Here is a 250,976-nt window from a genome sequence, read left to right on the forward strand (position 1 = left end):
GGTTCAGCTCGGACATTTCGCACCACCAATCGTAGGTCAGGTTGGTGGTCGTAGACCTTGTTGGCCGCGGACCTTGGCGCGTCCCCGAGCTAGCCCTTGTATATCTCTAGCCCTGAGCGCAGCTGTAGGGATGGCAAAATTTTTCGTTTTGTCGATATATCGGGTTTCCGATATATCGGAAGCAATATATCGATGTCTACGATATATCGACCCCCAAAATATCGATATTCCCGATATATCGGGATAACGATACATCGAAAATTTTACTTCGCTTTTCTATAAGAAAACTGCTTATTGTAATTACAAATGTGCAGACACAGGGAACATTAAGTGTTATTTAAGTACATAGAATCACAAAAAATGTTATCTTTAATTTAGATTAAACATCATAAAAAAATTAAGTTATACACTTTTAAACTACTCAAAGGTGTTTTACACTTTTGTACTTAGAAATGTGGCTAGGTTAGGTAATGCCAAACTCTCTAAAATTGTTTATCACAGTTTAATTGAAAGTCATATAAAATACCCCATTGTGCTCTGGGGTAATTCAAGCAAACATAACCTGCAATCTTGTTTTGAACATTTTAGAAACCTAGAAATATTAACTGTTCCATCATTGTTCATATTTGAAACTGTTTTATATGTTGAGGAAAATAATTTTGCTCAGCCTCATAATCATAGGTACAACACTAGAAATAGGGCCCTCAATCCATCACTAGAGTGGAGTGGGAGTAGAATTCGCAGCAGGGCAGCCAACTGAAACGTTTGTAGACGAAAAGAAAAGAGAGATAATTTAAATAACAAATAAACCACTTTATAATTAGCCTATATTTAAAATATACATTTAAAATGTTATATGGGCTTGCGATTGGAACTTAAATTCCCAAGAAAATTTAAATAAAATGACAATTTTTTGTCATTTTATGAATCCGATATATCGGACCCAAAAACATCGATGTCTCCGATACTATCGGGAAGAATTTGTCGATGGCAATATATCGATATATCGGGGCCAGAATATCGATGTTTCAAAAATATCGATATATCGTTGCCATCCCTAGCAGCTAGTGGAGCCGCCGGTGTCGGACGTGTAGATGGCATGGAGTCAAAGGGTGCCTATTAGCCGCGTGGAGAGCGGTGGCGCCGCCGAAAAAGCTGCCCGAGTTGTTGCCGGGAGTGAAACTAACACTTGAATACTATAAACAAAATTGAACAAAACACGACATCGACAGTGTACCGGACAGAACTAGACACGAAAACACAGCTTCAAAATTTACAATGTGATGGGAAGTATACTTGGTGTTGGTTAGTCAATGCCACAACCGAGCAAGGCTCGGTCCCCCAGTACTATTGTATGAAGAGGCCTTCACACTGATTCTTGTTTTCGAGTCGAGCAGATAGACAGGCAGACAGTGGTCGCCTTTGTTTTCAACTAGATATAGAAAATAGTGTGGCAGAGCACAGCAAGAGTGACGTGTCCGCCACCCATCCTCCAACACCCCCCCCCCTCCAACCAATCGACGACTCCGCAACGCAACCCTCATCACGTGGCCTTGATATGTTCGAGTGTTAAGTGTTGAGCGTCCGAGACTATACGAGTGTGTTTGTTTTAATAAAACCGGGATGTTTTATTCACTCCACGGTCGTTCAGTCCACCAGCTAATTTTTACAAATTAACGCAAGTTGTATAATTTTTAGCTCATGGTAACAGCGCTATGATGTTTTCTGTCTACGACTATTTCCAGTTCCAGTGGGCGGTACTTAGACTGGGGCGTGACGGGATTCATTTGATGTAGAATGATGCGAACTAGAAATCGAATGTTTCTAATTATATTTAGCTTTTCACGACAGTTCTAAGTTACAGGATCGAATGCTCCATATATCCTTTATATAATAACACCATAATCTTTAGCCTGAACCGTTTATTTAATTAGATATATGACTTCAAACACGAATTGTGAGTTGCTCACTAGGTTATGTGTTTTGTCAGTGGGCGTGGCCAAGATTCATTTGATCTCAGATGATGCGAACGATAAACTTAATTTTTATAATTATATTTTGAATTGTATATCAACATTTCATTGTTAAAGAAATATACTACACAGACATGTTTTATTACAATTCAAATATAATTCTATTAAATACCATAGAAATTTCATCGCAGAACTAATAACAACTTGAATAAGGTATGCAATTAAAAAAGGAATATTTAAGATCCTACTCCAGTTTTTTTAAACATTTATCATGCAAAATACGATTATTTTTATAGGTAAGGGGCATAATTTATCTCTCGGTACCGGTACCACACTAGACTTTTCGTTGATTAGTTGAAGCCGAAAACTGATAAGTCCTATTGGAGCATAAATCTTTTACTGGAAAGATTATTATAATGAAATAATTAATTTCAATAATTATGTAACCAATTAGACCTGTCCATATTTTGTTTCAACTATAAAAATAGTGTTTACAATTTGTACAATCTACCATTAAATACGGGTGAAACATTGAGTTGACGCCTGTGCACTCAAACGACACCAACTGGAAACACATTTATTGAAAATAATTGTTGTGCATTTGATAACAATATATCACTATTATTTAAACAAATTAAATGCTAAATTGATTCGTTTACGATAGCATACTTTTAATAAGCGGATTTAAAACAATTGCTTTATTTACACAATATTCGTCAATTAATAATCTGAGCCCTATCTATAATTACAGTGCCTTGTGATTCAGAACGCAACCCATATACATCACAGTTACGCAAACAGTATTTGAATAGTAAAGGGAGTTAATGTACAAATGTTGGTCAGTCGAACGCACGGGAATCGAGTAGTCAATTTTTTAAACAGTTTAATTCAGAACACCTATTTACACATATAAAGACCAAAAAACTATGTCGTATAAGTCAATTCTCATATCTTCAACGATTAAGCGATAGTTTGCAGAACAATAAGTATTTTCAAACATGACTTAAAATTGTTACAACAAAACCTTTTACTTAGGTACACAAATTGAATCTCCAACAAAACTTGATTAGACGCAAATGTTTGATATACAGTTGAACATTTTACATTTCCTGATAAAACACATTCTTTGTAAGGACAAAATTACATTTTGAATTAGCTTACAGCAGACATTCGCTAGTTGTGGGGAAAACTAAATATAATTTAACGTTACAATTTCAATTTAATTAAATTTGAAACTACCTGTTTGTTACAACAACCGGAAACAACTTCAAATATTTAGCGTTGGTTACTAGTACACTATTACAACTTAATAGTTCAGCTCAAATAAACCACGACAAATTTATTATCTTTTCATTTTTCAAATGATTTATTCTGGATTCTCTTACGGAGTCTTGGAGTGTGGGAACTGTTTATGACGATTAGATTAAGGTATCTACAATCTTAAAATGCTATGGGAAGGGAGGGAAACAGGTCCGTGACGAAGGAAGTCGTGAAGGAAGCAGTAAAGGTGAGCGGTCTGGAGTGTGGGAACTGTTTATGACGATTAGATTAAGGTATCTACAATCTTAAAATGCTATTGGAAGGGAGGGAAACAGGTCCGTGACGAAGGAAGTCGTTAAGGAAGCAGTAAAGGTGAGCGGTCTGGAGTGTGGGAACTGTTTATGACGATTAGATTAAGGTATCTACAATCCTAAAACGCTATGGGAAGGGAGGGAAACAGGTCCGTGACGAAGGAAGTGGTGAAGGAAGCAGTAAAGGTGAGCGGTCTGGAGTGTGGGAACTGTTTATGACGATTAGATTAAGGTATCTACAATCTTAAAATGCTATGGGAAGGGAGGGAAACAGGTCCGTGACGAAGGAAGTCGTGAAGGAAGCAGTAAAGGTGAGCGGTCTGGAGTGTGGGAACTGTTTATGACGATTAGATTAAAGTATCTACAATCTTAAAATGCTATTGGAAGGGAGGGAAACAGGTCCGTGACGAAGGAAGTCGTTAAGGAAGCAGTAAAGGTGAGCGGTCTGGAGTGTGGGAACTGTTTATGACGATTAGATTAAGGTATCTGTTATCCTAAAATGCTATGGGAAGGGAGGGAAACAGGTCCGTGACGTAGGAAGTCGAGAAGGAAGCAGTAAAGGTGAGCGGTCTGGAGTGTGGGAACTCTTTATGACGATTAGATTAAGGTATCTACAATCTTAAAATGCTATGGGAAGGGAGGGAAACAGGTCCGTGACGAAGGAAGTCGTGAAGGAAGCAGTAAAGGTGAGCGGTCTGGAGTGTGGGAACTGTTTATGACGGTTAGATTAAGGTATCTACAATCTTAAAATGCTATTGGAAGGGAGGGAAACAGGTCCGTGACGAAGGAAGTCGTTAAGGAAGCAGTAAAGGTGAGCGGTCTGGAGTGTGGGAACTGTTTATGACGATTCGATTAAGGTATCTGTTATCCTAAAATTCTATGGGAAGGGAGGGAAACAGGTCCGTGACGTGGGAAGTCGTGAAGGAAGCAGTAAAGGTGAGCGGTCTGGAGTGTGGGAACTGTTTATGACGATTAGATTAAGGTATCTACAATCCTAAAATGCAATGGGAAGGGAGGGAAACAGGTCCGTGACGAAGGAAGTCGTGAAGGAAGCAGTAAAGGTGAGTGGTCTGGAGTGTGGGAACTGTTTATGACGATTAGATTAAGGTATCTACAATCTTAAAATGCTATGGGAAGGGAGGGAAACAGGTCCGCGACGTAGGAAGTGGTGATGGAAGTAGTAAAGGCGAGTATTCCGGAGTTTGGGAACTGTTAATGACGATTAGATTAAGGTATTTACAATCTTAAAATGCTATGAGAAGGGAGTAAATCAGGTCCCGACGTAGGAAGCCGTGAAGGAAGCAGTAAAGGTGAGCAGTCCGGAGTGTGGGAACTGTTTATAAGGATTAGATTAAGGTATCTGCAATCTTAAAATGCAATGGGAGGGGAGGGAAACAGGTCCGCGAGGTAGGAAGAGATGAAGGAAGTAGTAAAGGCGAGCAGTGTGGAGTCTCGGAACTGAAAACCAATTGTAACAGTTAGATTTATGTATCTGAAATTGAAATACTGAAATGCTATGAGATGGGATGGAAAGATGTCCAAGACATAGGAAATGGTTAAAGAATTAGTAAATGCTAGCAGTGCGGAGTGTGGGAAATGTTGGTGGCAATTAGATTAATGTATTTAAAATACTAAAATGCTATGGAAAGAGATGACAACATGTCCACGACGTAGGAAGTAGTAAAGTTTAGCATCGCAGAGTGTGGGAATCGTTTGTGGCAGTTAGATTAATATAAATATATAGATTAATATTAAAACATAGATTAATATATCTGTAAAACTTAAATGCTATGAGAAGGGAAGGAAACAGGCCCATGACGTAGGAAATGGTGAAGGAAGTAGTAAAGGCTGGCATCGCAGATTGGGGGGAATGATTTTCCCCGAGCAAAGCTCCAGGTACTTAGTTTATAAACAGTAAAAGAGAGTATTCAAATTGAAATCTATAGAAACTGTAATTCTGAGGCAGGAATTCAGTATTTTCAAATATTATTAACGGTAGCTAAACGTCACCAATTCAATGCCAATAGCGTCGCGGCAACCACCATCTTTTTCAGGGTATCATCAGCTCGTGAAATTAGCGACGCCTTATTTCCTGTGGTGACCATTGACTATGGTATTGCTATATATTCCTGTCATTCTGTTCGCTGAGCAAAGTCGACTAATTGGCTAAATGTTTTAGTTGGAGAAAATGAGAAGGAAGCCTTAATTGATAATTGATAATTGATAAGGTCTATTACATAAATGGGAGCTAAACAAACATTAGGATATTGACAAAATAATACTTATCTTAAGCTATTACAAACACACAGTTTTACTATTACTCATATATACAAGGAAAAATCAATGACCTAATAGAAACAGCTGACTGGATTCATATTTCCTTCAACTCTTTCAACCAACCACGAGAATTCGATTGGATTGTTGCTATGGTGACGTCATCATGTATTCAATTTGAACCATGAAAACAAATTAAGTTATTTGTTTATATCAAAGCTTGCTTACTCCGCTCAATTGGCGGACCTGAGGCCGCATGCCTAGTTTTACTTTTGAAAATAAATAGTAAACAATACCAACACTAGCCCTGCATGCCTTCAAAATCCCATATATACAGTACATGTATGTATGAATGCGTGTGTATTTAAGTGTGTGTACTTGAAAATACTAATACAAAAATATTAATTAAAATATCAATTAACAAAACAAATAACCATTAACGTTGCTGGTGACGACGTGTGTTTAAACGCCTTCAATCTGAGAGACGCAACAGTTCTAGCGTTTTGGAACTTCCGATCTGATTACTAGAGTTTTGGATCTTCCGACCCGGCATATGATCACAAGTTCCAAAGTGAAAAGGACAGTCTATTTCATAAGTTTACTTTAAGAAATAAATCTGTACTTCTTGTTATGACTGTACTTTTGGATCTTACGATTTTGGAACTTCCGATCGGCAATATTTTCTTTGGATCTTTTGATTTTGGATGTTCCGACCCGCTAAATAACCTTTGGAAATTCCGATTTTGGAAGATCCGATCGGCAATATAAACGTTGGATCTTACGATTTTGGAACTTCCGATCGGCAATATATTCTTTGGATCTTCCGATTTTGGAACTTTTGAAATACTCCCAACAAAACTTCAATGAATGATTCACATTTTTATAACTTTGTTATACATTGACTTTATATAAGGGAATTATTTTCCCCCATTATAACCATATCCTATCTACCTGGGAAAAATTATTTCAGCATATTGGTATCACTGCGACTGCTTCGGATGTTGGATGATGCGAAACATCATTTGAAAATTTTGGCAAAAAACATTCTTTTCAAAACTTTCTCTCTAAGTATGAACCTATTACATGTATTTATGTTAATAACCATTTTTTATATTGTCTTAGGTATCTTAAAACCAAGTGTGTTAATAGATTAGCCTTAGAATAAACTATATTTTTTTATTTTATTTTTTATTTAGGTTATGTCACGATTTTGCAAAACCAGGGTGAATAGAAACACTTTTTTTGGAACCAGTGGTGCAAATAAAGGTTGACCTGAAAACCCCCAAAAAAAGAAAAAAAATACCAGAGATGAAGATGATTCCACACACACTTCTCACTGGAAGAAAGTGACAAATACGAACAATTTCATAAAGAACCAGCATACCTAGCTCAAGACATCAGTGAGTCTTCAAAGTTGTCCCTTCATGATCATGTAATTGTCAAAGTAATGGGGAAAAACAAAACTTGCTATCGTTTATATGTTGCAAAAGTTATTGAATTTGACGAGGAAGGATAAATAGGAAGATTCATCAAGAAAATTGCGCAAACCAACAAGTTCTGAGAGACAGATTAAGAGGCCCTCTTCAAAGTCGATGACGTAGTATGTCGGCTTCCAACTCCCAAGCCGTGTACAACTTGTAAATTTAAGGGAGTGTTGTATTTTGAGGAAGATTTGTCTGATTTTACTCATCATTTAGTTGGTTTCTATGTAAGATTTTGTAACTATGATTTCACCCATTGTCATTTATGTTCTCCGATTTGTTTGGATAAGGGTTTATGAAAACGATGTTTTTATACTTCGTACTTATAAATAAATGTGTCAATTAACTTTAAATATTTTTATTTACAACAAACTAAGCTAACAAGCATAAATTTCATGTTTCTATTGCCCCTGGTAAGTGGGGAAAAGCAACAATCATCAATTTAACACAGTGTTTCTATTCACCCCAAAGTGCGGGGTGAATAGAAACAGCCATATTTTATTTTTTTTCTGCTTAATGATTAAAAAGAAAAAAAAATTGATTACTGGTTTGAGTAGAGGAGTCCAAGACCGAAAATATGAGCTAGTGCTGAAAATTCAAAAATTAAAAATATCGTTTTTACAGAAGCTTAAAAGTCAAAAAGTGTTTCTATTCACCCCATTTTACGGTATTTAGTCAAAGGGGGGAGGGTCTTCCCCTTACAGTACAAGGGGGCAGTATAAGTGTTAAAATGAGTTTATTTGTATGGAGGATAATATAATAAATAAATACACATGGAAACAAATATATTTTATTCAAAGAATATCCATCTACCCATTGTAATTAGAAAGGGGGGGCTCGTATGGGGACGGCGATGGTCCCATCGAATTCCTCGCCCCAAAAATAGTAGGGCTACATGGTTTATACAGCTGTAGATACAAACTTGAGAAAATCCCTGAAAGGGATCAAAAGTATGAAAAAATTTCCCCGAATAGGGATAAATCTCGCTTAAAAAATCCCACTCCCCCCAGAGCCATCCCATACACCAGCACTGATACACCTACCGTATTTTCAATCATGTTACTATTAGTGCGTACATTTTCCCGATGCGTCAATTTTGAAGATATTTCATGTTTGAGATTAAAAAATTATAAACGTCTGATTAACCCTTTAGCTCTAGGATGTTTTTCTTTCATACCATCAAGGGTGAGTTTTAAAGGCTTTGCCTTGAATTATTTAAGATAACATAGTTCATACTCAGATCTAGGCTATTTCAAATAGGCTAGGTAAGTTTTTTTTATCACAAAAATAAGTCCTACTCGTAAAATTCACCTAGCCTAGGCTTAGGGCCTACCTATTGTTTTTGTCTATAATTATAAAACCTCCAGGGTACAGTCACTGGGCTATGCTAATGGTATCTTTTATGTAACAAATTATGAGTAATTTACGATCTAATTCACTTGTTAGGGAAAATACGCTTGCAAGTTTTGCTAGGGAAGCGGGACTAAATATTGATTTTGATGAAAGTGACGAAGGAAACAACTACGACGTTAGTAAGTTAGTTTGGACTCTGACTCTAGTGCTTCTGTGGTTGATGACACTGACGAGGATCCTTCGTTCAACCCAGATGACCCTCAACCTTGCACATCATATAGGCCTAGAGGTAACATACGTTTTCCTTTGTTTGAAAGCAGAATTCCAGCTCATGATAGTTCCGATTCTGAGGCAGATGAGCCTTTACAACCAACTAGGCCTATGCCGGCAAGAGGTTCAGGATCTAATAGAAGAGGGTCTAGGGGCAATAGAGGGTCTAGGGGTAGTAGCAGGCCTAGAGGAAATAGAGGTAGGGGTAGGAATCTATATACAGTGTGTAAATTAAGTATTGAAACAAATCTGTATTTTTAAAACCAAAATAGATAGAAATATTCTGTTTGTGGCAATACTTGTTAACAAAGGTTCCACAATTTTTTACATAAAAAATATCTTTTAACCCCCCTAACAGAGTAGGGGGTAGGGGGTGACTTATTTTTTTTCAAATAGCAACCCCTACTGAGTGACCCCTCATTTTGAAGGGTTTGACAAAAGAAACACGATGACGTAAATCTGAGGTGAATATCTCACGCCGCGCCAAAATGGCGGATATTCCAAAATGGGTGTTTTTTTTGCAAAAATCAAATTTTGGAATACCCGCCATTTAGGCTAGGGGTGAAATTTCTACCTCGGGTTTGCGTCATTGTTTTTCTTTTAACAACCCCTTCAAAATGAGGGGTCACTCCATAGGGGATGTTATTGAAAAAAATAAGTCACCCCCACCCCCTAGGCCCTACCCTGTTAAAAGGGTTGAAAAAATATTGTTGATGTAAAAAAGTGCGGAACCTATGTTAACAATCAATTCCACAAACAGAATATATCTATCTATTTCGGTTTTTTAAATACAGCTTTCTTTCCATTATTTGTAAAATTGGTGCTTTTTCACATACGGTAAATTAAATTTTGGAATGCCTGCCATTTTGGCTAGGGGTGAGATATCCACCTTGGGTTTGCTTCATTGTATTTCTTTTGACAAATCCTTCAAAATGAGGGGTCTCTCAATAGGGGTTGCTATTTTAAAAGAATGAGTCACCCACTACCCTGTTAGGGAGGTTAAAAAATATTTTTGATGTAAAAAATTGCGGAACCTTTGTTAACAATTATTGCCACAAACAGAATATTTATCTATTTAGCTTTCAAAAATACAGATTTGTTTCAATACTTAATTTACACACTATATATAAGGCAAAGCCCTCACTGACTGACTGACTGACTCACTCACTCATCACTAATTCTCCCACTTCCCACTTACCTAGGAGGCTGAAATTTGGTACACTGATTCTTAAGGCATTAAATAGGAAAACTAAGTGGTTTTTATTCTGATCGGACTCTCGGGCTCCGCCCCAGTGGCTCTGGAGTTTACCATGTTAACCTAATGAGTAGGCCCTACTCATCATATATAAATGGAATTAATGAATCATAACAGCTGTTTCAATTAAACAAGTTGGTTCTGTTCTGTGATGTTCAATTATTTCAGTCAATTGCTTCATATGGTTTAATTTATTATGGTAGCTCTCCTAAAATCCACGAGGTACTTCTATCTCAGAAAAAAATCATCAGAATAATGTGTAAAGAGGATAGTGAAGCACACTGTAAACCCCTTTTTATTGAATTAAAAATATTGACCATCATTAACTTATACATTTATCAATTAATTGTTTACTTTTAAGAATAGCTTTAAATACAAAATGAGAAATGAAGTGCACAGTATTAGTACCAGAAACAGAAACTGCAAAAAGATTGATCTGCCTCAGGTACGGTTGGAAAAAACAAGATCAGGACATGTTGTGATGGGTATCAGGCTATTAAATAAATTACCTCTGGCTGTGACAGATTTAGACTTTAAGAATTTTAAGAAAAGGCTGTTTTTATTTCTAGTAAACAACCCTCTCTACCGTATCGAAGATTTTTTTAGCATGTCTGATAAGTTAATAAAAAATATTTGAAATAGGATCTAACTGTGATTTAGATATAAGTTGCACGATTTTTTAAATTTATTACTGTCAAATTTTTAATCTCTTGCCATGGTCTGTAACTTTTGTATTTATTTGCTCGTCGCTCAATTTCAATTTTAACTCTTGTATTATAGCCTATTGACTGTATTGACTGAATTATTTGTTATTTATATATTTATACATTTATTTACTCAAGACTGAATACGAGATGTATTTACCAAGTAATTGACCTGTCTATGCATTACAAATGTAAAAATGATGAATAAATGTCTTATGTCTTATGTCAATAACATTAAAGTTACAAGGATTACCAACAGAGTGCAGCACTATTATATTTTTTTTATTTATGACAACAGCTAATTTGCAACCAAAAGGTGAGTGAGCGTAGCGAACGAACTTCAACCCGGAGGCGAGTTAGCGTAGCGAACGAGCTAACCTGAAGGCAAGTGAGCGCAGCGAACGATTTCCAACCGTAAAGATGAGTGAGCGTAGCGAACGAACTTCAACCAGGACGTGATTGAGCCATGCGAACGAGCTCACATATGAAGTTAAACGGGGCAAAGCCCGCGGGTACAGCTAGTGTCCCTATAAATACGCCTGGACAAAATGATCCTGAAAATGACGATACCTCTTGGGATGAAGTAGAAGAAGGCAGTGATGAGCCTTATAACCACCGATTTCAGTTTGCCGAAAGTTGTGGGCCCAAACATTGTCCTCCAGTAAACTCAAGGCCCCTTTCCTATTTTAGTTTGTTTTTTACTACCACCTTGCTCGAAACATTTGTTCGTGCAACTAATCAATGTGCAACAGACTACATTGCAAGGGAGCAGCATGGTTTGTCCCCATTCAGCCGTATAAGTAGGTGGGTAAATGTTACCGTTGTTGAGATGAAAGCCTTTTTGGCCATTATTATAAATATGGGACTAATACGTAAGCCCATAAAGAGTTACTAGGATACTCATTTCAGCCAGGCCACGCCTTTTTTTAAAAAATGATGTCCGGTGATCGTTTTCAATTGATTTTAAAGTTTTTTCATATTGTGGATGTTCGTAACTTACCTAAATTAGGGGAGCCTGGGTATGACCCTTGTAGCAGGTTTCAGCCAATAGACCACGCTAATAGACTGTTCAAGCTCTATTACTACCCTTCTCAGGCATTATCTGTCGACGAATCCCTGGTGGGTACTAAAAAACGTTTTTCCTTGACTCAATACCTCCCCAAAAAGAAGCACTACAAATGGGGAATTAAGTTGTGGGTTCTTTGCGACCACAAGTCACCAAATATTGTGTTCAGCTTTACCCTTATAAATGAGCACAGAGAAACGAAGAAAATGAAAGAGTTGTGGAAACAGGTTTAGCCTCTAATGTCGTAATGACATTGATGAGAATGGCGGGTTGTCTGAACAAAGGGCACCATCATGACATTGATGAGAATGGCGGGTTGTCTGAACAAAGGGCACCATCTTTACTTAGACATTTTTTTTACTTTCATTTCCCTTGCTAAAACCCTGTATGAGAACCAGACATGGCTTACTGGTACAATAAGAAAAGACAGGGTGGGTATCCCTAGACAGCTTTTAGGGAGATATGCTGTAGGCCAGAAGAAGTACGTTAGGAAAGGGCCTCTGCTAATGATGGCTTTCAGAGAAAAACCCACTAACGCTTCACAATTAATTCTTTTATCCACTGATAGTCATGCAACAACAGTAAGATACTCAATAAGAAGATGTGGTAGGTAGATTGATTGTAAAAAATAAAACAAAACTTCAATTTCAGTACAATAGAGGCATGGGTGGAATAGACTCGACAGATCAAATGCTTTAAACGTGTATTTAGATGAGCGAAGAACTATGAAGCATGTAAAAAAAGTTATCTTCAACGTCATTGGCCGTATGATATTAAATGCATATATCCTTTACAAACTAAACACAACAAATGGCAGAAAGGAAAGAACGGACTTCATGAGGGAAGTCGTTGAAGACCTATCGAACGAGTGGTTATTGACAAAATGTGTTCCTGCGACCATCGGGGTTGACGGAGATGGCCCACAGAATGTTTTTGGACTCAGAAAACTTCCTGAGAAGAAAGAAAAGATCTGTAAACATTGCTCAGGAACCAACAATCCAGAGGGGAAAAAAGGAGATCCCGGACTGTGTGTGTGCGTTGTGAGGCAGGGGTACATGCAGAATGCCTTGTGTCCCATGTTTGTCAATAAGACATGAAAAAACCCTGTAAATAGTGTAAATATGTTTTTCCAATAATGAGTTTCTAGGCCTAGAGCCTACATAGACTTAGTAAGATAGAATGTTTGTGTTATTTTTTGTGACCGACAGCAAAGCAGCCAGCCTCTCACTCGCCAGGCTTTTGTACGTTCAGGTAATGATTTTCAATTATTTTTATAACTCTTGTAAAAATAAACTAATGTGTATGAAATTTTCAGGACTACTTCATTATAAAGTAAACTTTTAGGAAAAAATTCATGTGATATCAACAGTTTTGGTTTTTAATAATGTTTTCAAGTTTGCAATTGGATTTTTTATCAATTTATTTTTTTGTATAAACTACATAAATTTTTTTTTTTAAATATCCATAAACATACATATTGTAATAGATAATTTTATACTTAACAAAACAAATTACAAGTCATTATCTTATATAACAAGCAAAATATGGTTATTTTAGCAAAAGTCTGCAAAAACACAATTTTTACCCTAGCACTTTTCGGATAGGTAAATCTTGTAAAAAATGCTAGCACTTTTCAAACAAAATTCAAAAAATGTCTAGCACCGAAAGGGTTAAATAGTTATACTAATAGATAAACAGCACTTACAATTTTACGGTAAATAAAGCATCTTAGGGTTTGCACGCGATTTTGAAATTTTTTTTCATTCTAACTTATACTCAAAATTCAACGCTGATTCTGAAAAATTAGGTACGTTCTTTTTCCGCGGATAGGCTAGCGACCATAACGCGGGAAAACTATGAATTTTTAATTTTGATATCTAACTTTATAGTTTTTTACCTCCTGAATCCAAATATACCATTATTTTTCACAGCTGATAAATATTTCTCAAGATATCGCCGTAATAATATACAACATTACAATAAACAAGGTAGGATGGATGACATTTACAAGTGGAATGAACTATGGACTAAGTAAGCCAAACAGCTGACTGTTTTGGCTACAGAATCACTTGAAATGTTTTTACACCGATGTTATCATGTTTAATCAACGATGTTCTTCTTCTCATCAACTATGTTACTCTCTTCACTTAACCTGGACTTGTAACGGCGTAGCAGACTAGCACTACACAGCACGTATGAGTATGAGTATTTTTGTTTTGAGTTCTAGTTGTAGTGAAGTAAAATGACGTCACTAGGCATAATGCCGATGATAGAATCAGAGTGAGTTAATAAAGTTCAAAAGTTGATACTTCCAGTTGCTTGTCGTGTGGTTGAAAACAGTCAGCTGTAGGCTTAGTTATCCACAGTTCATTCCACTTGTAAATGTTATCCCTACCTTGTTTATTGTAATGTTGTATGTTTTTACGGTGATATCTTGAGAAATATTCATCAGCGGTGAAAAATAATGGTATATTTGGATTCAGGAGGTAAAAAACTATAAAGTAAGATATCAAAATTAAAAATTTGTTTGGAGGTACCTATACGGAATAAATACCAACAAGTCATGTGGGATTGATGTAAATCTGCCAATAACTCACCAATAAATAGTGCGTGCGGTCTCACCAGTAGTGCGCGTGCGCGCTCTCTCTCTCTCCTTATTGTACTCTTTTCCGGTCTACGTTTCATAGGTTATTTCAACGTTTGACTAAGTTAAAGCTACTTGGAGTGGATTTGAGTCACTGTCATAAGTGCTACGCGTTCTTGTTTATAGCTGTGCAATATAAAATATTTACATTAATGCCCACAAATTGCTTGTGTAAATATGAGTTTGACAACATAATAATATAAATTTCAGTCACAAACTTATAAAAATTAATTTTATCATCAGTTCAACCTAGTAATTAGTACAAGAATGAATTATATACCTATCTATTTATTTATGTTATGTGTGGTTTCAATACAATTATTGTAAAACAGTTTGTTTTAAAAGTCTATTGCGATGTATATTGAATATTGAAGTGATATTTTAATAGTGTGTTAGTTAAAAACTATAACAATAAATAGGTACAGCTGAAATTGGCTTCAGCTGTACCACGAGGACGGGAAATAAGCAATGGGATGATATATTTTACACAGGGTGAATTTTAAATGAGTTCCCCCCCTACTTTTTTCTACATTTCTTAAGATATCAACTTCGGACCACGTCAGATCATTGTAGTGTAGTAAGTACTTCATTTTGACTGAATAAACATTTTTGGCCGCCATCTTGGATCCGCCATATTGGATACAAAATTTGTTTTTCAAATGTAAAGGTAGGGTTGTGACCCATTGTTTCAAACTAGAATTTTACGCTGATTACAATGCCGCAATTAATTTAAAAAAATCTTGATCCGTTCTAAAGTTATGAGGACTTTTTATAACTTTATTTTTATCCCATTTTAACATTGTGCATTTACAAACTAAGACCATAATCTCAAAATAGTGCTAGATAAAGATAAGTATACACCACCATTCATTGTCGACCTATTATCACTTGGTTATGACGGATGTATTTTTTTGGCCGCCATCTTGGATCTGCCATTTTGAAATGTGATAAATTAATTTAAATATGAAGGTGGTGTTGTGACCCATAATTTCAGACCACTTTTTTATGCTGAATTTAATGCCGCAATCCGTTTTGCATTTTCATATTTGTTTTTTGAGATATTGGAAATGTAAGTAAGATAATTTTAATATTTCATCAAGAAAGCCTGAGAAACAAAAACGGATTGCGGCATTGAGTTCAGCATAAAAAAGTAGTTCAAAATGATGGGTCACAACACCACCTTCATATTTAAATTAATTTATCACATCTCAAAATGGCAGATCCAAGATGGCTGCCAAAAAAAATTAATCCGTCATAACCAAGTGATAATAGGTCGACAATGAATGGTGGTGTATACTTATCTTTATCTAGCACTATTTTGAGATTATGGTCTTAGTTTGTAAATGCACAATGTTAAAATGGGCTAAAAATAAAGTTATAAAAAGTCCTCATAACTTTGGAACGGATCAAGATTTTTTTAAACTAATTGCGGCAGTGTAATCAGCGTAAAATTTTAGTTTGAAACAACAGGTCACAACCCTACCTTTACATTTGAAAAAAAAATTTTGTATCCAATATGGCGGATCCAAGATGGCGGCCAAAAATGTTTATCCAGTTAAAATGAAGTACTTACTACACTACAATGATCTGACGTGGTCCGAAGTTGATATCTTAAGAAATGTAGAAAAAAGTAGGGGGGGAACTCATTTAAAATTCACCCTGTATATCATTGCATTCAACTCCCATTTCAATAAGATGTAGAAGCGTCTTTCAGTGGGTAGAATAGTGACACAACATTGATACCGTGGTATGCATGAACATGTCCTCCATCAAGTGTATATAGTGGTATCGGCTGTTGCGTTTCTATTGACCCGTAATATCACCGTCAATAGATTTCGCGAGAGCACTTCGTCACTTTTCAGCCCCCAGGAAGACGCTAAATCGTTCCTGAGATACAACATTGATACCGTGGTTTGCGTGAAAATGTCCTCTATTAAGTGTATATAGTGGAATCTGGAGTCGCGTTTCTATTGACCTGTAATATCACCGTCAATAGATTTCGCGAGAGCGCTTTGTCACTTTTCTGCCCCCTGGCCTGGAAGACGCTGATTTCGTTCCTGAGATACATCATTGATACCGTAATATGCGTGAACATGTCCTCCATCAAGTGTATATAGTGGTATCGGCTGTTGCGTTTCTATTGACCCGTAATATCACCGTCAATAGATTTCGCAAGAGCACTTCGTCACTTTTCAGCCCCCAGGAAGACGCTAAATCGTTCCTGAGATACAACATTGATACCGTGGTTTGCGTGAACATGTCCTCTTTCAAGTGTATATAGTGGTTCTGGCGTCGCATTACTATTGACCCACCCGTCTTAGGCCTATACTTACCAATAGATAGTCGGGCGAGCGCGTCGTCACGACTATGGCTCTTAATACACACTTCTGTGTTCCTGATATACTACATTGATACCATGGTATCACGCATGCCTGAAATACTACATTGATACAAAGGTATCCGTGAACATATTGTCTTCTATTATTTTAGTATTTGTTTGACCTGATTTTTGCCTCACTGTTTGGTTACATATCTAGTATACTCAAATAACTAGAAACTAATTGTAAACAAAACACCACCTATACCGGTACAGTAAACCTGACAAAAGTAAAATTGGCTTCGTAATAATTTAATGCGTGTGTAGAATTAAATGAACTAGGCCTATTTTTAAAGGAAATGGTCATTACAACAAAAAAAATAGTAAAAAAAAACAAGAAATAAAACTAACTAATGAAACATCATTCCAATAATCTTCACTACCGACCGGATGACATTATTAAAATGAATTGCATCTCTCTCTCTTCCTCCCCCCCCCCAAACACGGGCGCGCGCTCCACAGTACACACACACATGCACTAGTTATTGGCAGCTTCACAGAAGTTCATGTGGGTAGGCCTACTCAGATTATCCGGAATATTAAGCAAATCACAAATATTCAAGAACTTCTTGGATCCGATGTCAAATAAGTGAGATTTCCAAAAATCTGCAATGCTATTTTGAATTTTTGCTCCAACTTTGTCTTTGTTAAAATACCAGCTAACTGAGTCATTATTCCAAACCTAACCAAACCTAACCTAACCTAACCTAACCTACCAAACCAAACTTAACCTAACGTAACATAACCAACCCAACCTAACCTAACCTAACCTAACAAGCAACCTGGCAGTGCTACAACAACCAATGAATAGGTTGGTAAATTACTGAAATATTTCCCAATTCCAAGCAAATTTCTCATACTAACCTTATTCTCCCGACTAAGTTAATTACCCATTATTTCCCTTTAAATTACCCTTTTACACATTAAATTACCCTTTCCCCCGCATAATTTCCGATGATAAACCACGTTAGATGTCTCCCCCACCCAAAACCCCGAATTATTATTAACACCTGTCCCCTAGTGAGTTGGGTTATTGCTGGTATTATCACATTTTTGTCGAAATCTCGCTTATTTGACGTCGGATCCAAAAGATTCTTGCATATTCGTGATCTGCTTAATATTCTGGTTAATTTGAGTAGCTACCCACATGACGTGTTTTTGTAAAAAAAAAAAACATTTTTTGTCATTTTGGTAGTTTTTTTGGAAGAACGTCATTTTCGGAATCAGTGTTGAATTTCGAGTAGAATAAAAAAAGTCAAAAATTGCGTGCAAACCCTAAAATGCGTATTAACCGGTCTTGGTTTTCCAAAATGTTAATTTGGGAAGTTTTCCCAACATTCACAACTAAGTTACCTTAAAATTTTGGTGCTGGTCGTCTTAGGGTTGCCATATGGTAATTTGTAAATAGGAGAAGATTTTTAGCACACATACAGTAGACTCTCAGTAATCCGGCAGATATAGGACCGTGATACTGCCGGATTATTGGAAGGTCATCAAAAAAATCAGCTAAAATGCACAAAACAAGTGTTTTATTGGACCAAAACAATTTTTAAGGTATACAGTAGTATTGGAATAAAAAACTACATGTATTCAGAACATTTCTTTAAGTAATAACATTTTTATGCAGTGTACAGCATGGCCTACTAATCTAAGAAAACAAAAAACAAACATAACCCTTAACTGTACTACTGTACTGTACTGTATTGAAAAAAATAAAAAACTACATACTGTATTCAAAATTTTTCATTTAGGAATATCATTTTTATGCAGAACACAGTAGGGCCTACTTATCTAAGAAAACGAAAACAATCATGAACTTTAATGCATTAAAATGAAAAACGACAATCAAAACGTTTCTTAAGGAAAAGGCCTACTGTAACATTTATAATAGAGCAGAACAGTAGGGCCTACTAATCTAAGAAAATGAAAAACAGACATAACCTTTTTGAACTGGAATGATTAACTACCTAATCAAAACTTTTCTTAGAATAAAATTTTTATAAAACAGAACAATTTGGCCTACTAGGCTAACTCAAGAAAATGAAAAACAAACATAACGTTTAACTTACGGTATGGGGTCGTCACCTAATTCCACAACGGTCAAAAAACTGTCAATCTTCTATTGCTTTTTAACTTGAAAAGACACTTTTAACACTTTCTCTTGAAATCGTTTTAAGAGAAAATCTCACTCGCGGACACGTTGTTTTCCTCGGCACACTTAACAGACGTCGTAAAAGCGTCCATAGCTTCATCGTTGCTCACAGTGTGAAGACTGCATGCTGCCCCTCTGTGATCACCGTCTTCTTCTTCATCTTTATCAGTCATCTGGTCGACTATTTCGTCGTCTGTCATAATCTGTCCATTTTCTTCTTCCTCGCCTATCAGCCACAGTCTAACCTCATCTGTTGTCAGGCTTTCGTTGTCTTCAACCAGTTTTTCAGAAATCGTCTCACGCAGTTCATTTAGTTCACGCTCACAATCGACACTTTCTTCGTCTTCTAAAAGATCAACAGCGAGCGGCATATCAACATCTTCGTCTTGGTCATTAACTGATTCGTTGTTTTTCCTTCTGTTGAATTGTTCCAACAACGGCATGTCAGGCCATACGTTGCGCCATGAACAAATAATAGTCTTTTCGGAACGATTTTCCCAAGCATTGGCAAAGTCAAAAACCACGTCTTTCAAGTTAGTTTCCTTAAGTGACTGAATCACGCTGGATTCTTTCGACAAAACTTTGTAAAGCAAAGCTTTTTTGTAGTACATCTTGATTGTCTGTATGACATTTTGGTCCATAGGCTGAAGAATCGGCGTGACGTTGGGCGGCAAAAACATAACATAGAAGCCCTTACTTTTCAATTCATCTTCAGGAGGGTGACCAGGGCAGTTGTCTAGGATTAGCAAGGCTTTTTGGGGCAATTTCTTTTTTTCAAGAAACTTCTTTACAGAGGGCACAAATAGTTGATGGAACCATTCCTTAAAAACTGACTGTGTCATCCACCCTCTTCCTGCATTCTTGTAGTCAACAGGCAGGTTGACATTTTTAAATGCCCTAGGATTCTTTGCTGTCCCGATAACCAATAAATCCAATTTATGTTAGCCACTTGCATTCGAACACGGCATGAATATAACTCTGTCCTTGGCCAGTTTTCGTCCCGGGGCACTCGCTTCTGCACGGTGTACGAAAGTCTTCTTCGGCAAAAGACGGTAAAATAACCCGCTTTCATCGGCATTATAGACTTGGTCAGGAGTTAGATCAAGTTCCTCAATGATTTCTCTAAACTTTTCTATATAAGGGTTGACTGCAGCCACATCACAAGATAGTTTTTCACCTGTCATGCTCAGCAAACGAATGCCAAAACGTTTTTTGAATTTTTCCAACCATCCTTCACTTGCCTTAAAATCGTCTTTCCCCATTATTTTTTCGTAGAAAATCTTTGCCTTTTGTTTTAGGATTTCCCCTGATATTGGCGTGTGCCTGTTACGCTCTTGCATGAACCACTCATATAGACTATCCTCAACCTGAGGAAACTCGCCTTTCTTCATTGTTTTTCGCACACTTCTTACATTGTCACTGTTTACACAGAATGATGTTATTTTTTTTAATTTTTGAACTAGTTACCTTATGCCTTTGTTCTTGCAGGTATGAAGTTATAATCCTCCAATATATTTCACCACAGTGTGTGGCATCTTCAGGGAGTCTTGAAGTTCAATTTACATATTTACACAGTTTATACACTTATCACCCGATTGGCACGTTTACGTCACAGCGACAACGCGAGCGCGGGCGCGGACGCACGACGGGCTGGAACCACTGATCACACTGTCTTTGTCTATGTTCACTGACTTACTGCCGGGGACGGGGATGGTTGGTTTTGCAGGTTGCTGGTCTAGGCTTTGTTGGGGTAGGAAACTTTCACTATTGCGGGGTTGCCAAATCGTTCGTGAATTTACAATGTTGCCGGTTGGTGCAGTATTTTCTATATCATAAATGGTTTTAAAAATGATTGAACTATTGTACTCTTCTTTTTTGTTCAGTAAGTTGTCTGGTCCATTGTTGTTGACGTGTTTGTAAATCTGATAGCTCTCTTGTACTTTAGCTATTGTTTTTGAACTAGTGTGGTTTAATACTGTTAATGAGTCCGGGAAAGTTATTTTGTGGGTAGGATTTTGTTTGAGGTGTTTGGCTACCATTGAAGTAGGATTATTATGATGGCCGGAGTTGTGTTCTTTGAAGCGTTTATCAAAAGTTCTATTAGTATAACCAATGTATTGTTTATCACAGGGGGAGCATGTGATTTTGTAAACACCCTTTTGTTCAGCTATGGATTGGACTATGGTGACATTTAAACTAGGGATGGACGGGATTGAATTTTTAGTTCGGGACGGGACGGGACGGGATTTTTATTTCCTTCCCGATTTTCGGGACGGGACGGGACGGGATTTTTTTCTGTGCATAGAAAGAAAGTACTGTATTGCAGTTACCAAAAAAGACAAACAAAATCAATTTTTACCATTGGTGGCACTGATCTATAAAAACCAAAAAATGGGTAACAATTTACAAGTACCTATAGAAACTTGTGAACTGTATGACTCACGGTCATGGCGCGATCGTCGTCATGACTCGCGGTCACGGCGCGATCGTCGGTATGACTTCGCGGTCACGGGATTATCGTCGGTATGACCCACGGTCACGGCGCGATCGTCGTCATGACTCGCGGTCACGGCGCGATCGTCGGTATGACTTCGCGGTCACGGGATTATCGTCGGTATGACCCACGGTCACGGCGCGATCGTCGGTATGACTTCGCGGTCACGGGATTATCGTCGGTATGACCCACGGTCACGGCGCGATCGTCGTCATGACTCGCGGTCACGGCGCGATCGTCGGTATGACTTCGCGGTCACGGGATTATCGTCGGTATGACCCACGGTCACGGCGCGATCGTCGTCGACTCGCGGTCACGGCACGATCATCGGTATGACTCGCAGTCACGGCGCGATCGTCGGTATGACTCCGCGGTCACGGGGTTATCGTCGGTATGACTCCACGGTCACGGCGCGATCGTCGTCATGACTCGCGGTCACGGCGCAATCGTCGGTATGACTCGCGATCATGGCGCGATCGTCAGCATGACTCGCGGTCACGGCGCGATCGTCGTCATGACTCGCGGTCACGGCGCGATCGTCATCATGACTCGCGGTCACGGGGTTATCGTCGGTATGACTCCACGGTCACGGCGCGATCGTCGTCATGACTCGCGGTCACGGCGCAATTGTCGGTATGACTCACGGTCACAGCGATAAATCATTATGACTCGCGATCGATAAATCATGTATCGTCGGTATGACTCCACGGTCACGGCGCGATCGTCGTCATGACTCGCGGTCACGGGGTTATCGTCGGTATGACTCCGCGGTCACGGGGTTATCGTCGGTATGACTCCACGGTCACGGCGCAATCGTCGGTATGACTCGCGGTCGCGGCGCGATCGTCGTCATGACTCGCGGTCACGGGGTTATCGTCGGTATGACTCCGCGGTCACGGGGTTATCGTCGGTATGACTCCACGGTCACGGCGCAATCGTCGGTATGACTCGCGGTCACGGCGCGATCGTCGGTATGACTCGCGGTCACGGCGCGATCGTCGGTATGACTCGCGGTCACGGCGCGATCGTCGGTATGACTCGCGGTCACGGCGCGATCGTCGGTATGACTTGCGGTCACGGCTCGATCGTCAGCATGACTCCGCGGTCACGGCGTGATCGTCGGTAGGACTCCGCGGTCACGGCGCGATCGTCGGTAGGACTCCGTGGTCACGGCGCGATCGTCGGTAGGACTCCGCGGTCACGGCGCGATCGTCGGTAGGACTCCGCGGTCACGGCGCGATCGTCGGTAGGACTCCGCGGTCACGGCGCGATCGTCGGTAGGACTCCGCGGTCACGGCGCGATCGTCGGTAGGACTCCGTGGTCACGGCGCGATCGTCGGTAGGACTCCGCGGTCACGGCGCGATCGTCGGTAGGACTCTGCGGTCACGGCGCGATCGTCGGTAGGACTCCGCGGTCACGGCGCGATCGTCGGTAGGACTCCGCGGTCACGGCGCGATCGTCGGTATGACACGCGGTCGTCGGTAGGACTCCGCGGTCACAGCGTAATCGTCGAAATGACTTCGTCTCCTGCGTTCGCGGACCTATCGCTCGCAATAACGGCGTTATCGGCACTCGCGAAGCGGAAAAATCGCCGACGATCGGACCAAATCCCGTCCCGAAAAATTCCCGAGTCAAATGTAATCCCGTCCCGATAATCGGGAATATTTTTTTCCCGAAAAATTCCCGAAATTTCGGGACCCGTCCATCCCTAATTTAAACTGTAATTTGGTACCGGGTTGGTTTTAACTTTATATGCTGGGTTGTATCCTGATTTTCTGAATACTCTTCCAATCTTTTCCGTGGTTTTGTCAAAGTACTGGATGGAAACATATTTTGGTTTTGTGGATTCGGTATTAGATGTGTCATTAGTTGTGATTGGGTGTATTTTATTTATTTTCTTTCTTCTTTCTTCACATTGTAAATTGAACTTCAAGGACTCCCTGAAGATGCCACACACTGTGGTGAAATATATTGGAGGATTATAACTTCATACCTGCAAGAACAAAGGCATAAGGTAACTAGTTCAAAAATTAAATATTCTAGTTCTTGCCACTGGGAAAATACATAAAATCATCAGATGTTATTTTCTCGCGGTTCTTTCGAATGTCATGAATAGTAGCCCGGCCGACTCCATACTCGTTGGCTAGATTTGTAAGTCTATCACCCCTGTCCAATCTCTTCAAAATCTCGTTTTTTTGAATCAATGTTAAGGTTTTATGTTTCCGTTTGCACTGAGACATTTTCACTTGTTATCTACAGTTACATTAGTTTCAGTATACTACTTTAAAATCACGTTTACTGACACGACACACCATACGTTTACACTAGGCACTCTTAATTACTGTACAGTACACTGTTACAAACACGGGCAACGCAACAACTGGCGACCGGAAGTCGTCTGTTTACAATAGTTTCAATAACGTGTCTCTACTTGATCCCCCACCACGCCCGTCTACAGACGCCGGATTACTGGAGTGCCGGAGTGCCGCAGTGCCGGATTACAGAGGGTCTACTGTACCTGTAACAGTTGGCGGTTGCATTAGCTATCTGGGCCTTGGCCGGATGGGTGATTGTCACCTCCGCTCAAGGCCAGTACTAGAGCAGCCGCTCCCCTACCCTAGGGCTGTCTAGTCACGATCCGCTGCCTTCAGCGAGTGCAGAGGCACCCCCAGAAGCTGTGCATAGCAGAGTACGACTTTGCATGACGAAGTCGACTCACTTTGCATGTCAAAGGCGGTCTTGAGCTGTCGAAGACAGCTCCCCCTCCCTGAGGAGCTTACGCTTACCTCTCGCCTCCTTTTTTATGTTTTTATGTTTACACTTTAACTTATTTCTAAGAGTAGATTCATCGGTGGAATTCATTAATTTTGAATAAAAATAACATTTGCTTATGCCTAGCACAAAACTGTACGATGCGTCTAACGGAAATCTATTAAAGTCAACTGGTAGAGGAAACTCAATGTCAAATATAGGCCAATACACTATTAAATATGAGATTGACTATCCTACTAATATTATAAATGAGAAAGTTTGGATGGATGGATGTATGGATGTATGTTTGTGACAAGTGAACGCAAAAAATACTGGTCGGATTGGGCTGAAATTTGGCATGATGATAGCTCACATTCCCGATTAACATATAGGCATATTCTTATTTCAAAAATCCTTTCGGGCTCCGCCCCAGTGGCTCTGGAGTTTCCTATGTTAACCTTATGAGAAATGGAATTATTGAATCTTAACAGCTGTTTCAACTTAACAAGTTGGTTCTGTTCTATGATGTTCAATAGCATTAAAGTTACAAGGATTACCAACAGGGTGCAGCACTATTATTTCTTTTACATTTATTTTGACAACAGCTAATTTGCAACCAAAAGGTGAGTGAGCGTAGCGAACGAACTTCAACCTGGAGGCGAGTTAGCGTAGCGAACGAGCTAACCTGAAGGCAAGTGAGCGCAGCGAACGAGCTCCAACCTAAAGGTGAGTGAGCGTAGCGAACGAGCTCCAGCCTAAAGGTGAGTGAGCGTAGCGAACAATTGAGCCATGCGAACTAGATAATCTTGAAAATTAAGAAGTTAAACGGGGCAAAGCCCGCGGGTTACAGCTAGTTATAACATAAAGGAGTCTTATAAAATGGCCCATGCTTTAAAATATAAAAATACTGTAATGATACTATTTTTAAATGTATAATTTTTATTTTGGTATTTTTTACTGTGTCAGTAGTGCAAGTTTATCTAGGCTTACAATGGTTTTCAACGACTTGAGACGATAGGGTCGTGCACAAAATGTTATACTAATAGCTCAAATGTTATTATATATTTTTTTAATACACTTTTTAGACTGTATTTTATAATATCATGAAAATGTTACATATGTAAGCCTATGTTTATTTTTTTAACGTCTCCTACAAATTAAACACGACAAGCAATGCTCGGTCTCCTGGTACTGCTTTATAGTAACTGTAGGAAAAATATAATGTGTAACACGAGTGCATTCTGCCTTTACTGCACTAGAGAAACTTTCCACACTTGCCCATGTAACACGCTTGTGCTTAAACATTTCTCTCGTGTGCAGCAAAGTGCCACTTCCCCCACTAGTTACACAAATAACAATAGTACATTGAATTGTTTTTGTGCAATCATCAGTTACGTAGAAAATCCAAAAGATTTAAAATTATTATGTTATTCTTATGGAGAATAAAACTGTTGTTACATTTTGATCAAACCTGGCCAGTTTCATTATTTTATCCTAAGCTATTAATATTTTACTATAAAACACTTTTATTACTGTTTTACTACTTATTTTACTGTCTTTGAGTGGAGTTTGTATTCATTAAAACTTTAAGCTTGGTGTTAGGCCTTAACTAATCTTTATACATTTACCCTCTTATGTATATTGTATAGTTGCTAATAGCCTATCAATATCTGTATAACCTATTACAAATTTCTGCAATTAGGCAGTTACATCCAACCCTGATTACCAGTTTGTCATGTTTAACTTCTATGTCTTGTTTCAGACAACCATAATAGTAAAGAGGCCATTTCCACCAACGCTTTATAAAGAGGGAAACCATGTTAGATTGAGGAATAGAACACACTATTATGATTTTGTTGAAGACACCAATACTAGGCCAGATCGCTTAGTTAATGTTGTACTTTCCTCCTACGTGGAAGGTAAGCTCTAACTGTGATTAATCCCCATCTCAATCAGGTCTGTATGTGTGGTGATGTGAACATTATCACCTGATATAATATTTATTATTTGATTTGTTTGTAAATATGGTATTTGTTCTCAACTAAAACATGGTTGTAATTTTGAATGAATAAAAGCCATACTTTTGGTTTACTAAGTCTTTCTCATAACAGTATGCAACTCTTGTAACCGAGCTTGGTAGGAGACGCTGTTATAAAAACAAGACATTATTTTTACTTCTTACAATTATGTGTTATAATTATTTAATTCAATAAGTACGTAACAATATCCCATCCTCGTCGCCATTGTTACGTACTTATTGAATTAAATAATTATAACACATAATTGTAAGAAGTAAAAATAATGTCTTGTTTTTATTTATTTCTCAAACTTAGAATTGTAAATATTACATCAGCTGTAAATAGAAATAAAATTAATTAATGAGTCCAGACTAATAGATATAATAATATATAACAGACGCCCACCTAAAATAAACAGTGGACGACTTGGTGTGTAGCACCTCAAATCAAGCGTTATATAACTTTTGCCTATTATTACTTTTATGTTACTATTGTGTCCGTCCACTGTAAACTAGTTTTTGTGGTGGGTTTGTTCATAAGATAGAACATTACAGCTCAGTCATATTAAGTAAAAAAAAAAAAAAAAAAAACACCTGTATTTATCAAGCGTTTCTTAGTAAAACTGCTTTTCAGAACAACTTTCATATTCTAAATAACAACTAGGATTGCTTTCAGAGAGGTGAAAGCCAGTTGAGCGGAACAAATGTGATTTGATATTTGTATAAGTAATTAAATGTAAAAAAAGTCAATATATGTACTAATGCTCGTTTTATTGATAAAAATTATAATAATTCAAATTTAGTTTTTTTTACTACTTCTTGATCAGATACCTCTCCAAAAGTGGATTATGGTAGTTTTGACCAGGAAAATATTACGTAGGTATTTGGAATCTGATATTAACATCCAAATACCCCCGCCGCAGCAAACCTGCAGACTAAGCGAATTTCCATTTGACTGATTGGATTTACACTGAAATGTCTACTTAAAAATATAACATTTTATTCTTGATTTAAATAGAATTAGTTTAACAAGTACTTAGGTTTACTGCATCAGGGAGGGTAAAACTTTTTTTTTGTAAAATGTGAATAGGTAGTGAGAAATAAAAACATTTTCCAAATTTGATCAAAATATGTTCACAAACAAGCAAACTACAACAGTTTACTTATTCTCCATAAGAATAACATGGGAATTTTAAATTTACAATTTTTTGGAATTTTCTCCGTAACTATTAGGCGCATAATAACGCTTCAATATACTAAATTATTTGTTTTTTTAAGCTCTACAAAATGGTTTGGAAAGAAATTGCTAAATTTTATGTTTTTTGGGTCAAAAATAGGAAAAACCTATTTTTACCCCATAAAACCCCCTGTAAACCCCCGTTCCCATGGTCCGATCATGCTGGATCGCGAACTCGTTCGAATAAACGTACGTTTACACGTTTGTACCAAATTTCATCCAAATCGGATCATTTTTGCTCGAGTTATCGTGCTGACGGACACATATATATATATATATATGTATAAATATATATATATATATATGAATTTGAACGGATGGTGTTTTTGGCCTCTAGGGACCTCAAAACGAAAAAAAAAATCGGTCCCGCATCCAGGTCTTACCATGAGTACTACGGTAATAGCTTATTCCCTATATGGGAAATTCGCTAAAAGGGCATTAACACGTTCGCTACTGCAGTAGTACAAAATTTTTCATTCGCATGGACCAGCGATGCACATATGCGACGGCCGGTTTCTACCCATAGACTGCCGTCACATATATGCGACGGCTAGTCACATTAAAATATACTGCCGTCAGTGCGTCGGGGTTCTAATGTTATTAAAATACGTATATCTTTGCAACGGTCTATTTGAAGGCCCTGAATTCACTGCAGTGGTCTACAGGGATGTCTGTCCGAGCATATCTGCGTCGCTTGGTCTGTGGATGTGATGATTAATGACGTAAAACGACAGTTGGAAAAACTGTGTTTACTTTGCTGCATCGCTGTCCACTTGTTGCGTGTATAACCTCAAAGAACGTGAGTGTGCTTTTGTTTAGTGAGTCTCCGTGATGTTTACTTAGTGACTTTTAGTTGTCCAAGTGAGTTTCTTTGATGACAAAAACAAAAATGAACTGTCACATATATGCGGAGTTTGGGCTATTTCAAGAAAATTATAAAAATTTTGAATATTGTCATCGCTACAGACCGGGCGTCGCAAATATGCGATATTGCAAAATTTTATAAAAAATACAAAAAATCAAGAATAATTATATTACAAACACGATTGCAGCGTATTACAATGTAAATGATCACTGTTTTACAGGTTTTCGCCCGTGGTCTGTGTGTACTGTTAACCAAGTGACAGCCGGTCTATGTGTAAGATTCAAATGTATACCTCGGTCTGTGGCAATGACCGCGGCGTCGCATATATGCGACGCTCAGTAGTATTCAAGTATAAATAAAAAAGAGAAAGGAAATTTAACTTTCAAATTCAACTGTAGCCTAAAATAAAAACATTGGACTTCATTTTTCACCCTTACAATCGGTTAAAGTATTTAAGTATAAAAAAACAGTAACTATTAAAAAAGCGAGTATTTAAGTATAAAAACTGGAGGGGAAATTTGACATTTAAATTCAACTGTGCAACATAAAAATTTGTCTTCATTTCTACCTTTGCAATCGGTTAAACTCAGCTTTCTTTGCTGGAAATAATTTATGATTGTTAATACCAAGTATTCTTGATGGAGGATATGATTGTAATGTAACTGGAATGTAGGTCTTCTACCAATTTTAGGACGATTTAGAGACGGCATTTTAATACCGGCCTTAATAAAACATAGGCCTATGAAAAATTTTGGGCTATTTTAATGTAAGACTCAAATGTAAAACACCTTTAAAAGACAAAATGAACTGAATTATCAACCATGTATTTCAATGTGTAAAAACGTAAAAACTGCAAAAAGACTAACTTATTGAACAATAAAATAAGATGGCTGAAATGTAGGCCTAAACTTAAGTAATAAGTAAACATCGCATTCAGCTGATTTAAGTGAAAACAGAATAATAACAAGAAGGGAAGACATGCCTTAAATACACAATGTAGATTTGGTCTCCAATTACGTCATCGTATTTTGTCACAACAAAGGCCTAATCTAAACAACCCAAATTAATCAGCCTAATTAAGAAATTTCCTTACAATCTTTAGCGTATTTTGCGTTGTTTGAAATACACCTTCAATAAGACAACTATTTATACAATAGGTTAAAGGCTCTACAATCACAGGCAAAATAGACTTAAGCACATCACTAGACAGGCCATAAATATCACGACTTTTAGGTAGAGCTTGAAGAGATGCTGAGGTTTTAAGAACATTGTGGCGATCAAGGAGAGCCATGAGGATACTTCTACTCTTCTTCAGGTCTTCATTGTAACAGGCTTTACCACCAGAGAACTGTCCACCGGAGTTGCAATTTGGGCCCCGCTTCTTCTGCAGTGGAAAGGACTCGTGGAAACCAAGCAATATTTGGTCAAAAAATAAATTAAAAATGTCTTCAGAGTTTGTACCTAATGCTAGTACAGACCAGTCGACACTGCTTAAAAACTGGAAGAAGTTATTTATTCGGGCTTCTGTTATGGGCCTATGGTATACAAGGGAGTTGGACTGTTCAAGATAAGTTTTCTCGGGATAGGCTAGGCGTATGTCTAAGTTAACTGCAGCATGGTCGGAAAGGCCATAATCCATAACTGTAGTAATATAACTGGTATAATTGAGATCAGTCAAAATATTGTCGAGAACTGCATTACCTCTTGTAGGCGTAGAGTTGGTTGGATGTAAGTTGAACTGCCTCATAAGTCTTGCAATTTCACACTGGATTGGTTTGGTAAAATCAGCCACCAAATCTACATTGTAGTCCCCTCCAATGACAAGAGAAGACGATTTAAGACTTAAAAGGAGACATAATAACCTTTCAAACTGATTGAGGAAAATATTTACATCACCATTAGGTGATCTATACACACTGACTACAATGATATTGCATTCGAGTTTGATGGCAGCAACTTCCAAATGTTGAGTTGAGCAAAAACGAGCAACATCCGTAACCTTATATTTTAGTCCATTTTTTACATAGATAGCTGATCCACCATGCACCATATCATCCCGCGCATAGTATGTGGCCAAATGTTAATCTTTTAGTCTATAAAAGCCAATCTCTTCAGTGTTGAGCCAATGTTCGGATATGCATAGGATATCATTTTTAATATCGCTTAAGACTACATCTAATTCCAGGGTTTTGTCCCTTATAGACTGAATATTCAAAAACATTAAAGATAAAACAGTTTTAGAACTAATAATACTGGTACGGTTGACTGGGTTACTTCCTTTGCTGGGCTCGGAAACCCTAAAAAACGGACTCTTCAAGACTTTCACTTTTAGACTGTCCATAGTGTTTATTTTTACGATGCACAAAGTCAGCAATTAGTACTCCTTCAGGCCAAAATTCACTTGAGAGCACTTTCTGCTGATCTACACTGGATAGGCCAATTTTTAACGAGCGGTAAGATGTGTACCGGGTTTTCAGTTTGCCACATTCCACATTTGAAACACCATTCTCCTTAAGATAGTCTTTCATTGATTGGCAGGTTCTATCAGGTGATAATCTAGAGATGAAAATCCAAGATTTTTTGTAACAACTTTAAGGCTAGAAGCAGCACTGGAGTCCTTGGTACCAATGATAACATTGTCTTGTCGTTTAGGCCTTGCATGATTGTCAAGAAGTAAAGGCTTAGGTTTACCAGCAGTCCTATTCCGCTTTACAACGTCTGCATATCCCAATGCGGAGTGTTCAATGTTCTCGTTGTCTGGGGTAGGTCTAGGCCTATGAGTATTTGAGTTGGGTGCAGCATGAGTCATAGTACTACGAGAGTTAAAGTTACTGGTGTTAGCCTTAACTTGACAAACATCATTAGGGTTTGAGTCAGATCTAACAATTGTTTCAGTATCCGAATTAGCAGCATCAACAACCTTTTTACTTGGCTTAGGCTTAAATCCAGTAGAGTCAACATTGCCAGTTCCTAGACCCAGCACTCAGTGAGGTTAGGTTGCAACTGTTCCACAATGCTACCAAACTTTACTTGTTCTACGGTAACTGAATTTATTCGATCAGTCAATGTTTTATTTTCATTCTTCAATTCATTGACTATTCCCATTAATCCGTCCATATTTTTGTTTAGACTACACACGTCTTCCATTAAAGGCTGAGTTTTCATGTTGATTCCAACTCTATCATCACAGGGTTTACAAAACCACCTTACAATTTGTTGAAGTTCCGAAATTTTTTCATAGTCTTCACAGGAAACATTCACACAGTTTATATGAAACAATTTACCACAAAATCCATCACATCGTAGACCAAAACAGTCATTTTTAACTTTAGCATTGCATTGACCACAAAGCAACTTGTCTTTACTCGGCGCCATGTTGCAGACGACATGGGTACACTAGATAGATGTATAACTAGATAGATATGGTACACTGTGTTTAACCGAAACAGGAATTGTAAATTTTTCAGATGAATGACTTGAAGAGTTAAAAAAAAAAAAAAAACTGCAAGTGATGACTTTTTGGGACAAGTTTTGAAGTATTATGTTAATGGATGGCCTACATCATTGTGGAGGAGATCTGGCACATCATTTTAATATCAGATCTGACATTGAGTGGAATAATGGCTTGTTGTATTTCAAAAACCGAATAATAATCCCGAAGAAACTGAGATCCATAATTATCAACCGACTGCATTAGACTCATCTTGGTGAATCGAAAATGAATTCAATCGTCTTCAATTTATATTACTGGCCCGGTGTAAGAGCAGTTTTGAAGAACATTTTTGACAGATGTAATATTTGTCAGAAATATAGAAGATCAAACAACAAAGATTCACTTATTTGCCACGAGATACCTAATGTTCCTTTCTTAAAAGTTGCCACAGACATTGCCGAATGTGCTGGGAAGATATACTTGATACTTGTTGACTTCTACTCCAGATGGTTAGAAGTGGTCAAAATGAATAGTAAAAACAGTTTCTCCGTGAAGAACACATTAGTCCAAATATTTGGTAGATTTGGGATTCCACAGATTATGATAGCTGACAACATGCCTTTTGATTCTTACGAACTAAGAGAGTTCGCAAAGGATTTGAATTTTAAAATACAAACTACAAGTCCTAACTATCCTCAAGCCAATGGCTTAGCAGAAAAAGCTGTAGGTATTGCTAAAAAACTTATAAAAACGTCCTCAGAATCAGGATCAGATCTTAATTTGAGCCTACTTAACTACAGAAACAGTGTTGTTGCAGGACTCGATTATTCTTCAGCTTAAGCCCCGTTCACACGGGGCGAGTTTACAAGCTACACGCCGGCTTTTTTACACGCAGCTAGTAAAATAGCTCAGTGTGAACGACGTACTCGCTCAAAAGCTGCTTGTAAAAAAGCTCTGGAAAAAGTTGACGGTGCCGCTACTTTACACGCCAACTCGCCAGCTTTTGCGCGAGTAGGCGTCTAAAGTAGCCCAGTGTGAACACAGTTGCTTGTGCTTGTGCGCTTGTTACTCAAAGATGTTGGAGGATTTGGTTCAAGCCAGCTACTGAGCGAGTGGAAAAAGCATCGTGTGAACGACTACAAGCGCACTCGCCGACTCGCCGGCGTCTTTCTACACGTCTGCAAGTTGGCGAGTGGACAAGCTCCGTGTGAACGAATATAAGCACACTCGCCAACTCGCCGGCTTCTTACACGCTGGCGTGTAGCTTGTAAACTCGCCCCGTGTGAACGGGCCTTTAGTTACTAATGGAGAGGGTATTAAGATCGAAATTACCTCTTCCAAATCACAGATTAGAGCCAAAGATAATTCTTCATCAAGATGTAGCAGATCAAATGCAGACAAAAAAATTTAAAAAGATTTTGAAACCTGAGAGCCTGTGAGTTGAGTTGTTAATAATATTCTTTAAGAACATGTGTTGTTTATTATTGAATAATAACAAATGATTATCATTCTACTCATAACATGGGCTTTGTTAAATAAAATAAAACTATTTATTTATCCAACTTTTATTGTTTTTATTTGGTTATGGGCTACAGAAAATATTAAAAGAATGGATTTAAGAGTGAATGTTGAAAAACTAAGCAATTCTCAATCATGGAGAAGGTGGAAGCGCCAGATGGAATTAGTTTTGAGACATCATGGAATTAGTGATCTGATTACTGGTGAAAGGACAAGGCCTGAAGAAACAGAGGAGCAGAAGCTTAAGGATTTTAAGAAAGGTGTCACCTTAGCTCAGGTACTTATTGCAAATACTCTAGACAATTCACATGTAGAATTAACAGCTACTTGTTATGATTACAGCTATGTTATGGAAACAAGGATAGTGCACATGAAATGTGGCAGAAGCTGTTGAGTATATATGAACAATCATCAAGTCAGAGACTAGATAGAACAATGGAACAGTTCTTTACATCTAGTATAACTGATGGAGAAGATTTGATCAAATATATCTCAAGATTGCAGTTAAACTTCAGGAACTTAAAAAGCATAAAGCATCAGAACTGCCAGAACTGGCAGTAATAAAGGAGATGTCAAGGATTATGAGTACACTATCTAAAGAATTTTTTGAGTTCAAGAGTGTGTGGGAAAGCATACCAGTGAAAGACAGAAGTGTTGATTTGCTAATAGAGAGAATTCGTCTGATTGAGTCCAGGCTACCTAGGTCTATAAATTCTGATAATGGACAAGCCTTACAGGTTAGTAGAAAAAGCACAAGGCATTCTATAAAGAAGAAAAGGTGTTTTATTTGTAAGGGACCACACTATGCTAGCCAGTGTCGAAAGAAATCAGAAAAAGAAGACAACAAGACTGAGCCTAGAAAATGTAACAGTGGTCCATTCTTGTGTTTTGTAGCAAAGGAGCACAGGAAAGACAACTTTATTGCAGACTCTGGAGCATCACAGCATATGTGTTTCCGGAGGGACTTCTTTCACACATATCAGATGTTTACTTCACCAATTAACGTCACTGTGGGAAACGGTGATGATATTGAGGCTGTTGGAGAGGGAACTATTCGAGTAAGTGTGAATATTGGTAAGAACCGATACATCACAACTTTAGAGAATGTATGGTACGTTCCCAAGCTAGGAAGGAACCTGATGTCAGTCAGCACAACAGTGAAGAAAGGATTTAAATAGTTTCAAAGTAACTAAAGAAAAATGTGTCTTCATGAAGAATAACGTTGCACAGCTGTATGGACGTTGTGTAAATGGACTCTTATGAAGTTGAAATGGATGTTCTGTTTCCGCATGCAGAAGCTAAAACAGCGTGTAGTAGTAAACTGAAAACTGTCCAAAAGTGGCATGAATCTCTGGCTCATCAAAATAAGACACATGTGTTAAAAACTCTTAAAAACAGGGGAATACATGTCAAGGTAGAAGATGAATTTTGTGAAGGTTGCGTACTAGGCAAGCAACACAGAGCTACATACCATTCTCCGACTGTAAAGCCAACAATTGCAGGAGAAATAGTAAGTGGAGATCTCTGTGGTCCTATGGAAAACATTTCTCTAGGAGGAAGTCGCTACTGCCTGGTTTTTAAAGACTACTTTACTAAATTCAGAAGAGTATTTTTCATCAAAAATAAGACGAAGGTTACAGACTGTATTGAGACATACTTGAATGAATGTCAAACTGCTGGACATGTGGTAAAAACGTTTATGAGTGATGGTGGGACTGAGTTTAATAATTTTTCAGTGAAGAAATTGCTTGCTAAACGAGGCATCACTATGAGAACTGTTATACCTTATACACCAAAAGAAAATGGTTCTATTGAACGTGAAATGCGCACGTTAGTTGAATTAGCAAGAAGCATGTTGTATTCAAAAAGATTGCCAAAGAGCTTATGGGCAGAGGCAATGAACACGGCGTGTCATGTGATCAATCGGACAGGACCAACAAGTACAGAAGGTACACCTTATGAACTTTGGTATGGAAAAGGACCAGCACCAATTGAACATTTTCGACCGTTCGGTACAGAATGCTATGTGCATGTCCCAAAACAGAAACGGAAGAAATGGTCAGCAAAATCAGTTCCAGGAAAATTGGTTGGGTATTGCGATGAATGAGATTAGTGATGTGGGCCGGGTAAATACCCAGTGGGTAGGTAAATATAAATTGGGTTTTTACCCGGGTATTTACCCCAGGCCCGGGTAAATACCCAAAAACTGGGTATTTATAATTTTTATTAAAGTTAGAGAAGATTTAGATGTTTTTTTGCAATTATTACCTTGCAAGGATAGTAAAATGATGATAAAATGTGTTAAACAAAATTTCATATGGTCACTACTGGCATTTTACTTCTGGTTATAATCGGCATAAATACCCTGGTCGCATGGTTGCTGCACTGGTCCTGACTACTTATGATTTTTTAATTTCTATGATGGATAAATGAATTTATTTGATTGAAAGTGAAAAAAAATAATTTGCAAAGTACCTAATAATTATTATTTAGAAAGACAGGAAAATTTAACCTAGTCAAACAACTTAACCTAGCCTATGTGTAAACAACTTAAGAAAAATAATTTTAAAATTCAATCTGTAGGATGGCAGGATTTAATATTTTTGTTCTAAATCTTTTGTTGGTATCAATGGTGTCAAAATAAAAAAAATCTAATTTCATAAACTTGTGATACAAAACATTGGAATCTATAGCAAATATTGGAATCTATAGTAATTATTTTAAGTTTCTGGGCATCACCATTGACCGGGGGCTCACTTGGAGTAACCACCTTGACAACGTCTGCACGAGGGTATCTTCAGGCTGTTTTGCCTTAAGAGTCCTCTCAAAATTTTGTCCAGAAAATGTCTTGCTAATGGCCTACTTTGGCCTTATTTACCCCCATCTTTCTTATGGAATTGCAATTTGGGGTGGATGTGCAGAAGTGGACTTCCACAGGTTGTTCCGTCTTCAAAAGAGAGCACTCAGAATAGTTGCTAAACTACAGGTGAGAGAGTCTTGTAGGACCGTCTTCAGGGAGCTAGGCCTGCTTACTCTTGCCTCTCTGTATATCTTGGAAGCTGCCACGTTTTCCAAATTTAAATGCAGCCTAACACAAGGCCAGGACATTCACTCCTATTCAACTAGAGGCAGAGAACAATATAGGTTGGCCCAAAACAGGTCCCGTGCAGCCTCAAGCTTGCCCTCTCAGACGGGGGTGAGATTTTTGAATAGTCTTCCTGAACAGATAAGGAAAGAAAGGAACGAAAAACGGTTCAAACGGATTTTGAAAAGATATCTGATTAATAAAGAATATTACACTGTGGGTGAGTTTTTTGACACAAATGAGTAGATGGTGTTCGGCTGCTCTGAGGTTTTCAATCAATCAAATGACAAGTTCTGTGTAATTTTTTAATCATTTGTATTATTAATTGTTTTATGATGTTGTATTTATTTGTTTTGCTGTCGCTTGTTATGCCTGTATTAAATGTTGACGGATGCCATGCAATTTTATATTTGTTTCACGGCAATAAAGATATTATTATATTATTATTATTATTATTATTATTATTATAGCACAATAAATCTTTCAAAATTATATTAGGTTCGGCCAAAAAACAGGAGATACGTTTTTTAGTAGGTTTATCCAAATATATTATTGTTTCCAACCAAGCGGTAACACAGAAAAGTTTAATTAAGCCTACTTAAAAGTATTCTATCATTCTGCCTAGATGTCAAATAGGCCTTAGGTCTGTCTAGCCTTCCAAACCATTTATACAATAAAAATGTTGCATCATAAGTACCCAACAATTCCTGGATATTTATAAATTAAAATAATTTTGTTTATGTTATTTAATTGGTTATAAATTTATGAAATTATAAAAATTGAAATAGCCACAGCCTTTTTTAATACATACTATTTTTTAGTGAGTTAAATTTAACTGATGTTACTCGATTTAAGACACAAAACCCCATGCTTATTTAGAAACTTTATGTATTATTAAAAAAAAGTGCTAAATCATTAAGCGAGCAAAGCTTCAAGTTACTGTAAAAGGTGTTATTGACTATCCTAATTTATCATGTAACAATAACATATTTAGGGGTAAATATAAATGAATTTCAATTGATTTTATAAATACCCAAAATACCCGGGTATTTATGGATTTTGGGTATTTTATTTACCCCGAGTTTTAAATACCTGGGTATTTTACATCACTAAATGAGATGGATTTTGAGTCTACAACGGTCACACAATAGTGGTCAGTAGAGATGTTGTCTTTAAACCTTATCAGAAAGGAGGGGTTGTCAGAGCAGAGGGCATCACAGAAGATTGGGCTAAGACTGTTCCTGATGAAGACAAAGAACTTGACAAAACCGTTTCCATTCCTATCCTATGCGAAGACAAGAGTCAGCCAATCAATTATCAAGAGGAAAATGAAGAAGCTGAACCTGATGAAATTGAATATTGTGAACGACCGGAAGAGGAAGATCGACCTGATGAAATTGAATATTGTGAACAACCGGAAGAGGAAGATCGACCTGATGAAATTGAATATTGTGAACAACCGGAAGAGGAAGATCGACCTGATGAAATTTAATATTGTGAACAACCGGAAGAGGAAGATCGACCTGATGAAATTTAATATTGTGAACAACCGGAAGAGGAAGATCGACCGGGAAGGAAAAGGCAACCACCTAGTTATCTTCAAGATTATGTTCTTGTAGCTGAAGCTGGACCAACATATAATGAGGCCGTTAGTAGTGAAGAGTGGTTTCATTGGCAGGCAGCTATGAATGATGAGATGGCATCTCTTCAGAAACACCAAGTTTACAAGCTTGTACCGTTACCCAAGAACAAGAAAGCAATTGGAGTAAGATGGGTTCTTACAAAGAAGAAAAATCCAGATCGATACAAAGCTAGGCTTGTTGCAAAGGACTAGGCTCAGAAAGAAGGAGTAGATTATTTTAGCACCTACAGTCCTGTAGCAAGATTCGATACTCTAAGGACAGTATTAAATATAGCAGCACAGGGAAGCATGTTTTTGAAACAATTTGATGTAAAAACAGCATTTTTACATTCAAAGCTAGATGAAGAGGTTTATGTCGAGCAACCTGAAGGTTATAACGACAACTCCGGAAGAGTGTGGAAACTACAACGTAGTTTATATGGCCTTAAGCAAAGTCCTAAGTGTTGGAATAAAAGACTTTCTGAGTTCATGAAATCTCAAAATTTCAAACCGAGTACAGCAGATCCTTGTTTGTTCCTTCGTGAAGGAAATGGCGAAAAGATGTTCGTCATCATTTATGTGGACGATGGACTCATATGTGGTACTTGTGAAAAACAAGTGAATGTATTTGTGCAGAACTTGAAACAAAACTTTGAAATCAAAGTATCAAAACCTGAAACTTACCTTGGAATCGAGATTGTTCAAACAAGTGATGGAATAGTTCTCAGCCAGAGGGCATACTTAGATCAAGTTCTAGAAAGGTATCGGATGTCAAACTGTAACGCAGTGTCAACACCATTTGACAAATCCGATGTCAACACAAATGCAAAGCCTCTATCAACAGAAGTACCGTATCGTGAAGCTGTGGGCAGTTTGCTATATTTGACAAACACTCGCCCAGACATCTGCTATGCAGTTAGTATGGTGGCACAGCATGTGACTAGTCCAACCATCAAAGACTGGAACCAAGTCAAGAGAATCCTTCGTTACCTGCAAGGTTCTAAGGACTACGTTCTACGCTACACGAAGCAGAGCGATGAACCGAAGATTCTGAAATGTTACACCGATGCAGACTTCGCAGGTGATGAAAACAGCAGAAAGTCACGTTCAGGATGTCTATGTTTGTTTGCTGGCGGAGCCATTAGTTGGTTTTCAAAGAAACAAAATTGTATTTCACTATCAACTACTGAAGCGGAATACGCTGCTGCTAGTGAAGCTGCTAAGCAAGTAATATGGCTTAAAGGCTTGTTAGAAGAAATCAGCAGTTCATCGATCGAAGCAACTATGTACATTGACAATGCTGGTGCAGTACAATTAGCACACAATCCTTCAACACATGGAAGAACAAAGCATATCAGTGTTCGGTTCCACTTTGTTAGAGAGCACTTCAACAAAGGATGTTACAAAATGGAACATGTACCTGGAAGACTTCAGTTGGCAGACTTCTTGACAAAGAGTTTACCTTCTAGTCGACTGAAGGAACTTTTGAACCTCTCAGGTTTGAGGGCAAATTAAAAAAATTTTGAAACCTGAGAGCCTGTGAGTTGAGTTGGTATTAATATTCTTTAAGAACATGTGTTGTTTATTATTGAATAATAACAAATGATTATCATTCTACTCATAACATGGGCTTTGTTAAATAAAATAAAACTAATTTCTTTATCCAACTTTTATTGTTTTTATTTAAAAAGAATCAATCAAAAATCTTATTATGATAAGACAACTAAACAAGAAACAGTATATAAAGTAAAGCCCCGTACGAAGGACGGGTACTCCACTAGTTTAATAATAAGTTTGATGTTATGTTTTTAAACAAGAAACTTTTACTGTTGCTAAAAATGTCTCCTTTATTTAAAACTAATAAATAAAAACCAAACAGTTTTCCATTGGCTTCTTTAAGTCTGCTCAATGAATAGATGACGTTTCCTCTATCTTGTCCATTCACTTAGGTTGAAGGTAAAAGGATCTGGTGGTTTCACATTTAGGGAAATTGCAGCTTCATGAGGCACACTAAGGGAAACATTAGGTTCATTAGACAACTGCGCCATGTTTTAATATTGTGTATTAATTAATATTGAGAATTCATTAGTCTTGATGCAAAAGTACATTATTTAACTGAGATTAAGTTACAAAGAATGAACATTAAAAATATAAACAATTCAAAGTAAATAATCCAACAGATGTTAATTGTAACATCTGCTTAATATTACAATACGAGGTAACCCTCTCTCACTACAGCTTGAGTGTTATCTATGTAATCCAACATTTTGCAACAGAAGAAAAGATTCTCTGACTGGACACCAAGCAAATATCCCTTGCAAAGGTAAAAGTGAGTAAACCTTAACTTGAATGCAATTTCATTTGCATTAACTTGCATATCCTACTTACGCTGGTACTACATGCCAGTGTAAACCCCGCTTAAGGCATGTGTAAAACTAAACTTAATGCAACTGTTAGATTGTGTTGTATTCCATGAATCAAGACTGACTATGCGTTGGGACAATCGAGTGGATCAAGAACGATAATACACTGATATAACACCAGCGTGGCGGTCGCCTCCCAGGTGATTCATTGTTTGTAATCATACTCATGCAAACATGCGCAAGCTGGTTTTCACTCGTAAAACTAACTGTACTGTACAATGTTACTGTATATGACGTTTAAGTATTATTTGGTCTCACTCAAATTATTGTTTTTTTTAAAGGTATTGGCAATCCAGGTGACTTGATTTCAATGAAAATCTCGGCAGCATACAACAAACTCTTGGTCCCTGGTTTGGCAGATTATGCTACACCCGAAATGATTGAATATTCGAAGAAAATTAAAGCAGATATGGAGCTTCAAGCTAGTCGAGTTCCAGTTTCTGTTGAAAGAGTAAGCATACATTTTTCTGAATTTGATTTTAAAATTTAGCCACTTTTGCACATTTTTACTTTCTCCCCCTATACCATACTATATGGAGAAAGTATTGTTTTCGTCAAAATTTTCGAGTTTGAGTTTTGAGTGGATATATCCGTTTTGGGCCCCCCTGGACCCAAAAAAGTGGTTTTCGAAGTGATGTCTGTGTGTGTCTGTATTCACCGAATAGTGGCATCCTTCACAGGCACACGGCCGTACTGTGGCACCTTAAAAAATTGTGGCACCTTTTTCAGGGTGCCACAGCTAATTCGATCATTTTTTGGGTTTTCCAGCATTATTACGTCGTTTAAACATCACATGCCACAATTGAGTATTTTTGAACTCGTTGATGTGAGTTTAAGTAGCGCAGGTACACGCCGAATTGTGAAACACGAAACCATACAGGTAGGTAGCGCGCCTCGTGCCGTCCGCTGGAACTATAACTTCCCTAATGCTATGTTGCCAATTCTTGTGCCAGCATACACTCTAAATAGTGGCACCATGCCGCAATTCAGTATATATCAACAGTGTGTGGACAGGATGCCACTTAATGAGTTGTAGCGCTTGAGCAGTGTGTAGAACATCAGTGCAACAAGCAACTAATAAACTAATAATACTGTACTGCCACGTACTATAAAACAATTTAAGTACCATAAATAATATACTTTTGCTCCGAGTGGTGAACAATGTTTTACATTACAAATATTTTGTGTAGTAAATAAATATTTAAATTTATTTTATGACACCATTAAAAACATTATTTTTTTAACAAACATAAATTGGTAACGTAGTTATTTTGTATCAATTGAATTTTTACATTAAAACAATAACAATGTTTTAGGTTAGAACACTATATAAGTTGTCTTATGCTGCAATTTTTTATCTTAAAAACAATTTCGTGCTGATACATCTATTTTATTAACATTCTAGTCATGTTGACAAAATATTTTACAATTACATTTCTGAATCACTCAGTAAAAGTAGTTTTCGATGCATCATTGCTGAAAGTTATGTTTTGCCTCTCACTCTCAGAGTATTCCAAAGACATCTAATGTTTCAATCCATGTTCAAATGTTATATGAGGTAAACATATAACCAAATCAATTAAAGTACTTAAATTAAAATACATATTATTATCAACATGCATAAGCTAGTTCAGATTATAATCATCTCACAATCATATTTGCAAAACCTACTTGACTTGATACACATAGGCTTACTAAAAAAAGTAGTAAAGACAGTAACTTGTGATGGACCGCGCAGGCATCTTGCCTCTAAGACTGACGTTTTCCGAACGAATATAGAAGTTAGATCTACATTCTTCATTTTAGGCTTGAAATAAGTTTGTTTGTGGGTAAGAACGAATGAGTAAGCACAATAATTAATCCCCTTTACCCTTCTCCCCGACACGCCACCATACAACGGCATCTTACTAGCAGAGCTCAAGGTTATTGACGTAATTGTAATGAACTTAATTTAGACTTCCACCTCCCCAATGTCACCAATAGGCCCTAAAGGTTGGTATGTAACAATTCATGACGGTTGAACAATGACCTTTAAAATACGCTTTTAATTTGTTTTCTAGCGTTTACCATATCTTACAAAAAGTTAGTTTACATAATTAATAACAACAACTTTTTGAGCGGAAGAAAAATTCTCAAAAGCTACAAATTAATTTATAATATATGTATCTATATCGTATTAAAGGTTTTGGCGTTTGGTTTACAATGTATTTTCAAAGTCACAAGGTGGTTTCTGAAACTCTTTATACAACTCTCCTTTATAAAATTTTTAAAAAATATGATCCAAGAAATTGAGCTCTTTAGCCACAAAATCCACCGTTTTTTAACTTACCTGACAAAAAATTAAAACAGTAGCAGCCGACGAACTTTTTTAGGTCATATTTTAAAACTCATTTAAAAGTACCGACTTTATTTCAAGATTTAAAATAGAAAATATAAACTTTTAAGCTTTTAATTAGAACCAATAGTGTCCTAGACTAATTGACATCTTTCATACGTAGTTTCAACGATTTACATTTAGTCTAAATAGGCTAAATGTCAAGTTATTTTGAAGCTGGACATTGAGTTTTGGTGCCGTTTTCATGGGCATCTAAAACTCTTCTAACCTGCGCTAAGATGGCGGACCTGGCTTCAACTGCTTGTATGTTAGTTAGATAGGCGTGCTCCATCTATTGGTCTTATGCTATCGTTGATTTAAACTAACGGAATTCTGATGAAAATTTGAAAATGAATTATTAGCAGTTTTGCAGGGATGATAAACAATAGTTTTTTTTTTTTTTTAATTGCTTGTCAGTTGGCAACAAATCTTAGAGATGGGTATACATTTTTAAGGACAAAATTGAATTAGAAGGTATCATGGTAAAGAAGCGTACTAGAAAAAGTTACTGTCGCCTCATCCAATTTTTCAGCAGTCAGGTGTTGACATGCTAGGCGAGCAACCGCGACAGTGAGGACGGGGAACAGCTGATTTCATGTTCCTAGTTGGCAAATTGTCTGCTAGCTACTAACGTACACATGCATAAGCCATCAGCGGTAGCACCAGTAGCCTCATTGACTATATAAACACTTGTGTTAAGGTTTAAATACAGTAGTCAATGCTATTACTGAATTTGATACTATACATATAATTGTTACTAATATATGAAATGGAGAAAAACGTTACCTTAAAAATACAAAATTTCCCAATTTATATCCAGACCTTTTTAAATAGCTTAAAAAACAAATAATTTAGTATATCAAAGTGTTTTTGTACGGTTATTGGTAACAGGACAAATTCAAAAATTGTAAATTTAAAATTCCCATGTTATTCTTATAAAGAATGTTGTAAAATGTTGTAGTTTGCTTGTTTATGGATATATTTTGATCAAACTTGGCAAATTTATTTAAACAATTACAAAACTATTTGGATCATGAACGGTACTCTAGTTTTCTTAAGGTAGGACACGTGAATTGGAATTTTGCGTTACAGACACAATGACAGAAACAATCAAACAAACGTACAGATATTGACATAAGACTCGTTTCGGCTTTCTTATTATATAACACGTAGTAATAACCAAACACTTCATGAATCTACGCAATGTACAGACAAAACAGTAAAGATTTTATAATCGTATAATTAACTATAGTGTTTCTGCCCGTGCTTCGCAACGGGGTGAGAATCTTTGGGTCTCTAAATCCACCGTAAAAAATAGTATATTTCGTACCTAGGGCCGAAAGCGAGGTTTTGCCGACTCGAGATCGGGTTTTAAGTTCGAGACGAATTCGAGAACGTGAAACGATCGAGAGCTGCAAACCCATTTTGCCTCGTAGTATGAACGCTATTTTTTACCCAAGTATGTTTTGCAATATAACGCCCCTCTTATTTATGTAAAATATTTTGAGGAATCAGCAAAATCAAAAACAACAATAAATAGTTGTCTAGGCAGCTGTGACAAAAAAACAAGTCTATTGCAATGCCATGGATACAGCTTGTGCATTTAATATACATTAATCTTTTAAGTAAAAAAGCGAACAAGTGATTTTGTGGCCCTAGGGATGTAAACGCCTGCTTGGCCCCTATATGACAAAATTAGTGCCATAGTGCATATTGAAATAATTAATTAATAGGCTGTAGCCACATATTAAAATACTGTTTACTGTGTAATGGTTAAGTTAACAAATACACTGTCACTAAATCTATTTAAATTTTGTAAAAGTAGTGATTCTACAATACTGCTTTCTTTCATGTTTCCTGTGTAGGTAAAGAATATAAAAATAAATTGAAGCTTTCGACACAGAGACACAAATCAGACACTCACTAAAGAGGGACACATTTTAATTGGCAGCTCACACTCTTTATTTATTTATTGCATGCACGGCAAACGCCATTCTACAAGAGAGTTGAGTTGATATTGATAAAAATTAAATGTGACTTAAAGTGAAATAGTTATAGTGTGAGCAATAATTAAATATTATAACAAATATGAATAATATTAAATTATCTTCACTAGTTGTTTACCACAGACGACATCGTGACACCGACCGATGTCGGATTTAGTCGCATAGTTACGAATACTAGAAAAATACCGGTATGGATCACAAACGTAAACAAATAATGTCGTTGGCCCGAATCCTATACTGAGCATTGAACATATGATTTGGCAGTTCCATTTAAGCAATGTAGGATAGGAATCTGAACTATTTTTCTCATACTGATTGTGTGACTGCCAAGTTAGGATCTTCACTATTTGTTCTTCGCAGACTTTCAAAATTTATGAGCAGAGATGTTTTGCTAACTGTATATTTTGCCCTCGTATATCCACATTTGTCCTATGCCGTTGGCATTTGGGGTTCTGAAAACGTCCACACCAAACAAATCTTTAGGATGCAGAAGAAAGCCATCAGAGTCCTAGGTCATCTCAAGCCAAGACGATCATGTAAGCGCTTTTTTTCTGAAACGGGTCTTCTCACCTTTCCGTGTATTTACATTTTTCATACTCTGCTTTTTCTTAAGAAAAACTCTGAACTTTATCAGCATCTTATACCAAATTCAATATATAAAACAAGATCTACTAATACTTTGAACATCCCCAGACACAAAACTTCATTTTTTAAAAAGCAAATGTTTTACAATTCTGTCATTTTTTTAATGCCCTCCCAAATGATCTCAGGAATGAAATGGACTTTCGTAAATTTAAGAGACAGCTTAAAGAGTTTTTAATTTGTAATTGTTTTTATAGTGTTAAGGATTTTGTTTGTTAGTGAAACAATGCAACAATGTTTACTTTATATTGTTTACCTATTGATTGTGACGCTTGCCAATGCCTGTATTTGAGTTTAACGGCAATAAACATCATTTCATTTCATTTCAATGTTAAATAATGTTTATTTTCGGGCCAAAAACGTCATTTGTTTATGTTTATGATACATACCGGTATTTTTCTAGTACTCGTGGTCGCAGTGCAGTTTTTTCGGGTTCGGCGTAAAATGACGCGGGAAGAGGACAGCTGTTTTTAAGTAGCTCAGACCACAGAGTAAAGTAAGTGCCTTCCACTCGGAGTAGGCCTACACGTACGAGAGAGAAGAGCTGCTTTGCTCTCGCTTGTCGACAGTGTCTATTCAGGTCTCACACCCAACTTTATGTTTTGCTATTCACTGCTGAAACTTTTACTCTAAGTTTTTCCTCTTGCTTTCTAAAAACACATCTCGTCTCATTTTTTAAAATTTTTTATGAATTTTTCCTTTAACGAGGGCGCAAATATTGGAATGTTGAGAAGGCGCATCGGCCCACTGGCCGGTGGGCCGGCGGGCCAGTCCGCCCCTGGTATAACATACCTACACTTGGTTTAATCTTATTATTTATCAAGTAATTATGGAAAATTCACAACCATGCAGCCAGACAGATATCACGTAATAGTTCCTTATCTCTTATCAGACTTATGGTAAGACACCTATTACATAGGTATCATGTCGGGCTGTTCTGTGGTGTGAATCATTGCTTTCCCCCAATCAAAATCTACCACAGAACAGCCCGACTAGAGGATTATATGTCATAGAATCCTCTAGTCGGGCTGTTCTGTGGTAGATTTTGATTGGGGGAAAGCAATGATTCACACCACAGAACAGCCCGACATGATACCTATGTCATAGGTGTCTTCCCATAAGCCTAATAAGAGATAAGGAACCGTCATGATGTCTGTGTTATTTGAGTTGTTAGGTTATTTTAGGTTTAGATAGACCTAACCCAACCTAACCTAACCTAACCTAACCTAACCTTACCTAAACAAACTCAGAAAAAACTGAAAATTAGCAATAATCAATACATCAAGTAAGAAGATACTGTTAATTGCATTTTGATGATTAGGATGATTAAGAGTGGTATCAAGTGATTAGAATGCTAGTCAACCATTTGTCCCAACTGTTTAGACCATGAAACAGTTTTATTTGATAGAAAAAGCATATTATTTTGGTAAAAAATGCATTTAAAATATGGATACATTAAACGTCTGTAACTTTAAAACTACAATAGCTACAGTTTAGGTAAAAACTGAGTTTTAATCAGCATAAAGAGTACTACAAGATGAATATGTTTAATCATCTCCAAAACTCTGATTTAGGAAAAAACTACAACTGCAGTAGGGTATTATTTGTCGGCAGAGAAAGAATGCGGTGTCAGTATTCTAGCTGGGAGGTCGGCCTTGACTCAGGTGTCAATACATAGTGTACACTCTGAATTGATTTTAAACGTTGGAAAAGACTATATAGAAGAAATATCTATATATTAATTTGAAACTGTTTTTCTTTGTCATAGCTAAATTGAGAGAACGGCTTGGCGTAGAAACTCGGTAGAGGTGTCTAAAGAAAGGTCTTGGTCTGTAAATGAGCCATCAAAAGAGAAACGTGGTAAATTCCCTTGGGGCTCTGCCCCAGTGGCCTTTGAATTCCCATCCCATGTTATTCTTATGGAGGAAAAACTGGGTTTTTGTCCCAGCTAATTTGAGAGTACGGCTGGGCGTAGAAACTTGGTAGGGGTCTCTAAAGAAAGGTCTTGGTCTATAGATGAGCCATCAAAAGAGGAACGAGGTAAATTCCCATGGGGCTCTGCCCCAGAAGCCTTTAAAGTTGCCTCTTCAAATTTGTTTACCATATGCATAATTCAACACTACTTTTTAATGAAACAGCTGTTAAATTGTGATTTATTGAATTTTTCAAAATGAAGTACAGTATTTGCAATGGGGTTTTCTGATTTTAAAATTGATTTTATTCTGCATCGTGTCATGTTTTGCAATATAATGTTCTATTACCAAATTAGTGGAAAATCCTAATATCACAGTAACTCTTAAAATTATTTCTTAAGGGGTTAACTTATATCTATTGTATGGCTTGGTTTCTGCTTTTTTTTACCACTTCTTGGAGATTGTACGTAGGTGATATTCTTTGGCGTATTGCATCTGTCGACGAAACTTGGGTTGGTAAAATTATTACAATGGAAAAAAAACCAGAAATCCTGGACAATTAGATATAGGCTAAAAATAAAACTGAATAAACACTGCTCTACATTTCTTGAGCAATCATTGAAATAACTGATTTGTAAACAATGGAAACATAGAAAAAGCCATAGAACACAACCAAGCAGAAGAAATAGAAATAATGTTTTTTTTTTCATTTATAATCGTTATCATAGACAACCTAATGCGGCTATGAGAGGGAAACATTTGTAGAAAACACTAAAAGAACAAGATCAGCTTTTTGAAAAAAGATAAGATATTTACAAAAGATTTTGATTATATCTAACTGTTGTGTAGATTGTGAGTATTTCCATAATCTTTGAGTCGCCTGTAATGCTTCGCAATTGCTCGAATTCGAGCAACAGGTACACTAGTAATTAATAATTTGTAATCGTGTTGAAATTATGTTGAACAAAAGTCCAAACAGCATGTAAATATGACTTTTCCAACGTGAAAAATCAATTTTTCCCAAAAAAGTAAAAATATGTATTAATTTAAAGCTAAAAATGCGTTTAAACGCATAATGCTATTCCAACGGATAGAACCACTTTGAAATATAATAAAAAGTCACATTTAAGCGTAAAAATTAGCACTTTTTACGTAATTTAGATTTGAAACTAAACTGTGTACAACATAGAAATACCAAATATTGGCTTAAGTACTATGATTTTAAATGAAAGTATAGCTTTTATAATAGCACAAAGAGGCTAAAAAACTAATATGATTATAGATTATGTCAAAAACATACATTTAATGCGTCAAAAACATTACGTAAAATAATTAATTTGGTCTAACAGATTTCCCGTCTTAAACTTTGAAATGCTTAAAATTGGCTTAAATAATATGATTTTGAATACAATTATAGGGTTTTAAATTGCAAAAAGAGTATATAAAATGAAAACAACTATAAGATATACAAAAAACACTCATTTAAAGGGTTAAAAACATTACGTAAGAATTGATTTTGCGTAAAAGAAATTTTTGATTTCAACTATAAAATGGCCAAAAAAGCTTAAATATAATAACTTTGAATAGGATTAAGGGTTTTTCAATTGCACAAAGAGTGTATAAATAGAATAAAACTATAATATATACCAAAAATACTCATTTGATGGGTTAAAAGCATTACGTTAACAAAATAGTCAAAATCATTTTTGCTGCAATCTTACTTTATTTGTTTATTTTCTTAAAAGTTGTATATTTTGAACGCTTGAAAATGCTTTATTACACTAGAGAACTATATACTCAATGGTATAGAACCGATTTAGAGGATAAAAAGTCAATAGTTTGGTTAAAAATTAAAAAAACATAGTCAGATTTACAAGAAGTTCATTCCTTTTCCTCATGCAAACCATACATTATTTATTAATATCTTTCAAATTAATCACTTTAGAATGTCTAAAACCTCATAGATCAACAGGGTACTAGTTGGAGCAAGGTAATAAACAAAAAAAAAATCATAAAAACCTATAGTTTACTCAAAAATTGAGTTTTATAAAGAGTAGAGCTAAAGACCACCCACAGTGCCGCCAGGCCTCTGACCATAGAACTGTCAACCATACAACCATTATGATGACATAGCCTATTGTTTTTTTTTTTGTCAGATATTGTAGATATTTGAATTATATACACCCTGCAGTTAATCCCATACCTATGGGTTGAGCCGTTCAACAGTTATGACACTTTTAAATTTCAAAATTTGACATTTTTGTTTACTCCAAAAATGTCATTTTTAATGGTTTTTTTTTCAAAGTTTTTGACAATTTGTATGCTTTATCAAATGGTCTAAGGTATAACATACCTGCACTTGGTTTAATCTTATTACTTATCAAGTAATTGTGGAAAATTCACAACCATGCAGCCAGACAGATATCATGTAAAAGTTCCTTATCTCTTATCAGACTTATGGGAAGAAACCTATGACATAGGTATCATATAGGGCTGTTCTGTGGTGTGAATCATTGCTTTCCCCCAATCAAAATCTACCACAGAACAGCCCGACTAGAGGATACTATCATTATGAAGTTAGAGCCAGACTTTCCTATTGTATTGGATTTAAACCATTTCCATCCGAAGTAGTATTTTGAATTATAGACCTACTAGCAGAGTACCCGTCCTTCGTACGGGGTTGGCATATAAGTATAAAATGCTTATTGCAGTTATACTCGATCTTTGGGCTTGCAATGTGAGAAGACACGGTTTGAGAAAATTTGCTTCCTTAAATTTACGGTATGCTATAGTATTACACATCTACCATAGCCATTATGTTCTACCACTTCACCTACACAATAGAGAAAAAGATTATTAAAAATTCGCAAAATTGTTGTTATAACTTATTTGTGAAATTAAAAAAATAAACATAACTGTAAAACAATCCTACTTTTACAGTTTTCATTGCGTATCACAGTTTTTTTTTGTTGCTGCTTAGTTCAAATTAGCTGTTTCATAAATAATTAAAAAGATAATAATGCTGCACCCTGTTGGTAAATCTTATAACTTTTTAATGATTTTGCATATCATAGAACCAACTCTTTTAGTTGAAACAGCTGGCTAAATTCTTTAATTCCCTTTAAATATGAACTAGTGTCCCTGTTGCTCGAATTCGAGCAATTGATAAGTATTACAGGCGTTAATTTAAAACGAATTTCAACCAAGTCAACAAATATTTGTAGCAAACTGTTAAATTAGCAAACGTATTGACTGTTTACAATTAACATGCTCTTCTTCTCACTTTTGATTTCTAACAACAGCTGGAATTTCATAACAATTTTTGTTTCCCATGTTAATCTTATGGAGAAATACGAAACTTTAAAGGGCGCCAGGGCCTCACTCTCTAATTATTTCCCTAAAAAGAAAGTTTCCTGCACAACTTCACGTTACGCTCTTTCCAATGACACCAAAAACATGTCAATCGGTTCAGTAGTTTCGGAGGAGTAATTGTCACAAAAATCCTGCTTGCGTACCGGTATTAAATAAGTATAGATATTCATAAGCTTAACATGGGGAACTGCAGAGCCACTGGAGCGGAGCCCGAAAGGATTTTTGAAATAAGAATATGCCTATATGTTAATCGGGAATGTGAGCTATCATCATGCCAAATTTCAGCCCAATCCGACCAGTATTTTTCACGTTTACTTGTCACAAACATACATACATCCATACATCCAAACTTTCTCATTTATAAAATTAGTAGGATTAGTAGGATTGTGATCCAATTGGCCCTGGCTAACGTTTATCAATCTTTTTGGACCATCACTATGCTTATTTGAAATAAGCATACTTGTAATCAGCATGGTTTTCTTAGAGGCCGCTCCATTATAACTAACCTACTGTCATTTCAAGAATATGTCACATCGGCATTCACTAGTTCATGTCAGGTTGACTGCATATACTTGGATTTCTCCAAAACCTTTGATAAGGTTCATCATGGTTTGTTAATTGCCAAACTTGCTGTTTATGGAATTAGTGGTCTATTGGTCAAATGGCTGGAAAGCTACCTGGAAGATCGCTACTTGATAGTCAAATGTAGTGGAGCCTTCTCCTCGCTCTTCAATGTTCCCTCCGTTACTCCTCAGAGCTCTCAGCTCGGTCCACTACTTTTTAATCTATATATATAAAGCTCAAATACCACTGACTTATTCATTCACCCACTCATCACGAAATCTCAGAAACCATAAGACCTAGGAACCTGAAACTTGGCAGGCATCTTCCTTTTGGGTAGTAGACGCTCACTAAGAAAGGATTTTACCCTCCGACCTCTGGGCTCCGCCCCAATGGCTCTGGAGTTTCCCGAGTTTCTGGAGTTAACCTTATGAGAAATGGAATTGATGAATCTTAACAGCTGTTTCAATTAAACAAGTTGGTTCTGTTCTATGATGTTCAATAGCATTAAAGTTACAAGGATTACCAACAGGGTTCAGCACTATTATTTCTTTTACATTTATGACAACAGCTAATTTGCAACCAAAAGGTGAGTAAGCGTAGCAAACGAACTTCAACCTGGAGGCGAGTTAGCGTAGCGAACGAGCTAACCTGAAGGCAAGTGAGCGCAGCGAACGAGCTCCAACCTAAAGGTGAGTGAGCGTAGCGAACGAGCTCCACCCTAAAGGTGAGTGAGCGTAGCGAACGAACTTCAACCAGGACGTTATTGAGCCATGCGAACGAGATCATCTTGAAAAACGGGGCAAAGCCCGCGGGTTACAGCTAGTACATTTATAAATGACACAATTGGTGTACTGGCCACTGATTGCTTGATATTTGCTGATGACCTCAAGATATTTACCTGGATCTTCTCATCCTTAGACCATGAACATCTCCAACTCTCTCTCTCTAACGTCGAGACCTGGTGCAATAAAAATGCAATGGTACTTAATGTATTTAAGTGTCATGTTGTCTCATTCACAAGACTTGTAGCATGTAGCACTTTCGACTACAGAATTGGTGGTGATATTCTTAATTTCCTTATACCAAGAGGAACACGATCTTCAGATACCTTTGTTTACTGGTGGATTTGCCAGATTGCAGCGTCTTGGAAACAAAGTCGGACTACGAGTTGACTTCTTCAACAAACAATTATCATCCATTAGAAGGAGTCTCTGGCCTTATCTTCATCATTCCTGTTTTATAGCTTCATACAGTTTTATTTTTATTTTTGTTTGTCCCTAAAATCGAGTTTATTCTTGTTTTTGCTTCATAGATTTATTGATGTTACTGTATCACGAGAACGTTTTGTTATCTATAGTTATTGTTAGATAAATCTTGAAAAAAATATTGTTGTTGTTATTATCTGTACTTGTTAAATTACGTTGATTGTTATTTTTGTCTCAATTCAATTTTCTTGTTATTTTTTATTGCAATGCTGTTTTGGTCAATGCTTGATGAACTTCTTTCGTTATAATTTCTTTCTGCTCTTGTTCCTAAACAATATCATTTTGTAAATGGTGTATCCGTTGACATTAATAAATAAATAAACTAAACAGCTCTTTCACCTGCTAGCCAAAGGCTACTGGTACTGAAATGTGATGTTTCAGAACAGAGGCATAGCTTAATGTTCCCGTGTTTGAAAACCAAACATATTGGAAACAATATAACCATTAGGTAACTCATAAAATTAAATAAACGGCAAATACGACTCACTGACAGATAATCACTATATCTCAAAACAGTCAAAACATATACGACCTAAAGTTGTCAAATTTGGTATAGGGTTCCCTATATGGTGTAGATGTGCAATAAGACGGGGTTTTGCAGCGATTTCCGGTGAAAATCTATCAGCTACCAATGTCAGTATATTGGTATGTAAAAGCTAAACCACTACTTGGATGTTAAATCGGTTAAAAACCAAGCTTGCACACCTCTATTTCCAATCAATGTTTGTTACTCAACACTCCACATTTTTTTTATTTTAGAGTTGCTAAGTGAAGAAGTCTGGTGTTATAATTACCCAATGATCAAGTACTCATCCAATCATAACCAATGCAACCAATCTAAAAAAAATACTGTATTTCTCCTATTTGGTCTTTTGATAAATATTTTACTGCTAGAAAAAATTGATCTTGTGACATTGGTACACATTAATAATGCAATTTTATTTTAGGATAGCCAAAACTAAAAATATGTCAATGATTTTCAGTCCATTAAATGTTTACAAAGAGGGAAGATTTTGGTAATGATGAACCAGAACAACGAATGGACAATTGAGCCATGGCATATTCGAGCTAATGCACGTAAATGTGGCATACACATTCTATCCGAGGACAGTATTGAGCTGCCTCCTAAACCTATTAAAGGGCCTGACATGGCTCTACAAGGGAAGGATTTTTTTATTACTCTTAAGGTAAGTTATTCTTTCTTCTAATTTTAACTTAATTTATAAATAACAATATAATAAGTAGTCAATGTTTGAAAAAATATTTGAGAGTAGTCTAGTTTCAATTACGTATATTTTCATTTTCCTATGATTTCTTTTATCCAGAAATATTGTTGTACAAAATATGAATATAGTTTTATACAGGGTGTCCCGGAACTCTCTACCAATATTTTAGGGCATTGTTCCTGAGTAAGAAATATGTCTAAATATTATATTTAAATAATTGTCCGTAAGTCCTTAGTTACTCACACAGCCCCCATTTTGTTTTTTATATTAATTTTTTTCTAAAAAATGGTTAAAGATACAAAATTGAAACTTTGCACAAACATTTATGACAACTAGACAAAAATACAAAAATACTAGTGGCTTGTAAGGACATAAGTCCCTAAAAATCTCTAATGTAAAACAAATTATTCTAATATTTAACAAACTCAGAATGTTTGTGAATAAATACTGGATTACCAAGGTAGCTTTGGTCTTGTGGTTAATGGTGATAAAAAAAGGCTTCCCTGATTGGAATTTTGGAAATTCTCTTCAAGGCAAATAAAAGTGTGTTGAGGTAAGCTTAGTTTTTGGTCAAAACCGCTAAATTAGCATCCCTTCCCAGTTAATATTTCTAAGTTTATGCTCCTTTTGTAAAGGTTTAACAAAATTAGTGTAAAGTAAAGGCACATTACATTATCCCATTGACACAACTTAACCCTAGATTTTTTTTATCCACATAAAAAACTACAATTAGTGTAAGTTTATGTGGTGGTATTCCTCTTAAAGGTGCGATTGACTTTACATATTCTATCAAAATAGGCCTAATCATCGACTGATTCCTAACTCTTTTGCGACTGGTTAGGGTTTGTCATCACCAATCACGATATTGCTTTTCATCAGCTTTGACATGCCCATATTTTTAGTTTGTTTAAGTAAAGAAACGAAAACTACCTCTAGGTTTTACTGTTATATTTGGATAATTCCTTTACTATTATACAGGGTGAATAAAAAGTCAAGACCCCCCCCTCTAATATTTTTCCAAGTAAATATACAGAGATATACTTTTGGCGGTCAAGCAATCTTAGCAGGAAGTTTCATTTTATCATTTTGAAATTTTTGAGTGCCCCCCCAAAAGGGGGGATTTGGGGGGCAACTCAAATATTTTAAATGTAAACCCCCTTCAAGTGACACCTCATTTTGAAGAGTTTACAAAAACTTAAAGAATAGTGAAAACTAGAGGTCGCTATCTCTTCTCTATCCAAAATGGTAGCCCGTCAAATGTTGTGGAAAATCAACGGTAAAATTGTTAATATTGGCTGCCATTTTGGATAGAGAAGAGATAGCGAGCTCTGGTTTTCACCATTCTTTAAGTTTTTATAAACACTTCAAAATGAGGTGTCCCTTGAAGGGGGTTTCTATTGAAACATTTATTTGTCCCCCGAATCCCCCCTTTTGGGGGACACTCAAAAATTTTAAATGTAAACCCCCTTCAAGGGACACCTCTTTCTAGACCTTAAGTTATACCCAGGGGAGGCATCGTTATGGTCTTCTGATTCTTGCACATCATCTTTGGCTTGAGTTGCTTCACGAAGAGTTTGCGGGAGTATTTTCAACTCCGACATGTGTACCTTAATTGGTTGATCAGACCTCAAGAGGTACACTCCCTTCCCTAGCTTGTGGTCCACCAAAAAGGTCCAAGCCATTTCCGTGCCATCCCCGCATGCACATTTTTAAGCTTACTACTCAAGGGATGGTTTCGCCGAAGAACCAGCGTACCCGGTTTCAGGTCCTGCTCTTCAGGTACATCGTTTCTCTCTGCTTCTCTCTTCGATCTCTCTTCGGCTTGTCGATTCATATGTTTGATTTGTTTCACGTTTTCTTCATGCCATGCAGTCAAATTCATAGTTTCAGGAGACTATTCATGCATTGGTTAATTATTAACTATTCCAATCACCAGTTCTTTTTATTTCCCGACCAAGAAAAAGTTCTGCTGGGAAGAAGCCTGTGACGCGATTCACTCGCTGTCTGATGGCAAGGAGAGACTCATGCTCAGCTGAACAGCTTCTTAAGCTCCTGATTTCTCCGTTCAGTAGGATTTGCCTGAGGATGTTAGATTGGCGTTGTCCAGTATTCAATAGCCCACTCAGTTAAAGTCCGCAACCATTGTTTTGATGTGAACGGACTGCCATTATCTGTGAGAAGACATCGTGGATAACCATAACGACTAAAGACCTCTGTTCGTGGGATCTGTAGGATTCTTCCAAATGTAGCTTCAGGAATTGCAAATACTTCGACCCACCTGGCAAAAAGGTCCGTCACCACCAAAATTCCAGTAAAGAAACGGAAACTAAATCTAAGTTTACTGTTATGGATGCTCCCTTTACTATCTATACTATGCCTATTAGGCTATATTATTTTAATTTTTTTCCTTGGAGCAACAGGCAGTAGGTACCTTGTTCAAATCTCCTTCAAACAATGTTATTTTTCCGCCCATTGGAATTTGTCATAGTCATAGTAATTAATAATACCCCCGTCGCAGCAAACCTGCAGAATTAGCGAATTTCCATCTGCCTGATTGGATTTAAACTAAAATGTCCCCTAAAAATATCACATTTATTCCCTATTTAAACAGAATAAGTTTAATGAGTACTTAGGTTTGCTGCAACAGGGAGGGTAAAAAAGTTTTTTTTAATGTAAAATATTAAAAGGTACTGTGGTTTAGTAAGAAATTAATGTATTTTCCAAATTTGATCAAAATATGTTCATAAACAAGCAAACTACAACAGTTGACTTATTCTCCTTAAGAATAACATGGGAATTTTAAAATTACAATTTTTTTGAATTTTCTCCGTAACAATCAGGCGCATAATAATGCTTCAATATACTAAATTATTTGTTTTTTTAAGCTCTACAAAATGGTTTAAAAATAAATTGTGAAATTTTTTGTTTTTAGGGTCAAAAATGGGAAAAACCTATTTTTACCCCATAAAACCCCCCATAAACCCCCGTTCCCACAGTCCGATCATGCTGGTTCGCGAACTCATTCAAGTTTATCCCGCCTTACACCTTTAAACCAAATTTTATCAAAATCGGACAAAAATTACTCAAGTTATCGTGCGGATGGACACATATATATATATATATATATATATCTCTATATATAGATATATAAAAATTTGAACGAATGGTGTTTTTGGCCTCTGGGGACATCAAAATGAAAAAGTAAATCGGTCCCGGGCTTAGGTCTTACCATGAGACCTACGGTAATAGCTACTTCCCTATAGGGAAATTCGCTAAAAGAAAAATAAGTATTGCTTGTACGAACCTATTTCATATTTTATTCCCAGGTTATTCTCTAGAGTAGCTGTTATTCCACTTCATACAAAATATAGAGTTAACACTACAATTATGTGTCAAATTAATTAAATAAATCTTCAACATATGTTTTGAAATAAAAACCAAACAGAAGTTTTCCGCCATCTTGCAGAACTAATATTTCAGAACTAATCTTGCATCGTTGATTATTTAGTCAATGGGGCTATTTTATGTTCCACATGTTTACATTCCTTCAGCACGTCAATAACCTCCAAAAGTGAAGAAACGTAATCAAAGTAAAATAATTTTGTAAACTTCATGAACATACGTTTTAAAATAAACCCAAAATTGATATGTTTCAGCCATTCTAAATCCATTTCCTTTGATTTTAGCAATCTCAAATGATTCAAATTACTACTTATCATGCGCTTGGATAATTTACATAAAAATACACAAATTTGCAGACTGCACAGTAAAATTAATTTCAACATTCTAAGACATAGGTAACGAAAAAGTCCTAATTGTAGGTTACGTTATCTCTGGTTTTATATAGTATTCAGTACATTGCAGTACTGACTAGCAAATGAGTAATCCAAATGTTATATTGTTTACTGGCTTAGTGATAGATCACAATCAGCTGTATTGAAGTAAAGTCAGCTGTAAATGGCTTCTAATGCTATTCTTATGGAAAGAAATTTACGTTATATCTAATTCTGTGCTAAAATTTGGGGAATTTCACTATTTAACCTGCCATCACGGGATCAAGATCTTTAATTTCAGTCTACGACTTCCCAGTGGCCCACAATTTTGACGCAAAGAATCGGCTTACGTAATTAATATATAGACTAGTGGCTTGTAGGGACATGACACAAGTCCCTAAAAAGCACAAATGTAAAACACATTGTTGTAATATTTAAACAAACTCAGAATCAAATTATTCATGTGTCAGGATGGATATCCCAGTACAACATATCTTTTGTGTAAAAAATAGGTAGTTGGTTGTTTGTCTTTGTTTGCTTTTGTTGATATTATATTCAATAAATAATTTGAACTACTTCAGAGGTTTAACTCTCCTAAAGAAAGCAAACCTGTTTGTGAATAAATATTGGCTTACTAAGGTAGCTTTGGTCTTTTGGTTGATTATGATAAATACCCCCGCCGCAGCAAACCTGAAGACTAAGCGAATTTCCATTAGCCTGATAGGATTTCACATTAAAATGCCTCCTTAAAAATATCATATTTATTCCCTATTTAAATAGAATTAGTTTAATGAGTACTTAGGTTTGCTGCAACAGGGAGGGTAAAAAGGTGGTTTTTTATGTTAATAGTTTAGTAAGAAATGAATGTATTTTCCAAATTCGATCAAAATATGTTCATAAACAAGTAAACTACCAGTTGACTTATTCTCCATAAGAATAACATAGGGATTTTAAATTTACAATTTTTTTGAATTTTCTCTGTAACCATTTGGCGCACAATAACGCTTCAATATACTAAATTATTTGTTTTTTTAAGCTCTACAAAATGGTTTGGAAATAAATTGTAAAATTTTGTGTTTTTATGGTCAAAAATGGGAAAAACCTATTTTTACCCCATAAAACCCCCCATAAACCCCCGTTCCCATTGTCCGATCATGCTGGTTCGCGAACTCGTTTAAATAAATGTAGGTTTACACGTTTGTACCAAATTTCATCAAAATCGGATCATTTTTGCTCGAGTTATCGTGCTGACGGACATATATATATATATATACTTTTGTGCCCACCCGGTTTGGCAGTCAGTGCGCTGGTAATTTACTCGGTGTGGCAGTCACCCGCCCGAAAGCCAGTCAGCTCTCCCATAAGCCAGTCAGGTATGGCTTCCCGTGCACTTTATACGTATGAAAACAGCAAACCGGTGCTGCTGCCTGTGACGATAAGCGTAACTGCAATACCAATGCGGAGACTGTCTCATCGTGTGTTCTATCGTGGAGTAGTGTAGCCAAGTACGGCACCCTCATCGCCTACTTTGTAGCGGTAACACCCAGCGGTCTGTAACCATCGTTTACTCCTTGTTACTATTTTTGTTGTGATAGTGATTAACTACTTGTTAATGTTTAAACACGTTCATACTCCAAATAAATATGATGCACCTCTAATAAGGATCGTCAAATATTAATTAATTATAATTGGTTGAATCTTGATCCTACCCATTCATCATCTCATATTTTAAGTTATTTTAATTTTTTTTTACCTTCAGTTGAAATTTTACTCAACTTCTCTTTTATACAATATTTTATATCCTAGTACAATATTTACAGTGTTTCCACGGACCGGGAACTATACGGATTTTCTTTATCTCGAGAAATATACGTGAATCTTGTCCGAGATACGGGAACTGTTTTTTTACGCAATTGCGTAACGCGAAGGAGTAACTATTACAAATGACAACGATATTATTCTATCTGATAAGAATAACCATGAAACTACACTCGAAAGATAAAAGATTTTTATAATAATTTTAATTTTACAAACAAACTATTACAGGAATTCTATTTTGGGCGGATGAATGATAAGGAAGCAACAAAAAGTGGTCACGAGTGCAAATGCGGGGGGGGGGAGGGGGGTACAATATAACAAACGCCAGAAACTATTATTTGTTTACTTTTCAGATTCCTTATCAAATCTCTCTCTCTCTCTCTCTCTCTCGCTCTCTAACGATGTACAGATTGTGGACTTTACGATTTAAGTTTTCCTACAATTATTTCAGTTCAATCACATACCTATCCTTATAGTTTCCTATCTATTATCCTTCAAAATAAATAGTAAAGCTGGTTAAACTATTTTTTATTTTATTTTCTTGAAACCAAACACTCTTTACCATCCGGTATTCTGCAGAGTCATATGTTTAACACTGTGTTTATAAAAATTGAATGGCCACACAATTTCGTGTTTTTTTTTTAAGTAATAGTAACTGGAATATTTATATATACCAATAAGTGCTGCAAGCTGTAATAAATGCTTCTGATTTATATCAAAATAAGTTATAATTTATTTTGTATAATACATCGGTCATTGAATACAAACCATAATGGGTTTTCTATTTGTAACTTTAACTTGCAAATACTGTACAGTAGAACCTCGCTTAACTGGAGTCGCATCATCATGATGCATATATATTATATAACCTCACAAATCCCAAGAAAATGTTTTATGAAATGTGTTTTTCAGTATAATATTTCGATATGAACGATATATTTAACTATTTACGGTAATTTTTATTTGCTGTAGGTTCCCAATTATTGAAATATTACAGTTCATTTGACAAAATTAAGATGGAAGTAAAACGGAGAAATATCGATCAGTAGCGTCAAGGTCAAGCTATACGCTCTCATTTACAGACTGACAATCTTGCACTGACACTGACATACTGACAATCGTCTGCTCCTGTCTGCTGTCACAACACTACAACATTTTGTGGTTGGGTCGTTGGGTGATTAGTAACCATGACAACTTGTGGATGGAGAGAAACCAAAGAAAGAATAGAACAAAGAGAAATAATAAGAGGTGTTTTACATCATCGTTATCTTTATCTTATTTTTATCATTGTTATTATTACCAGAAAGACTTAAGTACAGTACTATGATTTTATTGTGTTTTATGAGTTATTTAATATTTCTATCCCCATACTTCTGTTCTGAAACATCATGTAGTAGTAGCCTAGGATGACTACGGTATCAGTAGTCTTCTAGTCTACATTTTCTTTTGTTTTGTTCTTTACGTGATTTATTGCTGTACAGTAAGCAAGTTTTGTTTTGTTTGAGTAAGCATACGGTGTAGTTTTTACTAGTGAACCAAGGTTAATGACTTAACATATCACGGTTGCGCAATACCTATTGTATTTTGACTATGTAAAATGCAAATTTATAATCACGTTAACGTCCATTTATATAGTGTCCCGGAACGGCATTGTTCCTGAGTAAGAAACATATAAATATCATATTTAAATTATCCAGAAGTCCTTAGTTACTCACACAGGAAAAAAACGTTTTAGGCCTAAATCATTTGAAACCTGTACATTACATATTTTTGGTCGAGTTTTCGACCACTGGACGACCACTAGTTAAAGTTAATTGTATTACAACAATCTTTATAGTAAGCAATATAAGCTTGAATCGGACTTATCTGCCTTCAGCTAATCTATCATATGATAGTACGTTAGAGAGTATGCCCATGCTGAAGTTTTACTTATACTTGAAGAATGACTTAATTTAGTACCAAGAAATAAATCACACCCCTTACATACACTGTGCTGTTTTAATGCTGTTTTAATGCTGTGTAGTTGATTGCTACTGTATTAACCTGTGATCGCATATTAATTCCTTCATTAGGAACGTATTAAAAAAAATACTACTTTTATTTTTTTAAATTTCTATGATTTATTTACAATAACAGAAATGTGTAAGATTAAAATAAATTAATGTGTTACATTGTCCATTTAATGTTACATCATAGTAAATTAAAATTCCACTGAAACTTAAACAATAAAAGCCGAAATTAGTTATAATGAAAACACGAGTTTCCTTTATATTGCTTTTACAATCGAAATATACATACTGAGCCACGGCTCGGTCCCCCGGTACTTTTCATTTTAAATATTCAAATAAAGTCGATTATTTTAAATGTTTTATGAAACGTGACATGGCAAATTTCCATGGAACTTTTTTTGTCGGCTACTACTTTATTTTATTTTTTTGTCAGGTAAGTTTAAAAACAGTGGATTCTGTATACAAAAAGTAAAATATTCTAAATCATATTTTTTAATTTTTGGCTTATGTACGTAATTTAAATTGTACGAGAGGGGCTTCCCACCGTGCCGGGTTGCGCCGTGCGGGCATATTTTGATCCAGTGGCGGGTGTTTGGTGTTTTGAATAAGAATACTGAATTGCTCGTTTTAAGATCGTATCATTAAAAACCTATCATTTTAAGATTTGCTTACACTTACGAGAAATGCATTTTCCATTTGTAAATTTCTCAGGTACAAATTTTATGAAATAACGTACATTATTGCGTTGTTTGACAACAAGTAGCTGGGGACCGAGCTTTGTTCGGGAAACTTTATCACTACACTACACTTGAGAGTATTCATTGGTCAATGTAATTCTATCCCAAAAATAATAATTTGCGGTATTTTTTCTTGACATTTAACTTCTATTCAAATAATAATATCATAGTTTACTGAAATGATGAGATAGAAGAGTTTTTAAAAATTTGTTTGGTTCCCCTAAATGGCCCAAACTATAGAAATTACCCAGAATTTTTCACGCTGAATTCAAAGAAGGCTATTAGCAGTATGAAAATCTTCCCACCTTCCTTCCTTTGAAGTATTAGTCACTGCAAGAACTTGGACTCGCTCCAAAACCAGAACCGAAACGTTTAATTTACCCTTAATTTTTAAAATGTAATAAGTTACAATTTTCTGGAAACTCAGGACACTTTCTGACTGAAAACAATTACGGTTGATCCTTGTTGGTGAGTACCAAAAAGGAACCTTAGGTATATAAACATGGTTGTATATCCAAGTTTGGTTGTCCTTGATATTGCGCTATTTCATTGACACTGACAAATTAGGGCTAGGCTGCACTATAAGTTAATTGGGAGTTTATTTGATATCTAGTCCTAAGCTTATAGCCATCTTAAGGCAAACATAACCAAAACCTAACCACAGAGATATAAATATAAGTGATATAAATATAAACACTCATTCTCTGTAGGCCTAAAGCTACCTATCTATATTTTTTTGGGTTGGGATTAGTACTTTTTTGAGAGAGTGTCATTATGTACTGAGCACACTTAGATGATACAGGGTATCAGTGATTTATGAAATTATTTATTTATAAAAAGCAACCTAACGGAATTTCCTTAATGATGCACCCAGTATTTAATACAAAAATTAAAGCTTATGCCTATGTATATTAGTTTTAAAACGGAGTAGAATAAGGCACGTATAATCTAGATTAGGCATTGATTAGTGTTTATAAACTAAACATGGATGAACCACTAAGTCAAGCTACTAATCCAGTTGTTCAGGCTAGGCTAAACTGAGCTCTGAAAGCATCCATCTCAAAACGGCCACAACTTAAGAACAGATCCTAGAATTTGATTCCCCAGATCCATATACCCCCACCCTAGATCTAAAACTATAAATGTTGGAAGGACGGTGTTTGCGCCATTGAATTTCTCGACCCCAAAATAGGGTAAAAAACTATATCACAACCCCTCATACCCCACAGAACACGTATTTCGTACCCACTCCCCAGATCCATATACCCCCACCCTAGATCGAAAACTATAGATGTTGGAAGGACGGGGTTTGCGCAATTGACTTTCTCACCCCCAAAATAGGGTAAAAAACTATATCACAACCCCTCATACCCCCAACAACACCTAAATTATACCCACTCCCCAGATCCATATACCCCCGCCCTATATCGAAAACTAAGACAGATATAGGGACAGATTCAAATAGGGGTTACACGGAAACGGTTTATCACTCGTTTTGTACACAACGATGCAATACTGTGACTTGTGAATCTCAAAAATAGTGTCTTTAATGATTTTGCCAAAAGTGAGGTTATCCCTACTCAACCCTAGGATAGGCCTAAAACAGCCTATTTACCTCACCATGATAGGTTTACCATTGTCACCAACCAGGTAAGGTATAGGCCTACCGATAATTAAATAATAAATATAAAAACTTAACCCCTCTATAATTTTGACCCATTACAAAACTACTATTACCCTAATGTAAGATTATGTGGCGGTATTCCTCATAAAGGTGCAATTGACTTCACATATTCTATCAAAAAAGGGCATAATCAACGCTGATTCCTAACTATTTTGCGACTGGTTAGGGTTCCATTACCCAGTTATCGAAACCAATCACGAAATTACTTTTTCATCAGCATCTTTGACATGCATATTTTTGGTTAGTTTTTTAGAAACGGAAACGACCTCTAGGCTTAGTCAAAGTCAAATCATTTATTTTCACACGTTTTACAGATCCAGCATAGCTGGGAAACAGGTGAAATGGTCATGGATAATTAAAATACATAAAACTATGATAACTATACAATATACTAAGAAATCAAATATATACATCATTTAAAAAATCATTAACTTTGTAATACCCTTTATTAAGCAGCAATTTGGTAACTTCTTTTTTGTATTTTTCAAGAGATTCTAATGATTTAATATTATCAGGCAGTTTATTATACAGTTTTTTCCCTAGATATTGTGGAAGGGTTTCAAGTGAGGTAAGTCTATGAATGGGCAGTTGTAAATCATTTCGATGTCGTGTTAAATAATTATGGTTATGGTTTTCATTCATAAAAGATTCAAGATTTTTTTTTATCAAGATTAATGTTTGCAGGATATAAACTGACGGAAGTGTTAATATTTTCAATTCTCTAAATAATAATTTACAGGATCGCCTAGGTTTTGAAAATGTCATAATTCTAAGGATCTTTTTTTTAATTTTGAAAATGGTTTCGGCATTTGAGCAGCTGCCCCAGAACTCTATTCCATACAACATGTTTGACACAAACAAAGCATAATAAACAATCATCCTTGTCCTGAGGTCAGTAACATGCTGCAGGACAGACATCTGAAAACAGACTGTATTTAGTTTATTAGCTAGAACTGATGTGTATTTATCCCAATTTAAAGTGTTTTGTACCTGAATGCCTAAAAGTTTTGTAGATGACGTTTCATTAATAATATCTCCCTGAAAATTAATATTTAATTCTATAGTTTCTCTGTCATGAGTAGTTTTGAACCTAATAATTTGAGTTTTAGAACAATTTAGACTCAGCCCATTTGCTGTGAACCATTTGTTTAAATCTTCAAAAGTTTGGTTTATCAAATTTTGTAATAGTTAGGACTGTTTGATTTTAATATAGCTGTTGTGTCATCTGCGTATAGAACAAGCTTTGAGTTTATGTTAAAAGGCAGGTCGTTAATATAGATTAAAAACAACAAGGGTCCCAGTATAGATCCCTGAGGTACACCACAATAGATCATTTTCCATTTTGAAAAGTTATATATGTTATCTTTAAAAATAATGGTTCTTTGAAAGCGGTTTGTAAGATAGGATTTCAACAACTTCAAAGCAATTGGAGAAAAATTGTAAAATTTAAGCTTAGAAAATAAAATTTTATGTACAACACAGTCAAAGGCTTTTGACAAGTCACAAAACATTCCAGCAATATTCTGGGACTTATCAATGCTGCAACCGACCTCCCACAGGAAGTCAGACAGAGCCTGAGTTGTATTACGTCCTGATCTAAAGCCATATTGTTCTTTTACAAAAATGTTATTACTTTAAAGGAAAAAAGAAATTTGCTCAATAATAATTTTTTCAAAAACTTAAGAAAAGGCTGGTAAGATGGAAATTGGGCAATAGTTATCTGAGTTTGTTTTACTGCCATTTTTATGAAGTGGTTTCACATCAGCATATTTTAACTGATAAGGAAAAATTCCACTTTCAAAAGACTGGTTTATTATCTGACTCAAAGGTCCAGAAACAATGTTGGCAGTTTGCTTTAGCCTATCAGTTTAATCGGAATTTCGTCCCAACCAGCTGACATTTTGTTTTTAAGAGTAAAAATTATTTTTTTGCAACCTTCTCTCTGGAAACGGGCTGAAAGTTAAAATGAGGTATGTAACGATTGTTTGGATTAGTATCTCTAAGAAATTTGTCGGCATACAATTCATTGAAGAGAGCATGTAACGTTCCAAATTCCGTTACTTAGATTCCCAGGCTAATTTCAGTGGAGAAGGGGGTGGTCTTAACTATGGTTTGACTAAAATTCAAAATTTCTTAGTTCCAATCTACCTTCACTGGAGGTTGGCTTAGATGTCCGACTTCAGGGCGCCACCTTGTTATCAGGATCTCATTAATGAAAACAGCAACAAGGAACCTGTTCCTCCCAATCCGTGGTACCTCACTTGTAAGGCAGATGGTATTTGAAAGTTATTAATTATTTTAAATTTCTTAATTCCTGCCTGAACCCAAGTATAGATCAACAATAATTAACACCTTGTATAAATATGACACAACAACAACAAATTTATATTGAAATAAAAGTCAGACAAAAGATCACTAAGAGAAAATATTTATAAGTTAAGCTACTGTGCACTATAAATCAAGAAATCCGAGCAATTGATGAGGTAATGAGATTACTTTATTTTAATGTAAAGATCAGAAATTCATAAAGTGCAATTTAATAGTATTATTCTTACTGATCTGATAAATTTAATGATAAGCTGAGCAAAATATAGCAATTAAATTCCTTTGTCTCAAAATTGATGTGGGTAACGCAAACAGTTACAATCTATGGCGATATAGTTCTTTTATTCTAAACAAGTATATATATGTGTAGCAATATCAAATATCAGAAATCAGTAACTGGTGGCCACCAAAAGAACTTAGAACGACAATAATAATACAGATTTACCCTGAAATATACATAAATACAAGAAACAGACATGAATACTGAAACATGAAATAATATAGTATATGACGATGGAGTCGATGGTTTAGTAGCACTGACTCAATCACACACTAATGTTCTCAGAGTTAACCCATTAAGGAAGCAGTATACTTGATTCCTAACAGCCCTTCAGGAGGCAGTTAAAATCAGCTGTTTTGCAGGCGATTGGTAAAACTTTTGTAATAGTGAAAAACTAATATTTTTTTTTTATTTTGTAGAAAACTTTCTGTTCTTTAAGAAAAGTATATAGTTATTGAGCATATGAAAAAAAAATTATAAAAAAAATCATAATAAAAATAAAAAAATAAAAAAAATTTTAAATTTTAAAAGCAAAGTGAAATAAAAATTATTTTGAACTGTATAAACCATCATAACTATATATTTTCTGAAACTTCATTTTATTTTTTACGTGGAAACAAAAAATTACCCTTATATCTATAAAAATAAACATGCAATAAAAAGTTTTAAGATTACTTACAATTCTGCATTTTGATGCGATTTCAGCAACATTTGGTCGTCATGGAAAATTACATTGAAATAAAATTTATAAACACTAGGGTTCATTAGTTCATTAGTCACTAAGTTCTATTTACACTATATACATGTTCAACTACAGGATTTTAGTAGTTCAGCTTGGTGTGAAATGCCTCAAAACATTTCTCAAGATGCAGCAGAACTTTACACCGTTCGCACATCCATGCAGTCTCAGACCTCTTCTTGTTTGCTGTACATACTTTACAAGCTCTTGTTGGATGAAGTTTACTTTCTGTGGGTGGGACCTTCATAGGAAAATGTGCCCACTGCTTTGACTGAAGGCGCAATGGGGACGGATTAATTGGGGCTTTTCCAGGCGACGTCTTGGCTGGAATCGTAACTGAGGTCAAAATCTGTTCGACTAGGTTTAGTTGAAAGTCAGTGAAATGCATCTTTTTTATCTTCTTGATTTTCTTGAAAATGCAGAATGCATTGTAGAGTGTCATATCAAGAAGATAAAAAAAATCTTCTTATAGGCCTTCACAGTTCTCCTCATTATAGGAAAGGTCGACAAGACCTGATCCTGTCGATCTACACCCAACATACCTTGGTTGTAGTCGATGACACATTTAGGTTTTTTTATTTCTACTTGTTGGTCTCCTTCATTCACAATTTTGGATACTTCCATATCAATGTCTTCGTGTACAGTTGATATCATATGTACATGTTTGCGATCGCTCCATTTCACAGCAAGTACGCCCCGACCAGATCGTTTGATCGCTTCCCCCTTTTGCAGCTCAACATGCTTGAATACTTGTGGCATACATCTCCTTTTCAATAAAGCAGTACCCACAGCATGTGTATCCTTTTCAATGAGCTTAGTATACAGGAGGGGGGAGGAATACCAATTATCAAGGTAGACAACATACCCCATTCCCCAAAAAGGCTGCAGCAAATCAAGTGTGACAGCTTCACTAGCCAATGTGTCGTCAACTTTGTCATCCCCAACATATATTTTGAATGTGCAGCAGTACCCAGAGGAAGACTCACATACTTTATAAATTTTAACTCCGAATCGGGCCCTTTTCATGGGATTAAATTGGATTATACCGAGCCTGCTTCTCATTTTTAGAAGGGTTTCATCTAGGGCGATATTTCTTTCAGGTTCAAGCATGTGTAGAAACGTGGTCTCTAAATATCTTATAACAGGTCTCAGTTTTTTCAACTTATCATTCTGGATGTCACTTTCAATGTTTTCATCGTAAAAATGAAGAAATCGAGATATGCTTGTGAATCTCTCAAATGACATTGTGTTGGTAAAGATAGGTGTCTCTAATATTTGTCTGTGGGACCAATAGTGTTTGAGTTCTGGCTTCTTCACCTGACCCATATTCACATAGAGCGCAAAATACACTTTTAGCTCATCCCTAGTAACATCTACCCACTTTTTATCAGTCTTCAACATCTTCCTACCAGGGGTTCCCAACAGTTTTCTAGCGTAGTCATTGGTTTCTGTAACTATCATATCCCAGAATTCATTCCCCACAAACTGCATAAATGTATCTAATTCTGTTGGGTTCTCACCTAAGCTACAAAGTGTGTGTACGTTTATTCCAGGTACACCGCTGAATTCAATTTGTTTAGGGACATTTTTTACATCCAACCAAGGCCAATCGCTATCAACGAACTTTGGTTTCTTACCTTTACCTTTTTTGGGGTTTTTTGAAGTTTTTTTATTGTTAGGCCTACATTTGCCTTTTGGTGGTGTAATTGATTTCTTAGGCCTACCAGGTTTTTGTTTTTTGGTAACCAGAGAATTATTTGTAGGTTTCATTTTTTTGTTAGGTTTTTCTGAATGTGGAAGCTTTATTTTCCTTTTACTAGATACATTTTTTGTAGTAGGCCTATTAGCCTCAAGATTAGGAACAGAATTACTACTACAAGGCATAGATATAGGCATAGGCTCCATAGTACTAGTGCTAGGCCTGGGCTCCATAACAGTGCTTGTACTTGGAACCATATCCACTTCATCAGTAGGATTATTATTAGTTAGGCCTACCTGAAAGTTGTCATACTGATCAAACTCCTCTTCAAGTTCATCAAATAATCTCGGTGATAGCCGAGATTGGTAATTAGAAGCACTACCGGTAGGCCTAAATTCAAGGAAGTCCACAGGCCGTTCATTTTTGTCACCGTGATGAACGATTATATCCTCAACACTTTCGTCACTGCACGTTTCGGAGTCTAACTCATAATCACTGTCTAAATAACGATCTACCTCAGAAGAATGTAAATTTTCACGATCCATAATCAAAACATAATCAAAACATAACCAAAACAAACTCTCGGTAAACGGTGGGTGGTTTCGTCTGCCGTCAAACGTCAACACGAGCAGATGACGCTTTACAATAAATGAAATAAGAAATCAACAGGATGGCCAACAGACCAAAACAATATGTTATTCGTCAGTTCAGACATTCGCGAAGGACATGGCAACACCATCTGTCGGAAAAACTTAGAACTACGTCAATAATTACGACGCAACGCACACATCGAGTCGGACTCGTGTGTCGGCGTTCAGTCCACCCGGAGCGGCATCGAGTCAGACTCGTGTGTCTTCCTCAATGGGTTAATCCAAGTCCTGTAGAGCCACACTGAATAGCAAAGAATATATACAAGTCTATAATTTCCAAAAATGAGGTAATGTACAATCTAGGGACTTATCGGTTGAAGGCTTGTCGGTAGGTCCATAGTCCTTAAGTACAGGTTGGCTGAGATCACAACACCAGGGTGAAGTAGTAGCCAGGTAGTATGGTAGTAGACTCAGATATGCAGTGAGGAGATATGTAGTGTCTGGAAGGCCCAGGGATAAAACCCTACAAAATTCCATCATAAATAGTATGGCCTCTAAGCAAAAGTTTCACAAAATTGTCAACACACAGTTGTGTACTGTAATTACTCGGTCTGTTGATAACATAATATACCACAACATTTAAACAATCAGCAAATATTCAAAATTAATTTATAATCTACTAACAGCCAGTTAATTACTAATTTCAGTTGAGGAAACTAGTTAAAATTTAAATGATTGAAAATGATCTAATTGTTCCAGGATAACAGTTATGACTGGCTCATTATTAAAAGAATTGCTCTACATAAATAAACATCATTAAGACCTAAGATAGTAGACAGTTAATTATCTTGAACATAATACACTCATACATAGCCCTTTAACTTTTACACTAATTCCAGATCAAATTAATTTGGCAGTTGATAATGGCATGTATAAAATAAAGCAATTACCTGGGTATAATATTAATAAAACAGATTTAAAAAAATACTCAACATAGGGACAACATTAAGATTAATTAATTAATACACAGTCTTGAGCTATTTATGCATTTTACAGTGTAGATAAATATCCAGTATATTTAACTGATATAACTGATAAAAGAAATGTGATTAGGTATACTATACTGTTTGTTTAAGGTCAAATATACACTGTTAAACCGTGGAAAAATCATTTGAGAATCAAATTAAAACATTTTAGCAAACTTAAAATTATTTTATAAAAGCAAGAAGTTATTTTATTCACTACAGCTGTTAAAGAATCAAACTACCAACACATTTACACAATTAAAATTATTTTACCATTAAAACACAATCTTACACAAAATTTCAATTATCATCAGGGAAAATTAATACAAAATACATTTTTGAAAATTTTTGAGCACATGTTTTCCTTGCAAGAATAAAACTGAATATCTACATGAATACAGGAAATAACGTATGAAACAAAGAACATTTAAGACAAATTTACAGGTTAAATAATCATCACTTTACATATTAAAACAGCTGTGTGAAACTAGGCTTTCAAAATTTGTAAACCATATTATTAATATAAAGACAAAAATACTTAATTAATACAATGTTATCTGGGACCAAGCAGGAATATTCACAAAGTTAACATTTTGTTAACATTAAAATATTCAAATGTATTTATTTAGCTAATTAATAGTATATTTCGGCCCGTGGTACGAACGCTTTTTTTCACCACACTATACCCTATTACCACTATTCACCATTATAATAATGCACACTGATAGTCAACACAACTACAACTTTAAGGTTATGTAAAGAAATAATTTGAGGAATCAGCAAAAATAAAAATAAATAGTTGCTAGGCAACGGCGACAATAACACAATTCTATTGCAATGCTATGGATTTTGATTGTGTATTTAAAATGCATTCATGTTTTAAGTAAGTAAGCGGACAGCTGATTTTGCGGCCCCAGCCTGTAAAAACCTGCTCGGTCCCCAAATTTCGATGACAGCTGGCATGGCCAGCAAAACGTAACTTTCAGCCACCAATTAACGTAAGTAATACAGCCAAAAACATCATAGTGTGGTGAAAATTTGATTTTCTCCAAAGACAAAATAGGGCTGGTAAAACTTTTAATTATTTCATCTGCCTTACCTCTTCGCAAAATGCAATTAATCCTCAAAATAGAGCAGAGGGTCTTCAGAGAGAGCCAAGATGTCCAAACACTTCCTTCTAACGTTGTCCTGGTCTCTGTGAGTGAGTCAGCTTAGATTTTGACCCTTGTACTCTAGGCCTGAATAAGAAGGCACGGCAGCCTAGCGCTTCAACTGACTTGGTTCAACATTTCATTTCATTTCATTTCATTTCATTATTTGTCATGAGAGCCGAAGCCCCCTGACTACATACCCGGTACCTGTCGTGAGACTTACCCGGGCCCCATGATGTAGGCCGAAGCTTACGCATCAACCTTTTGCACATCATGGGCGGATGACTTAAGGTCATCAGGCTCACCGGCTGCCGAAGCAGACCCTTCGGAAAGAGGGTTGCCCCTCAATCCTAACCAGGGTTTCCGGCTACTTGTTTAAGCGTCACTCCACCTGGGTTCCACTAGGTCGGGACCTAGAGGACCATGGTAGAGCGCCCCGACGCATTTAGTGCAAGTAACACTCGGGACCTATCTAATCCCTGACAGGCAAACCCGCCAACTTGGTTCAACAGCTAGCTAGGGTCCTTTTAGACATTTCTGGGCACCTTCAATGCAAGCTAGGCAATCCGTGTTACATCTATGTTTCCATATTATCGGCCAGGCAGGCGCGCGCTTCCTTCCCGAAATAATTAATTGATCAGTAGACTCCCTCTAGTTCGGCCACCTCAGGACCGGACCACTGGCCGAACTACAAAACGGCCGGACTAACCGGATGTAGTGCATTTTACATCATCAAAATACAAATAATAGTATTGCGCAATCGTGATATGTTAAGTCAATAACCTTGGTTCAGTAATAAAAACTGTAACGTTAAAATCACGCTTACTCAAGCAAAACAAAAATTACACAACACTGAACGTACAACAATAAATCACGTAAAGAACAGAAAAATAGAAAGTCTAGTACTGCAAGCTACTGCTACTGTAGTCAGCATAGGCTACTACTACATGTTGTTTCAGAACATAAGAAAGTCGATGAAAACATTAGACAACTAGTGTTAAAGATAATAACGACAGTCGTCAAATAAGATAAAGATAACAATAGATGACGTAAAACACCGCTTATTCTTTCTTCTTTGTTCTTCTATTCTTTCTTTGGTTTCTCTTCATCCACACATTCAACAAGTTGCCATGGTTACTAATCACCCAATCACAAACTGTTTGTGAGATAGCAAACAAGTGCACAGCAGACATCAGTTGTGTAAAGAACAGATGATTGTCAGTGCAAGCGGATAGCTTGACCTTGAAGCTAACGATGGCTATTTCTTTGTTTTGCTTTAATTTATTTTTGTCAAATAAACTGTGGTGTTTCAAAAATTATAATGGGAGAACCTACCGCATAAAAAAATGGTCCGAAATATTTAATTATACACTGCATTTCAACTCATTAGACCGAAGAGAAACTATTTATAAAATGTTCTCGGTATTTTTGAGGTTATGTAACATAGTTTTACATAGGTAATATGCAACAATTCACCCATAGAAGCACCCGTCAACTAAACTGACATGAATTGTTTACTTCTCTGGCCGGAAACTAAACATTCAAGCTAAATCCTGTCGAAGGCAATTCACCCGTGACGATGTGACTTGTCCCCCTGAGACCAGGCCGGACCATCCGGCGGCCGATCCAACCGAAGCCGAACTAGAGGGAGTCTACTGTAAGATGATCAGTCTTAATTAAGCCAAACTGAAGTGGAAATTAGACGTTACAAGCAGCGTTAAATTTCGCAATGTTAGCAAATTTATTATTAAAGTGTTCAGCTATTTCTGTGCCATTACCAATTATGTAATTATTGTGTTCAATATTACTGAAACTAGATTTATTTTTATGGACACCTAGCTCTGAGTTAACAACTGCCCATACAGCTTTACTTTTATCTACAGAGTTCTTAATGTAATTACTATGAGATAGTTTCTTGGCTGAGTTACAAACAGATTTGAACACCTTTTTATACCTCTTAACATATTGAATAAAATGCTGGTCATTCGAATGTTTAGCTAGTCTGCATAGTTCTCTTTTTCTAGCACTTGACACCATAATACCTTGGGTGATCCACTTCTTTCTTTTTACATTTTTACAATTTGCTTTAACGCTTTTTAAAGGGAAGCAATGTTGAAAATCCAACTTAAATTTTTGCAAGAAGTTATCAAAATTTTGTTGGGCATCATTAAGTACAGTGACATTCCATGAGGGTTCATTAAGCACTTCTAAAAACCTTAGCATGTTTCTTTTATTAAATATACGTTTTTTTAAAGTATCACTAGTTTTTAGCTCAGTTTTTAACCCACATTCATTTAAGATAAACAAGGCTCTATGGTCTGATAATCCTAATTCTATATTGCAATACTTTGAAAGATCTCTTCCTCTATTAAAAAGGATGTTGTCTATGCATGTTTGAGATTTTTTATTTATTCTAGTTGGTTCATTTGAGTAGTACATATAGCCATGACTTATTATAAGATTTAAAAAAGAGTTTTTATCTTGCTTGTTTTTACAATCATTCAGAACATAAACGTTGAAATCACCTGCTATATAAACAAATTTTGCTTTTGGTTTCCTTTTTTAATAAAACAAAAAATTGTTCTAACTTTTTTTTAAATAATTTAAAATTACTAGCATCTGGTACACGGTATATTGAAATGATGACAGATTTTGAACTTGGTATCTCAATACAACATCCCTCAAATACATTATCTACAAAATATACATTTAAATCATTTCTCTATTTGACTACTACATCAGACCTAACTAAAATACAGGATCCACCATGTATACCTTCTTTTCTACAGTTAAAAGCAGCTAAGCTAAAATAATTTAAGGCATTAAGAACAGCTATTTTGATCAGGTCTTAGCCAATGTTCTACGAGACATATAATATTTATACAGGGTGGGGCAGGGAAGTATCCCTAATTTTAAAGGTAAATTAAAAGACAACCAAAAATGTTAGAGCCAAACTTTTTATTGAGATTAAAAGGTTACATCTGGGAGTTTATTTTAATATAACTTTACTTGGTTTTAAACAGCATATCCTGCAAGTTGTGTCCCTAATCTTAAATGCATTACTGTATTCTGGTTCTGGAGTTCATTATAACTTTGTGAAGCATTTGTTGTGGAAAGAGGCAACATTCAAGGTGAATTGCATCCTTCAAGGCATCTAGGGTCTTCCCTTGAACTATCCTAGGCTTAGCATCACTCCAATAGAGCACATTCTGCTTATTTACCCGCTCCAGGATAATGGAAGTGTGCCTCGTCACTAAACAAAACCCGAGCAGCATGAGGTAGTCCCGCAATTAAGATTTCACATGACTGCATTCGTTGTTGCCAGTCCCTTTGTGTGAGTTCATGACAACTACCCTCTTGTATAGATGGAGGTGTAAGTCCTCATGGAGAATACGAGGCACAGTACGATTAGACAACGCCAGCGCGGATGCATGCTTACAAGGAGAACTTTGAGGAGACTTCAAAATCGATCTTCTGACAAGGTCAATGTTTTCAGGACTCCGGACCGTTCTTTGAGTTCCAAATAAACTTCGCAATACACCACCACATACACGAAAGTAATTCACCCACACCAAATTGTAACAGCTTTGCGACAGGCCACCCTATAACCCGACAGCCAATGGTAGCTGCACAGCAACAATAGACAGAATTTTGAAAAAAATACATCTCGAGTGAAAAAGCACATTGGTCACTCGAACAAGCCATATCTACTACTGATAGTGATATTTTTAGAAATTCCCAAAACAAAAGCTTCATTTGAGCCTAACCCCATTCCTCCAGCACACCCCCACTACTCACAGTACCATCTTAAAAGTAGGGATATTTCCCTGCCCCACCCTGTATTTGTATTCTGTAAAAAAAACATTAAGAATATTGAGTTTGTTAGGAATCCCGCCTTGAATATTTAAGAGCATAATACTGTGAAAATTCTTATTTTCCAACTTATCTAGGTTGTTAGGTCGATAAGTGGGTGTTGACAGTTTAAAGTGAGAGGGGTCAGAATGGGATTGGAGTCAAGTTGGGATACATTTTCACTACAGCTAATATTTACATTACTATTTACAGATGTCTCAGTAGAGGCTGTTAGAGGCTGCGAAACCTGGCTCAGGCTAGTGGGTTGCTGCTCTTGTAGTCCGGTACTCCGCTTTTCCACTGCTCGTTGGTGTGTACCATCTTCTATGGGCTCTTTTGGTATTAAAGCCAGCTCCTCATGCTGAGACATTGCTTCTAAAATTTCGCTCCGAAGAACCACCAAAAACTGATCATGTGAAAGAACCTTCCAAAGTGGTCTTTGTGCTGTATGTTGGTCATATGAAACAACACATATGTTTGCATTGGTTCTTTTTTGGAAATTCACAATGTTTTGAGCAAAATGCTGCACATCGATTTGGTCACGCACACAGCCCATAGGAGAGCATATGAGCGTCTTAAGTTTTTGAATTTTAAACTGCTTCTCTAATTGCTTGAAAGATTGGTTATAATCAGGAATAGAGGGCTTGCCGTTGAACTTTGCTTTTGTTAATAAACTGAAAATTGTAGCTCCGTTTTGTACTTTTTGCATGGTTAGTTTACTGTCTATTAAGTCTGTAGTTTGAGGTCGGCTAAATCTCTTCCTGAAGACCACTGCTACTCCTGCTGACATGTGTCTACTGTCTTCAAAATCCTGAGAGATGGTGTGTGCAAAGGCTGTGGTGATGTCATTTTTATATTTAGTAATCATATCTTCCATATTAACATTGACAACATTAATATCTTGTCTTGTAACATTTGATTGAAGCCTAGGAGTATTTCTGGAAGCATTAGATAAGTTGTCAAGTACTGATGGTAATTTACTTATCTTGTTCACAATATCCACTGTCACTTTAGCTAGATGGTTCTTTCCCCTCTTGTTTAGATGGAGGCCGTAGTTTGTAAAAGTGTCTAGGAAAAAGATGGAATGGTAGGAGAGTCATGTGACTATGTAAACCAGTGATCTTTGCTAGTTCAGTATTTATATTGCTGATTTTCAAATCCAGGTCTGGCCGGTCATGTCGCATTGGTAATGTTGAAAAAATCAGGTTTGTATTGTTTACCTCAGTAATGAACTGATTAATTTCAGTTATGAGCTGCTTAATGGGTGTAGTTTCTACATTGTTAGCACCTTAGGGGTGTGCGAATAGTGATTTTCAACCTCGAGCCGAGCCGAGCTTTTTAAAAAATGTTCGAGCTCAAGCTTTTTCGAGCCGAGCTTTTCCTAGCGTAACCTTATCTTAATTATTAAACTTTTTTTCTTAAAAAAGTGCATAATAATAATAATGTTCAGTCAATTTTTAAATAAACACAATGTTATTTTAATATGTTTAAAAATATTGAGAATTATCAAGACATCAAATAGTAGATAATCACGATAAGAACTGAACTGAACTAAATGAAGATGCAAGAAATAAAAGGATATCGATTGAAGGCCTGAAGAGATATGCAGTGCAGACCAACGTGCAGACTGAGACAATCAGATTGTCTTTCATAACAGAACAGCAACGCGACCTTGAATGACGACAAAACAACTGGCAAGTCGATTACATATTTATATTGTAACTACTATGAATATTTAATTCTATTTTGTATAAATAAATACAAAATAAATTTAAAAACACATGATTATTCTTGTTGTTTTCCATGCACAAAATATTTTTGTTTTATGAATCCTATTAATCAAAAAAGAACATGGTTGGTTTGGATCCAAAAAGGTGGAGAGACAAGTTTTACTTATATATTAAAAAATATATAATTGACATATAGAGGAAATAGACCAAAGCACTAGAATTAATAGAATAACACACAAAGTAAAATAAAAATGAAATGCAGAACACGATGATTTAACACTGTCACTCAATTTTGTTATCTAGAAGGGTCGGCGAACTAATCAATAAATAGCCAAAACCAGTTTCCTCCCCTTCACACAGTCTCACCGCCCCTCCCCCCCCCCCAATCCGGGTGGCCCAACACTTTGTCCTTGAAACACCCTTGCGTCTGAAACAATAAACCCTTACACCCTCGTTGCTGTTTTGACAACAGGTTTATGAATGCGATCACTATTTTTCATTTCCAGAATTAACTATCAATTATTATTATTTGCAAGATACAAATAGGAAACTACATCACATTATGGTATTCAATGACCCATGTACTATCAACAATTAATAACTCATTACTTATTTTGATAATAAAAAGCACTCATTACAGCACGCGCCACTTATTGATATATATATTAATAATCCTCAAAGTAACTGGTACTTTATACAAAATAAAATAGGTACAAAATTGTGTGGCCAGTCAAACTTTAAAAACAAACATTTTATTCTATAAAATACAGATGGTAAATAGGGGTTGGTTTAAAGGAAATAAAATACAAAACATATTAATTAATTATTTTGATAAACATTAGAAAGGTTATGGGATTGATTGAACTAAAATAACCGCAGGGAAACTTATAAGTAGAAAAGTCGTCAACCACAATCCTATACTCTAATACGAGCAATGTTTGCTTGTATGTATGCTTGCTTGCTTGCTTGCTTGCTTGCTTGCTTGCTTGCAGAAAGATCTCGAAAACGGCTCCGACGATTTTCTTCAAATCTTGTAAATAGTTTATTTTTGGCCTAAAAACAAGTTTCATGCAGTTAGAACTGCCAACAAAAATCTAATTACGTAGAAAAACGAAACTGAAAGTCACATTTTTTTAACATTAGTCTTATGGGTTGCTAAGTAACCATGTTGGTTGAATTAAATAACAAGGAAAAGGTAAACAAAAGACTTGAAGTTGTAGCACGTGTTCATAATAAACCAACTACCCACAGTATACTAGCAAATTACAAATACAGTACAAAAGGAAAAACATCACTTGTTAATATTGAGCAAAGATTATACCAAAGATTGATTATACTTAAGATTACTCGAGACATTGTAGTCAAGGGTAGCAGTGCGAAGTCTAGGATCTGTTTATGACGAATACATTAAGGTATCTGCAATCCTAAAATGCTATGGGAAGGGAAGGAAACAGGTCCGTGATGTAGGAAGTAGTGAAGGAAGTAGTAAAGGCAATCATAAAATGCTATGGGAATAGAGGGAAACAGGTCCGTGACGTAGGAAGTGATGAAGGAAGTAGTAAATGCGAGCAGTCCGGAGTGTGGGGACTGTTTATGACGATAAGATTAGGGTATCTGCAATCCTAAAATGCTATGGGAAGGGAGGGAAACAGGTCCGTGACGTAGGAAGTGGTGAAGGAAGTAGTCAAGGCGAGCTGTCCGGAGTGTGGGAACTGTTTATGACGATTAGATAAGGGTATGGGCTATCCTAAAATGCTATGGGAAGGGAGGGAAACAGGTCCGCGACGTAGGAAGTGGTGACGGAAGTAGTCAAGGCGAGTTGTCCGGAGTGTGGGAACTGTTTATGACGATTAGATTAAGGTATCTGCAATCTTTAAATGCAATGGGAAGGGAGGGAAACAGGTCCGCGACGTAGGATGTGGTGAAGGAAGTAGTCAAGGCGAGCTGTCCGGAGTGTGGGAACTGTTTATGACGATTAGATTAATGTATCTGCAATCTTTAAATGCAATGGGAAGGGAGGGAAACATGTTTGCGACGTAGGAAGTGGTGAAGGAAGTAGTAAAGGCGATTAGTATGGAGTGTGGGAACTGTTTATGACGATTAGATTAACGTATCTGCAATTCTGAAATGCTATGGGAATGGAGGGAAACAGGTCCATGACGTAGGAAATGGTTTAGGACGTTGTAAAGGCGAGCCGTGTGGAGTTTGGGAACAGATTTATGTATCTCCGATACTAAGACTGCTTTCAGAGTGAACTAATGATTTTCTCCGAGCAAAGCTCGGTCCCCAGGTACTCTGTTTAATCAGTACATTGTTAGAGAGAGAGAGAGAGAGAGAGAGAGAGAGAGGGAGAGAGAGAGAGAGAGAGAGAGAGAGAGAGGGGAAGAGAGAGAGAAAGAGAGATAGCAGATAGGGGCGTTTGATAAGGAATCTGAAAAAGTAAACAAACAAGGAACAACGACACGACTCTCCTTTACAGCCTTATTGTCTCGCCCACTACATTTGCACACGTGACCAATTTTTGTTTCTTCCTTATCATTCATCCGTCCCAAAATAGAATTCCTGAAATAGTTTGTTGGTATAATCTCCCCTCCCACACAAGGCGCAGTGCTCAGTGCGCACTGTAGGTTGCCACGGCAACCGTGTGTCGTCATAGCGACTTAGCCAATCACGCACTCGCACTGCGTTGTATATTACGATACGAATAGTTGTGTTAAAAAGACAACGCGATAGGTGGTAGTTTCCTCAAAATTACGATCGATAATCATTGCGTCTTGACTGAGCTGAGGTTCGTGCTTATCAAGACACAATTATGAAACGGAGGAGAGTGAATTTAAATGAAAGTTATTTCCTTATTTATTAATTTAATTTTTATTTGCTAGTTCAATAAGTATTCGGCTCGAACATTTCGAACTTTTTGAAAATCGCGAGCCGAGCTGAATAGCGTTCTATTCGGCTCGAAAAAGCTCGATGTTCGAATACTCGCACACCCCTACTGCCAGCACTATGAGGTGGTCTTTGCTTGTCAGATTTCTTGCTATCACCTTCACTTCTTCCACAACTTGCCTAACTAATGCCTTAACTATTATAGTTATATATGGATGCTTCTTTTACATGCTACACTACATTACACACATGCTAGGCTATTATTTGAACCTTTTTCGTTTGGAGCAACAGGCAGTGCCTGGTTAAAATCTCCTACAAACCATAATATTTCCGCCCATTAGAACTTATTGAATGAATTAACTTAAAGGAACAACTTAATGAACAAATATATTGCCTCTGTCTGTACGAACCTATTTCATATTTATTTCCAGGTTGTTTTCTAAGAGTGGCCGTTGAGGTTATGCCATTTCATACAAAATATTGATCTACACTTAAATCTCAAATTAAAAATGTTAGTAAATATACAAAAATTTAAGAATAAATTTTTAACATATGTTTTGATTGCTTTGTTTTAGCAGATGTTTTCCATTTAATCTTGAATAGATTATTACTTAGTCAATGTGGTTATTTCATTTAAATCATTCCTTCAACACAACGATAACCTTCAAATTAGAAGAAAAAACTTCCCCTGGTTTTATTAGTATACACTATATAGTACAAATTGCAGAATTGACTGGCAAATGAGTAATCCAAATGTAATTTTGCTTACTGGCTTTGAGATAATTCACGATTGGCTGTATTGAAGTAAACAAAAATCAGCAATAAATGGCTTCTAATGCTATTCTTATGGAGAACATTTTACGTTATATCTAATTTTGTGTTGAAATTAGGGGAATTTCACTATTTTTCCTGCCGTCACTGGATTGAGACCATTAATTACTGGCTTTGAGATAATTCACGATTGGCTGTATTGAAGTAAACAAAAATCAGCAATAAATGGCTTCTAATGCTATTCTTATGGAGAACATTTTACGTTATATCTAATTTTGTGTTGAAATTAGGGGAATTTCACTATTTTTCCTGCCGTCACTGGATTGAGACCATTAATTTGTTGTTTGGACCCACTCTCGTCGTTCTACGACTTCCTAGTCGCCCACAATTTTGACGTAAAGAATCGGCTTACGTGATTAATATATAGATGATGATGATTTTCTGTGGACACCCTGCCTGGGAATCTGTAAAAATAATTGCTTAAAAATTTACAAATATAACTAATGTAACTTGTATTCAGCCTGCAAGTGTACTTTGATGGGGTATCAAAATGGTGTGTAACAGTTTAAAAATTTAGACAAATATAACTAATGTAACTTGTATTCAGCCTGCAAGTGTACTTTGATGTGGTATCAAAATGGTGTGTAACAGTTTAAAAATTTAGTTTATTGTTTGAGCATTCATATAAGTTCAATTGCAGATCAACAAAAAGTTCAAAGTGAAGGTCCGGTGTATGATTCATCACTGGACTCCCAACGTAGAGGAGCGTCTGCCTCTTGCTCCCGAGTGGTGGCTGGCTCCTTCTGACTGGCTCTTCCCTGAAGATAAAGAGATTAGTAATGAAAACTTATCACCATTGATTCCAACATAATATATATTATCTTGTACATATAAATAATAGTTGATAGTACATTTATATTTTCTTTTTTAATACCTTGAGTTTAGTCATATTCATATAGTTGTTAGAGAGACACATCCAAAGTATTAGCTTACAGCTTGTTTGTTTTAATATTCACTATTTTGAACGTCGGTAGGTATATCCTACCTGATTTTATGATTCATGCATAAACTGAGCTCAGCTGTGTACTGTCCTGCGGCAGTTGTGGGTGATATCAAAGACTTGTGGCACATAAGTGTGTTGTGAACCGGGTCCAACTTGCAGACTGTGAATGTGGATGACAGGGTCGCAAGACCGCCTGCTTTAGCTATATACGAGCCACAGACATGTTGTGAAGCATACATGTGGTGTGTGGACTCTGAAGGTGGAGACATAATTCTGTAGTAACCAGTGGTGGTTCTAGGAACTTGTCAAGGAGGAGGCTACCGGGGGGCAGTGTCGGATTTACCACCACAAACAAAAGGGGGCCACAGAGGATTGAAAAAAAATTTTTTAGATAAAAAAATCATTTTTTTAAACCATTAGTTTGCCGCGATTGCAGGTGACGATTATGATGTCTCCATAATTGTGGGCCGAGGGAGATGTTAACGATTTCGCCGCGGCCACGGGTGACGGTGATGATGTTCCCGTGATGGCTTCCCAAGGGGGATGTTTACGATTTCGCCACGGGCGCGGGTGACAATGATTGTCCTCATTATTGTAGTCAACGGGAGATTATTTAACACGATTTTGCCACGGTCACGAGTGTTGATGATGATGTCCCTGTGATTGCGGCCCGCGGGAGGTGTTCACGATTTCACTGCTGTCGCGGGTGACGGTGATGATGTCCTCAAGGTTACAGCTCACGGGATATGATGACGATTTCGCCACGGTCTTGAGTGTCAAGGATGATGCACCTTTGTTGCAGCCCGCGGGGAATGTTCATGATTTTGCCGCGGTCACGGATACCTATGATGGCTTTGACATAATTTAGGAGAGATGCCCACGATTTCATCCACGATCATGGGTGTCTGTAATGATGTCTCCTTGATGCATATTAGTTATTTATTTATTTTATTTTCAATGCTACAAAACAGCACATGCCAATTACTTTGTAGCATTAATCATATAACAAGAATGTTAACAAGATATTACAATATATAAATAAACACAACTAGGGGAAAAATGTCCGTCTTCTATGGTGACAGTTTCACTCAAAATATAAATATAAAATATAAATAAGAATGACAATATAATATTTAAATATACAGTAACAAGAGAATTTATACTAACTAAAAAAACTTTGTGGATTATCAGTAAGAAATTGGTTCACTCTCTGAAAATCATTTTCCCAACAATTATAATTAAGGTAAAGAGGCAAGATTGACAATTCTTTGCTGTTATGCAGCCTTTTAACATTGATGAGATTGAAATTATCTAGTACTCCAAAACTAAGTTGCTCTACGAATTTACTTTTTAAATTAATTCCTAATATTACCCCTCCTATCGCTCTCCCAAAACAATGTACCCTGTGAGCAAATTCAAACTTAATCTTAAACCCTTGGAAAAAGTCAACAAAAAACTCTCTTTCATTGTCTGTAATAAAAGTTTCTATTAAAATAAAAATATCACACTCATTAATTAATTGTTTAAATGAACTACAACTAACCTTTGATTTTAGTCCACATACATTGTATGAAATAACCTTAAGGGAATGTTCATTTTTGAGGTCGGCGTCCTCGGCGTCCTCTTCTCCCTCGGGATTGGCGTAGGTTGCTCACTCTTGAGTGGTGGCGGCGGAGGCTACCGTTGGTGTTGTCCCAAGCTGTCCTAGTGGCGTCTGGGTTGACACCTTGGTCTGCTGCTTTGGTGTTGATAGAGGTGCTCGCTCTTCGTCATTCTGCTTTAGGTTTGAGTTTTTCTGAGGCCCATTCTCACTCAGCTCACTTACAAAACTAGAAAAGTCATGCCCTGTGATGGCTAATAGTTTCTCAACACCATTTTGTCTCCCTGCCCAGAGTCCTCCGTCCCTCCAAGAGAAACGGCAATCATTCACAATCAAACTGTCAAAATTAATAGGCATACGTCGTTTACCACCCACAACTCTTTCAATCTCAGACCTAATCACGATCAAGTGAGCTCGTTTTTCGCGGATTTCCAGCGGGTAATCACGGTGAACAAACCCTGTACCCTTTAACCTACTAGTGTTGGAGATGATATACATGTAATCGTAATCGTCGGGAAAGTGGGCAATTAAAGTGTTCTTACTGTTTCCTAATGGATGCGCCCTATTTACCCACACCTTATTACCACACCCAAACATATCTATACAGAATTGCTTCACAACCTGTTTATAGTCCACCTGTCTACCTCCACACTTTTTTTTTTTTTTTGTGGAGAATTGAATCCAAGATTGGTACGAGAGTAACGAGGGGTAAATACAAGAGTGCTGCATGAATTGTGCCGTGGAACGTGAAAATTGATTTGTCCCAGCAAGTCACTATCGTCCAGAACACCGCTCACCAGTTTACAGAGATAAGATAAGGCGGCCAACTTCCTTCTGTCACTGAGACTATAGCTCGGCCGCTTAGAAAACGACCTCCTCCAGCATTGGTTTAGCATTAGCTCGCAGGTCGTTTTCTAAGCGGCCGAGCTATAGTCATATCAAACATGGTCAAGAGCTGGTGGTATGAAATGTTGAATGTACAGTGACCAAATGTTTTAAAATACATAAATTTTAAAAATCTTTTTTGAATCACCTCAATCATGTCTACAAAATAAAGCTGATGATGATACCGTACAACTGATGCATATTCTAATCGTGAGCGAATGAGCAAAATAATCATTTTACTGAATTTAAATTTCTTAAAAAAATGCAAGATCTATGAATGAAACCTAATACTGAATATGCTGCCTTACAAGGTGTTCATCACGTGTTCTGCAAATAAGAAATTTACTATCCAAAACAACACCAAGATCTTTAAATGCTGACTTTCTACATAAGACAACACCATCCATTAAATAAGGAAAATTTACAATAGTTTGGCTAGTTTTCCTTGTATAACTCATAACAGCACATTTTTTAACATTAAATAATATATTTTCTTTACTCCAAGCAATTATTTCATCAATATCAGTTTGTAGCTGTTGAGAATCCAAGATTGTGTCAATATTTTTGAAAGTTTAAATCGTCAGCGTACATTAAAATTTTACTATGTTTTACACATCTGGTTATATCATTTATAAATACTATGAATAATAAAGGCCCTAAATTTGAACCTTGGGGCACCTGAGTCCACCAGAAATGTGTTGGAGCATGCACCATTGTATGTTACATACTGTTTACGTTTGTATAAATATGAAGAAAATAGTCTTAATGTGTTCTCAGATAGGCCATAGTAATGCAGCTTAGACAATAACACTAAGTGATTAACTCTATCAAATGCTTTTTCAAAATCGGTGTACACACAATCAACTTGAATGTTCTGATCAATAGAATTTATAATTTACTGTGAAAAATTTATTAAATTTGAATTAATTGTTCGACCTGGAAAAATCCATGTTGATGAGGAGTGATAAAATAACCTGGGTAGTGCTGCTATCTATCAGAATTACTTAGTCCAAAGCCAGTTTTATTGCAGAACATTGCCATCCAGTATAACTACTGTATTTTTTACTGTAATTCAGTGTATCGGCGGCAAAGTTACGCAGCGGCGAGCGCTAGTTCAGCTCCTGGTGCCGCCCCGGCATCTAGCAGTCAGCAGCGAACGTGTTAAATAAAACTATACCAATGATATACTTCTTTAAAACTAACTAAATAAATAATAATAATAGGTTAAATACCTTGTATACGTCCTCAATCCAAGTCGTCTTTTACAATGACTATAGTTTCGGGGCCAACAGCCCCATTGTCAAATTTTCTGTCATGTTAATTACTGTTTAAGCATTGGTCACCGTTGAAGTTTACATATACACATACACTGACACACGAAACATTTATATTTACACGTAACATTGAAAAATTATACTTTTGGCCGGCCTAAACAAAAGTGATTACATCGTTGTGCGGACCGGTACACTGACTGACTGACTGATTCATGTTAGCCGATACCCTGGAGACGTTGACCTTGGCCTTGGGGGAGAGGGTGATCAGCTGTTTGTCAGTATTTCTATTGTTCAATGAATCGATGCGATCGAACAGAATGTTGGAATTGTAAGTAGAGGTGTGCGGTTAACCGAAAAATCGGGTCGGATTCGGTTCGGTTCGGATATCCGTATCCGAACCGAGCCTAAATTTGATATCCGATACTATCCGTTATATATCCGACTTTTTCGGATAGACAACATATTTTGACGTTTTGGACAGAAAACTAAATCTTCATAACCATCATTAGTTTCCCTGGACAAAATTACAGCAATAGCCTACGTTTCCAACGACGACGACGTAACAGCAAAGGACAAGCCTAGGCCTAGTCAAGAGTCAAGTCTACCAAATTCCGAATCTGATGACAAAGTGAATGGACAGGAGGCCGGAAACACTGAAAATAGGAATAAAAGCTACTCCCAAGTACTAGCTAGCAATACTGACAGTAGGCCTAGAAACAAAATTAGACCTACAACTTCCAAGACGTCTCAAGAAGAGGTTAGGTTTCCTAAAACTAAGACTAAACCCATTATAGGTTCAAATACTGACAAAAGTGGTCTCAAGCGTGCGGAAAAATCCAAGGCAGTTTTTGTTAGTCGTTGTTCTTCAGATACGGAAAGTAGTGACATTGAATCCTATCTAAAAAGTGAAAATGTTATTTGTAACAAATGTGAGAAACTACCTACCAGGTTTTCAGACTATACAAGTTTCAAGGTAAGCGTCTCTGATAATCTTGTTAAGGACTTATTGAAACCTGAATTTTGGCCCGAGGGAATTTTTGTAAAAGAGTTTGAAGAACGTCGTTCAGGCAGACAAAATAACGTTAAAAGCTACATTCCTTCTCGTACTTTTTTAGGGAAAATGCAGCCCCGTCAAACTCAATCCTAGGTTATGGGCCTGAAATCTTGCCTAGTACGGGAAAATCTGCTAGTAGCCTGCTTGTGTGTGCTATAAATGTGCAATCTATACGCAATAAAATTGCTGAACTTGAGATACTTTGCTGTCAACTGGACATTGATGTGCTTTGTGTGTCTGAACATTGGTTGTTAGAGGCAGAAACTGCATACTACTCTAGAATCAATAGCCTTGACCTTGTATCTTGTTTTTGTCGAAAAACCTCTTGGGGGGGTGTGTCAATTTATATTAATACTAAATGGAACTACTCTTTGTTAGACTTAAGTGAGTACTGTGAAGAACTGCATGCAGAATTTACAGGTATAGTCATCTCTAACTTGAATCTCATTGTTGTCACCATGTATCACTCGCCTAGTAGTAGTTTTGAACGCTTTTTTTATCTACTTGACATGTGTCTAGTTTATTTAACTTCCCTGGGGTTAGATATTATAATCGGCACTGACCACAATGTGAATATACTCAACCATCCAAGTGAGGCCAGTGATTTCAGGAACATTCTCCGTAGCCATGATATATTCTTCAGTGTCAATGAACCAACCCGTGGTCTATCTCCTTTAGACACTGTTCTTACCAATCTTGATAGCTGGAGATACATGGCCCATGTAAGTGTAGATCAGATATCTGATCACAAACATGTTTTTTTTAAACTAGATCTACCTGAAGGTGTATCCAAACATGGTCTGCAGGAACCTGACTACTTAAATAATCCTGTCAAAACTGTAACTTACAGACAATTTAATGAAAGTAACTACTGTTACTTTCAATGTGTATTGACTGATCTGGCAGTAAAGTGGCTCTCTGAAATAGAATCATTTAATGCTGAACAATCCTTTGACTATTTCTTTGATAATTTCAGAAAAGTTTTTGACTATTGTTTTCCCTTAAGAAATAAAACCTGCAGGACTGTGCCTCCAGCCAAGGCAAATGCTGGGTGCAGTGTAAACAACTGGTACACACCTGAACTCTCTGCCTTTAAGAACTTTATCCTAGGTATCAGTGACTTATGCAAGAGTAACCCACAATTGCTGCCCTACCTTCGTGATCTCAGGAAGCATTATCGTTTGAAGGTAAGGGAGGCGAAGCAATTTGCTACTGCTACTGCCATTGCTACATCTCCAAATGCTTGCAAGGCTGCCTGGAACTACATCAATAGGCATAAAACCCCCACTACTGTTCCTGCTAAAGACTTTTGCACTGCTGATGAGTTTAATTCATATTTTCTTGAGTCTGTTGATGAATTAATCCTCTCTTGTAAACCTGATCCATCTGTTCCTTATGATTGCCTTAATTCTGTTCCATTTGTTCCCACTAATTTTTCATGGACACCTGTTACTGTTGATAAGCTGCTTAGAGTAGTCAGTAGCTTTAAATCCTCTAAGAGTCAAGATTTTTATAACATGTCTGTTGAGCTTTTAAAAAGATGTATCTATGTAGTTGCGCCAATCATTGTAGATATTGTAAATAAATCTCTGAGAGAAGGAGTCTTTCCTGAGGCTCTGAAGATTAGTAGGACTGTACCTGTGTACAAAAAGGGACCAAAGGACAGTACTGTAAGTTACAGACCAATATCTATCATCCCCATCTTTGGTAAGGTGCTTGAAGCAGTCATGTTAGAGCAGCTGTACAGCTACTTTGAGAGGCATCGCCTTATTGTGCCCGCTCAATTTGGCTTCCAAAAAGGAAAGTCCACCGTTCAGGCTGTGGACTGTCTTGTTCTAGAAATCTTAAATGGTCTAGAGATTAGAAATTCTACTTCTGTTGTAATGTGTGACCTATCCCGCGCTTTTGACTGTGTGTCACATAGTCTCCTGTTGTCAAAGCTCGAAAGGTACGGGGTACGAGGCGATGCTCTCTCATTGATTAAATCTTATCTTGAAGGGAGGTCTCAAGTTGTGACTTGGAATGGTAACTCTTCCAATCCTCTGATGGTGAACAATGGAGTCCCGCAAGGGTCTATTATGGGTCCCTTCCTTTTTGTAATCTCAATCAATGACTTGTATCACAGTGTTGCAGGCAATGTCCTGCTATATGCAGATGATACAACTCTCTTTTCTAGTCACTCAGATTTTTCTGTATCTAAAGTTGCTGTGCAGGAATTATTAGATGTAGCTTCTATCTGGTTTCGCAACAATAAATTATGCCTGAACCAAGCCAAAACTCAAAACATCACTTTCAGTCTTTCTAGGGAACTGAGGGAAGAAAACACTGTAAAGCTGCTGGGCTTCACCCTTGACCCTCAGCTTGATTGGAACGATCATATTGAAATCCTGTGTGGTAAGCTAAGTCGTGTAATCCATTTGCTCAGACGGTTGAAGGCTGACATGCCATTTGAATTTGTTCGACTTGCGTACTTTGCTTTTTTCCATGCTCACATTCTGTATGGCACTAGGCTCTGGGGTCACTCCCCTGGAGTGCAAAAAGTACTCAAACTACAGAAGAAAGCTGTCAGGGTCTTGTGTGGAGTCCATCAGCTTGAGCATTGTAAACCTCTGTTTGTTCAGCATGGTATAATGCCTGTACACAATGTATTTATTTACCAATGCCTGTTAGAGATTAAGAACAATGAATCAGCTTTTCCATTGGTTAATAATGTTCATCATTATAGCACTAGGAACAATGAAAATATTTTTAGAGATAGAGTTAGACTAGATTTAACTCTCAACTGCTTTCCTGTTGCAGGAATAAGGTTCTACAATGCCTTACCCATAACTGTAAGACAACTCTTACCGAACAAGTTTGCGACCACACTAAAAGCTTGGATGCTTGCCAATCCATTCTATTCCATTAAAGAGTTTTTGGAATGCACAGCTTGTTACTATTGGGTTGAACCCACAGTAGTCCAGTAGAGGTATTACAAAAATGTAAATTTATTTATTTTTCTCTGCCTTGCATGGCTTGCAGCATGTGGTTTTCATTTTATTTGTATTTTTAGTTGCATGCACTGCTTTGCATGTTTTTGAGATCCTGCATGTGTTTTTTTTCAGCTTTTAATTTAATTTTGTCAGTCAAGAATGCTAGAAGAAGCTTGGCATGTTATTTATTATTTATTGTATTGACGTAGCCTATTGTCCTGTATATGAACTGAATGGCCAAATAAATCATTTGAATCATTTTGAATCATTTGACAAAGAAGCCGTATGATGCAATAACGATGTCTAGTTTAGTCGTTATCAGCTGTTTTGCTTTATGATTAGATTCGTCTGGAACGTTATCAGCTGTTTTGCTTTACGATTAGATTCGTCTGGAACGAACATACATAAAGCAGAAAAGAACTTCCATGGTCAACTCGTGCTTGTCTCCTGATACTAGGGGCGCTATGCGTAATAGTTTTTTTTACAGTACTGTTTTAAATCATAAAAATCTAGCCTACTTATGTGCTGTTACGTAAACAATAGATTTAATGTTTCCCGAAAAAAGTCAGAATAGAAACAACAGAAAGGCAACACTATAGAAGGGAGGGGAGGGGTTGGGCAATGACCTCGAAAGGAGCCCGGGTAACGGGTAGCAACAGTGAGTCGAGTAGGCCGTGAGGGGGGAAGGGGTGGGTACGACCTTGAAGCTATATATAGACTTGCACTACTTCCCTAAATCTAAAGGACCGGCGAGTGGTATTCCAATCATAGGACAAGATACGTTGTTTTTCGAGTATTCATTGCCCGGTTTGACTTTGGATTGTCTTAATGTGTAGAAACTTTGAATAATCAAAAATAAAATTAGAACTAACCACGATTATTTAGTATTGATTGTGTATATTAAATGATTAAATGATAGGGACCAGGGGAAATATACAAACTTTTGTCATGATTTTAATTTCAACATCAAAATACAATATTGCACAATCAAGATATTTTAGGTCATTGACCTTTATTATACATCCAGTATTGCTGTTTCAGGAGAAACACGTTGATAAATTATAAATTGATATTCCCGTGGTTAAAAAGAATTATTTTATAAACCTATAAAACAAAATCATAAAATCTTACATAAAGATAAATAACAATAACAGCAATTGTAAAAAGGGTATAAAGATAACAACGTCATTATACTTTCTCTTTGTTCTTCTATTTCTTGGGTTTCCCTTCATCACGCATTCAACAAGTTGCCTAGTTGCCCATGTCGTTATCAGCTTTTGTGACATAGCACAGCAGGGGGTAAAACTTGACGAAAATCGGTTAATTTTTACCTATTGAAAGTTAGTTTTTCGTTTAACACATCGCTTGGCGATTTTTTGAAAGCTTTATAAATTTCATAGCTTTCTAGGACGTTCATCACGGGGCCTTTATTGCATTTATGTAAAATTTCTAATCCTCCATTGGAACTTTTTATGGAATGGTTTTCTTTTTGCAGGTGTTCGGCAATCTTAGAACGCTGTGAATGCAATTTAGGTTTAGGGAGATGTTCATTAAACCTTGTTCTAAAGGAACGACCAGTTTGCCCTATGTATATGCTTAGGCAATCATTGCAGTTTATTTTATAAACACCCTGTTACCAATATTAATACGCCGATTCGTGGTCAAATGACGTTCTATCTTGCTTGAGGTTTTGCATGCCAAGGTGATATTTTGTTTCCTAAGTTCATTTTTAATAGTGAAATGGAGGACATTGCCGTATTCAATTGATACGAACTTATGATCAGACTTATCAATTTCTCGTTTAACGGTTCTGGATTTCTGTTTACTGATTATTTTATCTATGATGTTACTTGGATAACCATTTGTCACTGCAATGTGTTTTTAAAATGAAGTATTCGTTGTCATAATCATTTTTCGTTAACGGAACTTTCAATAGTCGGTTTACAAAACTATTGTAGGCAGCAATTTTGTGGGATTGGGGATGGTTAGAAGTGGCGTGTATCGTATGATCAGTTGCCGTGGGTTTCCTGTAAATTTTGTATTTGAAGCTGTTATTGTCTTTTAATAAGGTAAAATTTAAGAAATTAATAGAATCGTTCTGTTCGATCTCCAATGTGAATTTGAGGTTATGGGAAATATTGTTGAGATAGTTGTTGAATAAATTAAGTTGTCTTGCATTACCGTTGAATAGTACAATTGTGTCATCCACATATCTTTTGTAGAACAATATTTTGTTGGCAAATTTGTTGTTATGAGGAAATATATGTTCATTTTCGAAATGGTTCAAATAAAATATCTCGGATAGAATGCTTGATAAGGGTGAACCCATGGCCAAGCCGTCATTCTGTAGAAAGTATTTATCATCAAAAGTGAAGTAATTCTGCTCTAGGACCGTCTTAAGAAGGGTTATTACTTCATTTATGGCTTCAGGGCTAAGTTCTGAATTATGCAACAAATTATTCATGGTTATGTCGAGGGTTTCTGGAATCGGGACATTAGTATACAAATTAATAATGTCGAACGAAGCAATTGTGTGTCTGGTTTCCACTTTCATGTTTCTTGTAAAATCTATTAATTCTAGACTGTTTTTGAGGCTGTGGTTGTTGTTAAATCTTAACAGACGTTCTTAATTAACAGACGTTCTTAACAAAGGATTAAAACATAATATCGTTAGTGGAAATCAAAACAGAAATCTTATCTCCGAAATATTAAATGCTGAAATAGCTATAAATTCAATCTCAAATGAAGACGCAAGAAACTATGTTAGACATGTCATTGATAAGAAAATTAAATCAACTCTGAATGTCAAAAAACATAAAAACGGTTTTGATAATGGAATTAAAATCATAAAAAGCATTAAAGAAAAATTAATTAGTAACCAATGCATCATCACTAAAGCAGACAAAGGTCAGTCAATAGTAATTTTGAAACTAAGTGATTACAAAGAGAAGGTTTTTGATTTTTTAAATAAAAATGACATCCAAGAAATTAATTCTGATCCAACTGACAAATTCCAGACTATATTAAAAACAACCCTAAACAGGACCAAACACATCTTCGTTGGCAAAAAATCCAACCACCTTAAAATGATTAAGCCACGAGCACCGGTACTAAGAGGACTGCCAAAAATCCACAAAGACAGTATGCCCATTAGACCCCTAGTTAATTTTACATCTGCACCTTCTTACAAGTTAGCTAAAGTTTTGGATAAATTACTCCGCACTCATATAAGATTTAACAACAACCACAGCCTCAAAAACAGTCTAGAATTAATAGATTTTACAAGAAACATGAAAGTGGAAACCAGACACACAATTGCTTCGTTCGACATTATTAATTTGTATACTAATGTCCCGATTCCAGAAACCCTCGACATAACCATGAATAATTTGTTGCATAATTCAGAACTTAGCCCTGAAGCCATAAATGAAGTAATAACCCTTCTTAAGACGGTCCTAGAGCAGAATTACTTCACTTTTGATGATAAATACTTTCTACAGAATGACGGCTTGGCCATGGGTTCACCCTTATCAAGCATTCTATCCGAGATATTTTATTTGAACCATTTCGAAAATGAACATATATTTCCTCATAACAACAAATTTGCCAACAAAATATTGTTCTACAAAAGATATGTGGATGACACAATTGTACTATTCAACGGTAATGCAAGACAACTTAATTTATTCAACAACTATCTCAACAATATTTCCCATAACCTCAAATTCACATTGGAGATCGAACAGAACGATTCTATTAATTTCTTAGATTTGACCTTATTAAAAGACAATAACAGCTTCAAATACAAAATTTACAGGAAACCCACGGCAACTGATCATACGATACACGCCACTTCTAACCATCCCCAATCCCACAAAATGGCTGCCTACAATAGTTTTGTAAACCGACTATTGAAAGTTCCGTTAACGAAAAATGATTATGACAACGAATACTTCATTTTAAAACACATTGCAGTGACAAATGGTTATCCAAGTAACATCATAGATAAAATAATCAGTGAACAGAAATCCAGAACCGTTAAACGAGAAATTGATAAGTCTGATCATAAGTTCGTATCAATTGAATACGGCAATGTCCTCCATTTCACTATTAAAAATGAACTTAGGAAACAAAATATCACCTTGGCATGCAATACCTCAAGCAAGATAGAACGTCATTTGACCACGAATCGGCGTATTAATATTGGTAACAGGGTGTTTATAAAATAAACTGCAATGATTGCCTAAGCATATACATAGGGCAAACTGGTCGTTCCTTTAGAACAAGGTTTAATGAACATCTCCCTAAACCTAAATTGCATTCACAGCGTTCTAAGATTGCCGAACACCTGCAAAAAGAAAACCATTCCATAAAAAGTTCCAATGGAGGATTAGAAATTTTACATAAATGCAATAAAGGCCCCGTGATGAACGTCCTAGAAAGCTATGAAATTTATAAAGCTTTCAAAAAATCGCCAAGCGATGTGTTAAACGAAAAACTAACTTTCAATTCCAACATTCTGTTCGATCGCATCGATTCATTGAACAATAGAAATACTGACAAACAGCTGATCACCCCCCTCCCCCAAGGCCAAGGTCAACGTCTCCAGGGTATCGGCTAACATGAATCAGTCAGTCAGTCAGTGTACCGGTCCGCACAACGATGTAATCACTTTTGTTTAGGCCGGCCAAAAGTATAATTTTTCAATGTTACGTGTAAATATAAATGTTTCGTGTGTCAGTGTATGTGTATATGTAAACTTCAACGGTGACCAATGCTTAAACAGTAATTAACAAGACAGAAAATTTGACAATGGGGCTGTTGGCCCCGAAACTATAGTCATTGTAAAAGACGACTTGGATTGAGGACGTATACAAGGTATTTTACCTATTATTATTATTATTATTAATCAATCCAGGAGGCAAACATGGATAAATTAACTAACTAAACCCATCAGCAACACAATCACGGACACTGTAGTAACTCTTGGCCAAGAGTATTTTTTTTATTTGCCTTTTAAAACTGTTCAAATACGACAGGACTCCAGCTAAAGGGAGGGAGGAAATAGATTAAAAGGTTTAATGCCAGTTGTAATGGAAGTGTCTCAAAAATGTCGTTGAGTGAGATGGCAATTTAAGATGAGAATTGTTAAGTAGGAAATAGGAATAGGTGTAGGTGAAGATTGATATTGGTGTAGGTTCTTTTTAATGTGAATCAAAGTTTCCAAAATGTATATTGAGGGAAATGTTAAAATGTGTGATGAAGTAATGTATTGCCTGCAAGATATTCTTTTTTTCAAACCAAAGACTGTCCTCTTCTGGAGTCGGAAAAGGAAAGACGTTTTCCCACACTCACACCCCCACACCGGCAGTGCGTACATCAGGTGCGGGAAAATAACTCCATAATATGCTGTTATTAGAACATCACAATTTGCAAACTTAGAAAGTTAGCGGAGGAGAAAGATTCCCAAAGAACACAATGTGTCAATATGGGCATAAAAGCGGAGGTTTCTGTTTGAGCACCAATCCCAAGAACTTAACCTAATCAGTTGCTTCAAGCTCAACACAATTCAAAAGGAAATTGTTTTTTTTTTTTTTTTTAGCTTAACTTATAGAGAAATTCATAAATTAAATTTTTCTGGCATTTAGACTCAGTGAGTTGTTCTCAAACCACAGCATCATTGAAATCACTTGCAAAAAAGGCTTCTAGTTCGAGTTCATCGAAATTTTGATCAGAAACTGTATCATCAGCAAACAAGCAAATGTTTTCAGAATTAACGACTGATGGAAGATCATTCACAAAGACAAGGAACAGCAACGGACCGAGGACTGCCCCTGAGGCACGCCATTAGCAGACTCGCAGAGGGGTGAGCGGTAGGTATTCAGATACCCTGAGTCATTCACCGCTTGAATCATCAAAAACTGTTTCTGACCTGTAATGAATGACTTAAACCATTGCAGTGGCAGCCACCTCCAAGACAAGAAAGCTTATCAAGAATTTAATTGTAGGTGTTAGCCTCCGGATTGCCAAATAATATTAGAAAAGGTTCAAATACCTGCTATTAAGCAATCCAATGTTGTTGTTAACACAACTAGTTTCGGTGCCTGTGTGGCACCATCATCAGGCTGTACAAGGACGGTTTTCTTCATACGAAGAGCGTCATATAATTTACACGAAAATAATAAATAAACATTTAAACACGACACAAACACGAATACGAGACATTTATGGTAACTGATCAGATATTTGAACCTTTTCTAATCTTATCAAGAAGTAATGTGTGATCCACCATATCAAAGGCTTTGCTCAGATAAAAAAATGCCATTGTATATTCCCCTGTATCCAATGAATTTACTAAATTTGGAATAAGATCACTCATTGAATCTGCAGTAGTTTTGTTTTTTGTGAACCCATATTATTTCTCTGAAATAATTTTATTTTTGGTAAAAAAAAATCCAATAGTCTTAGTAGTATTATCTTATCAAATACATTGGGATTGGATATAGATGATGTTACGGCTATAGGTCTGTAGTTGTCGCAGAGGTGGTGGTCTCCTTTTTTATGGAGTGCCTTAATAATGGACGTTTTCAGGGCATCTAGGGACTGGCCACATACAAGATAACCATACAAATGCAGTAAATACACATCATAACCTAATATCCAACATAAAAGTATTTTTTAGCAACATACAATATGTTAACAAAAATCTTTAAGCTGAAAGATAGCTTAAGGCTTTGGTACAAATTAACAAATAAAAATCTTAGAAGATACTGGGTGTCCACAAAGACTTGGCCTGATTTAATAGCTCTGCTGTTGGAAAACCATTAAAGCCACACTTAACTTATATGCCTAGTTTTGAAAGGAATTTAATCAAGTTTTGTTTATTGAAATAATTGGTAACCCCTAAACACAGTTGATTGACAACAATACTGCTATGATTGAATACAATAACAAATCAGAAATGGTGAATTTACATGAGAAATCACAGTGTAGTTGTTTTACAAAAACCAATCCCCTATAGCAGTGTGACGACCTTCCATTTAAGTGGTAAGGTTAACAGACTCAATAATTGTAGAATTTGCTGAACTGAAAATCCCAGGATCCCAGGTGGTTGAAAATGAAAGGGACAGTCCAAAACTAAATCTTTGGTGTAATGTATGATGGAATCATTGGACCATTTATCTTTGCAAAAGAAAATTTGAATAGGTTTGTTTACTTGGATATGTTGGAATTGTACGTAGTCCCCTATTTAGAAGAACTGCAGCCTATAATAATTTTCCATTGAGACACCGCCTCATTAAGCTAAATATGTGAGGGATTTTTTAAATTTCCACTTCCCTGGACGATGGATCGGGAGTGATGGGCCGACGAAATGGCCACTTCGTTCCCCCAATGTAACGCCCGTGGATTTCATTTTGTGGGGATTTGTCAAGGACACTGTCTATTCTTCCTCGGTTCCTAATTTACACACACTGCGGTAGCGATTCAGAAATTCTGTGACGTCTGTAACCCAGGATATGCTGACTAAAACCTGGGACAATCTGAAAAGACGGATAGAAGATCAGCAGGCCACTGGAGGCGCACACCTAGAGTTGTGTTACGTTTGTACATAGTTATAAAATCTTGAGAAGTTGTCTGTTACATCTGTAAATAGATCTTTATCCTATTATCACTCGTTTTCATGCGATTCGGTTTCCTTATCAGACTAAGACTTTGTGGACACCCTGTACTTCTTGTAAAAACACTTATTGGCCCAGGGAAAATATTATGTACTGACCTTTGAGGTAAAGTTGCGAATGAGCCCACATGACTTGATTACTTCCTTATTTGACTGCTATAGGACATAAGATCTTCTGTAAAAAAAGTTAATATATTGTAATTAATGCTGTAATTACAATTAGATTTTTTCTTTAGTCACGACTGTCTTTTGACTAAGTCTGTTAGACAAAACTCTTTGATAAGACACTGTGTGTCAAACATCATGAGTAGATTTTTTCAACTTAGAGGCAGTTACGATGGGCTATCTTTGACAATGAACTCCTGTAATTGCAGTGTAATTAAATGTTTCTGCTTGTCACGAGATGTCTATGTTTATCTTCTAAATCAATTTAAAAATGCTTAATAGTCAAGATTAGGTTTTGCCTATTAGTAGTTGTTATTTTATATTTTCAGGGCCTGATTACCCATTAGGCTAATTGGGCTGGAGCCTAGGGCGCCAGTCAGCCAAGTGTTTTAGGGGGGGGCGCCAGACAGCTAAGACTTAAAGTTGGGACCGGGGGCGTAAAAATGTTTTATTCCAAAAAAGGATTCACCTGATAGGGAAGGAGGTGGGGAAGGGTGCGTTTGGCAGATTTTCATAATCTATATATCTAATTCCGTAAGCCCAAAATTTTACAATGAAATTGTGAGCGAACGGGAGGCGGTAGAAAGCTGGAAGAGGTCTCATTTTAAAGGTCTGGGCATGAAATTTTGGGGAAAATTATTCATTTTTCTTAATTATGCACAAAAAGGTTGTTACGGAATAAAAACAATTCACATTTAAATAGCATGGGAATCTAATTTTATGTATTTTTATTTAGTGCAAACACAGCTGTGATTATATAAATTGAAAAAATATAACCACAAAACTTAAAAACTGTAAACTTAAATGGCTTGCACAGTAACAATGTATAATGTCAGAAGACTACCACTCAGAGGTATTGTTCCTCGAAATGAGAACTAGAGGCGCCAGATTTGGCACGATATTAATGGAAGAAGAATAAATGAGCATCGGATAACCATGAAGTTATTCCTGTGTATAGATTACCACTTTTATGTGAGATTGCATTACACAGCGTAGGGCCAATGAACTATGGGTGCATTCACTGTAGTGCATTGCGCAATTTGATTTGGTGAAATTGTGGCGGAAGGCCGAACCTTCACAAAAGTTGGCATTAATTTGAAAATCTCAGTGTTTACCCATGGTTAACTTTATGTTGCTTTTAGATGGGTAAAGAGCGTGGATGATGTTAATAGTACCATAGATAAAACATACTCCCTTATAGTACTAACAGATCAAAATGGATACTATACAACAAATGTTTTTTCAGAGAGATTTTGTTAGATGAATTAGCATTTTACAATTTGGATGATGACATTATCTCTATATGTGTTTTTCTAAGTGAATTTGTCTATATTTAAAGAAATCTATATATATTTATTTAATAGTCATGAAGAATGTTATTGGAAAATGTTCCTTAGTTGTATTATGATTTGAAAGTTTATATTATAAACACACCACATGTCCTTTGGAATTTTGTATTTTAAATAGAGCAGACATCAAAACGCATTTTGCAGGTATGTAATAACTATTATACATATCATAATAAAAAAAGTTAAATGATAATTCAAGGTAGGTAGGGTAACCCATGAGACTAATAATTTGTAAAAGTAATTACTATAGAATATAGGGGCTATTGCCCCTACAAGCCACTAGTCCATATATAAAACCCAAAGTACCCATGAACTTTTGAGAAAACTACAAGTCACACCCCCATAAACCATATACTTAAAATATTCGTAATGACAAGAAACCTTGCGCAAAACTATTCATTATTTCATAAATTGCCCTTTAAGGTCGTAATTCCTTTCTAAAGGGAACTTTCCATATACCTAATGTTAAAAATACCTCAGCTGTACTTATTTGTTTATTTCAGCTTAACTTAACCAATCAATAGTTTTATTAATACTTATGAAGTCTATGGGTTATAGCTAGTTTATAGTAATAATTGATTTATAAAAACATTTAACGATACTTTTTGTTGCAGATAAATACAGATAAATGCTGTAAACTAAGTAATTCCATCCAAATGTCCTAATAAAATTGGTTTAGGCCTAGGTGATTAACAGAGTTAATTTAGAAAGTACGCATATTATTGTTTGGTTTTTTCGATATTTTAGGTTAGGTTTACTTTTGATTTAATACAATCATATGTTTAATAAAATGTAAAATAAATACATTATTAAATAAAAAAGTTTTACATTCCTTGAACAACAGATTTGTTACTATTTAAAAAATTCCTAATCAAACCATACATAAATTATTTATGATCAGTTTTCTTTTGTTTGTTTTTAAATAAACTGAATATTAGTATAATGCCTTTGGCCATTTTTAATTTTGAATTCAGTATTAGTATTCCTTCTTTGAAATTTTGAAAGTGGTAGCGGAGAGGAGGGTAGTGGAAGGGAGGAGGGGGCGCGAAAAACGTCAGCCTACTGGCGACTAGACCCTTAATCAGGCCCTGTATATTTTTGTATTGTTGTTGTATTTTTCAATAGTTTAAATTATCTATTACTAGCCACCAGTGTTGGGGAAGCTACATTTAAAATGCAGCTAGCTATTTAAAAAAAAGTAGCTTAGCTACAGCGACAGCTACATGTCCAAAAAAGTAGCTAGCTACAACTACAGCTACAATGAAATGTAGCTAATATAGCTAAAATTTTAGCTACTTTTTCAAATATATATTTTTTTAAGATGTGTTTTATTTGGTACATTATTGCTGAAATTCTACTTGATGTAGTAAAATCAAATCTACTTTTTAGGTGCTTTAACTGAATCCCTGGAACTAAACTTAAATTAGGTTTTTATTGAATCAACACAACATCTTAGCTTAAAAATTGCTTCATAATGAACATTGAACACATAAACATATCCAAATCACATATGGCAGTCTACTCCACCTATTACTGGGTCTATATTGGGTTTAAATAAGGTTAAATACGGAGATTTCTTAACATTACCTATAAAAAATCAACTGGATGTGTCGCTAGGCTAACGGTTAACATCTCGGACTTAGTATTCTCATATCATTAGAAAGGTTTGGATGGTTTCCAATTAAAAAAGGGTTGAAAAACATCAATAAAAACATGTAACTGACATAACAAAAAATAAATGTATGGCGCTATTATAATAATAAATAGGCTAAAATAAATAGGCCTACAAAAAGAATTTTTACTCAAACCTATCTAGCCTATATAAAAGTTTACTAACCAACCAAAGACCTGTGAGAAAATGTCTAGCTATGGTGCAAATTTTGTAATAATAACTTAAAATTGAAGCAATTTGCATTCTTTCATGAAGAACAAGGAAATTACAACGGAAATCTAGAAGAGCACTCTACAGAAACCATTCGTGCAGGGATGACCTAAGCAGGTCTCTCGGATCAAACCTCTTGCCTCGTGTGAATGTAGAAAATGACAAATTTTGAACAGTATGTATAAAAAATTAATTGTTTAAAGTAGAAGTGACAGTTAAATAAATATGCGAAAAGTTAAAATAAGTATGAGTGACTCGGAGTGAATCTTGTATTAGACCTATAACTGCCAGACAGCCATAGCAGGTCTTCAACACCAGCAAAACTGATAAGTAACCTAGTTATTTAATTTAAACACTTCCAGCAAATAACAAATTTGTGACTTATTCAAGATAAACTTTTTTTAAAGGAACTGTAAAAACCAGTACTGGGACTGATTAAAAAACTATCGATTGATGGTGCTAGGGTGTAGTTTGTAATGGACATTTTATTTATATATATGGCATTGATATGTAATAAAATAGTTGAGGTAAATAGGTGTTTTTCATTGATCCTGAGACCAGATTTACTTGCCTCACAATGAACTCATAAGTCTTCTACATCTTTATTAAAGATGGGACTTCCCTGATTAGAAGAGAAGTTCAAGCAACTACCCTAAGACTTTGATCTAAAATACAAATTTTAAAAAGTAAATATAAAATAAATAAAAAGGATTAACAGTTTGTAAAGCTCTCTGGCCTCTACTCCTCTGTAGAGGTAAAAGAAAACTTACTAAATTCTTTACCAAACAAAATTACTTCAAAGGGGGGGGGGGGGAAGAACTTAGCTTAGGGTAGAGTACTCGCTAGATGGAGGACCTCTAGGATCGTGGAAAAAGTGAACACCAGTGCCAATATAATATTATGATTTAATAAATCTAACTAAATGTGCACATTATTGATAAGTACATAAAATAAAGAGAATTGTTACACAGTGATATTATAATAATTGAGAATCGCAAAATGTTAAATAAATTGAAATAATATAATTGAACATTTTTATAATCTGTTTCTTTATACAAATGATATGAAATGAAATATTTCGCTTGACACTTAAATATTTTATTAGTTATATAAATCGTAAACACTTAAAACATTCTAATAGTACGGTGTGTACACAAAAAAAGCTGCACTTTTTGATTGAGATATGGCACTTTCAGTGGTCATAGCTGATACCAAAAGGGAACTTTTCAGATAGGGAGCCACTTCAAATTCCGTGTAGGACACCAAAATGGCGGCCATTAAAGATGGCTGCCATATGCCCACGTACTGTTGCACAATATTTATTGTATCTCAACTTCTAATGGTCTGATTTCAATAATTCTTTTTTTATATTAAAGCTGTTTTGTAGAGGAAACTTTTTTTATATTTGACATTTAACTATAAAACCTAATCATTCTGCAGAATCTTTATAAAAACTAAAAAAATAATATTTTATGAAAGTTTTGGTAAGTAACATTATAGTTGTGCTAAAAATAATCTGATTTTTATGAAATTTGGTATAAACACGTAAACTTTTTTCAAACGAGTTCGCGAACCAGCATAATTGGACCATGGGAACGGAGATTTATGGAGGATTTTATGGGGTTTTCCCGTTTTTGACCCTAAAAACAAAAAATTTTGCAATTTCTTTTCAAACCCTTTTGTGCTTAAAAAAAAAAAATTAGTATATTGAAGCGCTGTTGTATGCCTAACGATCACGGAGAAATTAAAAAATAGTGTAATTTAAAATTCTCATGTTATTCTTATGGATAAATTTAAACTGTTTAAGTTTACTTACTAGTTTATGGATAAATGTTAATAAAATTTGGCAAATTTTTTTTCATCCTATACAATTGACGTATGGTGAAAAAACACTTTTTACCTTCCCCGTAGCAGCAAACCTAAGCACTCGTTAAATCTAATGTTATTTAAATTGGAAATAAATATGTCTTATTTATGGAAATATTTGAGTAACAATGTAATCAGACAAGTTGAAATTCGCTTAGTCTGCAGGTTTGCTGCGGCAGGGGTAATACTATTTTCGAACCTAAACACATACAATTTTGCAGTTTCTTCCTAAACTATTATTTTGTAGAGCTTAAAAAAGAAATAAATTAGTATACTGAAGCGCTGTTGTATGACTAACGGTTACAAAGAAAATTATATACAAGCGTAAATTAAAAATTCCCATGTTATTCTTTTGCAGTAAATGAAAACTGTTGTAGTTAACTTATTTTTGTTGATTCAATTTGTCAAGTTTATTTATTTCATCCTATGCTATTAACGTTTGGTAAAAAAACACTACTTAACAGCAAATCTAAGCTTTCTAAGCATTAGTAGTGTTGGTTAAACCTAATGTTATTTTTAAATTTGGAATAGCCTAAATAAGTCTAATATTGTAATAAAATGTCTAATAAAATGTAGTCAGGCAAGTTGAAATTCGCTTATTCTGCAGGTTTGCTGTGGCGGGGGTATTTTTATTTGATACCATTTGTTTCATTTTGTTAGAAATGTCAATAGTCCAATTGCTTAATTTATGATCATTTTGGTATTTCGCTTTTTTGCTGTCTCTAGCCACTAGCTGATAACGTGTTGATGCACTGATTGTTTACCTGGGCCCTGTTTCATAAAACTACTAGTCTAGTATTTACTAGTCCATGGACTAGTAATACTAGTGTATTTTACAAGTCTACGTTTCAAAAACCTACTAGTGTAGGAACTAGTATTACTAGTGGTTTTTACTAGTGTAGACAGCAATGTGTTTCATAAAGTTTTACTCTTGTAAATTACACTGGTAAATACTTGCCATTTTCTAACAACCTCTCTACACCCGTATTATTTGAAGTAGACTAGTATTTTTGGAAAGAGAGTTATTTCATTACTCACATCATTTTAAAAAAATGAATTATTAAGTTCTTTTTGCAAGTGCGAATTGGCTCACGTTTGCAATTTAAGATAAAAATAGATCTATGAGTGCTAAAATGATAATTATTATTAGATATAAATTACAATCAATAAATGTGGCGTAGTACAAAAAGAGTGAAATTGAATTTTATAATGTATGTACAATCGCCCTATTAGAATTAATTATAATTATAAGTTATCAATTTCTGTGAAATTTTAGTCTAATTTTACTTGAGTTAAATTTCATGGTTATATCAACTATTTAGCTATCACAGAGAAAAGATTTTTAAGCTTTGAGTTTGAGAGAAACCAAATTAAAACCGCATACCGTATTGCATAAAAAGATGTACAAAAATGTATCCAACATTGCAACATTAATCAGATTATTTTACACCCAAGGCTCTCGGTTTTATTTAAAGACATTTTAATAGGAAATAATAGTAAGACAATTTTAAACAGGAGTTGCATTGTATTTTTTTAGGTGCTTATTATTTGTGTAATGACTCAAAATTCAATGTTTATAATTATAGTCCTTATTTTATTTTCAAACTCAATCTTGTTATATTTTCAATATTTATCCATGTCCATTGTTAATATTATTAAAACCATATTGTCTCAACATATATATAATTTACTATCAAAATTTATTCATTGGCTTATCCAAAATTATTATTCAAAAACAAATCCTCCAATCAGAACACCATCCATCTGGGTTCAAGATTATTAATAAAATTCAACCATGTTTTTATTTATGTGAACCCCATAACTTGATATGATTTACAACAATGAAAAGGAGAGTGCAGTTTAGCTATTCAAGAAGAGCACATAGAAACTATATTAGTTGTGAAATAAATTATGAAAATATAAAGTAAAGTATTGGCAAAATATCCAAATTAAGTTAACCGAAGAAAGAAGAATTTAAGCCTTTAAACTAAGAAGAAAATTATTATTACAGAAGATTGGTGAGAACATTCCATTTTTATTAAGTTATTGACTCAGACTAGACTCTTCAAGCATCCATTTGGACCCAATTTACCTCTCTTAATTAAAATCAAAATCCTTCCTATTTAACTCATTGTTTCTAAAAGATTATTTAATTCAAAACTTACCATAACTTACTTATTGAAAATTTAAATTTGAAATCTTTTGATTCGGCCAGCACGAATCCCCACCCCTGAACAATTTTTGTAACCCTATATTAATCATTTAACTTATGTACCATTAAACCTCATGCTTTAAAACCTCTGTCCTCAAATTATTATTGTTTAAGATAAGTTTAGAATACAAACCATATTTAGGGTTTATTTCAATGGCGCCCAACGTAATAGGCTTGAATCAAAAGATTTCATAATCGTATGTTGAGACAATCTAAAATAGGCTAATAAATACCAATAGGCTAATAGGCTACTTACGTATGTTAGGCCTACTCTTAAGAAGTTAGGTAGGATTAAGAATCCCGATTTCCCACAACTTATGTCCCACCAATATTAGGTACTAACTAAACGACTTGTAATTCTAAAAATAAATAGGCTACTATAAGGTAAAACAGATTTATTTCATGTCGTAAAGCTTAGGCCTAGCTCATTATTGTTATAACGATACCCAACTTGTCCTATAATATCCCTGTTCCCTTACATCGTCGTAAACAAAATGGCTAACAACGATAACGATAATCACTATAATTTGAGACAACCAAGACGTTATCCTGCATTATTATTTCAACAACACGAATCAGACGAATCGTCAAATCTGTCAACAGAAGAAATGGAAAACCTAACCTATGTAGAAGGCCAAGATGAATCTAACACCGGTTCGGGTTCGGAACGTTTCAATCCCAGTGGACCCAGTGTCGAAGATTTGAACCGGAACGAGAGCGACCAATCAGAATCAACGGACCGGGCCGAGATTATTGAAGTACACCAAAGACCCGCAGCCAATCAAAGCACACATTCACAGTCAGCTGATATTAGAACCACATCGACACACGGAATCATCCGAGGGTTAACGAAGACGCCCGAAGCAAGTTTCCAGCTGTTAGAGACCGAGTCTCCGACCATTGAAAACCGTCCCAATGACGTAATACCAACGTTCACACACGCAACTTCTCAACCACCTGAAGTTAAAGCTACGCAAACTACTGAACAACCGGATTTGAACAAAATATTTAATTTTATAGAACAGTTTAACACTAAACTTGATCAAACCAACACACAACTAAACCAAAAATTAGATCAGACCCGAATAGAGCTAAACCGTGAGATAAAATCATGTCAAAAAATTCTAACAGAACAAATAAATGACATTAGAACAACACAAAGTGAATTTCGCCAGGAATTAAATGTCCTAAAAGCTAACCAACAGTCCCAAAATCAAGAAAACAAAGAATTTCAATTTCAAATCACAAATCAAATTGACGAATCAAAAATAAATATCCAGACATTTGTAACTAATAACTTGGAACAACAAGAACAAAAGTTAGAACAAAATATGAAAGCATTAGTGCTACAAACAAAAACCGACAGTGAAAATATTGCTAAATATTATGCACAATCCATCCACAATGAAATTGTTCCTAAATTACACATACAAAATAATCTTATCCAAGAACAACAAAACAAAATTAAAACTATTACTGAAACTCTAAACAAATGTGAAAGTGAAGTACAGTCACTAAAACTGAAACATCATTCACCAATCCGGAACGACAATCCTATTCAAATCATATGTTCGGGATCTGACCCAATGGAAAGACAAATCCCTAAATTCAATGGAAGAACTATAAATCCAAATGAATATCTACAAAAACTTAAACGGTTCTACGCCAAAAGGATAGAAAGAAATCCTAATAACGACCCTGTTGAAATTCTGAAAGATCTGCTCGACGTCAGTTTTGAAGGACCAGCGTCCAGATGGCTTCAACTGGTTAAGGCAGACATTAACAGTTGGGAAAGATTCTCCGAAGAATTCACCATGAAATACTGGAGCCGTGAAGTACAAAGAGGAGTACGTAGCAAGATTGAAGCCGAACATTACAAACCTAATGGAACGCTCAACAGAACTGAATATTTTACTGAGAGAGTCCTATTGCTACAGTCTATTACACCACAAATGACTGAAGAGGAAATAGTGATCCTGTTAAGCGAACGATTTGATCAACTCATCCAAGATAGCATTCAAGTACAGAACGTGACAACAATTCGAGCATTCGAAAGACTTCTGCAAAAAGAAGATATCCGAGATGGACCCAAAAGGAGCAAACCTGCGAACTACCATAATATGGATCACCGACCAAATAGTCCTACACATCGTAACAAGACTCCACCATATAGCTCTGATATTAACCATCGGGCCTATCAACCAAAAACATCATCTTATGCTATACGGACACCACACCAAGAACATCAAGAACCTAGAGAACACCAATATCAGCCATACAACCGTTTCAGACATGATCCTCGCAAAAACTACAATCAAAACCACAGACAGCATCCTTATACCAATACGCTCACTGATCAAAACCGATACCACCAAAGGCCTAATCAATACTATTACAATAACAGCAAACCATATCCTACAAATGAGCAAAAACAAGTATGTGCCATGATAAGTCAAGACAGTCCACATGACACAGCAACACAACAAAGATCTCCAACAAATTTCAACCCCTCATACACCAGCCAGGGAAACGACCCGTCGCTGTAGATGTAAGCCGAGGACCATCAACTACCAACATCATAACAACTACAGCGATATCAACAGCAAATATCCTCGAAAATAATTCTTTAAATAACCCTAACAATTTTTCGATAAATAATATAATGTGTGATCAAGATTTTTTATTAAATGAACCCACCGAAAATAATAAATTTCCTGTATCCAAACCAGTTAAATGCCCTGAAATAGATATTAGAATCAATAATCTCCCAACAAAAGCATTAATCGATACTGGTTCTACAATAACATGTATTTCCGAACAATGTTTCAAAGAGAATCAAAAAATAATTCAACCATTTGAAGAACTTCCTTTGTCTAATACGACAATAACTACAGCTACTGGTGAAAAATCAAAACGTGTTGCAAGAATCATTTATGCCCCTGTAACCATTGAACATCAGACCATCTGGCTTCAATTTCTTATCATACCTAATTTAAACCTGTGATATTTGGTATGGACACATTAACAGAACTCCGACTAAAGATAGATTCTAATGAAAATAAATTAAGCTTAACAATTAATGATACTGATATTAATCTAAAATGTGATATGAGTATTAAAATGGGACAAGTATGTCAAATAGATATAGGCAATTGCCAAAGGCCATATGATAACTACTATAATAATGAAGAAAACTATTTTACAATGTACAAAGAATATCACTTACCCAAGAAAGAACCACAGACCCACAATTACATGAAGACCTTCAAACCGATTTCCCCAATACTTGGACCATCAACATACCACATAAGTGATCTCTACAATGATAAATTATATGGACCCTATCATATATCCTCCATGAAGAAATACATGGAACCGATCTACACACCACAACCGAAGATAGAAGATAAACTGTAATGTGCGCTTAACCCAGTAAACATTGTGGTAAAAAGGAAGAATTTTAAATCATACCCACACAAGCAGTGAGTTAACAAGCCAATTTCCCAGTTACCTCTGTCCCAATAGTTAAACTATAGTCATAATCACAAATTTAATGTATTTAGTTATAAGAGGTTATCATCAAGCAATCACAAACAACTATTCATTTAATGTACTCCATGGTACCTATAAGAATCATACATCTCTTATATGTCTCATGTTCATTTCATATTTCAACATTTGTTCATCACTCCATTCATTTATTATGTAAAAAATAAAAAAAATTGTTTTAACCACTTAAATTAATGTTATGTTTTTTAATGTTTGTAGAGGATAGGAGGGGATAGTAATCATTTTGCTATTTTAGAATTATTTTATTGTTATGTTCATTCCAACTGAAATTTGTTCTAGTTAAACCTTAATGTTAAGTTTGTTAGATTTTTGTTTCAACTCAATTTCATCTCAATATTTGTTATTTGTTGTATAAAGTTAAATATATTTTTCGTCATTTAGCGAAAATATGTCATTAAAAATTTAATTACATATTTTCTGAGGGGATATTGTAATGACTCAAAATTCAATGTTTATAATTATAGTCCTTATTTTATTTTCAAACTCAATCTTGTTATATTTTCAATATTTATCCATGTCCATTGTTAATATTATTAAAACCATATTGTCTCAACATATATATAATTTACTATCAAAATTTATTCATTGGCTTATCCAAAATTATTATTCAAAAACAAATCCTCCAATCAGAACACCATCCATCTGGGTTCAAGATTATTAATAAAATTCAACCATGTTTTTATTTATGTGAACCCCATAACTTGATATGATTTACAACAATGAAAAGGAGAGTGCAGTTTAGCTATTCAAGAAGAGCACATAGAAACTATATTAGTTGTGAAATAAATTATGAAAATATAAAGTAAAGTATTGGCAAAATATCCAAATTAAGTTAACCGAAGAAAGAAGAATTTAAGCCTTTAAACTAAGAAGAAAATTATTATTACAGAAGATTGGTGAGAACATTCCATTTTTATTAAGTTATTGACTCAGACTAGACTCTTCAAGCATCCATTTGGACCCAATTTACCTCTCTTAATTAAAATCAAAATCCTTCCTATTTAACTCATTGTTTCTAAAAGATTATTTAATTCAAAACTTACCATAACTTACTTATTGAAAATTTAAATTTGAAATCTTTTGATTCGGCCAGCACGAATCCCCACCCCTGAACAATTTTTGTAACCCTATATTAATCATTTAACTTATGTACCATTAAACCTCATGCTTTAAAACCTCTGTCCTCAAATTATTATTGTTTAAGATAAGTTTAGAATACAAACCATATTTAGGGTTTATTTCATTTGTTTCCCTAAATAGCTAAAACCCTGTGATGTACTAACAATTTTGTAGGCCAATATTTGATTTGTGGGCGTTGGACTGAACTGCTTATCATAAAAACATTATTTTTAATCCATTTTGGTATTCTGAATTTGTTATTCAAAGTAATAAAAAAATTAGATGTTGATTAGAGCTGTTATTTAAATGCAAAACATGTAAAAGTTTCATTAATGGAACTAAAGTATAGTGAGTGGTGCGGATTTGAACCAGGGACCCACCACATATGAGAAGCGAAACTTTACCTCTGAGCTACGCCCTGCAATAGCGCATATGCCATGTTTTACTATACTTGAAAACCTACTTCTCCATTGCTTGTAACGGCGTTGCAATTATTTGTTACATCAATAAACGTTTAGGCTTATTATTCAAGGTTTGTAGACTCAAAATTAGGATATCACAGAATGGTTTTTAACCCAAATATTCTTATGCATTTGAATATTTGAAAACATAGGTTAGTGTACTTGAAAACGTTCCTAACAAAATATCCTTAGACGATTTAATTACATTCAAAATTTGAGCCTTCTTTTCTTTACTCATAGCAAGCTTAATTTTATATGTCAGAATAAAACAAAAACTATACAAATCACAGCGAATGCGGCAGACACAGATCAACTTCCACCCAACAGTTGAGCGCCGCAACTAGGCCTACAATCACCGTGTTGATTGCAGCGACGGCGGGCTCATTGATGAACATAAATAATAGCGGTTTGATAAATAATGTGTGATTGTTTTACTTATGTGTCTATATATTTATTAATTAAAAGAAAACACTGCGTTTCTACAACTATTTACTTTTTTTATCAAATGAAAACAAAGTTAAAACCCTTTATAAAGGGTTTGAAAACCCGTGATTGAGGTTAGAAATTTGTTTTGAAAGTTTACCTTGTAAAGTTGGTCACGTGACTAGTAGTTTTGGTCACGCGACTAGTAAAATACACTAGTATTTACTAGCGGTATAAAAACGTTTATGAAACACAAATTAGTAGGACAGGTAAATACGGGACTAGTATTTACTAGACTAGTATCTTTATGAAACAGGGCCCAGATGTGATTTGTTTTCATCTCACATTATAAACACCTACTTAAACTATAACACTTTAAAACAACAATTATTAAAACTCAAATACAAGAATCTGCAGACAAGTGAATTTCAACTTGCCTGATTACATTTTTACTAAAATATATCCATAAAAATATTAGACTTATTTATTCCAAATTTAAAAATAACATTAGGTTTAACAAGTGCTTAGATTTGCTGTTACGTGTAAGGTAAATAGTGTTTTTTGACCAAATGTAAATAGCATAGGATGAAATAACTAAATTTGACAAATTTAATCAACAAAAACGAGTAAACTACAACAGTTTTCATTTACTCCATAAGAATAACATAGGAATTTTTAATTTATGCTTGTTTTTAATTTTCTCTGTAACCGTTAAGCACACAACAGCGCTTCAGTATCTATATATTAATAGGCAAGCATGTTTCTTAAAAAAAAATTTTTCAGCTCATGTATTTTTCATCGCAGAGAAAATATACGCACACTAGTGGAAAGATATTTTCCTGTAGGTGTACAGAATCCCTTTATAAATTAAAATAGGCTAAAAAATAAGCACAAAAAATTAGTTTAAAAATTTGAAAAAATTAACATGGATCTTATGGGTTGCCATGCTGGTGACGAAATAACAACAAAATATAAACAGAAAATCAAAACAAATGTAAGAAACTCCAATCACATGTTTTATTTACAGTGTGGGGTGAACATAGAGAAGTCTGTACATTACATATTTTTGGTTGAGTTTCGACCACTGGACGACCTCTAGTACTAATTTATTTATTTTTTACAAGCTCTACAAAATAATGGTTTAGAAAGAAACTGCAAAATTTTATGTGTTTAGATTCGAAAATAGTAAAAAATGGTTTTTATCCCATAAAACTCCTCCATAAATCCCCATTTTATGGTCCGATCATGCTGGTTCACAAACTTGTTTTGAATAAATGTAGGTTTACGCGTTCATACAAAATTTCATAAAAATCAGATTATTTTTAGCACAACTATAATGTTACTTAAACCAAAACTTTCATAAAATATTATTTTTTTAGTTTTTATAAAGAGTCTGCTGAATGATTAGGTTTTTAATAGTTAAATGTCAAATATAAAAAAGTTTCCTCTACAAAACAGCTTTAATATAAAAAAGAATTATTGAAATCAGACCATTAGAAGCTGAGATACAATAAATATTGTGCAACAGTACGTGGGCATATGGCAGCCATCTTTAATGGCCGCCATTTTGGTGTCCTACACGGAATTTGAATTGGCTCCCTATCTGAAAAGTTCCCTTTTGGTATCAGCTATGAGCCTATGACCACTGAAAGTGCCATATCTCAATCAAAAATTGCATCTTTTTCCCATGTATGGCCCTGTACACAATGTAATAACCTAAATCAAAACCAATATTTACATACAATTGAGGTCATCCTTCTGATGATATATTTTAATCAAACAAACATTTAAAATACGTGTTTACGTATTTTACGAGTTTACACCCCTAAATTTTCAATTATTTACAAACATTATAAATGATCCGTATTACAATATTTATCCATGTTCATGTCCTAACTGATAGGTTTATTTACTTCGATTAGTATCAAATTCTGTTCTATTTACACTTTTAAATGGCCCTAGATTCCCTTTTTGTTTACTAAGGGTTAGTTAAAGTATTAATTTAGAGTTTTAAGTTACTCTACTTTATTAACTTTATTTATAAATATATATTTACTTTATATTTTCTTATACTGTAGTTTATTCATCTTATTTATAAATATATATATATATATATTGTTATACAGGGTTATTACAAATGATGGACCCATTTTTAATGCTTTATAATTTTTATAATATTAAACTTACCGCTATAAAATATGCATCAAACGAAAAAGCAACTCAAAGAGTTTATGCCTTCCAAAGACACATCATTTAACAAAATCGATCCAGCAGAACTTTAGATTTAATTGTACAAAGTTAAAAAGTAATCTCCAACTTTTTTTACCACTAGAAATTTGGAGGTTACTTGACGTTTTTGCAAATAACTTTTAAATGGTGAGGAAATCGACCAAAGTGGAAGGTAATATTCCGAAAGAGAATAAAATTTCCTACAATCTACTATTAGGCATATCTTGAAAATACTCAATAAATGTAGCCTAAATTTGGCTTAAAATAAAAAAGTGTGAGATTTAATGTTTGCTATGTTTATTGTCTACATTGAAGATGGGGATTTTCAATTTTTTTTTTTTTCATTTTGAGGCAATTTTTGGTACCTTTCTTGAGTATTTTCAAAAAATGCATAATAGTAGATTGTAGGAAATTTTATTCTCTTTCGGAATATTACCTTCCACTTTGGTCGATTTCCTCACCATTTAAAAGTTATTTGCAAAAAAGTCAAGTAACCTCCAAATTTCTAGTGGTAAAAAAAGTTGGAGATTACTTTATAACTTTGTACAAATAAATCTACAGTTCTGCTGGATCAGTTTTGTTAAATGATGTGTCTTTGGAAGGCATAAACTCTTTAAGTTGCTTTTTCGTTTGATGCGTATTTTATAGCGGTAAGTTTAATATTATAAAAATTATAAAGCATTAAAAATGGGTCCATCATTTATAATAACCCTGTATTTTACGGGGTTTCTCCCTCACATTTAAGTTGTGCACGCTATGACCAAATGAGTGAAGATTTTCGACATACCACAAGACAAGGCAGTTGGGCAACGATTGAATGGTTCCCGGGGCGTTCCTCTAGTGCGGGCGTGGACTCCGGGGTTGCTCGCACGAGACATAAGGGGTGATCCAGGCGTAGTCCTTCCTCTCGTCGTCAGTTGCTCGTCATGGGTCGTTTTCTTCGGGTTGCTTTCGCAGTGGTCCTTGGAAGAGTGGTAGTGTGGTGGTGGCCTTTGGTCTTGAAGATAGGTTGTTGTGTCCTCGTGATCTTGAGTCTGGTCAGGATCTTAACAGGTGCTTCAGACTTTCTTGTCAAGTCACTGTCCCTACTCGATCCGGGACTCCCGACTGTTACTTCTTCGATGTGGTACTTCTTGAGACCTCTCCCAGACTTCTGAAAACTTTTCCTCTCCAAGCCTCCTTTCCCCCCTTAGATTTTCGGTTCTTCCCCCGAAGTCTTCGGGAAACGCCTACCCTCCAATAATCGGTGGAATCTCTTCGATCAGCATCCTCATCGGCTTCTCCACTCATGACAAACCTCCCGAGGGCATGGTGCTGACCGTAAGTAAATTTCTTTCTTTATGCATGTATAATTTCTTGGAAACACTGGGAACAATATTGTTTTCCTACAGTTACCTAACAATGTACATGTTCTCTCACTGATTTGAGGAAGCAAAGTGGCCAATTCGCTCATCAGTGAGACAATGTTAACATTGTCTCACTCAAATTACTTTGTCTCACTCCAGATTTGCAACGTGAAGGCACGAAATAGTGAGCGCGTAACATGCAGGCAACGTCGTGTGCGCGCGAAATACGTTGGCAGCACTGAATGTTAAATCAGCTGGTCAGCTGTTGTACTGTTGTATTTGTCACTTCACGTTAAATGTTATATTAAAAGTTCACTTCTGTGTAAAAATAGGTTATGTTTCTTCACCAATTTATTAGTTTTATGGTAACTGTAGGAAAAGTATTATGTGCAACTCGAGTTCAAAGTACAATTGCAATTGCCTCACTCGAGAAACCATTCCTCACTCGCCTACGGCTCGTGAGTAAGGATTTCTCTCGAGTGAGTCAATTGCTCACTTTTCTCACTAGTTGCACAAATAACTATTCTCGTCGGTTGTTCCCATCAGTTAGAATTTCTTCGATGATGCATTCCAGATAGAATTTCTTTGCCCATGAGAACATGACTTAAACTTGAGATCTTGTGATTATCTTTACTTTTTTATTCCTATGAGGGGTCAGCGAACGTTTTCTATTGTTCATGAGATTGTAAAGAAAATAATTTAATAATTTTAATTTTTAATTTCCATATGTTTTTAAGTTACAGTGTTCTGTGTTTTATATTTTTAGTTTATGATGAACCTGAGAAGAGGATAAACCTGATAATGTGGTAGGTGCCACAAAACATGTTGTTTACCAACAACAAACAAGGATATTGTAAGGTAACAAAATAATTTTATTAATTGAGATAAGTAAATCACTTTATAAGGTATGGCCATTAGTTTTATTTACGTAATAACTGTTGCAGTGCAAACATAATCTTTGAAAGATAAATAGGTAATACATTTTTTTTTTTGTATCGGAAGCAAGTTTTGAACTCTATTAAATGTGAATTTTGCGCACTTGTCCCCTCATACTGGTTTAAAGCTTCTAGTTGGTTCAATACAATAAGGTATATTTTTTTTAATGGGCCAAAATTCCAATAAACTTAACTTCTCCTAAACTATCAATAAATATTACCTCTCCACAAGATGGGCAGACACCGGATATAAGTTTGAAACTTGCTTCGTTGGTGGGTACAGATTGAAACCACTGAAACACACGTATTGATAATTGTGGTGACTTTTTACCCTGAGCATTTGAAACAAAGGCTATGGTTACTCGGATGATTCTCTCCTAGAGGAAGGTAGTGTAGTAAACAAGTTTTTACTGGCATGCTAATTATATCATAAAATACAAAAAACTAAATAAAAGCTATAACCTAAAATATAGTCAATACTATAATGCATAATCTAATATAACCTTTCCTCCCAGCTTCCTCCCCTCAAATGTAGTTAGTGGAAATTTCATATTTTACTCTACAATACTGAAAAACATTGATAACATGTATTTTCAGCTAGGTTTTGCAAATAAACTCAAAACTCTGAACATCATTAATGGAAATGGCACCGTCATTAATCCATATTAAGGTATACTATTAAATGTGTAAGTAAGCCTACCCACAACCATTATAGGTACTTTTTCTATAATCAATTATCCATGTGCAAAAACTAGAAACGATAGCAAAATCTATTTTTTTTATTTTGAGGGTTTACTGGAATTTAGAGGTTATGTAGGAGTTTGATACTTATAAAAAGACACAAGAAATGTCTTTATTCTTATGTAAAATTATCACTAACCTTCTTTACAAGCTTGTAACAAAGTATTAAGCAGCTTGTTATATTAAAGATATTTTAATTTTTTCCTAGAAATTAGGAATAACCGATACAATATTTCATCTGATAGCCTACGGGTAAAAATCTATGCACAAAGATACAATACGATATAGGTATTGAATGTATTGATACATCTCAACATCCCCTTCCAATACATATCCCTACCTATTATCGACACATTGACCAGTATTGCACATCATTACTCATAGTAGGCTAACATGGTAACAAAATACTGTGTACAGACTTGCTAAAAAGGCACTATAAGTATAAATAAGTTTTTTTTTAGTATAACCTGTTGTATAAATAACGATGCATTTCATAACATCCAAGTGCCACCACGTAGAATAATATAAGCCAGTGTCACAACATCCGAAATGACCGAAATATAATTCTTAAGCTGTCTCACAACCTCCAATAGCCTATAAAATATATGACTGTTGCATGACGTCCAAATCTCATCATGACCAAAAGTACAGTAATTGCAATCAACATATGTACTATAGTCTTTCTACAAGGACGTCATGAGATTAGTTGTCCTGAAACAGCACACTTGAAAATGTAGCAGTTGCGCCACGTCCAAAGCCACTGCCAGTTTTCATGACGTCCAATAGCTAAGCGCTGTCCCACGACACCCAGAGTGCCTGCACACCGTAAATACTTTTTTACCGACTGTAGTGCAGACTAATCTAACCTAACCTAGCTCTGTAAGCAAGAGCTCTAGACGTCATGCAACAACACTCATCTACAGTATTGTACATTGTGCAACTTACAGCGGCTTTGGACGTTTTAGTTTGTACAGGAGGGTGGTAACCATAATCCAATAAGAGTCGATTTCAACCAAATATTAGGCAGTGAGTTCATAACAGATTAATGTTAGCAGCACTTACTTACCCTACCATGGTAGATAATACTCCTGCTGTAGCAAACCTGCAGGCTAAGCCAATTTCCATTTACCTAGCTTTTCTACTAAAATATTCCCTTAAAATGACACAAACATTTATTTTATTTAGGAAAAAATGGTTACAAATTTGTTATATTATACAAATTTTTACAATAACTTTATAAATAAAATATTGAGGAAAGTTGTCGTTTGCGGGTGAGGAACCAATGATGCTGGTGACATTTCCTTTTTGTATGTCCATGGCGATTCGTTGAACTACGTAGCTCCTTGCTTTATAGTCACCTGTTTTTTTTCAATTAGCTTGCGGCCTATTTCATTTACCCAGTTCTTGCCTTCCTTGCACCATGGCCCAGCAGTTTCCACACTCAGGACGATTAACTTGTATCCTTTTGACTTAAAATTTGAGTATTTCGTATGTTTTCTCTGGGTGGCCATTTCAGCTGCTGCTCCGGTTTGATTTTTTGTTTGATTAATATAACTTACTGCGTAAGTATCAGAGCAAGTGAAATCCCAGATTAGACATTGGCCCTTGCTCCAGGAGATGATTGTGGCTCCATCGGGCCGCTTCCCATTGTTTCGGTCAAGACCTGTGGGTTCCAGTTGGGCTGGGATGTCGGCACACACCAAAGCTTTTTTTATCAGGTTGTTTACTTCAGCATGTCGGAAAAATCTTCCAGAACTTTTGATACAGGATAACGGGTGTAAACCTCTCTTGTCTACGATTTCACCACAGACACTGAAATTCTCGGCAGAGATTACAACCTAATCTAAGTCCAATACTAATTTGGAAGCTTTTGTCATCCATAAACATACCAATGTTTTTTGATGGAAAGGCATGTAACCATTATCCAGACTCTTTTTCTTTGATGGCATTCATTCTTGCTAAATCTTGAACGTTTTTGAATTTTAAATTTTCTTCTTCTTCATTACTATGTTGTCCCATTTATGCTGTAAGATTGGGCTTGAAGGCAGTTCATTGTAAATTTTTTTAAACTCTTCGATTCCATCAGTCCAGAAAGATAACGCCAATTCGTCAACTAGTATATCAAGTATGTTTGAGACGAGTGGTGTCACTCCTGCACATGATGAAAGAAAAGTGGGCAAACTCAAATCAATGAGACTTTGTATACCAGTGCCACCACGGCTTATGGGGAGACTTGCTTGTTCCATTTGCTTGGGTGAAATATTTAGGTTTAAAATATCCTTCAGGGATGAAATGATTGTATCGTCCAGAGTACTTAAAGCTTGTTGAAATAGAAATGTTGGTACACTTCTAAGTGTGTAAAGCATTTTGGGAATACCATGGCAAATTTTGAACAAAAAATATGCAATGTGTTTCGGTAGTGATTTAAGCCTTTCGACCATGATTTTCAAAGATTCTAAATGTTTGTTCAATGGATTTTGAAATCTTTCAAAACATAAAGGAGAATCTAAAAGATACAATTCTGACGAATGTACTGTTTGAATGCCTGGAAGAACAGTTCTGAAATGTGTTTCTATGTCAGGGTCAATGCTGTTTGATGTGAAAAATAACTCACACTTTTTAGGATTAATTGTTAACCCTATTTTTCTTGATTCACTTATCAGTGTGTTGATGTCCTCCCATACAGTTTTCGGATCACCAGCCAATGTACCATCCTCTAAATAAAACAGTTTTAGTTTCGATTTGAGCTTGAGCAAAATTGGATGAATGGCTAGACTAAAGGTGAGTGAGCTTGTTGGATCGCCTTGTTGACAACCAACACGTGATTCAATAATTTTGTTTCCAAATACCCCCGCTACAGCAAACCTGCCGACTAAGCGAATTTCCATTTGCCTGGATTGATTTTCAATTAATCTATTAAATTAACATTTATGTAACGAGTACCTAGGTTAGCTGCTACAGGGAAACTAATAAAGTGTGTTTTTTATTAAAATATCAATAGCTTAGTATGAAATAAATAAATCGGACAAGTTTGATCAAAATATATACATAAACAAGCAACTACAACATATTATAATATTCTCCATAAGAATAACATGGGAATTTTAAATTAACAATTTTTTGAATTTTCTCCATAAACAATCACCGTACAAAAACACTTTCAAATACTAAATTATTTGTTTTTTTAAGCTCTTTAAAAAGGTCTGGAAAAATTGATAAATTTTGTGTTTTAAGGGTAAAAAATTAGAAAACCCTTATTTTTACCCCATAAAAAACTTAAACCCCGTTCCCATGGTCCGATCATGCTGGTTTGCGAACTCATTCGAGTTTATCCCGCCTTACACCTTAAAACCAAATTTTATCAAAATCGGACAAAAATTACTTAAGTAATCGTGCGGATGGACACACATATATATAGGGTGTCCCAGAAAGGAATGCACTTTTAAAACGAAGAAAACAGAAAAATGTCTTTATTTACAGCAATTTTTGCAAGAATACCTGTTTGTACACTTCAGGGAAATTACTTGTGAAAGATTACATCATCCAGATGTCGACTCCTCCGGCGCCGGCACTCCGCCAAACGAAACTTTACATCTGCGAAAACTCGACTGCGGAGTTCTGGGGGATGGCTTCAATTTCCTCACGAATACTTTGATTTGGATGATCGAGGGCAGCAGGAGCGTTGTTGTACACCCGACCTTTTAGGTACCCCCACAAAAAAATCTATTGGAGTTAGGTCTGGGCTTCTCAGAGAAAAGTTGATGTCACCAAATCTGGAAATGACTTTCCCATGAAACAGCTGCCTTATTGCACTCATGGCGTGTCCTGCTGTATGACACGTAGCTCTGTCCTGTTGAAACCACAATCTTTGCCTGTCAGCCCGAGGTAACGTCTACAGGATGGGCTTTAAGTGATACTGGTTCGGGGTATACTCTAAGCAGCTCATTTTCTTACTGATCGATGTGGATTATCCTCCACAGCATCTCGAACACGCTCGATATTTTATTCAGAACCCACTTCTCTATGGCGACCAATGGGACGAGGGTTCATAGAGTTCAAATCAAATCAAATCAAATCAAATCAAAAGATCTTTATTCATATTTGTAAATACATGTTTACATGAATAGTATCAAACAATGAACATAAATAATTACATGAATAGGTAGGCTACAATCAAAATTATTAGTAGGACAATATTGATCACACTACTCCAGGTTAATTTTTTCTGAATTTTAAAATCATTTGTCTGTTCTAAAGTTAAAAAAGTCATCAAATGAATAAAGTGCCCTCTATATCAAAAATTATTTCAATTTCACTTTGAAACCTCTATCATCCTGCATGCTTCTTATGTGATCTGGTATGTGATTTAGGAATCTGATACCTTTGTATAAAGTTTTTCTTTTGAACAATTCTAATTTATGATTTGGTAATACTACTTTATTTTTATTCCTAGTATTATAACTGTGGATATCTTTATTTGTAATAAAACTATTTATATTATTTTTTACAAACATAATGCATTTTAAAATGTATAAGCTGTAAACAGTCAAAATTTCAAATTTAGTAAAGTAAGTTTTGACAGATTCATTGTTCTTAAAGTTTAATATGGCCCTTAATGCTCTTTTCTGTCCTATTAGTATCTTTGTCAAATTTTGAGCAGATGTTCCACCGTGGACACAGATCCCATAAGAAACATGGGATTGAACATTGGCAAAATAAACACTTTTTAATACATTCGTATCGCAGAGATAATACAGTATTCTGATGGCATAGATTCCTGAGTTAATTTTCTTTAAGACATTATCCACGTGCAGATCCCAACTTAGATTTCTATCAACGATAAGGCCAAGAAATTTAGTATTTTCAACTTGCATAATTTCCTCATTATCTATGTAAATATTTATTTCCTCTTTAATTTGTCTTTGTTTAGTGCAAAATGATATAGTTGATCCTGTAGCTTCAAATTTGCGCACCCAGCATTTAATTATGTTCACTGATGGTGTTTGGTGGAGATAATTAAGTCTCTATTGAGCACAGAAGTGTCAAACTGTTACATAAGAAAGCGTTTTGGTAATAGTCGCGTGCACAGAAAGTAAGCTGCTCTCCGGTAAAGCAATCGTTGGCAAATTATTTTCCACGGGCATGGCTACAAAGCCTTGATAAGCTCCTTATCTTATATCTCTTGGACATTTGGCTTTCCCCAAAATAAAAGTGCATTCCTTTCTGGGGCACCCAGTATATATATATACTAGAGAACCCGTGCGGCTCAATGAGCCGCATAGTACTCATGATTTCATGCTTTTATGATCTCATGCTTTCTTGTGGATAGCTGGTGGGGGAAGACCCAGACTGGTTAGCTGACAAGATTTAGTGCTCCTGATTTATTCTTTTCTAGTGTGTAAATTTTGGTTTTTTTTTTAAGTTTTTACAAGTTCTTATTAAGTCTGAGTCAGTGAACATTTACATCAACCTTAAATAGTATGGCGCCAAAGGACTAACAACTTAAGTGTGAAAACTGTTAAATCTACCTGCATAGATTAGTAAAAATACTAAAGATCTGGTTATCAACTCAGATAAGAAGGATCGGTGGTTGGACTTTGGTCACCCTTATCTACACTGGGCTCATAACAATTGCCTAATGTCTCAGAGGGAAACTGCTTCATTATTACTTGTTGACTGGGATCTTTAAATAAGCTTGAATCCCAATTTTCCCTGTTTTGGGATTTTTCTGTAATTTTATCCCTTATCTCCCTATTCTGGGTATTTTTTCTTACATTTTGTTTTTTCACAAGTTTCTTATGGTTAACGTTTTAAACAAAATTGTCAATATTTTAAAATAGGAAATGACTAACTATCGTTGTGGTTTATGCCATAAAGGACAATAGACAATAGACAATAGACAAATAATCTTTATTTACACATTCATTAAGAATAGTAGTAGCATCAATTTACAATTTTTTCTAAATGTTTGGTTGAGGTGTTGTTTAGTCAAAGACCTGTTGACGGTATTCTTCTAAGGAATAGAAAGGTCGATTAATGAGCCATTGATGCAAAGCTGGTTTGAGGTCATCTTCTGACTTGCTTCTTAGATCTGGAGGTAGCCTGTTGTAGATTTTCATTCCTGCGTATGAAGGTTTCTTTTCAAACTGTGTCGTGCGATGTTGTGGAAGGTTGTACTCGCCATAAATGTAATATAAATCTTCCTTATGTTAGACTTGCTAAAACTGATAAAAAACCATTAATTTTAAGCAGTAAATTTTATAATAAGTTACCAATAGCCATAAGATTACTTAATGATAAGGATTTCAAGATTAAAATAAATAACTTTCTTTGTAATCAGCCATTATATTCAATAGAAGATTATATGTCAAGAACACTGACTCCACTAGATTTTAATTAATGTTATATCTTATGACTAATTTGACGTGCCAATGTATTTGTATGGAATATTAACTGGCAAATAAAAATCTCATTCTCATTCATTCTCATACTGCATGGTGTTTCTCAGGTTGTGTTGGTGCATTTCGCCACGCCTTGTAGGGTTATTTCTTACTGCAAATAACACAACTTCCTGGATGTAGAGTGCTACAAGGGTAAGTACTTTGAGTGACCTGAATGCTTCCCTGCAGCTGTCGAGTCTGTGGAGTCCTGCAGTTATTCTGACTGCCTTTTTTTGTTTTCTGAGAACTCTTTGCATGTTAGTGGCAGAGGTTCCACCCCATGCTACAAGTCCATATCTCATATGCGACTCGAAAAGTGCAAAGTATGCTACTTTTGTTGTCATGTCATCTGTTGCATTTTTTATATGTTTAAGAGCATAGATGGTTGAACTTAATTTTTTACATATATTGTCCACATGAGGGGTCCAGGTTAAATTCTTGTCGAGTGTGATGCCCAAAAACTTAGCTTCATCTTCCACTTCTACATCTGGGAGTCGTGGCACTTCTTGAGATTTACGGCCAAAAGCTATTTGAGTTGTTTTAGACGTGTTTACTGCGAGATCATTGTTATAGCAGTATTGGTAGGCCATACTGAGTGACACATAGGATTTTACTTCTAGATTTTCAGCTAGTGGTTCATTAAACACTAAGGTTGTGTCATCAGCATACATAAGAGTAAGGCAGGCGTCTCCTATTTGTTGCGGCAAATCATTGGTAAAAAGAATAAACAGTACCGGACCCATAACTGAACCTTGGGGAACTCCTCGATTTATTGGTTGAAAATTTGATCTTGTTTTTCTTATTAGGCTGTTATCTCTGTGCCTTAGTTCTACAAACTGACTCCTGTCTGTAAGGTAGCTTTGAAACCATTCTCTTACTATCCCTGATACCCCCAGGGAATCCAGCTTTTTAATGATTAGCTGGTGGTCAAGGCAGTCAAATGCCTTACTGAAATCAAGAAAGATTCCTGTTGTTAGATTTCCTTCATCTAGGCTGTCAATCAGGGACTCAACCATCTGAATTATTGCTGTTGTTGTGGATTTCCCTTTTGTAAATCCATGTTGAAGGTTGTTTAGTAGGTTGTGATTTGTGCAGTGGTCTAAAAGTCTTTTTAAAACAACTTTTTCGTATATTTTGGAGAAGGTGGAAACGAGGGAAATTGGTCTGTAGTTGCTTGCTTCTAATGTGCTACCTTTTTTAAATTTCGGGTATACTTTAGTTATTTTAAGTAGTGAAGGAAAGATGCCTTGTTTTAGGGACTTATTTATCAAATCAGCCAATGGTAGTGCTAGTTCATTGCAGCAATGCTTAAGTATTTTTGACGAGATTTCATCAATTCCAGACGAGTTTTTTGCTTTAAGTTTGTTTATAATCATTTTAACTTCCTTCTCGTCTGTGCTTTGAAAGGAGGAAAACAGTGGACCTGTTTGAGTTACGTCAGGAGTTTGAGCTGTGGTCTTTAGGTGTTTTTGTTTCTCTACTGTTTTTTCTCCTACTTGTGTAAAAAATGTATTCAAATGCTTTTATGCTCAAATGCGTTAGTTCTGTTATGATTTCTTTGAGCCCTTTTATTTTTTAATGAACTTGGTGTTGGAATGGAAGGATTTGTATGAGTTGTCGGAGAAATGGTATTAGAAATCTCTTTGTTCATCTGCATTTTCAGGGTGTTAATGACGTGTTCCATTTGATTTTGTTTCATTTTAATTTGAGCAAGTTCAGCTAAGAGGAAAGGACTGTGACCAGCTATACATTGATGGGTCTGGGCTACAGCAGGCTTTGTACTAACCAGATTTTCCTCTTTTTCATCCAGCTTAACTTCATTGTGTTTTTGTGTCAGATCTTTTATGTTCTGTTTAAGTTGTTGAGTTTCTTGTTCATATTTTTTTAATGTGTCTTCTTTTTCCTTGTCCAATTCTTCAAAGGTGTGTTCTAAGTCTCTGCGAAGCATCTTCTCATTGTCGAGCTGTTTTTCAAGATTATTGATGGTTTCCACTAACGAGTTGTTTTTCATTAACAATCTTTCATTTTGGTCTAATAGTGTGTCTATTTTTTCTTCCCAAGCTGCTGCTTCATTTCCATTTTTTATTTTTGTTACTTGAAAAGACAGTTTGGCATTTTCGAGACTCAGCTTGTGTACATCCTCTCTAAGTTTATTGTTTTCTTCAAGGAGAGCATTTCCAACCTCCGCTGCTAGGTTAAGAGAACTTTCCAAATCATTCTCTTCTGTATCAAAATTTTGTACAATGTTTTGAAAATCGTCCATGGTAAGATTTAAATTGTTTAACATAGGTTCGGGCTTGTTAATTGAGGTATGACTTTGAGTGATGCAGCTAAGCAAGGTGTCGTCTGAGGTTTGACTTTCAGAGCAATGCTTATCATCAGTTTTGCTTGATTTCCTTGCAAAAGCGATTTCTGCTTCTTTTAAAGCTGCATTAAAATATTTATTTTTGAAATTGTCTTGTTTAGGTTTACCATATATTGCTTTGTTTTCTGAGTAAAGACATACATCATTTTCCTTTATTTTAGCTGTTTTATTATCTCCAAAAAAAGAAACAGTATACTGTGGTTGTCTATCATTTTTCTTTGGAACAGTCTCCTTTATTTCTGCAGGCCAGAAACTGTAGCCTTTTATCTTTGCAAAAACTAAATCACCTGCTTTATACATAATTCTACCTCAGTTGGAGAGGCTAGTTGTCTGAACACACAACTGTTGTTGATCAGCAGTGTGCTATGTCTGTTTGTCTGCTAGCTATGACGTTAGTTACAGAGTCAGCAGTGTTGACGTCTGCCAGCTGTGTCGTCAGATTGTGTCGTCAGCAGTGTTATTGCCTCAGTCTGTGTCACCTAGTTTGGCTGTGACGTATAGTGATGAGTTGGAATTATGTTGAAGCCTAGTATTCCCTGACTGGCAGTTTATTGAATTTACAAATGAGATGGTTTATCTTGAATTTTAGTGCTAAAAATTAAATTTGTAATATTTCTTTTCCTTTAAAAGAGTGATTTGAAAATGCTTGGTATTCTTATAAATGATTCCTTTATAATTCCATTAGAAATTGGTAGGTCATCACAAGGTGAGTTGCTTTAGTATTGATTTTTCTTAGTTTCATTGAGTTACATATGTGTGAGTTTAACTTACATAAGTTTTAGAGGTTTTGTAGCACATTTAATGGATCTTTTGTTGGTTTAACCCACTTAAACTGCACTAAACTGGTGGAGCACTTTCACAGAATGTGTTGGTTGTCCGCCATCTTGGTTAAACTACTTAAGGAGTAAGGGCAAACTCAGTCTTTTGCAGGGGGCCTTGTGAAACATGATTTCATAGGAGATGTACAGACATTACTGATCAGACATTCAAAAATATGTGTAATGGTGAGCCATCAATTTGGAGATGTAAAAAATGTCAAAAAGTAACCGAAATCGATGATAAAATCAAACCTGATAAAAATGAATTGAATTTGTCAGAAATAGAAGCTAAGTTAAACAATATAAGTTCTGAACAAAATGTGGACCTTGAAACATCCTTAACATTGGCCACAGAAGTGGGCAATGCACTCCTGATTGAAAATCAAACCTTACATCAAAAGATTCATGAGCTCAAGAATATGAAATCGAAATTAGAACTGGAGTTAGAAGACAAAATTATAAAATTGCAGGATGATAAAATTGAACTAGAAAATAGTCTTGAAGGACTAAAAATAGATTACAGCGAAAGAATAAATAAGCTGGAATGTAAAATAGTTAAAGACAACACCTTCAAGGAAAGTATGATTGTACAACTTGAGTCTGACAAGACATACTAATGTCTAAAATATCTCACCTCAATGAGATTGAAAATCACTTAAAAACTAGACTAAATAATTTTGAAGCTAAGATTGAAACTAGCAGGAATACTAACCACGATGAGACTACATACCTTCAAGAATCAAGAGGAACACAAACAGAAACCCTTAAAATAAATGAACTTGAAGAAAAATTAAATGCTTGCAGCAGAAGTTGCAATATTTTGACATTGGACAATAATAACCTTAGGAAAGAACTTGACAGCATTTCAAACTACAACAACACACTGCTTATGGAAATGAAAAATAAATGCACTGAAATTGAAAACATGAGATCTAACCTTAATTCTGTTACATCAGAATTAGTAAGTAAAGAATCTAAATTGTCATGGAACACTAATAAATGGGTTGATGACACTTTATTGCATGATTATTTTTCAGCAATGAGTGACAGTATTGCAGACAACAACATACTTTTTCTTGGACCATCAATCACTCATGTCATTAAGCTAGGGGCACCTGAAACAGCACGTGAAAGTCTACAATTAACAAATTTTGCACAAAGTAACTACGTTTTTTTGTGCATAAGTGATGCATCAGATGGTGGCCAGGATGACAATGGCTCTCATTGGAGTTTGTTGTTTGTGATTAGGGATTGTGGAATGGCATTTCATCTTGACTCCTTGAGTCCTAGCAATAAAACCTCAGCTGAAATTGTTGCCAGTAAACTAAACATTGAAACCACCAAAGTTATAGAGATGCCATGCATTCAGCAAAAGAATCATTTGAATGTGGTATTCATGTTCTTGCTAATGCAAAATATATAGCGCATCACTATTGCACTGTTAAAAGTGACTTATCTTTTTTGGACTGGTACAAGGGAATGAAAAGTCCTAAAGCTAACAAAAGTGACGGAAATATATCTCGGCAGTCTCAAACTGATATTACTAAGCCTGATCATGTAAATAGCAAATGGCAAACAGCACCTACTAGACATAGGAAAAATGCACAAAAGCAGCCTGCAAGAAAAGAACTTTTTAATAACTAACAAAAGACTACAACCAATAACAGATTTGAGGTTCTAAGCACAATAAATAACAGAGAAATCTGTCAAGGTGATACTGATAAAATTAAAACATCCCTGAATAATGTGAATAAGTCGAAGCACTGCGTAATAAGGCCTAATGATGGATTAATCTCTACAGCCACAATGCACAAAAAACCCACCACAAACTGCATGACTTCTAATACACCAAAACTTACTGTAGCGTGTGATAGCCAAGGGAGGAACCTATCTACTTTTTTGGAACAAGTCAATAATTATAATTTTCAAATATTCAATCATTGCCAACCAGGAGCTTCACAACAACCTATCATGAATTCCATGTTATGTTCTCCCAGTTTTAAATTTTATACAAAAAAAGACTACGTAGTCTTAATTGGAGGCACAAACAACATAACTCCAAACTCACTCTCTCAAAGAGAACAGTTTCTCAAAAACTTTAAAACCCAGTTAAAAAAGGATCTTTTCTCTTTTAAACACACAAACCTTATTATTTCTACAATACCATCTAGATATGACCTAAACGAAAATAGTCCTGAAAATAACCTCATTGAGGAAGTAAACACGCTAATCAGGCAGGAATGTTACACCGTAACTCATGTGCATCTCCTGGACCTATACTTGCTGCAGAGATATCATCATACCCGCCATGGTCTGCATGTTAATAGAAAAGGAAAGATGCAAATAAGCAAGGAGATACATAATATTATTACTCGCTTAGAGAAAACCAACGTCAAAGCTACTAAAACAACTGAATTTAGCTCTTCAGATCTCTGAACTCCTATGCCATCCTGTCCAAAACAAACCTCTACATCAGAAACGCCAAGACCATCAATCACGCTACCAAAGACAACGGATCCGATCCAGATTCTAGAGGCTCACATGTCGGACCAGATTACCAAATTCAAAGGAAATCGTGAAACAGCTTTCGCACACTGCATTTCAGGAGATTTTGGATGCCCCAGACATATGTCGGCTGGTGTTGCTGTCACCTTTAGGAAAGAGTTTGGACGACCTCAGCGCTCTGATTGTCTAAATGGCTGTTTGACAATACAAGGATCCGACGACCAAGCTACAATCTATGGGCTCGTGACAAAGCCTACATACTCAAGTAAGCCCACAACATCCAGTTACAATGAGGCGTTTGATCAATTCACCAAGAATTTTTCAGATAAAAAATTACAGAAGCTAATCTGTTCTGCCATGGGTTGCACTAGAGATGAGATATCCCCAAAACACTTTGCTAATCGGATTGTAAATTTTCACCTTAAGACTGGCGCTGAAATTAACATTATTGTGCATGATGAAAAAGCCATAAGGAATCTAAGAAGTGGACTTAACCACGAGGAGTTTGTTAACATCTTGAGGACCAGCATAGCGGAGGAGCTCCATCTAGCTGGCCTGAGCTCAACACCCAGTAAACCTGATATCCCTGAGCTGACGACCAGCACACCCTGTGTCATCCAGGCAGATACACCATCAGCTGAGCCTCGCTACACTTGTCAAGCTGCACCACCCTCTATGACTGACCCTACCTCACCAACCGCAAAACTGCCACCATCACTGCCCACACTGGCATCCACGTCTCTTCAGAGCTCTACACCTTATCTCACTGACAACTCCCTGCCTCCTACGATGACATCCCGACAGCGGCAACCAATCATCAACAATGGTGTTAGTCAAGTTTCAAGTGCTATGGGCAATAATGTGAATGTGAGTGTCAGTGTGACCGGTGATGATCAACCTAGTTTTTTAGGATAAAAAATAATGTAAAATGTAATTCAACAATGATTCAAAATCCCAACATAAAAACACCTTTTTGTAAAACCTCCTATCTCAGTATTTTTCACCAAAACGTCCAACATCTAGAATCACGGATTGATGTTTTAGAAATTCTATTAGAGCAGATAAAAACTGATGTATTAGTTCTTACAGAGCACAAAATGAAAGATTTTGAAATTGATAGATTAAATATAAAAAATTTTCATGTTTGCTCTTTCTATTCTCGCCATTCAACCTCAGGCGGTGGAGTTTTAATTTTAGCCAAACCTGAATTACAAATTAAAGAAATGCGTATACCTGCTGTTAATAACTTAATAATGGATAAAGAATTTGAATGTGCGCTTGTTGAAATTAAAACACAAAAATTAACTTTAGTTCTTGCCGGTGTCTATAGGACTCCGCGACAATGTTTCACAAATACTTTCCTGGACAAGTTAAATACTTTACTTGAAATTCTGAACAAAATTTATGCCCATGTTGTTGTTGCTGGGGATATAAATATCGATGTTTTAGAAAGCAATAGTACGAGTAATAGACTAAAAAATATTGTTGAATCACATTCAATGTACTGTTCTGTGAATTTCCCTACGAGAGTGTGTGACACTAAAGAAAGTTCAATTGACCAGATTATAACAAATATTAATAAAAATGAAATTGTCGTCACAGGACTAATTACTGAGATATCTGACCATGATGGTCAGCTTTTTGAAATACATTTTGGCAACTCAAAAAAATCAAAAAACAAATCCATCACCACCACTCGTAGAAAATTCACAGAAGACAAAAAAACACAGTTTATGCATTTAATTTCTCATGAAAATTGGCATGATGTCTATAACGCTCCTGTAAATGATAAGTATGATGTGTTCATCAATGTTTTCATGTATTATTTTAACTTGTGTTTTCCTATGGTAAAATGCAGACAGACTTCCAAAAAAACAGGCTGGATGAACTAACATATTGTTCAGAGTAAACAGGAAATCGACAGACTAAGTAATTTAAATCGGCTTACCAGGGACAAAAATGTTAAATTGGCCTTGAAAAACAAAAAAACTGAATTAAAATCCCAAATTCCTGGAGCTAAAACTAACTTTTTTAGTGATAAGATACGCAATGCAGACAATGTTTGCAAGACAACATGGAATATTATAAATAAAGAGGTAGGCAGCAGTTCAATCCGCCAACAAAACATTACTTTAAAGCATAGAAACAAAGACGTCAGTGATCCCAGGTTGGTAAGTGCACTCCTAAACCAGTACTATGCCAACATGGTTGAAACAGAAGTCATCCCAAACATACCCAACAAAGCTACAAGTATCCAAACACCCCTTTTGAGCCACTCAAATCAAAGTTTTCTTCCTCAACCACAGTAGAACCCCTCATATCCGGCCTTGGTTTTACCGGTCCTCTGTTTATCCGGCCCCTTCCAGGAAGCCAATATCAATTTTTTTTTCTCACACCTTACAGACGTTTAGATACAAGCACTAGTCTTTGTGACTGCTCAAGTCATAAAATAAATTGTTCTCATTATTTATCTGTTTGTTTATACATTTATTATTTGTTGAGTCACTATGCTCAGTTGAGCTAGTAGGCCTAACCTCTGATCAGTTGTCTGATTATTTCCAAAGTGGGTTTAGAACAGTACAGTACGAGTACATTAATTTTTGTATTTCACAAAATGGTTAAGAATGTTGAGTAGAAATGCGCAAGTACCATTTAAGTCCTAATGATCTTTAAGTACAATTTATTGTCATTTTTACCTCCATTTAATACATTTTGTTACCTGGAATCATAATATTTGTACATTCATTACTTACAGTAATGACTTTAACCTACAAATATTTTTTTCCTTTTTACAAACATGTTTATTTTTCTAAAAATGATCCCAGAACAGAATTAAATGATACTTTTGATTGCATATATTGATTACCTATTATTATTAGGTATGAATTGTCATTTTCATAGTAGGTTGGTTTATCCGGCCAAATCGTTATCCGGCCAGGGGCTTGGTCCCGTGGTGGCCGGATATGAGGGGTTCTACTATCATTAGAAGAAATCAAATCAATAGTTTTGTCTTTTAAAAATAAATTTTCTTGTGGTTATGATGAGATCCCCATGCCTATTATTAAAACAGCAATTGACTATCTAAAATATCCGTTATGTCATCTTGTAAACTCTTCTTTTATTACAGGTATTTTTCCTGACAAATTAAAGATTTCTAAGATTAAACCAGTCTTTAAAAAGGGAGACCCCGCTATACCTTCAAACTATAGACCTATATCTTTACTACCATCCTTTTCTAAGATCTATGAAAAAGCTACGTGTATAAAACTAACAGAATTTCTGGAAACCAACAACTTGATAGATAAAGAACAACATGGATTTCAATCCGGCAAGTCTGTGATTAGTGCTAGTGTTCAGTTCATTGAATCAGTAATAGATTCGGTGGATAAGAGAAATAATATTACTGGGGTCTTCACGGACCTCAGCAAGGCTTTTGATAGTGTGTCACACTCCAAGCTGGTAAATATCCTGTTTTGTTTGGGTATCAAGGGAAGAGCTTTAGATTGGTTTAAATCGTACTTAAATAACAGACAACAATATGTAGAAATAACTAATGTCACAAACAACAATAAGGTAAATTTTACTTCATCATTGGAAATTTTAAAATATGGAGTGCCACAAGGATCAATCCTGGGACCACTGTTGTTCATATGTTATACAAAGGGTTTACCAGATGTATTAGATGATGCTAAAGTCTGTTTATATGCTGATGACATTAGCTTACTTGTATCTGGTAATACCCATCAAAAAGTAGAGTCAATAGCAAATAACCAATTCCCACACGTAAATACTTTCTTAAACAATTTAAACCTTTTAGTTAATATAAATAAGACAAAGTGCATATCTTTCTCAACATATCAAAGTAATAAACCAGCTCAACACAGAATTTTGATGGAAGGAAAATGTCTAGAAGAACTGCAAAATTTTAAATTCCTAGGACTTGTACTTGACAAAAATTTGAATTGGAACCTTCATATTGAACATCTTGGCCGTAAAATTTCATCAGGGATTTTTGCTCTGAGAAAAATGTCTAAATTATGTCCTTTGGAAACATTAAAAATAATTTACTTTGCTTTTATTCACTCCCACATCTCCTTTGGCATAATTTTATATGGTGCAACCTCTCATGAAAATTTGGAACAAATATTATTATTTCAAAAAGAAGCACTTCGTATCATGTTAAACATTCAAGATTGGAGAACCTCAGTTAAAGAACAATTTTCAAAACTTGGTATACTTACTATTTATGCCCAATATATCTTTGATTTGATCTTGTTTGTAAAGAATAATTTACCAAAATTTGAGACCTTGGGTTCATGCCACATGAGCATGGGTTCATGCTTTTGGTGTCCACACAACAAACATGCAGTAATTTTTTTTTTTTATGTGGAGCTGGCCTTGCACCTGGTAAAAGTATGCGTGGGATCGATTCACCTCTAGTATTTTGTTCTTGTTTTCCCTCCAGAAATTACTGAAAACTCCTTATTTTGTGCTATAGCTTCATCTGGTGTGAGGTTACCCGCCACTGAAGGACACTTGATTTCCACAACAGTATCTTTGCCCAGAAGACCATCTGGCGTTGCAGCAAGGTATGGCAATTCCATGTCGATGAAGAGGCCGCACTCGGAAATATCCATTCCAGCTGCTCTTAGCTCCTGGATAGCCACTGCCCCACTGCCTCGTTCTCTCGACCGTACCTCAAACTGTGCACGTCAATCTCATTGCTATAAAGCAGTCGTGTGACAAGTTTATCGCAACTTGTATGTGGAAGTCGTTTACACACTTGAGCAAAGTTTGAGGCCGTTAGAAGCCTGCGTCTTTCTTCTCTCCACAAGGTTGACTCTTGCTACAGTCTCGTGTTGGCTTAAATTATTTTCACTTCTTCTTCAGTTTTTTTCAAGCTGTTCAAGAACTCCTCGGTTTTCATTTTATACTCATCTTCACCAAGGTCTGGCCTTTGGGCGTTTTCGCCATAATGTGGATCTGACTTATTGGTGTTTCCTACGAGTAGTCGGTGCCTACTTTTTGGAGTTTTCGACCGCAACTGTGCACGTTTGATTATTTTATTTTTTCGCCTTATTTCATATGACTTTGAATATTTTCCAAAGTCCGCTGGGAATGGATCTTTACTGGACCACCCATGATTAATAAACTGGATATTTTCAATCGTACTAATTGCAAATCAAATACACTAATAGACACAACACACACACGACACGAGTTCACTAAAACGACCACTCTGGATGTCTTCGTCCAATCAACTAATGCCGAAATATCTATCTAGGCGGAAAAGAGAAACCGATTGCAAACAACCAATAAAAGAACCCAAAGTTTTACAACCCTTCACTCATTTCTAGGGAATTCCTCAGCCGCGCCGCGCCTGCCGCCCTAGGATCACACCACAGCGCGTCGCACAGGTTTTGCATTTGGCAAGGTTGAAAAACGCTACAGCTTGGAACTTATTTGCTCCAGTTCTAAGATTAATTTATTCAAATGAAATATTAATTTGAAACGTTTTTGTTTCACAAATATGCTACAACCTATATGGCTGAACGTTTTTATATCATCAACAGGTTCTTGGCTATATTTATTTATACTGTTTAACTGGTTTTTTAATAATTAATATAATTTTATTATGTGTCATGGATAAATCTTCGGGGAAATATTATGAATGATGAAGAATGTGTAAAATTTGTATCCCTCCGCGAAACAGTAGTTTCGATAAAGGCCGCTAGAGTCCGTCAGAATCATAGCACTTTTCGCCGTGCAAGGTTTTACGGGGTTTCATTTTGCACATACAAAAAATAATCTTTTCTTGAAACTAAAAGTGACTTGATATTTTTAGTTAAATTTCGCACTAATATTGCTTTATTAAAAATCTATAATTTCATAAAAAGATATTATTATTCAACTGTAAAGTTCACTAACTTTGACAAGTCGTTGCCCTTGATTGCGTAAGCTTAGACATTTTTTAAAAAGCAAACTTAGTAGAACCACTCTTTATATACAAAATGGTGTTTGGTTCACAATTTAAATGTTTAAACTGGAATCGCTATATGATACCGCGCGAAGCGGTTTTCTGACGTTTTTCGGCGGGGGTAGGGAACCCGTTTTTCGGCGGGGGTAGGGAACCCTCTTAACCGCATTTGGGTTGGGCTGGTTTAATTGAAGAAGTGTAAATTTAAAAAAATTAAAGATTTTACCTTTTGAGATCTATTGCAGGGCAAAAACAAAAACTTTTACAGTTAATTTCGGAGTTTGGTTGATATATAGCCTTTCTAGCACTAAAAAATTTCCATTAACTCTTATTAATAGATACATATGACCTTTAAAGATTGAAATTGTGTATAATCTGCTCTTAAATGATTTAAAGTATAGAAAATATCCCTTCAACACTACTCATGAACTATTTGGAACTTAAACAAAGTATTTCTAATGCTGGACTGCGATTTTGGCAACATTTCATGTCTAAATGTCGGGCCTTGATTTGAACTGATGATTGTTTTCAATTGTTAACCACATATTTGGGTTGGGATGGTTTAATTGAAGGAGTGTATATTAAAAAAAACAAAGATTTTACCTATTGAGATCTATTGCAAGGCAAAAAAAAAAAAACTTTTAGAGTTAATTTCGGAGTTTTCTAAATTATATACAGCCGGATGTGTAACTCACAGGGGATACAAATTCTAGACCACTTCTAGAAGTGCTAGGGAGTTGAAATTTGGTTTGGCACGCTTGTAGGTCTTGGGCCCAAACCCCCGGGAAAATTCCAAATGTCGCATTTTCAAATTTAAACCCCCCCGAAATTAAGGGTTTCCCCCCCCCCATGTTATTCTTATAGGGAATAACATAAAAAATGGCCGACACTTTGGTGTGCCCGTCTGAACAGTTTAGAAACGTGCTAGAGACTTCAAATTTGCGTAGTATTGTACCATGGGATCATAAATTAACGGTGAATTTTTCAAAAGTCCCATTTTCAAATTTTAACCCCCCCAAAAATCCAAAATGGCGGACCTCTGAAAACGACATAACACGTTTTTTTCAAAGGGCTATAGCTCGAAAACGGTAAGTTTCATGAACGGGAATTAAATTTTCTACAAAACCCTCTTAGGCGTTTTCCGAAAATCGCACTCCTTCAGCTTCAAAAAACGCCCTACTTTCAAAATTGTGTAAATTTCTTTAACATTTTTTCCGGTTTTCGCTATTTTTTCATACTTAAATAATTTTTTTTGCAAACATTATTATTGCTTTGTATTCTCCTTACTTTACTTTAAATTTTACTCACTGCATGTTTTTTCGTAACTTTACTCCTTGACCCCAAAACTTAATTTTAAAGTCAAAATTTGAATGTTTTTACAAGCCCCATGTTATTCTTACGGAGAATAACATTGAAATTTTAAGACCTTGGTATGCTCATTTGATTCGTTTAGAGACGTGCTAGGGACTTGAAATTTGGTAGTATTGTAGTATTGGATCTTTAATTAACGGTGAATTATGCAAAAGACCGATTTTAAAATGTTCACCCCCCAACAATCCAAAATGGCGGACATCTAAAAACGACAAAACACGTTTTATTTCAAACAGCTATAGCTAAAAAACGATAAAAGCTAGAAAAGATTTGGAAGAATTTTCATGGTCAGGAATTAAATTTTCTACAAAGCACTCTTAAGCTTTTTTCGGAAATCGCACACCTTCAACTTTAAAAAATGCCCTACTTTTAATATTTGGTAAATTTCTATCAAATTTTTTACGATTTTTGCTACTTTTCCCAATCTAAGTAAATTCTTTTTACAAATATTATTAATATTTTGTATTTACTCTGGTTTACTAAAGGTTTTATCCCCCTATCGTATTTACAACCCCCCCCCCCCCAAATATTACATCCTCCCCCCCCCCATGTTATTCCTACAGGTGCATCGGTCTAAATCAATTTTACCCACTTCTAGATTATCTAAAGATCTGAAATTTGGCTCAATTACAGGTCTTGCACCATGGCCCATTTGTATTTACCCCCAACCAAAAAAGGGGGCCTGGGGGCGGAGCCCCCAGCGAGCCAAAGGCGAGTTTGGTTGATATATAGCCTTTCGAGCATTAAAGAATTTCAATAAACTCTTATTAATAGATAAATATGACCTTTAAAGATTGAAATTGTGTATAATCTGCTCTTAAATGATTTAAAGTATAGAAAAATATTCCTTGAACACCACTTATGAACTATTTGGAACTTTTACAAAGTATTTCTCACGCCAGCCTGTGATTTTAACTATGTTTCAGGTCTTAATGCTGGACCTTGAAATGCATTGATAGTTGTTCTGAATATGTAAACCACATATTTATGTTGGACTGATAAAATTGAAGGAGTGTACATGTTAAAAACCAAAGATTTAACCTTTTGAGATCCATTGCAGGGCAAAAATAAAAACTTTTAGCGTTACTTTCGGAATTTGGTTGATATATTTAGTTTTGGCTGTACGCAAGTTATTTAGGGTCCGCGGAATTGGCTAACTCTGGAACTCGCTAACCCCATGTTAAACGCCCTATCTTCAAATTTGGTCGATGAGAGGAACTCGCTAACTTGTTCGGTTTCGGAATTGGCTAACTCCGGAACCCGCTAACCCGCTCTAGAGCCGGGTTAGCGAATTCCGTCCTCGTACGGAAGTCGCTAACTCGGTCCCTCGGCGGAACTCGCTAACTCCCAATCAGAAGCCTCGCGGGCCGTCCAATGGGAGCCAAGCACGAATATTTTTTGCCAGTGTTGCCGAAAGTGTAGTACCTATATCGTATCGGTACCATAATGTCGTATCCTACAATTAATTAGGAGTAAGAACAACGTAGTCGATAAAATAAATATATTTGGAAGTATGTTTAACATTATTCTTATGATCATTAGGGTGGAAAATGCATTATAGTCTTACCATAGACTAACCAACACAAGTAAACTTTACATCCCATTGTAAACTTTGAAGCTCGTTTTTCGTGTCTAGCTCATGTCCGGTGACACTGATCGCTAGTGTCGACAAAATTGTGTTTCTATTATTTGATAGTTAACTTCATGATTTGTTCTTTACTGTTTGGTTATATAACTAGGGGACGTGTTATTAGTTGTGGTTAGAACGTTTTATTTGGTTAAACGAAGTTTTTAATGACTGAAAACAAGAAATAATTGTAAACAAAACACGACCTCTAAAGACAGTGCACCGGACAGAACTAACAATAAAACTGTCTTCAGCTGATCCATAAGGATGAGAAATCATACTAATATTATAAATGTGAAAGTTTGTTTGTTTGTTTGTTTTAAGTTCAATCACGCTTTAACTACTGGACGGATTTGGCTGAAATTTGGCATGATGATAGCTCACATTCCCGATTAACATATAAGCCTATTCTTATCTCAAAAATCCTTCCGGGCTCCACCCCAGTGGCTCTATGGATCCCTATGTTAACCTTATGAGTATTCACATTTAAAAGGAATTAAAGAATTTAGTCAGCTGTTTCAACTAAACAAATTGGTTCTATGATATGCAATAGCATTAAAACGTTATAAGGTTTACCAACAGGCTACAACACGATTAGGCCATTTTTTGTTTGAATTTTTGACAATAGCTAATTGAACTAAGCAGCAACAAAAGCTGTGATACGCAATGAGAACTATCAAAGTAGGATTGTTTACAGTTATTTTTAGGCCTATATGACCATTTAATGAATCATTTGTGATATTGTGCAAAGGTTTGATAATTTGTTTTATATTGTTTAGGTGCAGTAGTAGAGCATTATGGCTATGGTAAAGGTAAATGTGTTATACTATAGCATACCGTAAACTTCAAGAACCAAATTTTATCAAACTGTGTCGTCTCCCATTGCAAACACAAAGCTAGAGTATGACTGCAATAAACATTTTACACTTATATACCAACCCCGTACGAAGGACGGGTACTCTGCTAGTGTACTAATATAAGGGAGTATGTGTTATATGTGGGTTTCTTACTTAAATAGTAGCTTTTTGGTATGCAAAAAGATAAAAATGCACATTTAATTTCGATCTATTACATGTTATGAAATATCTATTTTCGTAGTCCGCCATTTGTTTCTTTTATTCGAATAAATACCATTTTGTGAGCTTCTGCAAATACAATTATTGAGTTCGCATTTTATATACTGGGCTTGTAACATTGAATCATAAATCATAATAAAATTTACACGTTAAACGTCATTACAGAATTACATTGTAGTGGTAATGTATTTTTATTTTTTTTTTATTTCAGTAGGCCTATTTATTAAAGTCTAGAGTTTTTCTCCAGGCTGGTTCTAAATGGACCCAGGCGTTCTTGTTTGCAACAATTCTTATGAATGGTGGCCATAGCTAAAATTACTTGATCTTATCCAAAAACAAAGCTATTGTCTATTGTGTAGCTCAGTACCGGAACGGTGAACCGAGCAATGGCTTGGTATCGTTTATATAGTTTGTGAAAGCAATATAAAGGAAACCCAACACTCAAATCAGGAAAATCAGTCAATTCGTTTATTAAGAATCGTGAATTAAAATAACCCTGTCATGTTTTATTATATGAATATTATATCTTCTTCTATTTTTTACTAGTGGTGGTTAGGTGTACAATCTAAAAACGGTTTTAAAACATGTAACATTATTGCTAAAAAAATCCCAACACATTTTAGAATTAGTCAACTATTTACTAGTAGGCCTACAATGCTTTGGTTCAAACTATTAGGTCTAGATAAAAACTTAGTCTATGTCATCATATTTGTACAAGTAAGTTGGACGGTTCAACAACGAACATTTGATTTTAAATCTATGAATTAGTTATGAAAGTAACGATAGTTGATGACTGTATTAGTTAATGGTTTTGGTTTATTACGAAATTACGATTAAATCTGTTTTCCGTGTTTGAGAACTTGCTTGTATTTTAGCTTAATTTCATAGGGGTCTAATTATTTAGTACCAATTAAACTGAATTTTCAATATTTTTCATAATCTATTATTTTTTTTTGTACTGATGGCATTAATTTTTAAGATCGAAATCATAAACATTTAACTGGCCATTGTACAGTTTAATAAATAAACACTTTTTCATGATTTTTCAATTGTCTTTGAATTACTTTGAGCTAGTTATCTGTTAAAAGTGGAATTGATAACAAAAAACAATAACATTTATTGTATCTTCATTGACACTGACATTTTGAAATACGGCAGTGTACGATTATTTTGTCGTACAAGGTTGGCAACGCTCCGTGCAGTTGGCGCGGCCGGGTTAGCGACTTCCAGAGTTAGCGAATTCCGCCGCGAGACAAAATCGAGTTAGCGGTTTCCGGAGTTAGCCAATTCCTGACTGAGACGGTTAGCCAGTTCCAGAGTTAGCCAGTTCTGACACACGACCGAGTTAGCGAGTTCCTGAGTTAGCCAATTCCTACGTCTCGTTATTTACCTAGGTTTGCTGCTACAAGGAAACTAATTAAGTGTGTTTTTTAGTAAAATACTAATAGCTTAGTATGAAATAAACAAAATTGCCAAGTTTGATGAAAATATATCCATTAACAAGGGACTACGACATTTTACAATATTCTCCATAAGAATAACATGGGAATTTTGAATTTACTATTTTTTAAATTTTCTCTGTGATCTATTACCGTTCAAAAACACTTTTATATACTACATTATTTTTTTTAAGCTCTTTAAAAAGGTCTGAAGAGAAATTGGGAAATTTTCTGTTTTGAGAGTAAAAAATGCAAAAAATCATTTTTTACGCCATAAAACCCCCCGTAAAACCCCGTTCCTATGGTCCGATCATGCCGGTTTGCGAACTCATTCAAGTTTATCCTGCCTTACACCTTTAAACCAAATTTCATTGAAATAGAACAAAAATTACTCAAGTTATCGCGAGTAGTAGTGATTTTGTACGTTCTAGGACAGAGGAGGGAGGAGTGTAGACCACGTGGGTTGAGGTAGGTAACCTCACTTTGCCTAACCTAACCTAACCTTACAGGCAGAGACTGATCCTCTGATTTGGACGACTTTACAGGCAGAGACTGATCCTCTGATTTAGACAGCATTGAAGTTGGACATTGCTAGTTCTATTCTGTCTAGTTCTATTGTCTGCTGCTCAGCTGCACTGCATGCAAGGTGCAAATAGCAATATTTTCTGCAACTGTAGTTATGTAGTTATGGATTTGTGACCATGTGGAGTGAGGTAGGTCGGCGACTCAGCACGACTCAGCAAGAACTCAGCAAGACTCAGCGACTCAGCATGACTCAGCAAGAAGGCGAGCATGGGGGAGGGAGGAGGGGGGTGTGTCCATGACGTCATATGTAAACAGAGGATCTGTGACCACGTGGAGTGAGGTAGGTCGGCGACTCAGCATGTGGTGTGGTTTGGACCTCGCCAATGCATCCTTCGGAGGCGAAAAAATATTTTTTTGTGTTTTTCAGTTTTAATATTTTGCGTATTTTATTTCTGTTCTATTAGTTTATTGTTGTAAACTCGATCTGACCATGACTTTGACTTTTGGGTATCAAAGCAAGTTTTTCGTTGACACCGTTGTTGTAGTTTCTAATCATGAGGTCTGTCAAAACGTTGTTGTACCTGCATGGGAGATACAATTTTCTTAGATTGCCACAAGGGTCTTCTTCGACAGTAGCAGTTACCGAGGGACCGTATCTCGTCACGACTCGCTGCAACTCCACTATTCTGTAGGGATGCTCATGACGCAGCTCTTCGATTTTAGTGTATTTGGGTGCTTGGCACGCGTTAAGCAAATCTACCAATTGTGCCATGTCTCTCACTTATATAAATGCGCAGTTACATTACCTTGATTATGTTCCTTGATATGTCGTAGGCAAACGCGTTTTCAAAGACTACAATGACATATGCGGTAGTGCCTGAATCGGCTGATGGTGATGCGATTGCGTTTGTGAAATCGAATTCCATTTGAATGTCACTTCTAGAACGGTCTGTATTCATTGGATGAAGATGTGTGTCGACAACACACAGTGGGTAGTGTGAAATAAACTCGCTTGGGTCAATGATCATTGAGCTGTCATCGAAATTCACCTTACGATATCTCATGAATTGCTCGTAAATCACTCTCCAACGTCCCTCAAGGATTGAAGCGTTTTGTAGTTCTTGAGGGTAACGTTGACCATTTATTTTAACTGCAAAGTTCTTTATATTTTCGCTGTCAAATTGGGCTGGGTTCTTTTTTTGATCATTCGTGCGGTTAGTTTGAAAGCACATGATTACGAATCTAGGGTTGTATACGTTTCTATAAACGTTTGTAATGTCGAATGTGTACGTAGATCCGAACACACCCTTTTTGTCAATACATTGCCACTGATAATAGTTGTAGATCAACTCGTCTTTTTCACTAAGTTTTGTTAGACCGTCGATTAGTTGGATTTTGCTAGTTGACGTATATTCCACTATGGGAACTCTGAGAACGAAGGAAGTGATTTTTACTTTGCCGTCCTCAGGATCGGTAGCTGCGGCACTGGTTCCTTTCCAATGGTATAGAGCGTCGTTATCTTCAGCTCTTGTGAATACAATCTCGAATCCACCTTTGTACATGGGGTATCGCATGTGGTCAAAGAACCCTAACCCGAGATGCGCTAAGGTTCCAATCGCTTCGAACTTGCCACCACCAAGCGAGTATCTTGATGCGAACCCACAGTTTTGCAAAGCGGGTTTCATCGATTGAGGATAATTTAGAATACTTTTGATAGTGCTTGTAATTCCCAGATGATCGACCACATCGATTGTTGTGTTGTGTTTTTTCAGTTCGATTCTTGTAAAGAGGTATGGTATGAAATTGTCAATCAGGGCTATAGTGGCAGTCGCATCATATGTTTGACCATTGGATTTTTTTACTACCTCGCCGCAGATGTGATATTGAATTGCCGAGTTGTAAAACGTGTCTCCGTGATCGAGTTTGAAGATTGTGTAATTGTTTGGTGTGTTGAAATTCAACTCGGATATCGGCATAACAGCTCGGTACTCGCTTTTCACCACTCCCGTGGAGAAACGTTCGTACAGTGCTTCCATTGTCTACAATAACTTAATAACACACAAGAACAAAAAAAAAAATATAAGCTAATTTTTTTTATTTTTTTTAACTACATGGTATATATATAGGATTACTCATCGAACTCCTCGTCCATGTAAGCTTTGTGATCATCCAAAAACTGTTGCGAAACGATCTGGAACTTTTTAATGTATTCCCAATCGACTTTGTTTGCGTAGTCGTGTATGAACGACTCGGAAAGTATTTGGTGCTTGCTGACAGCAAACCACGCATGCTCAAAGTTTGGTGCCATCTCACGAAGGAAGCTCTCACTGAATTTTTGCCTCTTCAGAATAGGACCCCAGTCAACACGATGGAAGTAAATACGTAGCATATCGATGGAGAAATCATAGTGAACTGACAACAGGTCCCAGTTGAGGTACCTATCGAACTTCATAACGAGCTCGTCGGTGAGTACACCGTTCGGTGCCTTCGGTTCGCGGGACAAGATTCGCCAAGCGTTGTCCATGCTGCTCACTTATATATACCCATTTTTTTCCTACAGGGATATGAACACGCGGATGTACCTAAACCCATCCCTAGTTTACGTTTCAACCACATTGCACCCGTGGTCGCGAGGGCTACGCTCCTCTCGTTAAGGTCTGCGTCGCTAGACGTCACTCTATCCCACGCCGCTTTCTGTAACGCTTTATCTGCGACCCATCTGTCTTCGGGCTTCCGGTGGTCTCTGTACCATATGTCGTGCTGTTTACACGCATCGTCTAAAGGGTTCACACCCTTGTCACGTATTGGCATAAACGTATTGGCATCGTAAAACGATTTTTGTTCGGTTAATGGTTTCTCTCCAGGACTTGAGAATCCGAGGAATGAAGCCACCTTTTCGTCGAGATAAAATTTCAATGGACTTGTTATTGCAATACAATCGTTTTCCCTTTTGATTGAAAATTGGTTGGTAGGTACGTTAAGTTTCAGTGCAGTAATATATTCGTTGATTTTTTCATTTAGTTTTTCAATAGTCCAATATCCCCTTGAGATCGTAAAAGGTGTCGAGATCAGATAAATATCGCTGTCCCAAAAATATATGTTACCTGGTTCTAACATGTTGTTTATGTAGTTCTCCGACATAAAGCTAACTAGAGCTAGTTGGCACTTGCTACCATCACTGAGGCGGATAGGGTGTTCTGGATGGAATGTCATTTGGCATCCTTTGCCCCGGATTTTCACTAGCGGCATCTTTGTCACTTATATCATAACCATTATGTGCTCTCTTTAAATTTATAATGTCATCGTGTATATTACCCAATATCATGTTAAGGTTTGTCTGGAATATAACCAGTTTTTCATTTAACTCGTTTAGTTCTTTCCTTACGATCACGTCATAAAGATCTTTTGATCTGCTGACTTTTCCTATTCTTCGATGTCCGTTTAAATTTACCACCTCAGGGTTCGAAACATCGAATGTTTTTGTTAGTCTATCCACCGTTGATTTGACAGTATCTAGTTGATATTTGTTTACAACATCATGTTTATCAATTGCATTGGAGACGCTAACCAAACGTTTGCTTTTAAAACCAATGAAATTATCCTTGATGTTCATCGTAGATTCTATTTTACCAAGTCTATTGTTTAATGCTACATGGCTCGAATCGTCGTTAGGTGTTCTCATCATTTTCTTCATTTCCGAAAGACCTGATTTGACAAGATCCCTAATTTCAGACTTTGTTTGTGATTCGATTTGTAGACGAATTGAGCTTTGGTAGTCCACCTCGTCCCCGAATCTATTGAACATGAATCTTCCGCTGCCACCACCAATTCCATACGTATTTATCATCCCGTATAGCTCTTATGATATCATCCCAAGGCTCATCACTAGAGTTTCGACGTAAAACCTCCAAACACAAATGACCACAGATAGGTGGATCATTATACTCTTGAACAGCAATGTCATTATAGAAGAGATTGTTTGAACCTAAATAGTCTATTAGTTCTAGTGGTGGGGGTGCGTTTCCAAACGAATCGAAATAGAACTTTTTGTTTTTGTCTTTAACATAACAAGTCCAATGGGCTCCAGAAGAATCGATATTACCCAGATTCAAGATTCCACATTCAAACTCCATAGGGGCTTCGGGTAATATCTGTCTCATAAATACTCCTCGAAAGCCACGGATACCTAATTGGTTAGCATAAAGCTCTATTTCTCCCAGTGACAAGGTTCAAACGATCTTACGGGTTTTTTAAAAGAGAGTCCAGCTTGTTGTTGATGCATCGCTTAAGGCCGGCTCCCTTGGGGTCTTTTTCAATTATTGAATCTAGCTCGTTATCGATCAGGTTTTTCAACCACGGCACGAATCGGTTCTTGAGAATCGGTGCCACCTGATGTTGTATCAATGGAGATATGAAACGTTTTCCATATGGCACCTTTGATTCACACCATTTCCAACATCTCTTTCAAAAGACCACCCTCTTTGTTTTTCAAAAGCTGGTCGTAGCTCACAGCCAGACGTAGACCGGTTTTGTTCCGGATAGCTTTTTCAACAGCCTTGTGTTGTGCTTCGTTAAGCAGTATATGATCCGCTCCACGTGAGAGGCTATCATTAGTTAAACCAATTATAGCAGTTCTACGCTTCTTAAACGCGATGCGTAGCTTACGCTTCTGACCGTCGGACAAGTGAATTCTGTGTCTGTGCAGTTCACTCATTTTTAAGTGTTTCCCACTTATATAAGAGCCAATGGAAATCTACTGTATGAAATGCAAAAGGAAAACCACATCTCAAGACAGTGGGGAGTATGTCAAAACCGTTAACAACAAATGGCGTTTAAATACGACATGCAATATTTGCGGTCAGCGTAAAGGCGCCTTCGTCAAAGTTCCTAAGCCCAGTATGGCCGCCAAGGAAGTACATAGACCAGTGATCAAGCACTTTCCTCGACGACGTATTGTTACCCTAGGTATAGACGATCTGTGGGCCGCAGATCTGGTTGTCATGAGAAAGTATGCCAGTGAGAATGATGGCTATAATTATATGTTGAATGTGATTGATACCTTTTCAAAATTCGCCTGGTCAGAGCCGTTGATGACCAAACGGGGTGCAGAAGTAGCGGAATCGTTTATGCTCATATTGAAGCGAGCAATTGACGTCAACGGTCACACCGCTCCCAGACTGTTACACACCGATAAGGGCAAAGAATTTCTTAACCGTGATTTTAAGTCAGTTTTGCAATCGTACAACATAAAAATGTATCATACTGAAAATGAGGAAAAGAGTGCAATCATTGAGAGGTTCAATCGTACGTTGAATGAAAAAATGAAGGTTATATTCGAGACTCGAAATTATTTTCGGTGGTTAGACATAGTTCAAGACTTGTTACATCAGTACAACAATAGTGTCCATCGTACAATTTGTATGAAACCTGCAGAGGTTACTAAGGCGGACGTACCTAGATTGCTTAAGAGGTTCTCCAATATTCCTCATACACCTAGAAAAATAAAATTTCAACTAGGAGACAGAGTGAGGATTGTGGCAAAAAAAGATACGTTTGCCGATAAATACAGTCGCAATTGGACTAGAGAGATATTTACCATATCCAAAGTGCAAGACACCTTTCCTCCAATATCCTATAGAATCAAAGATAAAAGTGGTGAAGAAATAATTGGATCTTTTTATGAGAAAGAGCTACAAAAAACCTTGTGCACACCAGGACAATAAATAACAATAGTGTAAAACACAAAAAAAATATATTTTACAGGAATAGTTTTTTTACATTTTTTTATGTACATTCAGTAGGAATTCTTCTATGTCCCCAGGGTAGCGTCTTTATTCCGTCTCGAAGAACACACCGTTTGTCGTCCTTTGGCGAAAGTGATTTCTTGAATTGTGTCATACTATAAACATCGTGCAGGTGGCTTCGGATGCTGTTGATTTGTCTGTACACATCTTCGAGAGTCTTCAAACATCTGCGATAGTCATCTATTGTGATTTCATTTTCCACCACTGATTTCTTGATTCCTTTAGCCTTTTTAGATGTTTTTATACAATTCAAACCTTCCTCTACGTTAGTAGCATACATTTTTGACTTCAGTCCAACGTATTCAACCATGATCAGACCTTCCAGCTCATCTTTCATTTTTCCGAGAACCTTTTTGTTTACTCGAGGCATACCAAAAGGGTTGGAGCTTTGATATGCACTCGTGTCGAACTCGTCAATCATTTCTTTCATGTCCATGTACCAGTCTTCTGTATGTATGATGTAAATCAGTGAGTCGGTATCAGTATAGGCGAGTATGACCCGATCACCATATCTGCTCTTCATCACTTGATAGTGGAAACGGTATATAAGGGTTTTCGATATATCTAGAATAGCCGCCCCCACGTAAATCGGTTTGTTGAAAAGAAGTGATGTTTTGGTCATGTGCACAGCTGCAAGATGGTCCGTAAATATTTTCCTACTCTTGAATGTAGGTTTGGCAATGAATTTATCCGCCTGTCGTTCGTCGGTTACCAGACGAACGTCCACTCTATTCCGAAGGTTTTCCATAGTTTTCCCAAATACCGCGTTATTCATAAGCTTGTAGAAGTCAATTTCGAATTTATTCTTTGCCTTGGTCCTCATGTTAGTGTTTAAATCGATGTATGGTTTCATCCACGGTTTTTGAGAAAACTCAAGAACCCGATGTATATTTTTTAGTTTCATTCCGAGGTTCAGATACTGTTTCAAATTTCTGTAGTGTACAACGTATCTAGATCGATCGTATAAAGTGGTGACCAGTTTGGATATTTTTGACCCAGGTGGAATCATGTGGTGAGGTGCGAGTGGAAAGTCTGCATGGTGGTCATGAATTTCTTCGGGATACTCGAGGTCAACTTCGAGAATGTAGCCGGTGGCCGCGTCATCACTGATGTCTAAAACATTTATTTCAGTATCTTTTCGCCATCTAAAGTCACCGAATGGCATCGCCTGCGACATAGCCCAAGCATATAGGTTATTCGCATCTAAGTACACCAGGTAGCTAGGTTCTTTGTTCTCATCGAAGCCTTGACTCATATACTTGTTGTTGGCTCGAGCTTGTCTCAAGCAACACTGCGAAACACCTCCACGAATTCCTTTTTCAACCATTAGAATCATATCGAGGTCGGTTAGTAACTGGAGCTCTACATCAGTGAGTTTTAGCATCGCCGACCAGGCTAATCCGGGAGCTGTGAAGTACCATGCTGGATCGAGACTATATGTTTGAAGGCAAACGTCTCTGAAATTGTCCATAACGTCTGCCAACTGGAGGACATCAATCTTGTTATAAAACAATGTGTACTCTCTCATATCTTTGATGTTGAACTCATTCCAAACCTTTTGAGCATGCTCATAATCTGATTCTGATATATCACACTTATTTAATTTGTTTTTGAAATCATGAAGTTCCGGCAGAGTTGTCATATCATATTTTGTTATATTATCCATGAAGTCATAGGGATAAACCCCTTTTCTTGTTACCAACTCTATCTGTGATGATTTGACAAATCTCTTTGTATGCTCCAACTGATCTGTAGTTAAATTGTTAATCAATTGGTCTAAACTTGCACTTAAAAACTTAAAAGAGTCCAAGAATCTCAGTTCCAACCCTCCCCTAACTTGAACGGTGAATGATATATACCGCTCATCATTTTGCGGAATCACTTGGAGTTTCTCACCTTGTCGTCCTATTTCTTTGATGAACTGATGTATGTCATAGCCAGAAAGGTTGTGCAAGAAAACAGGAATAAATTTGGGCTTAGTAAACAATAAATTACATTTAGAATGGGCAGGGCCTCGATACAAACCGGTGAGGTGGTCGTGATCCCTCACTTTGTCAGTTTCATTGAGAGGTTCCTGGCAGATGTGACAGGTTACCGCTTCTTTATGTCTACGTATCTCTTCTTCCTCCAGTCGTTTCATTGGAATGATCTTTTCGTAGATTTGTTTTATCTGTACGGCCTCCTTTTTCAACGCCTCGACAAACTTTCGTCCAGCATCTTCCCCGAAATATGTCGTTGGAGGCTTTTCACTGCCAGAGATATAGTAACAGAAACTTATAGCTTCGTGTTTCTGATAGCTGTATGTGTACGATCTCTTAGCACCGTTTTCATCAACTCCCGATGGTTCACAAGTAGAAATCGGGAGGAGCATGCTCTCCAGATCGGCATAAATGACATAAGGAACTTTCATTGATTTATTGTGTTCTGTAAATCTTATTTTGTCATTTTTTCCAGCGGTAGGGAGCTTTATTTTTACGGCATCATGTCTAGAGCAGTCCTCCATATGTGTCTTCAAATTGTCTTCGTTATGAAAGTGCTGAAGACAACGTCTGCATATATAGCATTTTCTATTATGTTTTGTAGCTTGACTGTGAACTAAACGAGATAGGTTTTTGATTAGACAGTAGTGTGAGTTCGTTCCATCTTTAACCAACAACAGGTCTACATGCACGGGCTTTTCTTCATCTGTTACACACAAGGGAAAAACATCACTATTTTCTTCAAGACCGTATACATTGATCGATAATCCTGCACGCTTTTCAAATTTTTTTACATCAGTCAGTTTGACTGGAAAATCTATCCCATCAAATAACTTGAGAAATCCATCTACGTAAGCAGTGTAGCTGTCGATCCGCTCCGGGTGTACCTTTGGAGGGTGGAGTGCTGCTAGACAACACCACATGAAACAACGCTGATCATTGTTTTTTATGTTTACAACAGCACGTTTCAAGCGAATTTTTTCTGGCAGGGCTATGTAACTAGACCCTTTCAAAGGCTTAAGTCGGTTGATATGTAAAAGAAGACATTCAATCGTTTTCATGTTCCAATTGGAGCCTTTGTGGTTAAAACTTTCCATCTCAGTCAATAGTTTTTGTTTTGCCTCATTTAACAAATCTGATAGATTAGAATCTTCGTAAATGATGATGTTTTTCGTTTTGAATTCGAAATCAGATTCGACTTTTTCCGTAATCCCTTTAGCGAACTTTGCCTTAAGGATAAGTTGGATTTTCAATGAAGTTCCCTCATCACGAACCTTTTCAATTATAAGTTTTTTGGAATCTTCAATAAAAGTTTCAACACTTTTGTAACCATTTACTTTGACATTATTGATCTCAAACGTCTTCATTCGACCTCTGAACGCCGTTTTAGACTGGATGATTTCAAGATTAGGTGGCGGCGGAGGCTTACGTGGGACTTGCACTATGATGGATGGCCGAACTATGATGGATGGCTGAACTATGACGGATGGTCGGTTTAGTTGCTGTTTTTGTATCCACGCCGCTTGGTGAGCTCTACTCCCAGTATGACGGGCCCAGTTTTTCCTTAGTAATACTGAGGTGACATACATCACAGAATTTTAATGTTTTTGTATCGGCTCTCCTGACAGGAACCTGCACGACATCCGAAACATCTTCTTCCTGCTCTTGAATGTCCATCATCTCACTAGCACCTTGTAGTTGTTCCGAAATATCCAACTCACTATGTTGGGCTCGACGACGCTTCGGTGATGTAGGACGAGTCTCGTTATCGCTGTCGTTGTCCGTAGGAAACGACCGCTTGGTAGCACTTTGAACAACCGGTGACACATGATGTTCTCCGTCAGAGACCGAGGCAACATCCAAGCGGTGTTCTTCCCTAGCACCTTGTTGTTCCTCAATATCGTCTTTATAACGTTGGAACCAACGACGCTTCGGTGGTGTAGGAAGGCTGTCGTCATCACTCTCGTTGTCACTAGGAAACGATCGCTTCGTAGCACTGACACTAGCCATCACCGCAAATCCTCGTCACACTTATAAATGGTTGAAAACTTCCTTTTAACGCACTACACAATTTCAAAGACTCGAAAAATAGCACCTCTCACAACCACCTCTCAGAGAAGACTGACGCAAGACCGGGCTGTTGCACAATCATCGAAACACATGACCATATATGGTAATGTTCTTGAACGTTCCAAGATGATCACGTGACCATAATGCATTTCCTTTTATGGTAATGTTTCTAGAACATTCTATGATCACATGATCCCAAGACAAGTGACGTCACTAAACACAGAACAACTCAACTCAGAAGACACGTAAAAATCAACATATGACCAGAAATAACACATTTGATGATTGGTAGGGATTGAACCCATGAACCTCAAAAACTCATATACAAACAATTAACTATACCATACCAAAAAGCAACATCACCAAAAATAACACATTTAGTGATTAGTAAGGATCGAACCCGTGAACCTCTAAGATCAGGGACTCACACTACTCCCACTACAATACAATACTATACAAAAAACAACCCAACCCAAAGTAACTCATTTAGCATGAACTAGATATAAGTTTAACATAATATATTTGGTGGCCTTTACAAAGGCCATTTTTTTATACTCTATGGTAAAGTTCGGTTTAAACCTTCTTTCAGCTGTTTTTAACATTAGATACATGAATTATCATTTGTTTCACATTTATTATACACTATAGCATATATATATAATATAATATAAAATAAAATAAAATATTTTTTTACAAAACCTGCTGGGTTAGAATTGAACCCATAGACCTCCAACCAGAAATGATTGGTTAGAGTCGAACCCGTGCACCTTACCAGAAGTGATAGGTTAGGATCAAACCCATAGACCTCCAAATGATAGGTCAGAACTGAACCCGTGAACCTCTAATTACATATTTTGTGGTTAGTTAGCATTGAACCCATAAACCCATAGCATATGTTAGGATCAAACCCAATAACCACACCTCCTCTCTCATAATTTACCAATTTAGAGGATCAGTCTCTGCCTGTAAGGTGCATCCAAATCAGAGGATCAGTCTCTGCCTGTAAGGTAATCCAAATCAGAGGATCAGTCTCTGCCTGTAAAGTCGTCCAAATCAGAGGATCAGTCTCTGCCTGTAAGGTCATCCTCTGTTTACATGTGACGTCATGAACACACCTCCCTCCCCGACCTACCTCAACCCACGTGGTCTCTGATCCTCTGTTTACATGTGACGTCACCTTAGTACTCAGAACCACGCCACGTACTGAGTCGCTGACCTACCTCACTCCACGTGGTCACAAATCCAAAACTACATAACTACAGTAGCAGAAAATATTGCTATTTGCACCTTGCATGCAGTGCAGCTGAGCAGCAGACAATAGAACTAGACAGAATAGAACTAGCAATGTCCAACTTCAATACTGTCTAAATCAGAGGATCAGTCTCTGCCTGTAAGGTCATCCAAATCAAAGGATCAGTCTCTGCCTGTAAGGTTAGGTTAGGTTAGGCAAAGTGAGGTTACCTACCTCAACCCACGTGATCTACACTCCTCCCTCCTCTGTCCTAGAACGTACAAAATCACTACTACTATCGCGTTCACGGACGTATATATATCTATATATATAAAAGGCAAAGCCCTCACTGACTGACTCACTCATCACTAATTCTCCCACTTCCCATTTACCTAGGAGGCTGAAATTTGGTACACTGATTCTTTAGGCATTAAATAGGAAAACTAAGTTGTTTTTATTCAGATCGGACTCTCGGGCTCCGCCCCAGTGGCTCTGGAGTTTCCCATGTTAACCTTATGAGAAATGGAATTAATGAATCTTAACAGCTGTTTCATTAAACAAGTTCTGTTCTAAGATGTTCAATAGCATTAAAGTTACAAGGATTACCAACAGGATGCAGCACTATTATTTCTTTTACATTTATGACAACAGCTAATTTGCAACCAAAAGGTGAGTGAGCATAGCGAACGAACTTCAACCTGGAGGAGAGTTAGCGTAGCGAACGAGCTAACCTGAAGGCAAGTGAGCGTAGCGAACGAGCCAACCTGAAGGCAAGTGAGCGCAGCGAACGAGCTCCAACCTAAAGGTGAGTGAGCGTAGCGAACAAACTTCAACCAGTACGTGAAAAATTGAGCCATGCGAACGAGATCATCTTGAAAATTAAGAAGTTAAACGGGGCAAAGCCCGCGGGTTACAGCTAGTATATACATATACATGTATATAAAATTTGAACGAATGGTGTTTTTGGCCTCTGGGGACATCAAAATGAAAAAGTAAATCGGTCCCGGGCCTAGGTCTTACCATGCCACCTACCATAATAGCTACTTCCCTATAGGGAAATTCGCTAAAAAGAGACTGTGTTGTACTGTAACACAAAAGATAAGGTGTACAGGGACATCTATCCTGTCACATAGATACTGTAATGTGATTCTTAGTTTGTGTAAATATTACAATAATTTGTTTTACATTTTTGATCTTATTAGGGACTTTTGTCCCTACAAGCCACTAGTTATTATTATTAACATTTGAGATTACCATCATGTTATATTTTTATACAAACATAAACATATTCCTTTATCCATATTTAGAAAAATTGAAATGAAAAAGAATTATAGTATTATTACATCTAAATGACAGTAACAGATTATCGTAATAATCTGTGTGGAAATGAGTCTACTATTATTTTACAATACATTACAAATTACGTAATAATACATATATTTTGGCACTTATCTTCAGACCGTTATGGTATCTCAGTACCTTTAGAGTCGGTCTGAAGATGGCACCATAGGATACTGAAATGAATTAACTTATTGTTATTTTATTGTTAATTAAAACGTTAGTTTTCCCTTACATTGTGTTGCTTATTAAAAAAATATCTGCAATGACCATTAGAAGGGAAAAATATATTCATTATGGTGATGATTGAAGTTTGGGAGAATGAGGGTTAAGCAATTTTTGCATCAGGGGGCTCCAAACCTGGCTAAGCCACTGTTATAGGACAACCTGTATAATTATTGTGTAAATATTTTACTGAAGCCGCCTGTTGTATTACAAGCTCAAAGCCTCTTCAGGACAATTTTTAACTGACTATCTTAGATATTGGTAGATTTTTTTCAGCTAACAACAATTCTTAATAAACATTCTATTAAGTTTTTAATAATCTAATTGGTTACAACGGTACAGTAACTAAACAGTGTAAACACAGGTCTACACATTGTGTAAAACCCCACTTATAAAGATAATCACATATGTGTCAAAGGGCTTGAAGAGGTTAAGAGAGATTACTTTTTGAACAGAAATTTGGCCATGATTACTGACCTGTGCCAAACAAGATATGTGGAAGTAAGAGTCACAGCAAGTGTTGTTGCACACCTTGATGGCCAGGGACATATCATCGCCTGATCGCACAGTGAAGCAAATGGAACACTCTCCTTGGGTTGTGTCTACCTCAGTGTCTATGTCACGCTGAGGGAACTGTGTCAATCCAAGAATCCTCAGCAGGTTAGTACACACTCCTGCATCCTCGTCCCAACCTTTAGTCTACAGTCACAATGAGACAGAGTGAGTAGTGACAGTATAGCAACAATTAGAGAAAACATTCTTATTCTTATAATGGCAACATATGTCTTATTGGACCAGAACTACAACCGCTCATGGTGGTGTTTCAATTCTCCCCAGCAACCATATAAGTTTTCAAAATATTTTGATTGAGAAAGAGTTTGAATGCTGTATGACTGAAATAATACTAGAAAGCATGTCATTTGTGTTGTTAGGGGTATATAGAACTCCTGACTATAAATTGCACCTTTCTTAACAAAACTAGAAATTACTGTAGATTTATGAAAAAATTCAAAAATATTACCATAGTAGGTGATATTAATATAAAAGTTTTGAAACATGTTAATGTTAATAATATTTGTCATTAATTTTCAAATATTTTAACTATGTATAATAAGTTTTATAAGGGTGACTTGACTTTCCAACTAGGATTACTGATGTAGTACTGTTTAAAGGATAGGGATTGCCACTCTATGGTATTCCTTGCTCGCTGGAATTAACTTAATTAATTAATCCATCATTTTATGAAACATTACCCATAATTTATTTACTACTTAATTTATGATAAAACAATTGTTTGATCATTGTATCGGTGGTCCAAAAACGAAGGGGGAGGGTGTTTGTTTATGTTGTATCGGTGGTCTAAAAATAACTCATGGAGGGGGGCCCGAAAAAATCAGCTGAATCTCCCCCCTAGCTTTTGACTTGTCTTATTCTCATCACTATATTATTCTTATTATTTTTTTATTGCATACTAACTCATTAGTAATTAATTACCAAAGCCACGAGAATTATTTTAAATATGAAAGTAAACAAGTGGTTTGATAAAGAGATTTAAAACATTTCAAGTCAAATTAAATTTTCTCCAGTTTTTAACAATAGTTATTGATAATTTGGAATACTAAACCATCACTAAAGATAAAATCAACCATTAACACATGTTTCTTAGGAAAAAAATTCACAGTTTCGCAAATGAATTATTCTTTAATCGGAAATTTTTAAACATAGCACTTCAGTTAAAAAAAAAAATTACCATGTTTTATTTCCTCTGTTATATATACTCTCAATGACAAATTAAAAATTGTACCTTTGTTGAAAATTTTTTTTTAAAATTAAAATATTCCTTGAAAAAACTTATTTTCTTTCAAATATAATGTCACTGCATGTAAAATAAAAGTGTCATATCTCATAAAAGTTTTTGATATCGAATCCAAAATAAAAAGAATCAAAATTGTTGAATATTTCAAGTAAATGGGTAAATAATCCTTAATCTAAGTATGCTACTAGCAAGTAAATATAATTTACGATGAACTAGCCAAAGTAATGCCAATTGAAGCAAATAAAATTGTGACTGAGAGGTTATGCAGAAAATCATGCAGTTCTTAAGTAATGTAAACAAAATGTTATCGCTATAAAAAATTATTGAAATTTGTTAACGTACAGGCGACATTGGGTAGTACTATGCAGACTACATTATCATTGATAAAGATCAACATGGACAACCTAATGTGGCTATAAGTGGGAAAGATTTGTAGAATACAATAAAAGCCAGATAATCTTTTGAAAAATTATAAAATATTTACAAGAAATTTTGATTATATGGAACTGTTAGGTACATTGTGAGTATTTCCATTAGTGATGTGTCAAAACCGAATCTCAAATCTCAAAACCATCAAAACTTAGGAAAAGTTTCGGTTTCGAGATTCAAAAGTTTCTAAATTGAAGATTTTGGCAGTTTTATTTTTGAAACTGTTGACATTTTTTGTGCCATTCTTATTGTTTTTAACACTGTTTCCAAACAAGCTGGTAGCAACAGAGCAAACATCACCATTAACAGTAATGAAACAAGTAAATTTTATTCTGAACTTCAAAAGGTATCTTAAATCCTATAACTGGTACAATTCAGTTTCACATCAATATTTACTAAACACAAAGAAATATTGACCATTAAATGTTCTAATTAATCTAATATTCATGCTTATGTTGGTGTTAGAAGTTTAATTATTTTTTTTTGTTGGTTGTTTATAAAAAATTATGATGTATTGGGTTTTAAGATTATCAGTCACATTCACATACTGTATTTATGTTATGTCACGGTCAGGAGGAGTCGATCTCTTTCAGTTTTTTATTGCATAATTAACATTTTATGATTATGTGTATTTTTTGTAACCTTGACCTTTGTAACCAGCTAAGTAAAAAGGTTTCGCGTTTAGGTTTTGAGATTTGAGATTCGGGATTCGATTTTTTAAAGTTTCGGTTTCGGTTTTGAGATTCGAAATTTCTGGTTTTGACCATCACTAATTTCCATTATAGGTCTCGCCACCCTAAGTTGAGGCAGCCCAAACTGACCGGGAGGGTCGTTACCGGCTGTTCCCGCACGACCCTTTATAATCCGATTAGCGACACTTCCGTGAACGCTCTAGTTCAATAATTATCATTAACAAATTTTAAATCTGATGTATAAATTTAGTCATTTACACATCGGTATTTACGGTAACGACCCTACCGGTCAGTTTGGGCTGCCTCAACTTAGGGTGGCGAGACCTATAGTTATGTAATCTTTGAGTTGACTCTTTCAAACTCATTGGAAATTATGTCTTTTATTTGTTTTTAAATAAGCTATTTATTTTTAAATAACTCCTTTACTTTTTTGCAATTGCTCGATTTCGAGCAACATGTACACTAGTTAAGTTTTATTTTCCTATCTAAATTGTAAACTGTCAAGACATCATTCATAATATAATATTGTTTCAATAAAAATAAATAAAACACCATTCATGTAAACCATTATTCCAATACAAATACGTGGAAAACAAAGAAGAATAAATCTAATGGCCTTAAAACATATTTGTTTTAGTTACGAGGTTTCTAAAACTTTATTTGTGCATTTTTCACAAAAGAATTTTACTATATAGGTGAAGCCGCACAGTAAAATATTTTGTGCTCATAGTCTTTGTTAACAAAACAAAATTTTGTTCAGAGTCTTGTTTTGAGAAGTGTTCATTATCTTTAAAAATGTTCGTACCAATACAACGTTTTATTACTTAAGATAACAAAACGTGCAATACAAACAAACACAACTATAGCAGTACATAGGCCTAATGCCCCAATATAACCCCCAAGACGCTCGCCACTAGGGTGACTCATCGCCGCCGGTGCGTCGTGTCCCCTCCACCAGTGGTTCCGGCGTTTCAAGGTCGGCTTCAGTCCGCGCACTACGTTGCCACTCTATGGTATTCCTTGCTCGCTGGTTAATTCAGTCATGATTTAATGACAAAGTTACACCACTACATCATTATATATAACAATATCAGTGGTTGTAGGCCTATATAAATAATTTTAAAACAAATCGAAATACCTTATTTTTATCCGTATCAGAATGTTTTATATATAGGAGGTTTGATATTTAATTTTTAACACATTTTATAAATAATTAATTCGGTTAGCTTTTATTGTTATTCAACTAAAAATATTTTCTTTTTTTTTTAAACTTATATTTTCACTCAGTGAGGAAAATATGAAGTGAAATCCTCATTATATTCAGCAGCTAGTTCTGTATATTTAACATTTAACTGTTCGTCTAGAGACTACGATAAAAACTCCGGGGTGAGAACAGAATACATACTACTTACATCATTCATCCCCTGAAAGTTATTTGAATTATTACAGTATTTAAGTTCCATGATACACAACTGTTTTAATATATAGGTCAGGATCTGATAGGTGGTTCGTTCTCTGCTAGTTCATCAAAATGTTTTTAAATTTTGTTAACCTTAAATGTTAAATTTGTTACCTTAGTTCATTCTCACTTTTAGGCCTAACAACATTAAACGATGTCAACATATTACTAACATTAACGTTATTACTTGTTTAATACAATTATTAAATGATTAATAATGAATTTACAGCACAAATAATAGCTGTAAACTAAGGGCGCAACGCGCACATAGCAAATTGTTTTCAATATACGCAATGACCCAGATTACAGTACAGACAGAACCAAACAAAGACTGTCACGACAGGCACCGCTGATGAGTCACCCGCATGGATCTCTATCAAAATCAAATTAGGTGATCTTCGGTCAGCTGAGTTACACGTGAGCAGGTAGTGGTGGAGGGGGGAGGGGCTGCTCCGAGAGTGTGTCGCCCAGGCGGAAGGCGCACAGCTCCTAGCCTGAAGCAACACAACCACACGGACAAGGGACAATACTGTTCAATGAAATGGCGACCATACAAAATAGGTATTTTAAGCCAAGTATGAATGGAGATAAGTGTAGGATGAGTGGCGCGATCTTGTAGTCTTGTTAGTATCTAAGGCTAACATTCCTTAGACACAGCTGTTAATTAATAGCCCATACAGCTAATGGCAAAGGGACCTACAGTTTAAAGTGGAATCAGAACCACATTTTTGCCTTGATATACACGAATTGGTCTAATTATCAGGGAAAAATTTATTATAATATAATCTAATACACACCGTCGGGTGATTGTGGTGGGCAGTGGGGTTTTGTTAACAATTCTGTTAATTAAAAGATAAAACTTCAGTAGATTTGGTAGAATAAAAGTATCTACCAACACATTACGTTCAAAAAAATTTGTCAGGAGAAAAAAACATCCGTGAACAAAGGATTGGTTTTACGGATGGTTTTAGGAGAAAAGGGTATCTCAACCTCGCGGGCCCCCCCCCCACCGCGGGGTCTGCGAGGCCGGCTGTTACGCCACTGACTGTGTAGGCCTAGTCCTAGTCAGTGCCGGATTTAAGGTACTTGCGGCCCTAGGCCAAGTTAATTGAGCGGCCCCCAACCCTGTGGTGGAATTCCACCAATAAGAATCTCCCACAGTCATCATCATCATCGTCACCAGCGATCGCAGATGAAATCGGAACATCTCCCACGGGCCACAATCACAGGTAAATCATCATATTGTCACCCACGATCGCGGAATAATCTTGAACACTTACTCTTAAACAATGGAGAAGATATTATCGTCACTGACACCCACGACTGCGGCAAAATAATGAACTTCTCCCGCAAGCGGCAATCACGGGGACATCATCATCGACACCCGTGAGCTCGGTGAAATCATAAACATCTCTTTGTGCCACAATCGGGGATATCTCCTACAGACCACAATTGCGGAATATTATCATCGTCACTCACGATCGCGGAGAAATCGCAAACACTTATCCTAAATCACCGACACCTGCGACTGCGGCAAAATCATTAACATCTCCCATGGGCCGCAATCACGGGGATATCATTAATGAAAACCACAGCCGCGGCAAAATCATGGACATCTCCCGCGGACCACAATCACGGGGACATCATTATCGACACTCGCAACCGCGGCAAAATCGTGAGCTTCTCCCGCGAGCCTCAATCATGGGGACATCATCATCGACACCCATGACCGCGTAAAATTATATACATCCCTTCGGACACTGGGGACCTAATCATTGACACTCAGGACCACAGCAAAATCCGGGATATCTCCCACGGGCCACAATTAATTGGGGGACATTATCATCGCCACTCATGATCACGGAGAAATCCCTAATACTTACCCTAAATCAAGGGAATATCGTCACCGACACTCACAACTGCGACAAAATCATGAACATCTCCCGTGGGCCGCAATCGCGGGGATATCATTATCGCAGAAACAGCGGCCGCAGCAAAATCATGAACATCTTCCGCGGGCTGCAATCACGGGGGCATCATTATCGTTACGCGCGGCCATGGAAAATCATTAAGATATCCCTCCGGCCGAGTCGTAGCAAACTGATGGTCAATAAATTAAAATTTTTTACACTTAAAAATATTTTTGTCAATCCTCCTCAGCCCTATTTTGTTTGCGGCCCTAGGCTGCGGCTTAGTGGTAAATCCGGCACTGGGCCTAGTGGTAAAAGACAGGTGAGTTGAGGCTGCCGGCACTTATTTAGAAAAACATAAAAAATGGACTTTAATGTGATAATTTGCATATTACATAATAAAAGATTTAATTTTAAAATACTAGCTACTTGGGATGTATACAAAAATAAAATGAAAGCTCAATAGAGCAATGGGGGAATTGCGGCACCATCTTCAAATTGAATGCTTCGAATTTTCGTCTAGTTCCCCGTAGCCTAAGCGAAACTGCTCAAATGATGGAAAGCTGGCTTTGGATCCTCAACCATCCGATAATTTGGGAGTATGGTTTTCTCCATTTTACAGCCAGGGCTTCGCTTGTTCTCCTCTGAAACGCTTCATATTCTTTGTGGGGGACTCCTTCTGTGGAACATATTAATGGTGTGAAGCTTCCTCTGATGTCTTCGGCTGCTTTCTCATATTTATTGTGTTTCTGAACGGCATGGTTTCGAGATATTGTTCCCCATTCTTGGTTGGCGTAAGAGGGAGCGTCAGCATTAACAATGCGATTATCAAAAAACGCTACTCTCTCAGCCTCCCAAATACCATTAACTTTAAAATCAGCTTTTAAAGCAGGCACATTGTTTGCAGGGTCAGCTTCTCTCATAATAGGCTCGACTTCAACCCCTTTCCAGGCCATATTTGCTATCGCAGCACAGTGGTCTCGATGTTGATCATGCCCATGTTTGATCAATCCTCCTTTTTTACAATTTAAAGCATGAGTAAGATTCATAGGTTGATCACAACCATCACATCGTACTGGTAAATTTCTAAGTGTGCGACCATAGCGAATTGACAAAGCATCTCTGAATTGATCCGGGGACAAATCCGTATGATCAGATGCACATGGTGTCACAGTTAACCATTGGCTAGTATTCCCTGCTACAATTCTAATTATTGGCTTCTTTTGAGTTTCGGGAAGTAATTGCATAATTTGTTCATTATTTGCTTTAGCCAACGTGTCTTTTTCTAGTTTTCTCTTCTTTTTTACATCTTGTAGAGTTGATACATGATCATTAATCTTTAATGGTTGTCCATTTTTAATGGCTAATATTAATTTTTCTATGCATTGTTTTGATGTTTCAAATGAAATACCATTGTTCTTTGTCGGGTGCTGAATATTTAAGCCTCCAAAACGAGTAGGGAGAGAGATTAAGTCATGTTCAAGCTCAGAAATCTCTTGTTCGAAAAGGTTGGGAGTGAAATGGCGATGTATGGCAGTTTTTAAGTCTTCGTATTCTTCACTAAATCCCTGTTACTCTTTGGAGAAATGCCCATTCATTTTGTAATGACTTTGTAAAGGCAGTATACGCTGCTTGAGGACTTTTATGTGCAGCTATGCCAAATTTCTTTATACAATCAACCCATTTTTTTTACTTTTTCTTTCACGAATTCCTTCTTTTCTTCTGAGCTACCAATAATACCCCCTAAAAACATGTACGATGTTACAATTTTCACTTGTAGGTCTCTGAAAATTTCTTCTGCTTTTTCTTTATATTCAGGTTTTACTATCAATACACTTTTCTTGGGTTCTGGGTAATGCCCCCATTTTGGCCCTTCAACACGTAAAGCGTTAAACCATTCTCTAACTTTAAGTATTTCACCGAAACATGCAGAATCATCAGCGTACCAGTTTTGCTTCCAATTTAGGCTTTTTAGTTTTTTTACCAAAGGTAATATGCCAATTGCATACATTAGCATGCCTAAAGGGTCTCCCTGAGTGGTTCCTTCTTGACTAAGGATGATTTTATTGCTTCCTCTAAGCATAATGGTTGCATAGCCTTGGTATGTATTGAATAGGAAACGAGCACAACGAGGCCAAAGCACCCTAGCATTCCACAGAGTTAAAGGCCTGCTCAAGGCGTTGAACGCATTTGAAGCATCTACAAGTAAAATACAATTTTGGTTATTTTCATTGAATAGGTCCGTCATAGCATGTATAGCACCTTCTATTCCAGCTTTCGTTCCGGCGCAGAGTTGGTCAGATCCACATATTTCTTGAACATCGTTACCTGTTACAAAAGCCATTGTTTTTGCACATAGTCTCTGCAAAACTTCTCCAACTCCTATTGGGCGAATACCAGGGTATTTGTTCAGTGCTAATCCTCTTCTAGCTAACAGAGCTCTGATCGAGTTCCAGTTTATTATCCCGTTTGCCATCCATCGAGTTAACGATGCAACTGCTTCCCTTAAACGAGAGCTATGTGCTCCATAGCGCAGCAACATATTCTTCCATTGATCAGCATTTGTTCCGCTAGGGCCAGCACTTCCATGCAAACATCTAGCCATCTTCTCTATGTGGTCACTGGATATATCTACATCTACCATCAATGGTAAGTTCTCATCAGCTAGAAAGGTATTGTCATTCGGAACCATTTGACGTGGGTGCTTATTTTTTAAAACTTGAAAAACATTTTGACCATCAGGAAGGATATCATCAGGTGTGAGTACTCCATCGCCGGAGCGATCTGTGAGCCATCTTGTAGCTTCACGCAATTTTCCTTGTAATACCAATCTTGTGAAGATTCTTATTTTCTGGTCTTCTTCTTGGTGTTCTTGTGATGTTTTCATTTGCCGATCACATCTCTCAGCTTCACGTATTAATTCATCAAATTGATCATTTTCCCACATTTCCATTCTTTTTTTCATCAAGCGTCTTATGTCAGACCCATTTTTTATCATTTTATCTTTTTGAAGAATGGTAGCACATAAGAAAAATATTCTTTCGGTTGAATTTATACCATTAGGGACTGCTTGGATCTCTTTGGCTAGAACATCTACAAATTGCCTTCCAATTGAACCTTGTGGTATTGTATATTGTCTTCCTTTTAATTTCATTGCACAAAGCCACCGTTTGTGCCATTCATTCTTTTCTTGAGAACTTACAGAGTTAAGAAGTGGAACTCCGAATCCTCTGGTAAATAACTTGTTCATAAAATTGCCTTTATCATATCATCTTGATTGACATCGTCTGCTGTTACAAGAAATTGAACATTTCCGTGGTCATAGCATTCATTATATACAGCTTTATTTGTATTATCAGAAATTGGAGTTGGTTTGGCTTTAGCTTTTACTTTTGAGGTCTTACATTTCACTTCTCTGAAAATGCTTTTAGAAATTTTACTATTAGTAATCATCTCATCACATACTTTATCTTTTCGATTTATTTGGCTGACTATACTTTCATTTGGAATTAAAAGTTCAAAATGTCCACAATCCAAACGGCCGGTTAAAAGTAGGTTCGCTGTAATTTTATGAGAAGATCTTGATATTAATGTTGGTTTATTTTCCAAATGGATGATTCTAGTTTTAAAATGTTTAGCTTGATAAAAGATGTTAATGTTGATTTTAAACAAGTCAGATATAACCATACATTCAACACTAGTTCCATAAGTACCATCTTTTGTCATTTCCTGGCAGTATTTTTCTTTATCAATCTCAGTTTGGTCATCATACAGGATAAAACGTTCATATTCTTTCCAGTTTGTATACATATGTTCGACAGTATTTAACCTAAGTTTTTTAAACTTATTTTGAGATTAAAATAAGAATATACTCAAAGATCTAAAAAGACAATTGCCGTCACCTATTACATTTTGTCTTTTAAATGTTAAAGTCATTTTACTTCATTGGTCCAATAAAAATAGATTATATTAAAATAGTTCAATTCCTAAAATTGTGGAATAGATGTGAACAAAAAAGATTGGTAATGTTTACATGATAAAAAAATATTTTGAAATCAGTATTATAAACAAATAAAATGAATATTTGAGGTTAGATGATTTTAAGTTGAGAGAGTTATTAATGATATAGAGGTATAGTGTATAAAATACTTATTCGTAGAAAACCTGTCTTCTTAAAGATCTTTTTGAAACACTGTTTGAAAGCTAATTTAAAAATTATTCACTAATAATCACTGAAAATTGAAGAGCAAAATTTGTATCAACTTTACAAGTTCACATCAGCTGTGAGAGTCCTTTAGTGGAGCTATTAAATCCTATTAAACAGAGCTTATTTAGTCATTTGACAACTGTGATTTGGCGCCGACCTGCCCCAAGAAAAGTGACACGGTTGGAGGGGGAGGGGGCAATTGTGGATAGCCCAGCGGCAAATCATCAAATGCGCCTTTGTCTACTTTTAGTTACATATTTAACATTAGTTTCCCCAAAATGATATGTGTTGAAAAAAGTTACAATTTTAAATGGAATTCAAATTAAACTATAAGGAAACAAGCAAAATCCATGAAGTAGTAACATATACTAGAAAAAAAGAATGCTATATTATATTCTAATACGAGTTATGTCTGTTTGTCTGAATGTCTTTCTGTTTGTAATATAAATCTCAAAATCCAGCGGAAGGATTTTGATTAAATTTTGGAATTAGGGACTTGTAGGCCTACAAACGTGATTGACGACAGCCACTACCTCAGGAAAATTTGTATTTCACTACACAACTCATTTGAAAATTTATAAATTCAACATTGGCCTTATGGGTTTTGTTGTTTACCTTAAGTAACTAAGTTGGTTGAACAAAATAACAAGGAAAAAGTAAACGAAAGAGTTGTCAGATGTGTTTATAAAAAGCTATTCACATTATACTAGCAAATTACAAAATACAGAACAAAGGGAAAAACATCAGTTGTATAACTATTGAGCAAAGATTACACTGAAGATTACTCAATAGGGGGAAATAGTTTCGATCAAATACTGATTATTTTACTTTCCCATCCCAGAACTTAATCTCCGAAGTACTGAGATATTCCAAGTAATAACTTATTACATCTTGGGGTTTTAATTAGCATCAAACTATTACCATAGACTAAATCCCAATGAAAAAAAACAGGCAGAATCTCAATTTCTTTAAATAGCGATAAAACGAAAAATCGTTGTGAAAAGCAATTTTGAAACTAATATGATTTATGATATTATGATTTATATATTATGATTTATGCTGACCAAATGATCAGCTGTTGTTTTTAATTTTAAATGTGAAGCCTAGTATCTAAATATATAAAAGGCAAAGCCCTCACTGACTCACTGACTGACTCACTCACTCACTCACTCATCACTACTTCTCCCACTTCCCATTTACCTAGGAGGCTGAATTTCGGTACACTGATTCTTTGGGCATTAAATAGGAAAACTAAGTAGTTTTTATTCTGATTGGACTCTCGGGCTCCGCCCCAGTGGCTCTGGAGTTTCCCATGTTAACCTTAAGGTTTTTCATATTTAAAAGGAATTAATGAATCTTAACAGCTGTTTCAATTGAATTAAACAAGTTGGTTCTGTTCTATGATGTTCAATAGCATTAAAGTTACAAGGATTACCAACAGGGTGCAGCACTATATATTTTTTTTATTATTTATGACAATAGCTAATTTGCAACCAAAAGGTGAGTGAGCGTAGCGAGCGAACTTCAACCTGAAGGGCAAGTGAGCGGAGCGAACAAGCTCCAACCTAAAGGTGAGTGAGCGTAGCGAACAAACTTCAACCAAGACGTGATTGAGGCATGCGAATACTTATGAAGTTAAACAGGGCAAAGCCCGCGGGTACAGCTAGTAATTAACTAAAAAAGAACTGAACATACCCATCCAAATAAAAATTGGCTAAGGTTATATTCCCATCTTTAAAAAGGAAATCACAAAGATCCATCATGCTATCGCCCTATCTCAGTTTTGCCCGCTTTTTTCCTTAATGAGGTATAGTCAGGACTGGCCAGGTCCGCAATCACAGAGGTTAGGAAAGAAATTGTGAAATTTTGTTTCTTTAGGGTCAAAAATGGGAAAACTAATTTTTACCCTATAAAACCCCCCATAAACTCCTGTTCCCATAGTCTGATCATGCTGGTTCGCGAACTTGTTCGAATAAACGTAGGTTTACACGTTTGTACCAAATTTCATCAAAATCAGATCATTTTTGCTCGATTTATCGCGCTAACGGACACACATATATATATATATATATATATATATATATGAATTGAACGGAGGGTGTTTTTGACCTCTGGGGACCTCATAACAAAAAAGTAAATCGGTCCCGGGTCTAGGTCTTACCATGAGACCTTCCAATAACTAGGCAAGCACAGATTAATTGTCCAGGTAGTAGAGTGGTGATAGTGCTCAATTTTAAATCTAAATGTTGCTGGTCTAATCCCCAACAAAATCAATTCTGGTATCGGGATGCTAAAGTACTTTCACTGTGATCATGGCATTAATGTCCGAAACACGTGTAAGTAATATAAAATTAAATGTTTTTATGGTACTTTGTTATTTTAATTTACTTAGTAATATATATATATTAGTGATAGGTCGGATCCGGATATCGGACTACCGGATCTGAGCTAGAACCGACGCCCGATCGGATCCACAAAAAATCGGATCTTGGGCTGGATTCGGTTTTAATGGATCCGATTTTGTTTATACTATTAACACAAAACGGGCGAGTATTGTGTCGCAAGGGATTTTGGAATGAAAAAAGGAATTGCTGCTTCTTTCAAGAGCAAGTTTGATGGAGTAACAGAGCTCAAGTCACAGAATGTAAATGTCGGTGGCTGTGCATCTTTAAATGTTGATGGGCGTTACATATTTTACTTGGTAACAAAAGATTGCACCTATGGAAAACCAACTTACGAGACCTTGCAAAGCTCACTGAGATGTCTAAAGGCTAAATGCCAGGAGTTTAAGGTTTCTAAGCTGGCAATGCCAAGGATTGGTTGTGGACTAGATGGACTTAAATGGAGCACTGTAAAAAATATCATCAGCAGAACCTTTCAAGACCTAGATGTGACTATCAACATTTACCAATTTAACTGTAGGGGAGTACCTGAATGGGAGATGAAAAAACAGACTATCTAATTTATGACAGTTCAACAAAGGACGGGCAGATTCAATCTCAGAAGAACATCATTTCCGGTACCAATAAAAATTCTCCAGAATCTGTGAACTCTGGAAACAATACCAATGATGCTAATCAACCTCAGCAAACTGAAGTACACAACAGGACCTCTGAAGTAAATTCACCTGACACAGGCTTCTGCGGATTTGAAACACCTGATAGAAGTGAGATGGAAGAAATGAAATAGAGACTGATTACTGTTCAAGACCAGATGCTCAACCAATTACAGGGATGTGTCATACAGTCTGCACTCACTCTTCAGCCTTCTTCATCTACTCCAAGGATGTCTAAAAACAACTCTCCTAAAGAACATTATTTTTAAGGAAAAGACAACCGAAATTGTATCCAGTATAGAATACAACACTACTTTAGGAGGTATGGCCAATGGGGAGTCAGAACAGATCCCTGCAAATCTAACAAATCATGAAATAAGAAAAGAAATTATTTCAGAAGATGTTAACTTTTTAAGCTTGAGCCGTCTCAAAAGTAAAGGGAGTTCATGGCTGGCTCACTTGAATATTCAAGGGGGGCTTATTGATAAATTAGACGACTTAAAAATACTATTACATAATTCTTCAATAAATTTTTTGTGTCTAAATGAACATTGGTTAAAGGAAGAGCAGGGATTTGTTTTGAACTCCATTCCTGGATATAAATTGGGTGCAGCATATTATAGAAAGAACCATGTAAAGGGAGAATCATGTTTAATATTGAAAGATTATATTGTTTTTAAAGAAAGGTAAGATTTGGAGGTATTCAATCAGGATTTAGTATTTGAATCTTCTTCTATTGAGGTTCCAAAGCAAAACTTGATTATTGTCTCTCTTTACAGGATCCCTGATAGGAGTAATGTACCTTTTTTTTAAGTAAACTAGACCAATTTCTGGCTGTACTGTATAAAGAATCAAAAATTAAGCATATTTTTATCTCTGCTGATATTAATATTGATGTACTAGACTCCACAAAACACCAACAACTCAAATCAGATTTTTTAAACCTCATCACTTGTTATGGATTTGTTATCAATTTTTGCAACCCCACAAGAATTGCTGGTAACAATTGCTGGTAAAACCTGTATCGATAATATTTTAGCAAACAATTTTTTTCAACATACCTTTCATGAAATACTTAATGTAGAACTAGGGATTTCAGATCACAGAGCACTTTTCATTAATATCACTTCTGTTGTCAATGAACACAAGCACACAGATAAAAATGCCAAAGTTGTTCTTAAGAGATCTTTTTCAAGTAGAAACCGCAGTTTATTTAGACACTCTTTACAAAATATAGATTGGAATCTTGTCAGTAACGAAACATTCCAAGTGAATTTCAATAATTTTTATGCTAAGTTTGTTGGAGTGTTTAATGAAGCCTTTCCCTTAAGAAATATACAACAAAAATTAAGGAGGGGTAGTAAAAATAAAAATGATTGGATAACTGTGGGTATTAAAACATCTAGTATACATAAGAGACAACTACATCAGTTAGCAAAAACATCTGTGGATCCGTTATTTTTGGATTATGTAAAACATTATAAGAAAATATTTAAATATGTATGTAAAGCAGCTAAACTATTAAGTAACCGGCTTAAAATAAGCAGTGCTACAGACAAATCCAAAGCAGCATGGAATATTGTAAAAACGGAGCTTGGCAACATTGAAAAATGTCAGAATTTTCCAAACTTGATAGTTAACGATAAGGAAGTGACATTAGGGTCTGAAATTGCTAACGTTTTGAATATGAAATTTTTACAATCATCCAATTCATTAAATATTGTACCTTGTGTTGAAGATGCCCTTGGTTTCCTTGACAGGGTTTTGCCACCTTCTTTGCCAGTTTTTTGTTTCAGTTGTGTAACAATGAAAGAAGTAAAAGATGTAATACGTTCAATTAAAAATAAGAAGTCAGTTGGATGGGATGAAATCTCAGTAGACCTCATAAAGGACAATGTAGACATAATTGCCAAACCTCTATGTAAATTAGTCAACCAATCTCTAACTGAGGGAATCTTCCCTGACCAGATGAAATATGCAATAATAAAACCAATTTTTAAAAAAGGTGGAGTCAATAACCCAGATAATTATCGACCAGTGTCAATACTGCCAGTTTTATCTAAGGTTTTTGAAAAGATAGTTTGTAAACAAATTTTAGCATTTTTTTTAATCAAATCATATTTTTTCCAGCAGTCAATCTGGCAGGAATACTTCAATGGCAATTACTGAATTGGTAGAGCACATCTTGGAAGCCTTGGATGAATCACAGAGGGTATCTGGTATTTTCTGTGATCTATCCAAGGCTTTTGATTGAGTATTGCATGAGATTCTATAAGAAAGTTAAAAAAATAATTTCTCAAAAACTGCAGTTTCTTGGCTTTGTTCATACTTAAGTAACCGTAAGCAACGAGTTGTAATTGAAAGAGATTCATTAAAATTTCAATCAGATTTGCAAAAGATTTCATTTGGTGTTCCCCAGGGTTCAATCCTTGGCCCAATATTGTTCTTAATTTATATAAATGATCTTGGATAGATATTTATAAGTATGTAAAGCAGCTAAGCTATTAAGTAACCGGCTTAAAATAAGCAGTGCTACAGACAAATCCAAAGCAGCATGGAATATTGTAAAAATGGAGCTTGGCAACATTGAAAAATGTCAGAATTTTCCAAACTTGATAGTTAACGATAAGGAAGTGACATCAGGGTCTGAAATTGCTAACGTTTTAAATATTATACATACTATATATACGTACTTATACTTATACTACTTTATATACGTACTAATGGACTAAAACTAAATTGTGAAAAAACAAATCTGATGAAATTTCAAACAGCACAAAGTAATGACTCTACAAAATTTACAGTTGAGTTTTTAAATACTGAAATTACATCTAAAATACAGAATAAATTTTTGGGATTAACAATTGACCAAAATTTAAACTGGAAAAAATACATAACAATACTCGGCAATAAACTGAATTCCGCTTGTTTCCAAATGCTTGTGTTAAGGGATAGAACTGATTTAGAAACTAGATTAATGGTTTATTTTGCCTATTTTTATTCCATTATGAAATATGGAATTGAACTATGGGGTTCATCAGCTGATTGGAAAAAAATATTCAAGTTTCAAAAAAGAATTGTTCGCATTATGACATTTTCGCGGCCATGAGTCTTATGCAAGCCAATCTTTAAACAGTTAGGATTATTGAGCCTTCCCTCTCTCTATATATATTCATGCTTACTGTTCATTCAGAAGAATTTTGATCTTCTTTGTGGACAGCAGCGCATACAACACAAGGTGCAAAGACAACTTTCAATACCGAATACATAACTTAACAATCTATGAATAGGGCCCTAGTTACATGGGTATGAAGTTCTTTAATAATCTACCAACAAACATTAAAAGCCAAATCCGTTTAAAGAGTTTTAAGAATATTTTAAAAAGTTATCTTTTAAACCAAGTATTTTACTCTGCAAGTGACGTTTTACAAAATTAATGCAGCATTGTTGTATTTAATTGTTGTTTTAGAGTCAGACAAAAATGTTCTGTAACTTAATAGTATTTTTAGGTTTAATAGTTAATAGTTTGCCAGTTTCGAGTCAGTTTGGTTTAAAATTGTAAAAAATCAATATTTGTTCAAATGTAACTTGCGTTTACATAAAATGATGGATAATTTGTATTACTGTAGATTCTACAGTAATACAAATGTAGAAATAAGCAAGAGGTAGTTGTCCTAATCTATTTTTATAGCTGTCACAACCAATAGGTCAACTCAAAGCAGTCACCGGTGACTGACTGGCAATGGTATACTGACTTCACACAGAATAGAATGACATGATCGGTAGTGATTTTATTTTAAAGTAGGCCTACTGTTTCATAATAGAAATTACACTACTGAACTGTTACGTAAGCAATAAATTTATATTTTAAAAAGCCAGAATAGAAACACTATAAAGGCCAAACAATAGAAGGGAGGGAGGGGTTGTGCAATGACCTCGAAATGAGCGGCATAGCAACAGTGAAGTGATTTAATAGTGAGTAGGTGGTTGGGGGGGAAGGGAAGGGGACCTTTGAGCTATATTTAGACTAGACTTTCACCACTTCCCAAATGGCTGGGTAGGGGGATTACAATAGCAGGTTTTTTCCTTGCCTGGTTTGACCTTTGTCTTTTTGTGTAGGAGATTTGAATAATCAAAAATATAATTTGAATTGACCACAATTATTTAGCATTGATAATACAATTTGCAAGGGACCAGGAGAAATATTATTCGAATTAGAGTTAATGCCATGATTTGCATTTTTATGTCAACATACAACATTGCGCAATCATGATGTTTTGGGTCATTGACCTTTATTACTAATATCCAATATTAATATTGGATATTAATTGGATATTAGTTATAAACCAGTTCAGGAGCAATTCCACATCTTATGAAGCTTTAAAGCTTTACAACACACTGAAGAGAGATGCAGAAAATGAGGATGAAACAGTCTTAAGTATCTTAAAAACGTTGGAAAAACACTGTATTCCTAAAAAGAATGAGACTATGGCAATACATCGTTTCTTAACTCGTAAACAGAGAGATGGGGAAAGTTTTGATAAATATTTGATTGATTTAAAGTCACTTGTAAGCCCTTGCGAATTTAAGGATCAAGAAGATAAACTCCTACGGTCCCAAATCATATCTGGAATTTCCTCTGCGAGCGTTAAAGAACGCCTTCTAAGAGACAATGTTCCTCTAGAAAAAGTAATTGATTACTGCAGATGCGTAGAAACAGCAGAAGAAAACTTGAAGCAATTGATGAAAAATGATCAGCCAACCTATATTGATGACGTTACTATTAACAAGACTCAAAAATCACAGACTAATAAGCAAAATTACAGCCAAGCTACAAATGGTAATTCCTCAATGATCAGGCCTAGAGCTTATGATAATGAGGGTGCAAGATGTTCAAGATGTGGATATTTTCACAAAGGCCAACCTTGTCCTGCACAAAATAAAGTATGCTTAAAATGTCAAAAACCCAATCACTTTGCTAAAGTATGCAAGACAAAAATTTTCAATGGCCATGAATTAGAATCTACTGCTCGAATTGATGAAACACAGTCAGAGTGGATGCTTAACGATGAAGTCGATGAGACTATGTTTTAATCCCAACTCTTGATGAAATAACCACTAAGTTGGCTAAGAAAAAATACTTCTGTGTGTTTGATTTGAAGGATGGGTTCCATCAGGTTCCCTTGGATCCAGAATCTTCAAAACTGTGTACATTTAGCACTCCGTTTGGCACTTATCGTTATTTACGAGCACCATTTGGTCTCTCAGTTCTTCCAGAGTACTTTCATGAAACGACATCAAAGTTTTTGAGTGACGTTAAGGGGGTTGTAGTGTACTTTGACGATATACTGTGTGCAGCAGAAACAAAAGAAGAGTTGTACAAAATTGTACTTGAAGTTATCAATGTGGCAAGGAAAAACCACATTCAACTGAATAAGGATAAAATTCAATACTTTGTTGAAAAAGTTTGATTTTTAGGACAAGAATTCGATTTTAATGGTGTTAAGCCTGACTGTGAAAGAATCAGAGCTATCAATGAACTGGGAATACCTAAGAATAAGACAGAACTTCAACGAATTTTAGGCACTGTGAATTACCTTAGGCCTTTCATTCCTAACTTAGCAGAGCACTGCTCATTCTTTCAAGAGTTGTTGAAAAAGAATGTAGTTTTTCAGTGGACCCCCGAACACAGTTGTCATTTGGACAAACTGAAGGAAACTATTACAGCGGCTGCTTTACTTAGTCCCTTTGATTTTGACTCTCCAATAACTATTCAAGCAGATGCAAGTAACTATTCTCTTGGTTGTTCCTTGTCCCAAAATGGGAAGCCTGTTATGTTTGGATCCAGGTCACTTACTGAAAGTGAAAAGAACTACGCACAGATTGAGAAAGAGCTACTCGCAATTGTATATGCTTTTGAAAAGTTTCATAACTTAGCCTATGGACACTTCAGCATTGAAGTACAAACGGATCATTCTCCTTTGCTATCAATTTTCAATAAACAAATTCATCAAATAAAGAACAATCGTTTAAGAAGGTTGTGGCTGAAGTTACTTAAGTACTCATTCAATGTGAAGTTCGTTCCAGGAAATAAACTATATGTTGCAGATCTTCTATCAAGACAGTGTGCTCCTACAAAATCACAAGAAGATGAAAGTATGTTGGATGTTGTTCACTCAGTTCATGACATTACAATAAATGTAAAAACAATGGATCAGTATATAAAATCTACAAATGAAGACGAATCCTTATACAAAGTTATGCAGTTTTATCAAGAAGGTTGGCCCAGCAAAGTTTCGCCGAATAACCATGAACTAATGCATTATTTTAGAATACGAAATGACCTAACAGTTCAAGATGGACTAGTGTATTTTAACGAAAGGTTGATAGTGCCACCATCTATGCGAAGGTATACATTACAGACACTCCATGAAACTCACTTGGGATTCAACAAGTTAAAGAAGAAAGCTCAAGAACTTGTTTACTGGCCTGGATTAATTTCAGATTTGAAAAATCTTATTGACAGCTGTGCTACTTGCGCTAAGTTTATGCGAGCAAAATTGAAAGAGCCACTTCAACCTCATGAAGTTTTTGACATGCCTTTTTACAAGGTAGCTGCAGACATAGCCGATTTCGACAATCAAAGTTATTTAGTGTCAATAGGTTATTACTCAAGATGGATTGAAGTTGAGCGTATTCGAGATAAAAAAGCAACAACTGTCATTGCAGCATTGAAGCCAATTTTTGCTCGTTTTGGAATACCAAGTATTTTTGTAAGTGACAATGTCCCATTCAACTCTCAAGAATTCATTGACTTCAGTAAATTGTGGAAGTTTGAAGTAAAGTTTACTAGTCCCCATTATCCTCGCAGTAATGGACTCGCGGAGAAAGCAGTAGGCATAGTTAAGTCAATGTTGCAAAAGTCAAAGCATGAAAAGTCAGACTTTAGTTTATATCTTCTAAATTATCGGTCATCTCCAGTTGCGAATCTTAGGTATTCTCCTTCGCAACTACTTCAAAGTAGAGTTCTGAACACTAAGTTACCTGTAATACCATCAAAACTTAAACCACGGATTATTGATGATAAAGAAGTGACAAGCAAACTTGGCCAGGGTATGCAGTATAATAAAACAGCACTAAAGAAAACCAGTGATTTCATGAAGGGACAAAAAGTATTAATCAGGAATGTTTCCAACCTTCAGTGGGAAGAAGGGTTAATAGTTGATGTGCTGGGAAACAGATCATACATTGTTGAAGTAAATGGGAGAAAGTTGCGTCGTAATTCGTGGTATATTCGACCCTTCATTGAACGTACCAGAACAAGGATAGTCAAAGCTCCAAAAAAATTAGATTTGTGAAAAGGGGCATGTTTGGTTAAAAGTATTCCTTGATCTGCTTATAATCATATGTTATATTATGTCATCATTGTTATTGTTTACATTTGAATGTTTTACAAGTTGTACACAGATTCAGTTCAGTAATAAAGATACTTTTGTTAAATATAGAAATTATTAATTTCTATTAAACAGGAACTACCAAAGATAGTCCTGTACATGGACACAGATAGTCCTGTATATGGACACAGTTAGTCTTTGACGTTGCCTAACCATATTAATTATTTAAAAAAACCCGCCCTTGAAAAAATAAAAAAACGTATCTGTATTTGGATCTGATGATTCAGATCCGGTACCGAAATTTTCTTGGATCCGCCCATCACTAATATATATGAATTTCAACGGATGGTGTTTTTGGCTTCTAGGGACATCAAAATGAATCGGTCCCGGGTCTAGGTCTTACCATGAGACCTACTGTAATAACTTATTGCCTATGGGAAATTTGATAAAAGGTTGATATTACAAAGTAACAAAAACAGGGTTTGGACAGTTCCCTTACAAAATACACTTGAAAATGCCAATGATGATGAAAACCCCAATGCTTATAACCACACAGCTACCCAGCTTAACCATCATACTATTTACTATAGTAATTTTTTTCTGTATAACAAACTAGATATACTACAATCTAACAAATATACTTACTTTTAAATTATTTTCAACTGAGTTAATGAAGAGTGTAACCAAGTTATCAGGACCCAAGAACTTTAAATCAGGGCAGCTGCTTGTATCTTGTGGGTTCAATGTTACTAACATTGATACATTCTCACCTGCATACAAATGTCATTACTGTTCACATGATTTAATTTCACACTAGTGTACATGTTGCTCGAAATCGAGCAATTACAAAGAAGTAAAGTAGTTACAGTATTTAAAAACAAATAACTTATTTCAAAATGAATAAAAGTCATAATTTATGATGAGTTTAAAAGACTCAACTCATATATTACGTACCTAACAGTTCCATATAATCAACATTTCTAGTAAATATTTTACTATATTTATATTATATATATATTTTTTTGTAAATATTTTTTTTAGTAAATATTTTATAGTAATTATTTTATCATTTTTCAAAAGCTGATCTGGTTTTTTAGTGTATTCTACAAATCTTTCCCACTTATAGCCGCATTAGGTTGTCCATGTTGATCTTTGTCAATGATAATGTAGTCTGCATAGTACTACCCGTTGTCGCCTGTACGTTTACAAATTTCAGTCATTTTTTATAGCGATAACATTTTGTTTACATTACTTAAGAACTGTCTGATTTTGTGCATAACCTCTCTGTCATAATTTTATTTGCTTCAATTGGCATTACTTTTTTTTCTTTATTGTAACATAACAATTTTTTAATTGCAGCATAGCTAAAAAACAGGTGACATTGTCAAATTATGTAATAATAACATTAAAAAGTAAATATAAATATGAATAGCTAGAATTAAAGATAAATCTAATAATTATAAACCATCCACAATGTCTTAGAATAGAAATAAATTACAATAAAAGGAGATTAAGTGGAAAGTTAAAGATTAAAATAATTACAGAATCGAGCTGTCCATTAAAAATTCATTAATGCTGTAATAAGTTTTACCTAGTAAAAGGTTGGCAAGGCTGCTTTTAAAAGAATTAGTATTTATTAATATTTTTAATTTTGGGTCTAATTTATTAAAAAAAAAATTCCCCATGTGGGAAGGTGTTTTTTCAACAAGTTTGAGATTGTGTCTAGGATACTGAAAATTATTTTTGAATCTCGTATTATACGAATGCTCAAAGTTTCCGCTGCAAAATTGAGGGTAGTTGGATTGTACAGTTAGCAAGGTTTTATAAATAATCAAATTTGAAACTGACATTATATTTAACTGTTTATAAATTGGTTTACATGAAGCTTTCCATGGTGAAAAAGTTATGATTTGCAAAAACCTTTTTTGGACTTTGAAAATTCTATTTATATCTGTTGAGTAGCCCCAAAATTCAATACCATATTGAAGTATAGAGTAAAAATAAGCGTAATACATCATCACTGAAGTTTTTAAGTCTATTGTATCCCTTAAACATAAAATTTGGAAACAAGCAGAGTTGAGTTTGCCCAAAACATATTCAACACACCTATCCCACGCCAAATGCTTGTCAATGTACAGGCCTAAAAATTTAACATTTTCATCAGTTGAAAGCTGTGTTAAAGCATTTACATTTTGTCTATTCTGGGGTGTAAAAAATCTAACCAATTGAGTTTTATCTTGATTCATTATCAATCCATTTTTATCAAACCAGTTCCCTAGCTCATCAAGACACTCGGTAACTTTGAAAACTAATTCCTCATAATTTTTTGATCTGACAACTGCAGTAGTGTCATCTGCATACAGAATAAGACTATTGGAAACATTTTTAGGTAAATCATTTATGTATATAAGAAACAGAAGTGGCCCCAGAATGGACCCTTGAGGCACCCCGACTTTAATTTCCTCCCAATTAGATTTTATTTCTTGATTATTTTTAGTTATTTTTGTCCTTTGGAAGCGAGCATTTAAGTAGGATCCAAGCCAAGATATTGATTTAGTAGAAAATTTATAAAATGCTAATTTCTTTAGAAGAAGGTTGTGGTTAACACAATCAAATGCCTTAGACAAGTCACAGAACACACCCATTGTGCTCTGCAACCCATCCAAGGCCCATGCCACCTCATCGATGAACTCAGCTAAAGCATTCATTGTGCCAAGGCCTTTTCTAAAACCGAACTGTTTTTCAGAAAATATATTAAAAGCTTCCATAAAATTTGTGATTTGGTTACAAGCAATCTTTTCAAATACCTTGGAGAATGTAGGCAGGAGTGAAATTGGCCTGTAATTGTCTGGGTTATGTTTTTCTCCCTTTTTAAAAAGAGGTTTAAGCTCTGCAAATTTTAAATGATTTGGGAAAATATTGGTTTGAAAAGATTGATTTATGATAATTGAAAGAGGTTCAGCTATAGAATTAGAAACAGTTTTTATAATGTCAAGAGGAATTTCATCCCAGCCTGCTGATCTTTTATTACTGAAAGATTTAATAACTTGAATTACATCTGTCTTATTTATTGTTTGAAAATCAAACTTTTGATTTTGAGAATCGGCAATCAAATTTTGTGTAAGCCTTAATGCCTCACATTCAGTAGGAGATTAACCCGATTTCTTTTGAGATATTAACAAATTTAGTATTGCTAAATTCTGAAATATCGTTAGCATTGCTGAGTGTTTTATTGTTTACCTTAATGTCGGGGAAATCATAATCTGCCTTAACCAGACCCAGTTTAGATTTGATTACGGACCAAGCAGCCTTACTGTTGTTTTCAGATTCTCTAATGAATTTAGCATTACACAATTTTTTTGATCTATTACATATTTGCTTGAAAATGACCTTATACTTTTTAACATAATTAATAAAATCAACATCATTAGATGTTTTAGCTAGTTGACTCAACTGTCGTTTCCTTAGGCAAGATATTCTAATACCTTTGGTAACCCATGGTTTTTTTATGTCGAACTTTGTTATTGTAAAACTTGAGAGGGAAAGCCTCCTCAAATATGTTTTGAACATTTTGGAAAAAATGTACACAGTTTTCATCAAAGCAGTTTTTGGCATTTACATTCCATGTGGTCTCTCTCAATTTATCTACAAACTTGTTAATATTGTTCTCAGAGAATAGCCGTTTTTTACTTTAGAATTTTTTGTTTTGTTTGTTATTGTTATCAGAATTACTAAAAATATTTAGAAATATTGCCCTATGGTCAGAAAAACCTAACTCCATATTCATTGTTAAAACTGAGTTTTGTGACTTCATTTTATGTGTTAAGACATTGTCAATCAGGGCCGGTTCTAGGAATTTTCCAGAGTTAAGCGAACACCCGAATCAGCGCCACTTAGGATTCCCCCACAACCCCCCCCCCCCCACAAACCATAACCGTATTTGTGAATTTTTTCCCAATAATTTTGGGAAGAACTTGTTTATAAGTTTAGGTTAGAAAAATACTTGCAATAAAAGACTGTTTATTATTCGCAGAAATTTAACATTTTTACACTTTACTCATCATATAAACTTTAGCAAAACCAAGGCCACACTAAAAAAAACAGGCCGTAATCAAGGCCACACTAAAAAAAAACAGGCCGTAATTCTCGTCAATCATTACGTCACGATAGAAGACGGCAATGACGTAGTTAAGGTTATATTTTTGTTTTCCATGAAAAGATTAAAACAAGCAGCTGATCACAAACGGTAAACATTACGTCATTGCCGTCTTCTATCGTGACTTCTTTGGGCTGACTGGACTCGCCACCAAACAAAAATCTCGATTTAAACAAAAATCTACTCATTGATTTGGCTTGTTTTTTTATCTTCCTCTTCCAAATTCGCCTTACCCTTTTTATAATAAGTGCCAGACGTTTTCTTTTTTTCTGCCATTGTTTTCTTAGTATCGGCTCGCTAGATATTTTACTCATTTATTCAGTTTATACTTTCTTCTTATTTAATGCGCTAATTATAAATTAAACTTAAAACACTCGTAATCATTCACTTATCAACAATCATGAATCATCAAAGAACGCCATTACGATACCGATACACGCTAATACGCTAATACCCTAAAAGAGTGCAATACAACGTAATGCTCTGCTCTAGGATAAGAGTCAGAAGGGTGGGAAGGGAGGGGGAAGTTTCTTGTTGTGACAATTAGCGCTGCGCGCTTGCTTATCTCATCTCGAGCATGAGTGAGTCGTGAAATGAAACCCACAGGCGCCGCGCTGTGCGCTGCCGAGCGTCAGCTCACTACAAAATCGAAACTGCAAATGGCATTGAGTCCTTGAGTTGTACTGCTGTACAAATATACACATTTTTCAAGTGCTGTTGGTACAAACAGAATAAATGCCAAAATAAACAAAATTACGTTGTTCACGTAAAAATGCGGCCGCGTAGTTCGCGTATGGGTTAACCGGCCCTGTTGTCAATGCAAGACTTTGTAGATTTGGTGATTCTTGGGGGAGAAGTAAAATTGAGTATGAAACCGTACTGTTTCAACAAGGACATTAAGTCTAACCTTTGTTTGGGAAGGCAACAATCTTCTAATACATCTACATTAAAATCGCCTGCTATATATTTTTTGTTTTTGAAGATTTACAGAACATTTTAAGTAAACTTTCCATCTTATATAAAAACGATTTGGAATTTTCGAAATATGGAGTCCTATAAATTGAGATTACGATAACATCCAGAGTTACAATTTCGATACACGAGGCTTCAAAAACTGAATCTTTGTTTAGGACACATAACTCATCTCTTACAATATACTCTAAATTATATTTTAATAAAATACAGGAACCCCCATGAGTACCTGCATCCCTACAATAAAAATGAGCCAGATTGTAGTTAGGAATGCTATTTAATACTAACATATTATTCTTTTCAATCCAATGTTCATTCAAGCAAAGCACAGAAATATTTGAATTTTCCAAGATAATTTCCAAATCTTTTTTTTTTTTTTTTTTTTGCTTATAAAACCTCTTTCAATATTCAAGTGCATTAACCATAGAATATTTTCATTTTGTTTACAATCTGGCCATATCAAATTATTTCTTACACCTATTTCACAACTAATGTCAGACTTGCTAAAGAGTTTTTTTGTTGTTGGGAAGCTACTGAAGCAGCAGTAGTCTCTACCACTGTTGCCGGCGAGGATGTGGTTGGCTCAGGTGTTGAGTAGGGGTTGCCGACAATTATTTTGTCCGAGACACAAATAGAGGCTGTTAGAGGCTGTGAAACCTGGCTCAGGCTAGTGGGTTGCTGCTCTTCTAGTCCGGTACTCCGCTTTTCCACTGCTCGTAGGTGTGTACCATCTTCTATGGGCTCTTTTCGTAGTAAAACCTGCTCCTCAAGCTGAGACATTGCTTCTAAAATTTCGCTCTGAAGAACCACTGAAAAACTGATCATGTGAAAGACCCTTCCAAAGTGGTCTTTGTGCTGTAGGTTGGTCATATGAAACAAAATATATGTTTGCATTGGTTCTTTTTTGGAAATTCACAATGTTTTGAGCAAAATGCTGCACATTGATTTGGTCACGCAAACAGCCCATAGGAGAGCAGATGAGCGTTGAACTTTGCTTTTGTTAATTAACTGAAAATTGTAGCGCCATTGTGTACTATTTGCATGGTTAGTTTACTGTCTATTAAGTCTGTAGTTTGAGGTCGGCCAAATCTCTACCTGAAGACCACTGCAACTCCTGCTGACATGTGTCTACTGTCTTCAAAATCCTGAGAGATTGTGTGTGCAAAGGCTGTGGTGGTGTCATATTTATATTTAGTAATCATATCTTCCATATTAACATTGACAACATTAATATCTTGTCTTGTAACATTTGATTGAAGCCTTGGAGGATTTCTGGAAGAATTAGATAAGTTGTCTGATACTGATGGCAATTTACTTATCTTGTTCACAATATCCACTGTCACTTTAGCTAGTTTTACTGTCTAAAGTGTTTTACTGTCACTTTGTCTAGTTACTGTTAAAACTAGGGATGGTCAAGTCTCGAAATTTCAGGAAATTTTCGGGAAATTTTCAATCTCGTTACACGAGACGAGATTACTTTTTGGCCGAGATTTTTATCGAGACGAGAATTAAAAAAAAAAAAAAAATTAAAAACGCCTGCAGAAAGTCAATGCAATACCCGCAATACAGGAGCGTGTTGTAGTTGCGTTTCCTTTTCGAAGGCGTTCTTATTTAATTAATTCTTTTAATGTAAATATTACTTTAATTCTTTTAATGTAAATATTACTTTCATTATTTTAATAATATTACTTTAATAACATTTGAGAAGTTTTGTTAAGTGTAAGCAGTGTGAGGAATGTTTTATTACTATAAAAAAAGTCAAAACAAGTAACTATTTTATAAAAATTAATATTGCTTTTATTTTATGATTTATTTTATTTTAGGATAAGTTGAACTCTATCCTAACTGATATCACCATGTTTCCTAATCGTAGGCATTTTTAATAAGTTAGGCGTGATTAATAAAAAAATGTTATGCTGATGTTATTTAATGAAAGATTGTAAATATTCTTGCCTATTATCATTATTTTAGTATTTAAAAGGTCATCTAACAATGTTACAAAATCAGGTAAAAATTTCAAACGTGCATTTCCCGTTGTGTATGAGAAGAGAAATCTCGTCTCGATCTCGTCTCGAAATTTTATGAGAAATAAAAAATCTCGTCTCGTCTCGTCTCGAACTAAAAATCTAATCTCGTCCATCCCTAGTTAAAACGTAAGTTATATTTACCTGAAAAATGCAGAATTGAAAGGCCTAATGTTGTTCAGATGGTTTTTTGTTTCCCTTAAATGTAAAAAATGCAAATCCTTCAGTGGAAGTTTTATTAAGGTTTCTTGGATGTAGTCATATTATTTTTAAATCACTTGACTTTTATGAAAACATATTTAATGTCCTTCCCGTACCAGTTTAATTCAGCCTTAAAGTGTTTTTCCTTTGCCAATCATCATACAGTTAAGTACGTGTTGCCTAAAAAATTTTAAAACTTTGACTAACTTCCTTGTTCATTGTTTGTGGGAATCTTCATATTGTAGGTGTTCTTCATTGTATAGGATGATAATGGTAAATGGTTTTTTTTATCTCTATTTCTTCTACTTGGTGGCGTTCTATGACTTTCCTATGTTTCCATGGTTCAAAAATCGGTTCTTTCAATGATTGCTCAAGAAATACAGTACCATGTCAACTCATTTTTCTTATTTGGTAAAATACATCAAATTGCCCAGGCTTTCTCGATTTTTTACATTGTAATATGTACGAATGTAAATTAAAGTAGTAAATATTTAATTTCAACAAAATCAGTAAATGTACCCAATGCATTTCGTTGAATTGAAAAATAAATAACAGCAATTAAATTATACAGCTGATCAAAATGTAAACAATTATGTTCTTCATAAGTATTACATGGGAACTTTCAAAGCCACTGGGGCAGAGCCCAAGGGACTTTAAAAAAAATGTAAGGCCGGTTTGCAAATCTACGCGACACGCTCTTTCCAATGAGACGTCAATGGATAAAATCGGTTAAGAAATGGTAAAGGAGTTCAACCGACAAACTTTGTGTTTGCGTATTGATTATACAGGGTGATTTGTACTCAGTGTGACAAAATTTTTTTGGCGTAAGTACAAAGTAAATGAAGTGTGATGATGCATATTAAATGTTCCAAGTCTCAAAATTAGCTTCCCAAAAAATTATTTGACGTTTTTCAAAAATAACCATGCTTTTAAACTTAATACAGCGATTTCTCAATTACCTGTATATGGATTTGAGTAGATAATGTCATTTTCGTGTTCTACATTAAATTTTGAACAAGAATAATGGAAAATGATGGAGGATCAGTTGTAAAAACTCCATTGTAAATAGATTCAAAGATAAAAATTAAGATATTTGATAAAAATTGTAAAAACAATGGTCTATTGCATTTTTCACACCCTGTATACAAGAAAGTGTCGGAATATGTTAAAAACTGCGCCATTTTATAAGCTTTCCAACCATATGCTACACTATTGAGGTTTATGCCTGCTTATGTACGCGTTAATGGTTTGAAGACTACAAAGCATGGTGTCTTTAACATTTGAAACATATAAAGTCGGCATGTAAGCAAAAGTTGTATTTTTGTTTCAGCTTGAACAGTAAAAACAGTAAAAAAGTTCCCTGTTTTCTGGTATTCAAACCACTAAAACAAACAAAAAAATATCTAAACCTCAATAGTGTAGCATATAGTTGGAAAGCTTATAAAATGGCGCAGTTTTTAACATATTCCGACACTTTCTTGTATACAGGGTGTGAAAAATGCAATAGACCATTGCTTTTACAATTTTTATCAAATATCTTAATTTTTATCTTTGAATCTATTTACAATGGAGTTTTTACAACTGATCCTCCGTCATTTTCCATTATTCTTGTTCAAAATTTAATGTAGAACACGAAAATGACATTATCTACTCAAATCCATATACAGGTAATTGAGAAATCGCTGTATTAAGTTTAAAAGCATGGTTATTTTTGAAAAACGTCAAATAATTTTTGGGAAGCTAATTTTGAGACTTGGAACATTTTGATATGCATCATCACACTTCATTTACTTTGTACTCACACCAAAAAATTTTTGTCACACTGATCAATCACCCTGTATAGATTTCAACCTTTTACCATTCTTTTACTATAAGTCCAGGCAACGAAAGGATATAGAGGGAAATTTTTGGAACACAATTTCTGACTTCGTAACTTTGTTTAGCATAGTTAGGAGGTTAACATACCAAAAGTCCCCGCCTCTAGCCCTTGTGCTGTGGGGGAGGGGGGGGCTTGAAGGTACCATTTTTCGGTTTTTTGCTAATATCTCGGAAACCATGCGTCCAAGCAAAATTATGCTAATATACAAAATGAAAGGTTATTAAATTTCCAGCAAGTTTGTAGTTTACCATTTTTTTATATCTTCTATAGTTTTTGTGTTATTTGCCATCCAAAGTTTGTAAATTTGGAAAAATACATTTTTTTCTCATGTTTGTTGTTCTTTTTGACAAGTTGCCTCTCAAACTATGCACCCAAAAAATAAATACTGGGCATAGGGTTGTAGAGAATTAAATTCCCTTCAATAATATATATGAATTTACTAGTTTACCTCCTTCCGTTCAGATTTTAAAGCAAATTAACTGTCAGTATAAAAAAATTAAATTTAATTAAAATTTAAGAAAATTAAAATCTAGTGTTGAGCAAGGAATTTGAAGTCTTCCAACAGCTGTTGACTACTTAATATATTTTAATTTATCGCCTTACATTACTAATTGGTTGGAATATTCACTATCAAGTAGCTAAGGTGAGTGATGAGCGTCTAAAAATGGCACAGATACCCTATAGAAAATATACTTGTGGGCTGCCTAACCAGCTTCCTCACACTTGATGATCTATTGTAATGGGAAAATATGGTGTTATAACCATGTTAATGCATATAAAAGTGTCTATATGACACTGGAAACCAATCACAACCATTAAACTTAAACAAAGATAAATTACATATTTGAATGAATTAATATAAAAAATTACATCAGTAAGTAGCCTACTATTCTATCCATTGCTATCTTAGTTTAATAAGGACTACCATCCTCATCATTTTTATCCTTTTTTTCTCCATCGGACCTATTTTGGATATTGGTATACTGTTTTTCTTCATATTCTTAGTCATCTTTCCCAGGGACAACATTTTGACATTTTTGGCATACTTATTTTAGGCTTGCTTTTTTGCTACCTGATTTTGCACGAGTACAGTTTTATGTGCATAGGCAGAAAACAATTTTGAGGATATCCTTCAGTGTAGTTTCATGCTGAGTGTACTCTGTTACTACAGAGTTTTTATTATTCTTTTCCACTCTTACATAAGAGAAGGCAGGTTATTTCCCAGCCACAGTCGAAACTTTTGGAATGTACATGATAGGAAACGATGTTTGAAAGCACCATCAGTCGGAGGAAGACAAGAGATATTAGGCTTGATGGAGACCATCGATTTAAAAATTGACTTCTACCTGTATAGATTGAAGTTGAAGTGCACGATACCTCTCTCGCTGAAGCCCATATCAAATCAAGATGTACGTTTTCCCTACCTTTTGTATTTGGGTGGTGTTGGAGAGGGGGCGTGAAAGACAGATGATGCATTTTGGGCCACTGAGGAATTCAGATACAACTTCGCATAAGCAACCTTGCTTTTCTCAAATGCTGAAGATTTTTTGTCACATCCAGTAGAATCACGTTCAAAATATCATCTAATCCTTGTTAAGATAGTTTATGGTGCCAGAAAAAGATGTCCCTTACCTCCTTTCTTAGAGAATGAGAGGATAAAAACGATTATGATGATGGTAGTCCTTTCCAAACTAAGATAGCAAGGCTGAATTGATTCAATAGTAGGCTAAGGCTACTCACTAATGTAATGTTTTATGTTAATTCCTACTTAAACATGTCAATTGTCTTGGTTTCAATTTTATGGCTGTGATTGGTTTCCAGTGTCATATAGACACTCTTATATGCCTAAACATGGTTATAACACCATATTTTCCTATTACAATAGTCTAGCTAGATCATCAAGTGTGAGGAAGCTGGTTAGGCAGCCCACAAAGTATATTTTTTCTATAGTGTATCTGTGCTATTTTTAGACTCCCATCACTTACCTTAGCTACATGATAGTGAATATACCAACCAATTAGTTGACTTTGTAAGGTGATAAACTGAAATATTAAGTAGTCAACAGCTGTCGCAAGACTTCAAATTCCTTGCTCAACACTAGATTTTAATTTTCTTAAATTTTAATTAAATTTATTTTTTTATACTGACGGTTAATTTGCTTTAAAATCTGAACGGAAGGAGGTTATCTAGTAAAGTCATATATATTATTGAAGGGAATTTAATTCTCTACAACCCTATGCCCAGCATTTATTTTTTGGGTGCATAGTTTGAGAGGCAACTTGTCAAAAAGAACAACAAACATGAGAAAAAAAATGTATTTTTCCAAATTTACAAACTTTGGATGGCAAATAACACAAAAACTATAGAAGATATAAAAAAATGGTAAATTACAAACTTGCTGGAAATTTAATAACCTTTCATTTTGTGTATTAGCATAATTTCGCTTGGACGCATGGTTTCCGAGATATTAGCAAAAAACCGAAAAATGGTACCTTCAAGCCCCCCCCTCCCCCACAGCACAAGGGCTAGAGGCGGGGACTTTTGGTATGTTAACCTCCTAACTATACTAAACAAAGTTACGAAGTCAGAAATTGTGTTCCAAACATTTCCCTCTATACCCTTTTTTTAGCATTCGTTGCCTGGACGTCGTTTTCTAAGCGGCTGAACTATAGTAGTTGTGATAATTTAGGTAGTTAGGATATTGCCCTATTCTTTTAACACACAAACATATGTTTTAGGACTGACTTGATTGGAACAAACTGAAATGTTGCTACATAGTAGAATCTAGTAACACATGTTAAGTGAATGAAGGTAATCATAATTTTTAACTTATAGCTCAGAGGCTAAAAAACACAGATTTTTATATGTAGAGAAATTGTAAACTTTTATCTATTTTATTTTATTTTATCAATATTCAATTTAACTATTCATACTGTAAGAATTGATTGTGTACAATACAACTGTGTGTGATTCACATGTTACAAATTTTTAACTATACACACAAGTTACAGTAACTCATAAAACTAATAATATATTCAATAAAATTGTGTTCCAGAACAATTTAAGACTATTGCCCTAGTAAGTCACAACTAAATTGCAAGACAACACATAAAGCCTATATATACAATCTTACCAACAACGATCCTGCAATGAGTATCTTTTAGGCGAGGATTTTCAGGATCAACTATCCAAGTGCTCCTTTTAAGCTCTTCATATACAATCCAGAAATCTTGTAACAATTCTACTAGTTTTTCAAAAGAAGTCATTATTTCTAAAACAGTCCTTGCCTGAAAATTATAGAATACATTTTTATTGGTGTTACTTATAAAAGGTGTTCACTATTTTTTTCTTTTTTGCTGGTACTAATGAAACCAATAGGTCAAACTTTTGAGAATCGTTTAAGTTTTACGTTACAAATCACACGTTACACTATTTAAATTTCATTGGTTTACTTCCTAATATTATTTCAGAGTTAGTTTTTCTTAGACATCCAATTCCTCTGATTTAGAGATTGTTAGAGATTGTATTTTTTAAACTTGGGGCTAGCTGGTAAAAAAAAATCAGTTTTGTAACAATGAACCTGTGTTAATGTCTAAAATAATGTTATTTGCTTTTGCAATGAGTTAGATTTCGGGTTATAGAAAAACTGAAAGGAAAGTTATTGGACAAAATAGCATTTTCCAATAACACAAACAAAGTTAATATTTTCCATCAATTTGATATTGTTCCCATTTATTACTGGGTTATAAGTAATCACTAGTTTTTTTGCTATTCTGATTATTTTGAAGAGAAATTTATCGTGAGTAGTAACAGAAAGTAGCTAGTTAGAATTAACTTACTCATACCTTCGGCCATTGCCCAATCAAACAAGTATTTTTTTTAAGTGTAGATAATTTTTTTAAGTGTAGTGATAAAAAGAAAACAGCGTTTTAAATGTGACAATTAATTGCATTAAGCAACCAGCAACTCTTAAAACTATCTCAATGGTATTACATATTATTAATATTTAAAAATACCCCCGCCACAGCAAACCTGCAACTAAGCAAAATTTCATATACCTGGCTGGATTTCTACTAAAATATTCCCTTAAAACTGTCAAAATTTCCTATTTAAATAACATTAGGTTTGCTGGCACAGGGAAGATATTGAGGTATTTTTTTTTTTATTGAAATGTTGATGCCTTAGCCCAAGTTGACAGAGTTAAACAACGTTTAACAAAGTTGAGAACCGATGAGAAGTTTAACGAACTATGGGAGAAAGTGAAGAAACGAGGGGCAGATATGGATTTACTCCCGGTCACTCTTCCACGTGTTCGAGCGCCTCCAAAACGACTAGAACAGAAAAGTGATGCTTCCCCACCAGTGACGTTCTCCGGTCCAGAGACTTATTTGAGGAAACAGTACTTCGACGTTTTGGACAACTTAAAGTCAGACATTGATTATAGATTTCAACATCCCGGAGTCAAAATATACAGAGACATTGAAACTGTTTTAATGAAAGCAGTAAACGGGAAGACAGAAGAAGTAAAAATTGAAGTGGACAATATATGTGACCATTTTAAAACTGACTTGGACAAGAAAAAGCTTACAAGCCAATTAAAGAGTCTACAAGATTTACCAAAAAAGAAGGAAGTGAAAAGTGTACGTGATTTAGTTGTGACTTTAAATAGTGAGCCTCAAGAAAACAAACAATTTTTGTCTGAAGTAGTAAAGGTTGTCAAGTTACTGCTTGTCTTACCAGCGTCTGCAGCAACTGCAGAAAGAACCTTTTCTTGTCTTCGTCGCTTGAAAACGTGGCTGCGTTCCACGATGACGCAGAAGAGATTGAACCATCTTGCAATCTTATCCGTCCATAGGGACATTGCTAAATCTATTGATGATAAGCACATTGCAAGAATGTTTGTCAATAGAGTTGAAAGTCGCTGTGCAGTTTTCGGGAATTTCAAAGACTGAAGTTCAAGTTAGGGCCTACTGAAGTTTCATCAGCAGAAGTTTAAAAATCTAGTTAACTTGTAGTAGGCTAATATCTTGAGATTCTCGTGTGGGATTTTACTTATTTTAGCAATAATTCATCAAAAAGGTTTTGTATTTCTTAGTAATTTTATGTTGTGCCAATACAATGTTTGTAATGTTTTTTGTGTAAACCATTATTTATCCCCAGTGGACACACTTACTTGGTTATACCATACCGTCTTACTTTTGTGATTAACTATAATCAAGCAGCCAATTTTAATTTAACTTATTATTAATTCAGTTTTGAGGGGGAGGGGCAGAGCCTGCTGAAATTACGCGAACACATAAATCCCTAGGGCCTAGAGCTTGTAAACATGGATTGAAACATTAGATATCTTTGGAATACTCTGAGAGTGAGAAGCAAAACATAACTTTCAGTAATGTTGCATCGAAATTTACCGTTACTGAGTGATTCATAAATGTAATTGTAAAATTTACTCTTCTCTGTCGTCTGCAGCAACTCATTGCTGGCAGCTTTAGTAAAATCTGGGCACCAGTACTTCATTTTATGTTTGTTTGAGATGTATGTGTATTATTTATTATAATGTTTTTACAATGAACAGAGTAGCGTCTTTGTTAAATTGTAAATTTTCTTTGTTACTGCTTGAAGAAAAATGTTCTTCAGGTAGCCTAAAAACACGTTTTAAGGCTTTTATTTTTCAAAATTTTTCCGGGGGTATTCCATACCCCCCAGACCCCCCGGATGTGGACCTCCACCATAGGTTTCTGACCCCCTAACAAAATTTTGCTTCCGCCGCCCCTGCTCTACAAAATGGTTAGGAAAGAAATTTAGAAATTTAGTGTCTTTGGGTTCAAAAATGGGAAAACCCAATTTTTACCCCATAAAACCCGGTTGCCATTGTCTGATCATGCTGGTTTGCGAACTTGTTCAAATAAACGTAGATTTACACTTTTGTACCAAATTTCATCAAAATCTGATTATTTTTGCTTGAGTTATCTCGCTAATGAACACACACACATATATATATGAATTTGAACGGAGGGTGTTTTTGACCTCTACGGACCTCAAAACAAAAAAGAAAATCGCTCCTGGGTCTAGGTCTTACCATGAGACCCACGGTAATAGCTTATTCCCAATATGGGAAATTCGCTAAAAATGCTCATACCTCAAACAATTCAGTGGCAGTTTGCAAACATACAATCCCTCCTAAAAAGCTGATTCGTATTTGATAGATAACGTATATAATTAAACTGAAGGCGGGTTTTCCTAGCTGCCGAATAGTGAATGTTGTGCGAGTTTTACAGGGTGCAACCCTCTAAAACACTGAGGTCCGTCAATGAGGAAGGTTGTCTTATCTTCAGTGAGCTTTCTTATCTGATTACCAGCTTTGGTTTGCCCAGCTAGCCTGACTACTTAACTATCCCATATTCTTTTGCATTACTTGTTAACTTTTTGCTTTTTTTGAGCGGAGCTCATTGTGATCGGGCCTTAATTTTTAAATCGCATCACGCAATAATAGTTGATCATATTTTAGCCATATTAGGTACAAGTTTTTAATAAAACACAAAATAACCTTCCACAAAGCAACATCTGGTATCCATGACAACTAACTTATACAGAACACATGTGATACTAAAATGAACTATTCTCACAAATTATATTTCAACAGCCATTTTGAATCTTTGAACGGCTGCCATTTTTTAACAAGCTGTTATTTTGAGCTCAAATTTGTGGCATTGTATTCTACAAATAAGGAATTTAAATGTGATGTGCATATCAACCTATGCTCATGTTTATGATTTTCTTCCGACTTCTAGCGGGCGCTCCACAGTACAATTTTTGCAAATTCAAGTAATCTTTGAACAGCTGTCATATTTGACTCCATTGTCCGTTTGAGTTATTGTTTGTGGCATTGTGTTTTACTAACAGAGACCATTAATTTGATACCAAACTCGACCTATGCTGATATGTTTAAGGATTTCGTATTTTATAAATATTTTATGTACCTACATAGCTATGGAAATACAAGATATAAACTATACTTATATAAGCATACTTAGCCTTCTTTCACACTAGCGCGGTGCGGCACCGTCCCGCACCGTCGATGCGGGGCGACCCGCAAGGCCCTTTCACACTAGCTGCCCGGATCCGGGCGTTTCCAGGCTGAAACTTTGTGATTTTTGGATGCATTTCATTCAAATAAATAAAAGTAAGGTGGTTATGCTACTTGTTGTATCCGAAAATAAAATACAGTGCCCCCTTGCTAAATAACCTAATTGGATTGATGCCGTGTGTGTAAAAATGTCAATTCCTCGTGTTTTTAAAAGTTATGGTGACAGCTGTGGGATGAATCTCGCACTTCAAACATGATCTCAAATATGTAATGACTCACTTTCTACTCTTGTTATGAAATATACTATAACATCTGGGACCATTTTTTTTATTTCAGTGCACTATAGGAAATAAAGTAATTCTGTAGTTGATATATGGTTGATACATGGTTGATATTTTTATGCACATATTTGTAGGTGGTTTTAGCTTAAACAACAATTCATTTCCTTCCATATATTTAGAAGAACATGTAAGTGGTCGTTAAGCTAAATGTTTTTATATTAAATAAATCAGACATGAGTAGTGGTGAACTAGCGGTTTTACCCCACTTTAGGCGTTTTTCCCCATAAGAATAACATGGGGATCATTTTTTGGCCACCAATTCCAAAAATAATAAAGTTGTACAATGGTATTTAACATTTATATAGGAGTATAGGCCGTGGGCAGGATTTTTAGGATTGGTGGCCAAAAAACGCCCACCATGTTATTCTTATGGGGAAAACGTGCCTAAAGTGCCGTCATACCCTTATAGTGCCACTACTCTACATTTAAACTTGTAAGGGTCAATTGTAAGAAATAGCTTTTTTAGCTTAATATTGAATTTATTTATGGGGAATAAGTAAGAAATAAGGTTTGACAAGTATATAGGGATATTTAGGCAAAGATAAGAATTTTTGGTTTTGGTGGCCAAAAAATGATCCCCATGTTATTCTTATGGGGAAAAAACGCCCCAAGTGAGGTAAAACCGTTAGTTCGCCACTACTGACATGTTTAATAAAATCGTTTGTAAAAATTTAAACATGCAAATGAAAGATGGTTTGCTGCAGTTGGGGTCTCGTCATACACGCTGACCTTCAAACTAAACCAAAATATAAAGCTTGACCAAACTAATAATCTCTATATAAATTTCAACCTCAATACCAAGAACAGCAAACTTGCCTATTAACAAGAGTACAACAAAATCAACCACACTCAACCACTGATATGCATAGACAGCCAAAACTACTGATTTATGTGCGGGCAAAACCAGCCCGTCCCGCGCAAGTGTGAAAGCGTACATAAGAACCCATGATCTAAAAACTATTCTTGCGGATTCGACCCGCATTGGAAGTTTAGGTTCGTGCGGGTGATTTTTCAACCCGGACGGAGGTTTAGGTCTGTCCGGGTCAACCCGCACTGGTGTGAAAGCTCCCATATGATTCAATAGTCTAAACAGTTTCGTCCGGTGCAGGACGGTCCCGCACCGCGCTGGTGTGAAAGAAGGCTTATATGGCATTTTATGTTTGTCTAGTCCAGAAAATATGTACAGACAATTTAGAAACACCCTGTATGAATGTAATTGTTTTATTACATTCATACAGGGTGTTCAAGAATTGAGAATCGCTACATTTTGGTATCAACACATCACTAAAATTGTTGAAAAATCCAGTCTCGAAAAATTTGGCATTAGTCTGAAAAAGTCTGGAATTAGTTTTGAATTTTTAAATGGAAATTAACTAGACACCATAAATTTTAACTTTTTATGTGGTGCAAAATAACGTCCTACCATTGCCAAAAAGGTATTGGAGCTCTCAATAGACAAAGTCAAGTTCTTGACTTTGTCTGTGAGAAGGCCTGAGTTATATGCTACAAACCAGCAATTAATTTAGAGACTCATCAGGCAGGTCCAACCGTGGGTGGAACGGCGGCACGGTGAGGTTGACTATTACCTCACGCAGTTCTTGTCAGATCACGGCTATTTTCAGTCGTACCTGCACTTGATGGCCAAAACGAATTCACCTGACTGCATTTACTGCTCATGCATTCCCGACGACGCGGAACACACTTTTTTCCGCTGTCCACAATGGGATATGCTTTGCCAGGAGGCTATTCAACATCTTGGGGTGCTGTCGACTGAATCGATCTGTGAGACCTTGCTGAAGGGTGAGGACAACTTGGACTGCTGGTCGCACTTTGTCCGGAATGTCCTTCAAGCTAAAAAGAACGATCTAGATCGGAACATAGTCTAGATTTGATAAGAAATAAACGGCTAGACACGGCGTAAGCCCCTCGGGCGTAGGCAAACTCGGCCTAGTTCTGATGAAGTGCGACAAGTGTTCCCAGGCTAGTGTCCGAAGAGTAGAGGAGGTTTTTAGTGGGTAGTCTCTGGGCCTTAAGCCCGTCGGAGTCCCACACTACAGGCTAGCCACCTGTGTGCATAAATGCATTTTCCCACCTCTCCCTAAAAAAAAAAAAAATTATTTCTTCTCTGACTTTTCTTTGTTGATGTTCATGTTCCGCTTTTTCTTTTGTATTATGGAATCAATCATTTGAGGTTTGTAACCGTTTACTCTGGCAATATGCTTGATAGTGAAGTATTCCTTGTTGTAAGCTTCTTGGCTCAAAGGGCATGATAATAGTCTAAGGTTAGTGATAATAGGACCATGGAGTTATATGCTGCGAGTTTGTGTGACCAAGGGTGGTTTGATGTTTTATGAATTGTGTGGTCTGTTGCAGTTGGTTTTCGGTATATTTCAAAGTCAAAATTGTTGTTTAATTTCTTAATTGTAATATCTAGAAAATTGGTTGAATCGTTTTCTTCTAATTCTAAAGTGAACTTTAGGTTGCTATGGATGCTATTGAGTTGAGATAATATTGACTGAGCCTGTCTGCTATTACCATCTACAATGGCGAAAATGTCATCAACATATCGGTGGTAAGTTGATATTTTAGCTGATATTTTTCGGTTGTGAGTATATGTGCATTTTCAATGTGATTGAGGAAAATGTCAGCTATGAGGCCTGATAATGGATTGCCCATTGCTAGTCCTTCTTTCTGAATGTAAAATTTGTTCTCAAATTCGAAATAGTTCTGGTGTAGGACCAACTTTAATAGATCCGTGATTTCATCAATCTCTTTTATGTTTAATTTATTTTGTTGTTTCAAATTGTTATGAATGATTGTTATGGTCTCATCAATTGGTATGTTGGTGTACAAATTTTGTATGTCGAAAGAGACCATTATTTGAGTGTCTCTGATGTTCATGTCCTTGATTTTGTTGATGAGGTCTGATGTGTTCTTCAAACTAATATTGTTTACCAATTTTATTTCTTGAGAGATCTTATCATGTAAAAGCTTAGATAAGTTGTAAGCTGGGGCATTGATGAAGTTGACTAAAGGTCTGATTGGATCATTTAGTTTGTGGATCTTTGGTAAACCTCTTAGTTTTGGAGCTGTTGGTTTTGTTGTATTGGTTTGAATTTTTTGTTCCTTGTTTAGGAAAGAAGACTTGTTAATAGCATTTCGGATGGCTTTGTTATATTTGTCAGTTGGGTCACTGGGGATTTAAATTCATCAAAGAGAGGTAAAACTTTATCTTTATATATGTCCTTGTTCATGATGATTGTAGTGTTACCTTTGTCGGCTTTAACAACATTACATTGTTGTCATTCAATTTCTTTTTAAGAGTCCGAGCGACATTTATTTAATCGTTGGACTGTTTATTTTGTTTATTTAAATCTAGATGTCGTTTGATTTTGTCATGAGCTAAGAATCTAGTTTCATTTAGTTTTGCTTTGGGTAGACATCTTAATGCAACCTCTGTGTCAATAAGTAAAGGTGTGCAGTCCTTGTGTGGTAGGTTATGTTTCAGGCCTTTATCTAAGAGTTCTATTTCATTTAATAACTAATAATTTATAAATAAAAAACTTATTTAAAACAAAACGTTTTTAAACGCACTAAAAAGTAGAAAATAATTTATAAATATGCGGAGAGTATAAATACTTGTAAGATTTAAAACGAAAAACGTGGGGTGCATGCAATTGATAATTTACAATTACCTTCACCTATTGAACTAATGTATTATTATCAATTGCATGCACCCAACGTTTTTCGTTTTAAATCTTACAAGTATTTATACTGTCCGCATATTCATAAATTATTTTCTACTTTTTAGTTTTTAATGTGTATGGATGTTAAATCTATTTCAAGCATCCATATCAGATTAAGCCAGAGGCATGTGGGAAATCTAAGGTTTATTTGAGTTTCTTTTCATATAATTATGTATTAGATTGAATGTATGGCCTACCTACTAACTATAAATATATCAATCTATTTAATTTATTGTTTATTTTATAGAATAACAAATGACATTATCAACAAACACCTTTATGTCTGCAATCAGATTGTTTATCTTTATTTTGAAATGTTTGTTTGTATAAAGAATCTCTTGGGAGCATAACCTGTACCTCTTAACCTCTGCTATTTGAACTGTCAAATTTAAGTATTTACAGCTGACTTCAATTAATTGATATATTTACATTCTTTCAAAATGTAAACATGGAAAATTTGGAAGCCCATGGGGCGTAGCCCAAGGGAAATATGAAAATTAAATTATATAATATTGCATTGTCATCCATTTGTGAGCTATGTTTCAAATTTAAAGTCTCTAGCTCATCGGGAAGTATCAAAATTTGCGAGTTAATAAAAACAAGCCCATGGGGCGTAGCCCAAGGGAAATATGAAAATTAAATTATATAATATTGCATTGTCATCAATTTGTGAGCTATGTTTGTTACTTACTTGAGCCAAGAATAAATATATTACTGGCCCTCCTTTATACAAATAAAAGGGAATAAAAACAAAATATTTGTATTGGGAACAGAAGAATTTAAATCTGCTTAATGAGAAAACTAGAGGAAATTGTGTTTGAGTCTTGTGGCTCACAGGGCTTTATGCAGGAGTATATAGCCGACATCTGTCTAGAATTAAACCTGATTAAAACTGACATCCCGGAACTACACATAGATAATCTTGTCTCTAAACTTGAATTGCTAATCAAAATGTTCTTTTGGACAGTGAGGAAAGTAAAAATAGACTTAATTCATCTCTACGAGGGTCTGCAATTCTGGAGTCAAAATTAATCTTGGAGAAAAAACATAGAGAACAAGACTTAGACAGATCTTTTCACCATCAAGAAATGGTAAGGGAGGAAAAGATTACTATGATGAAACAAATTAATGAGACAAAGGAGAAGCTTAGGTCTAACATAGATAGACATAACCTAATTCTGGAGGAAAACAAAACTTTGGTTCAAAGTATGTCTAAGCTTAAAGCCCTTAATGACTCATTAGAAAAACAAATTAATGAAAAAAACTCAAATCAAGCAAAGCTTGAATATAAGCTGCAGTCATTAACTAATGAGTTAGTAAGCATACAAAGCAAAAGCTGGGGTAAAGACAAATGGACCGACGATTCTGTCCTAAATGATTATTTCTCTGCTATGGAAAGTAATATGGAAAACAAAGAAATTTTATTTTTAGGCCCATCTGCTACTTCTTTAATCAAACTTGGTTCCCCAGAGACAGTATTGGAGAGTCTTAAATTAACCTCCTACCACACATGTAAATATGCATTTCTATGCGTCAGTAATAGCACTGACTGTGAAAACGATGACTCTGGCTCCCATTGGAGCTTGTTATTCTTAGACAAGACAAATAGTAAGGCTTATCATCTTGACTCTTTGAGCCCAGTAAATAATTACCCAGCTCAAAATGTGGCCAATAATTTAGGTATTGACAAAAATAGTTTCAAGGAAATGCCTAGTGTGCAACAGAAACAATCATTTGAATGCGGAATACATGTGTTGGCAAATGCTAAATATGTAGCGTATCATTACTGTGCAGGCACTGGATCAAACATTCCCTTTGAAGATTGGTACGCAAGAACACTGGCTATCAAGAAAAATAGTGAAGTAGCTTCCAGTAAACAGCTTAAGCCGGCACCTCATATCAACAGTAAACAAACTATCCCATGTAATAGAAAAAATTTGTTCATCAGGAGAAAATTAGACACAACAAAGGAAGAAATGTCCATAAACTCGCTAGTTGAACAATAACAACAAAAAATAGGTTTGAAGTCCTGGACAAAATAACTGAAGAGGAGAGCAACAAAGAAACTTTGAATATACCTAGTACTTTACATGTGTCCCATAACAGCTCTACTAAGCCGCTTAATAAGAATCCCAAAAAAAAAAAACAGCTCAATAAATGCTCCCAAAAAGCAGCCAGACAACCAAAAGAGAATTATGATTACAAGTGACAGTCACGGGAAAGATTTGGCTTACTTCCTGGATCAAGCAAGTGACAGCAGTTACAATATTACAAACCATTGCCAGCCTGGAGCTCCATTAGAGTTTATAACTGAGCCCATCAGACAATAAGCGATGGTAAAAAAATTAACTACCAATGACTTTGCTATCTTGATTGGAGGGACAAATAACATTACAAAGCAATCTCTCCTAGAGACGGTCACTCCTTCAACTCCATTAAACTCATCAATGCATTGTGACAGCCCATGTGATCTCAACTCTTCTTCTGTAAGTGACAATGTACCATTTTCAGGATTTAGCACCCCTAAAATAAGTGAAACAAATCCTTTGCTAGAAGTTATATCCAAACTTGAAAACAAAAATATCAAGGCATGTAGTGGTAAATCTGAGCAGTCCAATAAATCAAGATATTTTTTACGGAAAAAAAACAGTTGTTTCAATAATAAAGTAGCTAACAAAAGTCTGAGCAAATCAACATGTATAAGTGTTAACAATAATTGTCTTTTGGCACAGAGTGACAATGAAGTTCACACCTTTAAAATATTACAGGTCAATATTCAATGTATTCGCAATAAGGTTTTAGAGCTTGAGCATTTTAGTAATAGTCATGGTATTGATGTTATTTGTGTCTCTGAACATTGGCTCACTGAAAATTTAATTGATATTTTTACTCCTAAAGGTTATATTGCTGCTGATTTAATGTGTAGAAAGCAGAGAAAAAATGGAGGAGCAGGGATTTTTGTACGTAATGGTTTGAATTTCTTAAAAATTGATCTCGGTAAATTTTGTCTGGAACTACATTGTGAATTTAGCTGCATAAGATTAGATAATATTGATTTAATAGTTATTAGTTTATATAGATCTCCTAATGGTGATGTAAATATCTTCTTTGAAAACTTTGAAGCGGTTGTGATAAGTCTGCAGAAATATAAGTCAAAACTTGCAATTTGTGGTGATTTTAATATTGATTTTAACAGCTTGAATTTGCATGAGGTTATTGTTTTTAAAAATATCCTAAGGTCACTAAATTTGGTCTGCTCTAATAAATTGCCTACGCGCTTAAATGCTTGCCTTGATAATGTAATTGTTAATTTTTCAAGTGATAGTTACTCTACAGAAGTTGTACCAGGTTGTTTTGCTGATCATGATCCATTAATTTTTAAGTACTTTCATGTTCCTACAGCCACTAAGCCCAAAGATAAAGGAAATTATGTATTCATTAGACGGCATAAAGAAGAATTTGTAGAGATGTTTGTAAATAATTTGGAGCAATTAGACTTTAATTTTATTACTGATAGTTGTCTCAAAGATTCTAATATTTTTTTATATTTTTACGTCATTTTTTACTAAATATGTTAGTCTATGGTATGAATGTTCTCCGCTTGTAAAAAAATGTTCAAGGAATGTCAAAGGCAAAAACAAAATAAGTTGGTACACTTGTGAGTTAAATGAAATCAGAGAAAGGATGCTTACATTGAATACGGTGTACAAAAACTTGACTAGGTGTGGGTCTGAGCTTGCCAACAATGGTTACACTGCTTACCTTCAATGCAAAAAGCTGTATAGAAGGAAATTATCTATTGCAAAGAAAAGTGCTTGCGAAAAATACATTGAATTAGCCCCTAATAAATGTAAAGCAGCGTGGGATATCATATCTCTTGAAAGTGCTCCCACAAAAACACAGGACATTCCACTGAATCCCAATGACTTGAATGATTTTTTTATTGACTCAGTAAAAGATTTGGGTAGTAAAATTAAGCCTGTGGGCCGTTCACCTGATGAATATCTGCATGCTCAAACAAAGTGTCAATCTACTTTTCAATGGAGTAAAATAACACCTGAACAAATAGTTGCCATTGTTTCCAAATTTTCAAACTCCAAAAGCATGGACTGTTATTGGTTATCCAACTACATTGTCAAGAAAACCATTCACCTTATATGTAAACCTCTTGCGTTCATATACAATAAATGCTTAGAATCTGGTTATTTTCCTGAATCACTACAAATTTCAAAAGTAATTCCAGTTTTCATAAAGGGTGAAAAACATTTGGCACAGAATTATCGTCCAATATCAATTGTACAAATTTTTTCCAAAATATTAGAATCCTTAATTTATGTTAAACTAAATCATTATTTTGAAAGCCATAATCTTATTACAAGTAGCCAATTTGGATTCAGGAAAGGCAAAAATACAACAACTGCAGTTCTGAAAATTTGTAAATGAAACCTTTGACGCCTTCGGAATGAAAAATTCTGTCATGCTCTCTCTTTGTGATCTAAGCAAAGCATTTGACTGCATTCCATTTGAAATTTTATTAATGAAACTAAAATTTTATGGAAGTAGTGGTGAACCTTTGAAATTAATTGAGTCTTACTTGACCAATCGGAAGCAGTTTGTGTCAGTCAAAAACAATAATTCAGTTTTGAGAGATGTAGGGATAGGTGTTCCGCAAGGCTCAGTTCTAGGACCATTTTTCTTTATCATTGCAATTAATGACCTGCCAGCAAATGTTGTGTCAAACTCTGTTATTTGCTATGCAGATGACACAACAATTCTCTGTAGACATAGAAAAATTGAAATTTTAAACACCCTGGCAGAGTCTTCCCTTAGTAATGCAGTTGCCTGGTTCTCAGCCAATAAACTGTTTTGTAATGAAACAAAAACTCAAACTATTACTTTAAGTTTAAACAGAGTGTCTTATGACGGGTCTTTAATAAAACACTTCTTGCTGCTACAAAGTCCAGTTGATTAAGGAAGCGTCTAGGCTAGTTAACAAGTGGGGTGGGGGACATGCAAGTCGCTCCCTTATCATGTTTGACCTCTGGTCTACAGAACTGAATTAGCCAGAACGAATTAACATAACATGTATTACAAATTATAATAATATGACATCTCCCTTTTCATATAAAAAAATAAAAACTGTCAACTTTGAACACTAGGCCTAAACAAAACTTATCTTTTGCCAGAAGCAACATATTAAAATACAAAATTAAAAATTCATCTAAACAAAGAGATCAGTTGGCTATTAGCCTACATATTACATAAGTTCAAACTATAGCAGCATTTAATATATTTATTTTTTTCATTAATGAATAAAAAAATCACAACACTAAATAAAAAACATTTTTCAATTGAAATAAAACATTGCGACTTAGCCTAATCAAAACTACAAATCAATTCTTTGTGGTGCCTTTACTACCCTACCAGATCTAGTTTTATAGGCCATGTCAGTACTTTGGTTAGGTGATGTCACTTGACGGTCACGGTTAGGTGAGGTTAGGTTTCCGACAGGTGACGGAGATGTACGAGTAGGAGAACCTATAATGGATCTAGGACTCACAGGAGATCTAGTATCAGGCAGTTTTACCGGAGAGGTTTTGACTGGTACAGGTTTAGGTTGGGAATCATCTTTGTACAAGGTTCTGTTTGGGTTTTGGCTGAGGCCAGGGAATGGACGGATATGATACCTATTTTTCACATAGGCTCTGTCTGACATGTTACTTTTAACAATATAGGACCTTGGTTCATTTCTACTTTTGATTACCTTACCATGTACCCACTGATTCTTATGCTTCATAAGAATATTTTCATTATTATTAAGAGGTCTCATAGGCCTAGATTTTCTGTCATAGTACATTTTTTGTTTTTCTTGCCTTGAAATCAAACTATTTAGAACATTCTTATAATTTAACATAGGCCTAAGTGACATTTCATTAGACGGTAGTACACCATTGATCTTTCTACTGAACAATATCTCCGCAGGAGATGGAATCGAGTTGATAATAGGAGTGTTTCTGTATTCCAACAAGGCTAGATATAAATCAGATTTATCTAACATAGATTTCTTTACAATATTTTTCACATTTTGGATTGCTCGCTCTACCATCCCGTTTGCCTGAGAAAAGTGAGGGCTTGTTAACACATGATTGAATTCCCATTGAACACTAAATTCTTTAAAAGCAAAACCAGTAAAACAAGTGTCATGAGCGGTAATTACATGTTTGGGAATGCCATGCCTACTGAAAATTGCTTTTACCTGGCTTACATGTTGGCTTGACATACTTTGCATGGTTAAAATCTCTACATACTTTGAAAAATAATCAACACACAATAAAAAAGTTTTACCATCATGAAAAAATAAGTCTAATCCTACCTTCTGCCACGGAAGTTTGGGAACTGGGTGAGGCAACAAAGGTTCTTTGAAATTACTTCTTGCATTGACAGCACAAGTTTCACATTTGCTTACAAAATCTTCTATTTGATTATTGATGTTTGGCCAATAAATCACATTCCTTGCCCTTAACTGTGTTTTTGTAACACCGAGATGAGGGTAATGGAGACGTTTCAACATTTCAGCTCTTAAGCTGACAGGAATTACAATAGCTGTACCTTTAAAAATCAAACCGTTACAAAATGTTAGTTCATCCTTGACACACCAATATTGTCTTATAGCTAGCGGTACACTCTTTCTGTGAGTAGGCCAGTCATTGCCTACAATAAACTTAACTAAACATTTCATTTCATCATCATTTTCTACCATATTTCTTAACTTATCTAAATTCACAGGACTTATGTTACAATCAATTAACCTCACATGAGCTTCAATCTGTTCATCTTCCAAGTTCAACTCACCATTGTCATTCACATTGTACGCTCGAGAGAGAGTATCTGCAATAAAAAGTTCTTTGCCTTTTTTGTACACCAAGTTTAGATTGTATTGTTGTAATTTGATCCTCATCCTTTGCAAACAAGGAGATAACAGCTCAAGATTCTTTTGGAAAACTCCAAGTAATGGTTTGTGATCAGTCTCTATTGTCACAGAAGGACAACCAAAAATGTATTGATGATAACGCTCACAAGCGAAAACTATAGCTAAAAGTTCACGCTCAATCTGTGCATAACGTCTCTGAACTTCGCTTAATGCCTTACTGGCATATGCAACTGGAAGACCGCCCTGGAGGAGAGCCGCGCCTAAACCACTTTGTGAACTGTCAACTGTCAAAACTATTGGTTTGTTAACATCAAAATATTGCAAAATAGGTCTGTTCGTTAACATTTCTTTCAACTTTTCAAAAGAGTTCTGCTGCTCATGTTGCCATGTAAAAATCGCATCTTTTTTCAAAATTGCACGGAGTGGTGCAGTGTGTTCAGCGACATTAGGCAAATGTCTACTTACATAGGTTACAAGACCTAAAAATCTTTGAAGTGACTTCTTATCACTGGGACGATCCATAGAGGTTATGGCCCGCACCTTACTGTCGTCCAGATCAATACCCTTTTGATAAAGAAATTTCCTTTATTCCTATCTTACACTTCTCTTTTTTGAGTTTAATATTTTCAACCCTTAACTTATCAAGAACGCGTCTCAAACGCAAGTCATGCTCAGACTTATCGCGACCCCAGACTATTATGTTGTCTATATAAACTTCAACACCCTCAAAACCATCAAGAAGCTGTTTCATTTTCTGTTGAAAAACTTCAGATGCGGAACACAACCCATATGGAAGTCGAAGGAATTTGAATCTCCCAAAGGGAGTGTTGAAAGTTGTAAGGTCCGAAGACTCATCGTCTAGTCGAACGTGCCAAAATCCATTTTTACTATCTAAAGTACTGAAATATCTGGCACCTGCCATTTTACTAGCAATTTCCTCAAAGGAGGGCATTTGAAAGTGTGGCCTCATTCTAGCATTATTTAACTCTCTGGGATCTAAACACAATCGTAGGTCACCATTTTGTTTGTATACAATTACCAGTGATTGAACCCATTCAGTGGGATGTTCTACCTTTTCAATAATTTTTAGCCTAACTAAGGACTCAAGTTTACTTTTAAGCTTAGGTACAATTGCTACCGGTACCTTTCTAGCAGCATGAATTACAGGTGCTACACCATTTTTGAGCACAATTTTGTATGAACCTTTCATACAACCTATACCAGACATTAAATCAGGATAATCATTCAATATATCAGTACAAGTTACACCTTTAACCTGATTACAAGTAGGCCTAGGCCTATTAGCACTTGTGTCAGAACAAGACCCTAGCCCTACTTCATTGTTTTGAAGAGAGTTTACTCTTTTTATCAAGTTTAGCTCAACAGAATCTGAGAGACCTAAAATACATGGAGCTTTAGCTTTTACCACAAAAAATTCTAAGAAGTGAGTTTCATTCTTATGAACTACATTCAAAGTGCATTTACCTGTTACGTTTAACCTCTGACCTGTATAGGAGGTTAGGTGCACATCAGTGTCGACTAGGTTGACATCTGTACCAAGAGAATTGAACACATTTTGATTAATTACATTAATTTCGGCACCTGTATCAATTTTAAATATAACAGGATGATTTTCAACCAACAACTCTGTGTTCCATTGTTTACGATTTTTTTGTAGACACACAGTGAATAGTATTCAGAGAACCAACAAACAAATCATCAATATCACTATTTACATTAATCTGATCATTTATACTATTTACATTTTTTGTTTTGCATTGATTTGCAAAGTGATTCATAATTCCACATTTACCACAACGTTTACCAAACGCAGGACATTTCCCATTAAAATTATGGTTGTAACCACACTTAAAACACTTTTTTACCGAACCACTAAACTTTTTGTAACCTGCAAACTGTGATCGCTGTTTGTCGTTGTTGAAACCTGCAGCCGACGTAGATGTAGTGGGAGGGGAACGGTTCCGATCAGCTGATGGAAATCCTCCAGCAGTCCCTTTCCGTTTACGATGGTTGCTAAGACGTATAGCATCTGACGTCATCGAGTCGCTGCCTTGTCGATTTGGTTTGCGTCTGTCGATGTCTACTTTATGTAGGCCCATGTTTGAACCTGATTCTGTGGAACATATTTCTTGTAACTGATGATTAGCCGTTCTACAAATTTCTAATGCTAAACTCAAGGTCAAATCTTTAGTCCTTAATAAACGATCTTTTAGAGTCCTGTCTTTTATTCCTAAAATCAAGCGATCTTTAATTAGACTATCAGTCAAAGTACCAAACTCACATGTACTGCTTAAATCTCTCAAATCAGTCACATAACTATCAATGTTCTAATCTTGCTTTTGTTCTCTTAAAAAGAAAACATGTCTCTCATACGTGACATTTTTGCTAGGAATAAAATAGTTAACAAATTTATCAATTACAACTTTAATGTTACTTTTATCTTCATCAGCTGAGTACGTAAAGTTATTATAGATCTTGAGTGCGCGATCGCCTATCACTGATAATAAAAGAGCAATTTGATATTCACTATTTTCTTTGTTGCTTTTACTTGCAACCATATAAATGTCAAATCTCTGTTTTAAAAATGACCAGTTCTCGGCCATGTTACCTGTCCAACTCAACTCTCAGGGAACTTTAATTGACGGTGCTGCATTTTGTACCACAATGGCGGCAGCTGGTGACGATGAAGTCGATGAGCGTCCTTCTTGACCTTGTCCATCGCCTGCCGTAATCTTTTCTTCTCCCTGTCCAGGCTTCATTTCTATCTCACTTTATTAATTATACGCACTCTAAAATACTTTTAATATCACGCAGATGAGTATAAACATAATTGTCACTGGCTGTACAAACAAAAATTTAGCCATTTTCGTACTGCGCCATGTCTTATGACGGGTCTTAAATAAAAAACCTGTCTTGCTGCTACAAAGTCCAGTTTATTAAGGAAGCGTCTAGGCTAGTTAACAAGTGGGGTGGGGGACACGCAAGTCGCTCCCTTATCATGTTTGACCTCTGGTCTACGGAACTGAATTAGCCAGAACGAATTAACATAACATGTATTACAAATTATAATAATATGACACAGAGATTTAGAAAATAAAGCCGTAAAACTTTTGGGGATATATATTGATTCAAAATTAAACTGGGGATCCCATATAGAACATGTATGTAAAAAAATATCCAGGGTTAGCTATATTATCTGGAAACTAAGTGATTTTGTTTCTAACGAGTACCTTAGAATGGCTTATTTTGGTCTTCTGGAATCACACATAACCTACGGTCTCCTCTTATGGGGCCATTCCTCACAAACAAATGATATTTTATTGATTCAAAAGAAAGTAATTCGCAATATGTGTAGGTCGAGCCTTGTGGAACACTATCGTCCATTATTTATTAAACTTAAAATTCTCACTGTTGTAAATTTGTATATTTTCTGCTCATTAATGCACATCAAAATGAACTTACAAGAATTTGTCACAAGAGAGAGCATACACAACCACGACACAAGAGGGAAGGTGAGACTTGATATCCCAATGCACAGATTAGCCAAAACTGGGTCATCTCACAAAATTAACTGCATTCGATTTTTCAAAAAACTTCCTTCATATGCTAGAACTGCACCAGTCAATGTTTTCAAGAAGAAAATGTACGATTGGCTATTAAAAAATCCGTTTTATTGTTTAACTGAGTTTTTAGACTGTCCTGTGATCCTAGATTAACACTTGTAGATAGAATTGACCAAGAAATGTTGTTATTGTCAGTAGTGTTTGGGCCTATATAGGTTTATGATTGTTATATGTGTAGATTTTCTTTTCCTTAGTATTATGATAGATTTAGCCTATATTGTATGACGAAGCCTATTTCATGTAATATGATCAATGGTGAATAAAGATTTCTGATTTCTATGTTTCAAGTTTAAAGTCTCTAACTCATCGGGAACTTAGTATAAAATTGATTGCAAAATTTGTACCGGACAAGAAAGCAAGCTAATAAAAACATTTTAAAAAGTAGAAAATAATTTATAAATAAAAACCTTTTTAAAACAAAACGTTTTTAAATGCACTAAACAGTAGAAAATAATTTATAATTGTGGAGAGTATAAATACTTGTAAGATTTAAAACAAAAAAACGTTGGGTGCATGCAATTGTTAATCTATATAATTAATACGCTACATGAAACTTTGTCGGTTGAACTCCTCCGCCATTTCTTAACCGATTTTATCCATTGACGTCTCATTGGAAAGAGTGTGTCGCGTAGATTTGCAAACTGACCTTACATTTTTGAAAAAGTCCCTTGGGCTCTGCCCCAGTGGCTGTTTAAGTTCCCATGATTATCCTTATGAAGAACATTATTGTTTACATTTTGATCAGCTGTATAATTTAATTGCTGTTATTTATTTTTCAATTCAATGAAACGCATTGGGTACATTTACTGATTTTGTTGAAATTTAATATTTACATTTTAATTTACATTCGTACATATTACAATGTAAAAAATCAAGAAAGCCTGGACAATTTGATATATTTTACCAAATAAGAAAAATGAGTTGACATAGTACTGTATTTCTTGAGAAATCATTAAAATAACCGATTTGAACCATAGAAACATAGCAAAGTCATAGAACGCCACCAAGTAGAAGAAATAGATTTGAAAAAAATTTACAATCGTTATCAACCTATATAATGAAGAACACCTACAGCTACAATATGAACAAACAATGATTCCCACAAACAATGAACAAGGATGTTAGCCGAAGTGCTATTTTGTAGGAAACATGGACTTAACTTTATGATGATTGACAAAGGAACCCCCTCTAAATCTGATTTTAACTGGTACGGTAAGGACATTAATCATTAAATATATGTTTTCATAAAAGTCAAGTAATTTTAAAAGAATGTGACTACATCCAAGAAACTTTAAAAAAAAAACTTTCATTGAAGGATTCGCATTATTCCCATTTAAGGGAAACAAAAAACAATTTGAAAGACATTAGGCCTTTCAATTTTGCATTTTTTCAGGTAAATATAATTTACAATATAACAGTAACTAGCCAAATGAATGCAAATTGATGCAAATAAAATTGTGACAGAGGGGTTATGCATAAAATCAGGTAATTCTTAGTCATGTAAACTGTTACATCCTAAATGTCTATCTTTACTTATTGATTATTTATTTTATAACTATTACCAGCTGGTTATAATGTTTACTTCTTCACTTTGTTTTTAATTTGTGCTGAATAAAGTTGGTTAAAACTGTACTTTGATGAATACATTTAATTTGTTCTAATTACATACAGAACAATTTGGCGACGATGGAGGTGAGTACAAGTAATTCAAATACCTCTCAAAACATTCAAATGATTAACTCAGCATTGATTGGACCTTTTAATGAAAGATGTGAAACTTGGGAAATGTATATGGAAAGACTAGAGATATCATTTATTTATAACAACATTTCTGAAGATAAAAAGAAAATTACGTTACTTCACTGTATTGGATCAGACACATATACAGACAGTGTCATTAGTCCGTGCGCGCGGATCTGACGCTACTAGCCATTCCATAAAACTTGGGCTCACTCACTCCATTATGGTCTCACTCACACCAATAGTCGTCTATAAAATTTCTAGCTGGAATAATCGAATTTCTAATTGAATCACATGATTGAAAAAAGTAAATATTTATATTCTTTTCTAAATATTATTATAGCAGAGTGTGTTTAACGGAAAGATTAGTTTAGTTTAACTGTGTTTTTGTTTAATACTGTGTTTTAACGTATTCGGCATACATAGAATTATGTGTGACAGAGTGAAAAGTAAGTTGAAGGGTAGGACGCTGAACGGACAGAGTCGGGAAATAGTAAGCAATGTTTACCAGTTTATGAAAAAAGAGGCTGACGATAAAGCTGTAAGCATTCCCTTGGCAAAAGCTCGCGCCCGAACAGCAGTGGCAATCGGGGTCTCGGAGCGAGTCATAACGAAGATTAATGGCGAACTTAAAGCACTACTAATACATGATGACGATGATAGCAACAAAAGTTTTTGTACTCCTAGTAAGTTAAAAGAAAGCAGAAAAAGGCCCGTCACTGGAGTGGATGATTTTGATAAGGCTTTGATAAGACGCTTGGTGTATGAGTTCCACATTCAACATAAAATACTACCAACAGTTTCTTTACTACACGAGGAACTAAAAAAACAGATAGATTTCAAAGGATCAAAATCAAGCCTTAGGAGAATTCTGAAGGAGCTTGGATTCAGATGGAGGAAAACGCAGAACAACCGAAAAATGCTGATTGAGACAAACGAAATCCGGGAAAAGAGAATTTCTTATTTGAGAGCAGTCAAACGTTTCAGAAATGAGGGTCGTACTATTATTTTCATGGACGAATCATATATTTTAACAAGCCATGTTTCAAGTCTATCGTGGTCTGACAACTCAACCAAGGGAATGCGTGTACCCATTTCTAAAGGACAACGCCTAATAATGATTCATGCAGGAAGTGAAGCTGGTTTTGTCCCTAACGCATTGACGATGTGGAAGGCATCGAGCACCACGGGTGATTATCACGACAATGTCAGGAAGGAAACCATGATCAAGTGGATGAAAGAGAAACTTCTGCCGAACATACCACCGAAGTCCGTGATAGTTGTAGATAACGCACCTTATCACAATGCGCAATTAGACAAAGCACCCACATCAAATAGTAGGAAACAAGAAATGAAGGACTGGCTAACCAAACATGGAATACAATATTCAAACGAAATGCTGGTTCCCGAGTTGTATAAGCTTGTACTGCTGAACAAACCAAGATTCATTCGATATGAAATTGATGAACTACTCACGGGTACTGACCATGTTATTCTTCGTCTCCCCCCCTACCACCCAGATCTAAACCCAATAGAACTTATTTGGGCTGAAGTAAAAGGTTACGTAGCTAGCAGTAACGTAAATTGTAGCTTCGAGAGCATCCGTTCATTGGCACAGGAAAAATTTGATATCATTGGTGCAACAGAGTGGAAAAACAAGTGCGACCATGTAAAAACTATTGAAAATAATTATGCTTCAGCTGAGCCGCGGATTGACGACCTCGTGGAATCAATGGTCATATCAGTAGGAAACAGCGACAGCAGTGACGAAGAAGACGATGATATGAGTGACATTGAAGACCTCGTTTAAAATATATACAGGCCTTACCTTGTAAATAGTTAATAAACTAAAATTTGTTAATCAACTTTTATCATTCAACTATTTAGGCCTACATTTGCTTTTACTGGTGTTTTATATTTATTTTCAGTTTGATATTATATGCTTATGATAATACAGCCACGGTTAGATAAAAATCAGTCATTAGCTTAAAGAAGTCTTTTAGTAGTCGTCAATTTTACAAGATTTGTCAAAGTGGTTTATATTTTTGAAATCTGAACAAAAAATAATCCTTCAGTTACATTTGGATATGGGTAAATGAATTAATAAAGCATCCAGTTAATAAGATGATTATAGACTTTAATTAAGTATACAAACATATTTATACTAAGACCTTGTGAAAATAACCAAACAACAAAGGTTATAAATTTAGCAACAATCAGTAAATTAGGAAAGTCCACTCATTTTACAACCGTTCTCGTCAACGAGTAACCCATAAGCGATAGAACTCCACATTTCAACGAGACAGTAGGCCTATGAATGGTCGTGGTTAATAAATAAATCGTTCTCGTGTTCTTATTTTCTCCTCTAATCCAAGATCCCGATCTTCTTATCACTTTACTTCAGCAAATGAGCGATCAGCATGAAGTGATCCAACTCACATATTCTCATTCTTTCACATTTCTCATATTTCAGTATTTTGACGTCAAATACTAATTTAGGCCCTTAGGTCATACCTTTTTGTGGTGTAGTTTAGAACTGACGTGAAATCTTTGTCTTTTTCAGCAATTTTATGGGTATTTTGTTTGTTTTCACACGTTTTCCCTCGGTGGGAGCAGTCACATTCTTCTAATCCCTAAGAAGGATAGTCACCTTTATTAACTTGGCCTTCCAATTGCGACTTGAGGTTCCGATTTTTTGTTTAAATTATGTTGTTGTTATGCTATGTTATTATGTTCATCTTGTAACATAATTAGAAGGATTCTCAAATTGTACACCTAATAATGATAATGAAAGGTACAAAATTAGAAAAAATGTGTGTGTATATTAAATTAAGAAAAAAAACGAAACGTGAAAAAAGGTTAAGAATATCACAAACAAAACATTGAACTGTTTACAAGTAAAAAGGTAAACAAACAAATAAACACTGACAGCGATTTTATGTGACAGCAAAACTGACTAATGTTTTTAGAAAAGAGCCCCCTCACCTCCCCGCATCCACACGACAGCTGTTACAACTACGAGCACAGACTAATGGTACCATCAGTAGTAAACTTAGGGATATATTGCATCCTGTATCACCTATAACTAAATCCTATGCTGAATTAATTCAAACTCTTAATTCACATTTTACACCTAAACCAAATGAAGTATCAGAGCCATGCACTTTGAGGAAGGCTCAATTGAGTTGAAATTACAGAGATATTTAATGGCCTATCGAAGAGCTCCACATAGTACTACAGGACAGTCTCCTTCACATCTCTTCATTGGACGTCAAATTCGATCAAGACTTTACTTATTGTATCCTGATTTGTCACAAAAAATGAACCAAAATTTTGACTCAAAATCATATTTTGACAGGCAAAAATCATTTAAAGCTCAAGACCCTGTTGCTTACCGCCTCTATGGGACCTGCAAAAGGGGTTTTGGAAAGATCAATAGAAAAGAAGGACCAAGAAATTATGAAATATCCACAAGCAGTGGCACAATCAGACGTCATCAAGACCAAATTAGACGTTCAGGGCGAAACTTGTGTGAGTTTTCATTAAGGAATGAGCAAAATCAAGTATTCATACCAACAAATTTTGGAGGAGTCCATTTTGGAGGAGTCAGAGAGGAACCAACCGAAAACCACGCAACAAATGATCACAACATACCAACCGAAAATCACATAACAAATGATCACAATATACCAGATGTTCCAGAGGCCAACGATCACAACATATCAGATGTTCCAGTGGCACCAACTCCCGCTATTACAGTGAGACGTTCAAAAAGGACACATAAACCCGTGGATAGACTCAATTTATGAAGCTCACTTAAGAAGGGGAAGTGTTAAATCCTAAATGTCTATCTTTACTTATTGATTATTTATTTTATAACTATTACCAGCTGGTTATAATGTTTACTTCTTCACTTTGTTTTTAATTTGTGCTGAATAAAGTTGGTTAAAACTGTACTTTGATGAATACATTTAATTTGTTCTAATTACATACAGAACATAAACAAAATGTTATCGCTATAAAAAATTGACTGAAAAAAAAAACGTACTGGCGACAATGGGTAATACCATGCAGACTGACATTATCATTGACGAAGATCAACACGGACAACCTAATACGGATATAAGTGGGAAACATTAAAATAAACCCAGATCAGATTTGAAAAATCATCAAATATTTACAAGAAATGTTGATTATATGGGACTGTTAGGTACGTAATCTACGAGTTGAGTCTTTTAAACTCATCAGAAATTATGATTACTTTTATTTGTTTTCAAATAACTACTTTACTTTCTTTGCAATTGCTCGATTTTGAGCAACGTGTTTACTAGTAATACATTAGTTCAATAGGTGAAGTTAATTGTAAATTATCTATTGCATGCACCCCACGTTTTTCGTTTTAAATCTTACAAGTATTTATACTCTCCACATATTTATAAACTATTTTCTACTTTTTAGTGCGTTGAAAAACGTTTTGTTTTAAACAAGTTTTTTATTTATAAATTATTAAATATTAAATTTATAAAATATCAAAGGCCTATTTGAGCTTCAAACAAAATTTATGATAGGCCTTTGAACTGTAGTATAGCGGTTTTTTTTTAGCTTAGTTCTTAATTTATTTAATATATGGTACCAAATTTGTCGATTTCTTGTTGGAGACAAGATCCAGATATTGATGGTCCGACATTCTACTTAATTATGTAGATAATTATATACATGATTTAAGGATGTTTACCTGAAAGAGCTGACCCAAGACAACATCAGGCAGGTCTGCGTCCACCACAGTGGCTGGGGAGGTAGGGTAGTCAACTGAGAGTCCCACTATAAGCTGATGGTCTACCCCTCGTGTGTCTGTCACATGCAGGGTGACTCTACTGAGGTCTGCACTGCAGTCTACAACAGCCTTACTGCCTACCTGCCGAAGCTCTGTCAACACTCTAGCATACACCTCCACCATCACAGCACTGTCCAGACCAACCTGTTGCAATGTAATATTTACAGAGTTTTCCTTTTACATTAAACAAGGCTTAAAATACCTACTTTCGTATGGTTGACATTTCAATTTAAAGTATAAATAAACATTATCACCAATCTGACACATACTTTCAAAAGTTGCAATAACTTTTGAACTGTAATTTATACAGCAATGGGGGGTTGCACCATTTTGTTTAGAATAAGGACCATAACATATTAATTTTAATCAAACGGGCTTTATCTCAAAAATCCATTTTTCCGTTATTTTATGGGAAAATAACACAAGTTACAATAACTCTTGAACCTCTTGAAGGAGGAACCGCCATTGCCATTTTTTTACGCACAAAGACTTGTGTTCACAGTCACCAACATACTAAGTTATCCTTTGCTTATATGCAGTGGCGGCACTAGCTGGCCCACAGTGCAGGAGGGACCTTGAACTAGGGGGGCCCGCGAACCTTGACCTGGATTTTTTGGGAAGTTTTACCGGGACCCATTTTACTTTGGAAACTCTTGATACAAGCTTGAGAATTCAAAGAAGCTTGCAAGGTTATAATATTAACGCTTTTGCCTTTTCCGCGGGTGACAATGACGGATGACGATGTTACGCAGCCGTTGGAGATGTTCAATATTTTGCCGCTATTGCGGAAGACGATAATGATGTCCACACGACCGCAGGAGATGTTCAGGATTTTGCTGCGATAGTGGAAGACGACTTCTGTTTCCGTAACCGTATGAGATATTCAAGATTTTGTCGCAACAGCAGAAGACGATGATGACGGTTTTTTTCACATCTACGATTTTGCCGTAATTGCGGAAAAAAATTATGTTTCCGTAACCGCGGGAGATATTAGGGATTGGGTCACGAACCCTGGAGATGATGATGTTGTTATCTGATGATGTCCTATAGGTTTTGTTGCAATCACGGTAGACTATGATAATGGTTCCATGACCACGGAAAGTATTCACGATTTTGCCCCGATCATGGAAGACAATGATGACGCCTGAGGAGATGCCATGCCAAGCAAAAGTGCAAGTTCATGTGGAAATGCTTGTGATAATGTTTTTAATGATTATTGGGATAGGGGGGCCGGTGAACAAACTTGCGGGGGAGCCTACGGGGTCTTATCGCCGCCACTGTTTATAAGACTTGTTTGTAGAATTCCGACGCAACTTCACTGGTTGTATACAATATAATTCGATGTTAGAGGATATTTTGAAGTATATTCGGATCAGTCCTACGACTAAAGGCAATTTATAACTAACTCTTGCACAAGATAATGTGTCAGTTCACTATGGTGTCTGCTTGCTGACTGACCTGCCTTCGCTATCCTCTAACCACGCCTCCGGATCTAGTCTCAAACCCCGAGCATCTGCTCTCTGATTGGTTTCGAAGCCAAGTGCTCACGCGTATTGATTTTCCGAATCCCGACGGAAAAATAAAGTTTACCAACCGCCGAATTCACTCAATAATGTTTACCTATTTATTTAGTTTAGTATACAAATTGATTATTTGTTTTACCGATATAATCGACCCGTCTCAAATTACTACTCTTAATCCTTATAAATATAACTAGCTGTAACCCGCGGGCTTTGCCCCGTTTAACTTCTTAATTTTCAAGATGATCTCGTTCGCATGGCTCAATCACGTCCTGGTTGAAGTTCGTTCGCTACGCTCACTCACCTTTAGGTTGCAGCTCGTTCGCTACGCTCACTCACCTTTAGGTTGCAGCTCGTTCACTACGCTCACTCACCTTTAGGTTGGAGCTCGTTCGCTGCACTCACTTGCCTTCAGGTTAGCTCGTTCGCTACGCTAACTCGCCTCCAGGTTGAAGTTCGTTTGCTACGCTCACTCACCTTTTGGTTGCAAATTAGCTGTGTTGTCATAAATGTAAAAGAAATAATAGTGCTGCACCCTGTTGGTAATCCTTGTAACTTTAATGCTATTGAACATCATAGAACAGAACCAACTTGTTTAATTAAAACAGCTGTTAAGATTCATTAATTCCATTTCTCATAAGGTTAACATGGGAAACTCCAGAGCCACTGGGGCGGAGCCGATTGGACGGATCACGAAATTGATGGTGTATAAACCTATTCCATGAAATTCTACACGTATGTACCAAGTTTCGTGGCAATCGGTTCAGCGGTGTCTGAGTTTATCACTGCCAAACAAATATATATATATACAAACATCCTCTTTTATACTTATAGATACGTGAAGGTGATTTCTACGAAACACTACTCCTCCGTTAATAATGGACGGATTTTTATAAACGACGTGTCAAAATAAAGTATTTTTTGTGTATACGCACCCTTTCACCAATTCATGTAATAAAAACCCTTGGGCTTTGCCCCGCAGGCCATCAAAGTTGGAGTTTCTCCCATAAGATTAACATGGGGGAATCTAAATATTTAATTGGAAACTTTGTCCCCACTAATTTGAGAGAAAGGCTGGGCCTAGAAACTTGGTAGAGGTGTCCAAAGAAAGGTCTTGGTCTGTAGATGAGTTATCAAAAGAAAAACTAAGCAAAATCCCTTAGGACTCTGCCCCAGAAGCCTTTAAAGATCCCTCCACAGAGTTGTTTACATTTTGGCCATGTGAATAATACCATAGAGTAACCAACACAAGTAGACTTCTCATCCCATTGTAAATGTTGAAGCTCGTTTTTCATGGCTAGTTCATGTACGCCACACTGGGCGCTAGTGTCGACGAAATTTTGTTTCTATTATTTTAGGGTTAATTTCTTGATTTGTGCTTTACTGTTTGGTTAAATAACTAGGGGACAATTTATCGTTTATGATTAGATCGTATTATTTGGTTAAACGAGGTTTTAAATGACTGTATTAACAGGAAACAAATTTTAAACAAAACACGACCTCTACATAAACCGTACAGAACTAACAATAAAATTGTCTTCAGCTGTTCCATTAGGATGAGAAATCTACTAAGGGAGTATGTTTTATCTATGATAATACTTTTTAATGAAACAGCTGTTCATTTTTTAAATGTATTTCAAACAACACACATTTATTGGGAGTTACTGAATTCTACCAAATAAGTATTTGTAATGTTCTTTTCTGATTTTAAAATTGATTTTCTTCTTTATAATGTCATGTTTTGCAATATAACGTTCCACTACGAAACTTAAGTTTTGGCTGTAAAATATAGTACAAAGAGAAAATACTATTTAAGCAGCTACTGTCATGACAGAAAGGTCATATTCCTGTTAAACTTTTTTTTTGTCCTAGGACGCTAGGCACAAGCCTGGGATTGTTTTTCACATTACTTAAGGCTAGACCTAGGGGTTGCGGCATTATCACTTAGATAAAATCCATTGGTGACTTGGTGGGGATAGTACCCGGGACCTCATTTTAAACTCCTTCCTTTTAAACTAGATCACAAAATCCTTTATAAGACGTTGATTAACAATATGTAAACGTCAATATATACGTACAACAGCCAATTTACGGTATTTTTGCTTTTTGGAAATGTCCCATTGCTATGCAATTTGCATTATTTGTTGCCAATGAAGCCGCTATAAACGAGAGTACTAGCGCTATGCATCTGGAAACTTTAAATGTTAGTACTATGGACCTTTGCTAGGTGGCAGCACCATCCATTTGTTACATTTTGACAAATAACTTCTAGATAACAGCTGTTCCTGGTGAAAGACTCGTGCCCAAGATCCCGTCTTTATTTTTATGCAAATGAAAGATATGTTGTTATCTATCTATATCTATCTATACTATTATAAAAAAGAGGTGGTGTCTGTGTGTATGGGAAAAGTAAACGCGAAAACTACTGGTCGGATCGGGCTGAAATTCGGCATGATGATAGCTCATATTCCCGATTAACATATAGGCATATTTTTATCCCAAAAATCCTTCCGGGCTCCGCCCCAGTGGCTCTGGAGCAAAGGTTCCCATGTTAACCTTATGAGAAATGGAATTAATGAATCTTAACAGCTGTTTCAATTAAACAAGTTGGTTCTGTTCTATGATTTTCAATAGCATTAAAGTTACAAGGATTACCAACAGGGTGCAGCACTAGCATTATTTCTTTTACATTTATGACAACAGCTAATTTGCAACCAAAAGGTGAGTGAGCGTAGCGAACGAACTTCAACCTGGAGGCGAGTGAGCGTAGCGAACGAGCTAACCTGAAGGCAAGTGAGCGTAGCGAACGAGCTAACCTGAAGGAAAGTGAGCGCAGCGAACGAGCTCCAACCTAAAGGTGAGTGAGCGTAGCGAACGAACTTCAAAAAGAACCGAAATTTCTTAAACCATGTCCTCACTCATAACTGCTATAAGCATTTGATACTTGTATGCCAACCCCGTACGAAGGACGGGTACTCTGCTAGTACTATTATAAAAAAGAGGTGGTTGCTGTATGTGTGGTATGTGTGTATGGGAAAAGTAAACTCGAAAAATACTGGTCGGATTGGGCTGAAATTTGGCATGATGATAGCTCACATTCCCGATTAACATATAAAGTAAAATTCAACCTTTCCTGAGGCGGATTACTGGCAGAACCAGTCGACCGCACTAATAGCCTCGTCCCTTGGCCCTATTGTGTGGGCTCGGAGCTGGGCATGCGAAGGCCTGCCCCAAATTAGTCATTAACGCTGGCTCCAGTACATTTATAATTTTTTTTTTATTTTAAGAAAAAAGTTCAAGCAAATCACATTGCGTAACGCATCGTGATCGCCTGATTATTTCTATATAAAATTTGAAGAAATTCAACAAATTCTATGAATACTAACAGATTTAAACATACTAGAAGTTTATAATAATTACTTAGGTAAAGTTATTTTAAAGGGTTATTTAAAATAATATTCACATTTTCATTTTCAGTACGAAACAGTTTAATTGCATTTTTAAAACAAAGTACATACAAAGAACAATATAATTCTGAATTATTACAAAATAGTTGAGTTGTTAAACAATTCCTAAGTTATAAAAATGAACGGCAATTAATTACATAATATGTATGTAAATAAACATCAATAGGCTAAATAGGTTCGGTTAAATAATAATAAGGTCATATAGTGTCAAATCGAATATTTTAAACTTAGTAAACAGTAAAAAGCGAATGGAATGAATTTTAGATTAAGAAAATATATACAAAGGACAAGTTAAGGTGGAATTGGCACAAATTATTTAACTACACAAACAATTTTTAAGCTATGAAAAGTAACAGCAAGTAATTACATAATAATATTATGTTTGGCGAAATTATAATAAGAGTGTAAAATATTAAATAAAATATTTTAAGGTTAGTAAACAATAAATAGGGAATCTAATGAATACAGTATTAAATTAAAATAAACGGTATCAGCATTCTGACACATACTTTCTCCCATAAGTTTGTCAACAACCTTTATCATGTGTAAGAGTAAATGGGGAAATGGAATTTGTACAATTTTCTTCAGAATTTAAAGGACTATAAGATACTAAATTTTTATAAAAAAACGTTCGAGCCAATTTTGGGAAAATGTGATTTTCCGTTATTTTATGGGGTTTTTATGGGAAAATAACATAATTTACAATAACTTTTGAACCGTTATTTTTACAGAGATGGGATTTGTACCATTTTGTTCAGAATATAAAGGACTATAACATACTAAATTTTTATCAAAATCGTTCAGACCATTTTTGGGAAAATCTTATTTTTCCGTTATTTTATGGGGTTTTATGGGAAAATACCCATTAAAAATAAAAATTTCTAAAAAATGAAAAAAAACTATCAAAATTGTAAGGACCATAACATACTATGTCAAATAAAAACCGGATTTTTGTCTAAAATCCTATTTTTCGTTATTTTATGGGGTTTTATAGGAAAATAACATAATTTACAATAACTTTTGAACCGTAATTTTTACAGAAATGGGATTTGTACTATTTTGTTCAGAATTTAAAGGGCTACAACATACTAAATTTTTATCAAAATCGTTCGGGCCATTTTTGAGAAAATCCGATTTTCCCGGTTTTTTATGGGTTTTTATGGGAAAACCCCCATTAAAAATCAAAATTTCAAAAAAATGAAAAAAACGCCTGGAGATACCATGGATTAGAACCTACATACCAAATTTCATCGAAATCGGACCACAGGTGTAGTCTCTAGCTCTGTACACATCCAGACACACAGACACACACACACACACACACACACACACACACACACAGACATCACTTCGAAAACCACTTTTTTGGGTCCAGGGGGACCCAAAACGAATATATCCACTCAAAACTCAAACTCGAAAATTTTGACGAAAACAATACTTTCTCCATATACTATGGTATAGGGGGAGAAAGTAAAAATATATACAAAGAACAAGATAATGTAGAATTGGTACAAAATAGTTAAATAGATTTTCAAAATACATACAAATAACAATATAATGTAGAGTTATAAAAAAATAGTTAAGTTTTAAGCCAATTCTTAAAGTTGTAATATAATAACAATATATATGTAACAAGAACACAACAGTATTTAAAAAAAAATTAGATTACAAAATATGTTCAGTAAGCAATAAATAGAGAATCTAATGAATAAGGGTCATGACATAAATCCCAGAAGTTGATTACTGTTTTCACCTATAGCTTACCATGTTTCCTGAGTTAAAATTTCCCGGCTTCCATCAATTCTTATTGATAAAAAAAATAAAAATTTCCGTACGTAAAGTATGGAAAAGAAAAGTTCTCCAAGTTCTAAACTTGTACAGTAGGCCTATTGTTTCGTAAAACTGTTGAATAATATAGTCTGTTTTTCGCAACAAACAATTTTCTTGTAAAGTTTATTCCTATAATGGCCTACTGAACTTTTGTATTATTTGAAAAATGCAAATAATATGTTTAATCGGTTATTATTCATAGAATTTGTCGAATTTCTTCAAATTTTATATAGAAATAATCAGGCGATCACGATGCGTTACGCAATGTGATTTGTTTGAACTTTTTCTTAAAATAAAAAAAAAAATTATAAATGTACTGGAGCCAGCGTTAATGACTAATTTGGGGCAGGCCTTCGCATGCCCAGCTCCGAGCCCACACAATAGGGCCAAGGGACGAGGCTATTAGTGCGGTCGACTGGTTCTGCCAGTAATCCGCCTCAGGAAAGGTTGAATTTTACTATAGGCATATTCTTATTTCAAAAATCCTTTCGGGCTCCGCCCCAGTGGCTCTGGAGTTTCCCATGTTAACCTTATGAGAAATGGAATTATTGAATCTTAACAGCTGTTTCAATTAAACAAGTTGGTTCTGTTCTATGATGTTCAATAGCATTAAAGTTACAAGGATTACCAACAGGGTGCAGCACTATTATTTCTTTTACATTTATGACAACAGCTAATTTGCAACCAAAACCTGGAACCGAGTTAGCGTAGCGAACGAGCTAACCTGAAGGCAAGTGAGCGCAGCGAACGAGCTCCAACCTAAAGGTGAGTGAGCGTAGCGAACGAGCTCCAACCTAAAGGTGAGTGAGCGTAGCGAACAAACTTCAACCAGGACGTGATTGAGCCATGCGAACGAGATAATCTTGAAAATTAAGAAGTTAAACGGGGCAAAGCCCGCGGGTTACAGCTAGTTGATTATATAATTCCTATGCTGTTTTGTAATGTACTGTTATAATAGCCTCCCTTGTTTATTGTTAATATGCAAATATTAATAGGAAATAGTTTAACATAAAATTATTAAGTATAGTTCGGCCGCTTAGAAAGCGACCTCCTCCAGCATTGGTTTAGCATTAGCGCGCAGGTCGTTTTCTAAGCGGCCGAACTATAGACCTATTCTTTTATTTGTTACAGTGTAGGCCTATGATCAAGTGTGGGGGCTATGGTTTTTTACATAACACAATTGATGGTAAAATAGGTGGTTCGATCTGCCGCTAAATATGTAAAAAAATAAACAGTTTTGTTGAACCAGCTAATATTTGACAACCTGAATACGACTGCTTAGTGTCAAAACGCACTAGTACTACTACACTACTGGTATCTTTACTTATTAGATTATTTTTTAAAAGAGGATATGTATATTAAGATCTAACATAACTGTTATCAGGGCATTAGATGCAAACCTTTAAATTAGGACTGTTTGTCCCATCTTCTTTTAAGGAGCTTAGTAAATTAATTAGTTCATCCTTTCCTCTATAATTTTTTAATTTCAGTTGTAGTTTTTCTTGCCACTGTGTTGGACATAACAGGCTGATTTTTTCAGTGTTTGGAAAGTTGGGCACTGCTAATGTTAAAGGTACTTCATCTTCCTGTATTGAAGAAAACACATGGTTAAAAAAGAATATTCAATTTTTCCTTATAGTCCAGTAAAATAAGACATTGTGGTATGCAAAAGGTCGGGTAGTTTTGATTTTTGGATATGTTGTTAGTGTTGGGCCCATAACATAAAATCCAAGTTATCCACTTCGATGTACCTCCGCGGGGCGCGCCACTTGTTAACGAAATAGCATAAATTTGACCATTCCCTTGGTTTTTCAATCTATTTCTCAAACGGTTGGTTTTACTGCAAGCATTGCTTTATTAAATTAAAATGGGATAAATTTGTGACAGTTTAAGCCCAACTCCAAGTATATAGCATAAATATTGGTCGAAATACAGACCTTAAAAATAAACAAAAATCTTCCAAAGATGTATAAAAATGGTGATCTTTTCAATATTTTGCCAATATTGTTGTTTGAAGCAAACACCGCATGGATTTAGTGAGTATGCTAGTTTATTTGCTATTAATAAAAAATAAATGAAAGTATGAATAAAAATACCCCCGCCGCAGCAAACCTGCAGAACTAAGCAAACTAAGCGAATTTTTATGTGCCTGATTTGATTTTCCCAAACCTATTTTAAAAACATTATGTTTAACGAGTACTCAGGTTTGCTGCTACAGGAAAAGGTAAACAAGTAGGCTATATTTTTTTACTATGGTAAGAAACAATTAAATTTACCAAATCTTTTAAAAAGTGTATTCATTGGTGGCGAGAGATAAGTGTAAGCCCCTCAGGGGGGATGTGGGCCCTTGTGGCACCCTTCCCTCAAGACCGCTGTGAGTCAGTTAATCTGTACTGTGTCCTTTAGTCACACCCTACATGGGGTGCCACTGTTATCACTAAAGGCAGCGGATCTATGTGGGAAGAGTGAATGTCTGCCCTAGGGTCGGGGAGCAGCGACACTAGTATGACCTGAGGCCGAGGTGATGGACACCGGTCCGGGCTCAATGTCAATTGAGCAGCAGGTGGAGTGAATGGATCACGGTAAGGCTGCTGCACTGCCCTCCAGTTCTGGTATGTGTGTAGCGGTGCTGGAGAAGGTATTACATGATGAAGGTATTACATGATTGATGAGCGGAGTGTATGGAACACGGTACGGTCTTCAAACTGCTAACTTGGTATGTTTCAGAAGCTATGATGTCTGCTAATCAAACGACGGAAACTACCCCAGGTGGGTCAGCGCCTAGGCGTGAATCCCACCCCTCCATCATGGAGGGCTTGCCCATGGATTCTGGGGAGGGCAAATTAACAGACAATGTTTCAGAGATGAGGGTGGAGGGGGGCAAAGAGGCTTTCGCCAGGAGCTCCCTCATTGCAAGATCTCCACCAAATTTTGGTATCAACGACGTTCAAATGCTTGAGGAAGCACACAGGGCTTTGGCGGATAGTGTGGCTGACTCAAGCGCCCATTCAAATCTAACCCTGGGCTCTACCTCTGAGGTGGCAACACCGGATCTGAGCGTAAAGACCCAGGCATGTGCAACTGTTCCAGAACAGGAGAGAAGACAACGGCCATCTTTACCCCCTAGTGTGTGGAGGACACAGGTCAGGGCAAGGAAGGAGGCCGAGGGTACTTGGCTTTCAAAAGCTGAGCTACTGTCATGACAGAAAGGTCATATTCCTTTTAAACTTTTTTTTTGTCCTAGGACGCTAGGCACAAGCCTGGGATTGTTTTCCACATTACTTAAGGCTAGACCTAGGGGTTGCGGCATTATCACTTAGATAAAATCCATTGGTGACTTGGTGGGGATAGTACCCGGGACCTCATTTTAAACTCCTTCCTTTTAAACTAGATCACAAAATCCTTTATAAGACGTTGATTAACAATATGTAAACATCAATATATACGTACAACAGCCAATTTACGGTATTTTTGCTTTTTGGAAATGTCCCATTGCTATGCAATTTGCATTATTTGTTGCCAATGAAGCCGCTATAAACGAGAGTACTAGCGCTATGCATCTGGAAACTTTAAATGTTAGTACTATGGACCTTTGCTAGGTGGCAGCACCATCCATTTGTTACATTTTGACAAATAACTTCTAGATAACAGCTGTTCCTGGTGAAAGACTCGTGCCCAAGATCCCGTCTTTATTTTTATGCAAATGAAAGATATGTTGTTATCTATCTATATACTATTATAAAAAAGAGGTGGTTGCTGTATGTGTGGTATGTGTGTATGGGAAAAGTAAACTCGAAAAATACTGGTCGGATTGGGCTGAAATTTGGCATGATGATAGCTCACATTCCCGATTAACATATAGGCATATTCTTATTTCAAAAATCCTTTCGGGCTCCGCCCCAGTGGCTCTGGAGTTTCCCATGTTAACCTTATGAGAAATGGAATTATTGAATCTTAACAGCTGAGAACAAAAAATCCAAAGGGTTTGTCAACAAGCCCAAGAGGAAAAGGCAGGCTGAAACTCCTAGTCCTGCTGCAGGAGAGGGTTCCGGTATTTCTCCTATGCGCAGAGTTTCAGGTCCACCGCAGCAGCATCAGACTCAGCAGACCCCAAAGCGGCCGAGAAGGTGGGATATCCCACCCCCGCCGCCAAGGAGCACTGCATAGGGCAATGCCAGCAAGGACTTGACCTTCAAGGACCAACTTTCGGTCCTTGACCGAGTCTTATTTAATAGTTGTTTATTTGTTTGTAAAAAGATGGTAAGCTACATCTAAATCTTTTACAGTTTATGAAAAATATCTATTTTCGTAGGCTAATTGTTTATTTTGTTTTAATAATAACATTTGTGAACTGCTGCAAATAAAATGATTAAGTTCATATTTTGTAGACTGGGCTTGTAACCTTTTTTTTTTTAAATGCTTATCCTTGATAGGCTATGATATTTTTAAAACAAAGGAATTCTTGCCATACTAGAAGCTTGATTATAAATATGTTTAGAATTTTGGGTCCCAAGAACAGAATATGCAATGAAAACCTACTCACAGTGTAGATTTTCAAATGCAATTATCATGTAGGGCCTACCTATCTCTGAATTTTCGGCTATGTCAGGTAATTATAAATAAAGACTAGTATTAACAGAAATGTTATCACCACAAAACGCATTTAACTTATTTATCTTTTTTCAAGTAAGAACTCGAAGGTTGAACATGAGCTATCAGCCCATTTATTAGCATGCAATTTTAAATTTCGCGCCAACTCCCACCTCACGCAAACATGGCGGCTGGCGACACACATCTTTGACATTCAGTGCTACCTCCATAAGCATCTAGGCAGCCAGTGCAACTCCGAGGATCGTGGATCAGATCGGAAAACCCCCCACCACCGCTCCATGCCGATGGCATAACGTCAACCATTACCGCGACGATACGGAGTTTAGTCGTGAGCCTTGGTGGTGTAGTGGATAGCGTGTCGGGCTGATAATCTGATGGTGCCGGGTTCAAATCCCGCTGGTGGCACTAACTTTTTGTCAACAATTTTTTCATATCAGCAAGCTTGGTTGGTTTGGTTAGGTTATGATAGTTATAAAATAGAATTTGAGATATTTATAATTTTATTTTTAGAACAGAACTATTTTTTTTTTATTAGTAAACCTTCATTCGAGGTTTTCATTACCAGCAAGTTTGGTTAGGTTATGATAGTTTAATTATATTTAATTTAAGTTTAACCTGCAAACAATACGTTTTGACATCGACAGTGATAGAGATAACAATTTTCCGCGAACAGTTAGGCTATGCTGATGCGCCGGTATTTCTTATTTTTCTCTGCCTTGCATGGCTTGCAGCATGTAGTTTTTATTTTTTTCATTTTTAGTATGCATGCATTGCTTTGCATGTTTTGTAATGAGTGAGCTCCTGCATGTGTTCATTTCAGCCTTTAATCTTGTTAGTCAAGAGTGCAAGAAGAAGTTTGGCATGTTTATTTATTATTTATTATTTGTTTGACGTAGCCCATTGTTTGTATGTAACTGAATGGCCAACAAAATCATTTGAATCATTAGACTTGCTGATGATGAAATATCGAATGAAGACTTAATTGAAAAAATAGTTCTGTTCATAAAATAAAACTATAATAGGTTCAAATTCAATTTTAGCGAATTTCCCATATAGGGAATAAGCTATTACCGTAGTACTCATGGTAAGACCTGGACGCGGGACCGATTTTTTTTCTCGTTTTGAGGTCCCTAGAGGCCAAAAACACCATCCGTTCAAATTCATATATATATATATGTCCGTTAGCACGATAACTCGAGCAAAAATGATCCGATTTTGATGAAATTTGGTACAAACGTGTAAACCTACGTTTATTCGAACGAGTTCGCGATCCAGCATGATCGGACCATGGGAACGGGGGTTTACGGGGGGTTTTATGGGGTAAAAATAGGTTTTTCCCATTTTTGACCCAAAAAACATAAAACTTAGCAATTTCTTTCCAAACCATTTTGTAGAGCTTAAAAAAACAAATAATTTAGTATATTGAAGCGTTATTATGCGCCTAATGGTTACGGAGAAAATTCCAAAAAATTGTAAATTTAAAATTCCCATGTTATTCTTATGGAGAATAAGTAAACTGTTGCAGTTTGCTTGTTTATGAACATATTTTGATCAAATTTGGTAGTAATGTTTTTATTTCTTACTAACTATTAACATTTTCCAAAAAAAAAAACAGTTTTACCCTCCCTGATGCAGCAAACCTAAGTACTTGTTAAACTAATTCTATTTAAATAGGGAATAAATGTGTATTAAACTCATAAAAATCAGAATTTATCATGATAGAATAATTTAGGTAAAAGTATTTTTATTAGTACAAATCAACTAGAAGTAAACAATAACAATTAACACATGATAATATAAAACTAAATGACAATAGTCAGTAGAGCTGTATAGCCAACCATTACATCTCCCTCTTTACAGGTTGAGTTTTTTGGGAGGTTTTATAAGCCCTCTTGATCGGGTTGTTATGTTAGCAGAGGACATTCCAGAGGTGTTTGGAGGAACTGTTGAAAAGTTTGGCATGTCTTCATGATGATCTATCGGACCACTTGTTAATGGTTGACGGTTGCGGTTAACTGTTGAAAAGTTTGTTAAGCACATACCGTTGTCTTCCTCGGATCGATGATCCTTCTGACCATTTGTTGATGCTTTATGGTTGTGGTAAATTTCCTTTGGAATGTTTGGCATTGGTTGTAGGTGAAACCGGTTTCTTCGAACTATTGTTCCTTTGTCCGTCAGTACTTTATAAGATCGTGGTGAGTTTAATTTTTCTACGCCTTGTCCTTCACGTTTCAGATCAGATATCCAAACTTTGGTTCCTGGGGTTACATCTGATAAGGGTCGAGCACCATGTCGTCGATCATAATTTCGTTTGTAATTTTGTCTATAATGATTCTCCTTCTCTCGGAGATGACTGAAGTCTGGCTTTTTCTCCAGATGACATGGTAAGGTAGGCAAATTGTCCCGTAGTCTACGTCCGTATAATAACTGTGCTGGACTGTAACCGTTGGCAAGTGGAGAGTTCCTGTAAGACAACAAAGCTAAATATGGATCTCCTTTGTTCTTATTTAGAACAGCTTTTGCAATTTTGACAGCTGCTTCGGCTGAGCCATTGCTCTGATGAAACTGAGGACTGCTTGTTTTGCATAAAAAGTTGTACTCTTTGGCAAATTTTCTGAATTCAGCACTAGTGATGCCGAACTGCGTTCCACTGTCTGAGAATAAGACTTCAGGAATACCGTGGCGAGAGAACGTTGACTTGCATTTCTCAATTACTTCAGAGGCAGTGAGCGATTGTAGGGTAGCAATCTCAAAATACCTTGAGAACTGATCTGTTATAACAATGAACCATTTGCCATCGAGCTTGAACAAATCTATTGCTGCCTTTTCCCATGGACGTTTTGGAAACTCGGAAGGAATGAGCGGCTCATTTCGATTTTCTCTGTATTTGATGCATGTTGGGCATGAAGCTACCATCATATTTATATCTGATGCCATTCCTGGCCACCATAAACTGAATCTAGCCTTTTCTCGACATTTGGTGGCTCCTAGATGACCGACGTGTATTCTATGAAGCATTTCTTGACAAAGACTTGATGGTACTATTATTCTAGAATTTGCGTAAAAGTTGTCCATCAGTGATATCTCATCTTTAACCGAGAAGTACCGGTAAGGGACTAGTTGAGATGGAAGTTGTGATTTTTCCGGCCATTCAGTATGACAGTATCCTGCAATCTTTCTGAAGATGGGATCTGCTTGTTGAGCTTCCCGTAACCTGTTTATGTTTTCATCAGTTGTAGGTATGTTTTCAACCACATTTTGAACAAAGGCTTCAATTTCTTCTTCCATGTCATATGTTTCCTTGCTTGGAATGGGGCATCTTGAAAGGCAGTCTGCTGGTGCAAGGTGTTTTCCAGGCGTATATGTCACTGAATATGAGTATCTCATCATGCGAAGTCTCATTCGCTGTAAGCGAGGTGTAATGTCATCCAAATTCTTAGATGAGAAGATTTTCACAAGTGGCTTGTGATCCGTTTCAATTACAATCTCTCGACCAATTATATAGTCTCTGAGCCCATGTGATTGCTAGGGCTTCACGTTCAATATTTGAATATGATTTTTCAGCTTCTGTAAGTGACCTTGAAATGTAAGAAACAGGTCTGAATTTACCATCATGATGTTTCTGAAGAAGCAATCCACCGTAAGAAGAAGCGTCCGCTGACACAAGAGTTGGTAAGCGAGGGTCGTAAAATGCTAGTTGGGGCGCTGAGGTCAGAAGTTTTTTTATACTTTCAAACGTATGCTGTTGTTGTTCTCCCCAAAACCATTCATTTTTCTCTTTAAGTAGATCATGGATTGGTTTTAGTATGTCTGATCGATTTGGTATGTATTTACCACAAAAATTAATCATCCCTAAGAAGTGTTGTACTTCTTTTATATCAGATGGAGGTTTCATCTCAAGAATGGCCTTGACTCTTTCTTGGCTGATTTGAACCCCTCGGGATGAAAGGTGATGTCCTAAGAATTGTACTTCTGGCTGAGAAAATACACATTTGTCTTTATTCAATGTAATTCCAGCATTTCTGAGTTTCTGTAAAACTTCATTTAAGATCAAGTCATGTTCCTCTTGACTGGAACCCCATACAAGTATGTCATCGATGTGAGCTAAACAGTTTCGTTGAGATCCTAAGGTTTCTTGAATTCGTTTCTGGAAATACTCGGGAGCACGTGTGATACCAAATGGAAGAACTTTGAATTTGTATCGGCCCCAAGGAGTTAAAAACGTAGTGAGATCTTGAGATTCTTCTGCAAGAGCTATTTGCCAAAATCCATGGTTGGCATCCAGTTTGGAAAAGACTTTGGCATCTTTTATTCGAGCCATTGTATAATCAATGCCCCAAATAGGATGAGTTTGTCGAAACACGTTCTTATTAAGCATAGTAAGGTCCACACATCTTTCTTAGGCACCACGACAATAGGTACGCATCAAGAAGTAGCGTGATCAACAGGTGTTATAACGTCGATATTCACCATATTTTCAATCTCCTTCTTTGTTTTTTCCCAAAGAGGTACTGGAATCCGTCGAGGAACTGATATTGCATAAGGTTTTGCATCATTTTTAAGTTCTATTTTGTAGCTTCCCTTCATTTTTCCTAGACAACTGAAAAGGTCAGGAAATTTTGTTATCCAATCATTAGCAGATTTGTTGAAATTAGTTTTGGATACCTTACGGATAACCGGTATTATTTTAGCGAATTTCCCTATAGGGAAGTAGCTATTATCGTAGGTCTCATGGTAAGACCTAGGCCCGGGACCGATTTACTTTTTCATTTTGATGTCCCCAGAGTCCAAAAACACTATTCGTTCATATTTTTATATATCTATATATATATATATATATATGTGTCCATCCGCACGATAACTTGAGTAATTTTTGTCCGATTTTGATGAAATTTGGTTTAAAGGTGTAAGGCGGGATAAACTTGAATGAGTTCGCGATTCAGCATGATCGGACCATGGGAACGGGGTTTTATGAGGGGTTTTATGGGGTAAAAATTGGTTTTTCTCATTTTTGACCCCTAAAACACAAAATTTCCCAATTTATCTCTAGACCATATTAAAGAGCTTAAAAAAACTAATAATTTAGTATATCAAAGTGTTTTTGTACGGTTATTGGTAACGGAGAAAATTTAAAAAATTGTAAATGAAAAATTCCCATGTTATTCTTATGGAGAATATTGAAAATGTTGTAGTTTGTTTGTTTATGGATATATTTTGATCAAACTTGGCAAATTTATTTATTTTATACTAAGCTATTAATATTTTACTAAAACACACTTTATTAGTTTTAGTTTCCTTGTGGCAGCAAACCTAGATACTCGTTAAACCTAATGTTATTTAAATAGATTTAATTGAAAATCATTCAGATGGAAATTTGCTTAGTCGGCAGGTTTGCTGCGGCGGGGGTATTTAGTTTTTCTATTGCTGGTTTGCCAAGTAGTGGTGTTGTGCATTTGTCAGCCACATACATTTTTTCCATACACGATTGTCCTTTGTAAGAGAGTTTTGCAGTGACTGTGCCAATAACAGAAAGAGGCGATCCTCCAGCCGCACTTAAAGTTCTCTGGGTAGGCCGGACTGCAATTTTTTTGCTTAGCTTTATGTTAGATGGTATTACTGTCACGTCAGCTCCTGTGTCGATTTTGAACTTGACAGTGTCTTCATTAAGTCTTACATTTATTGTCCAGGGATCATTTTTTGTTTTACCAGAATCCACAAACCCAATGAATTTTTTCGATGGGTCTGGTTCATTAGTGATTTGGGTGTCATCTGAACGGTCCAAGTCTATTTCTCGAACAATGTTTTGAAGACAACAGTGTGAAAAGTGGCCATTTCGCTTGCACCTAGAACATTTGCGATATTTTGCTGGACACAGACCTCTTCAATGTGAAGGGGTTGAACCACACCAAACACAGGAGTTTGGATAGCTCTTAACATTTGAGCTTGAGTACGTTAATCTCCCTTGATCCCTAATTTCTCTTTTGAATGAATGTATTGCATTATCATATCTAGCACGTTGGTTTTTATTTACAGCTTCAATTGATGGGAGGGTCAATTCCTTTTTTTGTCGTTTCAATTCTTCTGATTTGCGAAGTGAAGTTATTGCAGATTCCAATGTAACTTTATTTTCTAATTGTAGTTTATCACTCAAATCTTGATCACGCATACCAATAATAATGACCACTAGTGTACATGTTGCTCGAAATCGAGCAATTGCAAAGGAGTAAAGTAGTTATTTAAAAACTAATAAAAGTTATAATTTCCGATGAGTTTAAAAGACTCAACAATTCATAGATTATGTACCTAACAGTTTCATATAATAAACATTTCTTGTAAATATTTTATAAGCTGATCTGGTTTTTAGGGTATTCTACACATGTTTCCCACTTATAGCCGCATTAGGTTGTCCATGTTGATTTTCGTCAATGATAATGTAGTCAGCATGGTAACATTGTCGCCAGTACGTTTACAAATTTCAGTCATTTTTTATAGGTAGCGATAACATTTTGTTTACATTACTTAAGAATTGCCTGATTTTCTGCATAACCTCTCTGTCACAATTATATTTGCTTCAATTGGCATTAATTTGGCAAGGTACTGTTATAACGTAAGTTATATTTACCTGGAAAAATGCAGAATTGAAAGGCCTAATGTTCAGATGATTTTTTGTTTCCCTTGAATGTGAATAATAATCTGAATAGTGTGAATTTCACAATGAAAGTTTTATTAAGGTTTCTTGGATGTAGTCATATTATTTTAAAATCACTTGACTTGTATGAAAACATATATTTAATGTCCTTGCCGTACCAGTTTAATTCGGCCTTAGAGAGGTTTCCTTTGCCAATCATCATAAAGTTAAGTCCGTGTTTCCAACAAAATAGTAGCACTTCGGCTAACACATCCTTGTTCATTAATTGTTTGTGGGAATCTTCGTATTGTATGTGTTCTTCTTTATATAGGATGATAACGATTGTATTTTTTTAAATCTCTATTTCTTCTACTTTTTTGGTGGTGTTCTATTACTTTCCTATATTTCCATGGTTAACAAATCAGTTCTTTCAATGATTGCTCAAGAATTACAATACCCTGTCAATTCATTTTTCTTATTTGGTAAAACATATAAAATTGACCAGGCTTTCTCGATTTTTAACATTGTAATATGTACGAATGTAAATTGAAATAGTAAATATTTAATTTCTTCAAAATCAGTCAATGTACCCAATGCGTTTCGTTGAATTGAAAAATAAATAACAGCAATTAAATTCTACAGCTGATCAAAATGTAAACAATTAAGTTCTCCATAAGGATAACATGGGAACTTTCAAAGCCACTGGGGTAGAGCCCAAGGGACGCTTTCAAAACTGTAAGGCCAGTTTGCAAATCTACGCGACACGCTCTTTCCAATGAGACTTCAATGGATAAAATCGGTTACGAAATGGCGGAGGAGTTCAACCGACAAAGTTTCATGTAGCGTATTAATTATATAGATTAGTAACATTTCATCTTCAAGCGTTCCCCATTCACAGGTACGAGCAAGAGAATATAAATCTGTCACAAAATCTTCTGCAGTTTCTGTTAGTCCTTGTTTTCTACGTAGAAATTTGGCTCTTTCATAAATAATATTCTTCTTTGGATTGAAGTGCCCATCAAATTTGTCCATGACTGTTTTATACTTTGTTTCTTCATTGGTCATTTTGAAGGATGAGAATATTTCTTCTGATTTCGGGCCCATTGCATATATGAGTGTACTCACTTGTTTTTCTTCAGATGATTGATCCAAGTCACTAATTGTTCTAAATCTTTCAAAACGTTTTTTCCAAGATGACCATTCCGCTGGATGGAAGGAAAAAGGTTCAGGCATTCTTACTTGTGTATGAGCCATGATAAACTGGTTTGATAATGGTAGATACCACAAAAGCTGTTGATATGTTTGTATAGGTAAAAAAGTTAAATTTCAATGTCTGTATATTAATTAATACATAAATAGTTGAAACAACAAAAGCCTTTGGTCACCCCAAAATATGCAAATAAAGACTGCGCCATGTATTAAACTCATAAAAATCAGAATTTATCATGATAGAATAATTTAGGTAAAAGTATTTTTATTAGTACATATCAACTAGAAGTAAATATTTTTAAGTAGACATTTCAGTGTAAATCCAATCAGTCAAATGGAAATTTGTCTGCAGGTTTGCTGCGGCGGGGTTATTATAATGTTGTAATTATAAAATTAAACTGTTATAACCTAACCAAACCAACCAAACTTGCTGATTATGAAAAAATCCGAGCCAAAAAAATAGTGCCACGGGTGAGATTTGAACCCGGCTCTTTCAGTTCATAAGCCCTGCACGCTATCCACTATACCACCGAGGCCAATGGCATCATGCCGTATCGTTGCGGTAAAGGTGTTCCCTCAGCCAATCAGAAGCCTCCAAATAACAGCTGGGCTGGAGGGAGGGTAGAAGTTTCAACAAAGCCTTATAATAAGCCTCATAACACCACCCACCACCGCGCCGCCGTGCCAAACGCTTTTGCTGTAAGCTGTTGTCGTCTGCACGGCATAATGTTATGGTTGTTATGTTATGGTTTTAAGTGTCTCTAGTTTAGTGTCTCTGAAGATGGAAAATAGTGTGGACAAATTTGGCAAAGGGGTTAAGAGTCTTCTTTTGTCACGCTGTTGTTACAGTGTAGAAGACTTTTTAAGAAATCAATGATTTTTAGTTTTTGGATTTTATCCATAAGAAATATTGTTTTTATTTGTAAGAGAAATTTTGTTGACGCTATTATGCAGTTTGTAACGACTGTCAAAAATAAAGATAATTGAGTTTGAGTTTGAGTGTCTCACGTTTAAAATGTTTATATGTATATTGTGTCACAAACAATACACAAGACAATGGGTTCTGAACCGTCACTTACGTGAAGTGCACGAGTATACCGCCAATGAGAGTCAAAGTAAACCGAAAAGAAGACCTAGACCTAGTCCTCCGATAACCTGCACAATTTGCAAGAATGTGTTTAAACGTAATGATATAGAAGGTCACTACTTGGCAGAGCATAACATTACATTGAAAACTCTGTTCTTAGTTTTACTAGTGAGTCAGATTTCACCACTTGGAAAAAGAAGACAGAAGAAAAGGAAAATGTTTTTTTTTTTACAAAAACAACTGCCCAAAAGATTGTATCTGGTAAGAACAAAATGTATTATCGTTGTCATAGATCGGGATATTTTGATCCTAAGAAGCCTAAATCTGGCATAAGACAAAGGGAAACAAGAATACAGGGCTCCTGTAAAATAAATGGTTTCTGTCCCTCCGCAATAAAAGCAACATTTTTTGAAAATGGAAATGTTAAAGTAGAGTACTGCGAGACTCATGTAGGGCACACTTGTGACCTAGCCCACAAACAATTGACCTTTAATAACATTATGTTATTATGTTTTATCATAATAACATAACGATCATAATAAACCTAACCTAACTCTGCAATGCGCTGTACAGTGACATTTCAGGGGGTTACAGAAAAACTAAGGCCTAGGTTGTTTGACAGTGACTGACTGACCATTTGAAATGTAATCGTTGCCAGTGCTCGTGCCCCCGTCTGGTATTACTCCACCAGAGAAGCAGTCCATCTTTAAAATACCTTAAAATGAAAGTCTTCTGTGCCTTAGAAAAATGTTAAGGATGTTTTTATGTATTATAAGATTGTAGGAATAGGCCTAACTTACTTAATTTTAGGAAAAAATAAGCTGGCATTGCAAAATTTCACAGTCACAGAAATCGGTGCTTATCAGCTAACTTATAACTTATGATAATATTTTGGCCTTAAAACTCAAGCAGACCTATAACCCTATCAGAACTACAATACTACCTACTATAATATTCAGAAATAATTAGGCTGATGTCCTATTAAAGAATACAATTTAGCCTACAGTGTCGACATTTCAGGTGCTAAGTGTCTTTATCGTTATTCATGCAATGTTTTAAAGTCCTCAGATTGGGTCACCGGAATTTTATCCCCTGGAATTTTACCCCCTGGGCAAAGCTGACATCACTATGAGGTAGTAACCTGAGTGGCCAAAAGTTTGTTCCCGGCCGGAATTTGACCCCCGCGCCGCGGATTTGGAAGTCTAATGAAAATAACCAGAGCGTGATTAATTAGATTAGCGATAAAAACCGGAATTTTACCCCCCTGTCCATATAACTAGTGTTACAACTGAAGATGTACGGACCGGATTTTTACCCAAAGAATTTTACCCCTGGATTTTTACCCCCGCATTTTTACCCCGCGGAATTTTACCCCCGGATTTTTACACCCGGATTTTTACCCCCCGGAATTTTACCCCCTGGCCAATTTTAGAAATTGAATGATTAATTTTCTTATTTCTGTTTTTAATTAATTGTAAACATTTCATTATTTAGTAGCCTATCTTTATTTATTTATTTTGTAATCTCAACTAAGTAAACAGAATTCGCTGTTTAATTTTGATGTTCGGGATTTGCGTTTAGGGCCAACGGTTGGTTAATAAGTACCTGTAAAATAAACTGAGTATCTCATTTAAATGATAATTGGGTGAACATTTCTTCGCAAAGAAACAATAAGGCATATTTTGTTATTGTTACAATGCAAACGAAAAACATTGTTTTACCACGGTTGTATAATAAATCGTTAAAAAAATCTTTGAATCAATTACCATTCTGATGTTTGTTTATAGGCCTACGTCATATTAATCAACAGTTGGCTTCAAAGATCGAATCCTGATACTCGAATCTCAAAACTAAAATCAAAAACCTGTTCGATTAGTTGATGTTACAAATACATTAAGATAGGCTACTTAATATTAAAATGTTTACTATTAAATTAAAACAGAATGAAGAAAATCAATCATTCTCACTAATTTATATGCCTATCTGGCCAGGGGGTAAAATTCCGGGGGTAAAAATCCGGGGGTAAAAATCCGGGGGGTGAAATTCCGGGGGTAAAAATCCGGGGGTAAAAATCCGGGGGTAAAAATCCGGGCCGTACACTCTAGGTTTTTATAATTTGATGTGTTCTGATTGAATTCACAAACCGTGAAAATATATGTTTAATTCCGCGTTTAATCCATCGAGCTGATGTCGCGAAACTCAAAAGTTCGCGGCCGGAATTTTACCCCCTGGTTTGTGACGTCACGTTTGCCCAGGGGGTAAAATTCCAGGGGGATAAAAATCCGCTACCCCCTCAGATTATCCTAAATTTTTCCTTCCGGATCGATATCTGCCATATGAATCTGGTGACAACCTTACCTAACATAGGCCTAACTGCCACAGTGAGAGTAATAGTGACACTAACTTATTACTCTCACTGTGGCTGTAATTTTAATGAAATCTCTGTAAAAAAAAAACAATAATTTGTATTAGCTAATTTTGGTTGTACTTCCATATAAGGCCTGTGGCACAGCAACATGGAAGTATTTAGTGTAAAGTAATTTTGTTATCTAACGGAACTTTGAAACCTAACTATACCTGATTTAGTATTCTATTACTTTTACTTTTATTACTTCTACCTAGTGTCAGCGCAAGTGTAGCCTTGATTTTAAAAGTTGTACAGCTCATTTCAGTAGAAGCGAATTATTATCTCACACTCACAGTTTAGTCTAGTTTGGTTTAATCTTGATTGATTTTTTTTATTGAAACAGTTTAAAAATCTGAATCAGAAGGACCACCTCTACTTTTTTAATCGAGTAATGTTATAAAAAAACTGAGGCCTTTTTTGTTTCAGACTCCAATTGAACCCATGGAGATTAAGACGCCAAGACAAAGCACAGGGAAAATCAAATGGACATCAGCCAAATCCACCACAGCAAACACACTTGATTGATAGTTCAGTTTCTCCAATGAAAAAAACTCCAAATGTGACCTAAGATTTGGATAAAAGAAGAATCACTTTGTTTTTGTGAAATGTTTAAATACACTGTATTTGACTAATTAATTTGTTTTATTTACTAAACCTCAACTTCCTCATCAATAAAATTTCTATTGTGCCTATTGGGGTTTCTAAATTACTGTAGTTAAGTTACTCTTGCAAAATATATTTTGTTTTATTTCATAGTCATTGTTTTTTAATATTTTCATTCTTGCAATTTGGAACTTTAAGTTATTCAAAATACTTAACTGTCCTTCAGCATTGGAATTGTGCAATGTCAATGTTTCACAATAATTATAATTGCCTAATGAAGATCTCAACTTATAGCGAAGACAGTCAAACGGTAACAGTGGTAAAAATATAACATTTTTTAAGACTCTAACATGGATTTTTACATACCGTAGCCTAACTTGAAAGAATCTAAGTTTCAGAGGTTTACTGTTTTCATGCGTCTTGTTAATAGCCTAAACTTAATATAATATAAGCTATTTTGAAATTTATTTAATAACCCAATGGTGTCTAATCTAGTAAGGAATAATTTATGGTATTGTGTCTTTAAAAGTCCGATATAACTAATTCAAGAATTTTGTAAATGTAGCCTATTTGTGAGTGAATCAGAATCATAGCCTACAGTAATAGGCCTTAAAATGCATTCATGGTTCATGGTTCACCTTAAAAGGCGTTCATAGTCATGCCTTATTAAAAAACTACATATCCTATTACTTTTAGGTCATTAATGATTAGTTAGAAACGTTAAAGTATGATTTTTAGACAGAATATATACTCTCTAGTTATAAAACAAAGGAATGCTTGCCATACTAGAAGCTTGATTATAAATATGTTTAGAATTTTCGGCCCCAAGAACTGAATAAGCAATGAGAACCAACTCAGGTTCAGATGTTCAAATGCAATTTATCATACATTAGGCTATCTCTGAATTTTTGGCTATGTCAGGTAATTGTAAATAAAGACTAGTATTAAGAGTCTTCCGTAGTGGAAGCCATGTTGGATTTCTTCCCCATAAGAACAATGTTAACTTTGGGTCCAAATATCTCATCAGCAAATTGTCATATAATTATGGATAAGGAGTTAAATTTAAGGAATTGCGGTCCTCTAGAGATTGACGTTTTTTATTTCACAATTTTTAATTTTTATAATGAATAATTGATTATTAATTAGCTTAAAATTAAGCTAATTATTGAAAGGAAATGAAAATGGATTTTCGAAATTCAAAAACCTCAGTCACGAGTCTATTATGTTAAAAATACAAATTATAAATTTCAAAGCTATATCTTAACAAATAACGCCGTTACGTGTCCACAAATGATGTAATGTTCTAACATTGTTCTTATGGGGAAGAAATCCAACATGGCTTCCACTACGGAAGACTCTTAACAGAAATGTTATCACCACAAAACGCATTTAACTTATTTATCTTTTTTCAAGCAGGGCCGGACTTACCTATGGGCGGAGGGGGCGAGTGCCCGGGGCCCCCTTGCACAGTTGTTGTTATTAATAACTTTGAAAATTAATCAGACACTTACCAAATGGCCTTCTTTTGTAACAGCTTTATTTTTATTTTCGTTTTCCTATATTTAAGGTTATTGTTAGGTGCATTTTAAGGCATTACTAGGAACGTAGTTCTTGACCCTAAGGGACTTTTCCTCAGAGTTGCACTGGGCCAGTGGCGGTTCCAGAGAGGGGGCCATAGGGGCCATGGCCCCCCCCGAGAATCAGGTTTTTTATTTTTTTCAAGCTTTATAATTTGAAAAATTGACTTAAAAATTGCCGCGCACATCCCCGATTCCCACCATCCTATGCCTTCCTCACGTCAGTGCGTCAGTCATACAGTACATCCTACACCCACTATAAAAAAAATGCGGCTCAGTAGTCAGTTGAGTATTTGTTTTGTTACGGTTTTTTAGCGAATTTCCCATATAGGGAATATGCTATTACCGTAGTACTCATGGTAAGACCTGGACCCGGGACCAATTTACTTTTTCGTTTTGAGGTCCCTAGAGGCCAAAAACACCATCCTTTTGAATTCATATATATATATATATATATATATATATATATATTTATATAGGTATATATTTATATATATATATATATATATATATATATATATATATATATTTATATATATATTTATATATATATATTTATTATTTTATATATATTTATATATATATTTATATATTTATATATGTGTCTGTTAGCGCGATAACTCGAGAAAAAATCATCCGATTTTTATGAAATTTGGTACAAATGTGTAAACCTACGTTTATTCAAATGAGTTCGCGAACCAGCATGATCGGACTATGGGAAGAGGGGTTTATGGGGGGTTTTATGGGGTAAAAATTGGTTTTTCCCATTTTTTACCCTAAAAACATAAAATTTAGCAACTTCTTTCCAAACCATTTTGTAGAGCTTAAAAAAACAAATAATTTAGTATATTGAAGCGTTATTATGCGCCTAATGGCTACGGAGAAAATTCAAAAAATTGTAAATTTAAAATTCCCATGTTATTCTTATGGAGAAAATTGTAAACTGTTGTAGTTTGCTTGTTTATGAGCATATTTTGATCAAATTTGGAAAATGCATTCATTTCATACTAAACTATTAACATTGTACAAAAAACACTTTTTTACCACCCTCCCTGTTGCAGCAAACCTAAGTACTCGTTAAACTAATGCTATTAAAATCTATATAAATAAAATTAGAGTTTTGTCTGTACATTGATCAGAATTATATATTTTTAGGTTATTTTTACGTCTTATACATTAAATAAGCAGAAACGAGTCTTATCTCAATTTCTGTCTGTCTGTCTGTCTGTCCCTTTGTCTGTAACACTCAAGATGGCATTTTACGCTATCTTCTCCTGGAAAACGAGAGTACCTAACAAGATCCAAGTCATTTTAATGTATTCACTGGATTGGCGAGATTGTCTTAAGCCATTAAAATATGGCCTCACTACTTTGTAAATAATATTACGAACGTTCAAAAATGTAGTTTTGTGCGATTTATGTCCAATTCGTCCAATTTTTATTGCATAATCATCTATGAAATAACGAACAGCTGTTCGGATCAAGATTATTTTTCCTAGCTGTCACTGATATGTTTACAAATGTTGTTTACAAATACCGCAACCTTTTTCAATCACGTTTTGAATGTAAATCCCAAGTGATTAAAAACGTTTTTCTTACATAACCGATTTAATTAATCGAAAGTGCAATAATATAGTGTAATAGTGTAACCGTGTAAATGAAATTAAATAACTAGGCATCATCCAGTTCAGGAACCAGAGATTCTTTGTGTATAAATTGTTCTTGAGTTTTGATAACCAGAAAGAAGACCTTGAATCAGTGTTGTATACGGCTGGGAAACTTTAAATTTAATAATGATCGTCGCCAAATGGCTTAGAAATATGGTTTCCACTCTTTGACACGGCGCTTCAATGGCGGTTGTGTAAAGTGTAAAGTAAAAAATCACAACTGCAGTGGGTGATTGTAACAGAGGTTTACGGATGATGCTAAACTCGCTTTTCTAATGTGTTATTTTCTGTTCCTACCATTGACTATATATATAGTCAATAGTACCTACTCACCGTGTGATGCAATCGCTGGACCATACAGCCAATAGGCCCATAGCCCATCTCTTGGGTACGTACGCCTACCCAATTATTCATAACAAACTGTTCGACGGCGATCCTTGATACCGGTACTTTTCCCTAGAATACACGGCCTACCTACTTAAGAAATAAAATTACAAACGTCCAAAAACCCAACGTTGTGTGATATTTGTCACATTTCCTTCTAATGTTATTAGATAGCCTTTACCAATCATTGTTTAGAGAATAGGTACGTAATCTATTAAATAACAAAAAGTTGTTTGTATGAGGTTGTTTTTTTTTCAAACTGACACCGATAAGTTTACATTAAAAGTTGTTTACAAATAAAGCAATTAATGGGAAATAACTTTGATTGCCGTTTTAAAACGTTTTACGAGAAAATCCAAAACCAAGAGATCAATAACCTCGGGACTTGATTAACTCATATAATTGGTCGGCTGTACTATAGTTACTGTATCAACTGTGAACGTTGGTTTTTGGTACCGGTTCTATTCCTTAGAACCGTTGGTACTGTTGGTAGTAGTAAGAATCATTTTTAAGTACCAAAAACACATCACTGTACTTTAAAAATTAGTTATCGTTGGTGTTGCACCTTATTTATTATTACAGGCGTATTCAATTTGATTGATGTCTTAACTGTACAATTTTGGCTTTTTCTTTCTTGATTCCAAAATGTTAGTTTATGCTAAGAAAACGATAACGCATTTTAGTAAAACATTTATTCAGCAAACCATAATGAATTGTTTAAACGCTTTACGTTGTTTATGTATCAATAGTTCGTGGCCTATTTTGGTAATATTTACTATAAATTACCAATCGTCTATAGTACTTCATTTCATATAGTAAGCCGTCATTTCGGGTCATCATCGGTCCAAGCAAATATAGGCTACATTGTTATGATGAAATTTGATGACATAATATTTCAGATACTAATTTTACAAGTACTGCTTAAACCGTAGCAAATCCCCTAATTAAGTTCTGTATTTGTGTGTGTATGTCTGTTAGTAAAGCATTAATGTCCTTATTTCTCAGTGTTTCACGGAAAGGACAAAAGTACCTTTATAATGAAAATGTCAACACGAATAAAGTGTTAAATTCGGAGGTTGAGGTAGTACCTTAAATACTTTAACCATTGTGGAATGTAACTTTCAATTATATGCCTACATTAGGGCTATGCCTCATAGATCTATAAAGCATTTTTTAGTTTAATCATTGGATTTAACATATGGACCAACACGACCCAGGTTACATTTAATTTCGAAGCATTTGTTTTGGCTTGAAACTGTCAGATACTGTATTTGCGAAGGTTTATATATAATAGTTTTGCCAGCATATCTGAAAATATGGAAACCAAATTCTGTTCTTAATAAAAATGTTTCAATAATAACTGACTACAATAAGATCCCCGTGCGTAGAACGGGCACACAGCTAGTAGGGAATAAATGTAATATTTTTAAGGAGACATTTTAGTGTAAATCCAATCAGGCAAATGGAAATTCGCTTAGTCTGCAGGTTTGCTGCGGCGGGGGTATTTATTAGTATCACAGTTTTACAATATTCAACCTATGTGCATCCCTCCACTTAAGCACAAGCAAATGATAAAATTATAATGGTAAGTAATGGAAGCGTTTAAGGCTTAAGCTTTGCTTAGCTGTTTTCTAAGTTAGGTTAGTCTAGTCTAGACTCATGATTGAGCAACCGCCATTACAGTACTACGAGTGCGACGTTGCCGATGTCTACCTGACTACCACACTGTCGTTTCTGCAGAGTATTCCCTCACGTAGACATGTGCGTTAACGTTGCAGTGTCGCACGCTCACCCGCCTGGCTGGGAAATGTAGTACAGATACCATCTATATTATAACTTAATACGGAGTATGCTTAATCTAATACTCCCCTGGATACTGGCGCGCTGTGTGGTGGAAAAACGGGCCGTGCCCACCATTCCAAATGGTGGGATACTGAGGCCGGCGGGTCGTATGAACCTCTCTCTTTTACACAAACATACCTTTGCTACACTTATTTTTTTACATAAAGATTTCAAATTTATATATTTTTAGACAGTGCTTATTACCGTGTAGTTAGTTTGAACCTTAACATATTTTTTTATAGTTTATTAAATTAAAATTTATGGTTGATTTTTAACAGCACTAAAAACGTGAAAAATGTAGTAAGCGAGGAACTTTTTTATTTTCTGAAACAATCATTGTTAAAGGAATACAATGCGCGTCGACATTATGAAACAAAACATTTAAAAATAGATAACTTAAGTGAAATTACAGGGCCGGTAAGAACAGAAAAAGGGTTCTCTAAACTTTTTCTTCGTCAGAGTGCTTAAAATGTCGACTTTGTAAGTATAACTTTTCCTAAATTTATTAGGGGTATTCTATACCCCCCAAACCCCCCCAAACTGAAATCCTAGGGCCCCATTGGAAAATTTGCCTGGGGCCCCTGAAGTCCTAAGTCCGGCCCTGTTTTCAAGTAAGAACTCGAAGGTTGAACATGAGCTATACCTATCAGCCCATTTATTAACATGCAATTTTAAATTTCGCGCCAACTCCGGCCTCACGAAAACATGGCGGGCGTTTGACACGGTGGTGGGAAAAGGGTGGGTGGTGTTACGAGAGATAAGGCTTCGTGAAGTTACGCTCCCGAACAGATTTGGTGTAATGAAAACTTACTATCGATAGTCACACTATCGATATTGTTCGATAGTTTTTTAAAAACTATCGATACTATCGATAGTACTATCGATAGTTACTCAAATGAAGTTTTAATGTATATAATATTGTATATCCTTCCTGCATGGGTTTAATCAATGGTTTCTACCTAGTCGAAGATAAAGCTGTAGGCTATCAGATTGTTAATTTTAACAATTTGTGAGTGACGTCCTGGTGCCTCCTTTATGATTTTTTCTTTTCCAAAATATTATAACATTGCTATAAAATAACAATAAGTTTTGCCATTTTATTTTATTAATCACTAAACATCTTATCTTACTAATATAATAAATGTGAAAGTTTGTGTGTTTGTTTGTTTATTTGTTTGTTTGTTTGAAGTTCAATCACGCATAAACCACTGGACGGATTGGGCTGAAATTTGGCATGATGATAGCTTACATTCCCGATTAACATATAGGCATATTCTTATCTCAAAAATCCTTTCGGGCTCCGCCCCAGTGGCTCTGTAATTCCCCATGTTAACCTTATGAGTATTTATATTTAAAGGGAATTAAAGAATTTTGTCAGCTGTTTCAACTAAAAAAGTTTATTCTATGATATGCAAAAGCATTAAAAAGTTAAAAGATTTACCAACAGGGTGCAGCACTATATTTTTTTTGCATTTATGAAAACAGCTAATTTGAACTAAGCAGCAACAAAAAACTGTGATTCGCAATGAGAACTGTCAAAGTAGGATTGTTTGCAGTTATGTTTATGTTTTTCATTTCATGAATAATTTGTGATATTTTGCGAATTGTTGATAGTTTATTTTTCTCTATTGTTTAGGTGAAGTGGTAGAACATTATGGCTATGATAGATGTGTAATACTACGGTATAGAATACTGTAAATTTAAAAAAACAAATTTTATTAAACTGTGTCCTCCCTTATTGCAAACCCAAAACTTGAGTATAACTGCAATAAGCATTATATACTTATATTCCAACCCCGTACGAAGGACGGGTACTCTGCTAGTATTATATATTTATGCTATGTGAGTATTAAATAATTTGTTAATTGAATAATAAAAAGAAAATGGCAAGAGAATTTTTTACCGTATACCGATGTCTACTCTTTAATCAATGCTAAAACCCATAAGGCAAATGTACCCATAAGTCCGGTATAGTGAATTAGCAAATGCCCCCTCTTCCAAAAGTTTAAGAAGGTACTTTTCTACAATAAACTTTGAAAACAAACTTAGGCTATAATATTAACAATAGGTATGCATTAACAGACAAACAATGAAATGTGAGAGTACATAACAGAAAAGGATTTTTTTACATAATTTAACGTAAACAAAAACTATCGATAGTCCAATACTATCGACCCACTATCGATATTTTTAAGCTATCGATACTATCGATAGTACTATCGATAGTAAGATTTCACTAATTTGGTGGGCAGGGAAAGCCGCTAGTGTAACACGAGGGTTTTATCTATTAGGCCAATGGAAACATAACCTTTACCTTAAGAGGTTAAATGGGAAATTGAGGATTTATGGCTGAATACAGTTCGGTTTCAATACCTACCTAGGTTAAACCTAAACTTACCTCAACATTTATTATTCCAGTCCACTTTGTGAAGTCATGAGATGGGATAAGAAATGGAAACTCTTCTAATATTTGCATTGCAAAATCCAGCATATTGTTGAGTTTACAAAATTACATTGACAATTTGACATTGGCTCGTCTGTCTGTTGTCTGTGACTTTACTTTGACACTACACTACAACAGTGACAGTGCAGTGACTAGGTCGATTCACACTATACTACAGTACTACACACTACACCACACACGCGGGGCGCGCCACTTGTTATCGAAATATCAAAAATATGGCAATTCCTATTGTTTTTCACTCAATCTCGCGAACCGTTGATTTTACCGAAAATTTTATATTATTACATTAAAGAAGATTAAATTCGTGACAGTTTGAGCCCAACAGCAAGTATGTAGCGTAAATAATGGTCAAAATACAGACCATCAAAATAAATAAATTTTCCAAAGACGTATAACAATTGTGGTTTTTTTCAATATTTCCACAATATAGTTGTTTGATGCAAACACCGTATTGATTTAGAGAGTATGCCAGTTTATTTGCTATTATTAGAAAATAAATGAAAGTATGAATAAAAATACCCCCACCTCAGCAAACCTGCATACTAAGATGTTTGTGTGCGCCTGTGATGTGCCTGCCGTGGCACTGCGACCCGTAGACCCAGGATAGCTAGTCCATGTCTTGGTGCTCGTCACACCGGCCGGCTTATCACTCCCCTCTCACCCCCCTCCCAGCAACAACTATCAACTGCCGACTATCTCTCTCGCTCCTTATCTCCTTACCCCAAGAAACTAAAGGCGGCACACATCAACGCCCAGTCACTGCGCTCCCATATTGATGAGGTTAGGGAGATATTCAAATACAGGGATTTTGATTTGATAGCTGTTTCGGAATCTTGGTTGAAGCCGAGTATTTCATCTCATGAAGTGAACCTCCCTGGCTATATTCTGCAGCGCAATGATAGAACCGGCAAACAGGGTGGAGGCGTTGCAGTTTATATCAGGGAGGGAATCAATTTTAAAGTTATTAACTCTTCAATTTCTGAGTACTCGGCAAAACCAGAATTCCTTATTATAGAAATTGGTCTAGCTGGGGCTGACGACCTGTTGTTGTGTGTGTGTTACCGCCCACCTAGAGCAGGACATTTTTTGGATTTTGAAAATGCACTATTACACTCTTTGTTTAGATACAGTCATGCCTTGATCATGGGGGATTTCAATACTGACCTACTCTCGACAAATCAAAACTATGAATACAGACAACTGACTACACTGTTTAACTCTTGCAACTTAGATATACTTCCACTCGACCCTACACATCATGCTGCTGAGTCTGACACTCTCCTCGACTTGATAGTGGTGTCGAATGCTGCAGACATTATACATCATGGGCAACTTCCAGTTCCAGCAGTATCCAAGCACGATCTCATATTTTGTGTGTTTTCAGTTAAGGCTCCTAAACCCAAGACTAAATTTCTAAAATACAGAGATTTTAAGAACATGAATGTAGTTGACTTTATGGCAGATATTTATGAAACACAATGGCACTTAATAGAAAACTTACCATCAGTTGATGAAATGGTGAATGAGTTAAACACTAAAATTATTAATCTTTTTGACAAACATGCTCCAACAGTAACTAAACGTTTGACTAAAACACGTCCGGCACCATGGATAACCCCAGAAATCCGCAGATTAATGGCTAGACGTGATTGTATTTTTAGGAAAGCTAAACGTTCTCAAAACCAAACAGAAATGGAACAATATCGTTATCTTCGAAATAGAGTGAAACAGCTTTTGAGAAATTCAAAATTAAGACACATCCGTATGCTTTTTGAAAATAAAAATCAATCCTCTAGGGTTTTATGGCGCAATGTAAAAAGTCTTGGGCTTGGGAAGCAGTCTGAACCACAGAGAGTGAATGTCCCTCTCAATGAATTAAACGCTTTCTTCTCTTCATATGGTCAAAATATCAACCAACAACATGTTGTAAATTACATAAACGAAATCAGAAACCTCCCTGATCAGGACCTAGGACATCCTTTTTTTTTTTTAACAAGTATTTATTTACAATCTATTCAATACTAGAATAATAAGTAAATTTTATAACCATCTTAACATGGGTTAGTTACACTCCATCAAGTGCACTAACATAAAAAAACTTTTAAAAAGTTTAACTAAAAACGATTTGGAAGGTCTATTGGATTAACTCTTTTGAGCCTATATGTAGCTTCACTATTGTCGAGGAGGTTGACTGCCAGGAAATTTGGATGGGTTTCTAATTTTCTTTGGTATTTTTCACTTCGTTTCTTTATTTCTTCTTTAACATAGGGTAATTTTGTATCTTGATGAATTACTTTATTTGTGACAAACCAAGGTGCTTGTAAAATTTTTCTCAATGTTTTCGATTGAAACCTTTGAACTATTTCTATGTTTGAGTTGGAAGTGGTTCCCCAGAGTTGGATACCGTAGGTCCAAATAGGTTTCAATATAATTTTGTATAAAAGTAATTTATTTTCAACAGATAATTTTGAATTTCGACCAATGAGCCAATTTAGTTTGTTTGTTTTTAAATTTAAATGAAGTCGTTTGTTCCAAATGTGTGAATGCCATGTAAGCCGTCTGTCGAGATGCATACCAAGGTACTTAACTTCGTTGGATTGTGGAAGCATGACATTATTCAATGTTACTGGGGGACAAGTTCTTGTAGACATAGTAAATGTAACTTGAACGGATTTTGTTTAATTTACTTTAATTTTCCAATTCTGTAGCCACTGAGACAAATCGTCTAATGCAGCCTGAAGGTTTGATGATGCCAGAATAGGATCCTGATTTGATGATAAAAAAGCAGTGTCGTCTGCAAATGTTGCAACCGTAATACCCTGAGTACTTGGAAGGTCATAAGTGAACAAAATATACAAAATAGGTCCAAGAACATTGCCTTGTGGTACACCTGATTCAATTTCATGCACATCTGTAACTATATCTTGATATTTAATATCAAGGAAGATCTTGAAAATAAACGTTTTTGTTCATCTGCTTTTTTGGACGTAGCCCAGGCGTTTGATAAAGTCTGGCACACAGGATTATTGTTCAAAATTAAAACTTTGCTGCCCCATACATACTATGGAGTGTTGAAATCGTAATTGTCCTAGGACATCCTAAGTTTACTTTCAGACCTGTAGTGCAGTCAGATGTTCTTAACGCAATTCGTCGGATTCGTAGCAATGCAGTCGGATCAGATGGCATTCCAATTCGTTTTATAAAAGGCATTCTCTTTGCTATACTCCCAACTGTCACATGCATTTTCAACACATCACTAAGGCAAAGTGTTTTCCCTATTTCTTGGAAGTCTGCCCTTATTCGTCCATTAAATAAGATCCCAGCCCCGGCATCTTGCCAGGATTTCAGGCCGATCAGTATATTGCCCGCATTATCAAAAGGCCTTGAAAGAATTGTGCACTGCCAAATGACGGAATTTCTGACTGACAACAACATACTTTGCAGCTTTCAGTCTGGTTTTCGAACGGCACACAGCACAGAAACAGCACTATTACGTGTGACGGACGACATTAGACTAGCAATGGAACGTCGGCATGGTACAATTCTAACACTATTTGATTTTTCGAAAGCTTTCGACTGCGTAAATCATAATCTTCTTCTGGAAAAGTTAAGGGCCATAGGGTTTTCAAATGGTGTATTGGACTGGCTGGGATCTTATCTGTCAGGCAGGCGGCAATGTGTTGAGGTTGATGACGTACGATCTGACTGGGAGACAGTTACTTGTGGTGTGCCTCAGGGGTCAATCCTTGGCCCTCTACTGTTTGTACTATACATAAATGACCTGAGCTCAGTCCTCACACACTGTAAATACCATATGTATGCCGACGACTTTCAGATTTATACGCATTTCTCAGCAAAATATATCAATGACAGTGTTCTAAAAATCAACGAAGACATCGAGAAAATCATTACCTGGACTGAAAAACATGGACTTAGACTAAACCATACAAAAACAAGACCAATAATAATTTGTCATTCACGTTTACGAAACTCAATTGACCTTGACACAGTGAACTCAGTAACTATAAATGGGACAGCTTTACTTTACTATGACAAAGTGAAAAATCTAGGACTTACTATAAACTCGACGCTTACTTGGGGAGATGCAGTATTAGACATACGTAAAAAGGTGTTTGCATCAATCCACTCACTGAAGAAGTTACAGAATTTTTTACCTTTACACATAAAGTTACACCTAGTAAAATCACTTGTCTTCCCTCACTTCACTTACTGTAACTCTGTGATCAATGACATGACTGTAAATCTCGCTGATGCTCTCCAACGCACTCAGAACTACTGTATAAGATTTGTTTATGATCTGAGACGTAATGAGCGCATCACTCCTTTTTATGTTGATTCTAAATTACTAAAACTATGTGACCTAAGATCAATAAAAATTCTTATGATAACCTATTCAATATTAAAAACAAAATTTCCAAAATATTTTTTAAACGACTTCAAATTTGTAGCTGAAGAAAGTGTAAGAAATTCACGTTCTGCTTCAGTAACTTTGCGTATGCCTCATCATAGAACGGCAGTTTATGACAGAGCGTTTGTTGTTTCTGCTTGTCGCCTTTGGAATGATCTCCCTCTAGCCATAAAAACCCTTGATAGCCGTCCCCGGTTTGTGACAGCACTAAAAAATCTGTTTTCTGGACGTATGGCCATGGTTGGTATATCCTAGGCGTGCGCTTGGTTGATCACTGACAGGTGTGCGTGTGTGTGTGCCAGTTCTTGCGAATGTGTGTTGCGTGTGTGCGTGTACGTGTGTAGGTGTGTGTGTGTGTGGGTGTTTATGTAAGGTGGTATGTTTTAAAAGTTTATTGTTTCTTTTTACATTAAATATTGTAAATAGATTATAGTATTTTATTTGTATTGTACATTGTTTTGTTTTATTTGTATGTTTAGATTTGTATAAACAGGTTAAGTGTAAGAGAGGGCCATGTAGCCCTAACTTTGCCTGACTAAATAAATCATTTTCATTTCATTTCATTACTAAGCGAATTTCCATTTTCTTGATTTGATTTTAACAAACCTATTAAATAACATTAGGGTTAACTAGTACGTAGGTGTGCTGCTACAAGTAGGGTAATATAGTACTGTATATCTCTTAATAAAATAATAATAGTATGATAAGAAACAAAAATTTCGGTAAAATCAACGGTTCGCGAGCATGAGTGAAAAACAATAGGAATTGTCATATTTTTGATATTTCGATAGCAAGTGGCGCGCCCCGCGGCGAGCGGCAGTATCTCGAGGTGGATAACTTGGATTTTATGTTATGGGCCCAATACTAACAACATATCCAAAAATCAGAACTACCCGACCTTTTGCATACCAAAATGTCTTATTTTACTGGACTATTAAATTTTCCTACGATATGTTTAAAACATCTAGGCTAAAGTACCTCCGAATGTACAAAACATCATAAAACTTGGTTGTAAACATATTGCGCAACATTTTATTGTTTTAGATATTAGTATATACTTGTGTGCACAACATATATATTGTGATATATATGTATATCACACATATATATCATATATGTGTGATATACATATATATCAATATGTAGATATATATATAGATATAGATATAGATATATATTGTGCACAACATATAAAAAAATGAAGACAAAATAAATATTAATATATATATATATATATTCAGGTTAATTTGAGCTTGAAGTCTAGCTAACGCCTCCACGCTACACGTACTCAATGTTTTAAAGCATCATAAGAATAAGTTTTAAACATATTGCGCAGGTTTTTATCATTTAAAATATTAGTATATACACTTGTGTACACAAAATATAAAAAAATTAAGAAAAATAAATATATATATTTAGGTTAATTTGACCTTGAAGTCTAGCTAATGCCTCCACTCTACAGGTACTCAAAGTTTTTAAAACATCATAAAACTAAGTTATAAACATATTGCGCAGGTTTTTATTGTTTTAAATATTAGTATATACTTGTGTGTTCAACATATAAAAAATCAAGAAAAAATAAACATATATATTTAGGTTAATTTGAGCTTGAAGTTTAGCTAACGCCTCCACGCTACAGTTACTCAAAACTGTTTAAAGCATCATAAGACTAAGTTGTAAGCATATTGCGCAGGTTTTTATTGTTTGAAATATAAGTATATACTTGTGTGTTCGACATATAAAAAATGACGAAAAAATAAATATATATATTTAGGTTAATTTTAACTTGAAGTCTAGCTAACGCCTCCACTCTGTACTCAAAGTTTTTAAAGCATCCTAAGACTAAATTATAAACATATTGCGCAGATTTTTATTATTTGAAATATTAGTATATACTTGTGTGTTCGACATATAAAAAAAATCAGGAATAAACATATATATTTAGGTTAATTTGACCTTGAAGTCTAGCTAACGCCTCCACGCTACAAGTACTCAAAGTTTTTAAAGCATCCTTAGACTAAGTTGTAAACATATTACGCAGGTTTTTATTGTTTAAAATATTAGTATATACTTTGTGTTCAACATATAAAAAAAATCAAGAAAAAATAAGTATATATTTAGGTTAATTTGACCTTGAAGTCTATCTGACGCCTCTACACTACAAGTACTCAAAATGCATAAAACTATGTTCTAACTAAGCCTTACCTCATCAGGACTTATTGTTAAAAGGACATCGGGTTCAAGTTCAAGCTGCAGTGGACCATACTTGACAATTCTATCAAGTTTTCTTGTCTCAGAGTAGCGATTTTTCGCATTTTCCGAACCTTGCTTTGTTCGATTTTGGTTATCTTTGTCATTTAGTTGGCCTTTCTCATATTTTTTATCACAATACATTTCCACGGGATTTTCTTCCTCTATTTCATCCCTAACCAATGATGTTTGGGCCTTCTGTTCATTTTAATCTTCTTTAGGTTCAATAGCTGCGCTTTGCCGCTTTTCGTTGTATTTCTCGTGTAGGTGGTTTTATTTTCCGTCGGTTTAAGTGCAGATTCATTCCTACCGATTTATGGGAATTTCATTGTGAAGTATGTAGCTGGCTTTTTTACAGGCCGTTTTACCCATTTCCCTTCAACTTGTTCATCATTCCCACTAATAATTGAACACATATCTAAACTGTTACTTTTCACTTTAGTTATCTTGCAGGTTTTATTTCCCTTCTTTTTATTACATGCTGCAGTTGGGATTTCTAAATAAATCTCTTTGCAAATTAAAATAATTATATTCCTCAGCCTTTGTACAAATCTGCCAACTTTTATATTTGTCAATCCATCGAGCACACTTTCTTTGATTTGTTTGAACCATCCTTCTATAGGTGCATTGCTAAACCTGGTCTGTGTACATTTCTCCTTTGACGAGCGTCGAATCGAAAAGCCTGACCATAATGGAGCGTAGGGCATGTACTTGGTCAAAAACAAATCCCAGAACTTAAGCGATTGCGGGAGATTTTCATTATTTTCATTCGAACAGTTAGTGCTTCCACCTTCTTCAAAGTCAAACCTATCTTCTATTTCTTTTCCAACTTTATAGAAAGGGCTTGATTGGTAAATCGTCTTCTTTTCACTCCTCTACCAAAGTGGATTCGTCATCTTTATCTCCGAGCTGCTCGATAAGTTGTATTGCTGATTCATCCCCTTCAAACATATGTTTAGCTGTTTCCACTGATTCGCTCATCTCTTTGCTCTTTGCAGCTACTACTAGTGCCTGTACCTTTCGTTTAAATTCTTCAAAATTGGTGCAGTTGATCAGTGATGCAATGCAACACATATAAAATTTTTTCAAGTCTTTGGTCATTCCAATTGTTGACAAGTCACCGGCTACCATATGCATGAAATGGCTGCAACACAGATGAAGGGTTACGATTCCTTTAATTTTGTAATTGGGTTTTAAGCAGAATCTAAACATTTTTATTAGATACGCAAGCACTGTCATTCGGTTCCAAGCCAAAATAACATCAGGCAAAAGCGCGGTGCTGAAATCTGTTACGACGTGCGTGAAAATTTGTCTTTTACACAAGTACTTTTTTGGAAGTGAACAAACTGCAAAAAATAAGATGTAATTGAAGCTACATCATGCTGGCAGCTAACGAAATCGAGAATTGGTAACAGCTTTCCTGATATGTTCACGCATCTAGAGTAGTAGTACACTGTTTTCCTATCACCTTTCAAAGGTCTCACAACTGATCCCGTGCTGTCAATATGGAGAACACATGTTTTATTCTTTTCATTTTGCATAGAAAATATAAGCGTCTTTAGCTGAATCTTGCTAAACATGTATACATGTAGTGGCTCTCCCCAATTCTCTGTATTGTCTTCTCATCATCTTCAATGTTGTCTTTTTCATTTTTACTAATTTGATTCAGTTGTTCATTCCTATCCCTGTCTTCTCGGAATCGTAGTATCAAATATATTCCATCGTCATTGTGCTTATCCATCATTTTAGCAGCTTCTGCTCTGGCTTGCCTAAACACATCTAAAGATCTGATTTGTAATACAGTAGATTTCCTGATAAAACAGTTCGTGATTCTGCTTGCAGAATTTTTTCGCTCCTAAAATTCAGCGCCTTTTTAGTAAGAAATGTTTGCTTAGCGACACTTCTTTCAAAGCCACTTAGACGCGATGGCAAGC

At 35.7% G+C, this 250,976-nt stretch overlaps 3 protein-coding genes across 8 annotated transcripts; 2 read left to right on the forward strand and 1 right to left on the reverse strand.

Moving 5' to 3' along the window:
- Positions 1-8,312: 8,312 nt before the first annotated feature.
- On the forward strand, positions 8,313-81,927 carry LOC128983666 (39S ribosomal protein L9, mitochondrial). 2 transcript variants are annotated; one of them, XM_054403047.1, is made up of 5 exons: positions 8,313-8,484; positions 26,129-26,285; positions 40,847-41,016; positions 53,685-53,888; positions 81,697-81,927. In XM_054403047.1, the coding sequence occupies exons 1-5, from the start codon at positions 8,356-8,358 to the stop codon at positions 81,865-81,867; spliced, it is 831 nt and encodes a 276-aa protein (XP_054259022.1). In that variant the 5' UTR covers positions 8,313-8,355; the 3' UTR covers positions 81,868-81,927. The 2 variants fall into 2 exon arrangements, with proteins under 2 accessions (XP_054259022.1, XP_054259023.1); XM_054403048.1 differs by lacking the exon at positions 81,697-81,927 and adding an exon at positions 77,111-77,146.
- On the reverse strand, positions 81,642-242,503 carry LOC128983665 (E3 ubiquitin-protein ligase FANCL). Of its 5 annotated transcripts, none has more exons than XM_054403042.1 (9): positions 242,298-242,503; positions 219,285-219,470; positions 210,969-211,211; positions 185,878-186,031; positions 174,158-174,282; positions 153,028-153,249; positions 115,241-115,312; positions 97,562-97,637; positions 81,642-81,814 (listed from the first exon to the last, which is right to left on the reverse strand). In XM_054403042.1, the coding sequence occupies exons 1-8, from the start codon at positions 242,388-242,390 to the stop codon at positions 97,608-97,610; spliced, it is 1,125 nt and encodes a 374-aa protein (XP_054259017.1). In that variant the 5' UTR covers positions 242,391-242,503; the 3' UTR covers positions 81,642-81,814; positions 97,562-97,607. The 5 variants fall into 5 exon arrangements, with proteins under 5 accessions (XP_054259017.1, XP_054259019.1, XP_054259021.1 ...); XM_054403043.1 differs by lacking the exon at positions 81,642-81,814 and adding an exon at positions 83,178-83,828; XM_054403044.1 differs by lacking the exon at positions 219,285-219,470.
- On the forward strand, positions 87,451-89,722 carry LOC128983668 (uncharacterized). The gene is made up of 2 exons (XM_054403050.1): positions 87,451-87,999; positions 89,612-89,722. Exons 1-2 carry the CDS (start codon positions 87,526-87,528, stop codon positions 89,615-89,617), a joined length of 480 nt encoding a protein of 159 aa, XP_054259025.1. The 5' UTR covers positions 87,451-87,525; the 3' UTR covers positions 89,618-89,722.
- Positions 242,504-250,976: the final 8,473 nt, after the last annotated feature.

The sequence above is a fragment of the Macrosteles quadrilineatus genome, unplaced genomic scaffold (genome assembly GCF_028750875.1).
Source record: "Macrosteles quadrilineatus isolate MER2022 unplaced genomic scaffold, UCM_ALF_1.0 Scaffold_1__1_contigs__length_201487025, whole genome shotgun sequence".
NCBI classification, from domain to species: Eukaryota; Metazoa; Arthropoda; class Insecta; order Hemiptera; family Cicadellidae; genus Macrosteles; species Macrosteles quadrilineatus.

Bases quoted from the DNA above. Each gene is read 5' to 3' on its own strand.
- LOC128983668 (XM_054403050.1), top strand. From the start codon at position 87,526: ATGGCCCATGTAAGTGTAGATCAGATATCTGATCACAAACATGTTTTT.
- LOC128983666 (XM_054403047.1), top strand. From the start codon at position 8,356: ATGTTACTATTAGTGCGTACATTTTCCCGATGCGTCAATTTTGAAGAT. The intron at 8,485-26,128 runs GTGAGTTTTAAA...GTCTTGTTTCAG, and splicing joins TTTCTTTCATACCATCAAGG to ACAACCATAATAGTAAAGAG. The intron at 26,286-40,846 runs GTAAGCTCTAAC...TTTTTTTTAAAG, and splicing joins ACTTTCCTCCTACGTGGAAG to GTATTGGCAATCCAGGTGAC.
- LOC128983665 (XM_054403041.1), bottom strand. From the start codon at position 202,969: ATGGGCCTACATAAAGTAGACATCGACAGACGCAAACCAAATCGACAA. The intron at 200,528-202,758 runs GTTACAAAAAGT...TGATTTTTAAAG, and splicing joins ACAGCGATCACAGTTTGCAG to GTACAGCTATTGTAATTCCT.